At 37.7% G+C, this 288,358-nt stretch overlaps 15 protein-coding genes and 1 non-coding gene across 20 annotated transcripts in view; 6 read left to right on the plus strand and 10 right to left on the minus strand.

Moving 5' to 3' along the window:
* The first annotated feature begins 3,909 nt into the window (after positions 1–3,909).
* LOC139134955 (inactive histone-lysine N-methyltransferase 2E-like) lies at positions 3,910–34,984 on the plus strand. 2 transcript variants are annotated; one of them, XM_070702068.1, is made up of 23 exons: positions 3,910–4,204; positions 12,234–12,418; positions 12,889–13,060; positions 13,492–13,649; positions 14,815–15,002; positions 16,678–16,853; positions 17,590–17,684; positions 18,011–18,280; positions 19,758–19,872; positions 20,265–20,374; positions 21,034–21,271; positions 21,738–22,049; positions 22,249–22,349; positions 22,689–22,863; positions 24,170–24,376; positions 25,102–25,249; positions 25,617–25,906; positions 26,111–26,188; positions 26,344–27,654; positions 28,347–28,693; positions 28,922–29,178; positions 29,648–29,721; positions 32,502–34,984. In XM_070702068.1, exons 2-23 carry the CDS (start codon positions 12,342–12,344, stop codon positions 33,021–33,023), a joined length of 5,421 nt encoding a protein of 1,806 aa, XP_070558169.1. In that variant the 5' UTR covers positions 3,910–4,204; positions 12,234–12,341; the 3' UTR covers positions 33,024–34,984. The 2 variants fall into 2 exon arrangements, with proteins under 2 accessions (XP_070558169.1, XP_070558170.1); XM_070702069.1 differs by lacking the exon at positions 26,111–26,188.
* A 3,393-nt stretch (positions 34,985–38,377) lies between these two features.
* LOC139134959 (death domain-containing protein CRADD-like) lies at positions 38,378–42,860 on the plus strand. The gene is made up of 2 exons (XM_070702076.1): positions 38,378–39,219; positions 40,954–42,860. Exons 1-2 carry the CDS (start codon positions 38,916–38,918, stop codon positions 41,406–41,408), a joined length of 759 nt encoding a protein of 252 aa, XP_070558177.1. The 5' UTR covers positions 38,378–38,915; the 3' UTR covers positions 41,409–42,860.
* A 1,278-nt stretch (positions 42,861–44,138) lies between these two features.
* On the minus strand, positions 44,139–61,279 carry LOC139134960 (MTRF1L release factor glutamine methyltransferase-like). The gene is made up of 9 exons (XM_070702077.1): positions 61,170–61,279; positions 49,997–50,366; positions 49,404–49,495; positions 48,705–48,798; positions 48,006–48,119; positions 47,561–47,625; positions 46,620–46,775; positions 45,291–45,500; positions 44,139–44,309 (listed from the first exon to the last, which is right to left on the minus strand). The coding sequence occupies exons 2-9, from the start codon at positions 50,309–50,311 to the stop codon at positions 44,267–44,269; spliced, it is 1,089 nt and encodes a 362-aa protein (XP_070558178.1). The 5' UTR covers positions 50,312–50,366; positions 61,170–61,279; the 3' UTR covers positions 44,139–44,266.
* A 655-nt stretch (positions 61,280–61,934) lies between these two features.
* LOC139134962 (uncharacterized) lies at positions 61,935–70,512 on the plus strand. Of its 2 annotated transcripts, none has more exons than XM_070702080.1 (4): positions 61,935–62,145; positions 63,653–64,549; positions 66,668–66,788; positions 68,148–70,512. In XM_070702080.1, exons 2-4 carry the CDS (start codon positions 64,011–64,013, stop codon positions 68,205–68,207), a joined length of 720 nt encoding a protein of 239 aa, XP_070558181.1. In that variant the 5' UTR covers positions 61,935–62,145; positions 63,653–64,010; the 3' UTR covers positions 68,208–70,512. The 2 variants fall into 2 exon arrangements, with proteins under 2 accessions (XP_070558181.1, XP_070558182.1); XM_070702081.1 differs by having other exon boundaries at positions 61,973–62,153; positions 68,148–69,063.
* Positions 70,513–79,438: 8,926 nt separating this feature from the next.
* Positions 79,439–149,062, minus strand: LOC139134961 (peptide methionine sulfoxide reductase MsrB-like). Of its 2 annotated transcripts, XM_070702078.1 has the most exons (9): positions 148,843–149,048; positions 144,725–144,836; positions 139,090–139,167; positions 138,170–138,198; positions 131,496–131,593; positions 109,388–109,459; positions 107,990–108,040; positions 80,727–80,747; positions 79,439–80,585 (listed from the first exon to the last, which is right to left on the minus strand). In XM_070702078.1, exons 1-9 carry the CDS (start codon positions 148,985–148,987, stop codon positions 80,532–80,534), a joined length of 660 nt encoding a protein of 219 aa, XP_070558179.1. In that variant the 5' UTR covers positions 148,988–149,048; the 3' UTR covers positions 79,439–80,531. The 2 variants fall into 2 exon arrangements, with proteins under 2 accessions (XP_070558179.1, XP_070558180.1); XM_070702079.1 differs by lacking the exons at positions 79,439–80,585; positions 80,727–80,747; positions 107,990–108,040; positions 109,388–109,459 and adding an exon at positions 124,150–129,758 and having other exon boundaries at positions 148,843–149,062.
* An 8,415-nt stretch (positions 149,063–157,477) lies between these two features.
* Positions 157,478–157,549, minus strand: Trnar-ucu (transfer RNA arginine (anticodon UCU)). The gene has a single exon. It is a non-coding gene; the product is annotated as a tRNA-Arg (tRNA).
* Positions 157,550–157,679: 130 nt separating this feature from the next.
* On the plus strand, positions 157,680–169,597 carry LOC139134965 (ubiquitin-conjugating enzyme E2 N). The gene is made up of 5 exons (XM_070702084.1): positions 157,680–157,815; positions 163,774–163,875; positions 166,790–166,934; positions 167,156–167,296; positions 168,115–169,597. Exons 1-5 carry the CDS (start codon positions 157,786–157,788, stop codon positions 168,147–168,149), a joined length of 453 nt encoding a protein of 150 aa, XP_070558185.1. The 5' UTR covers positions 157,680–157,785; the 3' UTR covers positions 168,150–169,597.
* A 311-nt stretch (positions 169,598–169,908) lies between these two features.
* On the minus strand, positions 169,909–198,361 carry LOC139134963 (DDB1- and CUL4-associated factor 1-like). 2 transcript variants are annotated; one of them, XM_070702083.1, is made up of 32 exons: positions 198,095–198,361; positions 197,609–197,741; positions 196,894–197,016; positions 195,399–195,533; positions 193,897–194,115; positions 193,508–193,612; positions 192,417–192,616; positions 191,419–191,557; positions 190,018–190,236; positions 188,744–188,916; positions 188,442–188,579; positions 187,743–187,839; positions 186,826–186,903; positions 185,955–186,108; positions 184,962–185,039; positions 184,296–184,433; positions 183,660–183,745; positions 183,168–183,293; positions 182,359–182,555; positions 181,754–181,829; positions 181,496–181,557; positions 180,798–180,873; positions 180,208–180,279; positions 179,635–179,700; positions 178,653–178,744; positions 177,387–177,471; positions 176,599–176,838; positions 175,949–176,048; positions 175,407–175,499; positions 174,102–174,175; positions 173,764–173,853; positions 169,909–172,251 (listed from the first exon to the last, which is right to left on the minus strand). In XM_070702083.1, the coding sequence occupies exons 1-32, from the start codon at positions 198,199–198,201 to the stop codon at positions 172,045–172,047; spliced, it is 3,978 nt and encodes a 1,325-aa protein (XP_070558184.1). In that variant the 5' UTR covers positions 198,202–198,361; the 3' UTR covers positions 169,909–172,044. The 2 variants fall into 2 exon arrangements, with proteins under 2 accessions (XP_070558184.1, XP_070558183.1); XM_070702082.1 differs by having other exon boundaries at positions 183,168–183,290; positions 198,095–198,339.
* A 224-nt stretch (positions 198,362–198,585) lies between these two features.
* On the plus strand, positions 198,586–226,426 carry LOC139134966 (DDB1- and CUL4-associated factor 1-like). The gene is made up of 31 exons (XM_070702085.1): positions 198,586–199,024; positions 200,884–201,043; positions 202,248–202,376; positions 202,725–202,850; positions 203,597–203,842; positions 204,468–204,569; positions 205,164–205,366; positions 205,836–205,947; positions 206,721–206,909; positions 207,889–208,034; positions 208,667–208,792; positions 209,914–210,010; positions 210,736–210,837; positions 211,224–211,377; positions 212,019–212,096; positions 212,471–212,581; positions 213,204–213,478; positions 213,923–214,107; positions 214,721–214,790; positions 215,261–215,322; positions 216,072–216,141; positions 216,887–216,964; positions 217,621–217,683; positions 218,449–218,537; positions 218,890–218,980; positions 219,328–219,576; positions 221,075–221,174; positions 221,772–221,849; positions 222,097–222,167; positions 222,774–222,851; positions 224,414–226,426. Exons 1-31 carry the CDS (start codon positions 198,771–198,773, stop codon positions 224,498–224,500), a joined length of 3,981 nt encoding a protein of 1,326 aa, XP_070558186.1. The 5' UTR covers positions 198,586–198,770; the 3' UTR covers positions 224,501–226,426.
* Positions 226,427–227,289: 863 nt separating this feature from the next.
* LOC139134967 (organic cation transporter protein-like) lies at positions 227,290–234,538 on the minus strand. Its single transcript, XM_070702087.1, has 8 exons — positions 234,408–234,538; positions 230,801–230,972; positions 230,208–230,382; positions 229,805–229,881; positions 229,448–229,656; positions 228,951–229,059; positions 228,459–228,671; positions 227,290–227,584 (listed from the first exon to the last, which is right to left on the minus strand). The coding sequence occupies exons 2-8, from the start codon at positions 230,938–230,940 to the stop codon at positions 227,425–227,427; spliced, it is 1,083 nt and encodes a 360-aa protein (XP_070558188.1). The 5' UTR covers positions 230,941–230,972; positions 234,408–234,538; the 3' UTR covers positions 227,290–227,424.
* Positions 233,966–234,788, minus strand: LOC139134215 (solute carrier family 22 member 6-B-like). Its single transcript, XM_070701128.1, has 2 exons — positions 234,408–234,788; positions 233,966–234,004 (listed from the first exon to the last, which is right to left on the minus strand). The coding sequence occupies exons 1-2, from the start codon at positions 234,786–234,788 to the stop codon at positions 233,966–233,968; spliced, it is 420 nt and encodes a 139-aa protein (XP_070557229.1).
* Positions 234,789–242,732: 7,944 nt separating this feature from the next.
* Positions 242,733–252,767, minus strand: LOC139134216 (organic cation transporter protein-like). Its single transcript, XM_070701129.1, has 10 exons — positions 252,325–252,767; positions 251,808–251,911; positions 250,933–251,087; positions 248,537–248,708; positions 247,959–248,130; positions 245,971–246,047; positions 245,621–245,829; positions 245,120–245,228; positions 244,463–244,672; positions 242,733–243,276 (listed from the first exon to the last, which is right to left on the minus strand). Exons 1-10 carry the CDS (start codon positions 252,703–252,705, stop codon positions 243,117–243,119), a joined length of 1,749 nt encoding a protein of 582 aa, XP_070557230.1. The 5' UTR covers positions 252,706–252,767; the 3' UTR covers positions 242,733–243,116.
* Positions 252,768–255,316: 2,549 nt separating this feature from the next.
* On the minus strand, positions 255,317–260,072 carry LOC139134277 (organic cation transporter protein-like). Its single transcript, XM_070701178.1, has 4 exons — positions 258,028–260,072; positions 257,525–257,633; positions 257,039–257,245; positions 255,317–256,307 (listed from the first exon to the last, which is right to left on the minus strand). Exons 2-4 carry the CDS (start codon positions 257,602–257,604, stop codon positions 256,142–256,144), a joined length of 453 nt encoding a protein of 150 aa, XP_070557279.1. The 5' UTR covers positions 257,605–257,633; positions 258,028–260,072; the 3' UTR covers positions 255,317–256,141.
* Positions 258,008–266,183, minus strand: LOC139134217 (organic cation transporter protein-like). The gene is made up of 7 exons (XM_070701130.1): positions 265,911–266,183; positions 265,226–265,329; positions 264,333–264,487; positions 261,056–261,227; positions 258,835–259,006; positions 258,514–258,521; positions 258,008–258,236 (listed from the first exon to the last, which is right to left on the minus strand). Exons 1-7 carry the CDS (start codon positions 266,181–266,183, stop codon positions 258,008–258,010), a joined length of 1,113 nt encoding a protein of 370 aa, XP_070557231.1.
* Positions 266,184–268,089: 1,906 nt separating this feature from the next.
* Positions 268,090–277,989, minus strand: LOC139134968 (organic cation transporter protein-like). The gene is made up of 10 exons (XM_070702088.1): positions 277,345–277,989; positions 276,831–276,934; positions 275,953–276,107; positions 274,272–274,443; positions 273,680–273,851; positions 273,227–273,303; positions 272,611–272,819; positions 271,120–271,228; positions 270,643–270,852; positions 268,090–269,788 (listed from the first exon to the last, which is right to left on the minus strand). The coding sequence occupies exons 1-10, from the start codon at positions 277,723–277,725 to the stop codon at positions 269,629–269,631; spliced, it is 1,749 nt and encodes a 582-aa protein (XP_070558189.1). The 5' UTR covers positions 277,726–277,989; the 3' UTR covers positions 268,090–269,628.
* A 2,676-nt stretch (positions 277,990–280,665) lies between these two features.
* Positions 280,666–288,358, plus strand: part of LOC139134969 (organic cation transporter protein-like) — a 10,282-nt gene continuing 2,589 nt past the window's right edge. The window contains exons 1-8 of the mRNA XM_070702089.1: positions 280,666–281,496; positions 282,353–282,456; positions 283,345–283,499; positions 284,386–284,557; positions 285,173–285,335; positions 286,818–286,894; positions 287,548–287,756; positions 288,113–288,221. Coding sequence (XP_070558190.1) covers positions 282,380–282,456; positions 283,345–283,499; positions 284,386–284,557; positions 285,173–285,335; positions 286,818–286,894; positions 287,548–287,756; positions 288,113–288,221 — 962 coding nt within the window. The 5' untranslated portion in view covers positions 280,666–281,496; positions 282,353–282,379. The remainder of the gene's footprint in view (positions 281,497–282,352; positions 282,457–283,344; positions 283,500–284,385; positions 284,558–285,172; positions 285,336–286,817; positions 286,895–287,547; positions 287,757–288,112; positions 288,222–288,358) is intronic.

Raw genomic sequence — 288,358 nt, forward strand, 5'->3', positions numbered from 1 at the left:
AATTTTTCCTTTTTTTTTTTCAGCACAAAGGGTGGTCATCAAAATACACATTGAGTGCATGAATGCTGCTACTCAAATGTTACTGACCTTACACTGTAAGTGTGAGGACAAAAAAGTGATAATACCGTAATGTCTCTGACTATAAATAATGCACTGATGTGTAGCTGACAACGTATTTCTTGTCCATATTGACAGATACTATTCTCTTGATAGTGTTTTATTAAAAGTTTACAGGATACTGCACAGTGAACCAATTCAGTAAGTCCTTCTGTCTCTCGGACTTTGAACATTAGAGATTATTGCAATTCACATGTTTTCCAGTTTTTGTGATTGGCCAAGACTGATCCCTCAGCTGATTTACAACAGTGATATAACATGGGTCAGTTGATATGGCCATGTTGTTTGCACTGACATTGCCCCCTCACATGCATTGATAGTCAAATGCACACTGCAAATACTGTATCGTTGCATGCATTGCCTGGGTGTTTTCTATATAGTAATGGCTTCAAAAAGGTATGCAGAGTGAACTCCAGCTGAAATTAGCTGAAATTAGCGGGGACAGATATTCAGACTCTCAAAACTTTTTCAATTCTTTTCTGATCTACCACTTATGGGGGTTCATTTTAAAGCTCTTGGCAAATGAAAACTTTTCTCCGGCTTAGTTTTTCGAAAATCGAAAATTTTATTTTTTCTCCATAGAGTTAACACAGGGATGGTGGCCATTTTGAATTTCAAATATCGGTAAATCTCGAGTAATTTGTTTCTCTAGTTCCAAAATTTGCATGGTGACCCCCAATTTTTATTCTTGATTTTGAAATAGAATGGTTGAAATGTTTGAGGAATGTTTGAGCAAAAGTTTAAGTCTTTCACTTTCAAGGTGCATACTACCTTAAGTTGATCAATAACATCGGGGAGTATGATGATCAAGAGATGGCGAGGTTCATAGTGGCCACTTTAATAATTGTGCTTGACCCTAGGATACACACAATGCAAAGGCCTGGGGAGTTGCTGTAATAAAATTAATAACATGATAGCTGAAGCAAGATCAAAATTTGTTGACAAGGAATGGTGACCCTGATGATGCCGCAGCAAAACTTGCTATCATGCCCTATTATTGAAAAATTTTATGTCAATGTAGTGATGTGAAAACCTGTTATCAAATTAAATCCAATAACATGCTGATGTGTTCCTAAAATGTACAACAAGTGCGGTAAACATGAGAATATCAAGACAGCTATATGTTGCACATCAGTATTTTTTTATCTTCTGTGTACGTGTCACCAGGTACTTATGAAAACCAGGTACTTATGAAAACCATGAAGCGTACTTGACGCCAACAGCATGTTCGATCATGTAGTTTCACGTAACTGTACATACAGTATCATTCATAATCCTATACAGTTTGCTTAATGATTAAGTTGTCTGTTTACTGACACAAATTCTTCGTTAAGGTCATATTGGAAACAACACTTTACTACTATATGTATTTATACGCTGTAGGAATAGAATTTCATTTTGAATATTTTGACAAAAAAAGTTTGATGCTATTACAGTTTTGATTTGAAGCTTATGACATTGGTAATACCATGAGCATCCTATCTCTGTCAGTGTCACACATAATGATTTTCAGAGACTGACATAACATTATCAAACTTGTCATGCCATGGTATCCTCTCAAAAATATCATCAGGGCTAAACTCAGTATGCTACAGGCGAACTGGCCAAACAAGCAGTGGCATTCATTCAACACTTCCAGTGTTGTTACAATACTGCCATTCCAGTGATACTAGAAAGTCTACATTAACTTTGAAATCAATATATTTTACAAGTCCTAAAATCACTACAGTAGTTTTTCATTATGGACCACTGAACAAAAATAACGATGACCCTTTGGACCACCACTGGTTGCTGTGAAAGATTTGGAAACTATCATAAAAATTATATCGATGACCTATCAAATCCCAGAAACTTTAACCTTGGAGATATTTTGTTTTTGCATCAGTTGGTTTCTTACTCTATTTCCCACAGCATGTTGAAATACCAAGTACTAAGTTGCAAACATTGACTGCAGTATATACATTACTGTGGGGGGGGGGGGGGGGGGGGGGGGGGGGGGGGGGGAGGGGGGGGGGGGGGGGGGGGGGGGGGGGGGGGGGAAGAAACTATGCCCATGAATGCAGGTTGTCTGCCTTGCACTCCATCCCACATAATTAAATTATCAATGATAACAATGCATAACACATACTGACACAAAACATTCATCATTCATTCATAGACCAAATAACATGTTACATATTTCATAATGATATGGGGTACTGTAGTAGGCCAAGAAGCTGAAGTTGATACATACATAATGATATGGGGTACTGTAGTAGGCCAAGAAGCTGAAGTCCATACATGAACCAAAACTGCTGAAAAACAACTGTCAAAGTATCACAGTTACATATCTCTAAAAAAATATTTGCTGTAGATCCCTCTATCAATGTGACTGAAGTATTTATTTAATCTCTTTAAATGACATTTCAGACAGCAGTTTAGTCAACAGTCTCTTCATGTCATGATGGGGTTAATCTTAGAATAGACTTCAAAGCAAGCTGAATGTTGTCTCGAACAAAGCATTCTGAAAATTCTTTCATTGACAATACATCCAATGTGTGCAAATAAATCAGAGTTCAAAGTTCACAATTTTAAAGAGGTTTATTTGCACAGTTTAATAACTTTGAAATAAATTTTGTTAAAACCAAACCCTTTTCATTTGCAGTCTGGACCAACAAAATTTAGTCTTGTAGTCTACGTAGACAGACCATCATACACGAGTAATCCCAGTTTGACAAGTGTTCATGACAAATGGCGGCTGTGCAGTGGCCACATGCATGGATCTTATGCGGCCTGAGGCTGGCCAGCTTACCATAATTGTAACTCCAAAGGCAAAGTATACACTTTCTTGGCGCTCTTCGTTCGTGTCAGATGTGTTTTTCATAAACGCCCAAAGACTTTTGCAGCTGGTGGAAGTGAAAGGCTACGCTTTTGCAGTTGTTACACACACTGCACTTGGGCGTGGTCCCAATATCTTCCAATCATGAGGTTTTCATAATAGGGTCAGGTCCAAGCCAACCCAGCCATGCCACTGCATTTGTACAGAGGCTACCCTGCACTCTAGCTAAAAACATTCAACAAGCAAGTAAATATCGCTCGTATGTATCAGTAGAGCTGATTTGGACGAACGATAAGAGATAACGTCATTACAGTAGATAGCCTTCTGCTGTGACAGAGAGAAAGTGGCCCACAGATGAAAGCGTAGTCGGCTTTCTCACTGTGGACGAGCCATCCATGGGACGAGCATAGTGACAGGTCTACGCTGTAACCTACCGATCACGCGCGTTATTGAGACCGCGCCCTTTTTCATTGACCAGATCCGCCGGATCGTTGCGCTCCGTCTTACTCATTACGCACACCAAGATGAAATGAAAGAACTGAAATTTTGACAATGATTAAATAATAACACCCCATTTCCTTGAAAATGAAGGAATATCCTTGGCAATAAATCATGCGAAAGTGCAAGAAGTTGATCACTTCTACCTAACAACACCAGTACAATCTGGAGTCAACATGGAATTTTTCACCGTCGCCATTTTGAGTCCAACAGCAAAGGAGTAAAATAGTCGATTTACACATCGCTGTACGATCCAGGTGCATTCAGAAACGAATTGGTCGGCTACACTTAAGCAGTGATATAAATATATGAGCATGAATGACAAAAATGAGACAACTTTTTCAAGCTTTCGTCAGGTTTTGGTAATTTTCCACGACGCAGGAACTCAAGCGACTAGATGGCATTACGGATTACGTCATTCACTGCGCACGCGCACTGCCCCATCGTGTCCGTTTTTGTCAGTTTCAGAAACCCCGTTTGTTTAGAATGTTCCATGGCCGCCATTACTTATGTTGGTGTTGTAAAGTTGATACACGCTCAACTGTAGGTATAGTCTATCCGATGCAGAGATGCCCATCACATTTATGCTGTACCAATGCGATTTTGGATGAAATCGAATCCACGCTAACCGTTTTATACAAGGATTATCATATTTCGGTCCCGAGACTTGCTTACCCATACGAACGAAGCCGCATTTACTGCATACTAGATTCCGAGTGTCTTGATCTCGTCTCTAGGTTTTACGTGCACCAAGAAGGAAATTTCGAACAGGTAAGGGATGGTTCTTTGACTAACATGGATTTTATGATAAATTTCAAGTTATGACGTGATATGCTGCATATTTTTCTCGTACACGATTTATATAGAACACGTGAATATTCAGTCATATTCAATGTTTATGTATATACTCGTAGTAATATCACAAACATGTTCCCACCGTGTTTCAGATCATACATGTACGGTAATGCACCGTTGTCCCAATATCTGTCGCTGGTGTTTGTAATTATTGAGTTTTAGTGACCCATATGCATATTGTATTTTCGCGGCAAGTCTTAGTAAACTTCTTTAAAAATACAGGTGCTGTGAATTTCGTGCTTTCATACATCGTTCATATGTGTGCGCGGTTGAAAACACTGAACGCTCGGACGGTGGCACTCCCTCCCTCGCTAGCATGTCTAGTGTTCTGTTTTGATATGTCACATTAGCAACGTTTTCGTATCGACATTGTGAATATTTTAGACCGTCTGCTTTTCAAGTTGAACAAGCGAATAAGCGCGTTTCCAACTCATGGTACTTGTTTTATCCTGAATGTGATGTTGAGCATGTTTTTGGTGGTAGGAGTCTATCTGGTGGGCCCATCCCACTTCAAATCTTACGCGGGTTGCAGAACGACATCCTGGTAATATTGACAGTTGGCAGTTTCAAAATGGCAGTTCACTACCGCACTCGTTTCAGTGTTGCCTTGCAGTCAAGGGAAGAGCACCCTTCGAACGTTAATGAACAAAATATTGAAATTATGAGGTTTCGGAGCCTTTTTCCGCTACTTTGCACTGTCTGTGAAATCTCATCCAAAATCCTAAGGTCAGAGTTAAAATTTGACAGCTGCATGATGTTTCCATTCTAAAAGGAGACCCGTAGTATATTATCTCTATCTTTTGTGTCAATGTACAAAGTCCAACCATACAACCATGAATATATCGACGCCTGATTTTTGCCTAGGTCCCTTATAGTTCCCAAAGTGACACAGCCAACCCGTGGAAATATATTCAAATTTCTGAACGCTTAATAGCTTCAGCTACGCTCTCAAGAACATCTCACGAACACTCAGAGTGAAAATAGGGGATCACTTTGTCGTGGTCTACGTTACAATTTAGCAGAAACTATCCTATCCTTATTCCAACTTCTCTTAGATATTGTTAGCCTTAACAGGGTTTAGAAATCACTATGTCGGCTTTTGCTTGGACAAAGTGTTGTGTTGTTGTTTTACACGTACTGAAGTATTTTCTTGATTTAAGTTGATAGATAATTTTATGGAATATGTTTTCATCAGTTTCTGTGTCAGTGTCTCTGTACACGCTGTGGCATTTTTTGTTTTTTTTCCACTAAGTCGATGTTACATTGATCCAAATGCCCTATGACATTAGAATGGTAAAAGTACTCTGAGAATATTTTTAACACCTTTCCTTTTAACAGGTTTTCTCCTATTTGCAGAACAGCATATGACAATGAGAGGATAGCAGTTGATATATTTGTTTGATATATTTCATTGTGACTTACGAATTTGGAGTGGGGGTTGTAGTCTAAAAATTCATTATACCCAGTTCTAATGTGTAAGATTCACAAATCAGTGCTCATTGGACATACATTCAGTGAAACACAGCAATCTAATACGCAAATCCAACGTCAAAGCTTTCAAGTTCATCTATTACAAATTTCAGAATGCATCGCTGTTAGTAGGAATACATCAACAGATGCAGCAAATATCCAAGTATTGTAGTGAATCTAAAGAGAATTGTTCAGTCCACTTGCACAGTTTATAATTATTATCTTTGAAGGACTATAAAAGTACAGAACTGTATTTAAGGTATCAGCAATATTGAAGATATTAAAAGCTACATGTAGTGATGGTGTCTTTCCTGCAAAGCATCAATAATTACAAATGCCATTGTTTCCTCTGCATATTATCAATGCTGTTGCCACCAAAGTCATGTTCACCATGGTAACTCTTACATATTATTTATGCAGTTTATTCATTTGTAGTACCAGCATTAGTTCAGTGTCCATTAATATGGAAAGGCATCAGCAAGGTGTGCAGCATAACTGTGTGAGTCAAATTCCGAAGGCAATTTTGTGTACTTCTTTGACATTTTATTCTGTGTAAGTTCAGAGGGGATTCGTAATTTTAGAAAGTATGACATTGTGGCAGGATACCCTTTTTCCCCAATATGATTAACTACAATGTAATCTATTAATTCTTTGCCATTTTGCATTCAAATATCCAAAAACAGCAAAGCTGATTGTAATAGTGAACAAAACAAAACTGTGTAAATGAAGCTATATTATTAGAAACGATACTGTAGTTCAAGTTTATCACAAGTAATGCTCTTGTACAATGCTATTTTCATACCGTGTATTGAATTCTACTTATTATCTGTAAAATTAAAATTTATGTGTTGCTCGCCTGATACTTGTACAGTCAGAAAGCATCTAAAGCTGTTGCAAGCATTTGTATTTCCTAGTCACTTGGCATTTAAGTTGTGTAGCATTGATCCAAGCAGTATTCAAAGACATGTGTATTGTATAGATTGCTCATTATCAGAAGGTTTGCTGGATGCATTATTGATAAACCTACGTTACCTTTGTTTCCATCTATTTCAGTTGGACATCATTTTGAATGTGAATCACTCGTGCTTCTGTAAACATTTGCATATGAAAGTGGTTAGCTGATGAAATATGCCACATACCTTTCACCTTGTTGCTATCAGCAAGCTACATCCATCAATAAAAGGAAAGATCGTGAGAAAGGACACAGTGAGTAGGTCCTTGCCGGCTATGCTATGAAGGGAATCTTGAGCCATAACAACGTCAGTTAAGCACAAATGATTCAGTAACCCTGACAACGCCAACTGGATGAATTTCCATCCAGGCTGTCCTGGTTATTCATCTGAAGTTGATTTTGTCAGATTGTTTCCTGAGCTGACCATATTTCATATCCCTTCATCTGTCCTGGAAGCATGTCGTTAGCTAGTGAGGTATGATGGTATAAGCAAACAGTAAAGTAACGATTTGTGGCTGGTTTTATTCCAAACATTCGTCAGAATTTTTTAAAGATATGTGATAAAAATGTTTGACAATGAAGAGTGTTGCACAAAAACAGGCTTGTGGCTAACTAGTAAGTTGTGCATCGCAAGAGTAAACTTCATGAAAAGAAACAAAATATTTAGTTTGTTGACCCATTTTTTAGCATCCAGCTGTAGTATGATGTGAAGGTTTATTTTGTTGCCATTTTAGGGTCAGTGTAGTGTGCAGAACAGTGTAATAGTGAGTACTGTGATCACCCAACATATTTCTATGCTGTAGGATGTAAAAAAAATGTTGTACATGTGTGTGAAAATCCTGTCACAAATATATTTTAATGAGAGCATTGTGCAGGGTATTTTTAGGTGATCATGTGACTGGGGCTGAAGAGTTCACAGTGTTTGCTTGAACGTTTTCTTTGACATGGGTACAATGGCGGACTTTAGTCATGTGACTGCCTCTGTGTTTGGGTTTTTGTTTGACTTGGGAGATTAAATTTATGCTGTGTGTCTCCATTCAGCAGTTGTCATAATGCATTTGTATGTATTGCTTTGTATCATAGCCACAATTATTTTTACTGTAACAGCGTTTGTGAGTGAAATATTGCAATATTACTTGGTGTAATTAAATATAAATGCACCCAAATTTTGTTCCTGTAATCTCTTAATAAAATCTGATATCTAGTGAGTGTTATGCCTAGCAGAATATCTGTTTGTTGTTGCTTTCATGTATACAGGCTGCTGCTTTTCAGTCCATTGTATTAGAAATTTGAAAAAAAAGGTACATCAAATGAAAGGACTTGTGTTCTGAAAAATCTGTAGCTATCAATTTTCAGAGTATGGAGGCTCAGATAGGTAATTTTGTCATGCAAAATGTAAGTGGGCTTGTAAATTAGGCAGGGTGGCATGTGTAGCGTTATTGTAATGGACACAAATGGCCAAGAATATTGTGCTATTCCGTTCAAATTAGCATTTCCCATGCCCGATCTATGTTTTTGCGCAATAAATCAGAGTGCTAGTGATAGTAGTTGTGTCAGTTGAACAGTGTCAAAAGTTGGTAATTTGTTACAGTAACCAACCTTCTGATACAGAAAAGTAGGCTAATAGTACTGCTCACGCTGCAGTTAAAAAATATAGATTCTACAAATATGTAGTGCTATTTTTATACAAACACATTTTTAGCACAAAAAGGAATATCAGGCCTCCTGTTTCATGAAACAGCGTTGAATGTAGTGCAAGTGAATTTGTTTTGTATGCTCTCTGTTTCTACAATACGTTTTGTTCTTTGAATGTACATGTGTTTTCTTGGCGATATATTCTAGAACAAGCCAAACGGTGTTATGCGCTAGCAGATCGCGAAGCCTGCCTTTACACCATCTCAGTTGTTTAACCAATATTCCCACGGAGTGAACCATTTTCCAAATTAGTCTGAAAAAGAAAATACATAAAAGGTGACAACAAAATTTTTTAATGACTTCATTAGACTGCTTGGCCAACTAATAACGGTTGATTGCAGAATTGAAAATGAAGGAAAATCAGTTTCTATCTGCTTATTGTCAACCTGTACTGTAGTAACATTGCTTGTTTCTCATAGCTCATGATTACGTTATTCTGTAAGATCGGTTTGTGAAATCAGGTTACAAACTTTCGCTTCAGCAGATTCCCAGGAACCATTGGAATAAAAGCTAGTTGGTTCTAGGATTCTTCACTATTTCACAGTGATTACATTTCATATAAACATGAGTAACACATCTTGATCAAGCTGTGTTTACTGATAGAAAGAAACTGAAGCTACCTGTCCCCAGCTCACTAATTGAGAGTTTATTTTGGTCATGAAATTTGCACTTGCTGTTGAATATAGTTGACTTGGACCATTGCCAAATGAGTAGTGCACTTCACTGTGAACATGTGTGCCATTTTGTGTCACAGGAAGGTGGGGAGAAGAGGCTGCTCATCGGATCCCAAATAGTGCTGTGTCATTCTTAGAATAGCTACCTGAACTGGTAGGTTACACTACTCCTTTTAAAATTTTAAAAACTTGAAAAACGTAAATGAAAGTATTAAATTTTTATTAGTTTGGATTCTGCTGCACCTCAAAATGCAATTTAACAGTTCAAAGTTTGATTGTTTGTTGGTTTCAGTACAAATAATTTTGAGAGAGAAAAAAACTTAGCCTCAGCTGTATGCTTGTATGACATATCCGTGGCGTCCATACGGACATGCATTCAACTCTGTAAATGACTAATAATGTCGCACACACAAATGGGAAGGGCCGTATTAAAGTTTTGCGTCACTTAAATGTCATACAAGTAATATGAAAAAAGTTGCAATCACAACATACATTGCAAAATTATTTGCAGAAGAAAACGTGTTTCGAAATGTTCTCCTGGTTTATATTATAGGGTTATTCACAAAATACGGCCCTGTATGGACGAGGGCTCAGTGAGTGACGTATTGGACGAGCGAAGGCGAGTCCAATACGTCACTCACTGAGCCCGAGTCCATACAGGGCTGTATTTTGTGTATAACACTATTATTATACATCTCCCTCCATTAATCGTTCGTATAAACTAATTCTATGGTAAATTTGAGGGATGCGGCACACGTGATATGAGTGGAACGCACGCGATTGTTGAAATAAAATTGCTACAAACCCCTGAAAATTCGCATCGCGCGTCTCCTGTATTCGGGACTCCGCGTACTATACAAGATACGGAAAGTTATTGGAAGGTCAAACTTCCATAGGTTACGGCAGTAGGTGTATAATATACCGTGTTATTCAGCATGTGGCATTATACTGGTGCAAAATTACAAGTTAAAGTAAGCCTGATTTTCTGTTGAATTAGAATTGTATCTCTACAGGAGTGTTTTAATTGTAGGTGGTGAGTGTGTTTTCATCATTCTGTCAGCTCTAAAATTTGGAGTTATTGTTAGGACTATCCTTGTTCGCCTCCAAGAGAGAAAACCCAAAAAATAAACAGGACAATATGTGGCCTTAAATTGAAACCCTTGAGTCCTTGAATATTTGATGAAGCTGACTGTGTATTTCTTAATGGGTTTGAGCTTTACCATAGCTGTTCTCTTGTGGAAATACAATAATAGCTGGTCGCAAAATTTTGAAAGGAGATATAATTTTTTAAAACATCAACAAAGCCAATGTACCAATTGTACATTTAAGGCTGACATTAAGAAAAGTTGAAGTGAAATTTTATATACTGTTTTTATCACGTATTTTAATGTCCTTTAAGTTCAGCTTCTCTGTAACGTCATCAACGATAACTCATCTCAACAACAAAGAGGGGAAAAGAAAACTATATATTTCATATATTGCCAGTGTATAGTATGAAATACTTCCTCCAAAACAAGGTTGACAACAGATAGCTAATTCAAAAGTGTGAAAATTACGTGTTACAGTTATGTTTGCCGGTCAAAAAGACTTTGTATATACTCTCATTTTGAATGTAAATCATCAAAAACTTTCTATGGAATTGGCAAAATTTGTCTTATTTTCCTAAAAGGGAAAACCCACAATAAACAGATCACATAATTCCATGTATATGTGGAATTTTCAGATGTGTTTTCACTGGATGTGAGTTGAAATTAAAGATGGCGGCTGTTACTATTACCATGAAATGTCTAATGTGGCACTTGTTATTGTTATAGATCAACTCCCTGCCAAAGGGCAGTGACGTCAGCCTTTGTTCCACTTCCCCATCAAAGGAACTGCAATAAAGCTTTTCAGAAAAGCCTTAATGCATCTAGTCGAACGATAGAAGATCAGTAAATAGGAGCATGTGAGGCCCTTTTGAAATGCTCATTAGCATATCAGTGAGACGTATACTAGAGGATTGTGGGTAGTCTATGATTGGTCAAATTCTCCGTGGAATAGAAATTGCTAACTACAAAAGCATCGCCCAAAGGCTGGCAAATATGGCGACAGCTGCAAGAGGCGTAGCAGGGGGAAAGGAAAAAAAAATGAGCAGATTGAGTTTCATTTGTAGTGCACATCCCTGTGTGTTATTAAGTTTCAGTGTTATAGTTAATGACCAAATTTGATGTGTTGGATCTGATAGGTACAACGTGATGTGTGAGATTGATGTGATTGGGATTGTGTCACAGCGTGTTGCAGTTCATAGTGTAAGGACGTGGATTTGCCATGGGCTACACTTTGTGCAATGGGCATAATAAATATATGGCATTGTGTTTATGACTCTACCATGCACTGGTGTAGTTGAGACATAAATTATGCTTTATTGGATATCATTCACTGTGTTATTATTAGAACGTAGTGTACATGTAAGACATCTAAGAATAGGAAGATCATAACAGTGTACAATTGAGTAAACGCTTGTTATTTGACAAATTTGAATTATAAAAAACCTGTCTCAGACACTGGCATCTTGATTCTTCTTCATTCAAATCATGTAATTCTCTCCTGCATTTCAAATGTTCCCACTCTCAAGAACTATGATATGCGCGTTGTTATAATATCCGGAAAATGTATTCTGCGTATTCCCACAGTGTCTCTCACTAATCTTGCCTTACCACCAAGGAAAAATAATAATTCTTGATAATAAAATGTTGCACTGTAGTATAATGATGTATAGTTGTTGTTTCAGACCTGCTTTGACTTTTCAGAATAGATATAGAGTGTGTCACTATCAGTGATGATAGTAAGTGATACATACACAAATGTCAAGCATTTGTTGCACTTTTCTTGCTTTATCTGAGCCTTCAATATGAACATAATACAAAATGATGTATCAATACTATCATTGGATGACAGAGAATGAAACCAGACCAGCTATAGTAACAATTATCAGTTGATTGTTATTATCCGAATTATGAGGCTCCACAAAAGTCGTATACAAATTTACAAATATATCAACTTCCTAATGAAATGCTTAGTTAGAGCTGAGTCCATATTTCATGATTCCCTTCATTTGTATATCTCCGGAGGTGTTTCAAAATAAAACTCCATCGATTTGCATTTGATTTTTCAGTGAGAACAGAGTTGTTGCAATGTGTGCCAGCCCTGGGGCCAGGCGGTTACCCTGTTGCCCACATGTGTCACCTATGTCGATGTGGATCTGCTTTCCGATGCAAGCGAGATGAGTATCATATTCAATGTTGCTCCAGCAACCAGAAAAGAAGATACGTACAACATTGTCATGGCTGCTGGGTCTGAGTAAGTCTAACTTCTTTGCCATCTCTGGCTTCAAGAACTTGCTGTGAAAGAAGAGAGAGAGAGAGAGTAAGAGAGAGAGAGAGAGAGAGAGTAATAGTAATATGTCTGTATTATAGCAGTGTTTATTTTAACAAATCTGCAATGTTATTATATTGTAAGATGATATGGAAATTTATGCGTTGCTATTACAATGATGTCAGCAGTCATTCATGATTTAACAGCACATAACTTATGGATGTAGATAGGGGCCAGCAAACAATATCTGTTCTGATTTTTTGCGCTCACTGTCGCAGCATTTCAGTTGTTTACTCTGGACAGTTGTTCATCATATAACCATGCAGCATTTTCCGTTCTACCATTATGGAGCCCTCTGTGAATCAAGTGAATCAGTGGAAACTGCACGTTAGCTTCAGACTCTGTTCCGCTGCACAGTGATTTTGATCAGGTTTTCCTGCACTCTCTTCTTGCAGCCCAGAATCCAACGAAGAACCTGTCGCTACTGGAGATGCCAACAGTTACCAACAACCAGTTACTGCGTTAACGACGACTACAAACTCTCACCAACATCACAACCACTATCACCACAACCATCATCATCATTCCCATCACCATCACAACCACTATCTAGGACTGCCGTATCAGGTGTGTGAAGTTAGTGGAGCACTTCTCTTTAATCCAGTGTTCAGGGGGACTTTGTCTTACACACTGTAAGACAGGCACAGGGTGTTGGTCACTTTGTGACACACGCAAGCTATATGTATGTGTTAATGATAATTGAAGTGATAATTATGACAATGAAGCAAGGAAAATTGCTCATACAATTTTGTTATTCCTTGCAAATTAAATTTGCGCTGCAAGCTGCATATCACTTAAAAGAAATGAGGCAATTTTGAAAGTATGACAGCAAATGCCATGCTCAAGTCAAGTAAAGTTTTGCCGTCAGATCTTAGAGTTTTTCTGATTCTGTCAACCTTTATATTGTTAAACATAAGGTGCCAATGCATTATTCTATCATGGGATCATGTATTTATGTATTTCATGTATTGTAATTTTGTGATGCCACCTCCTCTTAGGATCATAACTACGGGGCACCACCGCCTCCCACTCCTCCACAGTCGCCTCCTCTGCCAAAAATAAACGGTTTTATCGAGGAAAGCTCCAACATTAGCAATCAGAGTGCAACAGAAACAGCAGATGAAAATGAAGAGAACAGCATTACCAGATGTATATGGTGAGTACTGACAATGAACAGATTTTAAGTTTCTTTTAATATTCCTTTGCAGTGTCAGTGTGATTGTCCTGTGAAAAAACTCTGATCTAAGTTTGTTCACAATTTGGCATGATGACTTCATCCCCAAGATTGAAATAAACAGTGACCGATTGAATATTTTACTAAAATGAAATTGTTTTGAGTTTATCGTTTAAAAGAAATACAAATAAACAAACAGGTAACGACTAGTATGGAAAAAAATGAGAAGGATCACATTTATCAGAGTATCAGTTTTTTGGCCGCTTCCACTCTAGGATGCTGACAAGCTCAGAAAAGCTGTTTGTAGCTCGTAGACAATGAGGACTACGGGATGTTGAAATTGACAAATTGGTTTGCCCCGTCACAGGAGAAACTAATCAAGACGAGGCCCGCAGTCTGTGCCTTTTGTGTATGACTGGTTCACTGGGAATTGTAAATTGAAACTATGGCAGGCACACAGAGGCTGATGAAAAAATTGACCTCTATGCACAATTGAATTAATTTTGCAAGCACATTAGGCCGTGTTAATGCTGTTACTGGAGGGTCTCCGCATAGATATGGCAGCAGATTGTAGCATGTTTTCCATTTTATGCAAATGCTGCTCAAATGGTTGCCTTAGCTACATCGTGCATCGTTTGCATATTTAAATATTCATGCAGGCTGTATGTCATATTCCAGAAAAGACAAGATAAGCCGTATGACTATGAGTCATCACGAATCTGACAGCGTGTCAAAGAGGATAAAAAAGGGAGAAACCTGACAACCTGAATGCATGCATTATGTATAGATATTATAAGCAGTCTGGGGTTCTCTGACACCATCAATATGGATGGCTGCTTTGACAGCATTCATCCAATTGTTTTACAACAAGACTCTCTCATTTGCCTGTGTATGCTTTTTGATCACAAAGCTGGTTCAGAAAGATGAGCCCTTGAAAAGCGGTATTCTAGTTGGAAACGTTAAATGATGGCCAGGCTTAGGGAAACATTGGAAGTCTCTAGTATAAGGCCTCTTCTCATTCATGGCAGACAGGCTCTGTACAGTATCTGGTATGATGCCAAATAATTTATTGATGTTTTGGGTTGACGTGACAGTGCCATGATGGACTTGTACTCACTCAGTTGTTCCGTATTTTTCACCTTCTCAGTGGCTTTGATCATGATGACGGTTACATGATTTGTTGCGATAAGTGCTCCGTTTGGCAACACGTCGAGTGCATGGGTATTGACAAGACAAACATCCCTGAGAGATATTTTTGTGACGAGTGCCAGCCGAGAACAGTGGATAAAGACAAGGCAGTCACTTTGCAATCCAAGAAGAAAGAAGAAATGACAGGTAAATATGTAATATTGTACTTCAAGAGGGCGACTGTATCAAGTTTTGTCTATGTGCATCAAGAGAGATCTGCTGAGTATTACATAAATTGCAGACAGTGTCCTTGACAGACTCATGAAGGTGAACACACTCTGTGTTATTGGAAGGGATCTGGGAAAATAAGTAAACAGCATGTGCTATTTGCTGTCAATTCTGTGCTGGTATGAAGGTTTGTCAGTCTAATGCATCGGTGATTGCCCACAAATCCCAGGTACATCCCTTTGAAAAGTAGAGTTAGTGTATGGATACATATATACATATTTTATGGCATTTCTGCTCCCGTAATGACAGAGTGCCTGTGTTGTTGTGTTTTCCTAACAAGAGAGCGAATTTGGACAGCTTTTAATAAGCTTAAGCTTCACCAACTCTTTCAAGTACGTCATCAGGAATACAGTTGAATAGTGTATACACATAATATCAATGCTTCCTGCCAGTATATGTATAACATTAGTAGGATGCATACAAGTATATTGACTATCTTGATTAAGTTAGAATGTGGCTTGTATCAACATTACGGTACATTTACAATTTGTGTAATCCCCATATAAAAGTCAAAATGCAGTATTCAAAATTTATTAGTGAGAAGTGTTACAGATACCAGCATACCCACCAAGCAAACATGTAGGCTTTTCCCATTTTGAATTTACTGGGAAGAACAGTTTTGATAATGTTAGCTTACTCAGAGGAGAGCTTGCTTGAGACAAGACTTCGAAATTTCCTGCACATGCATTGGTTTCTTGAAAAATATTTTTTCATCTTATAAAGACACCATGCATTTTGAAAATTGTGTTCAAAACTGTCAGAAACCCATCGCAATAAACTGAGGTGAGAAATAAGATCACCGTTTTATTTCAATGATTCAATCTTGAAGAGAAATCTCCCCCTACTGTGAGCTAAAGCAACTTATGAATTCACTCTGGTGCCACTCAGTCTCCATGGACAGAGACCAGGTTAACCAACAGATTGCGGGTCTGTCTGGTGTGTGTGTGTGTATATGAATGTGCGCATCCAGGGTTATCTGTCAGATATGTCTGAAGTGTTTGTATGGAAAGTTGTATTAAAAGATGTGTATTTCTGGATAGATAGGGTTGTTGTCAATATTGGATAAAATTAGCAATACTATAATTAGACTTGGCACAGTGTGAAGTTAGTTGAATCTGCCATTGATATCTGTATGCAGGTATCATGCATCACTTCCTCTCTCCATTCCTCCTATGATGTCATACAATGTAAAGACAGCTTCCAATGCATAATCATGATCTAATGCCTGGTCATGCTCACCAGAGATATCTGGAAACTTGAAATCTCACAAGTAAATGCAATAGTAGGCAGTGGCATCATTCTAGATCGACTACAAGAAACATGTACCATTTTATCAGTGAACTTACATCATTTATAGGGTCTTTGTGAATGTTATTTTGTTTGCATTTGGCAATTTAATTTGCTAATGCATCTAATGTAATTCCTCGTCTACATTCTGTATTTAACAAATTATGTGGCAAAACTAAAGTGGTCACTTTGCCTCCAAATGTCAGTCTTGTGAAACCTTGTTTCCATTGTCAATCACAACAAAGCCAAACCTCCAGTGTTGATTTCAGTCTCCGGTTTTTACCCTCTTCTCCCAATCCCCCTTCAGATACCAGTGCAACAGACAGCGGTGACGAGGTGACAACAACAACATACACAGCAGTGTCCAACTCTCCAACCAGCCTGACCTTGACCACTTTGAAAAGCAAAAAATTGAAGAAGAAGAGGAGAAGGAAGGAAAAGGGAGATGAGAGAGAAGATAGATTTGAAAAGAAGAAATTGAAGGTGGGTACAATTTCCATCTCATATATTATTCCCCACTTTTCCATGGAAAGGAAAGGTGATGTACACTTCATTTGACCGGCTATGAATCATCTTAGATGGGCATTAGACATGCAGACATGAATTTTTATTTAATATTGGTAAGATTAAATACAATTTATAATAAACCTATTATGTTGACTTTTACAATTACAAACTAAGCCCAGCTGAGCATTTTTGTGCCAGTACAGTCTCAATTCCTCATTTGAATAATTTTTTTTCTAATGTCATTATGACAACTCCTCCTCATGATTATATGTTTTCATAGTGGTAGTATCTGTGAATACACTTTGTTGAAATAAATCGTAAGTTTTTCATGCTGCTGCTTCTCTTCCCCATTTTCTGTGTGTTTTCAGGGTAATACTATCTGTAAATAAACTTCATTGAAATAAATGTAATGTATTTGAACAGACACAAAACGGAATAGCGGAGATTGTTTAAAATCATTTCCCCTGCTGTTAGGTATCCACCTAGATAAAAAAAAATGAGTTTGGATAATTTTGCTGTGGCGGACAATGAAGCAGATGTTATCACTGTTAGTGCTAATAGTAAAGTGACGCCTTATCTTATTCAAAATATTTTAGTTGTGCCAGTCATCTGATCGCAGGTGTTGCTGATTCTAGGTGAAAAGCTCTCATGACTTATGTATCTATTATAAAGCATGTTACAGTCGCAGAAACTTTCTATTACTCTCCCTCAGAGCAAACTTGAGAATGGTGGGATGGCCAACATAAATGAGTATACCTTTGTTGATGTCAATGAAGACACCATGGATCCCTGGGACAACAGTGCAAAGTGAGTTTTAGACACTCATTGCAAAATCTTCTGCCATGAAGCAAGGAATATTAAATGTGTATTTGAAAGAGTCAATATGGCTGTTGCATTGGTCAATATGCATCATACGAGAAATTCTTTGACAAGTGTCTTTTATTTATATTTGATTGAATTGATAGAAAGCAAAGGCTTGATTTAATGTGAACATCAGTGGCTTCCTTTGATGAAATGTGGAATAATTATTACAGAGTTTTGCAATTAATAAGATAAATATAAACCTTTCCGTAGCATTTTTTTGTAATATTGCAAGCAACTTACTTGTATCTTGTAATTTTTTGCTGTGGCAGCTCACTTGAGAATTACCAAGAAGCAGAAAGAAATCAGTACAGTGCAGATATTCAGCACCTGCTTGCTGTGCACAATGAGAACTCCTCCGAGGCATTGACTCTTTCCAGTAGTCAGCTGCCGGTACAGCTGGCTATTGCCCAGCCAGTGAACGCCACCAGCAAAGGTGTGTACATGATCGAACCTGTCAAAGCCAAACAGCCTGTCATTGAATACAGGGGTAAGGTTGTACTCAAGGAACAGTTTGATGTCCAGGAGCCTTTCTTCAAGAGGTGAGAGTGATTCCCAAATTTTGTCTGTGTGTCTTGAAATAATTTCCCAAGCCAATGTGCTGAACAAATTAGCCAGCAATTTCCGTATTTACCATTGCAAGAAAAGGTGATCTCTTCCATCACCACCCTTATGGTGTTCTCATATTTCCACCATTTGTGCCTTTACGAATGTAGGTATGTACTGGGCAGATATTTTGTATCCTGCTTCACTTCCAGCAAAGCCCTCATGCGTGAAACAGCATATGCTAGACTTGGCATCTTCATTTGCATACTTATAATGAATTCTTTCGGTCTGGCTGTGTTTCAAAAAAAACCAACTGTAATGAATTTTCTCTCAGTGGAAATATTTTAATCTCCCAGTACAGAAGGCTGCAGTGACTTCATCCCAAGGGTTGCAATGCAATTACACAAAAGTTTGATAAAATTACATTTGTAATGTTTTCAAGGGCATAAGGTACCAAGGTACAGATATTGTAGCAGTTCATCAACCTTCCAATTCTATATCGATATAAGAATGTAAAATATTTTGTTTTGGTTTTAAGCTGTAGCCAGAGCTACTGCTTTTATCACTAGTATAAAGTAATACGCAGAATTAAAATGCAAAATTCTAAATTAAGATTGGAATGTTGATAATCACAATTTCAGGGTTTGTAGTTATCAAAATGTTTTTGGTTTGTCAGTTACTGTAAGATTAACTTTCTGTCGTATTTATCTAATGTTGGGAATGTACAATAGACTCAGTAAATTGAATTTCTCACGCATGATTCTCACACACAACAACTTTCAAGCCCCGATTCGCATTTAAGAATGTTTTTTGCAATCTCTTTATTGAGAATTATGAGTTGTCCCATATGTAGTAAAAAGTTTACATGTGCTGTGCATGATAATGACATATGATGCTCGTACATACAGCAGCAGTGTGGGACGGGGTTTAACAAATCCAGGATGTACTTGGTGAGATTGCCAATTCAAATGTATCCATTCATGATGACATTTGCGAAACACACACACATACATCACAGAGGCTCATTTCACACTGCATTTCTTTTCTGTAGAAAGACAATTATATGATAGGCACATTTTTATAAACCTCTCCCAAGGGAAAGTCTTCAACTACTGAGTGTCACTGTATTCTATAACACTTACATGGGCTTTTATATGTTAGCGTTCATTTCTTTTTAAGTGCATATGAATAATTAAATAAAGTATGATGCGCAAACACTACCTGATGAGTTATTTATGCACTCTGTTGTGTTTTCAGAACATATCTGTAATTGTAATTGATAACAGCAATAACAGAGAAGCTTGGAATGATGAGTAATTTTATACAGAGCTCAAAGTTTTCAGCTACTAGTAACAACACACACACTTGCTTTATCTAAAAGAAGCCTGAATATGAAAAGAGTGTAAAGTTACTTTCATTTAGACAGTAGTTGGTATGCATCATTTACAATGGTTTGGTCTGTTCACATTGTAGGCCATATCCCTGTGTGTTGTTTTACAACATTGGCAACGTCAGGATATGTGTTGATGCCAGGACATATGGCACTTATTCCAGATTTGTAAGGAGATCATGTAAGCCAACTGCTGAGGTAAGTGTCAAAGTCTGCCATTTGTGTCATCTACAAGAGTAATCATCTCATCACAGTGATCATCCTCATGTGAAGAAATGAAACAGAGAGTTCTCAGCATGGCAGAAGAATTTTATTTTTACCCGTGGACATCTTGTTAGATGCTTTACATTCAGTACAAGTGTTCATTGATTTTGTGTTTCAACTAACAACATAACTGCTGGTCCAATATTCTTTTGTGAACTTGTTTTGTTTTAGTTTATCTATTTTTAATGCTATTTTAACCTCTTCACCCCTGATTCCCTGTGAACAAGGTCCATGCTCACCGAGTGTTAGCAGTGTGTATGGGACATGGTGCAGAAAAGGTTAAAAACCACAGATGAAGTGACATGAAATATTTGCCCTGTTTGCAGGTAAAGCATGCAGTCATTGACGGCAGTGTACATCTATACTTGTGTGCCATCCATGATATCACAAAAGGAACGGAGCTGACAATTGCATTTGATTACAACTACAAAGAATGGTGAGAAGTGACTGCTTTTCCTTGACATATCATGTTTTCGTGGATGTCATTCTTTGCAGTGTGAACAGGATGAGAAAGTGGGAGTGGATTTCTTTGTACTCAGGAAGTTGTGTAAATGGGGATTTCCATTGGCAGGCTGCCAAAGCCATACAGGTCATAACTTCTCTAAACAATCAGCAGGGAAAAGGCATTGCCACAGTGGGACTTGTAATCAAACTCTGTATGAAATGGCCCATGGGGGCGGTATAGAATCTGGAGTCCAAGGTATTGAGTGTGGTCACTTAATCACCTGAATTTGAATTGAATCTTGTTACTCATCTAGCATAGGAATTAGGTGCTGTAAAAACTAAAGATATGATTCTGACTGAGAAGTTTACGTAGAATTGTTTTCAAATTATAATTTGATACGGGCATGTTGTTTATATGATCAGTTTTGTGAAATTTTGGCAAGTGGAGACTTCCTTAAACTATTCAGATTTGCTGTTGAAATGTGGTTGGTGTCTTTTGATTGAATCTGTCATGAAAAAGAAGCATAATATGTAAAGTTAGGTATTTACTTGTTGCTACATAAGATTCCACAGTGTAGAACAAAGTTTTGATTTTTTTCCCTCAGTATCACAGTTGATGATAATTGTGTGGGATATGTGTTTTTTTTACAGTGGCTACCTGGTTGACTGTGCCTGCCTGCAGAAGAGCTGCCCCGTTGTGGAGCACAACAACAAATGTTTCCAGGAGAACTCACAAGAGAGTGAGAAGTCAACGAATCCTCACAAGAACAACCACATACTCCGAGGTGAGGAAGACCTTTCCAGTTCTACTAATGCTGCTGGCTCGGCGACCTGTAAAAACAGAAAGGTCTCCCCTCTCAGGGTGTCAATTTCAAATCACAGTAACCAGGTAAGAATCGAACGTGAGCCCTTGTAGATCACTGTCTCTGTGGCTGCATCCCAAGTCATTTCTGTGTGTGGACACCATGTCCACTGACAGCGATTTAGCTGAGTGATTGCGAATAGATACTCTCAGTTGATGTCACACTAAAAGTAAAACATTCCAAATAGTGAAGTGCACGTTTTACAGGATGTGGGCCATGAAAGAAAAAGGTGTGTCAGACTACCATATTTCAGTGTCACATGCATCAAGTGCTATGAATTTAAACATATTACAGTTTTGATGAGGTAATGGCACTTGGTCAACAGATTATCCAAAAACGACATGTACAATCTACAAAAAATTTACTCAGGTGAAAAAAAACCAGTTTTTGATTTGACATTACTGTACTAGAAAGGTGTAATGAGGTTGAAAAGTGGGGAAGTTAGCTCTGTACAAAGTTGAGTAAGTTCTTTTTTCTGACAATGTCTTACAGACTTCCCAGAGCAACCCTGAACCAGTGGAAAGCAGCCAAGCAGTCGACAATCAACAGCCGGAGAATGAAGCCACCAAGGAGCAGAAAATGCCGGAACCAGAGAAAGAACAGGAGGAGCAGGATCAAGAGAAGCTGAAGAAGATGACCAGGGAAGAGAGGAAGATGCACGCCATCATGGAGGCCTTCAAGAAGATGGAGAGGACTCAGAAAAGGCGACAGCAAGCTCTAGAGAGGATAGCTAATGCCAAAGCTGCCAAGGCAGAACAGGGTACACCCGAAGGCTCCAAGGAAGATGGACAGGAACTTGAACAGGTCTGATTTATGGCATTACAATCATCAAAATATTCAATTTTCCTGCACCTTGGTCACCTACAGTAGTAAAATTTTTCATGACATTCTTTGAACAGAGTGTGTAATGCTCAGCGAGAGGGGTTAGGTGGCAGGGGATGAATTATGAAACTCTTGTTTTCGAGTGGCTGTAAGCCTAATCTGTATCGTCATTAAATTTCAGAACGGTACCACAGAGGGAGAAAGTCAACCAGTGTTACCTGTAACCCATCCGCCGAAACCGAGAGCCAAATGCAGGAATTCCAGAAAGAGGTCGGCCAAAAGGTGAGAGAAACCTCACTGTAATTTGAATAAAGCTCAGACAGTGCAAAATATATTATGCAGATGGTTGTAATTGGGAGAGGTTGTCAGGCTCAGTTGTGTCATACAAGTTTTGTTGTGAGAGGAGCAATACATTGAGGACAAATGCTGTGAAGGATCTAACACAGCGTCTGCCAAGTCTGTGTTTTCTGTGGCTACTTTAGAAAAATTAACATGCATTGATATATTCAATTATTGATATTCCAGTTTGTACATTTTTCGTGTCTCCAGCTGACACATCAAATGTTACAACGATTTGCCTTCTGTGTACTCAAGTTGTGTTATCTGTCTTGATTTTCAAAGGCGTCGTGTGAACAGCACAGCGTCTTCAAACGCAGAGCCGTCGTCTCCAGAAGTTACAGTCTGTACAACACCCGTTACCTCAGCTGCCATTACAAGCTTCAGCGACAACTCTAATTCAGGTCTTACATCACCAGTACCCTCGACCAAAAGTTTCAGGTTTCCCAAAACGAAAAAGGTGAGGGCAGTAATACCATATAGCAAGTGTCAGGGCACGCAGAGCGCCCTCGCATGATTTTCTCGAAGCATTGCCACCAATTTAGGAATGGGCAATATGAATAATGTAAAAAGTGGAAAAAATTTTCGTGTCTGAGCTGTAGTCTTTGCAAGTGTACTGAACACGATAAATTTGCAAGCCAGCATCTCGGCATAAATATTTTATTGCATGTTTTGCCCTGCGTTTGTTACCAAGAATAGAAATTTACATTTTTGCTGATCTCAGTTATAGATAAGTGAGAAGGAATGAGTGCCTTGAGAGTACACAAGAAGTTTTATGGCCTGATATCCATCACTCACTTAATGAAAACCATCATCTGTCCTCATACTGTCAGTGATCAACAGCCCAGCCTTCATTGGCTATTCATGTATTGATGTGTTTGCTATGTGCATGCGGAGGTTGATACTCAGCATGGTTGCAACAAAATAGTGAAACAAACAATCACCTAGATATTGCTCCCACCTATCAACATTCCTTTCATTCATTCATTAATTAATCAGTGAAGTAGCTAAAAGAATCAACTTTTGAAAACCGATCCAGTGGTCATTTCACAGGCAGGTGACTAACTTTTTGTGAACATGCCTGAATTGAATATCTCATGCCTATCTCAGTGTTTTCTTTTTTAAAATGTCGGCTAAATAATATAGCGTCATACTTAGTGACTGTCAAGTGTACGTATAGATGGAGAGATACTTTCTGTCGCTCACACCATTTAAAGCACCCAGGAATGATTGTCAACTGTTAATTCAATTCCATAGGTCAGTTTCAGTGAGAGTAGGAAGGAAAAGTCACCAGCTAATGGAGTGTATAGGGTTGCCCTTACAGATAGCGGGACAAACCAGCAAAGTAAAGATGTGTACACAGACCTTAGTATCATTAGGAGACAGATTCTAACTCATTATTTGGTTTATTCAGGCTATCATAGGAAAAAGGTAGATCAGGGTTGTCTTTTTACATATTCTTGTTGTAATAAAACCCTTACAATTTAGGTTAAGAAATTGTAATCTAGTGAGAAGTTAAAATTGTTATGTATTATGTTGATGGTACATTAGTTCAGAATGACCGATGTGCTTGTTGCAGTTTTTCCTTTTCTCTTAAATGTAATTTATTTTTAATGCCCAAATATCATCAGGTGTTCAAAAATATGTCTCAGTTTATAGTTTGTAGAAGTGTTTTTATGCCAGTCCCTAAGCTTGGATTTCACAGTAAGTTGCGGTGTCAATAAAACTAGAGAATTGATCACTGTAAAATTGTGGTTTGCTTACAGTTTTTGATCAACGAATGGTTGAATGATAAGGCACAGGAGGCTTCTGCTAACAAACCGTTAACTATCAAAACGGAAGCTGTAGATCTGCAAGTCACGACGGCCACCTCCTGCCCAGCTACCCCTGTACTACGAACTGCAGTGACCAATGCGCTGGAGAAAAGTTTTGATGCTGGAGCAGGGGCAAAGATCATGGGATCAGCAAAGAAGGTAAGCTGTCAAATCGATCACACTACACAAAGGAAGGGGCTCAGCCAGTATGTGTGGTCTGAACAATATCAGAATGAGTGCGTACTTTCACTGTCAAGGTCATGCTTTTTTTATAGAACATGGCAACCAATGAAAGGGTTGCAAGCATCATAAAGTAGAAGCTATCCTGACATTGTTGTCTGTGTTTAGTTTTGTAACAGAGCTGATACAGTTGTCAAGGTCTTTATGTTGGTTTCACATCAGAGTTTTGTGGCCAATTTTCAAGGACTGTGGTACTGTATGACAGTGCTTAGCCAAGAGACAGGGTCCTTGCGGTTTTCTGAATAAAGGTTGTACAATTGTCAAGGTCTGTTCAGATTAGGGAGAATCATATACTGTAGAGTGGAACAAAGATATGCACGTTTCCACTGTACATACTGGTGTTTTGTACTTTCGAGAAAAACATTCTGCATGCCTATATTTCTTTACTGCAGCGCTCAACATGTAGATATGTCATTACACCTGCATTACATTAGATACTGCCAGGGTGATGTAGTCACATGCACTGTGTGTCATTGCACCCAAAGTTGCCTTGAATAACATCCTGTAAAGTCTGCTATCTTTGATGTGAAAATATGACGACAGCCTGCGTAATCGTGTAAACAGTGCATGTTGGCTCCAACCGGCCAATACTCTTTATGGAAGTCGTATGCATATCTCATGCTATCACTGTTTTATGTTTACAGCGTTGGTTGAGGCAGGCCATGAGTGAAACCAGCACAACAACAACAAGCAAAGCTGGAAGTGGTGAACATCTATCCCCTGTGTGTAATGGCGCAATTAGTCCCACTGCCAATAGTCCTGCCATATCTCCCAGTGGCTCATCTGTCAATGGTGAGCCTTTATTCACATTCAAACCTTTCATTCCTGTATTGAAGTTTTAAACTGTCCACCCCCATTCCCTATAAACAGATCCACAGTCACCACTGATACAAAAAGTTAAGGCCAAACCATGATGGTGTAAGGGTTAACTTTACTCAAAAAAATTGACGATCGGATGATGATGAGAGAAGAAAACTGGCTCTTCCTAAAAACCAAAGTAGAATTAGAACTCCATGCTGTGAAGACATCATCAAGATTTTCATATGGGGTGAATGTTTTCATATTTATCACTTGTTTTACTCTTGAAGGAACGCACATGTGCAGTTTTGATTACATGAACTAGTTCATTGACGTGACAGTATAAATTTTCTTGTGACAGATTTCATGACCCCACTGAAAAAACGCAGACTTCGAGCGTCAATATCTGAGGAGAGTGTCACCACAGTGACTGTTACCACAACAGCAGCTCCACAAGCCCAACTGCAGCCGCCGCCGCCGGCCAGCACCCCACCACCGCCACTGGTATCCTCAAGCCAGGTGGATAGCATGTTGAGGACCCCGTCACCCAGGTCCAAAGTGTCATTGGAGGAGTCGTCGAAGAACGGTTACAAACCGATGTTGTCACCGATAACGCCAGTGACGCCGGTCACAGACATCTGCAGATATGAGGTAGGCACTGAGGTGTTGGTGGGTATCATTGATGAGCCAAATTGATGTTTACGACCCTGCTAGTTGAAAAAAAAAACAGTAGAGAAAGTCCCTGCCTTCCTTCATCTGCTTGTTAGTTTCTATGTTCATTACTTTACTTGTATGTCTATACCCTTAGTCAATATGCTTACATACTGCCGTTTTTGTTTCTTGTTTTGTGTGTAGCCTATATCCTCACCAGACACTACGCCAGAAGTCGGCAAGAACCAGACTCCATTTCCATTTCCTCCATCTTTTAAAAAGGTTAGCAGTGCAGAATCTTTTTTTTATGTGTCTCCATGTCGTCAAGTTTGGTGCTATTGCCTATTCTCTGAGTGATTTCTGTTCTTCTCTGTATTTTGACATCTCTAAACTGGACACAGTTGTGACTGATGTTCACCTTTGTTCCAAATTCACAGGAGCTGGCCAAGCAGATCTCGGCAGACAGTGGATTTTCAGGCACACCGACTGATTGCAAGCTGTCACCTGTGACGCCAAGTGTTTGCACTGGACAATCTTTTGATTCAGTGGACAGTTCCAAATCTGAAATATTAACGGAGACTTCCGCTGGAGACAGAAACTGTACAAATGTGAACTCCCATATGGAAGTCAGTGTGGCTTATGAAACTGTTGTGTCTCAACCAAGTCTGATCGTGGAGAGCCATGTCTCCACATCGACGGACCACATACACAAACACTTTCAATCGGAGCCAATTGTTTTGGACTCGAGCAAACGAGATGTTGCCGCTCCAGTGGAGAGTGGCTCGAACTTCAGTGAAGCAAACCGAACATCGGAAGCAGGGAGGGAAAGTAAAGTCTCCCTGCAGACAGACATCAGGACGTCTGTGTCTGTGTCTCATGTGCAAAATTTAATAACGGGGGCTCGCTTGAGCAGCTCCAGTGAAAATGACTTGCAGCAGTGTCTGCAGAACAGTGCGGATGGATCTGCAAAGTGTGGCCTGGACGCTAACCAAGTCAAAACTGAAGTGAAGTTACCTCAGAGTAATTCACCAAGGTCTGATTGGCAAACGTTTGACCAAAACAAGGGCAGTTTTAATGTTTCGTCAAGGACAAGAGAACCAAGATATATGGATGTGTTTTCTAGTGCGTACAGGAGCCGTAGGAACTCAGGCCCAGCTGATAACAGGACACATTACGGTATGCGCCCATATCATAACCCATTTGCCGACGATAATGTGAAATATGAATCTGGTTTGTATACTTCATTTACATCACCCAGGAAGCTTTTCCTGCCGTCAGGCCCGAGGAATACCTTCACAGCTGGGCCAAGCAAAGGCCAGGTAACGGCAGCCACTACAACGACAGCAATGAAAAGCGGCCCATCAGATACACCAGCCATAAGTTCAACAACAGAACCTGCGCCAACCCAGGCAGAGAACAAGGCAGACATACAAGACAGTGATATGCTGGTGACAAACAGTTGCATTGACAGTAAGCCTGTGTGTGTTTCAAATGCATCGGCGTCTGTAAGTACAAGTAGCCCAGTGTTGAATTCACAGAGTGTGGCCAGCAGTACAAACAGTGAAAGTGTGACATCAATATTGTCATCGTCTTCATCATCAGCATCCACGTCACCGCCGCCAATGGTTTCTTCAACGACAGTAACGACAGTGGCCTCTTCTGTGTCTACATCGTTACCTTCCACAAGTTTACCATCAGCGGGGTCTGCTACTGTGAGTAGCGCTCCAACAACACCAGTGAAGCGAAAGGTACGTCACTTGTTAAGCCTTCTATGAAGCCTTCTGAACGCAGTTACCAAAGTAGTCAAATTCCTGGCTGCCTAAATGTATTGGCATTCCTGGGCCAAATCTTTGGGAAAGTAAAGGGTTACTCCCCCGATCCAGCATGTATCAGGTATCTACCTGCTGTTGATGGAAGTAACCAACAAGACATGCATTCACCCTTTACAGTGCATGTTAACAAGCTGAAAGATGTGATATGAAAATATTTCTTTAACAATGACTTCACCATCAGTGTATGTAATGTTTTGTGGCTTGTTATTGACCCTCACTTCAAACTCTGTATTGATATCATCAGCTCACAGATTGCAGCAAATGTGTTCCTTGGATAAAGGGAATTCAAAAATATTTTATTTGCAACAATGTTTATCGGTCAGTAAATACTTTACTTCTCTACAACTAAGAGCAGGGGTTCTATGGATGATCTGCAGCTGTTACAAGGTACGAGGGGCGCCACTTTCCCTGGGGTTCACTGTGGTATGTCAATATAATCATGTCAGGGAGAGGAGAAGATGTTGCATTTCCAAAATCAAATACGTGCTTAGGTGCCCATGACTTATCCAAATCACAGTAAAGAGTATCTGTGTAACATTCCTCCTGAAAGGTCAGCAGCTTTCAAAAAGATAAGAAGTAAAGGACTTGAACTCTAATTCCTCTTCCAGGTGACATTGTTAGAGTACAGAAAGCGTCGGAAGGAGAAATCGCAGGTACAACCATCCAGTTCAACAAGCAGCTCCCCGACAAGCAGACCGACCACCCCGACCTCTGTCACCACCACGTCTGGTAAATCTTTCTCTGAGAATCCACCAAACAAATCCCTGCCAAGCCCACTACCGACGCTGGCTCCTCTGCCGCTATTCAATCCAACCAACCCGTTGGAGGAGACTGTCAACGGCAAAGCATCCACGGTATTGCCCATCAAGAAAATGAAGTCACCCTTGAAGTCGCCACTGATCAGTTCTCTGCTCTTGAAACCAAAAGAAAAGAGAGACGAGCTTGAAGCTCAGTGGTAAGTTGTCATTTTACAACAATGCATGTGTGTTGTGTGTAATTTTATTTATACATGTGCACTTGTTGTCAAGTTCTCAGCTCTTCATTTAAATTGAGATCTTCACAAATTTGCCCATTGTTGTGAAGAAAACAAAGAGAGAAAAATTGTGTTCATGTGGTACATGCCCACATAGGTGAGAGGAAGAAATCCAGGTACAGGTACTTGACTACCATTTCTTCCTTTCAGGAAAGCATCAGAGAAGAGCAAAGAGGACCCATTAGACAAGGTCAGGAGAGATCTAGACAGCAACATCAGGGAAAGGGAAAGACGGGATTCCGGCGGGATCAGATCAAAGGAGGAACATGTGCAGTCACCAATGAAAAGACCTGGGTCTCCTCTACCACCTCCCCCGCCCCCAAGTAAAGTAAAACGGCCCCACATGGGATTGAAGCTGCATATGCCCCCTCCTCCGCCGCCCAGGAATGGACCAGATAGAATGCAAGGTTAGTAACCAGCTTGTCATTTCATGGGTTTCAAATTGTTTTATGGTGTAACCAGGGTTTGGTTTTTCAAAGGAGCAGTTTGTGAGTAGATAACATTGTACTGGGAAGTTCTGATTGAAATAATAAAAGCCAGGTGATAACTTTTTACTTAGCAGAGCTCAGGCAAGAACTTCATCTGTGCAAAGTATAGCATATTGGTGTGATCATACAGCGCATTTATTTATGTTTGTTACAGACATTTCCTGTTACTGCTATTATTCTGAAAACTGCCCATCTTGTCAGTAACATAGTATGTTGTCAAGAGAAAAGGTAAAACCTGTTGTTAGGATATTTCAAATTTGAAAACGCCATTTGTTCAAACAGATATCAAACTCGTTTTCAAAAGCCTATAACCAGTTGACAGTGAGTTAGTTTCATGTAGGTTAATACAAATTTCAAAAATCCTGTCTTCTTCTGTCCTTACTTATAGGTGATATTGTAGTTGATTCAATGGTGACATCTAACAGTAAACAGCAGCCAATGCGATCAGCACATTTCCAGCAGGTATGTTTCATATCCGTAGAAACAGGAATTGTGGGAAACCACAGGGTGAACCCTTCCTGAGTCAATTTTCATGGGTAATCACTGTTTATTAGGTTAACGACCTGTGTAACTTCCTGGTTTCAGGGGTGACCAATCACACTGTCACAATCAGTTGCGATTTTATGAGATGCCGTTAACCGTAATCCTGCCAGGCAGTATCACTTCCCCATCTGTCGAGTCAGTAAAAAGCAGTATCGTGCCAAATCTATACATATTTTCACCTGCTTTGGTGTGATAGGTTATACAGGTTTTGTCAGTAAAAATCAGATTTGCAATATCTATATATTCAGGGGACCTTCACATGCTCAAGTTTATGTCATAATGCAACATAAAGGACTTGTTATACCTCACTGGTTATAAGCTACATGACCTGATAGTGGTATATGAACTTGGCAGCATAAGGGTTAACCCTTAAAGTGCCACGTCGGTTTATAAACCGACACGGCATTCTCGCTCTCAGCGCCACGTCGGTATATAAACCGACAGTGGTTGCGTCTATAATTATGCCTAACTTAGCTATGCATTGCCGAACTCAGCCAGAAGGAGGGTATTCCTGACCCTTTGAACCCAGTTTAGTACCATATAAGGACTAAAATAATGACATCATGCAGCCTAACAATCGAAAATTCCAGTAATTTATGCAAACTTTCTTCAAAAGAGGTCAGCGGTTTCATGAATATATTTAATCAGGTCTGCAGTTTCACCCATACGCGGATACGGCCACAGTGCATTGAACGAAACACATACGTACGTTTTGAAAGCTTTACCATGCCGTAGACACGGAAGACAACGATATTATGCCAAGCTACTGCCCTCTGGGTGATAGAAATGATAGATTTTACAGTTTTTTTGAGAATATTTTACGAAAAAATAACGCGATTTGCTGACCAAATCGATCGAGATAGTGAACTTCGAACGTATCGGCGGCCAAGATGGCGGCACTGTGTGATGCCTAACTCTCGACATGGAACCCGAGGTTAGGGTTTTTGAAGTCCAAAACATGCAAGATTGAGAAATTTGTAAGGATTTGGTTAAATTGAAGTGTATTTTGTCGATTTTCAAGCGTTGGACTGCCAAAAAGCCCCTTTAAACTGTTGATATTTGACCTCCGGCCGTCCTGGAGCGAGACGGCCATGACAGTCGACCCGGTTTGTAAATGAAATGTAGTTGTTCCGAACTGTTGACATTGCGAGACATTTCCTACGTGTTACGCATTTTTTTTAACTGAAATAAACCGGACATGAAACGTTTTTTCGATACTTAGTGGTTTCTTTCCATTTCGTGGCGGATTTTGTGGCGTGCTTGTCAAAATACGTGATCAAACTTGGCGAACGGATTGACTTATATGTATGGTAGTACGAGTCCGTGATTCGATAAGCCACAGGTAGTTACACACGTGTACGTGAATTAAACTAATGTAAGTTGGGTCAAACACCAAAATTAATTGATAAAAAGGTCAGTGAAATGTGTTTTTGTCTTCAACTCTTCATTATAATTATACTGGCGGTTCAAACTATACAGAGTCAGTTGAATATGCCCTATAGTTGTGTGCATGTGTTGCACAATAGATACCCCTCCATGTACAATATGGAACCTTGTTGTCTCTGTGTATGCAAATTAATTGTTTGTGTTTACAGGCAAACAAGACTGTAATTGATTTCTTCTAACTTTGAAGACAGATTTTAAATAACACTAACAAGAAATCGTATGATAGATAGTAAACTGATGACAAAGTGGATATGTACACTGAATTTTTCTCTGGAAAATCATTTCCACTAGAAGAAATAAAATATATAAACAAGCAAACAAATACAAACAAACAAACAAACAAATACAATAGACAAGTAAACGACAATGCTTGGCAATGCAATCTCCGATGCTCCATAGACAGTAGTTGTCAATCTACATTTAATGTACGCATGTAAATATTATTTGTATTTTTGTAGAGATGCATTTGCACAGGAAGCATTTGTATTATTTTGAAAGACACTAATTGTTTGTTTGTTTTTATTTATTATTTACGTATGATGTTACATGATGCTGAAATCGTGTATCTGAATTCATGTCTCTCGATAACATGAAAATTTTATTCAAGTTTGAAGGCCGTTGATGAATTTTATACATTTTTAGAAACTTTTTATCATTTTCAGTGAATTTTGAACAAAAAACGAGCATTTTAGCCCAATTTTACACCTTCAATGTGTAAATTGAAACTTTTCATTGTCATAGAGAGCTTCTTCATATCCTGAGCTTTGGAAATAATAATGGGTTTTTAGGGCTTCTCTTCACAAAAAATGAACTGCACCGGTCTGAAAAAAGCATAACATGTTGAGAAGTTTGGTTCAAAAAGTCCTTGGCCTGGCAGTTGCATTGCATAGAAAGTCTATGGCACTTTAAGGGTTAAAGAGCACGTTGGTCATGAGATTGACCAAAATACATTTTCTGTCAACAAACGTAGAATGCTATGGAAATCAAAGACGTGCAAACTGTGCGATAGAGAAGTACAGTTTCACTCAGAACTAGTTGTACTGCATCACAAAATACCCTGTAAGTCATCTTGTAGTTTACCATATGGTGCATGTCATACAGCAATAGTGATATTGTCTGACACAAGAAGTTGCTTTTCACGAAGGGCTTTCAAAACATGTTAGTTGTAAACTTTACTCAGCCATTATCAAATTGCAGGCATGAATACTACCAACAGAATTTTCAAAGCAACTGTGTCCTTGTTCCTTCAACAGCCACCCCCACCACCACCTCAACAACCTGTTCAAAAAGAGGTATCTGGGCAACCGCAACAGTTTCAACAGCAGCCGTACCAACAGCAAACCTACCAGTACCCTCAGCAGTATCCACAGCTTCAACAGCAACCGCCGCCGCCACCTCAGCAGCAGCCAGCACAACAACAGTATCCACAGCAGCAGCAGCAGCAGCAACAGCAGTATAATTACAATGGCTTTGGACAAGGCTACGGGGACCAAAAACTTCAGCCGCAGACACAGCAGCACTTTGCAGCGCCGCCCCAGCAATACCAGCAGCAGGCTGCCTACCAGCAGCCGTTTCCTCCTCCGCAGCAGCCGCCACAGTACCAACACCAGCAGCAACCACAGCGGCCACCAACACAGCAACCGCAGCCAGCTGCAGCTCCCGCACAACATCCGTACCAGCAGCCGCAGCAGCAACCACAACAGCAGCAGTATGCAGGGTATGGGCAGCAACACTACAATACCTACTCCAGGAGTAACGGATTTTACCAACAGTGATAAACTGACAGAGAACATCCGAAGAAGTTCTCCGTCGTTGCAGGACATTAAAAGTTGATGACTAGGGGTATTATTGAATTTAATAGTCGGTCAAACTCAGCTGGACATTGCTGTAAATATGCTGCCTGTGTTAACAACTTGTTCCAATCGATATTGTTCCTGTAGGCAAAGAAAAACAGAGATTCAAATATTACAGAGTGGAGATAAGTGAAGGAGGAGTTTATGTAACATAATAGTGCACTGGTGAAATAATGTAGGCATAATTTAGGTTGTTGTTAGTATGTCATCTAAGTTTAGTAGTGTGTAGTGATAGTGTGTTCACTTGTATATAATATGCACCATGTTGTAAGATACTTTCCTCTCATTTTGTATCGGGCAACTTGTTTGTAATTGTCCCTTTATTTAGTAACATACACACAAAAAAAGACTATATAGCGGTTTATTATATAGTACTTGTACATGTTTAACTTCATAAAATCATTTTTATTTTAAAAGAAAAAAAGTTCAAAAAAACGGAAAAAATCTGGTCCTATCCAGTTTAAGATTACTCGTTATATTTTCATTCTTACTTCTTTTGTTTATTGAGGATATGTAAACCAGTTCTGTATTTGCTTGTACTTTTCTCTAACGTTCAACTGTAATCTACAGGTTATAATTGTCTAACTTCTCATTACTACAATATATTTTTATTTGGTTGTGTTTTGTTTTGTTTTTTTGCCTGATGTTGCTTTTTCCTAAAAACCAGGGAATCCATGCGAGTCGGGTACACATCAGGTTAGATATCCAGAGATTGAAAGCGCCAGAGATGATTGTCTTTTTTTTTATGATCTGGTCTGCTTCTGTAGGGCTAGAGATGTTCACTGTCATTTCAGGTATCTGTGACAAGAATGTTTCCTCTTGTGGATTCTCCTGAAAGAGATGCCGCTTAAAGTCTGTCGGTGGCCCATCTTTGTCAAACAAACCCACAGTAGAAATAGTCAAGTTGTCGTGAGAGTTAAGTAGTGCGAGAGTTTCTGAGAGCAAGAACGAGAGAGAGTGATGAGAGACAAGAAACATAGGCTTACTCAAGAGTTTTTTTATCAATTATATATCTATTGCCCGCATCAGAGGTAGAGGACAAATTTCAGATTTTTATCAGTAAATGCCTGTGTACAGAAAGATTTATTCTGCATAGTTTTTCCTTAACAATTTAAAAAAAAAGTATATATATGATTGACTTGTTCTCTGGCTTGCTTCCTTGAATTGAGAAAAAAGGGTAATTCTTCTTCCTTTTAAATTCAGACCCTTTCAGTCTTTGTCTCTTACAAAACGACCTCTGGAGAGTGTATTCAGTTGTCAAAAGATATTTCCAAAGGTGTTTTATTCCTTTATTTCCTCTGCTGATGGACCTGTACAAAGCTTTCCAACCTGTATCCAATTATATTGTGAACAGAAGTCTTAGAGGTCTAAATTTTGATATGATAACCACTTTGCCAGGCATGCTCGGCCAGATGTACTCACTAAGACACATGAAAAGCTTTCTGGGAGTTTCTCTGTTTTGCTGTAATTTTCGAGATCATATGTTCTATTCTCAGCCTTGCCTTTAGTGTGTGTATGCACTACCCTTTGATGTGGCTCGTCATTTTTTTTCTGCTGTTTTTGTTTTCCTTTTATGAGAATTTTGTTTTCGTGTCAATACCACTAGGAATGGGTCCCCCCTTTTTCTGTAGACTTTTTCCAATTTAGGATCTTGTTCGTCGCTATGTTAACTGCAAGTGGATTTGTTATGCATTGTTTATGAATGTCCTAGCACACAAAGTTATTGCGTACTTGTCGCTATTGGTTGTACCCAGTGTTCATCTGTGCTTTCATTCATCATTGGTAAAAATTGAAGACGCCTGTAAACTACACCCAGCAGACCATAATGTGGAGATGATATTTTGTGTAAAATAAAGAGATGGTCGACAGACTGGCAAAATCTACTTCAATGTGTTTATGGTGTCTCTGTATCTCTGACAAACCCCCACCCCCTGCCAATCATTACTGTTTGTGGACAATTGGCCAAACCCGGAATTCGAATTGACCACGGTACAAACAAAGCCATGTGCGCAAACGCGCACAGACGTACGTGTATTTCCATACGCGTTCAGTACACATGTGGGTGGTTTTGTACCGGCATCACGTGATTATTTGGGCGTACTGAGTATGTAGAACGGCGTATGCATCGCATCCTTTTTATTCCGGAGTAGAACAATTGGCAGAGAATTATTTTTTTTACTGTCAGATATTGATCAGTCATGTCTGTGATGTATATGACTTGAAGAGCTGTATTCCATAAGTACCTATAGTCTGTATATGAAAATGTTACTAAATACTTGGATACATGTGAAAATATGACAACAAATCATTACACTTGTTTAGTGATACACCCAATGATGTGTACTTTATGCAATTGAAAATGAAATATAGGTGAATTCAACCAGCCTCTCCAAATAACCTTAGCTGGTAATACCAAACATTGATTCACCGAAGGACCTAGCATTTACTTGTATGACCGTCTCAGGAGAAATAATGCTATTATGCCTAAAACTGTAAACAGCAGAAGCGCTGCATTGTAAAGATTTTAGCAAAACATGGTATAGCTCTATGGTTGTGGCACATGTATGGAAATGTTTCTTACTGCCAGAGCTCTTCAGTTGTGAACCAAGATGCATAACCACCAGTGCTCATACCTCGCCCTGGTGATGTTAGGTTCGGAATTTTTGCGACAGCCGCCGCTAGATGGCGCCTTTTCTTGGGCGTATTAAAAAAGGATGTGTACTTTCCATTCTTCTTGCGATTGCAGTCTATATAAACGAATCCTTTACACCGTACTGCCCGTAAACGTCATTCTGGCCGATTTCATTTGTTTCGTTCAATTTGTGAAACAATTATCATTTCATAATCGCAAGCATCGTATTAAATCATCACAATCATTCGTCTCCGACAATGAAAATGCAAGATTTCAACATACGTTTGAAGGACTGTAGCCAGACGTGAGTGAGACCCTACCTTCCAGCGAAATGCAATATTGGACTTTTCTGCTAATCGGTACAAAACTGTCGACATATCGTAAGGGATTACATGTGTCGAAGGAAACACTGTTTGTCGTTCTCATACGTTGGAAATTTCTGAACACAATCTCCCATCACAAGAACATAATATACAAAACCAATAAAAATGAGTAAAAATAAAGTTGTCTTGTATCAGATGTGGTCTCCTTTTACGGTCTGTGGTTTGATGGAGGTGCATGTCTGATTCTGTCACTGTCGCCATAGCGTTGACGGACAACCTAGATTAGGATTCACAATATCGTTTCCTGCAATCTGATTGGATGCAAGTTTTCCTGAAATGGCGATGGCGTGCCATCACAGGACAGTCAGTGTGGCCACGGGACATGGAAGAAAATTATCGGTTGGGTGAGTAATTTATTGCAACGACTGCGATATGCTAATCGTCCGAACTGCAGAAGGAAAGTACGAACTGGGTCATTAGATTTTACAGGTGCGACGTCGATCAACAAGACAATCGATATGCCCTTCAGTTTTCATATTTTCCCAGAGTTCGCATGGCTTGCGTATTTGAGCCATTTTTTATTTATAAGATAAGCTCTCAAATTGTTAGTGTTGTGATTGGCAAAATTGAAGACATTTGTCTGTATTTATATTACTTTTGTCGTCCCCATATCGATGTCCCTTGTAATGTATGTACGGAAACGCGCGGGAAAGCCGCGATAGTTTGGCGGAGGCCTTTTTGAGGAGGCAGCTGAAAAATCAGTATTCTCATACCTGTACTCGAATGTCAACGCTGTGGGGATAAAAATGTAGACAACAACATATAAATGCAAATATATTTTGTCAACAAAGACAACACCAGTCACTAGACTCCCTGTGGTTAGAAGTATAAGCTTAAGGAATATTATTTTTTGCGACAGCAGCGACACCGTAATTTTTGAAACAAATTTACTTTCTACATTTTCTGTATTTTAACATTCAATGCATCCCCCGTCTCGGAAAATCTAATCGTCGATCCCTGATGGAATGCCCGAGTGGAAGGGCAAGATAGGAACACACACACACACACACACACACACACACACACTCTCTCTCTCTCTCTCTCTCTCTCTCTCTCTCTCTCTCTCTCTCTCTCTCTCTCTCTCTCTCTCTCTCTCTCTCTCTCTCTCTCTCTCTCTCTCAGAATCTTTGGTAGGTTACCAATCTGCAGGAAAGGCTGTGGGGAAAAGGAAGTCGCGTTAAGATTAGAGTATCATGCTTGGTCAAGTTAACGGTTGAAGTATTACACGTCAGGGCTCGAAATTAGCGGTAGTCCCGCTTCCACAGACTACCAACTGTTTTCCCTTGGGCTACCAAAACCCATGAAATGGTAGTCCACACGGACTAGCAAAGCCTTGGACATGAAATTACTTGGTGAACGACATGATGTTGATCGCTGTGACATGACCGACACTCAGACAGTAAACCCAGCTGGACACAGAAAGGCAAGACTACATGACTTTGCTATGCAAATTAAAAGGCGACAGTGCTGTCGAATTTGTTGGGACAAACTTTCAATAAAATATCATTATTTGAACTGATGTACTTGGACGACAGGCTCGGGAAATGGTGGCCAATAAAAAAATTATTTTCATAGTTATTTAATCACAATGTATCAATCACAATTAAACACAAAATTATTCAAACTGCTACATCCACAAATTGCGCTTTCCGAAGTGTACGAGATCATTCCATGATAGTTTACTATGGTGGAAAAATATAGCCAAAACTGGCACGAAAGTATTAGGAACATGACTGTACCAAGTTGTCATCCTGAAATTCATAGTCAATCTATTTTTAGCCATGTTATCTTTACACGTGCTGAGTGAAAAGTCGTTGTGACAGTCATGGAAAATATCAAAATTGACATATAAGCTCTGCATATGTGTTAATAGGTCGTCAAACTTTGAGGCGTCACCGTTGTCCACTATATATGCTATACCGTTCTTCTAAGGCTATGATCTGCAGGTATTGATGTCAAATGACTAGAAAATTCACTTCCTTGATAGAATCATGCAAAATAAATCTTTCATTGCCTAGATATAAATAAAAATATCCTTTACAAAAAAAACTCTTCATTCATGCATGGGCTACCAGACTTTGTCACTGGGCTACCAACTTCAGAACGATGGGACTACCAGGGAAAAAAGTTAATTTCGAGCCCTGCATGTAAACACTGATATTACATCCTACCCTATGTATCAGAATGGTTCGTTCTCACTCGGGTGCTGTGAAGGGGAAACCCCTTCTCTGGTCCACCAATTGTTTTTCTGTTGGTCCTCTAAAGTTCAGTTTTCAACTTGTCATTTAAATTTCTGCAGCAAATAGCGTGAAGTGGTCCGTAGGCTCGTGTAGGAAACTTCGCCGGAAATTACATCCCAATTAACAGACAACCATAAATTGTTTCTCCAAACAAAACACGACAAGTAGTTATGGCCGGTAAATGGCACTTTATCGCGTTCTGAAACGTACCATAGGTTTGTCTACGTGTGGTCAACGCGCGGTTCGTGTTGGGTAAATACTAATTACTATGATAATATGCGAGACCCAAGTTATATTGGACACTTTCACTCTCATCCTTGGAACACGTCGCATTGATTCCGGGAACTTATTGCCCAATTTAGATATGAATTGAAGAACTCCGTACTTGCGACAAAGTCTCAAAGTCCACGGTGATTGTTTTTAAGTTGTCCCACGCAATGACACAGACCAGTACAGACAGATGACCCATGTTGCTACAATTGTTGGGTCTAAAAAGCCTACCGTGACAAAAGAGTTTGCTTGATCAGTTTCTGAAAGACTTGCGCTGACATTATTTTCAATGGAGGACAGGGATAGGCAAACATTGAACAGCCACCGAGTTGAGCTCACCGACACCATAGAACCAAGGTACTTGGTACCTTATCTACAACAAAATGACATTCTGCATCAGGAAATGGCCGAACAAATTCTCGCTGGGAGAACCAGGTACGATCAAGCCCGCAGTCTCATCGACACACTGCCAACGCGAGGACCTAATGCGTTCAGCGTATTTCTCGAAGCTCTGGGGACGCATTATCAATGGTTAAAAGAAAAGCTAATATTGGCATCTGACGGAGAGACCACGATGCCTATTTCGAGTACAGGTGGGTGAAATCAAATTTTAGCTTCTGGGTCGAATTGAGAACTTTCAAGAAATCGTTGGAGATGTGCATAAACAGAAAATCATGTACATGCAATGGTATCTATTGCTGTAAAATCTTCTTTCAATAAGATGATCGATCATGTATTATTTCAAAAATGTGGTCATATCCTTGTCTGGTGATATTTACAGCTGTAACGGCAAAACTTACAAAAGTTATTACTGATACCAGATATGTTAAAGTCAAAGGTACGTCGCATGCACCAGTAAGCTTGATCTCAACGTTCCTGTCTTCGACAAAGAATGGTAACAATTACCATATAGTTCCAGACAGTTTACCGACGGAAGTGGAGGGGTGGGATTTGGGTCAATAATCTTGGGTAGATGACGTATTACCTGGTCATGAGGACGATAATGGACATTTATTGGCCCTAGCTAGGAGCTGTGCGTTACCAGGACTACATAGCTATTCCCCAAGGTCGTATGATGTGTTTCTGTAACACACGGCAATAGGGCTGTATAACAGGCGCCATAAGCTTAGCCCTGATAAAGACCAGGTTGTGTTTTGTAGCACACCACATACTTTAATGCTGATTTTATTGTTTTATGTGCTTAAATGTATTCTTGCATTACAAGTAACATCACGAAATTTACAATTTTATTTTTGCAAGAGACTATTTCCTTTGGGGTGGGGGTTACTCTTTGACGTCATATTTGTTGAGTATTGTTGAGTTGGCACTGGACGTCAGGGTCTCTATCGAAGACTGATATACAAACGCTGGACGCTTGACGTATACAAGTTTGGTGAAGGAACGTATTGGTCGTGAACTTGCATTTGGAAAATTAAAGGTGATGCCGGGCCTAACCTTAGAAATTACTATGTAATTTTGTTTTACAAGTAAAAGAATGGACCCTAATGGCCATATATACATTCTTTGTAATCCTTGTACTGACAGAGTGATCCAAATAGTCGCGGGTGGGCGTTGGGATTTTTTCAGTTTTATATGCTCATTGGCCAGAGCAAGGTTGACTCCAGGCAGAAGAGAATGAAAACAACTTGATGAAAAATGGATTGCCGTTAGATGGTTTTGATGATATTTGAAATCAAAACAAAATATCGAATGATCCTTTGAAAACTTGGAATACACGCTTCGTAAAATAATCGGTGTCACCCAATTACACAGGATTTTATTACTTTAATACTTTATCGTTCAACAATGTTGCAACACACTGGGGAATACTATATTATTTAACAGCACAAAGGGGATTGGGATGGGGTGGGGTTATGCAAAATTTACAAGTGAAATTCAAAATCACATTGGTAAAGTCATACGTGCTACTTGTTGGGAGAGGGAGTAAGGTATTAAAATATATTTTACAAAAGTGGATAGTTTATCTTTCTGAGAAAAGATGAGAATGAACGTCTTTTCATTCAAATCGCCCAAATTCGAGAAAAACTATTTAAAGCTATTGAAACGGCTCTATTGCAATGCATGACCAATATCAACGTGTGAAACTTTCAACTCTCAGACCAACCACAAAAGGGGCCAGAGTTCAACTTTTATAAATACACAGGAAGGTTTTGTATAATTTTCAAAGCAATACAAAATAAGCTTTTGGGTGCAATATTGAAATATCGTAAGTTAGTGGGAACAATTTTGTAATACAACGTGAAAAAACAAAACAGAATCGTCGATGGAGTGAGATATCATGAAAGTGTTTCATATTTGTCATACAGATACAGGTCGAATTTCACAGGGTGCTGAATCAGCTGGCAGTGAAACGGTACCCTGTGAAGGGGACAGCATGCCTGCAAAAGGTATCCAGGAGACCGCTCAGGGTGACAGTAGCCAGCCTACTGCAGTCGGAGCTGAAGCCAATCCCCTGGATGAACAAACACGCCGATTTGAAGACATGCATCTCACGTCAAACATAATCACTGAAAAGGAGTTGCTGACAGTGGCAGAAAAGATGAGCAGTGAGTGGGAAGATGTTGCCATAAAACTGGGATTTGAGAAGAAAGACATTTTCCGATTCAAGAAAGAAAATGACACTGTTAATCAGCAAATACTCCACATGTTGGTTAAATGGAAAAGACAGCTGGGAAGACAGGCTACTGTTGAAAAACTTTGTCATGACCTTGAAAATGCGGGTGTAGATATTGCAATATATGATCATTTGATCACTGAATGAAATGTTGCAGCAGACAGATTTCCGCTGTGATAATGAAGATGGCATTTATAGAATGCTGTTTAAAGCTAAAATGATCATTTGCTTGGATGTAGAAATCCTGCTTAGTCGGAACTTTGATTCGAGACATCTGTATGCTTTAAACTGTGGTGACTCTATTGGGGCATGAGAATTTCACAGACAAGCCTGTGATAGCAGTGTATCAATAAGGAACATGGGCAGGGGGAGGGCTCAGGAATAGAGATAATGGACAGAGGGTGCCATGAACACATTGCTGGTAGTGCGGGTACCTTCAGCATAAATGAAGACCAGGGGTGGGTGGACAACCAACAACTGCCACCGGCATCTGTAGGAGTGCATCATGTGGAGTAGATTCTGAGAAACAAGAGCACTGTAGCATACCCTGGTGTAGGTTTATCAGCATGGTTTAAACAAGTCATTCGAAAATATTCAGGTCTGGTAATGATGCTTTGAATACTGCACCTACCATGAGCTCATGTCTAGGTTGTGTCTATATGAATTCATTTAACTTTTTGCCAAGAAGTTCCCTATTCCTTGAAGAAGTCTCACATGATTACAGTTAGAGATATGTTGAATACCAGTGAAATTATGTGATCTAGGTATTCTAAAGTTAAAAAAAAAACACTTTTCTAAAAGTTTAAGGTACAAAATGAGGATCACTGACAGATTTAAACTCATCAGTTTGACCTCTGTGAGGCAAGGTTGTCATATATTTCACTTATTCAGTAACTGAAATGAATTAAGATGAAAAGGGGCAGCTGTAATGTTAAGATAAGTTCTTTTCATGTTGTATGATACGTAACGAAGGCATAGCTATCACTAGCTGTCATGGCTAATATAAGCATGTGACGATACTTGTATCATGCGATGTACAGTGCTGACTTTAATTGGAAAGACCAACAGTTCCATTTCTTGAAAGCTTATCTGTGAATTTGAAAAGAAAAATCAGGTATTTTCATAAAAGTGTCCTTTTTTTTGTTTTCCTTCCAAAAATTTCATCTTCTACAGAATTAAGGGCAACTGAAAAACTGGCTTGATGCCAAAATAGTTGAGCAATTTCAGATGGAATCATGTGAATATTTGTCATTTGATGAAAATCAGGGACTTTCCATGTCAATTACTCAGAACCTTGCACAGTCTGTACTTTCTGTGAATTCTCATGAATAACAATGGTGCAACATAATACACACTATACAAGTATGAATCACTAAAGATAACTACAATGCATATCAAAAACAGCTAGCATTATTCCACCAAGATCAAGTTGTCCTAGAATAATGAAATCATGCAATAAACATATTTTATAAATTAACATCAACATTTTTTATTTGTCAAATCCTGACAAAAACTGTTATCTGTTTACTCATAAAGTATAAAAATATTTAAACAGTATTTTTGCATCAAATTCATTTGCATTAAAGTGCATTGTACATACATCTGCTGCAAATGTAGTATTACCAGATGAAGATTTTTTCTGTGCTCTATAGTGTGAGCAACTTTCATAGAAGAAACTTTTCAAGTTGAGTAAAAGGAAAGAATAGTGGATAGATTTTGATTTTACATTGCTACATGTCCATCTAAGCCCTATAGATTGATCTGATGTTATGGTCATGATCCAATTATGGCTTCACAATTAACAACTTTTAATATATATATATATATATATATATATATATATATATATATATTAATATATATATATATATATATATATATATATATATATATATATATAAAGTTGGAGGATGAGGTATGTCAAAGTGTCAATATTTGTGTCTCTATATATATGTAGAATAGATTGTCACTTCTTGTGGATTGTGTCACCTCTTGTGGACTGTCACCTGTTGTTGACTGTATCGACTCACTTATTTGATGTTGTCATCTCTTGTGGATCTCACTTATTGTTGACTGTCACCTGTTGTTGACTGTGTCACCTGTTGTGGACTGTCAATTATTGTTGATTGTAACACACCTCATCCGCAGTCTGTATTCTAATTCGCCAGTTGATAGTCACGTGGGATGCATTCTTTTTGTGCTGATTCACGTAAACGACGTCATCAGGCATCATTTGTTGGAACTGTTGCCTGCCAGGCATCAGTTCCGAAAAATGATGCCCGCTGACGTCAAAAACGACATTGACGCGTGCGCGGACCGTCACCCGGAATGTAAACAAAGATGTCGTCTGCGGCCGATCGAAACGATAGTCGAGATTTTTTTGGTTTATCCTACTTTCTGAAGAAGAATTGAATGCTTTGGTTTCCAACAAGGACTCGAAACGGACGAAAACTGAAAGGTGCATTGAACGTTTTGCAGAAGTATTGCGATCCTGTTGGGAAAAACGTTTTCTTACTGAACCACTCCAACATATTACATCGTAGGCCTACATGAGACAAGTTTTGTGTATAGTACGTTCTTATGCATGGCTACGGATGAGATGTGTTACAAAACACATATCTTGGCCATGAGGGCAACAGCATACGTCTTTAACCCCTCGGGCCTGTGAGTCACCCCAAAAACAGACTGTTTCCCTCGGCCTACGGCCTCGGGAAACAGTCTGTTTTTGGGGTGACTCAGTCCCTCGGGGTACAGACGTATGCTGTTGCCCTCATGGCCAGTCAATATGTGATATACTGTGTCCCCTGTTGTTGACTGTGTCCCCTGTTGTTGACTGTGTCACCTGTTGTTGACGGCTGTGTTACCTCTTATTGATGTCACCTCTTGTGGATCAAGTCACCTCTTGAGAACTGTTACCTGTTGCTGACTGTGCCACCTCTTGTTGATTGTGTCACTTCCTGAGGAGTATCACCTCATGTCGCCCATATCATCATTCATTTACTGCCTCACCTTTTGTATGGCAGATATTTCAAATGACAGAATCTTGTCCTAGAAAAGATTAGAAAAAAGAATAGGCTCTTAAAGTAGCAAGATACATGAACCAAGCAACAATGTTCACACTCTTTGCAATATGTGTAGTACGTTATTTAGCAAGACTGAATAACGCTGGATCTTGCAAAAGCCACATTGCAATTCGATATTATCTCATAGCATGTTTTTTTTTTATTCATTTGTGAGAAAAGTACCCTTGGACAATTAAACAGACAACTTGACCAATCATTCGCTAGGTGTACGGACTATACTTGTAAACAACTCAATAGCCTGAACACTCAGCAACATCTACACAAGTTAGGAAATATGGTTCCATAAACCCAGCGTTGATGTTATTCTGAGCACTGTTTCTGTACACGAAATGTGGTTGCATAAACCCAGCGTTGATGTTATTCTGAGCACTGTTCCCGTACACAACACAACTTTCTAACAATACAAATATACACAAGCACTTTGAGTTCCCCCTTTGCTCAAAACTCATATGTCATGATCTAAACTATTTCAATCAGTACCAGAAAAACAATTCTGACAAAAATTATCAAATAATTTGATAAAGTCTAAGCATTAGAAACAATGGTAAGTTGATAATTATCAAATCATATGATACCTAATTTGATATCATTCAAAAATGCAAATTCTGCTCTTTTCTTGTGAGCAAATATCAAAACAAATGGGTAGTCTTGAGTTTGAAATACCAAGATTTGATATAAGCAACAACTTTACTAGGGCTGACAATAATGGATCAAATGAAGTATTGGAATGCAACAGAGTATGTCAATTTTGAAGGTAAATTTTTATAATGGCTGAACTTTGTATAACCAGCAGCCAATGGCATAATGAATCTAATGTGCATTTTGTAGATGACTATCAAACTGTGTAACCAGCATGGCTGAAATTATTTACTGTTCGATTTACTTTCGATGATTCTCAACTCCATATCACAGTAACGAGCTAAGCTGAAATGCCAACTTTTCCCACCTTTGACAGAAATCCTTCAGAACATTGACTAATTGCACTTGGGTGTGGGGATTTGTCCTGAGCCACTTCTGGATCATTGCTGGGTGTCTCGGATCACCTTCCAACCAAATGGACCCGCCTGGTAGCAATAGATGTCTGGCCATGTTCAGGATTCTCAGAGTTACATCCATACCTTCAACACCACCTTTCAGAGCTTTGGGATCTTCATACCTGTTACAATTTTGAGATGACAACACACACAATTCTCCTTGTGAATATCCAACTGTAAAATGAACAATTGGCAGAGATGAAGAAATGCCTCACAAGATAGTACAGATACGCTATCCTACTAGTCAGGAAGCTGCAACTTTCTGTAGCATATACTACAGAAATTATCACAATTCGCCATTTAGATGGTTGGAATGCTTTAAAAGCTACTTGAAGTTGCTGAAAGTCTACTTGAAACTGAAACAATTAGCTGTGCTTTATGCCAGGCAGAGACTGGTAATATGGCTCGCGTGTTCTGTATACCAATTGTGGTCAATTGTGATTTAAGTGACATGGGTGCTATTTAATATGCTCTTGATCTGATATTTCTATTCCCATTTTTTTAACGTGAATGTACAATTAATATACAATGTACCCACTTTAAAGAAGTGATTTTATGACAGATGCTAGTCTCAGACAAGCAGAAAATCACTGACAGATGTCATGATTTCAAGTGAGCCAACTGAACTGTGAATGGAGATAATTTCTGTAGGACATCCTACATCCATAATTTCTGTAGGACATCCTAAATCCATAATTTCTGTAGGACATCCTACATCCATAATTTCTGTAGGACACATTAGAAACCACTGACATTCTCATGAATTCCAAACTCTGTAATTTCAGCAAAAATTATTTTCATTGAACAATCGCTAACTCTTGGTAAAAGTTTGCAATAAAATGTTGAAAACAAAAAAGTGAAGTGACTGTGTTTAAAAACGGATTACCTGAGTTGATTTTATAATAATGGAAGTGAAAACCTTTTACTGGGTATATTAGTTACAGAGTTTCAGGTTAGAAAATTGATGTTGAGCTTCACTGTTTCAAAAATTCCAAACCTTAGATTTCATTGTTAGTCTATTCTTTATCATTTGTAATACACCATGTAAATTTATAGTTTACTGATCTTTTGACAGTCCTTGACCTTCGAACTTTTACTTCTGCTGTCAAATCAAGGACGAATATTCTTATTTACTTCATCTTTGTGGAAGTAACGTACCTCAGCAACTGTCAAACCTTGGACAGTAGAGCAACAGACAAATGATTCAGTGGTATTATTAGAATACATAATGATTGTCCAACCTAGTGATTTCTGGTGCCAGGTCAGGCATGTCCTCCTGGAAGATGTATGGTGGATTGCTGACGATGATGTCATATTTACCCATGATGCAATCTGGCAGTCTTGGTGAATCACTGAGTTCGCACCGATGGGTTTGAATTCTGTCTGAGAGACAAAGTCTGACAAAAATAGACACAGATTACACAATGATTGTGAATTTGAATTTCAATTATTGTCAATGTCAAAGTGAAGCTTTTACAATGTTTGAAAAATTTGTTCCTCAACATGCACACAGGAAAATGGAGGTGGTATCAGTTTTTAAAAAGCTGAATGAAGATTTCCTTATCAAAAACAACAAAAAATTCTCAAATTAAAATATTGTTCATTTCACAATTATTTCAACATGTATCCCCAGTACGTGGTAAGACCTATTGAGAGCTGAATACTGTCATAAATTCCAAAGCAATCTGGCAAAGAAATTCTGAGAATTTTTTTTTTCACCGAAATGGTAAAAATGAGAGAAATTGAAGAATGCGCTAGGAAATTAAGAACTTAGTGACTTTCACCTAAGGCAACCATAAAATTACATATCATGGCAATCTGACAATCTTGTTCCTGAGTTTTGATGCATTTTTACATTTATTTAGTTCATGGGCACATTTTTTGAAACGAACATCTATTTGAGCAAAATCCATTGACCATAATCTCATTTAAATTCTACATGACACATCTTCATACAATATGCTGGGTTGATACACATTACAGTCAATTCTTTAGCTCATAAAGTTGACATACATACATATATATATACATACATACATACATACATACAAACACACAGACAACAGAGATTGACTGACTCCCATAAGCTCAGACTGGTGTATGTATGTTTCCCAAATGAGAGCTAAACAGCAAACTGTATAATTATTCATTCTGGTCTCATTACAAGGAAGTGGTGTCTTACCTTTTGGCATTGTGTCTGGTGAGATTGATAGCATCAACACTTTGGTCTATTGCAACACCAGTGCTCTGATTGGGGAAGGTGACAGTATGATTTCATCAGAATAAAATGTGAATATCACATACATAATAAATCTTTAAATTGAGCATACCAGACCTAACCTAACCTAACCACTTCCTTGTGTTTGAAGAGTTAAATTGGTGCACTGCAAAGACAAAGCAACAAACCAACTCATTTTGTCATGATTGCCAGTTCATATAGAAATATTGGAGTGACAATTCTAACAAGAAAAATCAGATTTCCAGTACACTATGAAATTTTGCTTTCTACATGTAATTGAATTTTGATAATGTGCAAATACCTGACAAAAGTATCAAGAGCTTGTCATGTAAAGAGTGTTTCATAGGAATCACAGAGGTTTGTTTTAATCTTTTATGAATTCACCAACCTGTTGAAGTTCATGAAGAATTGAGAGTGATATGGCACCACTACCACATCCAATTTCCAAGAAGTGTAAATTTGGTTTCTTCCTGTGAAAATGGAGAACTAGTCCAACTAGTTCCTGAACAGGAAGCGAGTAAAAGAGAATCATTAAGGTACGGAATGTGAACTTAGTCACGAAAAATCTTTTGGGTAAATTGCTGAACTTCATGAACGTATTTATTTCGGTAACTAAAATTTAAAAGATAACTTGTCCATGACTTTCTTGCTACATGAGTGATGATATAAAATCATTATAAAAACACTGAATGTTCACTTGTTCTTTGTTTAGTATTATTTTCACAGCTAACAGAAAACAAGTTCTGCCATCACTGTGGCTTGTGTACTCTTGGAAAGCGATGAGATTTGAATTTTCACAGCATACTCATTTAAACTGTAGAAATAACCTTATCATTATGAAAACAAATCAGTGCACAGAGTTCTGCATTTGTGGATGATTTACTAGTCATGTTGCCATGGAAATGATTTGCATTTCCTGGTTTATACATTAAGAATAAAACAAATAAAATATGACAATGTCATATGTCCATTAATGAACATTCTGTATCAACACAAAAATCTCATTCCTATTATTATAAGTGGCATGTCATGTCCACCTGACCCTTGACCTTTTCCCATCTCATTGATGGTCTTCTGTTTATCTCACCTCAGTTTCTTGTCTTGGTATAAAAACAGGTTGTTTCATACTAAGAGTCAGGAATCGGAAGTCCCATTCACCAAGGACGTACTGGATCGGCATCCTACATTGAACAGATCAGAATCATTGGTACTGTTAACTATTAGAGAAAGCAACTGAGTTCGGTGAATTGACGGTGTATCTTTTATGTTTGTTGACACATTTTTAGAGAGCTTACCAAAATATTTTATTGTCATAATTGCATAGTAATATACTTCCCATACTTTGTGGCCTGACCTAAGCTTACTACATGCCAATCTTTGATAAAGCAGCCTTTTCCTTCTACTGAAATGCAACATCTTGCAAATTACATCTGGTAATATCTGTAATTTTAAAAGCATCAGATCACTGATACTAAAACACTGGGACTGATCCAACTGTATCATCTTACTGCTTCTTATGCACCAATAAGTTGTGTTTGTCTTTTCTCAGTTTCATGAGGTAAGTTTTTATCGTTGACTTATAAAATATCAAAACATGTAAAGTGTAGATTTTAGCAACACAGTCAGGAATAACCTACTGACGAATACCATAGCAACCCGGTAACCAATGAACAAATCAATTGCTGTTAGAACCCTTGCCCAGACTGTCAAGTACACTCCATCACAACAATGGTACAAAAGCGGAACATTGCGCTGCAAAGCATTTGACAGCAAACACAGATCTCACCTCTGTAACCTCTTCTGACAAAGTCCATTTATTCTGTCAGTTTGCTTTTCGTCTAATCTTGTCATTAAGTCTGTAGCATACATGGCTCTCATCTGAATACATGATAAGACAATCTCTTAGTTGGGAAACATGAACTAAACAATGTACAAAGATAAAGAGATAAATTATCAAACCACATCCTGGTATAGTTAGTATTATTTTTAGATTAGATATTAGTAATGTTCAAGGTAAAAATATGCCTATAGGAGATATTTTTGGAATTTCACACTTTTACAATACTTTCTGGTCTACAACCTGTGTGGACTCATTTTAAAAGTCTAAGGAGTACATGAAGGTGTCACCATCTTGGTTTTTTTGAAAAAACTAAAATTGTGTTTTTCTCCATGTAGCTAACACAGGGCACACCAACTATTTGGATTTCAAATATCAGTTAATTTCAGTGAACTTGTTTCTCTACTGCCTAATCTTTGAGATAAAGGTTGATAGCTATCAGTCTTTTTTCAAAAAATTCAACCAGTGATTGTGTACATTGTGCTTTGACCTCGGCTGACCTCTTATATTGGTAGTCATGGTGACAACTAAACACTACTGACCTCAGGTGTGTCAAGAAATGCCCTCTTAAAGCCCAGTACATGGCCAATAATGTATCCAGCTGACAAGTCTGGCTCTGGTATTTTCTCCTCTTTGAACTTTCTGGTCCACTGATGTAATGCATCTCTTACAGTATGGGTCTGTCCAACAGATCCACACTCTTCCGCTTTCCTTTCTGTGGGACAATGGCTTGAGTAAAAACAACTCCGCAAACCCTGCCATGTCACTTGCTGATACTGGCAGTTTGCAGCTCTATACAACGCCTTGGAATAATGATTCAGATATTTTAGCCATCTGATCCGAGATGGATATGTCATGATTCCAATTCAATGATACTTTAATCTCTGCTACTGTCCATGTCACTGCCCTTCCCTGATTGACAAGAAAGAGGAAACAAAATGAAAAACTGTAAATCGAATTTTGACTCTTCATGAGGAAGTACTCATGGATCTATGATGATGTCTTTACCCAGACATATAAAAATTGTTAATCTAAACCTGCGTGAAAACAGAGAGTTCTGATGCTGGTAGGTGGCGGTACTTCAGCTATATGCTTAAAGGGCAGTGGTCGTCGCGCTGCGCATGCGTGATTTTTTTGTTGATAAACATAATTTTTTGTAACATAAGTCTTCTCAACTTTCAATAGGAGTGAGATGGGAGCAGTCCCCCACTTTGTTAAGGCCTTTGTAAGACTCAACATCATGCAATAGTAAAATATTGAGATCTGAAACGAACTTCAGTGGTGTATTTCTATCTATAAACTCATGTAGAGCTACGAACATTGGGACACTACACAAAGCACATTATGTCGCTGAGTTTACTGCATGCAGACACAGTGAACAAAAAGGTTTGATCGCGCGCGATCACGCTGGCTATACACAATGCTATGGTACAGTACAGTGAAAATACATAACTAAAATGATCAACATTGCCTATATATGTAGCCCAGCAACAAGCACAATGCCTAACACAAAAGTTACACTCAAGACCATGATCGGCAAGCCAGAGCAGGAAACGGGAGATGTTGTTGGGAGACGGTCACCGTGTTGACGTACACGCATATAGAGAATCCGGTCCCACAACGTACCGGCCCGCGACGACTTGGCCCACAACCAACTGTTGATCACCATGTCTTACTTCTCCTAGTATTACGTGGTAAGAAATAGTAAAATGGCAGGAAACAATAGACAAAACGAGCGGGTTTTCGCGGCATTTGGCAGGAAAATTGCACGGCTACACCGTGCATAGACGTATCGAGAGATCCTGTGCCCCGGTCCTGTGCACGGTCATGGCAGTGATCCAACCGCTTGCTTGTGCAGCCTACCGGTGCTGGGCAAACTTCGTTGTTGTACCTCCTGATTGCTGGGTAGGTCTGAATCTTCTTTAAGTGAGATAACCCCCACATAACAAGAAGACCTATGAAAGTTCCTTCGCTTGACTTGATACCTGTACTCGGAATTCTCGTTTGCACCCCAAAACGGGGTAAACTTTGTAGTTGAGTTGGATTCTCCACAGCCGAGTGTAGCGCGCCATATACCCGGTTTGACACGGACGTTCATACAGACCACGGAACGGAACAGATGCAGAGATGCTTCTTGCTGCAGCGGGCTTTGCTCTGTAGATTTCTGTAGTTTGGGTTGTTGTCTTTGTACACCTGTCGGGCCTCTTGAAATGAAAGCTCTCGTCCTTGCTAGCGATGTCGAAAACTAGAGCCCGGTCGTTGATAGTCTGTTTGCGTATACATGCGTACGTCTAGCTCTATGGCTCGAGCGATAACAGTAGCCGAGCCCCATTCAACTGATTCAAGAAAATCATGAGCAAATGTTATCTCAATCCAGCGAGCAATTATTGTTCAATATTCAGCAGATATTTAACTTAGATTAATTGACCTTTTATTGCGTGTTACATTTGGTTAGTTGGTATGCTTGTGACAGATCAGCCGCCATTTTAACAAGCGGCAATATCGCAAACATTACAATCAACCCGTAACATGTGCGGCGTTCTTGGATTTGTTTACAACAGAGGGGGACCCCCTCAGGAGGATGCGCAGCGCAACGACCACTGCGCTTTAACCCATTTCCTGCCAAGTTCATATTTCACCATCAGGTCAAGTTTGTTACAGTACAACTAGTAAAGCACAATATGTACCACTTGGTGCATTTTAACCAAAAAATTGAACATTTGTAGGCCCTGAAATCATAGATACTGTAATCATGATTTTGTATGGAATAAAGCTGGTGGAACAGACCAAACTAAACGGGTGGAAATACGTATGGTTTCGACTCAATACTGCTTTTCACAGAGTTGGCTGATGGGGAAGTGATACTGTCTGGCAGGTACAGAGTTAAAATTCACTTACTTCTGAATTAACTCTGTTTTGTTTAACCCTTTTCCTGCCAAGTCGGTGAAAATCCGCTTGAAATTCGTGTAGCTAGAATCTGAGCAGCCACGGCCGTTATCCTGCCAAGGCGGTGGAAATCGGGCTACTTTTTGGTACCCCCTTTCCTGCCTAGTCGACGGAACTACGTGTAGCAAACCCTTGCTCGTGCTAGGGGTCGTTCGAGGACAGGTTTTGGGCGAGGAACGGCGTTTGCTCTCGAAATGGGTTCACAGAGAGTCCAACGACAGGGAAAGGTGCGGAAGCTACCCAGCCAGTCCCCCACCCGGTGGGGGACTGGTTTTTTTGGGGGGACGTAGCGTACTTGGCAGGTTAGCACGTTGACGTATTCTAGCGGAGTTTGGGGTAACTTGGCTCTGAGGCACTACATAGATTGCGGCCGAAATTGACCGTCTCGGCAACGCTAATCTGTAAGGCAACCGCCTAAGACCGCCTCAGCTGGCGGTGCATTTTTTGCCAATGGTGCGAGACGAAAATCACGGACTTGGTCCTGATTGACGGGAAGTGCGGACGGATTTGACGGACTCGGCTTTCTGTAAGGCAACCGCCTAAGCCCGCCTCAGCTGGCGGTGCAATTTTTTGCCAATGGTGCGAGACGAAAATCACGGACTTGGTCCTGATTGACGGGAAGTGCGGACGGATTTGACGGACTCGGCTTGATTAGTCCCTGACATGGAACTGATCCGAACGGACTTGAGCGACATTTGTGAAGGGTAACCACCGCTTTTAACCGACTTGTTACCTTCTCGAAAAGACTACCCACTCAGATGTCGGACGTTGTCGGCTGCACTTGGCTCTAGACGTTCAAGCCATGCAACGAAACACACCGCCTCAGCCTTGCCATTCAGGAACATGGCCTCAAAATTTGATACCATTGTTCACCGACTTGGCGGCTGCGGTTAGGTGCGTGAACCGTTGTTCACCGACTTGTTACGCCTATGTTGTCCCTGTGAAGTTCGGCTAACGGCCGAGTCTAACGGGAGTTGGCAGACCTGTGTTTGGTTATACCGTAGTATGACCGACTCAGGTAGAGGTACCTGTCAGTATATCCGAGTTTTACGCACTCGGGCGTCAATGACGGGTCGTCATCACCGCTGATGACGTAGACGTGCTGGCCACGTTATTTGAAGGAGCCATGTTTGCCCAACGGACGAGGCCGAGACAGCCGTTGACAATTTTGGCATCCTTCATCTTTGACCGCCTTAGTTGGGTAAGCCGCTCGGCAGGCGACGGTTATGACCTAAACAAGCCGCTGAAGCACTGTTCGTTGCCGTACAAGAACGAGACGGCCAGTCCATTACTGCTTAATGGGCGATCTGTCGGGTTGGCTTGTCACCGACTTGGATGACAATACGCCCTGCGCAGGCGTACTTAGAAGGGACATGAGGTTAAAGATACGGGTTTCCCACCCGTACTAAACATGGGCTTGGGCCAACGTCCTTGGGTGGCAGGTGCGCATGCCACGTACCCAGCTGGACGGAATGTCAAGTTGAGATGCTAATGACATTGACTATGTTATGCTAAGTGCTCGAGGGATTTGCATCGCAAATGAGTATTATTAGCATATCAAATGGTGCGGACAGGCAATTTACATGACGGGTAGGAATGTCAGCGCCGGTTGGTGGACTGATTGCCGTAGGTCCATTATAATAACAGGCGGATGCATATATTAACACCCCTGCGTCCAATCATGTCCAGGGCTTTGTTTCCCTGTGGCTTTAAAAGGAGGGACCTGCTAGTCTGTCGACACTGTTCCAGATATGAGCTTGACGGACCGCAAAAGTTTTCTGAAGGCGAGCAGACGACTGAAGCTCAAAGATGCAGAGTCTCCGGGCGGTAGTGGTAGCGATCGTTGTGATGTCCCTAGTAAACGTTCTAAGAAGTCGGGCAAGAAACGCTCCCGTAAGGCGAAGCCATCTCCGGCTGAAAAACCCAGTGGTAAGCGTAAATGTAAGAGCGATCGTTCTGCCGATGAGGATGATGACGGGTCACCGGTCGCCAGTGGTTCTCACCCGGCTGCTCCGGGAGAGACTACTTCACCTGCAGAGACTACATCTGCTCTTGTGGAGATACTTCACCTGCACAAACTACGTCTGCTGCTGCTAGTGAGACAGTGAGTAACGAGACGGCTGATGCCATTGGTTCTCCCCCGGCTGCTCCGGGAGAGACACCACCTGTTGCTACTATGAGCCCTCATCCTGCGTCAGGAGAGGTTCCTGTGCCCAGTGCGAAAGAGCTTGAGTCCTCGTCATCAGCAGAGGCTGCCGAGCCCGCTCCTGCCATAGTTTCGTGTGCTGCGATGTCCCCGCCGAAAAAGATAGTGCGGAGGGTTCGTTATCAGGATAGCCCACCTGATTTTGAGCCAGATATGATCCTTGATGCCGCTACGGGCGAGTTCAGGCCCAGACGCCCAGACGACGGTGATATCACCGCTGAGTCCGACTCGGAGGTTGACGAGGATGCGGCAGAGGACGATGACTTTTATGACAGGCAGTATGTAGGTGAGGCAAGCTCTGACAACGATGATGACGTTGCTGCTGTGTTGGCGGAGGACGACACCCCTCCTGTCTGGCGTATGTCGGAGACTACCGATGCTAATATATTTGAGGAGACCGATTTTGACCATGAGAGAGGACCGACTTTCACCTTGCCCAGCCACTCCCGTGAGCTCGATTACTTTTTAAGTTTATTCCAGCTACACTGATCAGATTGGCCAAGGAGGAGACTAATAAATACGCCAAATTCCACCAGCGATATATCGCTAGGAAAATAGATAAATACTGGCGTAACGCTGACTACCGAGAGGTGCAGGCGTTCATTGGCGTCTTAGTCTGTATGGGTGTCGACCGTAAATCATCAGTGGAGGATTATTGGTCTAGCGATCCCTTTCTGAGAAACCAGGGTATTTCTACTGTGATTACCCGCAGTCGCTTTCAGCAGCTTATGCGATACTTTCATCTGGCAGACCCAGAGAACGATCCACGTCGTGATCCTGATGAGGCACGCCGCCGACGTCGGTGTCAGGAGGATCCCCTGTATAAAATCAATCCATGGATGGAGCCCATAGTTGACCGGTGCGTAAATAATTATAAGATGGGTAGAGAGATCTCCATCGACGAGGGCATGGTGCGATTTAAGGGCCGTTCTAAATTTAAGCAGAGATTACCGCATAAGCCTGATCGAGACGGTTTCAAGATATGGCAGCTGTGCGACTCCACCACTGCATACATCGCTAACTTTGCACCGTACCTAGGTGTGAAATTTCGGGATCGGACTGATGGGAGACGGCAGGAGCGAGGTGTGGTGAAAAGAATTACGATGGAGCTGGTCCAGCCATTCTGTGGATATAATCACAGCCTATTCTGTGATAGCCTGTTTAGCACGGTCGTTACTGCTAGAGAGCTGATGGAGACCGGGATCTACATGGTCGGGAGTTTTAACCGCCGTAATCGTCGCACCATGCCCCCTCAATTAATTCCGCCGGGTAAGAGGAAGCGCCTTCCTCTGTCTGTTGGGGATATGAAAGCCACGACCAGAACGGACTCTCGTCTTAACATCACTGCTTATCAGGATAGTAACGCTCAGGTGCTGATCTTGAATACGGTCTATCCACCCTTGGAGTGCGTGCCAGTGGGGGAGGGAGACAAGCGGCGACAAGTGCCTCTGTCGCTGTATAATTATCGCCGGTACATGGGAGGCGTCGACCGAGCCAACCAGAAGCGCAAGTACTTTCACACTGGGCGCAAGAACCACAGATGGTGGACATATCTGGCATGTTACCTGATTGATGTTGCCCTGGTAAATGCATATATATGCTTCAAGCATGTACACCCTGATAGTAAGCTGACCCATAAGATGTTTCATCTGCGTGTCGGGAAACAACTCATTGGCGGTTATTGTGGGCGATCGCAGCCCAGTGTGAGAGAGGTCGAGGCCACTGTTTCTCTTGCCTCGTACATCAATCCACAAAATCAGCCGATGCACGTTGTCAGCCGTTTGGAGGGGCGGCAGAAATGCTGTAAAGTATGCAGCAGAGAGGGTAAGACCACTGCGAGCGGACGACTGTCTGAGACGTCCAAAGGATGTAGTCTGTGCGGGGTTCATCTTCACGAGGGCGAGTGGTTTTGCGGCTTTTCATCATCGCATGATGCTACGAGGTAAGAGGAGCATTGGCGTGCAGACCTCTACTCACACAGCCCCGACGACACCCATCAGCAAGAGAACCCGACGTAAATAACGGACAGGGGACAGCTTCGCCTAACAGTGGCTTGACTGTATTCTGAACACGGACCATGATCACATTTTGAGCACGGTTGTGCCGTTTGTTTGTGCTTTACGATCCCGCTGATTGTAAATTGAAACACGGATTAATTTTGTACAATCCCCGATTGTAATCTTTGTAACACGGACCATGCACTCGGACGTCGAGACAGACTCTGAGATTTATTATTCGGCATAATGTAAATTATTCCCGAATAAAATACTATCTATGGATCGCATATTTTCGTTTGTTTTGTTTAGACGGATTATTTTGTACAATTCCCCCTATTATAATTTTTGAAACACGGATCTGCCACCCCGATTGTAATTTTTGAAACACGGACCATGCACTCGGACGTCGAGACAGACTCCGAGATTTATTGTTCGGCATAATGTAAATTATTCCCGAATAAAATACTATCTATGGATCGCATATTTTCGTTTGTTTTGTTTTTACCCCCACTTTCGTTTTTGGCAGATCCGTAAGGACGCTATAGTAATGGATGAACGTGCGTTGTATCACGTGGGAGGGGCACAGCCCAACGGAGGCTGTGCTCGTGCGACGTAGACGTTGTACCAACCATCTGTCGTTGGGGTTAGTGCATAGAGCAGTTGCACTGTCCAGAGCTAAGGTGGTACAAAACTGCACCTTAGTAACAACTGCACAACTAACTGTTAGGAAACGGTAACACTAACGAGCTAAGTGTTCACTGACTGGCCAAACTACGTACACGCCTTCCTTCAATGGCGGAACTATGTCGTTGACACTACGTCAAAGCAGACTGCACTGTGCGACTCTTCCAAGTCGTTCAAAGTACGTGGCAAGTGACACAACCCAGGGGAAACAGGACAGGTTTGAGGGTGCTCCCGCACCCATAGCACTAACCCCTGGGTCTTCTACTAACCCACGAGAGAGGTGACGTTTCCCCGGTGTGGCCGTGCGTGCCGGCGAACGAGCTTTACTTCCGCGAAAGTAAGCTAGAAAAGGGCATAAAAGTGCACGTCCCCCGGGGCAAACAACGCCCGTGACCTCGTCATTTTCTGGACACAACCTCATCAGCGGTTGCCCCTCTATACGGGCATGCAAAAATTTTTGAAGTCTAACACGTATATGGTCGGTAATCGTACCCCGAAAATGCGGTATTTTCCCGCCAAATGCCTGGCAGGAAAGCGTGCAGGAGAGCCTATCTTCTGTAGACACGGAAAAGGGGGCCGGTTTTGACCGACTTGGCAGGATAACGGACAGGGGCGCTCGGCAGGAAAAGGGTTAAAGAATTTTGGTGACTTTTATCAGCATTGCACATATTATAATATGCAGAAGTGCTTGTAATGTGAAACTATTAAACATGTACCGGTATTTTGTAGAAATAGTGCTTCCATATAATTAACAGTTAAAGGAAATGAAACTAGAGCTGTACAGAACTCATTCTCTGCAGTTTTAAGAATCTGACAGCTATAATGTACAGATTTGTAGACTGATTATGAAATACTCTCCTTTTATCAAGTATTTATGTGATGCAGCCATTTTTATTTTCAAATGTATTTCTGTGACTGGCAGCAATTGAGCTATAAAGGCTGGCCAAAACACATCCATTACATCCATTATGTTGTAAATGCAAGTCTGGAATCTACAACCCAAAACACACTTGCAGAGCCCTACATTAACACGATTGAGTCTGGACTTATTAAACATACTCCAAGTCAGTATTATAGCTCAGAGTTACTATACATCACAAATGTATGTGCCAGTGGCTGAACCTGTGATAGGTTTTCAAATGGCTGATTACTAGCTTGGCTACTGAGCCGGGCCATACAGAAATAAATGTGTAACATTTATAGTGTAATGTTAAGAATAACTAAAATTCTAATTAACCTCTCAGATTTGAATATTTATTCTCTCTCAGTTTGTAATACATCCTGCAATGCTTTTTCATTGTTTATTTATTGTTTTAATTTTCTGATTATCAACACACTTGATATACAAGGAACCATGGATAATTAAAAACATTTCCTTTACCTCAATCCATCCCCTTCCCCAAATGAAAGTTTGAAAGCGCACAAATGCAGTGTCAAAATTTTGATTAGTACTTCCCCTTAACACAAATTTCTGACAGAGATAAAGATTGTTCGAAATTTAAACTGCACACTGACAGGTTGTTGAAAACAATGGTGTATAGTTATTGAAAATTTGCATACAATGATTGAAATGGAGCTAAATCCCTCCCCTAACTGCAATGAGTTTTCTTTTTGGTTATCATGAACATTGTAACTATTGCTTAGCTGCCTACCCACCATAATTTGCATACTCTTCTGGTATTTCTGGTATAATGGCCAACAACAGGTGAAGTGGTTTGCAATTAGACAAGAGCTCAGTGCCTGTGCAACACTAGGCCGGGCACTTAGGCATGTAGTTAGGGTCAAGGAGAGACCAGCTTTGATCTTTCTTTCTACCTCAATGCTTAGATCATAGACCCTCGTTTTTCTCGAGGGTTTAGGCTTAGATGTTATACTTGCTGAAAGTCTGTGGACATATGAATATCAAAACAGAGTAAATTGAAGAAATGAACTTCAGCAGACTGTCACGTTAGAGGTGAAGAGATAGCGAAATTGAAGCAATTACTCAAGCAGGCTGTTGCATGGACGGTCGGGTGAATGCGATGGCCCACAGCTAGGCCAGACAGTAGCCCTGCGTACAATGCTGTGTGTTCCAAGCGTTATACGACCTCCAATCACCGTATAATGCCGGGACCACACAGCATCATACGCAGGGCTAGGCCAGACAGTAACTGCTTCCATGGAGCTTGCTTCATGGAGTGTGCTTCCTCCGTGGTGAGCCAGAAGCTTTTAAGGCTGCGTTCACAAAAAAGAGATGGGGGGCTGGAGGAATTCAGGCGGGGATTCAAAAATTTTGGGATAGTGGGGTGGGGGGGGGGGACTTGAGTTTTGCTCTGCCTTTAGGGGGTACCTGAAATTTTTTTGGTTTCTGTACTTACAATTCCAAGGTTTCATGGGTAATTCAATGAAATTTAATACATTTTCAATATCATCCAATTGTTTTAATGTTAGTAATAATTAAACAAGATCTAGAACCATTTTGTTGCATTTCATGACTGTTGTCTCAAAAAAATCTACAAATGTATTAATTTTGTAAACAAGTATGCCTAGTATCAGGGCAGAAGCTGCAACTGTTGATAATTTTTCAGTATTTCTGTGCTGTACACTAAATACAGTTTTTTGCTGTGTCCCTACAGCATGCTGAAACACACAGTATTCAGTTTGTTGACAAAAGCCTACATATAGGAATATTGGGTGATAATTGAATTAGAGTCCAGACTGAAAGTCATTTGCCAATGATAATGCTGGGTACGTATTCACAGGCTGTGTCAGGAAGCTGAATACTGGACAGTTCAACACCCGTAGGAAGTAGAATAAGAATGCAGTTGTATAAACTGAACAAGTTTACTGTCAAAATTGTCAAAGTTAATACAGCTACTGCCCCTGCTACTGCCTATGGGCAGTGTCACTGTCACTGCATACCAGCAGTGACAAGGATAGCTCTGACTATGAAGTACTGAGCTGAAGGAGAGTTCAGGTCATGTGACACTCATGACAGTGAAACATACTTGTACACATGATCAGGCCAAAAAGCAACACATGGAACACCAAGAGACATGAAACTTATCAGGGATTTTTGAATTCTGGCATATGAGAATAACCAAATATTAAAGAAAAAAGATGGGGACACCATGCTTGATTTTCTAAATTTTCATATTCTCATCATAAAATAATTAACACAAAAGTAAAACTTTGTACAGTAAAGACTCCAAATGAAAAAATATGTGACTAAATGGAATTATTTTAACAAATTTACCATTATTACACCAAAAATTTCAGAGATTAAACATTTATTTGATGGAATATTTAAACCTTCAATTATTGTCAAGTTTGTTAAACTTATAATTATAAGTAGCATCTAATTGTAGCCAGGAATTCACAATTTGCACACTCTCTCGTGATCATCATTTTGCGTGCTCTTCAGCAGGTGCCATTTTCACCTGGCCAGATCGAGTTGGATTATTACAGTCGGCTTTGACTGATAAATCCAAAACGTCCACTGATGCGTTTAAAAATGAATCAATTTAAGAATTTGCCTCGTACAAACTGTTAATAACAGGTAGTGTTGAACATCTGCGAGCAGAAATGCCAAATACATGTTTATTTTTTCTTTGCGTGCATCCCTAATAAATATGCAGCTATATGATATTGAGGGGGGATTTGAAATTCTTGATCATATAGACGGGGGGACTTGAAATTTTTTTTAGGATATTGAGGGGGGGAGTGGGTGGGGGTCTGAAAAAAAAAAGATTTCAATCGCGATTCCTTCAGCCTCCCCCCCCCCCCCCCCCCGTTATTTGTGAACGCAGCCTAAGCCTCAATATTAAGGCCAAATATACAAGTTCCTCTACTTGTATAACTAAGATATCTACCCTCACAAGTACGTTGATAGATGAGTTTTACCTGGTTTTACATTTCTTTGGTGTTCATCGAAACTGTGACATGATATTTGTGAGGACTAAAGACCACAAGACCGTACGCACGTTGAGGCCAGCGAACTCGAACTTTGACCTCATCTACAAAACTTCTGGCGTTGGTGGCGTAAGTGGGGCCTCGACCGCGACGTGTGCATGGACAACCGTGCAACGTGGACTTTGGAGAAATGAGAATTAGAGAAATTTGCACATAATCATGCATTATCGGTTTTTGGCAACTGTAGTTGTCACCACATCAGTTTATTCCGAGTTTCTGAATTTTCCTCAATGTAAATGACTTCAATATTTTCACAAGAATTTAATTTTCCTAATGAAAGTAAACTTCTCACACATTTGGATGAGGAAAATACAAACGCTAGATTCAACCATATCGTTAAAGCCTGGCATAACTGTTACGGCATACAAAAATAAAACGATATTCATTATAGGCTTAGACTGCGATATGTATATGTAGAGTCGTTGCATTTTTATTTTCAAGTTCTAACACAACTCACATAAATTTACAAGTATAAATCATAAAGAAAAGCATGTTGTACACAAAAAGTAGAAAATTAGGCACACATGTTGGTTTTATAAAACATGCAACTAAAAAGGTGAAAACGAAACAGGGAGATTTAAGTCGGGAGGTGGTTGGGGGACTGTGCATGAGGGAAAACATTCCTCTACTACACGTACTGTGTAGTTGCATATCATTATAAAGCGATAAAGTTCTCCCCTCGAACGAGCCTCGCTGAGGGTCATGATGGGGTCATGGGTTCTCTTATGTTTTTGTGTATGTTAGCCGTTACAAACATGCACATAAAATCCCTTGGGTTTCATCTTATTACATTTGACTCCGGTTCTTTGGAAAATGCGACCTGAGACAAGTTGGTTGAAGGAGTAACCGTATCGCAAGGCGAACAGTTTGCTACTTATCGCAATCGGGCGTCGATTTCCAGATGCTGGTATTAAAGTAAGTGCCCGATTTTTTTATTCCATCTATCCCATTCATTTGTATTGAATGTAAAGCTGTAGATCATTGCATGGCGCACTGATGTAAAAAAACTTAAAGTTTCCCTGTCCAACAATGAACAGTACTGTGTGTCACGCAATATTCAGTTGGTGCGTTACGTCACGTCCTCTGACAGTTTTCATCGGTATACGTGACAGCATAGCTTCAGGATGAGGAATGTCGCAGACATAGCCCACACTCGATATCTTGAGGCCCTCTGCCACTCCAGTATCCATGGTGATTGTCATAGTCTATTATGATTTTTTTTGCCAAAGAACAGACGATGCATATGATAACAATACGCTCTTGTAGGTTTGTTGTCACTTGAAGGACTTGTCGTCATTTGAAGGGGAAGTTAATCGATCACTGGTCTACTTGAAATAATTGTATGAACATGGAACACATTTCTCGAAGAATCAAACAGATTGAAAACCCAGTTCCCTCATATCAAAATATTTTAAACTATTTCTCAGGCACGTGGCCTATAGCACTGAATAAAAATGATGATGATGAAGGGATTTTTACAATTGAGGACTCTTGTCTTTGTTCATATTCCACAATTTTCTGGGCTAAGAGATTTAACGGATAACTATTATCTGATCAGGTGTGTAAGGTACGTTGTTTTTCTTTTTCATTTATTGTAGTAAGATCCATGAGGTAATATATAGTGACTTCATAACCCATCAGACCATGGGATTTGTTTGTTTTTATTTTTTTACCACAGGATTTATACCCAGAACTGCATTTAAAACCTACCTCTACTGTTGTTATTTTCGTGAAACTTTCCACTTCTTGTTCACTTCTAAAAGCTAGATGAAGGCTCAAAATCGAAAGTCTTAAATTTTTGCCCAAACTTTCCTCAGGGAAACTTTAAACCATTCCCTTTTGCAATCAAGAATAAAAAATTGGGGTCGTCATGCAAAATTTGGTACAAGAGAAACAAATTATCCAAAATCTACTGACACTTGAAATTCAAAATGGCAGCTAAACTCTATCATCTATGGGGATAAATAAAATGTTCGATTTTTTCAAAAATAAGGGGGTGAAAATGTTATTTTCTCCGTGAGCTTCAAAGTGAGCACTTACAGTATTGTAAAACTTGCAATTGTTCGAGAGTTTGAATATCTGTCCCCGAGGCACATACTGCCTTAAAAAAATTCAATCTTACCACAACTCCTCCACTGTGCACTTTGTACTCACAAAGGAGAATCTAAAAATCCATGATCTGAAAGAATTAAAATGCATTCTAGTTGATAGAACATGTTTATTAGCTGAAGAAGAGTGAAAAGTGTATTATGGTATTAATGGGGAAATGGCAATATTGCAAATGTGAGAGGGGATTGACAGAAATTATGGTACGTAGATATCAAGTCAGTCCATGTTCACATAGTGCTCCAATATCCATATTTCAATTCAAGTCAAGTCAAGTGTGGTTCTCATCAAGTCTTTATTTCTTCCAGGTCTGCCAGCATCTACCTTTCCATTCCATGTTATCCTTCATATTCTTCTGGAAGAGAAGTCTACCCCCACTCAACGGCTGCAGGAATGCCAGAAAATTAGTTACTTTTGAATTCACAAGGAGGATGAAGATCCTCGAGAACAAGTTTAGAAATATCAGTAACATCCATCAGATGTACTATCATATTGTTGTCGATACAGATTTAAAATGAAATTGATGTGATCAAGTGCAATATGGAGTTCCTAGCTTAAGACTTGTGATTAAACAATTACGAAAATCAGAATATTTATACAAATTTTGTCCAAGGAAGTGTTCAACTTCTAGTATTTGAGTGAATTAGAGCCATAAGAAGGAAGGCGATGATTTGTGCACTGATGTCATTGAATATAAACATTGCTGTTGTGATTTGGATAGTGTTTGTATCATTTGTTGTGTGTGTTAACATGGAAATGACCAAGTCTGTGAGTCCGTCAGCCATGGCGGTGACAGCCGAGTCAACGAGGAAAACCAGTACAGAGGAGTCGGAGGACAACTCTCAACAAAACACTGTAACAGCCAGTCTAACAGATCATACCGCAGTTCAGATTCTGGCATCTCCAATTTCTTCCTCAGTAACACTAAAAGCCACCACAATGCAGAGAAGCCCTTCAAGGCTTCAAGTTGCAACGGCACCCCCAAATCACTTGATGAGAGGGAGTACCCTGCCTTCTGCAACTAGCAATGCAACTGCAAATGGAACAGCATTTACCAAAGAGCCGTCGCATGACACGCCGGCTGATGGTTACAACAGGTACAAAAATCTGGACAAAGCAATGGTGATTGTGTTCAGTCCCTTGGGTGCTGTTGCTGTAATCGGAATGTTCATTGCATTGGGCGTTTACCTGAGAAAAAAAATCAGGTCAGTTTTATATTGTCATCAATCAGCTAATAGGTTCCATAATCAATATTTATCCATTTCATAATTCATTTATTGTCAAGCAGTAGTCTAACTCCAATAGCTTTTTACGAGCCCATTTCATAAGAAGTTGGTAAAAACAGATGTTGCCTTTCAACTCTCATTACCGGCATCGTCTGTATGTCAACCCACTGGAGGTAGGATTCAAATTGTACATTCACAGCATATTCTTGATTAAGCTTGGTGGAAGCACGTTGAAATGTGATTACCTAGATAATAGTATTGATTATTCTCTGGAATTGAATTTGCTGTTTTCACTGATACATGAACAGGTTAAATTAAATCTCTGTGAAAATGTCATAAATTTAATTGTCTTACTGGGAGATTGGTAAATTTTAGTCCAGTTTAATGTGCTGCAACCTTCCAAACTTCAACATGCTGAGTCCTTGTAAGAAATACTTTCACAATGTGTAAACAAGCAAATGATACAGTGGTGACAAAATGAGGGTTGACAATCATACGTGTAATTAGATTTTGATTCATTACACCTGCAATTGATTTCAAACTGCTGAGGAGTATGCAAATATAATTAGATTGTAGTACTTACTGTAAATTCTTATGTACAATTGGCTTTCTAAAGTGGAAATTGTAATAGTGATTGAATTTCATTGCTTAGCATTTTACAAACACAGACTCAAAACTGGCGAAGGAAACACCTTTTATCTGATGCATTAAGTTTTACGTACAACTAGCCAAAAAAAGGACAAGCTTGAGAAAGAAGCGACACATACCATTTTTCAGGTTTTTGTAATATGAAAATCAATCAAAAACACTTATAAAAGTGCCAATATCCACCAACAGCATTCACTGGCACTGTACAACAAAGTGTCTTGTGTAGTCAAGACTAAACTGTCAATGATGTCAACTTTAAAAAGATTCCAGACACTGTAGCTTAATCTGTGAGTTTTCTTGAAATTTCTGACATGAAATCTCATCACACACTGCTGTATTGAGTCCTGTAGAGTTTGTCATTCGCTAGAGTACTTCATGACCTTTCAGTGTACTGTGTGGCATGTGGGAATAACTATCCTAAGAGAATGTGATGTTACTTTACAGTGCAAGTCCTACAATAACCACAGTTAGAACTGCAGGAGAAGGCCCTGTGCAGATAATAACAAGAATTCTGATATTCATGAAGGAGACAGTGTGCGAGGTCATTCAGTTCTATTACATTATGTCACGGTCCCTCCTTGTGGAGGGACCGTGATTATGTAGACTTTGAACGTAAGGCCTTAGATATTCGTGTAGGAAATTGTATGCCTTAAAGTGTTATCGTCATTTGATGATGATGATGATGATGATGATGATGATGATGATGATGATGATGAGTCAATCTTGATAAGATCAGTGTGTTACCCAGACACACACTCTATTTCAGTACAAATTGAAGGCAAACAAGGTGAAGTCATTTGGTAATTGGAATTCTATCAAAAGCAGATAAAAAAATAAAATAAGTGTAATTGCTGAGAGCCTAGGGAAATGAACATTACGAATAAGTTGAATATTGAAGACCTCACAATAATATACAGGGATCAGTTAGCAGTTAGAATCGAAAGTTACGGTGAAAAACAATAATCACAATAATGATTATTTTGTTCTTGAAGAAAATCGGAACCTCATCACAGATTCCTATGTATTTGCATATTTGCATACAAAGTTACTGTCTCATCTGGCATCAGTTTGAAATTGACAAATTTGAAGATTTGATAAGAAAAGTAATGTCACTTTGATTTATATGTTTAGCATAACCTTTTTATTTACAGTTACTTGGTGAAAACGATAATTATTCAGAGAGAAATACTTTAACTAGGGACTATTCTCCTTGAACCCATTACAAACTAACTGCCTTCAAATATGAATCTTTAATGCACATCAATGTTTAAAACCATCTAAAGCAGTTCAAATATATTCATGGTGTTATTGCAATAGCTAGTGGAGATCTTGTGATTACATCTGTGTTTATCCCACAAGCATACATCCTGTATCGACAACACACAGCTCAGTAAGCTGGATCTTTTCCATCATACTTAATAATTGATGTCTAATCTATCTTACTTACAGACTTGATAAATTGAGACATCAGTTGATGCCGTTGTATAATTTTGATCCAGCCGCTGAAGACTGGGAGACAGAATTACTTACAGAGCAAAGAGATATCAACCAGGTGCCAGCAGATATCAAGGTGAAATAATCATGTCTTACTGTTCAGATCTACACTATACCGCGTAATTTGATATTTCAAACATATGATGTACGCCCATGCAATTGTTGTGCAATGGATGTATGTACAGGGGGTACATAAAGTGCAAGGTGAAAACCGAGTACATTGTGGTGCAAATACTTTTATCATTGTTTTACAGCTTTTTCATTGCTAGTGAATTTATAGACACTGAACATCAAAGCTAGTTGAAAACTGCATTTCAATGATGAAAGGAATCAGAGTTTACTGATAATTGGCTCTGCGCATGTAAAGTGTCACTCAGCTATGCAAGATGATCATCGTTTTGAATGACAACATTGTAAATTTTAAACTGCAAAGCAAACTATAATTTCATGTAGGAAAGGTAGCCTTCAAGAATTCCTACTTACATGTAAATGAATTGACAATTTTAATGTAAAACACTCAAACTACCTCTAAGAATGTATGTAGGAGTCAGCGGCCAGACAGGACAGAAGCTGTGCGGTGTAGCAGCTACCTAGTGATATATTAGCAACTTTCATCGATATTCCACTTGAATAAGAAAATTGCGTTTGAACTTCTTCGTAAAAGTTAATTAGCGTATTATAGTACCGGGTAGTGCAGACATCCATCCCATTTCATTGGAAAAAATTGAATTCTTTTAGCAAAGTTGACATTTGACAAAGCCTTTGGTTTATGTGATGTGGAAGAGCTTGGTGTAACTGACGTGTGAAGTGTGCAATCAAATGTCATGCATAAGATTAGATGGATATTTGAAACCGAAACAACTCTACTAACTTTAAAGTTTCATCACTAATGTGCAAAAGTGAATATCTGTCTGCATTCTTATTATACTTTTATGATATTTTTATGATACTGTCATCAAGGAATTTCAAAATCAGTTCTTCTTTACAGGTTTGAATAAAAAAAAAGAAAAGCTTCAACACATTTTGATGGACTTTGAAAGGGTCCATTACACATACTTTGAGCATTACACATGAAAGTTTCTATTGACAGTAGAGGGAAAAAAGTCAATTAAGAATGAGAATAATGTGGTTTGCTTAAAAAAGTACAGTTCTGCTGGAGGAAATGTGTTTGTACCTTTTACAATGATGACATAATCAATTATTCTCCATTCTGTTCTAGCGTTTAATAATGAACAAGGTAATTGAATTATTGAAATTGAACTGCAGTTTTCATCAGAGAAGCCTACATTTGGTTTTAACAATAGTTCTAGCATAACACTTGTTCATATGTCAATATATCACATTTCAGATATTGTAAAACACCTCTTCAAGAGTTAAGCAGTCAGTCGGGGAAAAAAACCCAACCAAAATATCTTGCCTTTCTGATTTCTTTCAGAGTACTGCACCAGCTGATTCACCAAAACTTTCATTTTCGACTGAAACTGTTGAAATATAATGAGTTACCCACCCACGCGTTTCCTGAAGACAAACCAAAGAATATGCAAACACGCATACCGTCATATTTTCAATGTAACCATGGCGACTGTGATGTCACCAATGCAAAGCAGTGATTGACGTGCAGATTTTCTTAGGAAGACAATGTCAGGTAGTGTTTGCAACTTACTGTCTTTCATTTTCCATGTGGCATAGTTCACGAAAGGGAGGATTAAGTGTCATAGACATTGGATTTCATTTTTGTTGTTGGTAAGATATTCAGTGCTGAATATCACATTGTGAAGGCCTATTTGCACTGATGATTTTAGATCAATTTTGGACCAAAGTAGACCCTTTGAAGTTCAAATGTAGGTACGTATTGGTAATACAAACAAATTAAAAGAAATAGAATTTTGTCTGGTGTGAAGGTCAAAAGCTTCTGTGACTTTTAACAAAAACTGTGGATTTATATGTATAGATGTTATGAAGTTCCAGTTGTCATGGCCAAGCTGTAGTAGACAAGAAAAGTATTTATGCAAAATAGACTGACAAATCTGAATATTTGGAAAACAATTGAGTTGCCAATGCTTTGACTGTTTCCTGCAATATTGTACCGACTGAAAGTGAAAATACTACTTCATGTAGTGGTACCTGAGAACAGAGTCATTCTATTTGTAATATGTAACTGATACATTGATATTACGTGTACATGTAGATATGTGTAAAAAATGTCATTGTTTGGCTGAGGAATTAAAATATCTGTGCACAAATCTCTGTGCACCTCTGGACAGTTCACATTCATTGTGTTAATATCAATATTAGAATGGAACAATCAAACATTTTACCACCGATACAATCTCATTCCAAGTTGATCCCTTATCAAAGGAAAGGAGGAAAATTGGAAAAAATGCATGGAAAATTTCTTGTCGTATGTTGTTTGAAAATAACTGAATCTTTGTTTAGTCATGAGTGTTAGATCTTTCTTTTTACATTTTATAGATTTTTACAAATGTTTTAGAAAGTCATTTTAGAATACCTTTTTGGGACATTTACACTGCATTAGTTAAGAATATGTGACATTTAGAAAATCTGACATGTAGGAATATCTATATTCAAATGGTCTACAATTTAACAATATTTGTACATGTATCTTTGGGGTTAGAAAGCAATCGTTGTCTTTGTATTGCTGAGGAGGGCTCTTTCTCTCATCAGGTCTGGCTATATAATTGTAAGTAAAGGGCTTGTGTCACACAGCCAAAACATTGTTATAGGCATGTATCCAAATATCTTAAGTGGTTCTTGCAACAAGCAAATGTTCACCAATATATTTGTCATGTGCAGGGTAAAATTCATCGATTCCGTCATTCCTTGGTTTCAACAACTTCCTTTCACTGAAAGGGATTTTCCACAATGTTACATATCAGATAGGATTAACTTAAGTCTTGAAGATGTAAATATGATGTTTCCTCCAAGATGTAAAATACTTCTTCTTGTTGATGGGGCTACAAATGAACTTGTCATTGTACTATGTAGGCGATCAATGAATTTTCTGCAGTGTCAGCAAAATATCATGTGGCTCTTTCCATTCCAAGTGACTGGTCCTACGTCATACTGGGTTTGTCATTCCAGATTTAGTTATGCAGTTTACTGATAGAAAACTATACAATGATCATAGCTTTCATATCTTGATATCAAATGAAAAATAAAGTGACTAAGTCTTCCTCAAACTCTTACTTACCTACGTAAAGGCTGCCGTCTACTAACCAAGTGATACAAAAATGTGAAAGAACAATAAATATGGGTCATATATTTGTCGTTTAGCTCTCATGTACCAGTAGCTTACAATACATCAGAGATCAGATGGGTGGATATATATTTGACTTCCCAGTCATCAAAAGTACAAAATACTATAAGGCGTTCAATCAATATGGCAGTAACTTTATTTATTAATAATAAACCACTGTGAAAGTCTATCCATGAGAAGCAGTCTAAATTCAGGACTGGATTTTTGTCACTCCTTTGCATATCCATAACTTACTTAGATTGGCTGGAGGAGTTAGTTTGCTTTGTTGATATTTGCATTCTTTGTTTTGCCAAGGTTTTCAGTTTTGTTTAGCAGCTGTATTCAAGTACGGTCAATGACATGCAAAGTTGTACAGTGAAAGTTTGTTATTGTCAATAGCACGCTCATCAAGGAAAAGGGAAACTTGAAAGTTAATTGCCTACCAGCACAATAACACAGCCCATAGACACATGTATTACTTTGTCAATATAAGAACTTAGTTTTATATTTGCAGTTTATGATAGGGCAAATATATTACAGCAAGGTTGTTGTCACTTTAACAAAATATCACCTCCATAGAAGTAAAAAGTAAAGATATTGTTGTTTTGAATTCTGATGGGGCTGAATGAAAGAACATTCCTTTACTTCCAAGAGAAATTATCTTTTAACATTTTGGTGCATTTGTCAATATGGTGTTTGTTCAAACTGTAATTTTTTTTGTTGTTTACGGTGCTCTTTATTGTATTCCATATACAGTAACAATAGCTTAAATGAATCATTTGTTTAAGACAAAAGAGAAAAATTCTTTGGTAAAGATTTACAAATCTTCCATTTTCCATGCTGTTTGTGGATAAAGACTTTCGCCTGTGATATTTCTCAAATGGGAAAAACCTATAAGTGTTTCACTAATAAATAAGACTTTACCTTTCCTTATCCAAGGGTTGATCTGTTTACAAAGGATGGTAGAAAAGTTTAGTGTTGTCGAATTTTGACAAAGTCAGATAGTGAGAAGCTAGTGTCATCGTTATTAGGAGAAATTTATTAGTAATTCATCCCTTCACAGCTACACAATGGTTTAACCCTACAGATTACTGCCTGATGTGGTTGGATTTACTTACACAGATTTTTTTTTAGGGGAGGGGGTTGAAACGAGTTAGACTGTAACAAAACTAAGCACAGAGTACATGTTTATTTCTGTTTATTTCTTGGAACATGTTTTTGTTTGTTGTTGAATTATGTATTTATTTATTTATTTTTGGGCATGTAACGCCATTGTTATACGGTATCTATGTAAATTCAGTTGAAAGAATACGCTTGAGAGTTTGTATATTTAGATTTCTATCCTTTGTGTCACTTGGTTGTACAATTTGTGAATGTAAGATAGACTCTGAATTCTGAAATGTGCTATAAACTGATGCATTGTACTGCCAGTATAATGCTCCAAATATGTTTTGACAAGTGCTTCAGAATTTCAAAACAGGGTAGTTTGTTATTTCTAGTATCTCATAGCCAATTTCCAAATATCACAAAATCTATTCATCTTGGAATCATAGATTCCATTATCATAAAGGAATTGTACAGGTTTTAGAGACCCTCTCACAACCCCTCCCTGTCTACACACTATGGCTGGTTGTAGCCAGGCTTATCACAAGCTGGCATGGCCTGCTCAGCGAGCTGGCTGTGTCGGGTACACCAGTCACAGTACATAGCCAGTGACAGGCTGTGAGAGAGTCTTAAAGGTACCATGTACATCAACCCTCTTTTGGACATTCCAGTTATACTCAGGAATGTTGAAGGAAATGACACTGTATCCTTATGGCATTTGTTCATGTATGTGGTACAATACTGAAACTATTGTGAAAGTGGCTATTATACTAGCAATTTCAAAACTCAGTGTTCTAATCTAACAAGCTTGTGTTTCATGTCACAGATGGTATAGTTTAATTACCTTGCTTGTACAATTCACTGCAGTGCATGAACCAAAGTTTTCATAAAGAGACATTTTTTATCATGTTGTATTGTCATATTGTTTTGAACATCCATAGTACTGATTTGTGAACAATATTTAATGTCATTGACTGTTGTGTGAGTTTATTTTTTTACGCAGTCCTAAAAAATGTTTATAATGCTAGTATACATTCCATTAATTTTATTCTTTAACAGTTTTATAGATTTCTGGCAAAATAAGAAAGAACATTTTATAGAGTTTTAGTTCTTTTGACTTTAAAGATTTTAGTTTTCTACTCCTTTTAAGCAACTTGAAGTAGTTGTTTACCAAGAAATGTATTGATGTGTCATTATTTTTATAGCAGCCATTTTACTTTTCATCAAAGTGAAAACCATGCCTTATCTATTGCAAACCATTTGCCAGGGTAGGTACTTGTAGCAGTCCAGATGAAGTGTCCTGTAAAGTGCCCTATGTAATGCTAAACTCAAAAACTGCTGTAAAAATGGACACAACACAGTACTTAGAGATTGTACAGGGACAGAAGCTGCCATTATTTTATGTAAGCTAGGGTGGGAAAGTTAAGGAAGGGGAGGGTTTGGGAGATAGAATCAGGATGCTCCTGGAAAGTCATTTAAAGTCCTTGAATTTTTGAGACTCTAAGAAAGTCCTGGAAAAGTCCGTGAAAATGAAGTTGAGTAATGGAAAGTCCTGGCAAATTAATAAACCACCCATGATTTTTGAAAAATCACAAAATGGTTGTTGGTGATATCATGAAAATGATATGCTAACTGATATGAAATGATTTACCATAAGAAAGAATACCTGGAAAATGGTATTTTGGACTTCAAAATGTCACTGAAAATTGATGAAAGCTTGAAGGTCCTTGAATTTCATTTGAGTGTATGGACCGTTGAATGAGCATGACTTCATGCATTTCTAAAAGACCTGATCATATAGGTAACATGAAAGTAGTTTTAATAGTACATCAGAAATTACAGCAAGTTTATTTGCACAACATCTACTGACAGGCTTGGGACAAAGCATCGATCCTGCCTGAATACAATGAAATAAAAAGATATTCCCAAATATTAGCAAAATATAGTTGACTTCATGTGCCCCCTACCCTCCATCCCCAACCAACCTCTGAACGATGTTATTTGTTGTTAGCTACAAGGAGGCACATTGCACATCAGATTCTAATACAATTATCTCAATTAAATTGGAACAGGATTATACTACAGAGCTAAGAAACAAGACTTGCTTAACCAAAGCAATCAGTGGCTGTTTTTATTGAGTTGTTTTGAAGCATATGCTGAAATTTAATGTCATTTGTTGTAGTTCAATACCTTATCGATGTTTGATTGTGCTACTTAACGTCAACATTTGAGAAGTCAAGTCAAAATTGTCCAATTTGTACATATTTATGTACTGGAATGGATATTTATATGTATGCATATGCAATCTGTATGTATGTCGTATTTCTGTGTATATTAAGATAGCATTATTATCATGTGTATTGAGTAACAGGATGGTCGATATACTGATATTGTGGTCAATATTCTTCCATATTGCCCACAAAAGTGCATTATTTTAATGATTGACCAGGGACAAGTGTTCATTATGATAATCATATGACAGTTGAGGGCAGTATTAGATAAGGTTGTTTGTTGTCTATGATCAAGGTCAGTTTGAGTATGCCTCATACTGTGATACTAACTTTCATGATCTTGTAACTTCACTACAATGAACAGATCTAAAAAATAAACGCGACAAGTTGTTTTGTAAGTGATGTTTTGAAGTAACTGAGATGTGAAAAGACTTTGTTTTTCACTTTGAATGCAATAACACATTCAATTATATGCATGTGGGCTTTGTTCTGTTCATGACTGATTGTAGAGAAATCCCTGTGAACTTTCATCATTTCCTGTCAGCTGTCATATGTGCTATGTTACTTGCATCTATTTTTGGACATATGTCATCAAGTTTGTCATAATGTCAAGTCAATCAGCAGAGCTTGCATTTGTGTGTTTGTTGTCAAAATTTGTAATTGTACATAAATTGTGACGAATGATTTCACATGTACAGAAACTGATGCACAATGGTCTTATTGACCTAGGTCATATCATTCATTTCCATATCACATGATTGGTCTCAACCAATTACAAAACCCAGGCTTTCTTTGGCTAGGATTGTTTAGGCATTGATTTTTATCAGGTAAATTTCAAGCAATGTCAGTGTAAACTGCACCTGATAAAGCTTTATTGAGATACAGTTTACAGGTACCTAGTGTGTAATAACCTTTCAAGTTAAAGACACAATACATCGAACAAAAATGATGATTACTGGTAAAATTATTCATTTTGTTTGAATGGGCAGTTCAAAGCGTACTTTAACATGAAAAATATCTTTCACAATTTATTCCTTGACAAATTCAGATGATAGGATAATATTTTCTTTCACAAGATTAGACCATCCCACAATGCATTGCAATCATGCAAATACTGGTTATTGGCTATTTGTTTGTGTATTTTTTTTCTTTCAACAACATTCAACAGGCAGGACTCGGCCCATGCAGTGTCTGCAGGGTGTTGATACACATTGTGAGTTAAAGCATTGTCATTCAGAATAGACAAAATCTTTGAAGGTTGTACATTCATGTAAACAATATAGCTCTGTGACAACCAGATTTGATATATTCATAGAGATATGGTCATTTATCAATGTATGCTTTTGGTATGTCATTCCCTACGCCAGTGAATGTATTCAAAGTATATCAAACCAAAGAGTTCATGAGCTGAATATCAGATTGTGACAATACTACAGAGATATCTGGTGTTTTTCCACAAAGATTTCTGTACATCCAGATTGTGTCCGTGCAATTCTAACATTGTCAGATATTGTTGTTTTGTAAAGGGATTGTCATGACAATGGTGCTATGTTTTTTATTGGACCACTTGGTACATGTCAATGTTAACGTCCTCCAATTTTATTGAAATAAATAGTGTAAAAATGTGGAGATCGGTGTGTTTCTATGTGCAAATAGAGTAACTGCATTGTGTGCTAATTCTGGTGCTATTTTGAATGTGATTAAAGTAGTTTTCAAGGAAATATTGACTGTTAGACCCATGCACCCCATTTACTGTTTATACATTCAACCATTCAACTGGAAACAAAGGGCTTGTTGGAATATCAGAAGGTGAAACTTTGATCTGTGATATTTTATTGTCTAGCACAAACTCTACAAAGCTCACAAGTTGTATGATAGTGACAAAATTCTGCAACTGCCTCAAATGACAATATCTTGCTATAACTTTTTAGAATCACTTTGTAAAAGGCATGTTAGCAGTATTTTGCAAAAAGCAGTCAAGTTTTGAGGAAGGCAATTCATTGACAACTGAACTCAACACATGTTTGTACATAATGCCATTGATGTGCGAAAGGTGCTGTATTAATGAACAATGACATGTGAAAGCACAAACTCTTATAGAAGTTGAGGTCATGTTCTGTCACTGTCTTTTACATCAGAAATATGCCATGTGACATACTCATTCAATGTACAATTCAGCTGCATATTTTATGTGTAATCTATACAAGTAGATTAGGCACCCCAACAGAATGTGGATTTGGCTTGGAAAATGAACATCTATATTGATGCTAACTTTTCTTTCAGCTTTAACGAAAAAACAAAATATGATGAAGAGTCAAACAGAATGTAGCAAAATCACACCTGGATAAATCATGAAATACACTGGTAGACAGTGAAAGTATAGCGTTGTTTATTCACAACTCAAGCATCTTTCTTGGACACCTTCACAGTATTGCCATTAATAATTGTAACAGTACACAATCTCCAATTTAAGTACACATAATCCTACAGATTCAACACATGGCTGACAAGCATGTCACCCGTTCAACTTCGTTGTGATTGTCTCAATATGTTTGATGACTTACTTCAGACTTACTTCTGCAAAAATAGACTTGAATAGCGCCCTCTGGAGTACAGACTGTTAGTCTTTTTCGCCTATTGTTTGTCTCGGGTTAAATTGAAGTCGTCTCACAAATAAGACTATATACATGTTGAGGTGTCATGTAGAAATTCCAAATACTATCCCTGTTATATGTAACGATGTGATTTAGCAAAGTCAAGGTTCTACATTCTATCTAATAATTGTTCACTTGAATTGGCAAGGCACTATGGAAAGATGACAATGAAATGGCTTAAGATCAGGTTTTCGTCATTTGAACAGTTGGAACATCTTGAACTTTTTTATACTCCATCGCATCAGACAAAAGAGGAGCGCTATGCCCAAGTCTAGTTTCCACTTTTGTTGCAGACTACAACAAGCCATTGACACAGAAATTTTACAGCTCCACAGAAAATCATCAATTGTTTTTGTACATCTGTGTTTTTCCTCTCTTTTGATCCAAATTTACAGGGAAACAACAATGGTTGCCAATTTGCTATGGTTAAATAAGACAAAACTTGTCAAAGCTGAATCACTCCTTGTCAAATAACAAAATAGCAACATGAAAAAGTTGTGCTCTTGCAAATCAGAACATTATACACAAGATTTTATACAGACTGAAAGTTCAGCATCTTGTGAGTTCTACACTATCATCAGGTATAAACTGTCTAAGATCATCAGAATGTGTACATATATATGACAATACTCTTTAAATAAACTATTCTTTATAACTGATTAGTAGAATATTAATATCAGAAAGAGAGAAAAAAAATGTCTTAATCTTGAGGTAGGCTTGTAGACGTAAGTATAGCCATGGCCATAACTGTATTCCAACTGCCAACAAACAGCAACTAGGAAATTCACTTGCTCATAATGTTTCACATGACCTTCTAACTCTTAACATAATCACTACTACTGCTGTGAACAACGCAATCATCCATCCCAAGCACAACAGTGGAACACTTTGTTGCGTTGTTGGACAGTTTCGCCAATGAATTTGTTCAAAGTTTGAACGCCCTGTGTCTGCTTCAAGTGGATTTGTTAGTGGCATAAATACAAGCAATTTAAAATACAATCACTTTCATGAGTTCAATGTTCCTATTACATGCTACATTTAAATTTTACATCTGTAAACTTTTCTATCTTAAAAACAAATGTCATGAAGCCTTTCCATATTTCTTTTTCAAATGATATGATTATGTATTTTAAAAATATCTCAGCTTCCCTTTATAACTCAATGACTTCGACCTATTTTTTTCTTAAAGACTTACAAGAGCTGGTTATAAAAATCATCAATATCACAAAATATTGATTAACAGTATTAAAATGTATAAAACACAAGTAAAACATACATCACAGAACTATCAAAATGGTTGTAGACTTCCTTCCACACACATTCCATGAGTTACATACTGAGGTATCCATACTGACCCTTGGTGTAAGATCAACCTATGCTCTCATCAATGATTCTAGCATTTGTGTAAACCCATCACCCCCTCCTCCCTGTGTGCCAGCATAGCAAATCACTGAAAACATCAGAGTTCGTACCTAAGTAGACCACAGAATGGCTGATAACTATGGTATTTATACCTTCAATGGTTGATACTTTTCTTACAACTAAATTATGACAAAATTTGGAATTACTGATCAAGGGGAATTGAGAAATAGAGTAATTTAGTTATCACTTGGTTTGACAAAAACATCCAGGCTACAAAGTTAAGTATTCATGCCTTGGGTTTGGCTTGTAACTTGTTCATCATTAGCTACTCACGTTCAGTGGCATAATTGGCCATGTCAGCAGGGACTATGATGGATCAAGGTTCAAAATATTTGGCGTCAATAGCAGAGTATGACAGATCACAGCTGTCTGAAATGGTTGAAACAATGATGGCTGTCATAGATTAGAGCCATTTGTGTGACTTAAAATTGCTATATTAACAACTGCTATCATTGACAAGGGTAACCTACAAAAGTTGTGTCAGTGAGGGTCTGTGTTTGGCCAGGACTGTCAAGAATTGCCACTTGTTCTCATACATGCAATATTTCTACACAAAGTAACAAGTTCATCCATTATCACAGGATACATGACATTTATATGCAAATCACAACAATGCAAAGTCTCATAACCAAACCAAAACAGACCAAAATCACTTAAATATAATCAACCTATTCTGTTCCTACATTGACTACATTTGGTTTCATAGTTCTCAAGATGCGAGCTCCACAATCTCTCTTGCAGACATTCTGGCATACAAACTCGCACCCAGAAACATACACACACAGCGACCGAAATTGGCTGTGATGAGTAACAGGTTGTGCTCACACTGGGAACTAGTGCTAAGTCATTATGGACACAGTACCCTGATCAATGAATGCAACAATCATGGCAGTGATAGGTCAGTGTAGCTTACCGGTACAAAGGGCTGACACAAATCAGGGTTGTACATACCTGTTGTTACAGTTGCTGTAATTTTATGGAATAAGCGAATCTGGGTTGTGTCAAAATTGTCTAAAATGGATTGCAAATGTGTCTATGTTGGTGACAATAGTTATTTATCATGTGGTGTTCATATATATTGTTGCCTGAATACATGGGTTTATGCACCCGAGAGCAGGTGACAATTTGCCCGACGCCAGGAGGGCAAATTGTCTCCTGCTGTTAGGGCACATGAATCAATGTATTCAGGCAATAATATTTCTATTACATGCCTCTTCAAAGTTAACGCTATATGACATATAGTTACATGCAGGGCATTTTTAAACATGGGACAGCATCAAACAGATTTTAACGAAAGTTAAAATAGCAGTGCACGCATGGATATTTTACATCTAGTGTTAAGCGTTTACTTTGACGTTGAAAACGTTGAAGTGCTTCACTGGACCGGGTAACCATGAAAACCGGTCAGTACAATGTTCACCGGCCCACTCACTCCCCAAATGTTCCTATTCAAATCAATGCACAATTTTGCACTCACATTGAGGCATGTACTAAAACTGGCACCATAGAAGTACAAGGAAAGGGCCGTCAAAGTCATGGCCATATGTGTACACAATAGATCAATGTCCAAGTGCAAGAGGGACGTAGCTCCTATGCTTTAAGCACCGTCCCTCCGTGGGTGGAGGGACGATGCTTTAACACAGAAGATACATCCCTCTTGCACTGGGCCATCCAGATGTGACAAAATCATGGTTACCACTATAGTGGCAGAGCTAATGAAGGCTGACTGGCTAAAATGTGTCAATGATGTCTGAGAGGTGTGAGATATGTAAATAATATTTTTGTGGAAATAATGGCTGACAGGCTGGGGAATATAGCTCAATGATGTGTGACGTCAGTGAATTCTTGATAGGATTTGAACTCACAACTTACAGCACCCAGTCACCTTGCAAAGACACCACAATCAAAACCGCTCGGGTCAATCCCCACCTTTACAAAAGAATGGTGTGAAAATAATAGCTGACAGGTATGGGATGTGTCAACATTCCGTACATCTGTGTCTGTATACGAACAATGGCTGTGCCATCAATTATAGCTGGAGCATGTTTGAACCATAGTAAATGGTGAACATTGCAACTTTTATTAGCCAAAGTCACAGAAGAGGAGGGGGGTCCTGCAGTCCTCACCTAAGATGTTTGCTCTTTTACGTTACATGAAAATACAGCTCTAAATATGAATATCTTGTCTTCAACAATCTACAGATATCTTATATGTACATGCTGATCAGCCGATGAATTTAACCATTGTAATAAGCTGAAGGAAGTCTATCTGAAGGTTTAATCTGTCACAAAATACAGACCGCTGGGTCATCAACAATGGAATATTACTTCTTCCTTTATTGTAATACCTGATTATAAACAGTTATGCACTGCCATATCAATGTAAAAAATCCCTGCAACTCATCATAAATTTTCAAATACACACAGCAAACTTGGGCTTTAAGGCAGTGATATATCCTTTTGTGAATATTAACTCTCTTCACATCGTCCTGATAGTAAACTACTCAAAAACTCTGAAAACACTTAATTGAAACATGTAAAAAGTTTTCTTTTCAGCTAAAAAGAACTTCAAGCAGTGGCTAATCTGATTCTTGGAAATTAAAGAAATCTCCATCAAATTAACCTTAGAACTACTAGTAATATGGGGTTGACGAGAGACCTTGAAAATATATGCTAAAATAGAACTTATACTCACAAATCCTGGTATTGTGCATGAACTTTGACCCTATACTGAACCTGTAGATTACCTAACATGTAAATAGTTAAGGTCATATCTCTGTTTACTCAAGTGATTACGATATTGGCAAATCTTTTGAAGTATTTCTTTGTTTATTTGCTTGACAACATGGTTACTCTTATATATAGTTTTGCTATCTCTACAAAAGTCTCCTTGCAGAAGGTTGTGGTTTCTCCTCAGCTGTAGTGGTTATCAACAGACTGTGACTGCTGCATCTCGATCGCTTCTTTTCAAAATGTTCCTCAGCGCGAAACCAGGGCTGAAAAACATGTCCTCAAGGCTCTGTATCAAAAATGGCAGTGGGTTTCCTGTCAATTTTTTTCACAAAAGACTTGTTGAGCTGACTCCGTGGAAAGTCAACATACTTTGACAGGTAGTGTATCTTCTCTATATTTCTTTCTCATCACACTCTCGCTTTATTCAGAAGCATTTCCATCCTTTTCTTTCTTTCCTGAGGTAGATTTCGTTTCCTGTAAATTATGGGAGTAAAATCACTGTTAGCTCAAAAGTGGTGAAATAATGTTAATTAAAATGCAAAGTTGGCTATTAGCAAGAGGAAACCTGGAGGCTTCAAAACTGATTTCAATAACATGTGAGACTAAAAGTCTTACCTTTTCTTCAGAAGTGACAGTCTGAAATGTAAAAGAGGGAAAAAAGGACGATATTAATAAAACAAACATGACTGGTCATGACTGAGCTCTATTCACACTCTTTGGTGATACAACATTGAAAGTTTTGTGAAATATTGAAGTGACATGAGTCATGAATTCAAGACAAATTTGGCAAGTCCCTTCAATTATCATACAAATATAGCAATCTGCTGAGTAAGGATATTTTCAGGGATAATAAGTATTGGTTTTGTCCATGAATTTGTACTTTCTCACGGGTCAAAAGGTTTCCAGCACATTTTTCTGGAAACTGACCAGTACTATCAAGAAGGAGAAAACATCATGCAGACGGCTACACAATATCAACGATTATCTCATGTCAGTATATTGATAGCACAAATGTAAAGATTTGATTGGTCGAGACATGAAAATAACAGTGCTATATTCCTGATATAGCACACTTGGAACATGTATGAGCTCACAGTTGGAAGAAAATCCCTTTAATATTTCAGACCAGAATTTCAGTTACAATAAAATAAGAATAAACCACCTCAGTGGCATGTACACCACTCAGTTTTGACCAGTTCACTTCATACTGTATATGCACTGATATTACATATGCATATAGGTTGCAAACTGTCAATATCTTGTGGTATACCTGTTGCTTGGGCAGTTTATTGCTTAATTAGTGCTTGCAGAAATGGCATGAGCATTATTGAGCAAGATAAATGGTATACCTTTGCTGGAAAACTGAACAAATTTCATGTATACCCTGAGCACACAGTGATAATTGCATTTATTACATCGTAAATATGCATTTATTGAAATAGACTTTTAACTCTGGAAAATGTTTAGAACTATGTAAAAGTACTACAGATAACCTTGTGAATGTCAGTAATTTCATACAAGAGATACATGTATGTCCCATTGCTGAAAATATACCCTCACTCTAATTACCTCACATACAAAACTGATAAACTTCATGGGTTTTCCAGTGCAAACTTACAGCAGTGAAATGTTTTAGTGTCAATGCTTTACTTTATGTATCTACATTATGACACAGAATGAAGCCACTGCACCTGTTATACTAACACAGCATTATCATATCTAGTCACACACATACACACAAATTCCGTTCCCACGACATCTCAAATTCCAATATGCAACAGTTACTTAGCAACTTGTATAATTCTGTATTGCTTTCTAAATATAATTTGTTATAATTTTATTCATGTACTCCCCTCCTAATCTGGTAATATTTAACATGGGATCAAAATGTATTACAGATTTAAAGCGATCACTTAAATTCAGATACGCCATAGATGGCGCTATACTACCTCTGACCTTTACAGAAAGCACAGCAGAAACAAATACTAAGAGCGTGAGAAATCTCCAAAATCTTCACGTAACATACAAGTTGACACAAAATTCATCTCACATTGCAAAATTCGTTCCACTGTAAAGTGAAAACTATGTAGGGAAAAAGGAAGAGTATAAACTTTTACTGTAGGAATGTGATGTAGCTCAGAACACTTCAGAAAATGCCAAGTAAACCATGTGGTGCAAATTTACATGTATATTGATTATGGTATGTTGAGTTGCATGGGTAATGTTTGTACTTATTGTGTAATTGGTTTTCACAGTGTTGAGAAAACTATTCAATGCATGAGAACAAGAGAGTTGTAACATCATACCCACTGGTATACAGTCACTAACACATAACTTCTCTAAACTCTCTAAAAGTACCGGTAGACACCTCTTCACTCTTTACACCTCTTTACTTTAAGAAAACCAGTAGCAAGGGTTGAGTTTCTTGAAGGATCGATCATGTTGTGCTTGGTAAAGATAAAATTTGCACATTCCTTTTTTTCTTTCTTAGTGGGTTACAGTAAAGTTACTGACGTTGCCCATGCTGGCATGCACAGTCCCTGAGAACGACCTTCAAAATGCAGTTGAAGGGCAGTGGGGATGTTTTTGTTAGCATTTGACTGGAAGAGATTGAAAGCTGATACCGCATCATTAAATTCTTAAAAAAACTGCCGGGTACAGTGCCAGAGTGCCAGAGTGCGGCCACCACAGGGGCATCATGGGAAGGTGTGCTAATCTCCGACTTCTCTGCTCTGACAGGGAGCCGTTAATGAGTCCCTGGGTTTTACCCTATGAGAAGTTGTTTTAACTGTTCTGTGACAACAACAATGTGGACCGTTAGCATGGTGGAGGAGTGGGTGGACTCTCTGTCTGACAGAAACTGGCATGCATTCATTGACAAATGACTGCTGTCTGTCAAAATAATCAAGAGACTTACTGTAGGAATAATGCCATTTTATCAATTCCCATTGATAAATGCTGACAAGTAGAGTCTCACATCTCTCATATCAAAATCAATAATGGATATGGTAACAATACCATATTATTCATATTATTTCATGATAGGATTAAATTTCACTGAAAATACAACTTTCAAATTGTTTTGCCAAGTCCATGTTGAGTTTGATCTTTCTTTCTTTGACAACTAATTTTCCTGTCATGTTGAGATCAGGAGGGAAGCATGTTTCATTTTTTTTTGATTAAGTTACAAGTTTACCTTATAATTCTCACCAACTGAAATGTGCCCTGTTCCTTTGCTCTATTTGGGTGGCATGGATGGTTTTCCTTGCTTTCTCTCAGACACTATTGACAATGGGTAAATAAAAAATAGCTGAGCGCACAAAGGGGGCCAGCAACTCAAGCATGAGACTACATTCATGGTGCTAGGTAGTGCTTCCGCTTCTATTCAAGCAACTTGCACATTCATACACACAATCCACTAAGCCTGTGTCTGAGTTCAGGTCAAGCAAGACTGCCTGCCAGAGCAGAGATTGGATACCCGGCAGCTACAGCACCTCTGCCTTGGAGTCAAGAGGGCGCTGTTCAGGCTGCACTCTGCACTACAGTGTCAAGGACACATCACTGGGGAATGTATGGGAATTTCGGATACCAAGTAAAGCATGTAAATGTGTAAAATTTGATACTTGAAGTGACATTTTTCTCATCAGCCTTGGGCAAGAGTTCATAGCGTTGCCTCCTATCTGTCTAATCTCTTTCTGCGAGGCAGCAAATTTATAGCTCAATTGAACTGAAGGGGGGAGGAAAATGAGAGAGTGGACTGAAAAGTAACCTGAGGACTTCAGCTAGGTTTTATAAAAGAAGTGAATTAAGAAGCAATGTACACAACTTTTAAGTATTGTCTACAACATAAGCAAATGAGCTGGGTGGTATGCTTCAAGCTTCAGTGTATAAGAACTGACCTATTTCTAGTCCAGACTGTGTTTGCCATTGTATTTAATCTGGTGCCCCAATGAGGTAGAGGAGGAGGGCACCTTGACAACTCCTGAAGGGAAGTCTTCCACTAGGATGACTGGGAATTGACCAGTCTGCTGACAGACTGTCCGGTGAAGATCAAATAATTTGCCATACCAGGGCATTCAAGTGTGCGTGTCATTCTTTGAGACAGGAGTCTAGTTTTACTGACCCCGAGTGATCCCATCACTTATATCTTTGCCTATGTCTGCAGGAAACTCACAGGCAGGAGCCCGACTATGGTTAAAAAAACATTCAACCACAGAACCATTTCAAAGAACCTGTATGCTTAAATAGCCATACCGAACATTCCCTAGTATATGCGACCATTTCTAATGGATACAAACTTGGTATTTTTTCATTTTTACTCAATACTAATTTTCAAAGCAAGTTAACCACAGCAACATCTTCCATATGTAGGTCACCATGACTGCACATGCGCAGCAAATGCCTCCAGTTCCAAGAGGTGAAGATACTGACGATGCTTTCAACATGGCTCCTATAAGTACACTGCGCAGCTACGAAGTTTGACGACAGCGCCACCATTCCAATAGGTTAATTATACATACCGTACACATCGGAGTATGGTGGCAGTGATAAAGAATAAAAATCAAAAACAAAAAACAGAGCTGTAAATTTTCACAGTTCTCAATAATACAAACAATTTTATTCCCGCATTGCAAAAAGTCAAATTCTGAGAATATTGCTAAAAATAACATATTTAACAGAGCTTAGGGAAAATAGAATTTGCTCAGAGGTTCGTGTAAGGTTGGTTGCCATTGCAGCAAGGTGAACTTGGAAAATATTGGCTCCAGTTATTCTTACAGCCATATCACTCGCCATATCATAAACCTCGCAATTTTCGTAACTTAGGTATGTCTACTACACTTCAAAGTTTTTAATGAGTCTACAAACATCTACCATGTACTTGTACAGGATGTCATGGCTTAACAAAACTCTTGTTATTGGCCTTACAATACATATAATTCACCAATATGTATCAAAGTATGCATGGACCTTTTTGGTGTATGCCTATCATCCCTTTGTGGAAATGGTATCACCTGTCTGAAGTGAGGAGACTGTGTATGCCTGCATACCAACTGATTTGTTTGAGTTTCTTTTTTATCCATGAATGACAAATCCACTGTAAACCTTTCATGATGAATTTAATGTTACCAAACATGGTAATCAACAGGGAAATTTTTCTTTCACAAATGGCTTGTTGCAGAGCTCGTCAATCTGTAAAGGTGAACTGTGTCAGCTTAGGAACCATAAATCGTACAGGGCCAATTGGGGTCAAACCAGCCAAAACAATGTTGGCATTCCAAAACCCTGTATCTAGACCAGCCCATAACTAGCCACAAAACCCACAACACACTGATAACATTGCTAAACATCCGTTTTTTCTTCCTTCCACAATCTTGTGCCCTGCTACAGAAGCAAAATAAGGCAGTATCTTTGATGATTTAGGAGCTATAACTGACTGCCCTGCACGTGGCAGTGTGCTCACAGCTGCAGCAAAAAATAGCAGACGACATTTTAAATGTCTTCACAGTTAGCCCTAGCTATTTGGCATGGGTCTCAACTAGTCACAAATCAATCCACACGGCCTGACCTGCAATTGACAAGCTGACAAGCTCCAAGTTAGCTTCTGTAAAGAAGTTATGAAAATGTCAATTTCAACAGTAAAATATTAACTTTTCACCTAGATGGCCTGTCAGTGTGATGTGAATTTCTTTTTTGACAAACAACTTTCCACATTGTTTGTGAACCGTTTTGAGAAAACCACAACAGCTGTTTTGATGAGAGTTTTTGCATTTGTCTTGTGACACTTCATTCAGGAATTCCCCAATACATTGGAGTGTAGTGACCCATTACATTCTATATACAAAGGTTGAAGAAAGAACTCCACCCATAATATCAGATAGGAATTACATCCGGTTGACTGCTCTAGTACAATGTAGATGCATGCAGAGATATGCCCTTACCAGTCAACACATCCCCATGTTAAACTACATGAACTATAATGTTGATTATGTTTATGTTAATTATTTTTAATTGTGCACATTATATTTTGTAGATTATATTTAAGGTGTAAACGGATAAAAGATTAATATTTAGGCTCTCCTTTTATTTTTCAAAAAAACAGGCCAGGGAAGCAATTACACTGGTGACTCAGAGATATTATTTAATAATATCTACAAAGCTGTCTTTGTAGACTGGTGCAATATGCCACCATACTGTTCAGTTATAGGGATACTTATTGGACCATATCATAGCTAGAAATTAATATACCATATGATGAAGTGATTTAATTTCCAAATGTTGAATCACCAACAAACTAACTAGTTCACAACACACTTACTTAACTTATGACATCTTATAGATATTTGGGTCTAGCATACAGTATGGATGCTGATGGTAACTAACGAGCTAGAGTTTTTCATTTTTGAGATTCAGTGGGCTGATACCTTTCAGCCCTGATACTAAGGATACTATGGTAAAATCATGGTAATAAAATGCTAAAACACTACTGTATTCACCAAATTTTGCTTTATGCTATTAATACAAAAAAGGATCGCGAGAGTCAAGAAAGGATTGCAAGAGTCAAGTAACTCAGACACTGATGGATATCGGTATGGCTACTGTAGCTTTTGGAAATAAACTTGTATGGTTTCATTGGAAGAAGTTACTGTGATTTTGTCTTCTCACTAAATATAAGGCATTATTAAACCTCACTCATTTAGCGTGCACTGCCATTGGTTAAACACGACTCACGTGACATGTAAAAGACGAGATGATGCCCTCTGCGAACGTGAAGATGCCCTCTGCGAACTTGATGATGCCCTCTGCATTTGATATTACGTGGATGACGTCATTTTACTTACTGCGCTTCCTTTCTGCGCATAACAAATTGTCGTTCGCTTGTACTTGCAGTCGGCAACTATGGCTGCGAAACGTCATGAGGAGCTGTCACCGGCACAGTTAGACGATATTTTAATGCAAGTAAACAGCAAACGAACGAAAATGGCAACAAGGAATGCAATTTCTGTGTTCAGCGACTATGCAAGCAACAAATTTGGTACGCCACCGCGGAGATCGGCAAACTTTCAGCGGCAACCCTAGACTCGGCACTGACAACATTTTACGCAGAGGTCCGGATTCAGAAAGTGGAACTGTACTCGAAGAAGTCTTTGTGTCTTTGCATGTTTGCTTGTTCGGTGTAATAAAAATAATAACACGTGAGAGCTAGGGCAATATCACGATTATTTGCCTGCCCTCGGGCTGGTGGTCATGATCGAAATACTGATGATGCCCTCGCCTACGGCTCGAGCATCATCAGTATTTCGATCATGACCACAATCCCTTGGGCAGGCAATAAATCGTGATATTGCCCTTGCTCTAATGTGTTATTATTTAAATGAAACCTTCAATTTCACATTGTTCAAGTTACGTCAGACTCATTTTTTCTTTCAGGTTTCAATGATCTGCACTATATGATCTGTGTGTGAACTGCAAAATGGCTGATTATCACAAAGCAAAATTGTGGAAGTGTCATGGGTGACAGTTGGCTTGTTCATGTGCACACTCATTCAGTGATATGATCTCTCACTGAAAAAAGTTCACAAAAATTCTTATAATAGTTAGGTTTTCAGAAGTATTGAGCTATAAACTGATCATAACGGTTATACCAACCGCCAATATCAACCAGAACTGACTTCACAGTGATGCATTCTGGGTGTTTTATTGGTGATATAAGCAGCTGTTCAATGTGGTTTAACTTCACCACAATAGATCCTGATTTCACAGCATACAAATAAAACACTTACTGGTAAGTTAGGGTAGCAATTGAAAATAAATGTTGACATCTTTAATGCTACAAACAAATCCAGATATCAATTAGCCTTTCTAAGTAAAGCGAACATCTCTAGAAATTTGTAAAATACTCCATCCTGTCTTTTAACATGCTCCATTAACTGGATTTCATTACTTAAGAACAAAACAACCAGAGGCTGAAGTTATCTTTTTATGGGCAAAACTAAATGATCCAAGGCAAAATTTGCTGGGTATACATACAATACATCATACTGGCCTTTTGGTCAAAGTGACTATTATAATGATAACTTGACACAGAAAGTCCAAATGATCCATCATACAAGAAACATTTTTTTACAGAACCTGGTAGTCCCCTGAAGTGTATGACCAGCACAGTGATGTTTTAACATGGCATGACCTCACAGTCAATAAGTACCATAAAAAGTACACACATAGGTAATTTCAATGTACCTAGCAATTGCTAGTGGTAACCATAAGACTAAATGCAAAATTCTACAGTGACCAAGTACAAGCTCATCTGTCGCAAACCTGTCTTACACTTACACTGACCAACAAACTACAGTTAGAAGTGGAAAGGTGTGAGATGGGACGTCCAATCGTCATTTGGATCAAACTTGCTTTTCTACTCTAACAAAATGTTTACTTGATTATAGACCAACTCAAGGTACAAGCAATTCATTTGCGCAGCCTGGCAATGTGTTGACATAGGTATGATCTGATCACAGGTATACATGCTCTGTGCAACTATTTGGGCTCGGCTTCTTAAACATATGAGCTCAGCAACAACCATCATATTCATCCATTGATCAAGAAAATATGAGAGAATTTATTTGTCCGCATTTGGCCAAGACAATAATAGACAGAGGCACTAAACCAAAGTGTTTCAAGAAATCACTGAGACAGTGCAATGATGAACTGACTATTGGCCGAAGTGTTGTGAAGAACTTGGCAAAAAACTGAGATGGAGTAACCGAATTCTCTGAGTCCTTAAGTGCTTACTGTTGGCCAAACACTGATGCCCTGACTGTTGGTCAAAGTGACCAATGCAAATATGACAAAACCAACCACTGATCAGTATGCTTATAAACAGTCCAACAGACCAGATACAGCAACGGCATAACCTGTAGCTGACCCTTTGCTCATAACAATTACATTGATGACTGGAAGTAAATCTGTCCAAACCTTAAGCAAAACTGTAATGTGATGGTTTGAACCATAAGCTGGACAACTTCAAGGTATTTTTGAAAGATTCTTAACCAAGACAAATATTCTTTTATCTGGCAGAAAAGGTCGATATGATCTGCTGCTGCTATGACACACCCTGGTATGTTATACTCACTCCATGACCACCACTTGAATGGTCAAAGATTATAAATAATGATGAAACACCTTTCATAAAAATGCCCTATCATTGTGATATGAGTATTTTTTTGTAAACACCTGCTGGTAGATAATTGGGCACCTCTCTTTCAAATATATTGCTGGTAAAGCAATTACTCTAACCTGATAATAACGTGATTAACTAGCATTACAGCATTATTTAGGTTTCGACTTAATGGGAAATTATTTGTAACTTTTGATATTTTCATCACTTTTCTTCTGTAGAACAAATACTTCTTGCGGCCAACACATCGCATTGTAAATAATATGTCATGTTAATGCTGACAAATGAATTTCTAAGTCTGACCTATTTCATTCATTGGTCAAATATTGGACAATACACACATAGTGTGTTTTAATTGACAAGTTGAAAACGGGGCATTTCAGTAGGGTTTTAGAAGAAGAACAAGAAACCATTTTAAAAGCAAGCAAAAGTACTGGAAAATTTATCAAACAGCAGGACTACTGTGGTAACTTGAAGTGCTTTCTGGTTTTTACGGAAAAACATGCCAAGCAACTTCATATTCTGCTTGAACTTGCATCTCTATTATGCAGATGGCCTGTCTGTCATTCACTTCGAACTAACTTGGATATATCACCCTTTGATATCTATACTGGTAGTATGTGGTAATTTCCACATCTTAAAAGCAACATTCAACATTTTTACATGAAAAAATAATCAGGTCAGTCCCTGCATATACACCAATTACTTATCAATCTCCATCTATAATTACAGTTTCCTACTTACTGACACCATTGATTGTGCCAATTTGCCAAGTTTTTCATGCAAGCAGCATTCTAGCTGACTGTTGAACCAAAGAATTGTATACATGAGTTGCCTCTTCCTGTGCAAACTTGTTGATTTACACACCCTGAGGTCAGTGCATGTGTGTGTGTGTCTATGCTCTGCAGTGGAGATTCCCACACATCACAAGGCCACTTTTGATTGAGTTCTCATTGAGTATTCAAAGGTTAGGCCATTGAACAGGTCAAGACCACATTTTTTGAGGTTGTAAATTTTTTCCCAGAATAAATCACAGTTGTTGTAATGATTTTTTTTGAAATTTTAAGAAACTGAAATAGGTTGGAAAGTTGTGAAATGCTTGTAATTGTCATTTCTCAGACTGAGTATCAGAATATGATTTTTAAGTTGCCACTATTGCTATGACGTCTAGCATCCTATCATCCAGGAACTTCCTACAAGAAGGGAAATGAGAAGATTCTTCTTTTGTTTCCATGACATATATGTTAGATCCTGGCATACAGTGCACATCAGAAAGGGCAAATTAGGGATGTAATTATAATAATATGGGGATGTGATATGGCAGCCAACTCCCTAATGCAATAATGCTTGCATGCCATCAAATTTTCACCAATTCCTCATCCATGATTTTGTTCATCTCAATTTTCCAATCCATTTCAATCATCAATATAACCACCACCATCATAAATCTATCACAATACACTTAAAACCACTTAAAATTCAAGGACTTTTTATTTCAAGGACTTTTTAAGGTGCAAAATACCATTTTCAACGTACCATTTTTCACAAGATAACATTTTCATATCATGACCAATCATTTCATGATTTTCAAAAATTGTGGGTAGCTCATCAATTTTCCAAGACTTTCCGGGAGTCATTTTCACTTTCAAGGACTTCAAAAGGACTTTCCAGGATACATTAAAATTCAAGGACTTTCCAAGGACTTTCCAAGAGCCTATGAACCCTACATTAACATATCTTGCCTTCTGCTGGCTGAAGCTGGAATCAGCTAAAAACTGCATACTGACGCAAAATTTGCTATGAGTAAGCCGTGTTGCCAATGGACATCTAAGAATTTCAATTCAAGCATTAGGGTTACTTTAATAATTATGCTGATATCATAGTGTTGCATAAATGAGATTCTGTAAATTTAAACATTGACTAGCCATGTTGGTTTAGTTTTCATGTTCACATATTTTCCCTGACCACTCATTTCTATTAAATGAAACATTTTCTACCTCATGATATTAAAATTTATATAAATTAAATTTAAATATTTGCCAATGGCAAACTAATAAGTTGATCTATGATAGCAAAGTTTTTACTTATGTAAGCAATAACTACACTCTTGCAAAACCTTGGCTTGGTTTTCCATCGATACATGAAGAAATTTGGTACAAAGTCACCATGCACATAACAAGTGGAAATTTAACTGATAATTTTCCTTCAATCAAATACATGGTATCAGGACATTAAATATTGTTCTACTATGCACATGTCGATAAATTCAATCAAAACTACTTTTTGTCTCATGCCTATTGTGTGAACCATGTTGCTCACTTTCAATATTGGACAGACTTTACCAGGCAAGTCTCTGAAAAATCATTCCAGTTGTCTGTATGGCATCATTTTACAAGTGGTATAGCCACAAACTGATGATGTCAAATCGGCGTACACAAAACACAGACACCTTGTAATTATGGCATTGTGTATCGTGTACAGTGATTTGATGTCATCATTTCGTGGCTATCCCACTCGTAAAATACTGCCATCCGTCCTCTTTTACACAAAAGAAGTGTCTGGGATAACTGATTATCAGTACTGTTTTAGACAAACAATAGTCTGCCCTAGGTAAACCCCTTCAAAAGAAGTGTTCGCAGCTTGCTAACCAATACAATGGAGAATATTTGAATTTTCGTAAGTTTACACCTGGAGTTCTCTAGAATGGTAATTGACTGACATGTGGAAAGTGCCGATAAATATACAAAGTTGTCACAATATGGAGTATGAGTATGCCTTGCCAATGTATCTATCAGATCCAAGCCAAACGAAAATTGAGGTAAGCAAGAATATTGGGGTATAATGAAAGCACACAGAGACAAACATATTTAAACTGGTCTGAGACCTACATTACTTTGCTCAAAATGTACTGAAATAATACAGTAAATATTAGATTTACAACCCGAGAAAAATTATCATCTCACTCAAAATGAATTGGTGATGATATCGGGTTACTCACAACAAGTTGCACATAACCACCTCTTCAACAATACGTACACTGACTTGACCGAGAACCGAAGACCGATCAACTGATTTCAGCAGGCAAATATGACTCCAGCTATACCTTGGCAAACTGGTGACATTGACTCAACATGAGCACACTTCAAAAGCAATGCATCAACAGTGCACTGTACAAGCACTGGACAGAGACAGTCATGCCAGATTGGCAGCAGTGATGAGGACCATTTCACCATTATCTTCACCCACCATTACCAGTGACTAAAAATGTCTTAAAAACTATCTACTGTTGATTGACCAATCAGAGTGCTCAATTCAGGGTGTTTTATCTACTCGTAAAGCCATGGTCACCAACTTCAAGAAACGAATGACAGCGCTGTAGTAAAATACTGTCCAATCAAAAGTGAACATGTCATATTCTGTAGACATCTGGTACGTTTCAATATTCAAATTTGGTAACACAGCGGAAACCAGCTGCAACACAAAATCTGCTGTGGTACAAACATAAACTAATGTGCCCTAGGGCATTATAGGATGTTCCATTACATTGGAAGGCTATTTCACAAATAAAAGTTTTAATTCATATCCTAAACATGTTACATTGACAAAGGGGACGGTTGACGTAAACACATTGAAAACGAAAATATATCAGGTAGGGGCGACAGTTTTTAAGTCGGATAAAACCCTCGTACTTGGGCTCTTCTGGTATATAAAGTCCAACCCTACAATAAAATGTCTCGGCCTGCGGCCTCGACATTTTATCGTTGGGTTGGACTTTATATACCAGAAGAGCCCTCGTACTCGGGCTTTATCCTATACTTAAATCCTGGTCAATATCTGTCCAGTAAGTTTCAGAAGAATGGTCTGTCATGACAATGGTGACAAAGTCTTGGACCAAAATGAATGAGCAACGTCTGGTTTTGCCTGTACTGAAATATTTGGACCACAACTGCGCGGGGTTTAGTTGCAAATTTTATTAATTCCAGTACCAAATCACATACTATGTAGCATATCTATGACCCAATCAGTGATTATCTGTCAGTTTATTTGTGAATAAATGAATTACATATCCACTTGTATTTCCACTTTGCTTGTGAATCTGCATCGTTTGTACTAAAAGAGTTACGTATAAGCTTTTTCAACACATCGAGCCAAGTGAAGAAAGTCAGTTTAGGGGAAGTGTTATCAAAACTCAGGAAAGTTGCAGTATAAATTAATTACAGTACCAGTGCTTGGAGGTTCACTGGAAATAGCAGCCACTTTGGGGTCTCAGTGCAGTGAAGTCCTCGATGCTGCCATCAGTTCGTTCATTTAAAAAGGGTAAAATCACATAGTGCAAATTAACTGATAATGAAATTTTTGTAAAAGTGGACTTTGCTTCAAGATGTGACAGCCAGTGTCTTCTTTGTGTACAGAAAATCACAGGGCATTTCATGAATTTGGAGAACGCAGTTTTAGGTTCCTGCTTGTATTATTATTACACATTTTGTATGATCTGGAAAATTATAATTGTGAAAGGAGATCACCACATGTTGTGAAAGTTAATAGTGGTTTTGTAAACTGCATAACAAAATCTACAAGTAGTTTGAACAAAAATAGGAAAACAACTTCATCGTTTTGCCCACTGTCATTACAACAATTCTGTAGAGCTGACATGATTAAAGAAATTTGCATATTAGGGTTTAGCTCCTCCCAGAAAGCCACTTCCCAAGTTGGTCATTCCAGCTTGCACAAAGTGAAACATTTAAAGTTATATACATTTATAAAGTCTACCCTGATTATCCGTGAAATTATATTTAAATTTTCAACATTGTTACATTTTATAGAACATACTTCAATTTAAACATTACATGGCGATAATTTGAAGGCTAATCAAATATGTGCTAATTCTGTACATTAGAAGACATTATTAGAATTCAAATATCTGCAGGTAAATACCGAGGAGTCTTGTTGATGATTTGTACTGTGGATCAATCTATCTCTCAATGTTTATTTTTAATCAGCTGAATGTTTCCATGAAATGTGTTGTTTTAGTTATCAACTCACTTTCTTGTTGTCAGTGGGATATGGCAACGTACCCAATCACTGTTAATACTCTGCTACTCTCAGAAAATTCAGTCGATTTTCAGTCGGATTCAAACTCACAATGTACGGCACCCAGTCACCTAGCAAAGACATCACAGTCCAAACTGCTCGGCACCCTTAAAAAACAGTTCAAAATTAGCCTATGAATATTTAGTAATCCATATACTGGATGCATATTATATATGACAGTCAAAGTGTACTAGCAAGTAATTTGTCAGCACATGATTTTTCATATAGTTATCTGAAGACACTGAATAAAATTTTGAAACAACAGAACTAAAAACAAGACTTCTGTGTTAGCAAAGTTTACAGGAAAATTCAAAATGGATGGCCAAAGAAATGTCAGTTCCTATTTCAACATTCACACTGACACTATGAAACTTTCACATCACTATTTTTTGGTGAACTCTTTCAGATAGCTAATCTTTTCCACCTCCTTTTAATACTCCAGCTTAAAAAAAGTTAAAAAAAGGAACAGATGTATGTGAACAGAAAGCTGAGATAAAATACTGACAATGTTAACACAAAGAGTGTTTTAAAGAGTAAAATGTTGGCAGAACAGTTGTTGCACATCAAAAGCGGTGAGACTTGGGGGGGAAATAGCTTTTATTGAGTTGTGGTCAGCTGTGACCTTGGTGAGGGGAAAAAGTCTGGGCACTTTACAAATAGCCAATAAAGACACCGCATGGCCTTGGCAATTTAGGGATTATCACAGGGAAAAGGCTGCTAATTAGGAATAAGAACAGGTGAGAGGCAGGAATAACAAAGGGCATCCAGACTCTCAAGGCTAAAGCCATTGTGTCATTCTGGTAATAAACTGCTGAAAGAAAACCCACTGCATTTCTAATTAGCACCATCTGCATGCTACTTAAAAGTGAATTTGTTCATTAGGCTGGTTTGTTATTCAGTCCAGGAATGAACTCTTTTGGAATACTTTGATTACACATGATGGGATGTAACTGCTGTGTTCTACAGCTCCATTCCCTCTAAAGATAGACAGGGTCCAATGCACTGGAGGCAGTATATTGACGAATGACCCTAACATTTTCTTGGTGTTGGTTCAGGTTTAAGAAGTTTAAAGGCCTGCAGAGGTTAGGTACACCGACACTGAAGGCAAAGTACATAAGTACAAGATGTAAGGGTGATCGACATTCGCTATATAACATGGAGATAGAATTGTCCACCCTATTTTCAAAGTCCTGGACTGGGTATTATAAACCATCATTGCACCAAAATGTAGACACATTAGGTTTTAGCATGGTTAACTACATCACTAAAGCTGAGGGCACAATAAGTTTACAGAATAACATTGAGTTTTGCCATGAAACTCAACGCAATAACTTGAGTATGCTTAATTTTTTTGGAAAAATTTGTGGCTTTCAATTTAGATGATCCACCAGAATAAGTTCTAAACAAGCAGAAAAGTTTTACTAAATCTTTCAAGTTATGAAACTAAAAACATGTTTCCATTCCAACTTACAGTTAGTTGGGCCTAAAATGCCTAGTGGATCTACGGTACTGTGAGAGGATAGATTCATGATGCATTTCAGGATTTGTAACATTGCTCTGCGTAACACCAAAACAATAAAATAATTTTGGGTTTACTGTTGAAAAGGGAAGTTGCTATATTCTTGCAAAAAATGTTAACAACTGGAAGGTGAGGCATAATGTCTACGTAAGTGAACTCCCACTACAGCACTTTTGAGGATAAATGAGTGAGTACCTATCACTGAGTGAATTTATAGCTAGAAACCTTGGATCGATCACATTCCATTGGAGTTGTCATTTTCATTTGGTACCTATTCAAGTAGGCAGGACTTCCACATACTCAACTCTGTAAGTTGCAGACAAAGGTCACAAGACATGTTGGGTGTCCTACTAGTCCACTGGCATCATCACAACCTTTAGAAATGCAGTTCTCCCCCAAGAGAAATCACTACAAACTTTGAGGTGAAGTTCCAAGTAAAGTTGGCGGTAGCAGAAAATTGTTTCCAATTTTAATTGGTTTACAAACGGTAGTAATCACCCACCTACTGCAGATGAAGGTTGTACCACATGTGTGGCAACCAAGATGATGGCAGTTAAGCCATTTACCACACACATTAGAAGAATGCAAAAACTATCTAGTATCATTGGTTACTCTGCCACAGACAGTGATTGAAAGTGACGACCACACAGTTGGTACATAACTTTAGTAGCTGGAATTGGTGGAAGTTTACCTTCAAACACGGTGACTGCTACTTTCTAAACCTAGGATATAGGTTTGGCATGATAGACTGGTCATAGATCACAGATTGGCACAAAAGTGTGATCTAATTAAAGAACACTTACAATACTATGTATAATGCAATAAAAATCAAAAAAGGGTTAGATGGTTACTACTGTCCACATACACACTTGGTAAAGTCAGAGACTGGCACAGGTTTATCAAAAATACTGGTCAGACCACATCCTAACATTAACAAATCAAGTGGGTACGTAATATCTTTTGGATGCAGAAGTATAACTGTCAAATATCAGACACTTGGTCACGGTTTAGCCAGTGCAATATATAAAGTGACCAGTACAGAATCTAATAAAGTCACAAATACACCTTAATTAGAAACACCCTTTGAACTCATGTCATATACAGTAGAACACCATATACAAATTTGAACACAGAGCACTACAGGTTGTTGGCAGTGGATATGCACTCACTCTAAAAAAATTGCCACACACTTGGCTACAGTGGTACATAGACAGTGCAGTTACCACACTTGGTGGTATCAGATTTGTCAGTGATTACCAAAGTCCAAGGATATGGACAGCATCATCAGTAAGTTTCTTCAGGATATATACCTATAGTCAAACCAAGGTCTGTACTGATATATATTGCAACCGTGTCTAATGGCTGTAATTGCGACTACATGGATATCTGTGCTCTCTGACAACGCAGGAGCTACAATGTAATACTGTTACTACAATTTCTACTGTAGACAAGCTTTTCACTACTCTTGAAAAAATTAACCATTACTATGAAAGCATCATAAAACCTTATTTTTTTCAAAAGGATTGTATTTTAAAATTAAAGAAGAATATCACATTCTTCATCTTCATTCTGAATTCAAAGTTTGACAACAAGTAACACATTTTATCCATTTCACATCATCTCACACTTCCTTATATCATGGAAATATGCTTGTGCTTTTCTGGACGATATACATGAAATGCTATGCTGGAAAAGGACACTGTGCATGATATGTTATAGAGAAATGCTAACATCCTTGGAAGTCTGCAGAAAAAAAAAATGTAAGTGATCATTTAAATTCCTGAAAGGCCACATGGGCAGAAGAGCAAAATGGATAGGAGTGGGAAACAATGCATTCTGGCTTATAAATCATCATACAATGAAATTCTTCGGACTGGAGAGAGATCATGGCCGGAATCACAAAGCCATGGCTTTACAAGTTGTATGTGCCTTTTCCACCTTTCCACTTTTTGCAAACTTGTTAACACAGGGATGATTGACAGTAAAGATGTTCTAGACTTCAAATCAATAATGATGAGCAAGGAGGAAAAGGTGCTGTGACATTATGGGAGAGCAAGGGGGGAGACTAAGGTATGGCTGGGATACAGGAGGTAATTCAGAGATATCCCACGGAATGTGCACCACTGTCATTTCCATGTTACTGAACAAATGCAATTTTGTTGCTAAGACCCTATTAGTCTCACTGTGGTCAGTGAAGTCTCAGCATGGACACTGGAGAGTCAACCCACATGGTGTGATTGGGTATAGCAAAAGTCAGACATTGGTAGGGATCCAGACACTGATAATATTCCATGATGAGGAAGAGATAGTCACTGCACTATTGTTAGCCAGTGACAAAGCTATAGACGCAAGGAATCACATCTTGCTTTTGTTTAGCTGCAGGATTAGCCTAATTAGGACGCTAATGATATGCACATAAGTACATGACAGGAATTCAGCTATTTGTGTTGACTCTTTTCAAATGTGCTATACTTCTTAGAGAAAGTGTGGTCTCTTTCAACAATGGGGCAGTCACTGATGTATAATTCATTTGCAAGGGAAGCTGTACCAGGACTTGCCATCCAGACTACCTATGAAAGGCTGGATTTTCAGAAATGGACAGACAGAAAGAATGCCATGTAAATTTGCCACAGGCAGACCTCGGAAGTGATACATATTTTTAATACTGCATATTATGGTATTTTGTTTCTCCAATGGATACTATATCCCCAGTGAGGCATCAACCATTTGATACGGCAGGAGTGATTGGTTGCAATTACTACAATTTCCCAGTTCAAACTACTTTGTAACAACATTCTCAAGGATAGGCACAGTAATGTGCTAATTAAAATCACAGGGATAAAGCACACTCCTTGTGTTATCTCTCTCACTTTTTCCCACGTACAAAAGTGTATCACAAGTCCACCCCGTGAAATAACTCTGAGTGAAAAGAGTCACTAGGTTCACACTCTTGTTATGCTTCTTAAATTCTTTTCTTTTGAAAAAGTTTCGTTTGTTAAAATTAAATTTGTGCTATGTGTGCACTGGAGATTTGCAAATTCTGAATTCCTGCAGTAACACAAAGCTCTATGGTGACATCAGCACAGTGTTTGTCTTTACATACATCGATCCTCCAAGTAACAGAGTCACCCGGCAAATTTCTGAGATCTGTCTATTGAACTTTGTACTTTCGATCCTTATACTGCGCGCCGGAAATGCCTTGTGAATCAAGCTCTATTGTAAAGTTCTTGGAAAAATCATGTTTAGGGGTGAAAAATGATGGCAGTAAATACTGAATAGAACTTCAAGCAGAAAGCAACTTACATCAACAGTAACTAAATCATTACGTACTCCAATACTGTACAACTTTACCATTTGTAGTACGCGAAAACTGGCAATACAGTTCACTGACAAAGTAGTGATTGACCACAAATATTGGACAAATAATGTGCTTTAATGTCAGCCAGAGGCTACAAACATGGGGAAATTAAATTTTGTATGATATGAAAACAGCTATCCACATCAATTCTGTGTTAATAATGTTGGAGTAAACATCGTGACATTTTGAAAATATTATGGCTGTATGATAAACGTGTTGAAACTTCCTCGGCAATATTCCAAGAAGCCTATCGAACTCCACTGAACTTTTATCACCATTGCACCACATGTGCAAAATGTAAGTCTAGGGTAGAGAAGGCATGTTAAGAAGATATTGATATAAATAAGATGTTAAAAGGTTAATGCCATTCATAAGTATTTTAATGCATGTACATTATAATAATATAATTACGTATAAACATTACAGTGGTTTAAAAAAGGTCGGGCCACACGGGTGAAAGGTTTGGGATCTTTGGTAAAATTTCTGCTGTCCGATAATCTGACAGTGTTAATGTCACTGAACTCTTACGGGGCAGGGTGGCTAACTTCCAACTTAAAACTATTTTTATCTTCAAATAAAAGACACCCAGAATTTGGATTAAACAAGACCTGATATAATGAGAATGGAAGTTCTTCCATACATACTGCCTGTTCCAGGTTTTTACCTTCATTTTGCTGACAGAGTTTGCTGAAAGATCACTTCTAGTTTTTAACCTGCTGTGTTAATCATATTACAGTGCCGTTAAACCCTCTTAGTTTTTCTGCCTATGCATGACTGAGTAAATCCGTTTCCAATGTGGTGGTCCAGGGCCAATACAATGGTACGGTGTGATGGTGGTCGCAAGCTACACTGACGATCCAACCCCTTCATTCCTCAAATTAGCTTTATATTAGTTGTACTTGTATTTACATATCTGCTACTGAGGCAAATTCCACAGTCAATGACAAATAAGTTGGCTCTCCAAAGCAAGGGAAATTTGCTCATTCCTTACTTATGGCAATGTTAAATATTTGACGTTTCTGCGCCTCAGTACAATTTTCCAAGTTGGTTGACTGCTTCATTCACAGCTTCAACTGATATGAGTAGCAGGATTATGTATCTCTTTAACAATGTCTAAATTATTACAGGAACAAAAGCTGTAACCTCCATGATTTTCACAGTATGTTTGTTCATAAATAAGAATTTCTTTTTCCTCTGCCGAAAGTATGTCACAATGCAACTGCCTCTGCAAAACACAATGCATTGTTTACAATTTTCAATGTCATTATATGACAAATAAATTGAACAGAAATGAAAAATGAATTCAGCAGACAAAAATTACAAAACATTTGACAAGATACAACTGTGTGAACGAGTTGAAAATAAAACATGTTGACATGATTTTGGGAGAAGAACAAGGAACTGCAGATGGAAAATAATGGAAAATACGTCAAAAGTTACAGCTGATGAAGATTTCATAAAGATCAGCTAAATATGGTAAGGTCACACTCATAGCTACAATATCTCCTTCTTAAATACCTGTTCTATGATAAAAGAGACTTACCACTTACAAACAGAGAAAAGACATGATATCCAATGGTACATGGAAATGTATACGAGTGACAGATTCTAAAACTTTTGTTATCTGTGTAAAAAAGTTTATCATGGTCAACTATGTACATCAAAGCGACAATACTTGTAGCTGTAAATTTTTTGACAATTTTTTCAGTATCTTTTTCTGCAGAACAAGTTAAAGTTTTTATTTATCTCCCTGAAGTATATTTAAAGATAAAGTGTGTAAACATTACACATTGTGCCACATATGCAAACTTATTCCTGAAAAGTAAATTCTAGTCTGGACTAGAACTCAGTTACCAATAATAAAATCGGACATGGCATACATACAGGCTGTTTTGGTAAAGTTGACCTCAAGGCATTTCAATATGATATCAGAGAAGAATAAGAAATTGTAGTTTACAAACAAAATTAAATACTCAAAATACATCGAGTTGCAGCTGATAGAGCTTTAAAACCCCTCTCCATAACAAAAGAAACCAATAAAACACACGTAAACACACAGAAATGAAGTAAGCAAGTTATCATCAGCTGCAAAAATATGGACTATTAAATGGAGCAAATAACATGTTATCAACTTGTACAAGGGACCGTCTCAGATTGTCGCATAAGTTCAAGAAACAAAATTCCTTCTTTTAGATCAAACCCCCCCCCCCTTCCCTATACGAAAGGTCAAAAGTGCGAAATGTTGATGTCTACCTGAGACTACAATGTAGCATTTTGATATAACTTCTGAAGAATATGTATCCCCTGACCACATTACATGGTCAAGTAATTGATCAAATTTGAATAGTAACCATGACATGAACCAGGTAGAAACAGTTACACCAAAATTTACTGGTACAAGTGTGCAGTTTTTGTTTATTTTCACACAAAATGTAGAGAACTAGTGATCACAAAACAAAAGTGCGAAAGTGAAGTTCACTAATTCAATGGAGGTCAAACCAATAAAAAAATTTTAAAAATGGAGGTCTAACCCCTTCCCCCAGTAAACGAACGAATTTCGCTTTTTGAACTTATGCGACAATTTGAGACGGTCCCTTAGTTAGCAACTTCAGTTTAATGTCAACTATGTGATTATTCAATCTCAACGGTGATGTAGCCCAAAATAATATTTCGCTGATACAAAATTGACAGTTGATGATACATTTAACACCAACGAATACGAAAATTCTCAAAAACCCTTTACTCCAACCAAAGCAGCATGCTGCCCTACTACAGAGATACCAACAGAGGAGTATCAAACATACCTATTCATATACCAATGATGCACAAAAAGTGCAATATGGAGTAACAATACTGCAATGCACTGTACTGGACCACAACTCTCAGGAAATTACTCTTTAAGTTGGATGCAGCCAACTCAGGGAGCTAGCAAAGACACACAACTATTCAAACCTGCTTGTGGTATGGATCTCTTGCTGTCCAATCCAGGTACTGGCATCAATTTTTCTTCATTCATTGTTCAAATTGTCCATGGCATCCATTGATTTGTGATTGAATCCATGTCATTTCAGTAAATCCCACTACACACAAACAAGGCCAAGATCAACTGACAACCTCATCTAATGTACACAGTGCATTAGTTGAACAAGCACAGAAGTCATGAAGCAAATGGACATTGAAGTTCAAAATGAACTTTGGTAACCCTTCACATGTCCATGTGTCATTGAATTTCCTAGTTGATCCACTTCATGTCAGTGCTGATTACACGCCTTATCTATTTAGGCAACACAACCAGTAAATTTGGTCGTGTGGATGAAAATGTCTTTTAGATGCATCACTGCTATATAATCATGAAAGCACAAGTAAATAATTGTGACTCAAGCTTGAAGAGGAAAGGGCCAATGCTATGTGCATTTGTATTCACTTTTGAGGAAGACGTAATTCTATAGCTGGCTTATCAGATTCTTCCTTTACTCATTCACCTGTAGACAGTTTTTTGGAAATTTTTATCAAATATTTAAGTAAAATGTACCTGCCTAGGTACAGCGAGTTTCAGCAGTGTTCATGATGTATCCACTGGTATATATGAGGCAATGATTGGTGCATTACTTGAACTGTGCATGTACGGTAAAAGTTAATTTTCACCTTTACAGTGTCTTATTGATCACAGATTTAGCAGTAGGCCTCATCTATAAATGAAACATTGATTTCTGCAATTATGGTCAGTATAACACATGAACCTCTAGCTTTGTCAGGTTAGGTAATAGGACGAGCTAGGCAAAAGCTTGAACCCCCTTTTACGCATTTACTTCTCTGTACATGAGAATAGTTTTGTTATAACAAATATTGGGGCAAATCACAGTAACTTGTACAAATACACATGCAACTGCATTCAGTGGTTCGTTTCTTTGGTAAAGTTGCCTTGCCTTTGGCAGGTGACCTTGTTTCAAAGATCCCAACCAACGTCAATAAAGAACGATGGCTCAAACCATGGCCTACGTTCACATCAGTTTGCGACACATTATGCAAACACCTCCAAGCCGTAATTTTTGTTTCAAAGCACCATTCTAACGCAAGAAATAGTAGCAAAAGAAGTGAAAATGCAAGAAATAGTAGCAAAAGAAGTGAAAATAAAATAAAACTAAGGTGTCAATCTAGGTCAAGATGTCAGCAGCAAATTATGGACTGATAACATAAATATTGCTTATTGTAATCTTGGCTGCAAGTGTATTTCAATTGAATGAAAGATGGCATGTTACATGAATGACGACAAGTTTTCATCAAACTGCATTTAACTATACCTCTTAAAGGGACAAAGTCAGCCATTTTTTCATGAATTTTGTTTGATACGAGATACTACTTATCTTGTTTGACATATTGAAAGATACTGAATAAATGGGTGACCATGCACATATTCGACCCCCGTTTGAGATACAATCATATAACCATCGCGAAAATGAATTAATGATCACGACCATTAATTCATTTTCGCGATGGTTTCATTTGTCTAAAACCGGGGTCGAATATATGCATGGTCACCCATTTATTCAGTATCTTTCAACATGTCAAACAATATAAGTAGTATCTCGTATCAAACAAAGTTCATGAAAAGTGGCTGACTTTGTCCCTTTAATTTTGAAGTCTGGAATTACATACAAACACAGCTGATTTCTCCATATGAGGAGTTATTTGAACAAAAGGATGTAACTTTCTGTGACTTGTTGCAAAGATGTTACTGGCAATCCTTGAGTCCTTCAAACATACCAAGTGAAACTATAAAACTATCAAACCCGCTAACTGCCTGATAGAAGTAAAGTCTGGTGGTAGTTCATATGAGTAATAAAGGTGATACATGTACTTCCTTCTATCCAGTACCTGACACACTTTTGATGTGAAAGAAACAAAGTAACAAGTCACTATTGATAACATAGTCCCCACTGGATCAAATGTTTTCGGAGCTGTTTACACATATGTTTTGATGTAAAAGTTCTTGGTTGTATTTGGTGCAACCATCAGAGAATGACACAAACTGATGCCTATATTAAAATCAAAGTACTACGGCCTGGTACTAAGTTTGAATGGAATCTGTTCTGACACATCTAAGAAATGGCTATGATAGGAAAAAATCATAACAAAATAGCCACCTGGCATCAGCATTGGATAGTATTACAATGGAAATTGACAGGCAGTGCATTTCATTGTACATTGTCCTTATATCTTCTAAGAAATGGATGTGTTCAAGCTTATCTCAGTGGTAAAGACTGATCATTAGTAGATCACACCAAAATGACTGCCTGGCAGCATGAGATTGTGTTATTACATCCTTGCCCTTTGTACACACTGCCTGTTGCTACATATTAAATGGTATCAGGTTACAAATCGACATGCACGTCTATGTCATACATAGTGTATTGTCTTTGTACAATGCTTGAATTAATTTCGTTCATGTATGTCTGAGTAATGGCTCAAGACATGAAAAAATCATAACACTGGTTTGAAGCACAAAATGGTCACCAATCACCCATACTGGACTGTGTAGGAAAGCAACTTAAAATCCATATATAAATCATAGTGTACTGTCTTTGTGACAACTTTCAATGACATCAGCCAGAACATATGTAAATTTAGAGCTCTTCCAACAAAATGGTTGCCTGGCGGCCATATTGAATCAGATGTCAAAACAAATCACCATGCATAATTATGTCACAATGTGTTGTCCTTATGAAAAGTTCGAAAAAAGTAGCCCAGTCATGTCCAAGAAATGGCATCAGATGGACAGACACAACCCATATGGCTAAAGATAGACGGATGCAACCTAATGGATAAGTCCTCATTCCAGGCTTCATCTGGTGGGGACTTACAAAATGCACTGGACAAACCACTACCTGATAGGCCACGCTGATGACACTATGACTGCAATTTGCTGGAATAAATTTGCAAAATTTGAAAGTCATGACAAATTCACAACTTTTTAAATGCTTTCTTGCTTTCCATTTCTCATTTGTTCTGAAAGTTTCATGATAAAGATGTTGTTAGTACATGGCTTTTTTGTTTTTCCTCAAGCATCAACAGTGAGATAATAATCAAGGTGCTCCTTCGGTCCATACGAGAGATGTGAATTGCAGAAAATATTTACCTTACAATTACACATTTTCTATGATAAAGTGATTTCACTCACATTTCAAATCATGGGATTTTTAACTTCCAAAATACAGCCATCCATTTCATTTTGGTTCTGAAACTGGTATTTGCATGTGTTAACATGCTTCATTGTATAACTACACAGAATTAATAAAGAATACAAAAACTTTATTAAAGTGTCATTTTTCATTGAAAGTTTGGTTTTGCTGTGCATCAAGCACGTGCCACATGGGACAAATTTGTGAAAATATCAGAGTCAAGAGTCAATACCTTGAAATTTGGAAAGAGAAATTCTGGCAATATTTCGTGAAAAGAACAAAACTTTTTGTAAGAAAAGAAAAAAAAACATGCTAACACAAATACTGCCCTGGAAATGATTACACACTGCAACTGGTTTTGAACAAAAATACCTTATGAATATGCAAATTAGCCATATGCAAATTCAGTTTTTGCAATTTGGTGAAAAATCGTAGGTACAAGGCTCAGAAATTAAACCGATCAAGTCTTATTCACGGACTCCACCTGAAAAACAAAACAGGTCTGCAAACCAAAACAAACATTCTTCAAGACTCCACTTGGAAATACTTTTTTCATATCCAAATTTCAATTTACAGAACCTTAAAGGATTTAATGATAACGAATGAGTCCAAGTCAGCCAAATTTGATCGTATTCCAAAACAGTATCAATTTGAATCATCAGTGAAAGTCTGTTGTACAGAGATGTCTATCTGTGCACTCAAAGAGGTTTGGTTCTCTTAAAATATTGTTGCTTTACTTTCATTTTCATTATTCACTCTCGCATGGCAAAAGATTTCCTTGTATATCTTGATCAAAACGAAAGCTACAAGACACATGATATGGCACACCCTACCCTAAATTAGTAGAATGACTAACAAACCACATATGGCTGGAATGAACTTGTGGGCTTTCTTTTGTTATAACATTTATTTGTACTCCAAACTTGGTACACTATCATCCTAGCTGTGATAGTTAGTGTGCTATATAATTGAAAACAAGTGTGCACCTCATTTGAGAACATGAATGAACTGTCCATGCCTTAAGGCATACTTGGGCAACCTTACATCCCAACCAGGTAATGAGCAGCTAGAAGCAAGAACTTACACAAGCATGTTTGTTGCACAAACTTTGTCTTGATCTAGGCATGATAAATCAAAAGGTATATGCATGGGGACTGTCCTTAGAGTTCTTTAGGTACTCAGAGATTGAAACGGTATATTGATTAGGCAGTTATCTGCTGTTGCTAAAGTGAATTCATCAGCTGATCAATTTGTTACATGAAGTGATGTCACTGACCATTACAAAAAGAATGGTTCACTGGTTGAAGTGAGTATTCAAACATTATTACATGGCAAAAGACATGAATGACACTGAACACCCCAGAAACGCTGCCAATTTCAGTTTCCCGGGCCAGGTTTCCTTAATTTTGCAATACATCAGCAACTGTCCCTGGAAAACTTCTCTTTCCACATACAATACTGTTGGAACAGTGGCAATATTCTGCCCTCTGATGCTTTCACACATCTTACATCAATTATTACATTGGACACGTGAATTACCATTATTGAGTAGTTCAAATACAGTAAGATGTTGAAAGTTTTTTATGAGCTTTTACGAAAGTCCACTTGAACAACAACTCTAGCTTTAGAAAAACCTTTGCAAAGCCATAACAAATGGACAAATACACGGCTAATATTCTGAACACCATCCTTTGATTTTTGTATTTCAAAGCTGCTGCAAGGCAAAATGGTAAAGGTGTGGATGCATTTAATTTCACAGGGAAATGGCATTGTTTGTAATCACAGCACTTGTTTACGCTGTCCAAATTGGCTGCATTGATTTCTCTTTGTTAAGCCATCTCATTTAATCTTCATCAATTTTGTTAATTATCGCTTGCACCTGAGCCCCAAGGCAAGCTGTATCAGCAGATCGTGTGGTACTTTGAAACTCTTGCCGCATCGCAGTTCCCCTTTTAAATTTTGCTGCAAGACACCAGTGCCCACTGATACTGGTAACTAATTATGCCAGCTGTATTGGTGTACATCTCTGCTTGTGAAAAACATCCCAATCATTTTATACAAATGTAAACCACCGTCAACCTCAAACACTCAATAATTAACACACATTACTTGATGTGATAGCATGTAGATTTGGTTTTAACTCACTCTTGATTTAATGAATGCCTGCTTGCTCTCTCGTAATATTCTATATTCCTTATTCATTTATGTAAATTGGGCAAATTGGGATGTTTTCCAACCACTCTGGAAAACTGTGTTAACAGAAGGACAGTGGCTTCAGAATCATTCATACACATTGTTTTTACAAAAGGAATAGTTATTGAAGCCTTGCTATGACACAGAAACAAACAACGAATATTTCAACATAGAACCGTTCTGTGTTACAAAATCATTTCTTTTTCATTCATCACAACAACATTTCATGAAAATAGAATCGTGAGAATATTAACACCACAGTTATATCTTCCATGACCGAAAAAAATCACAGGCATATATGTACCCAGAGCCGCAAAGCACTTTAATAAGGAAATACATTTCAGAAATGTCTTTAATATCACTTACCCATTTTCGTGGTCGACCCCTGGGACGTTTAGGACCAGTCGGCTTTTCTTTCTGAAAATTGTCCAATGGAATGGTCACTTTTAACTTTATTTAACCGAAACATGGTAAATCTAAAGCATTTTCTCCTGCAAAAGCCCGTGGAGTTTGTGAATCCCTATGGGTTAAAAACCTTGTTTGAAGCATTTACTTCACCCGTCCCTCTCCAGGCCTAATTCTTCAACTACGGTACTTTTTCCGGGCAATCCTTCGGCATTTCTGGGGCAGCATATCTGTTGTATCGCACTACAATGTGTTATTTCCAAACGGTCGATAAACACTACAGAAAAATCGCGTGCATCTTACTTCGAAATAATTCCATACTCGATCTCATTTTCCTAAATCGTGACCGCACTGGATTCCTCATCATCGGAGCCGAGTTCCCTTGGCCCGGCCCCCTCCCTACTACGGCTACTCTCTCCCCTCAGTAATTTACACATGTAAAATCCGGGTCGGCAGCGAGCGGGGAACTGGGTATACAAAGGCAGTTACAATAGCTGACTCATCAAATTACTCTTACGAGAGGAAAACAAGAATCATATTAAAATTCGGTTGTAAAATAAAGTCAATTCGGTATTATAATAGCGGGAACCCCATCTCCCGATTTGCACAGATTTCAACGTAGATCTGAAGTGTAGGGTTTGGCATCGCTATTTGGAGAAAACGTGACTCTCTTAATCTAAATTACAGTACCGGAGGATAAAAACTACACGCATTTCAGAGGCATTTTTTAATAAAATGGACAAAGCGTGAGTTTTACATTCCCTAAATCAGAAGAACGTTGGCAGTTGTAGATAATTTGAACACTACGAAGTTGGAATTACGATTTCCGAAAAGATTTGCGACTTTGTCGCACGCAGCCTGGGACAATCGCAATGGGAGGAAAGAAAGTACCGGGCCTAGAAAACCACGCAAAGAATTGACAGTGAATAAAAATATAAAATTAAGCATTACATCACATGCTTGGTTATGAATTTCGCAATCTGAGAAGACTACAGCGAGCAAGACTTCGTGTGCAAACCCTCTCCTTCTTCCGACAGAAATGTCAAAATGGAACGTCTTCTCCGAATTCCCAACCGCTTGTCCACTAACAAACTATTATTATTTTAAAATCATTACGCACTTTGGCAATCGCAATTCTCCACTTACATCATTCCAAAGTGTCAATTTTCTTCATATGTGAACAGCGCAACGACAGTGTTGTATTTAAAAGGCAAAAGAAACTGAATGATGGCTGTCACTGCTGGAGCAGTTGAGTGTGAGCCAGTAGTAAAGCCCGCCTAAAGTATGGCGTCTGCAACAAACGGAATGACGATTCATTCCTCTACCAGATCTATGAAGCGACCATATCATCGGAATTACCTGTTTCTTATTCTTATTCTTGCTTCCTAGCGGTCTGCCTCTGGGTCGTTTGACAACTGGTTCATCTGATGGCTGTTAAAAAACGGTACAGAAGTCAGGAGTTAGCGAGGGGTGTTATGCAATAGCCGATCAGCTGGCCAGAGTAGGTTAGAATCTCTCGACTAAACTCGCAAACACGAGCGGTCTGGTAATTATGCTAGAACTCGATAAGTAACTTCAGTAAGTTATGCAGGGACGGTACACACTTTGGTCGGAGGGTTCTTCCTCGGCCGTCCACGACCCTTTTTCGGTGGAGGAGCATCTTGCTGTTCAGTAACTGTCTCTTTCTGATCACTCATCGTGACTGTCACAGGAACAGGCTGGATGCACGTCCGGGCTTTTGGAGACCTACTGCAGCGTACCGGCACAGTCACTTCGATTAGCAGTTACCACCAAGGAAAACTGCGCAGCGCTCCCGGACAGCTTTTGCACGAAATCAATGACTTGAAGTCGATGACGCCCGTCGCGAGTGTCGAAGCAGTCTGCAATAATTTTTTTCTTAGTCGTCTTTGAATTTTGTGCGTAAATGGAGCGAAAATTCCAACAAATACACCGTGGGTGGACAGAACCGTATACTTTCGTAGGGTGTACCAGTACAACACATTCAGTCAGTCTGTCAAAATAAAAACAATGCAAGATACGTACAAAGACTATATTGACATCACGTGATTGATCTGACGGCCCACTTTCTCAATTTCTTGTCTCTGATTGGCTAATTTTGCGCAGAAGTGACATCGACGCCCGCGCATCGATAATACTCCTTACCTCCTGCCTATAAAACCTTTGATTTTAACCGCTGGATAGCAAAAGCCAACATTGATTGTCTTCGCGAGCTTGAACTTCGGCCCTCTGATAGCTTTTACGAAAAAAACTGGGCCTCTTTTTTCATTTTTTCAGCACTAGGCGAACATAGATGTTGCTTCGTGTCTGTCTTCGACTTACCGGATTAATCCCGAAGTCGGAAGTTATCCCGATACATATAAATTACGTCCGACACCATTTATTTTCACGCAAATTAGATCGTTCGTAATGATAGCTCATCAATTTGTCACTGTGACAACTTTCTTCATTGATAAAGCTTTGGACCGCCCATCGGTAACCACGCCTTCGTAACGCCTACAGTAGACATTCTGGCGTCAGAAAAATATGCCGTACGCCACTTTGTTACGTGATCAGAGATTGGATTACACTCAGCACCGGCAACCAAGCGACCAATAAAAATAGTTTTAACAAATTTTTGTATAAATTCTGTCCATAACGCATGTGTGACGCTGTCGAGGGCCCACAAACACAGTGTGCGGTTCCGGTTAGGCATTTTGGTCAAGTACCGTATAATAATACAGAAACGAAGTAGCTGTGCTTGTGAAATTTTTAATTCTGAATACAATCGAATTTCGCGAAAAACATGTTTGTGTCATGATCATGTGAGAGTCACAGGACTCGACAAACGTACTCCTACGCAAACCAGGGAAGCATGGGCCTACTGCATTGAGGACAGATTGCAATACTTTTGAACAAATTAACACCCACTCAATGCGTTCATTTGAGCTACCACACATGCGTTCGACGACAGTCGCCCGTCTCGGTAACGTGTTGGGTAAGGAGATGCAATGTGTATATGTGATGCCGTCGCATTCTTTACATTCCGATCTTTTGTTTACATATGGCGAATCTAATCCATCAGACCACACCGTACACTTGACGGGGATTTGATTTTGGAAGCTGTAACGGTTGCAACTACTGCGACATATATACGCATAAACCGCCGTTCTAAGCGATAAAATGCACTGTGATTAATTTGACGTTTCGTGCATGTGTGTGTGTGCGCGCTGATAGCCAAGCCAAAATAGGTATGATTGCCGAGGATGTACATTTTTCCGATAATAGAGAAACGCGAAATCGATTGACTTGTAAAGTTATATTTGGAAAGTATCCGTCAGTTGCGTAATGGCAGGGAAATTAGATAAAGCGATACCGATTTCCCGGGCACTAGAGTCTCATTTTCCCATACCCAGGCACGATTGAGGCTCTACCTCCCATGCATACGCATACTACAGTCCTTGGTGTAGGGTCGATGGACTTTGCCAATACTATTTCAGGCGCATCGCCAGCTGGCGGGGGCGTTAATTGGCTGTCCCATTGTTTCTGAGCTGGTTCTCGATCTTAGTTGCAAAGATACAAAAATTCGCAGTCACCTTTCGCGGCTTTTCCGTTTTTTACGATTAAAATTGTGACCAATATTTCCAGGAAAACGACAACGAACCATGGATGCTACCTTCTACTGTTACCATCTCACTGTTACTGCCCGTATGTCACAGGCCATGGGTCAGTGCGCTGACTTTGAAGGTGACATAAGTCAGGGACAGGACATCCGGCGCCATGATGACCGTAATCTGGAGAACTTGAACCCGGAAATCTGACCCTTGTTGACCTACTTTCTTCTAACACGGACCCAAGGAGCCCATCTTGCAGTATCAAGATGTAGAACACGATGCTGCGCACATGTATGTGTGTAATGCATGTAGTTCATCACCGCTCATGTTTACGCGCCGACGCGACTTGGACAAAGAAAGAGAAGCCATACAATACTTCAATGCTGTACCTTGTTGCATAATATTTGCAAATATCGGAAAAGCTTTATTTCTAGACGTGAACCCACCACATGTTCTAGGTAAACACAAAGATATTGTTGAGGGATTCCTGTAAAGTCTCTGAAGTCTGACTTTCGAAACATCGAAGTAGTCGAAAAAAAAACAGTCGAGTTTCAGGTCGGCCTTCCTCACACGGAAGACGCTGAGATTACCTCAGTGCTTTCCTATGAAATGGTCACAGTGGAGAAAAAGCCAGACATCAGAGAGGGTGACTCAGTCACTATACCTCCACGTCACGCTTGACACTATTGAAGATGCAACTGATAAAAATAGTCACCCCTTATTATCCCTATCTCCCACTGGTATGATTTAGTCCCCATTATCTCAACTTCCGTTGGTTAAACCGCAAGAATGCAGCAGCTGAAGGCGTATCGTGAAAAGACGAGCGATTGCACCACGTAGTACACAGTGGCACATGCACCTTCTTGATAGTTGCCACTCACAGCACCTGCCCGCCTCAGATTTCCCCCAGTTCTCCCTATCTTTTTTATTTGTGATGGACATATGCAGTGATGGGGAGCGATAGCCCCGTGGTTTCTGTGCCCTCGTAGTCTGCAGGCGCTACACTAGGCTTGTACACGGCCGCTCCACGAATGTACTACTGTAGTATGACCGGTATGATAAGGTATTGCTTTTCCAAAAGCAATAGATCTATCGAGGAAGGTATAAGGGATTGATAACACGATTCTAGCAGCAAAGTCAGCATGCAACAGTACAACATTTTCGGGCGTTTTTTAAAGATTTGACATATTAAAATATGTTTTTTCCCCTAAGTGAACATGTTTGGAACATTTTCCCAGAGAATTCCTTACATTTTTTGTGTCCGATCACATGAATGCAAAAGGGTAGGCCGAAAAAAATAATATAATGCAGGCTCTGCAATGTTTGTCTATAGTCGGCCACCCATCCTAAAGCCCTTATGATTGATACCTAGAAATGTAAAAGCGAATTCTCTAAGATATCGCAATACAACTATCCACTGGAAATCACATACAGGCCATTCTTCAAATCGGAGGCTGGACCATTTAGATCTTGGGGCAAAAGCAATGTGTGTGTTCCGGGTAACCTGATCTGTCCTTTTTAAAACCCTCGATCATAATCCTTTTTTTTTTTTTTTTGCATTTTTATAGATAAACGATAATCTTGCCATATTTTGCCACTTGTTCACTGCTCGCACCCCATTGAAAATGAAAAACAGGTTCTCTACCGACCTACTCTTCGTTCTGAAGGCATGTTAAATACAGGTAATGACTTTTGGTCAGACATGCATTTTTCGCGCGCGCGTTTAATAATTTACGGGTGATCGAGCCACTAAATTTTTTACCAACAATTTACGTTATTTTTCTCTGACAGTAAGACTTATATGTGAGGATGAGATTAAGACAAAAATCAACATGTCACCAGATTAATTTGCCAGCTAGAAGGATTTGAAATACACCCACTTTATCCCATTCGAATGACAGAAATTATGAATCTCCCGTAAGCATTGCCCAACCCGATACATTTACTTTCAGTTCCTTTCTTGAAATACTGCACTTGTTTTATTTGCATGTGAACCACATTGAATAATAAATGAAACAAAGTTTTAGCTATTGTTCCGATGAAAATGTGCATAAGAATTTACATTATCACTTCTCACGCCTTCCAAAACACCAGTTAAAGCTGTTGCAAACTTAAAAGTAATGACCACGCCTTATCCATACTGTGTAGAATTATTAGATTTCCAATCCAGCGACTTTGTTTATTTTCACATAAATTATTGTTCAGATATTGCACATTATAAGCATCAAATAAAAAATGGGGTCACCAGCCTATTTACAATGCTACTTCGCTTACCATCACCTCCTCCTTATATGTGAAATGGGAAAAAATCACAATTTGATGAGAAATATATCCTTTTCATATTATTTTGTTGGGATTTTTAAATACTTTGTAAATATATCGACATTCAAACATTTAAAACTTATAACTCGAAGATAATAAAATGATCATTCAATCATCACTAACAATGTCCGCTTTCATGCTAAAAGCTCTGACAATAAGCTATATGAAGATAGGTTTCCATCAAAACCACGGTGTATTTTTTTACAGTGAGCACGGTCCCTTACAGTGGACGCGCGCGTTTTAGAGTGCGCGTTTTATTGTTTACAGCTATGACATAGCAAGTGACTCGATCACCCTCAACTTATTTTTTTCCGAATCGGATTTACATTTACATAGCAGGAACATGATCCCTCCCCTTAAAAATTACTGTTTTAAGGTCAACTTTCAAATGAATTTTTTGAAAATCAATCAGCAAAAATAAGCAATCCTTCCTCAGTTTTTCCACTTTTGAACATTTTAGAATACGCCTCGGGGACAGATATGCGGACTCAAACTTTTACAATATTCTTTAGCTTATCACTTTTAATTTGGGGCTTATTTTTTTGCTTGTGGCGTACATAAAGTTTTCATCGGCTTAGTTTTGTGAAAACGGAGAATTTTGTTTTTGAGATGACACAGGGATGGGCAGCCATTTTGATTTTCTAACATTGGGTAATTTGTTGCTCTAGTACCAAAATTTACACGGCTACCCCTGATTTTCATACTTGTTATTGAAAGAGAGTGGGAGAAAGTTACTTGAGGAAACGTTTGAGCTTATTCCAAGTATTTTATTTTCGAGGCGCGAACTGCCTTAAGATGATAGACCGAGCGATTTCAAACAGTTCCACCTCTGGTAGAATTATCGGCCCACAGTGTTCATTTTATAGACCGCCTGGACTTCTTGCCTGTGTTTTTATCAGAAAAAGTGTGAGCCAACTTCGTCCCTGTGTAAATAGTAGATCAAGTATAGTCTTCACAGCCCTATACCGTCGCGGTGTCATTGTTTGTCGCCGGGAAAAGCGTATGTATACATGTACATGACAGGTCAATGCCACGTGCACGTGGCATATACTTTTTCCACGTATGCATTTAAGGGATAGACAACGGAATCTTATGGAGGGCGGTCAAAATATTGGAAAATTTGCAGAACAATTATTGTTGGGAAAAGTGCAACCGTGCGCTTTTGCAAAATTATTCACTTGATTGGAACTCGGAAAAGGAGTGGAATCTTCGTGGAGGTATGCAGACACTACCAGTTCTGGAAAAAAGTCAAATCGTGAAACGCGAAGTGAAATTGAGTACCTTGTACTGACGATCCGTCCCAAGATCCATAGATCTATACCCTAGAGAATGTTACGATACAGCAGATTCCAGAAATTCGCACCTGCAACTTTCATTAGACATGACAGCGATTGTCATGGCAGCAGTGTTTGCGTCAATTTATCTTTTGAGTCTCCCCTCCCAATCTGAGGATGTTCTTACCTCCGTGATGATCGCACGAGGATATAAGACCTATGTGTGAATAGATGTAGCTGCATCGAAACTGTGCTGTCGCCAGAAGGGCATGATTTAAATTTGTAAAATCCGTAGCCTAATTTAAACTAAACGGTGACGTCATATTTTATCATATGCATTCAAAAAGGATTGTGCCATTTTGTTTTCATTTTATGTCGACCGCATTAGTAACAGCAACAAATTCAAAATCTTCATCATCATCGACATTATCATAATCATCATCATCACCACCACCACCATCAACAACAACAATAACAACAAACATAGCTCGTGGTATTTTTTTATCTTTCTGGTATTGCGCTGTTTTGTAAAACATACTTGGAGCCCACACATTGGAAAGTTCAATGCGGAACAGCAATTCGGGTTAATCGTAAGTTTGGAAGTCAACTACATAACGGCTTGAAGACAAAAATATGGTAGTCAAAATATGGTGTGATGGATCGGATATAATATTTTTGGTTTCATTGATTCGATGAAGTCCAAATTATGATGGTAAATCCATGGAAAGTGAAAGTATTCGAATCTCGCCCCTTTAATTGACTGGTTAGTTGCTCTGTAGGGGCTGTGAACGATATCGAAACTGCGATGGTGTTGCGTATGTGAGCAGGTCGGTTTGAGTGGAAAGGGACAAAGGAGACCTCGCAGGCATGCGTGCCATTGTGTGGATGGGTTGATGGAGGAATGCATGGATGGATTGGAGGATGGATGGTGGGATGTGTAAATACCGATAGTTACTTGATCTTGAGTTCGATACGGCAGACGAATCTGTTTCCAAACTTCGTTTGTACTGATACTGCATTTGCAAAGTGGGCTTAGTTTAACAGGGTAACTGTTACAGTTGCATCATCTGTACGTCCGGAGACAGGGTCGTTGGGCGTAAGTGCACGCATATGATCGGTCGATCTCGTACAATTTTGACATCTATGCCCTTGATGACCAACCTCAATAACATTTGCCCTATGGCACGGTGATGGAAATTTTGTATTTAGTACGCCCTAGTACATGAGTGGGAGTGAGGCGGAAATGAAATTTTTAAAAAATCACAGCAGTTTGGAGCGAATATTTGAATGCAAAGTATTGGCAACGATACGATAAACCAAAGTTCGTTACCGTACCAATAGACCCTAAGGTTTATAACGTACCTCATCATTGTCCGTTGGTCTGACCAATCATGCCACGGCCGGATCTGAAAGCCAGTCTGTACACATGTATTTTTGGCTATCGGGTACTGCAACTGTTATAGGTCAGACAATTACCGAAATCTGGCAGTTGTCTGAGTTCCTGTGAGCGTGGTTTGCATAAGGATGGATGGAACATGTCCCCGTTCGCAGTTCGGTTGCTCGCATGCCACGACGACGCCGTCGACGGTGAAATACGAATAGCGAACAAAAGAGGATTAGATCATTAAATTTGCCATCCTGATATTTCTGAGGTATAAATGCAGACTTCTGGCCTTACTGTTGGCATGGGCGGGGTTCGAGTCGGATGAAGTTGGTCCTGGGACAATATCTTTACGGAACTTGCCACAACTCACGTTTTCATACTTACGAAGTGACGAATTTGGCGCACCTACACAACTTTGTGGGAATGAATCAACTGAATATATAGAATTTGTGAAATAAATATTCCCATTTCGCAATAGCAAATAAAAGTTCACCTATCACCATAGCGTCGACCAGACACAGTATACTTTCGGTGCAGAGAAGTTGACGATAATTTACTTTCCATATACGACTTTACAAGTTTAAAACAGACAAATCTGTGTTTCCAAACTTCGTTGTAATACTGCATTTGCAAGGTGAACTTAGTTTAACAGGGTAACTGTTGCATCATCAGTAAGTTCCAAAGCAGGGTCGTTGGCCGTAAGTGCACGCATATGATTGATCGATCTGAAATCTTGATTACTCTGTGCTCTTGATGACCAACCTCAATAAAATTTGCCCTCTGACACGGTGATGGAGATTTTGTACTTAGTACGCCCTAGTACATGAGTAGTTCGGCGGAAATTTAATTTTTAAAAAATCACAGCAGTTTGACCGAATATTTGCATGTAAAGTATTGGCAACGATAAGATAAACCAAAATTCGTTACCATACCAATAGACCCTAAGGTTTATAATGTACCTCACTCATCATTGTCCGTTGATCTGACCAATCATGCCATGACCGAATCTGAAAGCCAGTCTGTACACATGTATTTTTCGCGATCGGGTACTGTGAAACTGTTATACGTCAGACAATTATCAAAACTTGGCAGCTGTCCGAGTTCCTGTGAGCGTGGTTTGCATGAGGATGGGTGGAACTTGTCCCCGTTCGCAGTTCGGTCGCTCGCATGCTTCGACGGTGAAATATGAATAGCCAACACAAGGGGTTTCGGTCATTATATTTGCCACTCTGATATTCCTGAGTCAAATGCAAACTTCTGGCCTTACTGTGACGGGGCATTGGCGGGGTCCGAGCCCGATGAAGTTGATCCTGGGACAATATTTCTCCGGAGCTTGCCACAACTTACGTTTTCATACGTACGAAGTGACGAATTTGGCGCACCTATACAACTCTGTGGAAATACAAATCGACTGTATATAGAACTTGTGAAACGAACATCCAAACTGTAAAAACGCTTGACACATTCTATGTAAACGGAACTTTGGAAGTGTGCGCAATCTTTGAATACAGTTGCCATCCGAAGTCTCTATATTTATCTTGTTAGGAGTATCATGAAGTGTTGTACGGCAGTGTGGTCTCCACAACACAAATCTTATATTGACAAAATCGAACGGGTTCAAGAGAAACTTACGAGATTTATTTAAGGACTAGAGTATAATAGTGACAATTACTGTAATCTATGTCAACTTGTTATTTTAATATTTTGCCACTCTACTTACGATGTCAAATTTTAGAACTTTGCTTTGTTCACAAGTGAGACAATTTTTTGGTTGATTGTCCAGATAATACCAGCGAGCTTCATTTTTACGTCCCTCAGAGGCGTCTAATGACTTATTCAGAATACTCAATCAGCGAGTAAATCTCAGAAAGTATTCATTTTATCTCGGGCAATGAATACTATATCGTTTTGATGTTGATCTGTTTTCTAGTTTTTATGCTTTTAAAACCAAAGTGTCTACCGTTCTTTTACATGTATCACTTGCTGACATGCCTTTAGTGAATGTATTTAATGTTTGTCGGTCTTTTTTTTAATTGCTGTTATTTTTTTGTTCTGTCCTGTCCTCAATCTTGCTTTGTTATGTACATGTACATTACTATATTGACTGAATCCAGTTATTGGGCTTCGCCTATTGGGTGTCAGTATAAATAAATGGATAGATAAATAAATAAATAAATAAATAAATCATCTTTTTTACAGTAAGTGCTAATGCTTGTTAGGGTGCTGCCACATGTATGATGTGGTTAGCGACAAATGCGGGAAACTGGACACTTTAAAAGACGCCGTGGTTCAACTCTGGGAGCCGCGCCGTAGCATGTGCCGGTCCGTTGGTGGTGTGTCTGGGACCGTACATGGAGTGGTGGGGCCGAAGATCGCACTTGTCACTGTTCTTCTCCCGATGGAAAAATATATTATCACAAAGGTACAATTGGAAAAGCATACTTCGTAAGGATACTTTCCCCTTGGCGTTCAGAATTGAAACATAGATTGCCAAATAAACACCACGATAAATCTAGCATCTCATCGATGGAGTGGTATTCGCAGAGAAGTCCAAACGCCGGACTTGATTCATATATTTGTGAATCATATCCTCTAAACGAGAAAAATCACGTGAAATTACGAGTTTTTATATGGATGCCATATTTGAGTATTTGTTTCTCGATCTTGTACGCAGAATTTTGTGTCTGATTACACCTCAGACAACTGCTACTGTCTGAGGGTACACAACTCACCATGAGCATCCACAAATACAGTAACGAATCGCATTATACAAGTATATCCTTCTCGTGTTGCGACTCTGCTACCGTGGCGTAAACAGGTGCAAAATTCGGAACTTTTCCAGTGTGGACGTTTTCGTCGCATGCCTTCCCATCTGCGGAAGTCTCCGTTAGAATGTTACTATTCTTAAATTAATGCAAAATCTTGAAACTGAGAAGCCTCTCGATCGTCGAGGAAGATTGCCTCTCGAATACACTACCATTCAACATTCGTGTTGGGTTGGAGGATATGAACGTAGACGGTTACAGCCCATTTCTCACGACAAAGCATAAAATTGTTCAAAATCAACATGTTATTCATGCCAATGGACTCTATTAATGCCAAATGACGGGTTAAAATATAATGATACCCAATCTGAACCTTCATCACTATGAATTTACGACTTGCAGCTTTTCATATGATGTCGAGGACCTGGGCCCAGTAAGTTACCAACTGCGTTCAGAAAGTTGTCTATGTCAGAATTATTTGTTTTTGAAAAACACATATATAGCTTCTTACAAAATGCCTCCTTGAAAAGTTTCTCATATTCATCTATGTTCACTCATTATTTAGTCATTTTTTACGTACCCACCATCAGTACAAAATGGTGTAATACTGACAAATTAAAAGAAGTAATAAAAAAACGAATAGATTTCCTCAACAGAAGAGAAATCTATAACAAAGGACAACTGCAGTTCAGTATTACTTACATGTAATATATGTCAAAAAATCGCTTACAGTGGTCAAGTACTTAGCCGTCTTTTCTAAGAAAAATTCACATTTTTTGTTTCATCAACTGCATGTTTTCATCTTACTAAAGTATCCAGCACTCCCTGAAGCATGCTGAAACAGTCAGTCTTTAGTCTATGTCACCACCTATGTACAGAGTGAATCATTTCAAGTTGAAAGAAAACTGAGATTGCGACTGCAAATTTGTTTTTGACACAATACTATGTATATTGTATACCTCCAATCCTCCGGTTGAAATAGATCCTTCATCCCAATGCAAGGGTGTAACAGGAATAGACTATCATTACAATAATCCGTGAAATCAATTCTTATGTTTGATATGCAAGCTACCAGGTTCAATTTTTGTATAGGTTGATGATTTCAAATTTAGTGACATAATTTGAATTTCAAAGATCCAAAAATTGCATCTCTCAGGGCTAACTTTGAGAGTCACATTATTACAGAATAACCCTGCCCAGGCTAAGTTTTTCAAAATCAAGCTTGTTTCTTATATTTTTCTGAAATATAAACCCAATCCCATCCACACTTAAGCTTACTGCAAGTATTAGCAATACATGTATTAGCTATTTTATCTGCCTGCCATTCCTTGCTATCCTATACCACATTTTGTTCAAGAACACACATCCTTTGTCAGAACAGTTGTCCTCTTTCAAAAATATATTCCATGATTTCACAATATGTGAATCTAATTGTTACCGATGGCATTGAAAAAAAGGAAAACATTAAGAGATGTAAATGCTAAGAATAAATACACACTGCTTGCATACAAAGAGGTTGTAAGCACTATACCTTGACATACAATATCAGTATCATACGTCCAGAGTGAATTGAAAAATCTTCATGTGTTGCTGCTGGATGATGTGATATGCAATATATTCTGGCTTTTTCATTGAGAACCTAGCCCTTTTTTGCATGAATACTAAGCGAGATAACAGAATTGTTTACCAAAATCTTTCCTTTTAAAAGGTCAACTGTTAGTCATCTTGCAGTGGGCAGCAACAACTCACGCTTCAAAGCATTGTATAAGGCTTCCGGTGTTGCGAGATAGTAGAAAAATTAATAATACACTGAAAACATATGGATATGGTATGACTGAAGCAGACTGTGGAGCCTACGGTGTTGTGGAACAGAACTATCTAGCGGTTAATTTTTCCTGCTAATACTCTCTCAACTTCCATTTATGATTCAGGCTGTTCCAATTTTGTTGACACTTTTTCCACACCATGCCATACAAGTAATAGACTGTCAGAAGCCATATCAGTTGCCAATACCCATACTTTGCAAGGGTTGAAAGACAGGTGAACATAGTCTTGACTTGCTATTGACAGGGTTCATACACAGGTAAAGCAAATGTAGGTTAACCAAGTTATGATTGAAACAAGTCCCTGCAGCAGTAAGGTATTCAATGTGTAATCTTTACAAATATGAGAAAAATGACAGACAACCTCACAAAATTTTACAAGTTGATATATTAGTGCATGGTGTCTCCAAACCGTGATTAGTGTTTGCCTGTTATACGACGTACAGGACATAATGTTTACATACAACTGAATTTATAGTCTCATAGTTTCTTGGAATTACTCAATCAACATATACTTCATCATTTGTGTTGAATAGTAATTATGCATGTGCGATGAGCAATTTCCGCTGACACGCTACCTGGGTTGGGTGCAGTTCACTGAAACATAAAACTGGTAGATAAACCACAGCAATTTTGGATGACTAATGCTTTGGTGAAAATCATGTGCCTTGATTTTGTCCAAGTCAAACGACGATATTGAGGAGGTAACCATGGTATCGAACTCCAACCCAACCCTTTTATAAACTGAACACAAGTCAGTGACCAGTTAAGTTCCTTCCTGTCGGTTTTGTCAACGAAAAGGTGAAAGAGTCCTTAATTCAGAATAGGTCTTGCATGACTGTGGCCCTTTGCAATTAACCACGGTGTCAGCGTACATTATATGACAGTGCAAAGTCTTTAGCATATGATACTCTGTGTAACCCTCTCCACTCCCTCCTCTGTAACTGTTACCTGGCCATAGGGCTGATAGGGGTGACCGGAACCAGAGTTCAGAAAACTGACAAGCTACCTGACTCTTCATGAAACGACCTTTAACCTTCACAGCAATTCAGGGTGACTGAACTTTTGCATTGATAGACAGCTGATGGCTATAGAAAAGTATCTGGACACATGGGAAAAACTCTTCTCACTTGATTTTGATTTTTGCTCTACACATTTCAAATATCCAGCAGTTTCACATACTGATCAATGCAAACACTTCAGTTTGATTTTAATTCACTTTTGAAGTCGGTGAAAAAGGCTCTGCCTTGAAATGGAGGGTAAATATTTTCAGATATTTGAAATAAGATAGTGTCAGTAATTTTAAAGACGTGCATGAGGCATAGGAAAAACAGAAACTGTTTACAATCAACGAGCAGACCCACATATTGCTACTATTGAGATGCCACTCCATTTACATTCAGTAGTACTAAGTGTATGTGCTGGAATATAAGGTAGACTGATCTTGCAACTCAGTGGCTAAGTTTCTTCTGGCTGGTTTGACAGCATCTCCCAGTATCTTTTGCTGTACAACACCCTTCCTTTCATAGAAATTGGATACATCACAACAATAGATCCATCAGCAATGATTCAATACATCATAACAATAGATCCATCAACAATAATAGAGAATGTAACATCTTTATATTCTTTATGTATAAAGACATGTAAGAACCATTATGTTTGCTGACTTAAACATTTCTCTTTACGTCACTTTAAAGCACCAGTAATGCTAACTTTTGATGATAATTTCACCATAATTATTTTGAATGTGAACCATAATTCCTTGTTCTTCTCCCCAAAGAATGTTGATATACACAGTATCCAGCTTGTCAACTCAGCCCCCATGGTTGTAAACTGCATTGTTATTGTTGAAAACTGACTTCTGGTCCAGACTAGAATTCAAATGTAAACAATAACCATTCATTTTACACATATAGACGCTAAGTTGACAAGCTAAATAGTGGGTGTTTCAACATTCTTTGGGGAGTAGAATAAGAAGTTGCAATTGATTTATAAAATAAAAATAATGAAAAATCACTGAAAGTTAGCATAACTGGGGTTTAATGTTTTCTTTACTTTGTACCCATATGTATCATACATAATTTTTCTTGTGTCAAATACAGCTTATTTAAGTCAGTGCCATGTTTATTTACCTTTAATGGGTACGGCACACTCAAACACACCTAGTTTTAGCTTGTATTACCATCAAACTACTCGGATTTATGCTTTGAGGAAACTATACACCTAAGATTGTCAAAGATGTCTGCATGGGCAACAATTAAATGCAATTTGTGTACAGTTATGTTTAAAATCAAATGATCTTTTGTACAATTTTTGTTTTATCAGGAACTTTTCACGTTCACATTTATATTACAAGAACTAAAAGCTCAGTATCAAGATGTCAGGAACACATGAGCTCTTCTAAATTTTGTTCGGCATTGGTTCATTGATTGATTGAAATTTGAATTTACATGTGATAAATTCCCTAGGACCAAATAGAAACTCAATATCATAGCCATCTGGCCTAATATTTTCAATGAGTAAGATTTTTTGACAAATAACAGCAAAATATATTTTGACCATTTACAAGATCTATCATACTACTAGCTGATTTAATACCTACCGGGATACACAAGCTTGGAGTTTGCAAAGGTAGTAGGAATCAAATAATTTGGTTTCAGGTCTTCTCAACTTTTCTAAACTTTATCTAATTTTCTTGGATTTACCCTGCATGTACAACTTCCTGTTCCTGGCTCATTTCAAACTTGTCTACTTTGTGCCTAGATGGCTCCAAGTGATCGAGGATTCAAATCTGGCAAAGACAAAATATCCACATGCTGAATTTATACAGTGTTCATGAAAATACAATACAATAATGAAAAAATAAATTACCAGTTGAGGAAAAATTTGTGTGTAATGCTTATGTGTGAGCAGACACAAATCACACTTGAGTCAGTATGTTATATTAAAACCTCTTTTAATGAAAGATACATAATAAGTGACAATGGCATTACAAGGTCATACAGAGACAGAGTCAAGCTCAAACCAAGTCTCTCTTTGACAACTTTTCCTGTATACTGTGGTCACTGGAGTAAACTGAATCAAATTTGAAATGTGACTTGAGATATCGTGTGTATGGAAATCAGTACTATCATAACTAGGAATCTCTGTGTGACTTTGGAGTTTTTGCAGTCACAATGGAGAGAGTTACATCCTTTTAAGATTACTTTCTTTTCCCATGAACTGAACAAGCCTGCCACATGTACTTTGTCTGGCAGGAACTAACAACAATCACGGTTGAACAAATTATCATATTGAAGAGGTTAAATTCTCCAGTTATGTAAATGAGTTGCAATTTCTGTCTAACAGAGATCTTGCTGAAGTCCTTGGCTGTGCTTGTCATTGTTTCAGACAATGGCCTGTTGTAGTAAATGACATATGTTTATGATTCACCCTTCTTTACACAATACCATAAGAAATGCATTCTTTACACTAAGTGCTAGATAAAACAAATTCACTTACATTGAGTGGTGTTCGCTATAAATACTTTGTGTCAACGGAGAAGGTTACAAAAAATGTAAAAGTATCCACAGATAAATTGGTTAATAAAAGTAAAATATACATATAGTTGCAATATATTAATATTTCTAGACTATTAAGTAGATAAATAAGAGAATACCACAATAATAGCACTTGGGTGGGAAAATACATTATAGGCCTACCACTAGTATCAAAATAGAAAATTTTCATGAAGCTCAAAGCTTCCATTTCCTGACACTTGACTAAAATTGCATGTAATGCAAGAAAGATACTCCAGTGTTACAACATTTGGAACATCCAACATTGTGATCAGTGCATAAGAACAGTGTGAATCGGTATACAAATTCAGTCGTTATTTTCCCTATAATTCTTCTGGGAAGCCCATACTCTGTGATACCATATGTTATTCTCAGGAATAAATATCAATTATTAATAAGCCTCTGAGTATGATGATCAACCAGAGTCCATTTTAACTGTATATAGTCTATCTGTTACCTATAAAATGTATCAGTTGATGTATATCCCATCAATCTCACATAATCAGGTATGACATAAATGTGAAAATTATCTTCTCATCACCAGTGAATAATGAATTATTTGCTTTGGCCAGTGACAGCTGAGATGAGCAACTCAGTGCATATTCAATGATCTACAGTGCATGTCCCAGGGCTATGGAAAGATCACTGGTCAATGCAATATACTTGGTAGTCCCAAATCTTGGATTAATGGATTTGCTAAACCTTTTTGATGGGCAAGCAAGTTTCATGTCATCCAGGGTAAATTTACTAATTTTATCTAACATCATGACACTGTAACTCACCACTAAACTTTTCAACTTAATATTGGATATCTTTTCACAACTCTTTTTCTTGGCATAAACTACAGTTTTTGACACCATGTTGAATGCCAAGTATTCAATTTATCCTATAACATTTTGTAATGTTTGCTGGTGGCTTGTACATTTTGGACCAGACTTCACTTCAAAAATGCATAGATTACAATAGTATTCCTGGGACCCCCAAATATCATTCACACACTTGGCAATTGACTACACTTCAGCAAATGCAACTTTGGCTCAGAAATGTTAAGATAATATTGCCAAAGGTTCTAACAGAACAACTTCATAAAGTATATGTTTTAAAGTGACTAGGGACATTGACAGTGATTTGAGTGGTTTATACTACATGTATTGCCTGAGGAAATTGCATGGCATTCATGTCAAGCAGGTTATTATGCCTGGATGCATGTGAAGAAATAAAACGTGTTAAAATGCCCTACTGCCTGAAAAAGGGAGAAAAAGACTATGGAGTGATAGCATAGTTTGGCAATTACTGTCCGAGTAATCTGCATTCGTATATTGGTACATCTACCTACAAATCTTTAGGTCTTAGGTTCAATGAGGCACTGGCATCAAAGTAGGCCGAACATGAAATATACGCCCATCATCGGACATATGTGGTAGAAAACACATACCCCCTAGTAAATAGTCAACAAATGTCTAATATTTTGACTGAAACACCACTCGTTGGAATTGATAAATGATGCCAACTCTGTGGAAAGACAGTGAGTGACTGGCATCCTTGTGAAAAATGACATGACATTTGAAATGTTTCAATCAACCAGTCCTGCTGGAGGTGAAACAAAGTTCATCGATAAATCTTTGCGATAAATAATGACCGGCAAAATGAAGGATATTAAAGATAAAACATAAGTCGGAGTGTGTGTTGGTATTTGAAATATCCAGAACAGACCTTGAGGAGCGACATTGCTGACCTCTACTTCACCTGAGGTGTACCCCTGTGATCCTGGATCTGTCATGATGTAGATGATGCTTGCGAGGCCTCTAAAACTGCCTTTAACAGGTGTCTTTCTCTGTCATACACCCATACTACAGTGATCTCTTACAGGTCTTTTGGGATGGTTGAGGGGTGACCACTGCAGCGAAAGTGTCTCTCTCAATTTCCATGGACTTGTATTCTACAAAGGTCAAATTTCTTAACTTGTGTAGTTCTTATTTGCAAATACATGTGCCTCGAACATGTTAAGGTAGTATGTGCCTCGAAAATGAAGACTTAAACTTTGCTCAATACCCAATCAAAAATAAAATCAGGGGTCACAATGCAAAATTTGGTACAAGAGATATAAATTATCTAAGATTTTCCGATATTTGAAATTCACTGGCCACCATCCCTGGAGGAAAATAAAATTTCCACTTTCAGAAAAGTAAGATAGTGAACTTTTCTTACACCAAGAGCTTTAAAATGAGCCCCCAAAAGTCGCAGATCAGAAAAGAATTGATAAAATCTGAAGCCTGAATATCTGTCCTCAAGACACGTTCTACCTTAAACTGCAGCCAGCAAATCCCACAATACAATCCTGTGGTTGTTTGTTTGCACAAAGTCTAATACAGTTTCTCCACAAAAATTGGAAATTCTGAACGTTTCCCTTTCCTTCCCTTTTTGACAGAAGTTCCCTGTTCATGTTATCTTGGTAATTTCAAAGGATACTGACTAGGTCACTTTCTCTCATAAAGCACATCAAGTTATTTCAAATTTCTTGTAAATCTCACTTTGACCACTCCCTTATTGTATCTGTGGGTGGTAGGTACGGCTAACCTTTTCATGAAGTCCTTGAAAAAAGTGACAAGCCTCTCAGCTGCTTAGTACAATTATTGAACCCCACTTTTTACAATCAAATCAGTGAATACAACCTCTTGACACAAGCACTTTTCTGAAACCTAAATAAATCCTGAAAAAATAACAGGAAAATTGGCTAAACAAGTCATCGTTGATGACACAGTCCCCACTTGTTAATGGGTACTTTGATCACATGTCCTCAGAGAGGATAGAGACGTCTGTGATAAAAATACTTTGATACAGATAGCGCTCAATGGCCAAGAATGACCTACATACAAGAAAGACCTACATATGTATGACATAGGTAAATGTCCTTGTACCAACTTTGAATAAAATCGGTTGAGATATGCCTGAGTATTATGGCTCTGTACATGAAAAAACTGTAACAAAATGGCCGCACGGCAGCCATATTGGATCGTATCACATAACAAATTGACATGCATATGTATGACAGTAGTCAATCTCCTTGTACCAACTTTGAATAAATTCGCTTGATACATGTCTGAGTATTATGGCTCTGTACATGAAAACATCGTAATAAAATGGCTGCCTAGCGGCCATATTTGATCGTATCACAAAACAAATAGACGTACATATGTATGACATAGGTCGATGTCCTTGTACCAGCTTGGAATAAAATCGGTTGAGATATGCCTGAGTTTTGGCTCTATACATGAAAAAATTGTAATAAAATGGCCGCCTGGCAGCCATATTGGATCGTATCACAAAACAAATCGACATGCATATCTATGACATTGGTCAATGTCCTTGTACCAACTTTGAATAAAATTGGTTGAAACATGTCTGAGTTATGGCTCTGTACATGAAAAAATTGTAATAAAATGGCCGCCTGGCGGCCATACTGGATCGTATCACAAAACAAATAGACTTGCATATCTATGACATTGGTCAATGTCCTTGTACCAACTTTGAATAAAATTGGTTGAAACATGTCTGAGTTATGGCTCTGTACATGAAAAAATTGTAATAAAATGGCCGCCTGGCGGCCATATTGGATCGTATCACAAAACAAATCGACATGCATATCTATGACACTGATCAATGTCCTTGTACCAACTTTGAATAAAATCTGTTGAAACATGTCTGAGTTATGGCTCTGTACATGAAAATATCATAATAAAATGGCCGCCTGGCGGCCATATTGGATCGTATCACAAAACAAATCGACGTGCATCTGTATGACATATGAAGTAATCCTTGTACCAAGTTTGAATGAAATCGCTCCTTGCATCTCTGAGATATCTGCGTGAACGGACGGACGCACGGACGGACGCACACACGCACGCACGCACGCACGCACGGACGCACGCACGGACATGACCAAACCTATAAGTCCCCCCGGACGGTGTCCGTGGGGACTAAAAAAGGCACTTTGTCCTTGATGAACTAGAATTGCTCAGAGAACCAGTGTATACTGTACTTGTTTCCATGGAATGCATGGTATTTGTATGTTACATACCTGTGGCTAAGGTTAAAGACATGGTAGGCAGTGTACAAATTTACATAGCAATAGAAAATCACCGCTTTTGACAAAAAATGGCAATAAACTCAAACTGTCATCTTTACAGTAGCTATAGCTTCCAGGCTCTTCAAACTGTGCATCAGACAGCAACAGAATGGCTCAGGTTACAAAATTTGAAGAGGCAGGAAAGAGGAAAACATACTGAAGATTAAATGTTCTGTCACTTAATTGTTACACAAGTAATATCTAAGTTGAGTTGGTCAATGTAGCTTTTGTGGTTTATAACACAGAAATTGCATTCTGATATGTACGTGAAGGACAAAAGGTACATACATTTCAATAAATGTTGTATGATATACAGTTTCAGGAATTCACACATCACAATGGAAGGTGGAGGATGATGGAGGAGGCATTAAACAGCTGCACAATTCGTGGGACAAGAACAGAATTTGTAAAATGACATTCCAGTAAAAATACTTCTCCTAAAAATATCAGTGTATCATAGGTTTCTATTGTGTTACGATAACATGCATAATCTTCATCAAAATACTAAATATGAAATCCACTCTGCAGCACAGGCATTGCACATGGACCACTATTTTCATTTGATATATTAAAGGGCAGTTTCAATTACAAAAAAATATTCATAGTTTCCTGTTAATAACATATCTCAATCTGAGTTTGACAAATACATATAAAAACATTACTGTGATATGCTTCATACACTGAGTTACACGCTTGGGACAGACAATTTGTATCACAAACATTTCACTGTAGATGGATTTCATAGCTCTGACTTGGGATCAGATTTCTTGTCACGATGGAAGTTCATCGCCACTGAGTTGATGCAGTAACGTTTGCCTGTTGGTTTTGGCCCATCATCAAATAGATGACCAAGATGAGCACCACACTGAAAAAATGACCATGTGATTATGTCAATTTTGAGTCCACAATCAATAACATAAGCAAGGCTGTCAGTCAGTTATCTATAATCCTTTGAACTTTTCATAATCTCTCATCTCTAGTTTTATGTGTGAGTACTCATAAACATTCAAAAATGTGGAATTTTTGTTAAAAGATTTGGTATACCAATCAGTATGAAACTACACTTCATGGAAAGTTACTTTTGTAACTTCGTACTGTAAGAAAAATGTTTACAGAACAGTTAATCTCCTTGCATCCGAGAATTGCCATGTATCTGGCAATACATATGGAAAATTACCAAAGTGTTAATATAAATCATTCCTGTTTCCCCTCCTATTCCATTCTTGGAAGTCATTTTTGAAACCTACAATACGAGAAAATTGGTCATGACTTCCTTACGGCAGCAAAAGTTTGCTCCAAAAGTCTATTTAACTAACAATAATTAATAAATAAATACAAATGAAAGTCTTTGTTTCTGAAATGTTTCCATATGAATACAACATTTCTTTGACATGCAACCACATTTAATTAAATACAGGATGTGGCCAAACTTATATACATCAAGCTCTTGTTACCATGAAAAGGTAGCTGTTACTGGTAACTTTTTTAATTTCAAATCCTAAACTACAACTAACTATTACATGTAGATGACGTGGTATTAATGACATGATGTTTATACAAGATACAGGGACTTTCACTTGGTTGAAAGTATGTTGGTTTCAGGAAAGTGCATTGGCCCTCAAATCACAACTGAAAGACGTGAGACTTTCACACTAACAAACAACCTGTTATGACACTGACAGCTAAGGCTGGCTGTGAACAGATGGTAATTTCAACAGCACTTATGTTGCATTTCAGACATTGTGTACCTCATGCGACACTAGCCCTGACAATGAAAACTAACCAGCCTAAGGATATGGAGCGTGCTTAGCGATGTGAATTTCCCACACAACTGTAGGCAAGTGAGTGAAGCCATCAGTCACCTGGATGTATAGATCAAGGTGTGGAGGGAATACACAATACACACTATCAGTATTTAGAAACTCTCTACCTCAATTGTGCACTATCTTATCTTTAGTCTCAAGAATTTTAAACTGAGTCATTCTTCAGGATACCACTTAATGAATCTATGTGATCTTTGATCAGGCGCAAATCAATTTTCTATCTCAATCAGTTGTAACATCTTCCCACACATAGATTTCAAGTTGCTGACTAATGCTGGATATTTACCTACAATCCATGACTCAATAATATCCCCTCCCCCTAATATTTTTTGTTCTACCACACTTGTCTTGACATTCTCTGCCTTAATGTGCTTTTAGTATTACATATTATCTTTATCAATTGCGTATTGAAGGGGTTGTATATAAGATTTTCTTGAATGATACAATTATATAGTGGGATACAATGTTCATGTTAAAGCCATAATCATAGAATCCCCTGTTACCTAATCGAGCAGACAAGACTTGTGCCATGTTATGTTGAATGAGACTTGTCACAAACTCTGAGAACCACCCACTTTGCATGTCCATTTAGTTAGTGCCTGGCTAAGCATACCTGGGCTGAGGGTATTGTTCCAACTGTATCAACATTGACTATCAGAATTGTCTCACCTTAGGTCATTAAGCCAGCCATTCAGGAAGTAGCGTATTTACTGATCGGTTTAGTTGGATAGCAACACAAAATGATCCGCTGTTTGTTCACATGATTTTAAGGCACTCACCTTTGAACAGATCACTTCTGTGCGCACCATTTGGAAGGTCGTGTCCAGCCTCAATGTGACAGAACCCTCCCTGATAGCATCATAGAAAGATGGCCAACCTGTCAGAGAGATTATTTGAGGAAACAATTGATTAATCCTCTTTTGGGGAGTTAAGTCAAACAAAAGTAAAATCTAAATCTGATAGGGTGGCAGATGTTTAAGAAAGAGCTCTGAACTTCTTTCCGGTGTTTAATTTGTGCGATTGTAGGCTATGAAATTAAAAGGGTCATCAGTGGGTGTACTTGTCAATGTATTTGCTCATGTTGAACTTTTGTAAGTTTGCTGATACCCAGAGTATGTATTGTATCAATATTGAACTGGCACTACACACAATTGTCCAATAGCAAACAGTTAGACGTTTTAGTTAAAAGCCTGTCAGTTCATCACAATGAACTGTGGGGGCGCTATTTACAGTATGTTGAAATACACCATCTTCAAATGGGTATGGTGAGATGTTGAAAAACTTAATAAAGTCACTGGGACTCCCGACAGAGAATTTGCCAACATCAACACACAATCTCCTTAATGAAGTTCTGTGGTAAATGTCAAACAAAATGAATGAGAGAAGTATCCTCTCAAGTCAAAAAATGGTCAAAAAGTAACATTATAAGGTAGAACGCACCTCGGGGACAGACATTCGGACTCTCAAACTTTTACAATTCTCTTCTGGTATACAACATGAGGGGGTTCATTTTAAAGCTCTTGGTGAAAGAAACTTTCACCGGCTTAGTTTTTCGAAATTCGAAAATTTTCATTTTTCTCCATAGAGTTAACACGGAGATGGCGGCCATTTTGAATTTTCTAATATCGGTAAATCTTGAGTATTAAATTTGTTTCTCTAGTACCAAAATTTGCACGGTTACCCCCTATTTTTATTCTTGATTTTGAAGAGAATGATTGAAAGATTCCTTGAGGAAAGTTAGAGCAAAGTTTAAGTCTTTCACTTTTGAGGTGCATACTACCATAAGACTGAAAGATGTCTGGGATGATAAAGAGAATGACTGGCTTGAACAATGGGAAATATAATAATAGGGAAAATTAGGGAAGGCTTAGGTACAAAACAGACATAATACGTGAGGGAATATAATTTAACACTGAAAATGCAAAATTTCTGAATTCAACTCAAGCCTCCTGGAAATAATTGTCAGTTCAAATGTACAAATGAAGAAGCTGTCTTTGACTTTGACAACTATGATCTGATGAAGAGTGATGTCAAAACAAAAATCATTTTATTAGAAATTGGTTGATAAAAATTGTATGCATTCAAGGGTCAAATTAGCCAAAAGTGGATTGAGAATCTTACTCTCCAAAGATTACAAAACTTCTTTATTTAGGTGTTCATTTAATTCACAAGAATTGTAAGCAGCTTAGTGAATGCAAAAATGCATTTCTTATTTTGTCACTGAGAAAATAATACATTAACAACACCACAAATATCAAAAGATTGGCAACCGTAGGAATTGAAAATGACAACAATGCAATATTAGACATTTTTAATGTGAGAAGTTAAGTTACCCTGCAATGCAACTAAAATGTTATCTGGATGACATTGTACATTTCTTTATAAAACAGTGAAGAAAGTTAATGATTTTATGACCAAGATTTTAAGCCTTGTTAGACTTAACAGTGAATGATGTACATTGTATGCATTCCTATAATAATATTTCTTTATTGATATTTTTTCCTCTTGTCAAGTTAAATACAGCAGCTACTTTTTTTGTGTGAAAAAATCAGTCACTTTTGATGGGGGTTAAGGTTACCCTGCAATGCAACTCCAATGTTATCTTCATGGATGATATTGTACTTTTCTTTATAAGATAATGAAGAAAGTTTACAAGCCTTGTTAGACTTACCGGTGAATGATGTACCTTGTATGCATTCCTATAACATTTTTTTATCGATATAATCTTTCAAGTTCAATACTGTAGCTACTTTTTTCCGGCTTATCCAGTGCTTTCATTTGTTCACTTAACATATTTACATTTAGGTAGATTTGACTTTCATTGCTATTAATGTTGAAATAAATTTATCTTCCCAAAAATGTCTTCTTTTGTATAATGACTTGAATCATCAAATCTAGGAAGTAGTTGAAATCATTACAGATGGTATAAGGTTCACAACTTAACAGGATATTAACCCTTTCAGGCCTGACTTTCCTGACACTTACCAGAGCTACTTGTAGATATAGGGGTTTAGGCCTGAAAGGATATTAAGAAATCCCGCTGAGTTATTATTGGCAGTCACAAACTCATACCACTCTGCAAGATGATGACATCAAAATCTGTTCAATTTTTTTATTTACACATGACCCTGACAGTCATTTTCCTAAGGAGGGGCCATGAATGTGTGCAGTAAGGACAAACCTTTAGAGTAAAATAAATGTTGTCGATAAGAAAGTATAAGATTTTCATCAAGTCTTACAATAGGGCATTCATAGCCCTATAAAATTTGAAAAATTTGCTAATTTAACCAATAATGATAGATTTTCCTGGTGGGTTTTGGCAGATGTTCAATTTTATGTCCCTTCATTGAATGTATACTTCAGGTCTGAATTGACAACAGCCTGTTGCAGATTTAGCATCTTGAGAAGAAAATTGTACAATTTTTAAAAATTTACCAGCTTAAAATTTTGCTTGCATTACGGTGGTGCTGTGTCTCTTAGAAGATGATTCAAACTGTGAGAAATTGACTCTGGGAGACTAAAAAACAACTACTTCTGTCCTATCTTTGGCCACTAGATCCAATGATGATAAACGCTTGGAATCACAACATATCTGCAACTTGCAACATTATAGACCTTAGTGATTATACTATCTCAGACTGAGTTGATTAATTAGATCACAACTATCCCATGCAAGGATTCAATTAGTTGGCTAACTTGATACTTGATGATACTCGATTCATGGTCATGTCATCTATATTTACAACATTTATTTCTTGAACAGAAGTGAAATTTGAAGGTTTAATCTTTACAGCTGCAGTGAGCAAAATTGACTTTACGAGTGCTACATGCACAGCTCTTTTGACTTTGTATGGCAATATGATTAGTGAAGCTGACATGTTTCACATATGCTTAATATTATGTTATCCCACTATATTGGACAATATTTACGTTTTCCTGACAAGTTCGTATTTTGCCATCAGGTCACATTCGTTAAAACTTGTGCAGCACAATGTCTCATTTGGTTGAACATTTGAAGGCCCCTGAAATCACAGATATTGAAAATATAATTTTTATGGACTAAAGCTGTTGGTACAGAGCCCAATGGGTAGAAATACTTATGGTTTTGGCTTAATACCACTTTTCACTGAGTTGGCTGATGGGAAAGTGATACTGTCTGGCAGAAAAAGGTCAAACATTTGCATTTCCTTCACAGAATCTATGTAGAAATCAATGAAATCTCCAAAAGTTTATCTTCCATCTCTCTATAAATAAATATACATATATCCTCATTCATATTCTTCAAAAAATCTTAAATTACAGAATGTGTAATTTCTAACAGATCAGACAGTGTGTGATTTATGTACTGAAAATCCATATATGTTGAAATAAAGAGTTTCAAGGCCAGTGATTGACCGAGTACATCCTTGCAGTAGTATGCAAAAGGTGTTATCAACCAGAGATTGATTCAACCTCGGATAGGTCCCATAACTTGTTACAAGACAAAATGATTCTTCTGTTTAAAAGAATATCTATTCATGACTTTTTATTCTCTCAACCCTAGTTTTTTACTTCCTCTCATTAATAATGTTCGCTATGTATGTGGCATCCAAAACACATAAAGTACATTTGAAACATTTACAATAACATAATTTCTGATATTTTTGGATTGAAACTAAATAACTCAAAATCACTGAACAGAAAATTGTAGTACTTGTTTGAATGGTGTATTAATGTTGTTTGATAGAAATATATCTATGTACTAATATAGGGCCATAATACTGAACTTGAAACATATTATTTCTCAGTGTTCAAAACAACATATCTTTCTACAGCCCTTCATGTGCCAATTATTGTTTTTCACATGATAAAAGGATTACCAAGGGAAATTTGCCACCTTTCATGTCAAATTGAAACTGTAGACAAGTACATGGATGTACATTTGCTGCCAGATAATAATCATACAACATGTGTAGTTCAGGGGTTTCGTTAAAAGCCGGCCACCGGCCATATGGCCGGCTGTAAGGCGATCACGGCCGCCTGTAATTACCTGAAAATCATGTAAATTGTTCTGCCGCTTACAGGAATGAATAGCTGGTAACAAACGGCATATCGGCAAAAGTTTACAATGATCTGTATCCTTAATGCTGAATTACTTGTTTTCAACACTTTTGCGGGGTTTTCAGTGAAAATGTTGTGTTCATTCATTCGTTCGCATTTGTCGATCACGCTATGCCTCGCTAAGCTATTACAGATGTAGGTACGGTACCGCACGGAATACGTCCAACGTACACAGGGTGGTTTGAGGTTAGGGGTCATTGAGCGTGTGCAGTAACGCAACATTGCGACGGTCATGAGATGTGGGTGAACTGTGAAGTGATTTAGTTGAGTCGAAATGGAGAAATACAGACGGGTTGATGAGGAAAGGTACAGCCGATGGCAATTTCTCAGATCATATTGATACTTTTGCGGCGTTTTTATGAATATTTATTGGGAAATGTTTCTTCTGAATGCATCAGCAATCGCCCCTACCGCGATCCATGGCCGTGGATTGTAAAATGTAAACAACACCTTGGCATGGTAGTCGACGTTTGTTCTCGGATTTTAATGATTTTCTTTACGTTTGACTTAATTGCCTTAACTCTGTGGGCGTATAAATATCAAGACTGAATAAATTGAAGGTGTAAACTTTAGCAGACTGTGACGTTTAGCGGTAGGCTGTAGCACAGTCGTCACACACAGCAATGCAGGAAGTCGAGAAATGGAATAAGCGGCCATGGCTGCTATAGCCTGCACCTATCGCTTTCCTGCAACAAAAGCCGCAATAATTCATTCAATAAACCAGCATTGATGGCTTCCAATACATCTCTGAATTCATACCTTGTATGCTTTTTGTGTTGAAGACGATGCATTTTTGAGTGTGGTTTCCAAAAAACGAACACTTTCATAAAACGAACACTTTTTTACAACAGCTGCCGTTGATGATTTGAAAGTAGATCCAGGCTATCTAATGTTGGTCCCTGATCGTTTGAAACATGTAAATAAAGTAGAAATGCCGAGCGACTGGGGGCTAGTGTACTAAGGTTAAAGTCAAAATTCATAAAAATTTCATTCTGTTCTACCAACAATCATTGGAAATGACTATTTTCAGTGGTGAACTATAGAGGCAAACTGCATCCTAAATTGTACAAGTGAGATTACAATAGCTGCTAAAGTTCTTTGGCTGGATGCAGATTCCTTTGTAGATCATCAGATCATAATAAACATATTTCTGTAAGCAATTCTTGAAATAAAAAATGTAACTAACCATTTATGGTTCATGAACTGTTTTGTCCAGTTTTTTAAAAGGCAATTTGGAACCGTGTATTGGTGGGCGGGGAGGGGGGGGGGGGTGTTCGTGTCGTATGACCAAACATCCACATGTTTTGCGGTTGATATGGCTTGGCCCCCTGTAATTTTCATATGGTCCCCTGTTTCAAAACTTAGTGAAACCCCTGGAAGTTGGACTCATCCAGCAAGACCATTCAAAACACTGAGATTGCTATGAATGTTTGAAGTAAAAAAAATCTGGTACACAGTAGATCAAGTTTGATGCGTCTCTAGACAGATGATCACTGATGGCATCTGTGACATCAGTCTGTAGTTTGTGACCACTTCCTATTTTGGCTTACAGATTATTATATATAGGGCAGGATGCGCATACCCATATGAAATACCTGACAATATCACTCCTTAATCGTTTTACTTGGAGGTTCATGTGTGATTCTTTCACAACTCTGACTGTGTGACTGTACCAGTACTAACATTCATTGCCTGTGCTGTGCTGTGCTGTGCTGTGCTGTATACTTTACTATGCTGCATTTGTTATATACAATGACCATGTAATGCAACTTTTTTGACCTATGATTTTTAGATTGCGGCTGGGTATGATTGCTGTTGATTTATTTTATTTGATGATCAAGGTATAAGTACAACACGTAGGTATCTAGTCATACAAAACATATTGTGACAAGACTTGGAGTGTATCAGATGTGTTCATTTTAGCTCCCATAAGCTTCTGCAATGATAACACCTTAGTTCTATGTAAATTTGACATTTTTTGGATGACCATTTTAACATTATAGTTGCTCTCTGGCATTTACTATTGATAAAATGTTGATACTATTGATGCATCATTCACTCTTAATATGTGAATCCAAGAATTAAAATGGATTACAGTACAAAACACTGTCAATAAATTTCCACAAAACTGTGTGCATTCCTTTGCATGCATTCATCCACATTTGTGTATTGATACTATTATGACATGACTTCTTCAGCGATTATTCACAGTTTGCCTATTATCACAATATTGTTCATCAATAACTCAAGGAAAAATATTCCCACTTTAAAAACAAATGATTCATGGCTGTGAAAGCTAATCTGCATTGGAGACAAGATTTCATTTTGCACCTGCATACCGTAATATTCTTACCTGAATTCGACTGAAATTTTTCCTTGGTTCTGAAAACAAGTAAATTAACATTCCAATATAAGATAGATTTCACTTAATCACTATTTGGAATGCATTTATTATTATTTCCGAACAGAAGCTTATTTTTGAATACTTGAACATTTTGAAATTTCATTATACAACATGACCTAAAAAGAAAACATAAATGGAAGAAACAACTGGTCACTTTAATACGGATATTCAGGTTTTCCTCTGTCAGTACTCAAGGTTATACACAGATTTTACATTATATACATGTTTTTGTGAAACCTACATGCTTTGAGCTACAGCTGTGTACCTTTGGGAGTTTTTTGTGACCTGTTGATGATGTATACATCGATGCATAACATTTGCATTGTGTCCTAGAAAACATTAATATCAACACATGTTGTCTCTTACACTGCCAGAGTTCAATATCATCACAATATTTATTACTCTATCAAAACACATCCCAGTGGCCTTAACAATCCAAGGCAAGAGGAGGAATGATCATCATTTTAGTGTTCCCAACAAGTGTTAACTTTTTGTTGCTGTATCTGTGCAAAGATCTAAGGTAACCTGAGTGATACACTTTTTTACTGTTTTCTATGAAATTATGAATCAAATCCTACATAGCCATGATAACAGATGGCCCTGTAACATGGATCATCAAAACTTCTTCAGAGGCTTTGAGCTCATTCATCCATAACATATCATCCATTATCAGAATCATCACCAGATTTCCTGGTTGTTATCATTTCAAATCTGGGTAGTTTTTCTTGAACACCATTAAAAATATTATCATTAGGGCCGTAAATATTATCAAATGTGAGACAGAACCACCTGTTTCATTCATGTCTATAGCATGAAATATCTTCATTAATTCTACATTGTGACTATTATATCAACACTTTGAAACTTACGTGAAGAGTTCATTACCACACACAACACAGGTAAATATCCCGTCTGCATTCACTTTCACGTACTCACCACTGAAGGGTCTGCAAAACCATGAACAGAAAATAACAAAGATAGCGTCAATGACACTGTAGCTCCCATCCTGGACTATTTAGTGTTTGTTCTCTGGTCAGATATTTGAACATGTGTGAAAGGGATAAAGTGCATGAAGTGAAAATACTTAAAATGTAATGTACTGGAGACAGTGAAATATGTTTAATGTATTTATTCAGAATATAAAATGGAAAAAATACAGAATTAGATATATCGAATACTGTGATACAACAATTAACTCAACAAGTCATTTACAATGACATAGTCCCCACTTGCAATAGGAGTATTAGTCTTGATGGGGCAGGAAAATGTGGTCATTAAGAAGTATCACTGGAGTATATATGTTGAGATCTATGGGCACATAGGTCTATGTCGTTGTTCCCAATTTGAAACACATGAGGCATGTCTAAGTTATGGTTCTAAATCGGGAAAAAAGATCAGACCTCTAGCAGTATTGGCCAGCCAAGAAATACATATGCGCATTATAATGACGTACAAGATGTGACATCTTAAGGTCTAATATCCTATCAAAATTGGAGGGTATAGAATTTGTGGTTACTGAGATATGCATATATATGTATAATCAAGGTCAAAGGTCATCGAGGTCACATGACATTTTGAAAAAAAAAATTATATTGCTAATTATCCCTATATGCCAAAAATCAGATCTCTAGCTCTATTCGCTTGCCCAGAATTAGATGTGTACATAATTAATGAGGTAAAGCGTGTGTTGTCATAAGGTCTCCTATCCTACTAAATACAAAGGACATAGCACTTATGGTTACTTATTTATTGACATAAACATATATTTTAGGTAAAAGGTCATCGAGGTCACATGACATTTGGTCAAAAGATTTCTCTCCTATAGTTATCCCTGTATACCAAAAATCAGACATCCAGCTCTATTGGCTTGCTCAGAATGAGATATGTGCATAATTGTTGAGGTACAGTATGTGGTGTCATACGGTGTCCAATCATACCAAATATGAAGGGTGTAGCACTTGTGGTTACTGAGTTATGGACAAATATGTATATTTGAGGTCAAAGGTCACCAAGGTCACGTGACATTTTGTCAAAAAAATTGTATTGCTAAGTTATCCCTATATACCAAAAATCCGACCTCTAGCTCTATTGGCTCGCTCAAAATTAGATATGCACATAATTAATGAGGTACAATATGTGGCGTCATAAGGTGTCCCATCATACCATACATGAAGGGTGTAGCACTTGTGGTTACTGAGTTATGGACAAATATGTATATTTGAGGTCAAAGATCACCGAGGTCACGTGACATTTTGTCAAAAAAATTGTATTGCTAAGTTATCCCTATATACCAAAAATCAGACCTCTAGCTCTCTTGGCTTGCTCAAAATTAGATATGCGCATAATAAATGAAGTACAATATGTGGCGTCATAAGGTGTCCCATCATACCATACATGAAGGCTGTAGCACTTGTGGTTACTGAGTTATGGACAAATATGTATATTTGAGGTCAAAGGTCACCAAGGTCCCGTGACATTTTGTCAAAAAATTGTATTGCTAAGTTATCCCTATATACCAAAAATCAGACCTCTAGCTCTATTGGCTCGCTCAAAATTAGATATGTGCATAATTAATGAGGTACAATATGTGGCGTCATAAAGGTGTCCCATCATACCATATATGAAGGGTGGTAGCACTCGTGGTTACTGAGTTATGGACAAATATGTATATTTGAGATCAAAGGTCATCAAGGTCACATGACATTTTGTCAAATATCCGAGATGTCTACGTGAACGGATGGACTCACGGATGGACGAACAGACGGACATGACCCAATCTATAAGCCCACTGGACTTCTGGACTTCATCCATGGGGACTAAAAATTGTGTCACTGCATCCTTTTTGCAATATGAATACGATGAGAAACTAAATTTTTATTTTTCGTGGCCTTATACATGGGAGTCTATGGAGATCTGCCTAATACATGGGAGTCTATGGACGTGTAAACTAAAAATATGCAAATTTCACCACGATTTGCCCAAATTTGGGAAAGGTCATTCCTATGCACTTCCATACCAAGTTTCAAATCAATCGGACTTGTGGTTTCAGAGAAGAAGATTTTTTGACCAAAAATGGGAGAAAATTACAAAAAAATTCATGAAAAATAGCAAGTCCAAGATACTGACCCAAGATGTGCACAATCATTTCATGTCAGCCCAAAGTACTTACATGCCAATTTTTCATGTAATCTGCTCAGTGGTTATTGAGTTTTTTCAATTTTGACTGTTTTTACATTTTTTCACTTAATTTGCATATTTTTGGCAATGACAACTTCATTTGAACAAAATCTCATCTACAGCCCATCATCCATGTACACACCAAATATCAAGATGAAATGTACGGCGGTTTTGGAGTTTTTGATGTTGACGGACAGACATACAGACATACAGACATACAGACACACAGACATACAGACATACAGACATACATACATACAGACATTTCCCTAGCCTATAAGAATAGCTTCCATTGCCATATATACATATGGCTATGGGAGCTAAAAAGGTATCATCATGTCACAGCTAGCATCTTAACAATAATAATAATATTCCAGTAATTAGCAACACTACACATGTAATACTGATGCCAATATCTACAAACTATAATATCACTGTGATTTTTCGATTATATATATTAAATAATTTCCAGATAGTAACAATTGATGTGGATCACTCGATGTTGAGTGATTATCAATTGGAGATCAACTGGTAAAATGTCAAATAGTCACAAAATTTATGTCTAGATATGCATAGTTGATACTGAGAGACCCACATAGTTACATGTGTGTGCATATTATATTCTTTGCAACAATGGTGGATCTATATCTCACATAAGACTTTCTGATTTCTATTTGTTTCTTCACTGAGACTTCAAAGCAACAAAGTGACAGTCTTGATTGTATCTGTACACAGCAGTGTTCTTGATTTTTATGGTAACCCACTTTATTTCAAACTCTCAATAACAGCTTTTCATAATTTGAATGAGTTTTTTTCAACAGGGTAATTAATGAGTGATATCATGAATCACTTAAAAATACAGGTCATCCTTGCTAGACAAAGCTTCAATAAATTCCACTCTTTACCATACTAATATACAACAATTACATACATACACTGAAGAGGTGGTTTCATGCAACTGTTGTCACTGAGACAACACAATAAAATATCAGAATCCTCTGTTCATATGAAATGTCGACTTGTACATATATACATAAATAGGATGTACAACTGACAAAAATAAAACTTCTCCATATGCCCTCTATAATATTCTCATATAGTTTTCCTCTGCTTTTGCCCATTCTTTTGTCTGACACTGTTAGCAATTCCATTCTTCTTTCATGCATTGCTGCTGAAATGTTCATACCTGTCATGATACAATGAGGACAACATGACAGTGATACCCTTTGAACTGTAATATGACATTTACTTTCAGCACTGCAAGGTATACATTTCAGTGATCAATATCAATTTTAAAATAGCAGCTGAGTTGGTATACTCCGAAGTATCAGATTACTTCAGTTTGCACTGAGCGAGAAAAAACATTTAAGCTAATCAAAGCAATAGTGATGAGTAACATATTCTGTAGAACTTGTTTTGAGTGCAGAGGACTGTTTTCACCCGAATAATCTATAATTCACACACATATGACATAAACATACGTAAAGTATGTAGTATGTACATTAGCTGGTAGTTAACTCAGGTCAGCATGCAGATAATCATATATGTGATTACGGGTATATGTCCTGTGTAACTCCATCATAATGCTACTCTTTTCTTTTTAACATTGAAGAATTTTTCAGAAGATAAGTAAGAAATAATTAAATCATTACATCTAACTGCAGTATTTAAAATACTTACTTGTGTCCAATACTACTAATACCCAGTATTAGTATTTTACAATTAATAAATATTTGAGATGGCGAAAACATGAGTTCTGGCAATATTACAACGGGGGAAGTTGCAAATCAATCTCACTGTTATGTTTTATATATTACATTATTTTTATTTTGGTTGAAGGTTTCACAATTTATGAGAAATAAGAAGATACCTAAAATTATAAAAGCAAGCATTTATGATATCATAAAAAAACACCCTGGACAGATATTGTAATTGGAACCTGGAAAATGTGTATTGGGAATTATCAGCTAAAATGTATGCAATTGTTGGTGGTTATAAAATAGTTGACCATGATGGTGATTATTATAACAACCTGTTTTAATACTTTTATTTATTAAATTAATTAATCCTCTTTCTACCAATACCAGCTTCATAGACAAACCACAGAAATAAATACAACTTGGGAGAAAGAGGATTAAGCTGCAACAGGATTAAATATATTAATGCAAGGAAAAATCTTTTTTTCGATGCAGTGGTTGATCTTACGAAAACTATTACATGGTACATTTGAAATTGATTCAAATCATGCAGAAGTGGTCAGCAGCCTGTAGCAAACAGTGGCTTATTGCTAAACCACAGGAAGTTGTTAAGGGTTATACGGGGAATGACTTTATTGCCTTTTTATATGACTTCATAAGCTGAATATAATTACTGGTAAATCTACTCTAGGACAAAAGGTTACAAGACCATCATAATGATTCTTAGCTAGAATTACCATTATTATAAAAAGTGGAAAATAACTTGATGACTGCCTTCCCATGGCAGGTAAATTTTCAGTAGGACAGATAAATTTTTATGTTTGCCTGCACACTCAATGGGAAGGACAGGTGGGAAAATTCCCAATTTTCCATTTTCTGAGATAAAAGGGTGACATATACTGGGAATGCAGTATGCAAGACATAATTATCACTGTGGGTACTATTTTTATCAGACAGGCAAGTTACATTCCTACAACTTCTGCAAGTCTGGTTGTTAATTTCAACAAATTTCCAACATGCGTCCACCTCAGATTATTTAATTACATCATAACACATCACTGCTTGCCTTGGCAACAGTATACAATATCTGCATTGATGTCCCATCAATTACATACAGCTGTGCAAAGCAACAGGTGTTGAACAGAAACCACCTATATCCTCATTACAATGATGAAAAAAGTCGTCCAAACATACTGGTAGTACCAGTATCTCAATGAAGAATGTCAAATGCGAAAGACAGTGTGTTTTGCAAACATATTGGCTGTTAAATATTAACTGCCTGCCCAAATTTTCTTCGATTGATAAACATGAATGGATAGCACCTGTAAACAGACACATTTAAAGAAACATATGACATCAATGGATAGAAAGTAACAATTGCATGTCCTTGTGAAAAATACCATACCGATGCAAGGATTACATGTGTGCGGGTACCAGTAGGTAATGGCCGGAAGTGTTTAAGAGAGTGCAATTTTACAAAACCCATGACTGATTTTACGAAACATGGATTTGTTTTGTTGATGACTATCCCATCTATGGTAGTTGTTGAAATCAGCCTTTTTTTCACTTCACTGTTCAGCCAAGCGAAGTAATCATGATGATGATTTATGTGGCAAAGGCGATTTCTTACCTTTCTGTCCCATGTTCCTGGGTTACATAGTATTGCATCGGAGTGAGTTTGTGTTTTAACTCAGCCTTCTTGTGGTAGGACATACCACTCTGTTCTTGGTTGGCCTCCTTGTCTGAAATGAAGGAAACAAGAAAGACTTTGTAAGTCTTCATTTACTTCCTGGATAAATTAGTTTTTTCAATTACTGCAGTTTTCTGTTGAGTTGCCAAACTTTACCCAGGCAGATAGTGTTCATACAGTTAAAGTAAACAGACCATTACACTACACTGCATACTGAGAACAATCACCTGATACATTAGAATGTATGGTTACTACAATGACCTAAAGGTATACATTCATTTTAAAGGATAGGTTAGGTTACTGCAATTCCTATAATCACAATCATTGACAGGATACAAGTGTGCTAAACATACAAGAACTCATTCTTCAAGAAGCCACAAAACAATCTCTGACTTCAACGACGAAACAACTGACCTGGCTACATTTACCTAGATACAACAACTGTGTCAATAAACTTGACATAACCATAAATTGTTTTGTTGGGACAGGTATATTGTTTAACAGTTTCAGTGACTTGAGAAATGTATTTGCTGAATTAAATTAATGGGTGATACCACTACGGGCATTTTGTTGTACAGAACTGAGTTATCAACATACATTTATTATTTTGTAATGTTCTAGGTAAATACTAAAGGCATTTCATGAGATCATGTTGATGATTTATCAATACAGTGTTTTTTTTATTTTATACAGATTATTTTGACATGATTCCATGATCTAACATACCAAATATTTAACCAAATGAGTCACAAACAGGCAATAATTATGTGAAGTAAAACTTCTGGTGTCATCATGACAACAGATTTACGTTGTTAAACTTTAGTACGCAAGGAGAATATTGCTATCTTTTTTATATTTGTCTTCAGTTATTTACCTGTTTCATACAGAGTATTCTTTTAATACTTTGGTCTATTGATTACCCTTGTATGATAGCATAATAGTACCATTTTTTGGCCTTCGGAGTATGGTTGAAGGCCAAAAGACAGAGATGAGATGAGATATTAGACTATGTGTGATTTTGCCAAGGATTTTCATACACATTCAAATTTTTTTTAAACAAACATTAAAATTAGCCTTTGTTATATTTTTTATTTTCCAGATTAAATTAGCAGCTACTCTGTATTGTATGTCCTTAGAATGGCAATGTATTGACAAACCTATAATTTCACGTGTCAGCTTATAAATATTTTGCTTTGAGTGATTACAGGTTTAAATTATTTTGACATCATAATGAACATATGTAAAATTGACTGTTTCTGCTAATGATAATTGCCCACAATGTTTTAAAGGTCATGTTCATTTCTCAGCTTGATCCTTATCACTTTTTTAGAAGTATTAAAGTCTGAAATTCAACAAAACTTTGGGAACATTTACATACAAATTTTGATGATCTACTTCCATAAAAAATTATCTAAATCACAGAAAACCTAAAAATCTTTCAAATGCTGGGCCATTCACCATGCTGTACAGTCAGCAAAAGAAAACTTCCATATTGGACTGTAACATGTTGAGAGATAAATGACAAGAATACCACAAGTAACAGCACTTACAGTAACTCAGTAACAGTAACAGTAACTCAAAGGCTTATTTTGCCTTTTACCGATTAAATAGTGGAGATGAGAGTTGAATACCATGGTAGATACTTACTGATAATCAAGCTAACAAAAGATTATTCCTTTCTCTCTATGGTTGAACAGACAATTCTTGAAATCTATGAAGTGAAACAAAGCCTGAGCTTACAAGAGCAGTAAGTCATTTCCAACAAGTAAGGAAGATTTAAAATCAAACTGTTCCAAATAAGTACCCTTTCCACATCAGACATTTTTGACAGTGTTTACATATTATATTGTTCTTTATTCTGTCTTTCTGTTAAATGTTTCTATGGTTTCAAACTCATTTCAGATTTTACAGGCATTCTGTTTGTTATACAAAAGCAATCAAACTACATATTATCAGAAATGTCATGGTGGTTCCAAAAATATTTACTAGGTATTTGTTATAACCTTTGCATAAATCACCATTGTTGTAATAATCATCATCATTATTCTTATCATTTTTAGTGCAGACATTATTACAAAATTTTCCCCATGGTTACTCTAAGCATGCCACTACTAAATTATGATTGTTTAGAATATAAATATGATATTCACTGATTCAAAAATGGTGGTAAGGAGGAATGTATTTACTTGCCATGCCTCACTGACTGTTGTCTTATATGTATTGACTTTTTAAGGTATTAAAAGTAACAATGGGTATAAAAACAGCTCATATTTTCTTCCTAAGACTATCAGTGGTACAGTGGTACCTATTTCTCAAGTTTCTGGGTCACTGACTTATTGACTCAATTGGATTAATCCCTTGCTTGAGTCAACTCATTAGTAACTTAGTTATGTTTGCATACAGATTATAATACTGAATGCCCAGTTGATAACAGGTAGCCAAGCAGCAAATACAGTAAAGTGCAGGGATAGGAGTACAGTTAGTGACAACTTCCCTATTGTCCAAAGTGACAGAACACATTAACTTGGCACAAATTAGTCCATGAAGATTAAAGTGAACTTCTGTCATTTCCTATGGCTCACTATTAGACCATCAACTATGGCAATGAAAGTGTGCGAAGTTTAACACTTCTACTCTGCAAAGACCATGGTAGGTTATGGAGCTAAAAAGGCACAATCACTTTCTCATCTGCCATACTTCGTCTCTTAGAAGTTGTCAATTGTGCTTATCAATTATGTCTGTCCTTTATAAGGGAAGCCAAACATTTGCCTAACATTTTTTAAATGTGACTGTTTACTTTTTTAACAAATATTTCTTTGTAATTGAAGTAATGAAATGCAGATCTAGTGGAAATGTCCTTATGCCATAGGTTTACGGCAATTTTAAGTTATGACCAATGTGCAGTATCGCACAACTCTAATGCAGCGAGCTATTTCAGTTAAATTATGATGTATTAAAGTTTTTTTGAGGATATTGATATACATTTACACATTTCATAAATATTCTCTGCCATACCCACATATGATCTCTTAATGTATGGTCAATACCTGTACAGTTTTTGTACTGATGTCATAGTACTCAACTGAACAGTAGCACCATTATCTTATCTGCCATCATGCTATTGTAGTACCACAGGTCAATAGAACAAATAGCCTCAAGAAGAACGTTTTATCATTTTAAATTTGCTATGTTTATTTGCACCATAATATTATTACGCTTTGATTATGGTAAATACCACTAAGAATTTGTATATATTTCCTGTAAATATAAGCTACCAGTAAAACCAGTCAGAACGGACTTGTCATCTAAAGCCAAGTCTACTACTCAGGTTTTACTCTCATAAAATGGTATTATTGTGATGAGATGTTTACTGGCCATTTCAAATGACGTGCACTAGTAATATAACACGACCATGTCATAATTTCGTTGTTGTATCAGCCTCACTGCATATTTGGCAAATATTTGACTTCCTGCTACAGCCCACGACTTTCCCCTGTGGGGAAAGTTGTGAGCTGCAGAAAATAATTGACTATCTGCCATCCTTTCCTATCTCCATGTGGCCCTGGAGCCGTGAGATTTATTTTTTTTTCGTGTTGGTTGTTGTTGCGCTGGAGGTAACAAGTCTCCATCAGTCAATGTGTAAACACAACTCGCGCTCGTGAGCTCACATCGTCGTACACATGATACGGGTAACAGTACTGTACTTCACTGTAAACTATCGTGTCCTACATGTGTAATATTCCTGTAGTATTCTGTCTATACAGAAGAAATAGTATGGTCTCTATAATCTACCAGGTATCAACACATTTGCCTTACCAAAGCTTATAGGGGATATTGGCTAAATCTGTAGGAGGAAACCTTGTGGTGACCGAAATATTCTGACACCCGATGAAATGACAGGATGCTTCCTTCCGTCCCTCTAAATTATTATTTTCGGTCGACAGCCAAATCACTGATTTTCACTGTAGAACAATCGCAACATTGACGTCGATACTGGCGTTGGTGTCCCGTTTCCCTTTTACATTACTATAACCGACAAACCGATAAAGATCACATACCTTTGTTGCTGTCCGTGTTGGAAAGTGAAAGTGAAGCTAAAATGAAAATGCCACAAATTTCAATGCAGACGACTATTCGAGTCATCTGAGCTGACATGACATCCGGGTATTCATGTCCTACGAACTCTCGCATTTTGCGAGACATTTTGCAAAACGAGAAAAGCGATTTCACTCTTCAACTTGAGAGCCCGGGTACGGCGGCCGCGGGTGCGCCTAAATACACGGTGAACGCCACGCCACGGGCGCTCCGATCATCGCTTCGCGAAGCCCCTATGATACAATAATACGTGTTGTACATGTATCATAGGGGCTTCGCGAATCGCCTGTGACTGGCTACAGATCGCGAGCAAACTGCGTAAGGGACTGGTCAGTTTCTTCAGCCGGGGGGGGCGGTGGATTTTTTTTTTGCCGACGTCAAAAAGTGGCTGACCCCCCCATTCCAAATGTTGAAAACAGGGTGACCCCCCTATTCAAAATTTCGAAAACAGGGTGACCCCCCCGCGCGCGACATAGGTAAAACAAAAGGTGGACATATATATATTTATATATATATATATATATATATATATATATATATATATATATTATATTTTACGTTTTACATATATTTTAAATAGTCATTCTATGTTTTAATGAAATTGTTGACATGTCAGTTGTAAGATAGGAATTTCAAAGTGTCAATCTTAAAGTTTGAATACAGTACATTTTGAATGAGCTGTATTTTGAATGAGCTGTGAATGTATTTCACACTTTCTATGCTCTTTAACCAGATGTCCTAAACTGTTGTACAGAAATGGATGTCAATCATTAATATCAAAGAGGAAAAAGCAGTGAATCAAAAACTTTGATGGGTGTTAAGACTTGCCAACTATCCAATTAAATCTCCTGAGGAGCCATAGAGAGCTTTTGTAGCCAAATCTGATGTGTACAGTGTCTGAGAGGACCTTTGAAACCATTAAAGCACAGCTAATAATGACAAAAACTGCCCTTTTTACCTGTTATTTTGTTCATAAAAAAGCATCTTTCTACAGAAAACCTGAGACACAAAGGAAAATAATTTCATCAATGAGAAGGAAAGATATCCTGTCATGTTTCTATCTCTAAAATAAGTCACTGTATCAAATAAATATTGTGAAATAATAGTGCATGTTGCTTTCTCATACTGAATTCTCATAGAGAGAACAGAAAAGTATCAGGAATTTGTCATGCTTTTCATATGAACTTCAGATTTCATAATGGTACACTTTCACTTAGCAAACATCAAGATATCTCTGGCATATATCTCTGATTTATTAAAGTATGGCGCCCAAAGGGCACGCCGAAAAATATGAAACATCCTGATATCTCTTATGTATATGCCTTGTATATTAAAGTTATGCACCTGAAGGCCATGCTGAAAATGTCTGATATATTAAAGTAATGAGCTTGAAGAGCACGCTGAAAAATATTGAACATACAGATATCTCTGATGTATGTATGCTTGATATGTTAAAGTTGGGCGTGCTGAAAAATGTGACTGATTATTAAAGTTACGCGCCCAAAGGGCGCGCCGAAAAATACAACTGAATGATGAAATTTGTGGCTGACACTAGCATTTTAGGCAATGATGAGCCTGTGTCAAAATTCAAAAACACACTGACCCCCCTATTGGGCATTTCAAAAACATGGTGACCCCCCCTATCACCAAAGTCAAAAACAGGGTGACCCCCTCCCCCATGAATCCACCGCCCCCCAGGCTGAAGAAACTGACCAGTCCCTAAGGGAGCATCCAGCTATTATAGCCAGGGTGGGAGGACAAATTCTTCTTGCGACTCTGTCAGAATAAGCTTATAAACAGGACATCCTCCTCTTTAGAAGATGAATAAATTTTGATGTGTCAATATTTTTGTTCTTTGTGTAAAGCTACAGCAACTCTATCTTGTGAAGTTTTTTTCACTGAGTGTTTTTGTTCCAGGTATCAACTACAACCTCGTTGGCTAGGTCTACTTCCTATAGCATTTTGTAATACTTGTCAGTGTGTAATCTGCATTAATCGTTATTGTTGAAAATAAATTGAAGTCAGGACCTTCCATTTGACTATCAACACTAACAACGCAGGACACAGGTATACGGCCAATGTCAACAAGCTGAGTACTGGATATTTCAATATGCAGTGGGAAGTACACTTATAAATCAATGTTCAAAAGTTACAGTTACTAGGCCTTTAAGCTATATGTATATGTTGCAATGAGCATTATTTGTTGTGGAATAACAGTCTGCGGATATATATATATATATATATATTAAACGCTTATTTTAATCTAGAATAAATGAAATTGCCAAACATAAAATGGCTGCTACCTGTGTACACATATATTTGTTTTATATTGAATAGAGCATCATAAGTTTATGTTTAGCCTAGTATGGACGCATTCATCAGCACGCCTGCATGACATAGTTCTCAAAATACATCATGAGATTCAAATAATATGGACTGACTTTAGAGAATGAAAACACACTGGGAATCACCTATATTTCGTGGAATCTTTTTGTACACTGAAACAAGGCTTTTGACAGGGTGCGAATTTTCGAAAATCAAGACCCCCCCCCAATGCTGCTTGAAAAAAAGCATGAAATCCCGCCCCTTGCAGTTTTTCAATTTCAGGTGACCCCCTCTGGATTTTGCCACCCAAGCTATAATAACTGAACGCTCCCTAAGAACTTTAAACAGTAGATTGCGGGGTCTAGCACTCTTTCCCATTCTCCCTAGCCCTATACATTTGTGCCAAGAGAATAGAATAAAAGACTCTTCATTGAACTGTATACCAATCTAGCATATTAGCGAATACAACAAAGGCATTTCAGAAATCAAAATTCTTGAATGTACATTAGAACACTAGGAATGTAACGTTTTCTTTTAAAGCAGCAGTGAATAAACTTTGACACAAATACCTAACCGAATCATTGTGTTCTATTAGTTAAATAAATGTTTCTGTTAAATTGTGTTGTTTAGGTAATCCAAATATGTATTTTTCTAACGAATATAATGGACATTGGAATAGAAAATTTATTTCGTCTACTATTTATTGTTTAGGCAACGTTGACAAATACATTTTTCATTCCCAATTTACTATGTCTTCCTGTTTCGATGTTACTCTGATGTGCGCTGAGACGAAAGGGTGTTAGAGAAGCCCTTGTGTACGGATTGAATGTTGTTCCGATGTGTTCTTAGTTTGTTTTCCATGTTACCCGGTTTGTTATTATTAAATGTTTCATGAATTTCACGCCCGAAGTTATTTTCCATTTTGAGATATGTCAAGTAGGCCTATAGCCTATTTGTTGATTTTCCTAGATCATGACCAAAATTGGAAAAGTAGTACCCCTTCCCCGAAATAACACTCAAACTTTATATACTCCCTCTGAACTTGGTCGTATACTCACATTAAGAGAGTTTTCAGCTAACACACCGGAGAATTCTTCCTCGAAATATTACTTTAAAGCAATTTTGTGTCTAACGGGGGCAAAGCAGATTCGCTCAGGCAAAAACGAACAAACACAGTCACAGTACAGATGAGGTATGAAAGCAACTGCTTTTATACAAGCATGTAACTGCAGCTTATAAGTTACGACCTTCAGTGAATTAATACGCAGTCCATATCACATAGGCATACTCTGACACCTAACAAAGACGACTTGCAAAAAAATCCATGAAGCGCTAGTGTACTGCTGCAGTAAGCCGCTCCCGGGGGAGGGGCTACCGCTGAGTACTTTGTGCTTGAACTGTCCAGATACACTTGTACCTGATTCGGGGATGAGTGCCGGGAAGCCACTGCATTGTCTGGTACTGCAGTTTAATCCATCATAAATCGTCTAGCTACTACATGCATACATTGATTTTTTAAAGGTATACACTTACTTTGCATATCGTTGAAACAGCTACGATCAGTTTGATTAATAATGTTGCATTTGTAAAATTTGAAATGCAAATATTATACAAACTGGAAAAGTTTTTGGCCCGTTGCGTTTCCATTAATCCTTTACATTTACGCCTCGCTCCCACTGGATTGGATTAAAAATTATGCAATTGCATGGAGGCATAGACACTTTAATAGATTCTCTACAAGCAATTTAATAAGAAATATTTCAATGAAAGCAAAGGTCAATTTTGTACTACTGAGAATCGAAAATTGCGGCTAGAAACATAGACAATCTAGAAAATGTTTTCTTGGGCTCTATACTTAAACACTGGTCCTTTCACACAAAGATTCCGTTGGTAAGCGGCAACCCCTAGGGCCACTGAAGCTTCGTCCAGAGTCTATCTACGGTTTCGATACCCAAACTATACCGATTTTCGGCAAAAAATATATACCAGACACACGGAACCTATATCTTTCAGCCAAATTTCGTCGAATGCGTCGTGACAATTGTTTCAGTGGTCTTCCCTGGAAGCGAACGGTTTTTGTTTGTTCGGATATAGGCTTACTCTAAATGATTTTTTTCACATATTGTCGCAGTTTTTTTTTACAAAACAAAACAAAACTATGATAAAGAGTCTGACTTTAAAAAAAAACAAACGCAAGTTTTGATTCGATGATAAAGAATTGGAAATTGTTAGAGGATATAAATATTGAGGTCTGATACTAACTCATACCGCAATGACCTCAGCAATCATTGCTGACTTCAGCCGTACAGCTCTCAAGACACAATTTATTATTCTGCATCAAGCGCTCAGTTTAGTGTCACAAGTTACGAGAATTTTGATGTCGAAGTCCACGCTTGTCATTTCGAAGCAAGCTCGCTTTTACAGGCTTGTTTTTTCGCCGCCATCATGCTTTCTGTGTGTTTGCTTTTCCCCCATAATTTTCTTAGAGGTAGTAAGTCGAATATCTTGTCTTTGCCATATAACAATTTTACGCTCAATAATGCAATTATATCATTATCCACTCACATAGGAAAACGGTCATCGTGTGAGAAAGATATCCGACAATGAAAAATTACAAAATATTACCATTAATGTGAGTAGAGGGTAGATGTACCCTTCTAATATTTATACAAAGCAGTGTACAGACCACCCAATTTTCTATCACCCCGAGAATTAGCACAATAAAAAAAATTCTATAGTAACAGCAAAAGCATAGCAGCAACAACAACGATAATAATGATAATGGTGATGACAATAATATTGACGACAGTAACAACAACTTGAAAGGGTGATATGCCAAAACAAACTGCTGTTGGGAAACGAAGTTACTTTTGAAGGCACGGCAAGTTATGAAAGCTACTGTAAAGTAACACACCTGAGGTTAAAATAGTTAAGTCTACTTTGAAATTCATGTAGGATCAAAACAGGCGATTTTCCAATAGGCCTTCTTAGATTGTTGACACTTCTCCTCTTCTTGTGTAAAAGCTGGTTTCTAAGTCTGCAGTACGTATTATACCGATTGTAAAATATAAGGAGCGGGCGACAGCGTTAGTAACTACCGGCACTTGCCCCAAGTCTGTGGGTTTACAGATATCAAAATATAGTAAAGTGAAGGGATTAATTTATCCAGACTGTGGCGTAGATGGTAGGGTGAAAGCCCTAGGACTGCTAGGAAAGCCGAGCGACTAAGTGGGTCATGACCGAACACATAATAACAAACGTAAACACAAATGAAACTACAGAGGGCGATCACCAGTATGGCAGTGTACAATATTAGATCATTGGGAAAGAATCACTAAGTTGGAGTAACCTTCGGGATCTGTCAACTGCCTTGGTCAACTGAGAGGTGGACTATAAGGTTACGATCTTTAGATGATCAGAAAGATGACATAAATTTCTCTTCCGCGTTCCAGGATTTTCATTTTCTTTAGATTGGCAGGATCTAATAATGTAATGTGCAGAGTTGTGATGTTATGTGGATATATTCTCCATTAAGGGTTTTTACGGTTTGTACAGCTTTCGTGTGTGCAGTCAGTCCCAGCGGACAAACAAAGCTCATATTAAAGGGTAACATTTTTGTCACACACACACACACACACACACACACACACACACACACACACACACACACACACACACACACACACACACATATATATATATATACATATATATATATATATATTATATATATATTATATATATATATATAGGCCTATATATACACCGTCAGTGACACACACATATATATATGTGTATATATATATAGTTATATATGACAAACAGCTCATAAGGGTAACGTTTTTGTCATAGAGAGAGAGAGAGAGAGAGAGAGAGAGAGAGAGAGAGAGAGAGAGAGAGAGAGAGAGAGAGAGAGAGAGAGAGAGAGAGAGAGAGAGAGAGAGAGATGTATTTGTGTATTTTTGTGTTTTTATTTACTAGTATTTGTTAAGATTTGTGCAAAGTAAACAACACAATAGTCCATAGAGGATTGGGTGAATAAAACAGGTGCAAATTACCCATGCAAAGCAATCCTCGCACCAGGATATGAAAATACATACGAAGAGCAAAAAGAAAAAGTGACATAAAATGTATAACAATTTAATGTAAAATCACAGGAATCAAAGAATACAATGAAAACAAATTCATGAAGATCTGCATTTACAACAAAGGAAACTACACGTGCTTACACGTGCTTTATGGATCAAATGATTTATACCCTTTGTCCCAGTATCATTTCTATGGCGTGGTTACAGTAATACAAAATGCAAGCTGTGACTTGATAGTTGGTAATGCCACGGGTATTTATTCAATGAAGTGGCTATCGATTCATACTTCGTTTCACATTTGATCGATATATATATGGATTAAAGGCCAGAGATTCATTTACTATCAGGTCAAGCACCTCCCAGCGTACTGATAGGGATAAAAGGTTGACAGAGACCAATCTCTACTTAAAATCAATACCTGAAGGTTAATGGAAGAGTGTATCCAGTAGCTGCTCTCTAATTTTACTAGATTCCGTTTAGAATAGGTAGCCAAACAAACACTCTCATACTGTCTGCGCATCTTAACATGCACCGTCAAAATTGCCCCATTCGTCAGTTGAACACTTCATGATGATAAGTATGAATCCATCCACGTCAAATAAAAAGCTTCATTGTGATATTAATATTCTGTAAACTTGGGTTTGAAAGGATTGTTCGCATGGGGTTCGTTTATGATAGGAGTCTTGCAGGTCTTGGTAGGTAGGTAGGTAGGCAGGTAGGTAGGTACAGTAGGTAGGAATATGTAAGACACACCAAATCATACACCCTTGCCGCCTATTGTGTTTGACCTTTTTCAAGTTGCCTACTTTGCAGTAAAATTACTTTCCACAACCCGCAAAGAGATGTTCCTCACCCGCCCTTTTCCCCTCTCGCTGATACGGAAAAACTAATGCAAAATCTGCCCCCAAAGAAATAAGCTTTCGAGTACCTGCTCCTGTGCACTACCAGATGCAGACATGCCCTTCCGCTCAGCCTATTGCCATTTTGTCGATCAGCAAGAGCGCATCATAAGGAGTGTTAGAGCTAAAAATCACAACTTCTTTAAATATCATGTATCTTTTCTGCGATTGGCCCTGGATGCATTTTTGCAATGTTGGGAGGGTTGTTTTTACATTCGGACACTCAACGCCCCGGAGCTCCTCGGGACAGCTGACACACCAGAGAATTTTAAATGTACTAATAGTGAACTTCAAATTATATACATAAACTGATGAATGAATGAATGAATGAATGAATGAATGAATGAATGAATGTATGAATGAATAAAGCAATAGATCTCAGTAATTATTGCTGCCCGAACTCTCGACGGCAAGAGCGCCAAAAAGCGCAATCACTCGCTCGCTTGTACCGACAGCCCCAAGTTAATATATCTTATATCTTTCCTATCTGTCCTGAACCTTTACATGTAAGTTTTTTAATGAGAGAATTTGCTGAGCCTTCTGATTTTTGTACAGCTTTGCCGGTCTGCGGCTTCTTGAGCGCGGGGGGGGGGGGGGGGGGGGGGGTGTTCTGATTTTGAAGTCTATGGAGTGAATGAAGCTTTTATTGTCTTATTTTATTGAAAATCCAAAATGTAATGTATACTCATTAACATATGCAGGTATGATGGCCATTAGAATTTCAAATATCAGGAAGTTTTAGGTAATCTGTATCTCCAGTCAACCGAAAAACGTGCACTATGATCCTTTATTTTTGTTTTCGGCCTTAAAAGAGAATGTTTACCAGGAGGGAAGTTTGATCAAAAGTCTAAATATTTTTGCATTACTATTCCTCTTCTTCTTCTCTGATGATGAGGAGGAGGAGGAGGAAGAGGATTATTGTTGTTGTTATTATTAGGCGCGTGTTACCCGAAGACATATGCGATAGGTTAAGGCTTCCATCCGCAGGCGGTAACTTTCGGGGTATTGCTCGTGTCTTCATTTGCGAAATACACTTCAGCCATTTCCCAATTATCCGTTAAATTGTTGACAATCACTATTGAAAGTTCGTCAAATCAAAACTCATTTGTTAATGATAACTTTTTATATTGTATATAATGTGTTGAGTTGTGCGAATTATACTTTGTTTTTCACTATTTCAGATGTATAGGAGCCTCAGTTCCTGGCTGTAGGACTGTGGTTTGGGTTCACATTGTTGCAAAGATTGAGGTCAGTCAGTGGTAAACTTTGATTTGATTTTAAAAAGGTACACGAGCTGGGAATCGAACCCAGATCTTCAGCTTAGAAGGCTGTAGTGCTATCCATTACACCACTCGTGCTGTTTTTGAGGAGAGTTTTATCATCCAATTCAATTTCTTCTCTCTGTCTATCAATGTGGATCACGCAATTCATGGCAAGTTCGTGCAATATTATTTTTGGGGTACCCACAATGCAGTTCGTTCACATTGTAGTGAGCCTGCGCTGTCGTGTTCATCGGCGGCCATTTTCCGGGGAATCTTGTGTTTCTCAACACTGTCAAGAAAAGAATACAGTTTGATTAGAAAAGGACTGTATTATGGCGGGTTTGCCTCGTAGGATAATAAAAGTAAGTAATGTCAGCGCTAGAAGATTTTCTAAAATTAATACGAGAAACAACTGTTGGACGGATTGCCAATCCGTATCATAGATGATATCTTGTGTCGCTCAAACGGCCGAGGGGACCGTCATACTGGAAACTTCGTTCGGTTAAAAAACCGGGGTATTGGTTAAACGCCCATCCTCTGTCGATTATATATTTTGCACCTTGAAGAGAAAAACACCTGCTAATATAGTAGTTGAATTCATACAGTATACGCCGCGAAACTGTAATTTGATTAACTTCTCCCGAAGCTCAAAGAGAACGTATGTTGTATGGCATCGCGAAAACATGGCTGCCAACGATGTACACGCGTCTCCTGTAGGTGAACTACAGTACTGGATAAGACCCATGAGCAAAGTTTCAAGTATAATATTACGCCATGTAAAGAAGCGTTACATGTAGCTGTCAATCGTGTATCTAGAACGGCAAAGTGTGAACGTCAAAACTAGGTAGTGTAACGGTTATTGTTATTATAGTGGCGATGCTTGATGTACCGTAAGGTTGTCATGACTTGGGAACAGCGCCCTTTATTTGTTCAGACGGATAACTCACATTTGAATCATAACAATTCTGATGCAAACGAAAGTCTTTACAGGTGAAAGATGTCCCCAACTGATTGCTGGTGACATTTTATCTGTGAAGGTGCACAGTTATCAATTCTATGACAGTGGAATGGGAATGCATTTTATTTAATAGAATCAGTGTTTGTGTACAGGCAACTATTGTTGTGCGTTGAGCCTGTACAGCTGACATTCCAGAACAGAATACCAAGTTGTGTAAAGGAATACAGGTGGTACTTGAAATGTTTGCAGTGTGTCGTTTGATACTGATACAGCTGCTTGTTAGCCTGCGCAAAATATCAGTTATTCACACTACCTGCACTGCCAGCAATCTATATTGTTGTTGTTGTTGTTATTGTGGACATATGAACGTATGGATGGATTCACTTGTCAACAATAACAATGCTTGCTTGACATAAATTAGCTACACTGAAACCTGCAGCAGTAAATGAGAATGCTGCTGGAACTGATGTTTGGTGCATTTCTTCATCTGCCAATGCACCTCATCAGAGTGTGGTGAGCATCGTTGCTTTCACATATCACAGTCAACGCCACCTTTAAAAGGACACTGATACAGCATAGATTGTAAAGAAACACCTTATAATGGCAGATGACCCAAAAATAATAACAGTCTCCATTCCATACCCTTCAAGAGTGAACTTATAAGTGTGTACATGATTGGAGTATTATTCCATATAATAAGTGTTGTACCAATCCAATTAGCACTTAACACGTCTTTGATTCCAATTAAGTTTTAAATCCATTGAAATAATTTGCTTTTCTGTTTAATCACTAATATTGCTTTGCCTGGGTTTTGGAGGTCTGTCAAGATAGTACCAGATGCACAGATCAAAATTAATGCTCAGGTACCATTTATGCCTCTGTGTGTGTATATACGCTGGTCAGTCCCTCTTCATTGTTGTGTGCCAAAAAGGAATGCAATTGAACCATTTTATGTATAGAGAAAGAGGATTAAATATCAAACTATTCTGTTTACCGATATTACATGCAGGGTTCCCTCCAGGGGATTTTGAAAGGTTGTCAACCCCTCTGTGTTGTTCAAGCAATCTATTTACATGTGAATAACCATACAAGAGAATACATTTTCACAACAAAAGAATATGCAACCATGCACTGTTATGTAAATTGGCCATCCCTCCGCTGTTTCCAAGCTGGAGAATACTGACATGTTTCTCCTCAGGTCTGCTTTCTGTTTAATGTGCATATGAAAACACGTTTGAATCACTGGACCAACTGCTGTATACTTACAAACACTTGTTCACTCACAGTGGTTGTGATGTATAATTTGTACATTTGTCATACGGGACAAATCTTGAAGCATAATCTGTACAATCATAAGAGCAGATCATCTTCCCTTATAAACCAACCCCAGGCTTCCTCTTTGAACAAGGATATTACATATCAGGTCACCCTCAGTTACATTATTCAGAGGAAATGAAATCCCTCTGCAGTCAGGGATTTCAACATTATATATCGCTTGTCATTTTAGTGTGGAGTTTCAGGGTTTGGCACACACGGATTTTTTTGTTTGGCACAGCCAAGGTTTACAGTTCGACACAAAGAAATACCAGACGGAAATGCAACATTTATCCAAGACAGACGACACGTTTTCATTTCTGTCTTCGTCTGAGAATGCCGCACAGTGCAGTGTTGTTGCATGCAAATTTAAGCGAGTTGTTTTAACGGTCACAACTGTCGGTCTGAACAGAAAAGACCCACGTTTGATCGTCGTATCTTCGTATAGCTATCGCCTTGGAGTAATCTATCGAAATAATGCAAATACACGGGGAAGAACCTACACCCGTGGAAAGGCAACCAGCAGTGATCTCCGGCAAAGTAGTTCACGAAATAGAGGAGATAGGTGGTGATAAGGCGACTGGTTTTGTACCTCGTGGATCATATGTACAAACAGCGAAGAAATTGCGATTGGCAGCAACGACCGTATTAAAAGAAGATTGGGTACATTTTGCAAGACCGGTTCAGTAAATCCCCTAGAAACTATCGCCGTGGTCGACAAAGAGTGTTACTGGACGTTGAAGTTGAGTTCATAGAAGCCATCAAATCTGAGAAGCCCTCCGTTAGGGACCGTTCAGTTTTTACGGCCTTGGGGGCCGGCAAAATCTTGTCGCCGGTGTTCAAAAAAATATAGACCCCCTGCATTTTTCGTGAAAAAAGATGACCTCCCCCCTTTGTCAGACAAAAAATTTGATGACCCCCCCCCCCCCCCCCCCCCCCCCCCCCCCCCCCTGGATGAAAAATAACCAAAACACATATGTCAAATTTACCCGCACGGTTTGGATTTGAACTCCGGTACGCGGCGCACTTTATTCGTGTAGCAGAGATGCCAGTGCACAAACTTCTTAGCCACATCCATGCAAACGTCTGTTAATTAGGACACGTGGTACGAGTCCAAAGGGTGTGTAAAATTGTCTGCGTTTTCCCCTGTATTGGACTTGGACTTGGTACTAGACTCATGCTTGTTTATTGCAATGAGTTCAATCTGTGCCTGCCTATCTGCGCCGCTGCTCTCAGAGAGCAAAGTTGGCGGAAACAGTTTTCATGTGCAAGTTTTGATGAACACTGAATACACAGGTGGTTTCCGTTATGGAAGTCAAACCTGGCTACACTGAGTGAGTGTTACCCTTCAGGGTACAATACAAATAAATGTTTAGTCAATTTCATAACAAATAGCTTCAATTTTTGCATTTATTTTAATATTCCCGGTAAAATCACACCCTTTAGTGCAAATCACATCCCTTGATGTTAAATGGAATAGTCTTCCGGTGTGTTTGACCGAGACTCCGAAGGTTTGAACCAATCATACGCCTGTATCGGGAAAGATTACTGTCACTCTTAGGTAAGTTCTGCTACAGTGTTATAGCTCCGTAACATTCTGCATGATAAGAGAACGTGCGGCAATCGACGCATCCTTTGATGTTTGTGTGTCGGAGTACAACAATTTGTACATTACAGTCAAGAAACCCGTGTGTGCCAACCCTGAAACTCCACACTAAAAAGACAAGCGCTGTATATGTCCTGTAATACAGTAAATCAAAGATTGGCACGGCTGTCCAGGTCTTCAAATCCAAGTCCCTGGACTCAAATGTTCATGTAGTGGTATTTTCATTGAACTTGAAATCTATCTGATCTGATCATCAGAGTAGTTTCCTGTTGTCTCTCTGACAGTGTACAAACCAACAATACATTGACAATGTACATGATTTGTTAAGCCAAGAGTGTGTACATTTGAAGTTCTCTGGCTCTACCTACTAGTTGTGGCTCAGTAATGCTCCTGTGACTGAAGCTCTTGGTGTTTAACTCCAGGGAGATTAACCCTTTAAGTGCCAAAGTCAATTTTTGTCTCCTTTATATAATATACTTGTGTATTTTTTCTGACTTTTGCTGAAATTTTAATAAAATAATTGTAGCCAATGAAATGTGATGCCCAGTAAAAATTATCAAAAAAAAAATTACAGAAAAATTCATAAAAATTAGTAAAATTTTGCACTAAAATATTGGCGGGAAAAATTGCAGCACTCAAAGGGTGAACAACAATTACCTGAAATGTGAAAAGACATCAACCCAAACATGGCTCCTCCATGATAGATATTTGCATTTTCAAAGTCTGTAGTAAGTGCACGTCCTTGAAAGCTGTACTAATTAGAGTGTTGTGTCTGTGCAAGTCGAGTGTTTGTTTAGATAGGTCAAAGACGATTCCTATCCTGTGTTATCACCATGATTAAAAACAAATCAATGGATTGCATATGCCATTACAAATGATTGCAGTAGTCTTAGAAAGGCATCCCAACCAAAACACAAATGAAATACTTTCATACCTCTATAAATGTAAGGAGATTACATTACAACTGACCTAATTTTTTCAAATTAACTGGATGCTCAGTAAATTTGATTCCTATAAACTGTGTGAGCCATATTAGACATCAAATATACATGAAAATATTGCAAATTACATCGATGTGGTCGATGTATCCCAGATAAGTACCCGGAATGTGCAGAATCTGTTAAACAAAATTTTAATCCTCTAGTATTAAGGAGCATCTTCTAATAATGGATTTCTGTGATCCAAGATCTTTCATGGAGTATAGTAACAAAATGCGAATACCACAGACAATTGGTTGTATCACATATCAGTATTGATCATCTATTCACTTTTTGCTAAATTCATTCTGATTGGCACCACTTTCCCATTTCCAACACTAGAGGTCCAACTTTGCCTCAGAAAGAATGGATTATACCAAATTCAGAACCTTCAAGCGTGTAACCTTCCTACCCTGTATTTTGAGCCTAATGGTATCATTAACAACTGTATTCGTAGACCTTTACATAGAGAAAAGCATTGAAAAATTTATTAAATAAATGAAGTAATTCAGTGCACTGCAACAAAAACTACAAACCAAGTGTTCTTGTGTTGTAGATATTCCACATAGATGTCATCAGAATTAGACTAAAAATGTAAAGATATCTTTTTGCCATTTCTGATATGGTAGAGGGCCCCGTCCTTATATATAAGACGGGTCTGCAGAGAATGAAAGTTTGGATGACTGTAAGGAGAATGGAAATGTGCACATGACTATCAGTGTAGTGTTTAGTTTTTGTGTTATTGTTTACCTGTTTGTCTTTTGAGATTTTCATTCTCTCATTAGTTCTCATTGCGGTTTTTTTGTTCCAGTCCTTAAAATAATTGCAACATAGCATAATTTAGCTATTGCAGTGAACATTGATTCTTTTAAATAATGTAAGGTAATGATGTATGATATTTGTTGCTTGGCATGTAATTCTAAGTAGAGCCATAATTCATTTTATTACATGCTTCATATATCTAGTGCCTTGGATGGATCTCTGTGTTTTTGTTTAGACTTGAACAGGATGCAGAGCCATATTTTGACCAGAATAAATGAATCATTGTTTCTATTGCCATGTGTATTTACATAGACAATAAAAATTCATACGTGTTGGAGCCAGTACTCGGGACTCGCCTACTACCGGTAGTCTTCCTGTCACCAAAAAGAAATTTTGAACATAATAATCCAGTGTCAGCTTATCCGGGGTAAAATAGTATCCATTTTCAGTAATATTTATTCCTAAGATTTCAAGAACAGTGCTTTACAAAATGAAGTTAAAATAGGAAATGTCAGCATATATATTTCATGAAATTTCTGACCTGATAATGCATCTTGGGGGAGTGAATTGTACCCAAATGAAGTGTATACCTGATTATGACGAGGATCATTGTCTATAATTTATAAATACTTCTTTCCCCTCCCCACCCCCAGTGTTATCACCTGCATATTTATGTGACATTATATATGTATGTTCTTAACAGGAGACACAGCGTCTGGTGCAGGAACCGGTCCCTGGCATTAGTGCTATTCCAGATGAACACAATGCAAGATATTTCCATGTTATAGTTGCAGGCCCTGAAGAGGTAGGCAGACCAGATATCTATACATCATGCACTGATAATGACATTTCTAACATTTTGGAGATTTTTCATGACATATTGAGGACATCTGTTCTTGGTTGCTTGAAACTAAAACGTTCTGAAAAAGAAGTGTTCAGGAAAGTCTGTGGTGTGATTAGCACCGTGGGTTTTGTTAAACCCTAATAGGCTACTTAAGGTAGCTATATACCTTTTAGACACTTTCAGATTTTTATTTTTTTCTCAATTGAACACGAACCAAACCCCAATAAAGTTATACATTTTCTGAAAGCCCTGATATAGAGCTATCCGACCAAGCACAGTACACGGTCATTATTTGCATAAGAGTCCCCACGGACACCGTCCGGGGGGACTTATAGGTTTGGTCATGTCCGTGCGTGCGTCCGTGCGTGCGTGCGTGCGTGCGTGCGTGTGTGCGTGCGTCCATCCGTTCACACAGATATCTCAGAGATGCAAGAAGCGATTTCATTCAAACTTGGTACAAGGACTACTTCATATGTCATACAGATGCACGTCGATTTGTTTTGGGATACGATCCAATATGGCCGCCAGGCGGCCATTTTATTACGATTTTTTCATGTACAGAGCCATAACTCAGACATGTTTCAACCAATTTTATTCAAAGTTGGTACAAGGACATTGACCAATGTCATAGATATGCACGTCAATTTTCTTTGTGATACGATCCAATATGGCCGCCAGGCGGCCATTTTATTACGATTTTTTCATGTACAGAGCCATAACTCAGACATGTTTCAACTGATTTTATTCAAAGTTGGTACAAAGACATTGACCAATGTCATAGATATGCACGTCAATTTGTTTTGTGATACGATCCAATATGGCCGCCAGGCGGCCATTTTATTATGATTTTTTCATGTACAGAGCCACAACTCAGACATGTTTCAACCGATTTTATTCAACATTGCTACAAGGACATTGACCAATTTCATAGATATGCACGTCGATTTGTTTTGTGATACAATCCAATATGGCCGCTAGGCGGCCATTTTATTACAATTTTTTCATATACAGAGGCGTAACTCAGGCATATCTCAACCGATTTTATTCAAAGTTGGTACAAGGACATTGACCAATGTCATAGATATGCACGTCGATTTGTTTTGTGATACGATCCAATATGGCTGCTGTGTGGTCATTATGTTACGATTTTTTTCATATACAGAGGCATAACTCAGGCATATCTCAACTGATTTTATTCAAAGTTGGTACAAGGACATTGACCTATGTCATACATATGTACATGTACGTTGATTTTTTATGTGATACGATCCAATATGGTTGCTAGGCAGCCATTTCATTACGATGTTTTCATGTACAGAGCCATAACTCAGACATATTTCCACCAGTATCATTCAAAGTTGACATTGACCTATTTCATACATATGCTCGTCAATTTCTTTCACGTCATGTAGCAGTAACATGTCAATTATTGAAGTTTCGTAAGTAGGCTGATATGTCAAGAAATATGTACTGCATCAAATTCATGAAACTTTATACAGATGTTAACCGATGTTAAGCTCACATTGCTTTAACATTGAAAAAGACATTTATCAGTGTCATTTTAATTAATTTGTAATTGCATAAGTAATGAACTTTCCTAATTAGGGTGATATAGCCACAAATTAATACAACGTCAAATGTGATGAAACTTGATACAGATGTTGATCTCATAGTGTTGTAAATACTGCATCAAACTTTATGAAATATGGTACCAGTGATAATCTGTTAAGTGTTAGAATTGTATGCAAAAATGTTTTGCAACATCCTGTTGATTAATTCCTAGTTGACTCATTTTATGAACTTTAGGATGGTGGCCTACATTGGTTTTATGTTTTCATCACCATGGAACTCATTCTTGGCCATTGAGCGCCATCTGTATCAAAGTATTTTTATCACAGACCTAATTAATGAAGAGGACTCTATCCTCTCTGAGGACATGTAATCAAAGTACCCATTAACAAGTGGGGACTGTGTCATCAACGATGACTTGTTTGCATAAGAGTCACGTGACAAGCGTTTTGCTGAACCTTCCAAAACCCGGTTTTTCCCGCCTTATGCGAACACGCTGCAAGATTTCCGGTTGGAATTTCTTCATTGACAAGCCTTGACAATATCCTTCAAAATTGTGTCTGGGATTTTCTTTATATGCCTTTGTTTTTTTTTAATGCGCTCTTAAAGGTTTTAGATGAAGGTGCTTTTCAAGGAATTTTAATTATCACGCCATATAATTTGAATGGAGCCTCCGGGAAAAAATCGCAGACACAGTTTTGAAGGATATTGTCAAGGCTTGTCAATGAAGAAATTCTAACCGGAAATCTTGCAGCGTGTTCGCATAAGGCGGGAAAAACCGGTTTTTGGAAGGTTCAGCAAAACGCTTGTCACGTGACTCTTATGCAAATAATGACCGTGTACTGTGCTTGGTCTGATAGCTCTATATCAGGGCTTTCAGAAAATGTATACTTTATTGGGGTTTGGGACGTGTTCAATTGAGAAAAAAATAAAAATCTGAAAGTGGCTAAAAGGTATATAGCTACCTTAAGATGTCAGAGAGACAGTTAAAAATTCAAAGTCATCTCTGAAACATTCATAATTTATCCAGAAATATTTGTAATATTCTTGGCACAGTACTTTCAGTGTCTGTCCCTGTGAATGTACTGTATATTACCAGCATTGAAAGAAATGCTCTTGCAATAATAGTGTGAGTTTACTAAGGTGATATCATATTGTAGAGAACCTACCATAGATAGTTTCACACTTGAAGCATGCCACCCAGTCTGCTGCCTTGTTTCACTCATGTGAATATGTATTTGAAATGCACATCTAAACACAGATGCCAACTTACCCTCCTTGAAAATGTCTTATTTGTATCTTTCAGTCTCCGTTTGAAGGTGGCACATTTAAATTAGAACTCTTCCTACCTGAAGAATATCCCATGTCAGCACCCAAAGTGCGGTTTATGACCAAAATATATCATCCAAACATTGACAAACTGGGTAGGATTTGCCTGGATATTTTAAAAGGTAAGTTTGGTCTTCATGAAGGATGCATTTATGAGGCACTTGTCAGTGCTCATCGTTTGCTGTACATGCGTGTTTGTGTATGTATTTCCTAGTAGCAAACATAAGTTTATAAACCCCTTTGACAAACATTGTAACCTTTTATTACTTATGGTAAAACCCCCCTAAATACACGCCCATTTTTGTAATCTGAACTTTCTTTTCTGTTGATTTTCCACCACCAGATAAATGGAGTCCTGCTTTACAAATTCGCACAGTGTTACTTTCAATACAGGCATTGCTAAGCGCCCCGAATCCCGATGATCCACTTGCCAATGATGTGGCAGAGCAGTGGAAAGTAAACGAAGCCAAAGCAATTGAAACAGGTGAGTAAAAGTATGGCATACTGTGAGAGGTCATCATGTCAAACTCAAAAGGCGTGCTGTCTGAAGTTGGTCTTGATAAAGAACCTGGTTCTCCCAGATAAACACAAGGGGATCTTTTGAGTGCATATAGAAACAGGGCAAAACACTTCTTATCATTTTGTCACAATCACAAAGGTTGAAGCCTACCTATTTCATATTCAGGGTTATTGACAATAATATGTAATACTTTTTTGAGTTTTGAGAAAAAAATCTTTGACTGTTAGATATGAATCAATAGAGGTACTTGGCTTCACATTAGTGGATGTCCACCAAATACAAGATTTTTGCATGCTACATATTTGTAGATCATTGCGTGAGAGTAAGATTGTATCATATACAAGTGAAATGCTGGACACCAATGGATGCAGACACACATGATAACAGCAGTCATGTTCTCATATTATCACCATATGTATGACAAATTAAAATGGTGTTGTATCTCTTGGTAGCATAATTTGTGACAGTCCATGTGTGAAAACTATCTCTTTTCATTACTATTCTGCGAGATAGAATTCTATTCATTGCTGTCGTCCCTGCTTTGGAAGATAATAGTGATTGGACATTCCATATATATTGAAATCCTTGGTACAGTTTTTATACATCATTGTCCTGGTAACAAAGGAAATGCTTGGAATGCTTGAACTTTTGATAGATAAATCATTCCATCAAATAATTCCCTTACGGAAAAGAAATGGTGTAAGTGTAGAGATTGCACATCACCAGAGGTCAGGTTTGAGCGTCAATAATTATTGGATGTATTTTTTCTGCTTGCCTTACAGCAAGAGCATGGACAAGACTATATGCAACACAGTAGAGAGAGAGAGATGGCCATCCTGTGTATACCTTTCAAATAGCTGACCTTTGAACTATGCGTTGACTGGCAGACTCGCCCCAGGAGGGTATGACGGAGCAAGAATGATGAACATTCATACAGAATGAACAGCAGACCTATACTTTTGGAGTCCAGTGCATTTGTCTTTTGCAAGCTAACCTGCCTGTCAACTCATACCCTACTGTCTCTTTAAAGTGACATACGGCACACAACACCGGGACATCACCCTCTATCTACACTCACATATTTCAGTCAGGAACACTTATCTTTTACCTTCGGAAGAAACTATCCAGAAAGTTAAAAATGAAAACAGAAAAAAAAGACAAAAAACGGAAAGAAAAAAAAAATGCATTAAAATGATAGCGGCAAACCAGGGAACAAAAGATGTGAGTAATCAATCTGATTAACCTTATTTTTAGAAAATAAAATTTGAGTTTCATAGTCTTGCTTTTTACCTCAAAGTAGCGTTTACATTTTGGGGGGTTTCGTACAGTAAGAAAAAACAAATATTTGGGAGAGGGGGGGGACTGAATGTCATCAGGAAAAAAGAATTTGAGCTGATTTTGAAATTGTATGTGCTACATTAAAATTATGACACAAATGTATCATTTAGGTTGACAGCTAAAAAGGCCACATGTGCTTTTCTGCTATGAGCCAAAAATTAGGTAGTTTTCAGAAGAGATAACTTTAAACTTTGCAAGCTGGCAGGCTTTTGGTTCAAGAAAATGGTCAGAAAGAGAACATAAGATTTGACTTGAAAATGTGATGTAGGGTATATAGTTTTAGGCATGTATATACAGCTCCGCTTTCATTTTACTTATTTGTATTTCATTTTGTTTTTCCCAATTTCTGATCAATACATAAATGACATTTCTTTTAATAATAATAATAACAAACCTTGCACACACAGCAGCATAAAAACTCAAAAAATCTGCAAGTTGGCTCTTCACCAAGACATACGAGCCTGCCTTTTGGTTTTGCTTGCTTGCTCTTGATATTCATAGCCACCAATAGGGAGATATTCTGTTCACTTTTGTGTTTCTTTTTGTTTCATAGAGTCGAACTTAAAGAGCTAAGTTAGGACAAGTATAACTAGTGTAATATTCTTTTGCCCTGCCGTGTCTGCTAATCTGGTAGCACACACAAAACAATGTTTGTGAAGTCTTTTTGGCGGTATTTAACTCTCTCACCCCCAGTGTACAGTTGACTGCTCAAAATTTACGCCATCAGAAATAATCAAATCAAATTACAGCGGTGAGAGAGTTAAAACCAGTCAGAGCATCCATAAATATCTGTCACTCCCCAGCAGATAAATTCTGGCATCACTGAAATCTACTCGGACCTGTACATGATTGTTCACGAGACATTACATGTGTCCCCCTTTTTTTGTAGCTACGTTTAAAGGACAATAAATACAAACATTGCTTGAATTCACTTCGTTGGTGCTTCATCATTTGTTGACAGAGATGGTGTGCATCTGCTGTTGTCATGGTGTGGCCCCTGTTTGTACTATACTTTGTAGTGTGCGTGTTGTGAAACAAAGCCGCCTCTGGAACTTGGTGTATTCTGGCGATGGCTTAGTCATGTGTATGAATAGTGGGAAAAAATTTTCATCAGTTACTAGTGAATTGCTGGTCTAACAACAGAAATCAAGACTCAAAATTTTTTCCCTCAAATTTCCGTTGTCAGATGTCTTGCAGTGGCAACAGAGCCTAGTAATAACCACAATACCAATATCCAATTACTTTTACAGTATATTCTTTAATTCCTTGTGTATTTTATAAAATTATCTATGTTTGTTGATTTTGCAAAACATTTTACAATGTTTGTAATAAAAAGAATTTATACATTTTTGCATTAAATGCACAAAAAGAAAGAGCGATTTCAACTTTGTTGAAATGTTCTGTATAAGTAAATATTTCTACGATAAAACCTGCACACCAAATCTGAGTAGTTGGCAAAGATTTATCAACATTCCAGAGGGGGTTTTTGTATAAGAAAATGACATCAACATCGGTTTTGGAGACCCTATGAATCGTGGATTCAGTGCGGTAAAGTTTGTTTCACTTCATAAGATCTCTTTGTTTCTATCACAGTTAAGGTAGAACACGCCTCAGGGACATATTCGGACTCTCAAACTCTAACAATTCTTTTCTAATATACCATTTAAGGGGTTCATTTTAAAGCTCATGGTATGAAAATTTTTTGCCAGCTTTATTTTTTGAAATTAGAAAATTTTATTTTCCTATATAGAGTTAACACAGGGATGGCAGCCATTTTGAATTTTAAATTTCGGTAAATCTTGGGTAAATTGTTTCTCTGGTACCAAACTTTGCAGGGTACCCCCGATTTTTATTCTTCATTTTGAAAGAGAATGGTTTAAAGATCTTTAAGGAAAGTTTTAGCAAAAGTTAAAATCTTTCAATTTCAAGGCACATTCTACCTTAAACACTAGCATGCCACACAACAATATTATGTTTCTCATGATACAGCCAATATTTTCAATTCACCTGAAAATGTTTTGACCCGACTCATATGGTGAGTTCTAGCCTCTCATTGGCCTACACTGTTCACCAAGCAAATATGTCGCCTTTGCATGCCCTCTTAAATATACCAATGGACTTCATAATTGGTGCAAAATACAAAAAAAACTGAGGAGTCCAACAGTGGAAAAATACCTCCTTTGTTTAAATTAAAGAATTTAAAGCCCCAGTAAAAGAATCTTTCAGACTTCTTTTCGGAAATGACATTTTGTGATGCTCTTTAGATTTCCTAATTTTGTATTTGGATTGATATTCCACACACATGATATATAATCATAACTTGTAAAGAAATATGACGGTGTTACTCTGTCACCCTTTGTACACTTCAGTGATTCTTATGACTCTGCTCTTGAAACAGATAAACAGGAGTCATAATGTTACGTCGTACATCAAGATTTTACTACCATGGTGTGATTGCATGACTTGCTACCTGTATCGATGACAGGCGGTCAGAACATTTAATTGTTTCACATTTTCAGTTTTCATGCATGCTGCTGGTTTGATGGCCTCAATACGCATACACTTTTAAGTTTTCATGGTATAATCCTTCACCCCATGGTACAGCCCAAAACCATCATTATCAATGATGAATGTGGACCTGTTTACAGTGCACTAGGGTGAACAGGATCCAGAGTGGGACAGCAACTGGAAATAGCATTGGTCTCTGTGTGATTTTCTTGTGTTTATCTATATAGATGTGCAGGTACTGCACTGTAATGCCAAATGAATATGTGTCTGTCCACCAAATACAATAATTCTACACAATTTTTCTCGCTGATCCAAATAATTTTGTGACAATGCCTAATTTTCTATTCTTGATTATGAAAAGGACTCCTTATAGACAAACTATATGCAATAATTCAAAATTTTCAATTTTGAGGTGTGTATTATGTTCATGATTGGGAAATAGTTTTCTGTAACAAAGGCTGTACATTTTGTTCAACGCTACGTCCATATTTTCCATGGTAACTGTGGAAAAATTGGAACAGGTGACAGTATACCTGGTGTTCAACATACTGACATCATTTGATGATGTAAAACACTTGTGAACAACCAAAGCCATTGCTCTGCCTTCTCTAAGCTTGCAATTTTTCTCCTGTCAACACTGATATCTTCAAACCCATTTTTTTATGGGTCTATGCTATTTTCTAAAAATAAGGCTTCTTTGCAATGATTCTTGAATAAGCTGGACATAGAATAGATTTTCTGGATTTCTTGTTTCTAAAAAAATGGAGCATAATACACATCTGATTTTAAAAGATCTGAAATTATCTTGATTAAAGTTGCTACTTTGTAGTCGTCTTTCCCAAAGCTACTCGCAATCAGACATATTTCTATTCCTCATCTGACTCATTATCAACCTTGTCGCTATCTTCATCATCACTATCATCATCTTCTTCTTCATCATAATCATCTTCATCCTCATCATCATCATCATCATCAGCATTTTTATCTTCCTCTTCTTCTTCGCTGACATAATAATAGTCTTCTTCTCTTTCTGGACGGAAACTGTCTGGAATATCATCAATGTCTTCATCAACCTAATTAAACCAAGAAGAGAGTTCAAGTGAACGAGTTTGTATAGGTCTCCCTGTATTGTCCTGACTTGTTTCTGAGTGTTAGTATGTGATACTGACAGTGCATCTACATCAATATGCATTATGTGATGTATTCATATCTGTGCAGCACAATATTGCCAGTAAAAACTCTAATTCAACCACTCTATTAATTTGATCCCCATATTTTTCTCTCCAAAATATAATTTTATTTTACCCTTATCAATTCGACCACAGATGGAAATCTAGACGTTCTCAATCTCTTATAATTAGACCAACCATCATGACAAGCTGTTTTGAACATTTTATTTTTTGATAAAATGCACAGAACAATACAATGCACAGCATAGAATGTCAAAGTCAGGACTTCAGGAAAGTCACCTTTATGTTTCAATCATCCAAGACAGTAAGTATATCACGTATGAACTGTCAAAAGTTGAAATCCCTAATATTGACCACTAAAATTACCTTGGCTTTGTTAATTTTCTAACAATTCAACTATTTAAAGTCGTAATTTTTTTTCTGGTTGAATTAATGGGGTTTTTGTGGTATGTTGTTCTTGAACAGTATTGTGCTGTGCTAACTGTTCTGCACTGCCCCGCAAAGTAAAAAATTCAAACTATACTAAACTACTGCCAGTATCAATTTCCTAAATTATATAAACTGAGCTACAGTGTATGCTCTGTAGTTTGCTGGTTATCTGTAGTACGATGATGTCTTTTGTATAATACAGGGCTGCGTATGCAGTGTTTTGGAAAAGTAGTAGGCAACACAGGAAACACTATTTGTGAAAAACTCTAATGTTATACACCTTACGCATTCATACACAAAATGCTGACAGATTTTTGAAAACATTTTGATATCTTCCAACACTGTGACATGTAACTACAAGGACATGAATGCATTTGACTACACACAGAAATACCAGTCAGTTGACAAAATTCCAAATTGACATTTGGTTTGCACTGTAATGAGACCACTATAAATATCACTTCCATCGACAATGTTACTGTAAAATGCACTTTTTTGCAGCAATTGCTTTGATTCCTCATTGATTCAGCAAATCGTTAAACTCTACGTGAAAGTCGTGTAAACTTCTGTAGTTGATGTCAAAATTGATTATTTACAAATTTTAGGATTTCAGGTTGTAGTTCAAACAATACTTGAACACCTAAATTTGTACTTTGCATATGGGAAGTTGTATTACTGAATATACTGAAGCATGGTGTATGATTTGTACTCCATAGGTTATGGCAACAGATGTGTAATAATGCCTGATGTCTGCACTATATTACTCATCTGTATACGACACTGCTCCATCATGTGTTGTTGGTGCATCACATGTCCATATATACAGCCGTAAACTTTTAAATCAAATTATGCTTTTAATAACTTCATGATCTTCAGACTTTTCACATGTTCTTATAGCTGCAAGGAACTTTTAACTGGCCTGTCTTATGAAACTTTGCATTATAGAGATGAAAGCTAGAACTATACCTCATCTTCAGGGTCTGTGGTCAGTGGTCTTCCAATTTCATAAATCTGACATATACTCCTGTAATCCATCATCTGTATTCTCTGTTGAGGCTGTTGTCAACATATAATTGGTAGAAATTGGATGTTAGTGAAGTCAGCATGTAACTGATATATGTATGATAAATGACCAAACAAACTTTTAATTACATATAACCATTGTTGCATAGAAATACACACTCTACAGAAATCTATTGAAGATGTCAAATAGTTTACAGAGGAATAAATGTAAGCAAACATCAATGATGAGATTGGCCGTTAGATTTGGTTTTGCAAATCAATTAGCATATAACTGTGCTCACCTGGTTGACTGCAAGAAGCTGATTGGCTGGATCTACGTCCAAGCTGAGTACATCGTATTTCAAATTCATGGAAGCTGTATGTGGAAAAGACATTTAAAAACTTCGTAATTACTGCTTCATTACAATAATGATCTTCATATACCACTAAGCAACAACAATTGTAAGTTGTATGCTGCTGTGAACGTTAAGCTCTCCTTTGTCCAAGAAGACTGGATCAAAAAGAGTACAAACTTTGGAATATCTTCTCGCCTATTTAAAGCCTAGATAATGAGGTCTACAGAATTTACCATCTCAGAATAACATCTTAGACAATTCTGCAAAACCTTTCACACTTTTATACTACACCAAGGAGGAAACATTTGTGTGTATCTAAATTTACAGCAGGAATAGCAAGAAAAACCCTTGTGCAAAAAAACTTCGCAGTATTTCTTTGCTGATCTTTAATTTTGTCCATGAGATAATTTCTACTGGGCAAGTGTATACACCGTGTAATACTTATGCCATAAGTATCTGACAAAAATGATATGAGTATCCCAAATAACAACAATTTAAGGGACATGGGACACATATATAATGGGAGCCAGAACAGCTCTTTTATGGAAGAAATCCTCTATTGGGTTGAATATCAAAGTTACTACATGTGGCATGTGTGGACAAAACTTGATAACTTCTGTGATGCCATGGAAGTACTAGTGATTTCATCATGAAGCAGTCTCATAGTAGTGGAATGTGAGAATTCCCTGACACCAAGATATTGGGTGAACACAACTTTTTTCTAAAGGACAGCTGTATCTTTACACCAGCAAGATCAGGTTCAATGATTAAATTGGCCATTATCTATTGGAACTGTATAAATATGACTGAATGAAAAGTCAATCAAGCCTATGTGCTCTTGCATTAAAAATGCCACAACAAAATGATTATAAATGCCCTTATCATGAACATCGATACAGCATGCAGGGAATACTTATGTATCATGACTTTGAGATGAAAAAAATTATTTGGAAGTTTACAAGATGTAAATTGTTTGAAAAGGATTCTTGAAAACAAATAAATGACATTGCAAACGCTTTTTCATCATTCTTTACTACTGTGTGGTCGATCACTAATTGCTTTTGATGAAGGTGCAGATGGGCCTGTGAGTGAGGAACATCAAAGAATTAAATGATAACACAGCATAGATCACTATGGAAACCAGATGAATTCTGACAAGTAACTACATAGTGAGAAATAGAGGTGTGGATTGGGACTAATGCCACTAGACCTGTATTGTGCGTGTAAAAATGTCATGACAGGGAAACTTACTGATGGTTCTGTAGTAGTCATCTGGATCAAATATTTGCATGTAGGTGTCCTTCTTCAGGCCGTAGATACTTTCAATTTTATACGGAGATGTTGCTGTGAAAAAAAATTGTTTGACATGGTAGGCAACTGACTATTTGTTAAATATTCCAATCAAACACAGAAATTAACTGGTCTCTTGGTTGTTTTCTGTACAATACTTTGAACCCTGACCTCTAGGTCAGGGTTTATGAGGGATCACATCCAAGTAGGATGCAAAGGGTTAGAGAAAGCCTTTCAAGTAATATTGCATTGGACACGCTGGGTTTCCCACAAGCACCTTGTAACCCATAATGCATCATCTGAACATGACACCATGAACATGACCCCTTGAGTCACTTATGTGATAGGTTCTGAGCTCTGCAGACTTGGCCAGTCACTGAACTCCAATATGTCTGTTTAAACATCACAGAATGGTCGACCACCTTACTAATCTTTTTGGATGTGTTGGCACCGGTAACATCTATAAAGAGTTGTGTGGAAAGTGGATGAGTTTTCGCTATTACCTCCAATGAGCACATCTCCATTCATGCTGTATTCCATCATTTCACAGATATTGGTTATTTCTGGTACCGTTGTCATCAACTTGTATGTTCTCATGTCCCACTTTAAAGGTTTGTTAAGGAGTGGTCATTATCACCGGTATTAAAAAAAGCAACTGGCTGAATTGCTTAATATCAGTGAATATTGCCCAGCAATATCAGTGAATATTGCCTGGTAATATCAGTAAATATTGCCTAGCAATATCAGTGAATATTGCCCAAGCAATATCAGTGAATATTGCCCAAGCAATATCAGTGAATATTGCAAAAGCAATATAAATGAATATTGCCAGGCAATATCAGTGAATATTGACTACCTTGATACAACACTTTGAATAGAGATGCTGGATGTTGAGCAACTAGATCAAACCATCTCATGAGAGACTCAATTTTAAACAAAGGCAAAAGATGATGATGGACTTACGGAAGTGTTCACATTACCAATAACATAAAGCTGTAGACCATACAACCAGTCATTGAATACTTGCAGGACAACATAGTAAAGTCCATAAGTATTTTTAAGAATGCAAATCTAGTGATAATGGCTCATTATCAATAATGAATGTTCATAAAATCTGCATACTCCATACATTGTCAACTTGATGAAAGGATACCATGGCAGAATTGATCAGGACATGCAATCCACTGGGATGGATTTTGCCATTGTAGAAGCAGGTCTTGGATAGCTTGTCAAACTTGTGTAGCATGCCCCCTGACCTCACATCCCAAAGTATGCCATTGGATAAAACCAATGTGTCAGTTTGGTCAAAGGACACATAGTTGTTGCTGTAACAGTTTGACAGCATTGTGTTTTTCAACAACACAATTTCTTCACCAGTGTTTGTGTCGTACACCTGGTGGTGAAAAAAATGTAAATCTAACTTACTTGAGAAAAAAGTGAACTGCACATCAAAGACCTTCACCTATGTACATGTAATCATATGGTGATAGATGTAAGATGCAAATTTGCATTCACAGAGTTGGAATTTTTGTGCATTTTCTGAAAATTGATCATCATCAGTTTCTGACGATTGAAAACATTCTTCTGTGTATCTGTATGAACACACAAATGGTACAAACATTGACAAAATTCTCTACATGGAAAATACATGTAGGTGGTGAAAATCTGACACCATAGGAATCGGCTTCCTTGAACAAGTATACAAACACTGATCAAAACTGTTCAAAATGTTTCCACATTGACAACCATATGCTTGGATTATAATTCATATAAACTGACACACACAAATCAGTTCATACTTATTACAACCACTAATAACCATCTTTGTTACACGTCACAGTACACAATAGCTGGCCACTCTTCTCTCTCTCTCTTGCTCTCTCTCTCTCTCACTTTTCAGTCAAAGCAAACCGGACTTTTTCACTGTTGATAGTTACTTACACAAGCTGCTAGGCCCTGACTAGCCAGCATCTTGTCATCTGAAACATTTCCAAAGCACATTTTATCATCTCGTTGGAAAGTGTGCCTGAAAATAAGAAGGAGTAAAAGAAGGACTTATAGAAATATTTTGACTTTCAATCTTCAGCTGACACTGCAGCTTTGAGACCAATGTTTTGTCATCCACTCATAAAACTACTTGAGGTACGTATTATGCGCCTCAAAACTGAAAGACTTACAACTTTTTCTCAAGTTTTCCTTGAGCAAACTTTCAACCACAGTCTTACCAAAATTAAGAATAAAAATCAAGGATCCATGTGCAAAGTTTGGTACAAGAGAAACAAAGTGCCCAACAGTTCCTGATATTTCAAATTCAAAATGGCCATCATCCCTGTGTTTAACATTATCAAAAGGAAAAATTGAATTTTCAATTTTCAGAAACTATGATCTATGATGGTGAAAACTTTCCATACTCCAAGAGCTTCATGAGCCAAGCAAGCAGTAGACTAGAAAATACTTTGAAAATTATTTGAGTCTGAAAATCTGTCCCTGAGGTGCATTCTAACTGAAGACAAATCCTGGATTCTAGATTCTAATTCTAGGGCTATTCAAGGATGGAGGTGTGCAAAATGTGGTACAGGTGAGCTAATGATTAGTGTATCGCTTTCAACTTTGAAAGAATGATCATAACTTTTTTCTATAAAACTTTTTTTGAAAGTGCGCCAACGTGCTTTCCTTAGTTGCTGGATATATGCCAAGAATGTGAATTAACTAGATAAATAATTTCAACAAAGCTCTAAAATTTTTGGTGTACAACAGAAAACCTTGTCACATTTTTACAACCAACAAATACTAGGAAAAGTTGATTCATTTTCATTATTAGTAATCATGTTTTATTCTCAAAACTTAATTTGCTTCTTTCTCTTCACTATTTTTAGTCTCTGGCTTGCAGGTCAAACAAACACTGTCTTTTGCTCCAAAAGCAGTGTGGCCTTCATATGACGTTCATGTTTGTAGTTAATGTGTTGTTTAGTGCTTCATGAATTTTTGATGTGTGCATGTTGTGTGGTATTTATGAATGGCCATTTTTATTATTCAGTTTTGGTACAAACAAAGTGAAATTGCATATAATTGAATTGGGCTGCATGTGACAAACACTAACAAAACTCCTCTTCTCATGGACAGGAGCCGCCTTACAGTATATTGGAAGTGTTGAATCGATGGAATTGATGAAACAAAAATACAAAGGGCTGTCAGAAGATAACTTACTTCAGGGACAAACTAGAATGATTATTCTCAAACTTCCATAATGCTGAACGAGGATCCCCAAAAGCACCACTTGCTAGTAGCAAGCTGTTGTCCTGAAAACCAAGAAAATAATAGGGATAGTCACATGTTGTGATGGAAGAACACTTGAATTCTCTTGAGGCAGTGTCATTTACAAGGTTCCACGTGAGTGATGTTACCACTGATTCTCTAAGGTGGGTGACATGGGATCAATCAGCAGTGGAATGGATTAGTCACTTAGTTGCCACACAAAGCCAAAAAAGACATTTGTTTCTCATCCGAGGTCTCTTACAAAAATTTCATTTGAGTTCAGAAGACCCAACTACTGACATGAAAAAAGCAATACAAGTTTTCCAAGGAAACATGGAAAAAAAAGGCTGAATCGGCGTGTCTAGATCAGGGTGCGTGAGGATGAGTAACAAAAGTGTTCCTGTTTTGGCCAATGTGAAGTTTTGCATTCCTACCTTGAGAAACAACCAAACACATTAACCCTTTTCCTGCCAAAGTCATATTTCACCAGTTAAAACTAGTAAAGAAAAACATGTCCCATATAGTGCAGTTTAACAAAGACTTGAAGATTTGAAGGTCCCTGAAGACAGAGATACTGTAAACATGATTTTTACAGACTAAAGCTACTGTAACATACCAAGCCAAGTGGGCGACAATACATATGGTTTTGGCTCAATACCACTTTTTACTGACTTGGCAGATGGGGAAGTGATACTGTCTGGCAGGGAAAGGGTTAATGTCTGGTACATGGATATGTCTTTAAGGGAGTATTCTTGTTATGATATCCCACAATTCCTTTTTGGAAGAAGCAGACATACACCGGTACAGTCTTCTCATGTCTACATAGTATAGCTGTTCTCGTTTCTTAATATTCATCTGAGGATAATCCGCAATAGAATTATACTGGAATTCAAATCTCACTTCAATGTAACAAATGTACAATACATGTACATACCTTGGAGAGGTCAAATGTGGATACAGGACTGTCAAGACACCTAAAGGTTTGCATCTTTACTTTTTTCTGTCAAGGGAAACAAAGAACAACAGACACAGTCAAAAATATAACGTCTCCACTTTTCAGAGTTATGAAACTGCTATTGCCTGCTTCAAATCTAGAATGTGTCACTGAAAAGGGTTTAAGAGCAGATGCTTATACTTTCTGAACCTTGCAATTCATTATTGATTACTTGAAAAACAATATTAAATATGTCTCCAATTCTGAACTACAAGTTTATGTTTGGCAGTTTGATACAACACATGTACAAAGCTGGGGGGTAGGGGAGGGGTGGTGTTACTCAGTCTGGAGGAATGAGGAATTTGGTAGCAAATGTTCTGTTTCATCAAATAAACCCCAAATACACCCCTAATTCCTGTAATAGCTCTGAACACAGCACTCAGAAAAAAAGGGTGGACTCAAAAGTTGGTTGCTGGAGTGTTGGGGGTTTATCACCTGAGTACATGACCTTCGAGGGTTCATTTTTTTTGTATATCTTGATTTCATTCACAGAAAGCTACATCTATGCCTAACCTTTCTGACTTCAACGCCTATTTGCACTCGCCCTGCCACTGTGCCTATCATGATGGTAGGTTGGTCCATCGACTGTAACGTGGAGAAAACAAGCATAAAGTGTAATCACCATGTTTTGTTTTACCATTGAGCATTCAGCATGTTGCAACAATCAGTCAATCTAAAAGTAAATTTTCAGTTGGTCAATTAATGGTCAACCAATGAGTCACTTGAATGGAGGGCCAGTTTGTCCATGGTCAATCAGTCAACGCTATGTGAAGTCTGTCAGTTATGCGAAGGTGGCTGGCTGTCCGAGCATATGACTTCTTGGAAACATAGATGAAATGCATTCATTTTATCCTGTCTGTGTTAAGAATCAATCAGCAGATACATGTATGTCTTTTCCTCCTTGACAGTTAACTCATAGTTTGCAGTCACGTGTACACTTATAACAAGAGATATGGAAGTCCTAGCTCCCTGGGAATCAACATAAGAACATTATAACAGTAATTGATAATTAAGCTGTTGAAAAGTGAAAACAATTCAGCTGCTTTAGTCTAAAGCTTAAAAAAGTGCATGAATGCTGCAAAAATCCTAGTTTGTACACTTACAGATTGATGCCTGTCAAATTTGATTTTGGTGAACCCTTCACTGTACTTGCTGGATAGGATTTTCAGCGGACGTAGTCTGTAAAATTAAGCAGTGTGGAGAAAACAATAAAATCTGTCATGATTAATGCCTGTAGACAGCAGTACTACAATGCCTGTCAACAATTCTCATTGTATAAACACCTGCAAACTCAGAATTTTGAGTTCATACAAAATCAGATTCATGAAAATTCACCATCTTCCTTTTCTCTTTGTATTCTCGGGAATAGGTTAGAATACACAATTAAAGCTAGACAAAGTCTGATTTCTCATTCCCTTGACAACCTGCACACATAGTATTGTGGTATCAAATCTGCCTTGGTACATGTACCAGACTCCAATATGGACTTGACAAGAAAACTCATTTCTTTCTGATGTAATGTTTTTACAGTGCATAAGAAAATTTGTGCACAATATTGAACAAAGCAACAGAGGCTGAGTTACTGCTTAAACCAGTACCCTCATCAGTTTACAGATCTGACAAAAGTGAACGATTCATTTCACTGCAAGACTTCTTCACATGTATGTATGAACAACCATACAGAGACCATGACTAGTCTATGGTTCAACTAAAACACTAACACAAAAATATTTCAAATACATATGTTGGAAATACAGTTGGAAGTTTGGCAGTTTAAAAACTTCCACAAAACAGAACTGACCTGCTGTAGATTCTCTGTTTATCAAATCGCCTTCCTTCTACACCGCCATTTGGAGGGCAAATCTGAAATACAAACATGAATGTTACACTTTCTGCCGAGAGTTTTTCACATTAGCAGATCTAATCAATAGGTTAATTGGCCTAATTAAAAAGTGTATTTTTATAAACTATGAAGATGACACTCAGTTGCTAGGAAATAGTACGCAAAAGACATTTACAATTGTATTAAACTGTTAATTCTCAATCTTCTTACATGTACCTGTTTTTGTTGTTGACGTGGCAACACGTTGCTCGGCGCACGCATTCTGTGCTTGGCACTGGCACATGTATGTGATCTGTTGAATCAGGGCACAAAAAGAATTAACTATATTTATTATCTTGTCTGTGATATCTTGCTCACAAGCTACAAATTTTGAACAATGTAAGCCAATTAGAATATAATCAATGGTGGATTATGAATTTATTTCAATTGTGCTAGGTGTAAGTTATATATATAGAAAAAATTAAAACATTACATATGATTACATTTACAGTGCAGTGGCATAAATAATATTAAAAGAGCGTCCATAATTCTAATACATGTACTCATAGTCTCTACAAAGAAGGTATCATTAGTTTTGTTATAACAATCTCTTAAATATCAAATGTCTCAATTCGCTTTTAATGAAAAGAACTGTATCACTGCGAACTATCGCCATAAAATATGGCTCATGGAAGATATTTCTCTCTTTGGGACATTAAAAGATTTTATGTGAAATGAAATTAAGTAGTAACACAAGAAATGAATGAATGCATGAAAAATATGAAAAATGTCAATATATGTATAAGATGATGGCTTTTCATGATGTAATTCTGAACACTTACTCCAAAACAGAAAACACTGGACAAATGCAGTTTTCCTTCTCACAGATGTCCCTCTCATCTTTTAAATAGTCATCCATAATTGACTGGAATGTTACAACTCTTCCGGGTCCTTTTGATAGCATGTTCCGGACTGTTGCAATGTCCGATTGATACCGACTGGTATGAACATGGGGACGTTTGACTTTGTTCCACTTCATCTACATGCAATAAAAATTAAAAATTACATCATTTATACAAATGATGGGTTACGGCACTATCATTTACATATTCTTTTCTTGGTATCAGTACTTTGTGCAGTATGCCAGCAAGAATACATCTTTGGAACTTTGCACGTCGGAATTGCATGACTCACATGTGGCTGCTAAGGATTACAGCCTGGTAGTAGAGGTACCAGTACATGGGAGTTTACTGAGTTTAGCATAATTTTGGTAATACAGACATGAAGGATACTGGCGTCAATGTTGCTTGAAGATGTATTAAAACACAGCACTTGCTTGAGTGGGGATTAAAATGTATCTTTGAATCATGAAACACTTGACAAAGTGCCGCCTGCTTTATGTCATGCATGTAATGCATGTTCTTTACATTAAGCATATACATTCAGTTGAGATTCAGAAACCATAGTTTGCTGGAAAGGAAATCAGCAAATCACAGACCTGGAAATATATCAAAATATATCAAGTATATTCGTCACCTCAGTAATAGAGAATAAATGCATAGAATGGCAGTTACAATTTACAAAATACAAAACTATGATGTCGGAATGCATCAAGGCTGTGGCATATACACTGTCTGTTGAGTTCTCTGACCTTGATCTTGCCCACTGGAGGAAGTGCCGCTTGTCTTCCTAAAGATACTTGTGAGCTGAATGGGAACTTTGTAAATGCCTCTGCGTTTGTGAACACCATGTCTCTGATGTTTGCACTCAGTGACTTCTGCAAAAAAAAAAAAGTTTTACAGAAATTTTACAAGTCTATTGAAGACATTTAATTTTGTGAATTTTTTGGTCATGCATGTTATCTTCATTGCTGTTCATTCATTTCAATACTTTCAGATGAGGTTACATAACCAGACATCAGTAATCAACTGATCATGAAATAACAGCACTTGCACTGCTGAAATACAAGACAGATTTTTAATACATCTGTTGATAAATACATGATTTCAGTATTAAGCCAGCAAGCTATGAATAATATCTAAGATACTTAATACATCTTTGAAATAGCATTATTGAAAGTCACAGGAATTCACTCTCATTTCTGTTACATTTTCCCTGCTACCAAGCATATTGCCATACTTACACTGTCTTTAGACAGTTGATTGACATCTGCAGACAGGCCACTCAGCTTGGCTTCTTTCAGAAGAGATTCTGCAGTTTCTGTCAAACCTGGAAGATAAAACAGAAATTAAACACTTGCCTCTTTGCACAGACAATGATGACTGTCGCACAGTTCATGCACAAACATCTGCATAGACAACTAATTATGATCAACGAAGCTAACAGTAACAACAAGATTTGTGACTGGCAAAATACACTGGTTGAAAGTATTAAGATTGTAGACATTTTTATAAGACTCATTTACTTAAATTTTTGATTTGAGAAGATTTCAGTAAACACATGACATTTGCAGCCCAGTTTTGAAGTGACAGCAAATTTGAACACTAGATAAAGTGAAATTATGTGGAACAGAGGACTAGAAAGCAATAATTTGCTTGACCACCACTGCAACATACTGGTTACGATAACTGTAGAAAAGGCTTCCATTACAAATTGGGCTGAAGATTTCGATAGGCGACTAAAGACAACGGAATAAGTTCATCTATGCCATGCATCAGCTATGCCAAGCAAAGAATGACCACTGAAGCAAACTGTCAGTGAATAATGACCAAACTAGACAGGCCAGATTCATTTGTTAACTCTGACAACAGGTACATACCTTGCGCCATCAAGTGTTCATGCATGAGCTCAAACAGTTCAACCTCAGAGTACTGAACTTTTGTTTCCTTCTCTGGTTTTTCAATATCCTCTTTGCTTTGCGGTTCCTCGCTGCTTACTGATGGCCCAGTGACAACATCTGTCAAAAATATCATGTGTTTGATGCAATTCATCATGTTTGATGGGTTTCTATTTCTAAATCAGTATCTTTCTTAAACAAGGTTTCAACATGCCAATGAGAAGTAATGTAATTCCATTTCTTTGTCCTTTTCTAAACTTTCTTGCTTATGAAATTTTCCCTTCATAACATGCAGTGCACATCTCTCAGGGTTCACTTTGAATAAATCTTCCAATAATTCACAAGGCACACTTGCAAATCAATCAAAGACTGCAGGAAAAAAGTTTCTAGAACATAAAAGTTTAAGGTAATCTTTTCAACAAGCCAGTCAACCCTTTACAAGCAGATAGTTTCAGTCGAAGGGGCATACAGGTGAAAATGGTTTCAAAAAATATGTATTAAAAATAATTGCCAATTTCCATGACAAAGAAATTGAAAATGAGACATATCATAATAATGGTATACAATGAAAGGTGATAAACGAACTGGATTTTAAAAAGTTAGTTAACTGAAAGAACAGAAGTCTTTAATGCATGGACTATTTCTTACCAAGAAGTTGCTGGCCATACTTATAAAACTCTGCACGTTGTCCAGCCAAATCTACATTTCCAAGTCTCTTCATTAGTCCTATCACAATAAAATAAAAATACATGAGGTTGAATGTCCTTTTTTTCATTGCAATATCTTCAGTGGCCAAAAAATTTACAATATCACAGGTTATCTTTCTAACAAATTTCTACATAATCTGTACTGAACTACAAGTGACTAACAGTCAACTCTGACCCTTTATTGGCAAGACCTAGGACTTCACCAGCCAGGTCAGTAATGAGCTATATCGGCCTACATGTATTTTCACCTATTTGGCATGATACGGTATAGGGGTAAGTCAAAAATAATGTTTACAGTATGTTTCAAAGGACTTTATATGTTCAAGTCTTTGTTAAAATGCAACATGCGGGATATGTTATGCCTAAATTATGGTTGTAAGCAACTCAACCTGACGGTGACTTATGAACTTGGTAGGATAACGGTCGAAGGAGGATCTCCTTTATTGTGACTGAACCATGCTAGGTGTAACTCTGTGTTGTAATATCCAAGACTTCTTGTTAAACATCTCTTTGCGATACGACATTAAATTTTTTAAGTTGTATTGTTATTTTCTTTATCATGGCATTTTCCCCCATCTCATTAATGTAACAGTATCTTGTATATACTTGTCCGTGACAGTGTCACAAGTTTACCTAGAGGTACAGTATGTTTCAGCAAAATATCAATAAAGCTTGAAGCCAAGTTTAAAGTCAGAAAAGCTGGAGAAACATACAGACACAAACAGTATATTTCAACTGTTCTGAGATCTACATTGAATAGTCCACAAAAAAACTAAACAACACAGTAAACATGATGAGCAAAAACCTATCACATAAAATAATAGAATTCAGAATGAGATACAAGACAATGCCAGGACACTCACAACAATTTTTGCATGGTCCATTTAACTACTGTACATCCACTTCACCCAAAATTCATGACTAATGGCAGTACCTTGCAATTTTCCACGGAAGAAGGGTATCTTGCTCAGTGTCTCCCGGATTTCTTCATCTCTGTAAACCATTCCAAGAAGCCCCTCTGCAGCAAACCTCCGGTAGGAGTCCACCAAGTTCTGCTCTCTACTGTAGTCAAATGCTGCCATCAGGATCTATAACATAAACCAATGAAGTATGGAAATCCCAAAAAGGTCCATTTAATGTTCAGTTTCCAATAATAAATATATTCACTCACACCAAGGTTATTAATGAGCATTGCCTGAGTATGCAAATCAAATAATGAGTCATTATCAATGGAGAATGTTCATTGGCCCAAAACTTTGCAGAGCCATTATTGACAAATGGTGATCATATCTGGTTCATATCTGGTTCAACAGCAATGTCCAGCAAACGTACTTTTCTACTTAATCTCCTAAATTTAAAATGCATTCTAAACTAAAATGACTCGGTCATTTCCACGTATACATACCATTATACAAATTTCAAAATCAAGTATTCTGTAGGAATTTACAGAAGTCAGAAAGCACTTGGCAGGTTCAGTTATTGTTCTCTGTCCTAAACAATGAAATTCAATGTTTGGCAAGTATACATTCCAGTGACCAAGTTCCATTGATTTGCAAGGGTTACTACATCCACCGATTACAAGTGTGCACGCATTCTTCATATCAAGCTGTTATTGGTTACGGATCTTATTACTGGATTTAGGATCAACAAAAGACACCTCATATAATGCTGCGTTTCAAGTCATTACATATGAATTGTTGGAATTTATCCACATTGAAAAACATACAGCCACTTTTCGTGGAATGAAACAAAAGAACACATACTGGAAGTAGGATTTAAATCTTTTAAACACAGCATTGACCTACCCTGAATCCTTTATATTCTCTCACATGCTGTCTCATCAGACGTTTAGCTGCAGCCATTGCTTCATTGCTGTCTTCCACCTTACAAAAAGCAAATACTCTGCAGTGTAAGAACTTTACATTGGCAGAAATTATCTGGTGAATATTGCACTACTAATAACAAATAAGAAGTAAGACTATAGTTTTTGGAATATTGCTATTCCAGAACAACTACTTTGAATCTAAGTATCTGAGTTTCTTTCGTTTAAAAATGGTGAAAAATGCGTCCCAAAATTTGGCACTTTATGGATAGCATATAAGTACATGTACAAGCTGTGGAGTACACGTTTCTGACTTTGTTGATCTGGCTGGATTGCAGCTGAAAAATTTTATCTCTGTGCTTGCAATATGGGGTAAAAGATCCAAGTTTTTCATTGTGAAAATCGTACGTTTCATTTTTTCTTAGAAATACATGTAACACATGGATGGTGGCCATTTTGAATTTCAAGTGTCAGGAAATATCGGGTAATTTGTTCCTCTAGTACAAAATTTTGTATGGTGACCCCTGATTTATATTTTTATTTCGAAAGGGAACAGCTGAAAGTTCTCTTTCATGGAAAGTTTGAGCAAAAATCTTTCAATTTTGAGACATCTGCTACCTTAATCATGATATCTTCAAATAGTTGTGATGGATGAAAAGCTTGATGGCAAAGCAGAGGTTATATCCTCCTCATAGTAGAAATTAGCATTTGTCTGAGGCAGCCATTTATGGCCAATAAATACAAACATACCCCTTATGTTAATGTTGAATTGTACTATGGCTCAGCATGGGCCCCAGTGTTTTTCAGCATTGCCATACTGACATGCGATTTGATTTGGCTGAGCCTTACAATGTAAATCATCAGAGTTTTCACACCAATCTACTCTCACAATACACCCACCTTGCTTGGGGAAATGCATTTGACCATTAGTTCAAAAGCTGCACATTTGATTTTTTCATCATTCAAAAATCTTCCTTGAACCTGAGCCAAGATTATTCTGAAAAAAAATTGTTAAAAAATATAATTTCATACTTTGTTACATGAAATCTTTTCAGTCTAATTTCCTCATCTCATACACGAAGCCATTTATTTACGGAGTTAACAAACAAATTAAATAATTGTACTGTAACGCTTTATCTATGACACATATCCTTATTTCTTGTTCTTCATACACTGCATATCAACTTCATACAAAAGTATTGCTGGTATCATGATATACATTTTGGGATAAATCCACCTTGATTGTCTACTTTATAATCTCGCAAGATTATATTAGTTCTGTGATTCGGAGCTCATATTTATCCTTCAAACACAAAATCTACTTAATATAACATACACAGCAAAATGTTTTAGTTTATTTCCATAACCTTGGAGTTAATTTGATACATGAATTTTTTTAATAAACAAATTCACAAGCCATGACGTAGAGTAAAAATGTATTTGACAAAAATCAGATGCCAGGAATTTAAAACGAAGTAAAAGCTTGAAACTGGGTTTCAATACAGTAAATGGATACAAAGACACACTATTTCAAGTGAGGTCAAAGGTTATACACGTATTCAAATTTCAAAATGGCAGCCTCGGATATGGGGAATTCACCTTATTCCAACGGGCTCTTCTTCAATGAGAGCACATTTATGATTTTCACATGGGATTGCTTGGCAGAGTTGTGGTATGATATCAGATGCATGAACCAACACTTTTAAAATCTTAAAGACATCCATCACCATGTCACACCTACAGAGCAAGACAAAAAATTGAGGCAAATGTCATTATAACAGAACGGTGCGCATGTAAAGAGAAAGGTGACACTGATGCTAGTTAGTACTATATGTGTGTATGCCTGGGAGAAAACAGTAACTATCTCTGCTGAAAACATTATTTGTCAATAAGACACATACTTATCTGGTTTCAACAACGACAGCGATGGTGACACTGAGACCAGCTGTAGAAGTTGCTTGACTGCGTCCAAATCTTTGAACTTCTGCATGACATCAAAATCACCGCTGCAGGTGATTTCATCTTGCAGAATGGCTTCCATGTCTAAATATGTCTGCCTTGACATCTCCAATTCCTGAAAATTGCCATAGGTCAACAATTGGGGATATTATCATCTGGTAGACATTCCTACATTGTAGCACTACAGATACATATGTATTACACAATGTTCATGTTTATGAATGGATATTTCTGTTGGGGAAGTTACGCAAACTTGCATGTAATGTTACAGCCAATGCCAGTCTGACAATTGAAAATACATTCAATGACATAATGTTCCCATTGACTCAGAACTGATGTAAGATTCATAAAACCAACGGGTTAGACCCAGATTTGAATGGACCATGGTACAAACGAAAGCACAAACACAAACACACATAGAAAAACCAGTACATGTACAACCATTTTCAGTAATAGAGCGCGAAGCCACTGCAGTGAACTGCAATAAAACTGCTCACACTAATTAGTTTCAGCTGTAGCCAGCTGGCAAAGTTGACAACATTGTATGTCCCATGCAGACAGTTTGTCTGGGAAAGTTGAAATAAAAAAGATTTGTACATGGACCAGTGCATGGTAATGTTACATTGTATCTTAATCTTGAACACAGGGTGCCAATCGTAAACTCTCATTTACAACTCGAGCCTCAGACAGAGCTAGTTTTGCCTTTGTACAAGCAGACTTTTTGGTCTTTATCAAGTTGCCTTGTTCAACACCAAAGTGGCCACGGCTACAGCTGAAACTAATTAGTGTAAGCAGTTTCATTGCAGTTCACTGCAGTGGCTTTGCGCTCTATTACTGAAAATGGTTGTATTTCTATTCACATTTGTACATGTGGGTTTGTTTGTATCGCAATCATTTTGATCAGAGATAATTTGACCAAAAATGAGGGAAAGGGGTGACACAATATTTGAACATACAAATATTATTATCATTCAAAGCATCTGAGTGAGGTCATCCCTTTGAACTATTGCTCTAAATTTGAAAACTATAGGATGAGCACTGGTTTTTGAAATAAAGTTTAGACAAAACACCACGAAAAGTTGTCCCAAGTTGTCCTTTTGACCAGGAATGAGAAAACAGGTCTAAAATACATGTATGTACACATTCAAATTGCAACATCCCCTGACTTGAAACACTCTGTATCACTATGCTGATTACCCTGGTACATCCTACATACCTTGTGAAGTGGTAAAGTTGGCAGAGCTTTTTTCCCATTAGCGACTGCTCTGTCAGACATGATGTTGTACATTTTCATGTAGAGATTACCGAATAGGTACTTCTTCAGTATAAGCTGGCTTTTGTGCAGTGGCATGCCCTTCTCAGGGCCTCCTTCTTTCAAAAACTGTTTGCCCCTCTTACCAATGTATGCCCCAGGGTTGTCCAGTTCACACTTGATCTATATAGCAAAGTTATTGATCTTATGGTGAGTTTGACCATGAAATAATTTCCTCTATTTTCAGTGGATGATATTTTATTGGAAAATGTCTTGTTTGTCCATGTAAGCAATGATAGCTGCAATATTTTCCACATTTCTTTAATAGAAAATGGACACATTTTTTCATCTTTTCATTGTGCACAGTATGTTTAAACAAAAAGTATTGGCTTTGTGAACACAACGCACTGTGTGTTTAATACACGCAATTTTACTTTTGCCAAACGTACACCAGCCTAGGCTACAAATCAGAGCTCAACAATATAATGACATTGGGCATTGTACACATCAGTCTGTACTGACAAGTTGAAAGCCAGGTGTTTTGACGTGATTTGGGACTACAATGAAAAACAGTGTTTTACAAACAGAAACAAAAATACTGGAAAATCCCTAGAAAAATCAAGGGCTGTGAACATTGATGGTTCAGTGAATGCTCTATAAGGTAACAACATGCACTATTGATGCAAATGTTCCATTTTACGGTCAATCTTTCCGGTAGAATGTGCCTCATGGACAGATATTCGGACTCTCATACTTTTACAATATTCTTTTGACCTTACACTTGTGGGGGCTCATTTTGAAGCTTATGAAGTAAATAAAGTTTTCACTGTCTTAGTTTTGTGAAAATTGGGAATTCTCTTTTCCCCATATATATAAAACAGAAATTCTGGCCATTTTGAATTTAAAATATCGATAAACGTTGAGGCATTTTCTTCCCTTGTACCAAAATTTGCATGGTGACTCCAAATTTTTATTCTTCATTTTGAAAGAGAATGGTTCAAAATTTGCTTGGGGAAAATTTGGGCAAAAATTTAAGTCTTTTAGTTTTGAGGTACGAACTACCTTAAACCTACTATGAGGTACTTCTATGCTACATTTTGTCACCTTGCATACTGCCCTAACACAGCATCCTATTCATAAGGATGTTAAGAAATTCAGAAAGGACAGAGCAAAAAGTTAGTATTTTCAAACTGATTATAAAGTTAAAATATGAATAACAATGAGTTAAATAGTATCCTTATTCTAAAGACGCTGTTGAGCTCTTCATCAGCTGCCATGGCAACGATTGAATACAAATTTGGTAAAATAAATACATTTTACAAAAATGTAGGAAGATATAAAAGAGGATCTGATAAAGCCACTCACCAGGTCTAATGTTATCTGGAGTCCATCCAGTTCATGGAAAATGATGAGAAGGACAGGAAAATTTAGAGCTGGCATCAGTATTTTAGTACCCTGTCCTGCTATCACTCTGTCAGGGAATTGAATCATTGCCAGAACATGCCTGCAATATAGCAATGTCAACATTCAGTAGTTGTTAACATGATCAGGGCACTGGGGTGTCTGCAGTATCGCTTACTATAGACACTCATTTGTTCCATTGAGAATAATTTAGCATTTTGTGTGCTTTAAAAATATTACATGTCGAATACCTGTTCAGTAATTTGACTGTTTCAAGATGTTCAGACATAGTATCTTTTGCAGGTACTCCTACATTTTGACGTTGGAAACTTCAAGTTATCATTATATGACTGTCAATATTTGCCTGGCATTCTGTATGTGTTTACATAGGCTTCTTCCAATGTTCTCAATATCGGTATTTGAAATGGATAGAAACACTGTTGTGATCGTCTATGAAAACAACAATGACATAGCCCAGTTCACATGTCAGTGACAAATGTAAAATGTATAATGACAGGATCATTACCAATTACTGCCAAATTGAATTTAAGTTTTGCAGTCCTGTAGTCTTGTCTACAGCTACTCCCATATAAATTTTGTACTGTACAAGTGAAGTTAATTCTGCCAGGACAGTTGAATAACTACCACCTTTCTTCATCAAAACTTTGGTTGTCCATGATCTCACATCACATGACTTGTCAATCACTGTCCTAATATATCCGTGTCAGACAGTAACACGCCAATGAACATCAAGACAATTTTGTAAACTTGTCTGGATTTGTTGCACAACCTTGCCTACATTTTTGGTCAGTAAATGACAAGCAATTGCTACATCAACAGGCAGTCGATGAAAGTCAGCAATTACTAAATACATGTAAAATTCAAACTATATGGCAGCTTTCAAAAGAGTCCAATAACACAGAAAGTAGAACAGTATTTGAAATATAAAACATGAATCCTACCTTAATAGTTTGGAAAGTGTATGACTTGGATGATAGAAGACACCTTCAAGGACACTGCCCAATAGATGGTGAGCTGACAGGATCCAGGCTATATGTTTGGTGGTGTATCTACCCACTGGGAATGTCAACATTTTGTCTAGACCACCTATTGTCAGAAAGTCCAGCAGTGTTTTCCTGGTTGGCAGAATAAAAGTCAGCAACTGAAACAAAAAAAGAAGAAAATTTATTATGACAGCACAATGTGTAATAACAAGATAACAAAAATATTCACTATTGTACCATACCAGTATATTGATGGCGCAAATACTGCAATCTTATTGGTGGATACATGAAAATAACCCTGCTATATTTGCAATGTAGCACAGTTGGCACAGGCACCAGCTCTCAGGTAGAGAAAAATTCCCTTTTTGACATTTTACGCCAGAATTCCAATTCAATAATATGCTAAATTAGCAAGAAACCACCTCAGCAACGGGTATACTACTTGATTTTTGACCAGTTCACTTTATAGATGCACTCGCTATCACTTGTGTACATGTATATGTCATGAACTGGTCATAATCTTGTGGTATACCATCATTGGTGGCATTTCCTTCATGCCAAAGTACTCCAATATTAGTGGAAATATCCATTTACTTTTTATAAATGGTGAAATAATTGATGAGATCAATATACATGATATATTTCCAGTACGCCGTTAACCTTTAACCCTTTCATAACCACTAGTTGGTGGATGATGAATACTTGTGACAGGCTATATAAATAGACTTTGTGGCATTGTCAAAGTTCATGTCAGATTTTCAAATATTTCACTGTACATGCATGCTGCCAACAAACTAACACATAAGTTGAACTTGAGTGTCTTTATAAGAGCTACTTGAAACCATTCTAGCAACTGACAGATTGTAGGTTAGATAGCAACGTGTCACATGATGAAATAACTTCAGCAATGTAACTGTAACTAAAGTGTTGAAAAACAAAAATTAATGACTTTCTACGGGGATTATTATAGAATCCATTGATGTTGACGGCCTTGTGCATGGAGAGTTGATGCATTTAGGGTTACTGTATATTATTCAAAAGTCACCTACCAGATGACACATGGTTGTCACTTTGATGTCTTGGTTGGATCTAAAATCACAGAAGTAGGAAATTGGATCCATAATACCCTCCTTCAGCATCAACGATTGCAGGTTCTGAGAAAGAAAGTCAAAAGCCATTACATGTCAAGTTGCAGTAAGTATGGCATATACAGGTAACATACAATTCCTCCGACAGCTTTCAACATTCTAGCTATATCATATCGCGAAAAGTTCTTTTCACCCCTTTACAACAGTGTATGAATTCAACCACGTTACTGAAAGCAATGGGGTTGTACCACAGTGCAGTGGTGAAAGAGGTGAACTCTGGTGTTGATGAGTTTCTGATACAGGGAGTGAGCCCCAGTCTGTGATGAGTTTCTAATACAGCAAAAGCTTACCTCTCGATGGAAACACAAGAATGCTAGGCATCTTAGCCTGAACATCTCTTGTACTGTAACTGTCAATGGTTCAAGACAGTAGACTCTCTTCATTCTGTCCATGGGATTAATCTTGTCTAGTCTGGAAGCTTTCTTTCCTGGCTCACCAAAGTCAACTCCAACCAACCCCGTCTCTGATGCTCTTTTCAGGTCATGGAGTTCCTTCATAATGTGGGGAATCTGGAATGGTTTATAGATTAACTTACATGGTAGTTCGTGCCTCGATATTGAAAGATGTAAACTTTTGCTCAAACTTTTCTCAAGCAAACTTTTCAATCATTCTCTTTCACAATCAAGCACAAAAATCGGCAGTCACTGTAAACATTTTGGTGACAGAGAAACAGCTTGCACGATATTTTAATACACGGCCACCATTCCTGTGTTATCACTATGCGGAAAATAAAATTCCTGATTTTCACAAAACTATAAGCTGGTGAAAACTTCATTTACTCTACAGGCTTTGTAAAATGAACCCAACAAGTTCAACTGTTGTACGCCAAAAGAATATTGTAAAAGTTTGAGGGTCTGACTGTCTGTCCTTGAGGTGCATTTTATCTTGAGAGATGGGCAAAGTCAACACTCATACAGTTGTGACATCAAGCAGTTGTTTAAGATTCCCAATAAACGGTATTTCTTGTATGAACTGAATACTAGATAAGCACTGTATTTCTGGTTTCAGATATTTACAAAAGCAAGGAAGACTGCAATGTCCAGAGGACATCCATCTTTCATAATAGCATGTTTGAAGCAACATCAATTATTCGATATGTGTCTGTGCCGTTTGCAGCATAGAAGGGTTCACACTGGCAAAACTGCTTTTCCCAATGTCCAAATGAAAATCATCTGTATTTCTCTACATTTGGAGTTTAAAAGCAATAGAAATTTATTTCAAATGGAGCTATTGATAGATTTTCAATTTTTCCGTATCTATTTTGACTAACCAAGCAAATCTTGCTGAGCAAATCTTTTGTCATAAGAAAAAAAGTAGTGCATCAGTGACATCCATATGTGGTGAGTAATAATTTATATGTTGTTGTAGACGGATAATGGTGGATGTGGTGATGATTATTTTTTATTCTGACACTGAGGGCGCTGCTCTGATAGCCTTTCTGAACTCTGAACACCCTGAACATCCATGCTATTGTGAAACCAGCATAGCTCATCGGTAACTCCATAGAAGTCAAATCTGTCAATTTGGCAGCATTTATCAAAGAACTGCACCAAACTCTGAGGGAAATCATGCGCAAAGCATCCATGGAATTATGTAAATCAAAATACAAGGCAAAACATAGTTATTTGCATATTTACAGACACATACAAACACACACACACACAAATTTACTCATAGAAATCAACCTATAACAATGACATCGGCACTATAGAGTGCTTGCTAAAGTACCAATGAACCAAACGGCAGTAATAACAATATTAACAATAACAATATTACTGTTACTATTACTTACAAATTTTAGGACTTCTTTCTTAAAGTGATCCACTAATTCTTCAACTTCTAGGGCACTGGAGAGCAAACCAATGGTGTAGCTTTGGAACGGTTCTTCTGCTTTCATTGCCCACTCAAACAACTTGCTTGTTATTGCCTGAAAGCAAGAGAAGAAATCTTCCTTGATGTTATGCAATTAATGATTTACACTCTCATATGGTCATAACTAAATGTTGAGGATGTGTCACTTGTTCACTATCTTATCTGTACAACTGTGTGGAACTAACTGCTGCGACTATGAAATGTTAGCTTTGGAAACGCTATTGTACAACTCTACAATCATGTTAGGCCAATAAAAGATTTAAAAAACAAAAATAAGAAAAAAGAGAAATAAAAAAAACAACACCACGTTGCCGCACCACTTTTGCTGAATGTCAAGGACCAGAAACAATTTTTTTGGCCTTAAATGTATTGAAATTATTGATTATACTTGAGGGTATGTTTCTGTACTTTCATAAGAGAGCAAACCTTAGAAATTTGGACGATCACTATCATAAGACTGGACAGTGTATTCTTTAGAACAAAGGAAATTTTGGTTGAACTGTAAGTAACCTAGGGAGTCCACTTATACCATCACTGTTATTTATAGACCCACAGAATATCCTCTTTAATTTGAAACCAGGGCGTGTAAACTAATCTTCAATCGCTCCATAACTTACTACCTACTGTATGTATGTATGTATGTATATATATTATATATATATATATATATATATATACACACACACACACACACACACACACACACACGCACGCACACACACACACACACACACACACAGATTGCTCTATAACAATTGAGTAGTGTGCGCTGTAATCCTCTGATTGGTAAGCATGTCTCATTAGCACATTTACCCTACTTCTGTTTTTTTTTATCTTACTGTAAAATGAACAATTCAAAAGGAATTTATTTTTCTGTATTTATGCACATCTATGCATATCTTTGCGACAGAAAATTGTGTGTATCTGTGTGTGCATTTATGTAAATTCTTATTTGTGACACTGTTTTACTTTGCAAGACCACCAACCTAACATACGCGATATCCAAGATGCCACCAAATGGTTAAAGATAAAGGAAAGACTCCTTTGAAGAAAACTGTGTAAAGAGACTGTATCTTATGAAATTGTAAGAGTAATATTCTTGGAAATCAAATCAGATGTGAGCTTTGCTCTGATAATTGAAATATACTAATCACTAGACAAAAATGTTTGATAACAGAAATGTTTGACAAGCAGATGATGCCGAAATTGCTGAAAAAATATCTGGTGCATAATTTACAAGTGAAAAGGTCTGTTGCAGTCAATGATTTAAATATCTCTGTCAGTAGAACAGCATAGAATGGCCTTTAGCCTTATTTGAGATGTAAATTGACAAGATACCCCCTGGGGATGACCTTAACATTGTTTGATATCCCATTTTGGTAAATGTTTGATATCCCATTTTTGCAAATTCTTACCTTTCCATTGTCTTTGGATATCTTCAAGAAACCAAGTTCTTCAGGGACAATGCTGGCCAGCAATCTCATTGCAGCCTCACGAACTTCTTCACTTTCATCACCAAGTACATACGAACTAACTACCTGTAGATAAGTAGCATTGCATAATCTACTTGTTAGGATGCTCATATCTACTTATGAAGATGACTGAATTTGAAAGTGTGGCATGTGCTGTGGTTATATCATCATGCCACTGTATCAAGATGGTCTTTATTGATGCAGTAGACACTGATTCAACAACAGATGAGAGGGTTTGGGGCTGAACCATGGAGGTGAAAGGGTTTTGGGCTAATTAAACCATGGTGGTGAAAGGCTTGAGGAACTACATGATGAGCGCTCCATCATGTACCAAGCGAAGGTTGAGTACCACAACAGTTTGGAATGATTGAAAGGAAATCACCAGTTTTGTTCCATGCACCAGTTGGTATTCATGGTGTACTTGTGATAGTACAAGGTCTAACTTGAAGATATCCACTGTCTACGCATACGAATGAACTGACATTTGTCAGGATGTGTACTTGATCTTTTGTCAGGTATTGGACTATAATTTGAAATATAAAGGTAGTCATATTCGTTATGGAGTGAATTTTCCCTCTGGCAAGATCTGGCAACACATTTGTGGCGTCCAACAGACTGTACGGGTATGTACACATACACTTTAATAATTCAGCTATACCTTCTGTATGAAGTCTTGATTTGCATCGGAGGTGATGGCAGTCCTTAGGGATTCCACTCCTTTGAAGGTGTCTGCAGATTCTATTGGACCGTCCAGGAACTTGTCAATTTCACTTTCAAACAGCTCAGAAAGGCTGGGGTAGACAAAATGTTAAGCATGCAAAACTGGGATGTTAAGTAAGCGCAACCCTAACAGAATCACAGAAACAATCTATGGTACAAATTAGACACTACAGTGACCCAATTTCGCCAACTTTGTTGACAAGGAAACTGCTTAATACGACACAGCTCAACAAAAATGTATGTTATTAAATTCCATCGTCAGAAGAAAAGTTTAGTTAATGAAAGACTGAACTATTTTTGACAATAAAAGACTCAACGTAATGTTTTTGTAGCAGACGATCTAAAGTTACTTGTCAGAACAAAATGATGTTCTCATCAGTTAAATTGTGTGACCTGAATTGTGATGGCGTCGTTCTATGCGTACCTGTTCAATATCGGTGTCGGTGATCGGCCCTCGCTCTCTGTTGGTGAGCTTGTCTTTCTCCAATCACCAATCAGCTTCTCGACCTTAATGAGGGTATCTTTCCACATATTGCCTTCTCTACCTATTCCCAGCTCTATGAATACACGATTTTTGGCAAGATTTGTTGGCGTACGTTGAGCGCATGCTGCACATACGTGGAATGATTTATAGGGCCTAGGACTCGACCTAACCGAGGAGATCGAAACTATCAAACATAACCTTTCAACCGAAGCGCCACCGACTGGAGCTCTCTAACTACCTGGATATTATTACATGGACATCAAAATCGTATATTTCACTTTTCGCTGTCAATTTCTCAAAATTTAAGAGAAAGTGGGTTTACAAAAATTAATTCGAATTACTTTCCGAACTTACTTTCATTCGTAGGTCCAGAAAGGTAAAAATATTGTTTAGTCGATTATGCAAATTACTTGCCGAACTTTATTCTTATGAATCTAAAGGGTCACTTCTCGGAATGGTGGGGCATTACCTAGACATCGTAGGGTAGCAGATACCTCGCACTGCAGGCGGCGGGCATTTTATGTATAGTTGTTAGGACGGGTTAGTCCATGTAGTCAAGACTTGCATTGGAGCCACACCTGTGTGTTGATAGCCAATTTCGGCGTGAAGAGTCACTATGGCCCACTCCGATCGCAACCCGGAACTACGTCTTGTTCAAAATCTAATTGCCGAACTAACCAGTAGTGTCGATATATCTGTGCTGTCTTCTGCCCCAGTGTATACGGCAGTAAGCTTAGATGCAGCACATGGACAAAGTTTACGAGGTGATGGAGGAAGAGGAACTGGTATTGGAGCGGAGGATGAGAAGGGGCTACAAATGAGTGATAAGGACAAGCAAACTTTGCGCAAAGTGTTATCTCAGTTGACGGTGTAAGTTACCTGTTCACAGCATGCATGAAGGTCTGGGCCAGCTATTTGGAGGGGGGAGGGGGGGGGACTCACTTTCAATTTACAATAGCACCAAGGTCACCTCTTCCATAAATTTACAAACATCTTTTTAATTTTGTTTTATTTATGTGAAATCGTCCGGATTATCATCATTGCTTCATTAACTTAGATTGTACTTAAAAATCAAATTTAATTTACAAGGTAACTTTACAAAAAATTAAAATTGTTTTTTTTTGTTTTCGAACTTCAAAGATGTGATTTTATTAAGCAAGGGTGTATGTTTATACAGGAATACATTTGATAATACTATGAACAGAATCTGTTACCAACATCAAAATGTGCGGAGGTCGGAGGAAAAAACTTGTCAGCTATACAAACTCAGCACAGTATTGTATACATGATGTCCTCCTCTGATGAAACATCAGTGTTTATTTACAAGGACATTAATCTATGAATCTCTATATTTATATATATATCTCTCTCTCTACACACACACACACACACACGAACACACACACACACACACACATATATGAAATGAGGTTATTACAAATACCTCAAAGTATGCACGAGGACATTGGTGTACATGTAGTGTATCACGTCATGCGAAGCAGAAGACTATGCATGCTGTCAAAGTCCGAGTGCCTCCTTTTTGGTATTCTCATGATAACCATATTATACATCTAACATTCGTCTGACATTTTCGTCCATTGTCAAAAATTTTTCTTCTGATTTAAAGCACAAGCGTGGAACACTATCTTATACATGCTTCTGGAGAGCCTGTATATATATCTATCTATCTATCTATCTATCTATCTATCTATCTATCTATCTATCTATCTATCTATCTATCTATCTATATATATATATATATATATATATATATATATATATATATGCACGTACTTAACAATACGGATAGTTTTCAATCGGATTCGAACCCACAACATACGGCATCAGTCGCCTAGCTGAGAGGCCAGAGACAGAACCAGTCGGTAAATCTCCACTCCCAAAAAAGAGTGGTTCAATAGCCGGCTAAGTTGTTACATTTTTCTGACTGAGACCGCTCAACACGTTGTAGAGTTCGTTGGTTAGGGTTGATATGATATCATTGAAATCTCACCCTGATGGTTTCATATCACATCTTGTACAGTTTTTGGGACAGTTTTTTTTTCATGGTTAACAAGTTTGAAGTTGGTTAGACATACCTTTCTTCTGAATGTGAACAAGGCCTAACCAATTCAAATGATAGTCCAAAATATTGGATCATATTACAAGACAAATTGACACTCATATGTGTATATGTCATATTTGCACCAAGCTAGCTGAGACTGTACCAAGTGTGAACAAAATATGCTGGTCTAGAAATTTAGGTAAAGGCTTTTGCAGACATGAACATTCTTGGGGCAAAATAGCCATCAGCCGTATTTGAATGTATCTCACAACCAATCACCAAACACATCCAGGGATGTAGAAAATAACCGGCAGCCGGCGAAAACAACCTGCTGTCAGCTAAAATTTGCGGCTGTGAAAATTTCGTTTCAGTAAAAATCAGGAAATTTTGCACAAACTTTATGTACACATACACTACTTGTAACTGCCTGTACTTTTTTGTTTTTGCCACCTGTAACCAAAATTTTCTTACATCCTACATATCTATACAAGCCTTTCCCAAAATTTATCAGGCAGACGGATATCTCTTTTGACAATGTACATGTACTACCATGTTTGAATACAGGACCAGCTAAAGATGAAAATCAGAGATTGCTCACCGTTCAAAATAGTCCTTTTGTATAAATCATGAACAAAATTCTAACCATGTACATCATTGTTTTACGCAGCCTGGCTGAGATTTTGGAAAGAGATATTGAAAATCATCTGTGTGACTCGGCTAATCCTTTTGAAGGGAAGCAGCAAACTTTGGACTCGATAGATCAACCCAGCTATTCCAAAGACAAGCAAGCCATTGTTAGTGCGCTAAGATCCTTTGAAATGACAGAGGTGAGCTTTAGTGTAATCACACTTTCTTCATCCTACTACCTGACCTGAAATTCAAAGCATTATAAAATTCTAACATATTGCATCATATACAGCATGTGATGTCATTGTTGACTAATGAATTCTAGTCTAGACTAAAATTCAGTTGTTAACAATAACATTGGATATACTGCAAAGATGGATTGTGTGGAAACTTTTTTAGAAAATAGAAGAATAAAAATAGAAGATGTATAATGGCCTAGAGCTGCTACCGATTGAAATACAGTATATAAAAATTATATGATATGTTTTGTTTTATGTTAAAAAGTTAATTTTTACAAAAATAATTAATGTTAAATTAAGAAGTATCTGAAACAAAAACAAAACAAATAATTGCAAACAAGACAAAATAAATTTGAAAAAAAAGTTTGAAAAGAAAACCTAAAACAAAATGTTGGAAACAAAACGTTTTCATTATAAGAAAAAACACTTTATTTAAAACATTCCTTTTCAATGTAACAAAGGAAAAGAATTAAAATTAAAATGAAAATACATGTAAAGTAAAATTACAGTAAAATTAAATTCCAGGTGAAATGAAAAATAATTGAAAGTAAAATGAAAATAAAAGTAAATTAAATGTAAAATGAAAATTAAATTCCAGGTGAAATGAAAAATAATTGAAAGTAAAATGAAAATAAAAGTAAATTAAATGTAAAATGAGGATGAAATGCATTTTAACCGACAGTTGCCACAATATATCAGTGTGCTTTTTTACTTCCTACATTTGATTGGCATCCCTCTGCCACTGTGTCATAGCAAAAAAAATTTAAAAAAATCATAATGTGGCAAGGCGATGGCTGAGAACTGCCAAAAATTTCTGAGTACACTATCATTACACCACGGCTACTCTACCCAAACCGGAAAAACCAAAGCAGTGATACCCAGCAGTGTTAGCAAAGGCAAATTGTAATCTTCGATCCTATGCAAGGCGTCATGATATATGTTGTTATTTCTACAACAGGTGATTTAGTGCCGTCTTTGTCCAGTTTCACCTTACAGTGGCAGCACTTGTTGAAAATACTATAGACAAAGGCAACTGTTGTTGAAAATACCCAGTACTCTGTCGTAAACAAAAAGTTGTGCTGAAACTGAGCAGCAATAAATAAGGCTTCATTGCTGTTTTTTTCTCATATTTCATTTTCAATGTCCAATCCTCTTTCTCCTACAGTTCTTATCATCATGTGTGATGTGTAAAAACAAAGAGTTGTTGGTAGCAGTGAGCAGGCTCCTGGTTGGCATGGCACCCAGGACTGCCAAAGACACCATTGAATTACTAGCTCTGTATGGAGATGATAAAGTAAGTTGAAACACTTGTTCTGCTTTTTGTTGCAATAATGAATTTTCTTTGACATCATTTCTTGGCTGGATATGATTGTTATGGGCCTCTCTGCTTTCTTCAAGAAGGAAATGAACAAACTAGTAGATGTGTGTTTTCATTTGATTGCTGGACATAACCATGAAACTTCTTACACTGTACCATGGTATATACAGATCCATGGACATTTTAGTGCATTTAAAAGAAAGGTGCTTTCATACAGCAACAAGGAAATCAGATACATACACTGGCAATGTTCATACCTACTATGCTAGAGTTTACTTTACTGTGTCAGACAAGTTGCCAACCCAGTCTTTATGCTGTCCGCAGGAAATACTGAACAGGTACATAGAGTGGGTGAAATCAGGGGAGGAGCCTCTCAGAACATATGCAGTGGCGATATTATCAAATATTACAGTCATCAAAGCAAAGGACCTGCAACTGATATTCAATATGGTAAGTTTCCAAAAACATCTGCCTTTATGGATTAAGCAAATTGTTCTCCACTGAAACAGCACATATTGTAGAATGGATGTTTCAAAATGAAATCAGACTTACAAAACTATATTACATGTAATAAGTTTACTTTGAGAATTTTTTTCATGAATATATTTGATTTGTACCTGTTTGAGGTTTCATAAAAAGTTTGGGCTACCTTTATAAGGCTTTATGTTATCAAACTTGTACACATTCCATCTGATATCTGTGGAACATGATCATTCGTACTGAAATTACCGAGCTAATACCCAAACAACCATGACACAATGTTTTCTTTTCGTGGTTTTGCCTTGTGAAATTAAATGTCATAGCATAGTAGAGTCAGTGTGTCCTCTCCTGACATCATATTTCCCAGTAGTGTAGTTTTTCACTGATCTCATCTTGTCTGGATGACTTGGCGGACAGATTTACTTCTACCAATACCAATTTCTGGTATTAGACTTTCTAAGTACAGGTACTGTGTCTGAGTTCCAGTGGTAAAAGAACAGAACCAATTGTCAACAACATGGATGGTTTAGTCTGTTTTTATTAGTAAAAAGATCAATGAAATGGTCAGTTGTAGTAGGAACTCAAGGAACTTGAATGTCAGGTGAAGACGCTGTTTAGCAAAAAAAATACCGACAAGTTTTGGTACGTTTGTGCCTGACACTGCCTGTATATATCCAATTGTTATGTTATTGCCATACATTTTGTTTATTTCTCAGGTTCCTGACATCATCAACTGGTTCAAAAATTACACTGGACAGTTAAATGTCAAGACCCGTACACCCAAGTCTGTTGAAGGTGGAAGCACCTCTGCAAAGACTGGCTCAAAGGCATCCCGTAGTAATAGGTCTTCGGCAAAAGTTCCTGAGAAGTATACAAAGGGGTCCCTGCGAATTTATCCACCCTCAGATGTCTTCAAGCAGTTGTCCACTGTTCACTTTTTCACAAGGATGCTGAAATCTGTGGTAGGTCACCAAGTTAACAATACACTGAAGAAACTTATCATAAAACTATAGTCCTTCACTGAGGAAGCATAATACCAATATTTGTTATACACATTTCATTCAGTGTTGTAGAGGACTAGTAATCTGTATATGACAGTTCACAGGGAATATTTTAATACATGTACAACCATGGAAATAAGGGATTATAATGTGACAATAACTTTCTATTGATGGGAAAGGGTTAAGTTATCAGATAACTTTTTGACAGCGTTGTCTTTCCATTGTTCGTTTCATTAGATTTGACATTTGACATGGCTAAAATGGGGTTATGGCATATAATGGAAATAACCATTTCCCCAAACATTGACATTCATCGATTCACTGTATTTAATTGAGGCAGAACATACTGAGAGATGTTGGATTGACTTCCGTTTGCACCACAAAAATAACAAAATCTTTATAACAGAATAGATTTCAGTACTTTTCACTATCAACTGCTTTAGCCTGGCAGTTGTTGATAAGATCAATTTTGAGTGGATTTCTGGGTGTGTGGACTCCACAAGATTGGTCAAAATAGTAGTGATTTTGTGACATTCACATCTTAGAACAAATACATTGAAAGTTACCTCTGTTGTACTTTTCACAGTCGGATGCAGGAAAGAAAAAGTGGGATTTGATAGATATTATGCTGTATTATTCAGACATTGATAAAACAAGAAATATTCTGCTAACCAGACAGGCTCTAGTGGTAAGTCCTTTCATGTTTATTCGTTGCATAATTACTACTGGCTAGACTGTCATATCACTGTTTTCAGTGATTACTTGTTGATCTTGTGGTAATAGATAACATATTTCAAATTTGAAATTATTTATTTGAAATTTTACACTAAATTATGGGGCCAGTTTTCTAAAAAAAATATTGAGCAAAGTTTTAGATATAATTTCAGGGATAGACAATTTAGTCACAGGTTTTAATGACATTATACTCTTATCAAAATTTCAAACAGGTGCAAAATATTTGGACAGTCTTTCACACTGAAGGACCATATGATGCATTTTGATTAGAGGAGTGTACTGATTTTTTTCCAGAAAAACAAAAATGCAAAACAGCTCTGTTAAGACAAGAGTATGGCAGCAACCATTTTGAATTTCATGTGTATTGACTTTTAGATTTGACTTACCAGTGTTCAGTGCGTGAATATTTGAAACATGTCAAAGTCATATAATTTGCACAAGTATGAATCATCTGCATTGTTAAAGTGCGGAAGATCGTATTCAATCTGTGCAAAACATCACAATTGCTATAGATCTGAATTGTGGAATTATTTGATTGTTTGAACAGCTAACTCTACGGAAAGTAGCCAAAGATCAAGCTTGCTTGCAACATTTCATCGCTGACGGAGGACTACAGAGTGCTTTGAAGGTTCCTAGGAACTCTATGGCAGCCGTTTGTGTGACAAAATTAGTGACTTCAATCGGCTATTTAAATAAAGCTCTCCAAGCAATGTCTCATCTTCCAAAAGAAGTCTGCCAAGACTTTTGCAGGTTTGTCAATCCCACCACTTCCAACTTTTGAACAAACACTGCGGGTTTGTCAATCCCACAGCTTCCATATTTGGAAGTGTTTGTGCCCAAGACATGCTACTTGTATTTGACAATATATTTTTCTCACAGTCCTTTCTGACCAAACACCTAGTCTGATGAGGGATCTTTAGCCATTTAAGTTTTCAAATGTGTTCCTCGCAAAACCTCTGCCAAATTGTATTTACTCTGTGTCCGTGTTTTCACTGACATCACCTGGCATGTATTTTCATAAGCCTTAATCGCTTGAAATATCCAATATCAAAATATAACAAAAAACAGAAGCATTCTCAAATGAATTGCAAATCTGTTAAGCCTACACATTTTCTCTCTTTCTAGCTTTTGAGTTGGTATTGTCTTTTTTTTTACCATGATTACAAATTCTTTGTTGTACTTTGAACTGTATACTTCATACATTTTCTTTCATTTCCAGTTGGTACATGTGGAAGTTCAAAGATTTGAAGGATTTCAACAAACTATTAGACTATCCTGCATTGGTCGAAGGTCTGACCAAGCACGACTTTATCAACTTAATTGTGAAAAAGGTGAGGATTGCAAATGTAGGTCTTCAATACCAGGCAGGCAATTTAAACAAGACCCCGCTAGTAGAGATTGTTTCATCCCTCTCAAACAGTACTGTGGACATTCTATGATTGAAAATAATAGGCTTAGGTATGGCATCAAAAGATTGATGCCAGATAAAAAGACTTAGTCCCGCAAGTTTGGTTTTGGGGAGTTTTGACCCAAAGAATTTTATCTCGCCGAAAGAATTAATTTTGAAAAATAAAGCAGTAGAAATGTACACTTTTGTTTTCAAGTCAGCGGACAGAAGTTTTGCTGCAACATCCTGCCACTGCCCCTGATATTTGCAATTTAAAATATTTTGCTCACCCTGTCTTAACAATATAGGGAAAAAAATGCATTTGTAATGTTCACTGAAACAAGATGGTAAAAGCTTCATTTTCTCCACAATCTTTGTATTGAGTCTGCACAAGCAACAGATCAGGAAAATATTGTAGAAATTTAAGTGCCCAAAAACAGCTTTCACCAAGGCACATTCAACTCTATTATTAGCAGAGAATCATCCAAAACTGAAGAAAAAAATAAACAAGATCTAATTCAATGCAAAGAACATTATTTTCATCTAGTACTATCTATGTATCTAAGGTGTGATGACTTATATATACCATAGAAATATTCATTATTAATGACAAAATTCAAAATTCAACCAAGAACATGAAAATCTCAATTTTTCTGTCTGCCTTTAACAAATGAAATGCTTTGTTTGTTTGTTTGTTTTTATTGTGTTTTTTATCAGTTTGATGAGGAACGAGGAGATGGGCCGCAGCCCATGGTGCCAAGGTTACCAAAATTCTTACAGCTGATTTCTGGACGGCCAGAGAATGTATCAAAGTATACTCACCTGTTTGCACTGGAAAATTACTTGAACTCTTACATTCTCAGCAAGGCCATGGAAGCAAGAAGCAGGAGTGTTGATAAACTGAAGGTACATGTTTGGTGTGTGTGTGTGTGTGTGTGCCTGTGTGACACAGTGTTTTGCATTCTGGTGACCCAGCCTTGAGTATGAAATCAGCGTTTGTCACAATCGTAACCATTTGGCAATCAGTGTTTCAGGTTACAAAAAAGCCATTGTTCTGGCGTGGATATTTTGTTAACTTTGTATTGGTTAGATACCAATAACAGCAATAAGTGATGTGTGTTTATTCTTATTCTTTGTTCACAATTTGTAATTTTCCAAGGCAAACAATACCCTTTATGGTTTGATACGGTATGGGCAAGTGATGATCATGGTAATTCTATTATCACATTCACTCTGTGCTTGGTTAATTGTGACACACAGAGATTCAAGATAAAACAATTTTGTTTAGAATGTGATATTTGTAAAACAGATAAATTTTCTCGCAAAATAGCTGCTCTTTACGAATTTGTTAATTTTCTGTCGTTTGGTTTTCTTCCAATCAAATGCCTATCTATCTATCGAGAAACGTATGGAAAAAATAGGTTGCCCTTAACTTTAGATGGAAAAGCTAGATAACTGGTGTATGTGATAAAAATCTCTAATGACTTGACAAAACATTGCTATTGAGAAACAGATTAGCTTTGACATGCTAACATGCTTTGTTTTTCTGTGCATTTATTGAGTAGCAACTTCTCTTAATTTTATTTTAATGAAAACGATGAAAGGATTCCAGAAGATTTCATGCCTCTACTGGCTTATTCATGTGAGCAATCCACTCTTTCACACTGAAAATGTAGTGGACTGGAATGGGAAAAACATGTTTTTATTGTAGGAATATTACGTAAGTCTGTCATCAAGTATTTATAGAATTCACATAATCTAGTCACTGCATCACTTCATGTCACCATCGCTACACTTTTCTCTCTGACTTTTGTATCGTTGTTCAAGACTTTTGAAGGAACACAAAAATTTCATGTATTGACCCTTTTCAACGTATATTACTCAGCTGATTCCTGTAAAATCCTTGTGGGAAAACATTAGATACTTATCTGCCATGGGAGAATCAGCCAAGAACTTCAGACCAATCCAAATCCTCATGGAAAAAAAAATTCTTAATGACTTGATGGAAATGATATGTGAATGTGCTAACAGGTAATGTGGTCAGCTTTCAACATTTTCTGGTGCACAAGTCACATTTGGTGCATTCCAAGAACACTGGAGTGACTGTTTCTTCTGCATTCATCGAATGATTTATCGAATGAAAGATATGTGAATGTGCTAACAGGTAATGTGGTCAGCTTTCAACATTTTTGGTGCACAGGTCACATTTGGTGCATTCCAAGAACACTGGAGTGACTGTTTCTTCTGCATTCATCGAATGATTTATCGAATGTAAGATAAAGTATATATAAATTTGAGATATTGTCAAATATGATTACACTAAGAAAAGTATCAGGATCAGCTTCAGATAATGTGAAGCGGCTAACGGTGTATTGCTTACAGTACCCATGCATCTTGCAGGCTGTCAACGTTAAAGATTGAGGTTGGATATTGCTTGCCCATTGCTCCTTGTGAAGTGGCCATGCTGAGGGCATGAGCTTCCAAATCCTTACAGGCACATATGACTCCCTGCTTGGATTTCCGAATCATCTCTGCTCAGATTCCTCTGTCATTTGAAATGTGAAATTTAAAACTTGACAGTCGTTTATTATGATTTTTGATGAAACATATATTTATATATATATTTGGTAATTTTGTATCATATTATTTTTTATATCCCACAGCCACTCACCAGCAGTGAGTGCTCTCAGTATAATACTTGTTGTAAGTGTGACACAGGAAGGCAAGAAGTTCCTGGCACAGCCCTATAACAGAGCAGGGTTTTTCAGCCCGCGTTGCCTTGGTTTTGGGTGAGTAAAATTGTGAACTGTGGTCAAGTAATGCAGTGTCATAAGTATACGTGTATAATGAATTGAATTGTTTATTTAATTACTCTATATTATTAGCTCCCATTTGCCATACATATATTGCAATTTGGAGGTTATATGGTTGAAAAAAGTCTGTATGTGAGCTGTCTGTCTGTCTGTCTGTCTGTATGTATGTATGTATGTATGTATGTATGTATGTATGCATGCATGTATGTAGTATGTATGTATGTACCAGTATGTATGTATGTTAGTATGTGTGGATGTATGTCCGTCCACATTTAAAACTCCTAAACCGCAGCACCTATGGACAGGTGCACCCAGGGATGGAGATGTAAATTTGTTCAAATGAACATGTCAAAGTCAAAAATATGCAAATGAGGGAAAAAAAGGAAAAATCCTGCAAATTGCTAAAACTCTGTAACCACTGGCCAGATTTGGTTGAAACATGGTATGCAGGCTCTTTATAGTGACTTTAGTTACATTTCTTCAAATTGTGGAGAAATGTTGAAAGTTGTATTTTTTGGACAATTTTCCCGTTTTTGGTCAAAAAATCTTCTTTTCTGAAAGCGCTCATTCAATTGCCTTGAAAACTTGTATGTATGATCCCAGGGTTGGCCTTTGTCAGATTCGTTCAAATTTCTGGTGAAATTTTCATATTTTTATTTTTGGTGCAGTTTTTCCCATTTTTGTCAAAAAATCATTTTCCCCCAAAGTATTTGTTGGATTGCTTTAAAACATGGTAGTCTTGATCCTAGGGTGTTTTCCGTCAGATGTGTAAAAGTCATTATGAGATGGAGCATTTCATATTGCTGGTATATAAGATTAGTTTGGACTTGCAATGGAATTTTCTTAGTAATTAATGTGTAAGAATGCAATGTCATGTGTGTACTAGTACTTAGTATTTCTGTAAAATGGGAGCACAGTGTCATTGACGCTATTTTTCAGTATGATGTGTTCTGTATGATGATGTCTCTACAGTCTCTCAATGTGCAAACCGTGTAACCATGTGACAGTACTTGATGTGTGATCCCCAAACAGCGCAATAAAATTTATATGTAATTATCCCAACCCATCAGTCTAACACGGGCCATTCATCCTTCCAGGGTTGTGCTCCATGGTATCATGAATTCTAAGAATTCGGATCTGAAGATAGTGGCTCTGCAAACCTTGCATAGCTGTGTGGCAGGCAGCACTGTCCTGGTGAGTGTACCTGTAGCTGCATATCAGACTGAACTAATCACTGTTATGATGTCTACTACCACCAACTTCTATGCCTGGATCAGAATTGAAGTTGCTATTCTGCTGATCCAACAGAGCAGTAACAACTAATGGAATTATACTTTGATAGAAAATGAGTGTAGATCACCAAAGAAAATGAAAGGACCAGTTGATTTTATCTGAATATTGGCCCTACATAGAGATCAACAAATACTGTATACCCAACTCATTTATGTGTATCCGTATAATTGTGGTACAGTATACGTGTATCAAGTGCCCAATTTCTATGTGCACCAGGAATTCACTGTACTATGAAAATGCAAACATAGGGTAAAAAGTACATTTTGTTTCACAGATCCAGTGTGTATCTGAGAATGGCTATTCACACTACGTTGATTAACTGGAATAAAGATGACATTACTACATTTCTCAAAAGCCATCGTGTACAAAGGCTTTGCCTGTTACTTGTGACAGAAGGAAATATGGCAGGATACATACATGTATGGCTTATGCTTGCCATAGTTGGATGTATACATGTACTGATACTGTAGCAATTCAACTTCCTATTCACAGTGTATTGTACTGGTTGGGACATATAGATCTGTGAACCAAACCCCTTGATACAATATGCAGTGGGGTTTCCATTTAATTTGTTTTGACCCAGGCTGTCAGTGTTTGTATGAGTATCTGTGTATCTTTCTCTGCAGGAGGATTGTGGGCAGAGTGAAGCTATAGAGGAAAAACTGAAAGTTATGAGGAATGATCAAGTGGAAATACACAAACAACTGCAAGCAGCAGGTGGTCTGTGGGTAAGTTCTAAATATACATGCTGAGACCAGATGACAGATTTGGACAAGAGACCGACAGCATTTCAAATAAACCTTTAGTACCATTGGAATCATTAGGGTTAGGAAAAGAGTACGTAGCTAGAGACACCCAACCCAAGCTAACCTCCCTCTCTTCCTCAATTGCAAGTTAAAGTCAATGATTAGAAGTCTTAAAAGAACATTTGAAATGAAAATAAGTTGACAACATTGGCAACTTGGGACTGATATCTCAAAAATGCGTACTAATCAATTGACATGTGAGAGCTCCTGTACACATATATGACTATGTGGAATATTTTTCTGCAATTTTTCTTCATATAAAAGTAACCAATAATGACTTGAAAACATTGTTTTTTACATCATTTCAGGTGCTGTTACTTATGGTTGACCTCAAGATTCCCAATCACTCAGTAGACATAATAAGATCCCTAGCAGTGAGATGTCTGTACAGTCTCTGTGAGAACAGAGAAATTGCTCAGATTATCAGCAGAGTGGCTGCAGTGAAAGATGGACATCTAATTGGTAAGTCATGTTTGACTGGTACCAAGAAACTGTTTATGGATGCACCGATAGATTGTAGGGCAGGAGATGGCCAGAACAAGGATACTTAATTTTTGCTTCATGCATAACAAGGTGTGACATTTCTTCCTGGAGTTGCCAGAGTGTGGGATCCTTGTTTTTCAACTCCATCGATCGATGTTAAAAAAATTCACGGAACAGCCAAACTGCATATTTTTTGAAGTTATTTTCATGCAGAGTTTTTCCATGTTTGGTCACTCCCTTCATGAGATTTCAGTGTTAATCCTGTTTACACATATGTTGTTGGCATAATAACAAGTTTACGGTCTTTACATGTAGGTAGTTAAAATCTGCAGTTTTTGGAGACAAGAGGGTAGGCAGGCCACCAGACTAACAGTACACTTAGTCCATATGGCAGAGATTCAGTGTTATTCTTTGTAGCTGTCAAGGCAGCAAATCTTGTTTAAGGCTATTGCCGCCTGGCTGCTTCACATCATAAACCTACCAACTTTACATTGCTATTCTCAAGGTTTAACGTTGTTCAGTGAGGCACCATGGTTGACTAACCTTATCATTTTATTTGAAAATTGAAAAGAAATGCCACATCACCTGTCACACTTGGTTAATCGTTTATTCTTCTGTAGAATACATGAAGACTCCTGCCTATGAAGATAATATGGAGTACCATCGAGATTTCTGTCGTTATGCCACAAAACTTCTTGGTAAGCTCAATACTTTACTGAGTATAGGTGGAACTCAGAATAACAATTCTATGACATGTGGACCATAAAAGTTAAAAGAGGGAACTATCTATACTTACATGTATGAAAAAAGGAACAAGGTTTTCCTCTCTTAAAATCAAAAAATATTTGAAATGTAAAATGGCTCCTAAATTCTACTTTTGAAAGTCTTTGGGAAAAGATGGGTCTTACAGTCTTCTTATAAATAAGTATTTATTAAGCTCATAATTAACAGATGGAATAGAGCAACACAAACCTTGGTTTATTATATTTGGGGAAAAAAAACAAAGAAATTGTTCAATGGAAAATTATTACAGCTGCTGTATTTGATATTTTGGTGTTTTTGTATCTTTCAGAGAGAGTTACAGGTACAAAGGAAAATGAAAAATTTGAAACAAAGATGCGACAAATGACATGTTCAGAGACAGAATTGCTGAAGCTGATGAAAGATCACCTAGTGGCCAAAGGTGTGTATGGTGTTCAAAGGTTAATCTTTCAGTAATCTTTACGTACTTGGTTGTCGTGAAAATATGACTTCTGAAATTTAATACCTCCTGGAAAGTCCATGAGAGGTCCTTGAAAATGAAACTGAGTCCTTTAAAGGTCTGGAAAATGCAAAACCATTCATGGTTTTCAAAATTCACAAATAATCGGTGTGACAATTGATCAATGATATGTAAAATGAAATACTGTAACAGTGATACCTGGAAAATGGTAATTTTGACCTCAAATGTCCCCAAAAATTGCTGAAAAAAATCCTTGAAAGTCCTTGAGTTTAATAGACTGGACTGTTCATGGTTTTTGTCAGAATCAAAATATTAATGTGATTCTTCTGTTTTGATTCCAGCATTGTGCTTTCGCTAATAAAGTTTTAGCTCGAATTATAGAAGGTGTAATCAGTGATACCCATACTTCATGTCCATAGGTCCTACCCTGAGACAGAAAACACCAGGGCTGAACCATTGCTTTGTGTTCATGGGGGTAGAACTGAAACTTTAATGTAAGAGACATTATCAGTTCTGTCCCTTTGTGAAGTAAATCAAAGAAAAAAGTTTTGTTAGTATGTATACACATTTTTTCTTCAATCAGGACTGACAGAGACTGCTAATGTTCTGAGTAAGGAAGCTAGCCTGACAGGAGCAGAGTCAACACCAATGGCGACTTTCCTTTCATCATTGGAATCACCGAGATATGAGAGTAACTCAGCCAAGCCTCCGTCACCCTCACCCATGGAATGGACATCAAGCAGCAACAGTGAGGGAGAAACCCAGGCTCTGGATGAGGGAGTGCCAGAATCTGAGTCAACCACGGAACAAATATCCAGCGGGAAAAGTCCTAGCATGGTGTCACCTCTAAAGAGAAAGGTAAAGATTGCAAGTTGTCAGCAACCAAGAAATGTACAATATAATAAATCAACTTTTTCTTCAGCTATGTTCTTCCAGGTGCTGTCATGCCAAACAAGTATTTTTCCATATTACCGTACAGCGATTTTCTATTTCAAGGAAAAATCATTTACATCTGCAGTCTTTTTGTATTTTTAACTCATTCTTTTTTGCCAGAAATTTGGACAAAGTCTTTTAGTAAAGAGTGCTCTTCAAAAGTGGATTTGCTGTATTGTGCAAACTGAATTTCATCATGTTAAAGTGAAGTGAAATTTTATTTGTGCAGTGAAATTCTTTAAAATATCAGTACATTTGTCAGTCAGAATCTTCAGGTGCATTTTTTCCTCAGAAGTTTAACATGGAAACAGCAGTGATCTTTTCCAAACTACAGAGCTACTCATTTTCCGTAATCTTCTCATCTTGTAGTCAAATCTGAAGAGAAAACTCTCAAAAAGGCCATCGACAATGAAGCCATATCAAGTTGATGTGGCAACACTTCGTCAACAGACATATACACCCAAATTAGACAACATTATCAAACAATATTTGCAAAACGTTGACGCAAAATGTAGTGGTCAGTTATCACAAGGTACAAAGTTAAAACTTCGCAGGTAAGTGAAAAACTTCTAGTCCATTTGAACTCATTGAAGTGCAGTAAAATAGATCAGACAAGTAACAGTCCAGTGAGCAGTTCTTATTACTGTCCGGATTTAGAGTGCTTGTAATTTATCATGGATTTATTTACTTTCCTGTGGTTGCTGTATTGCTCTTTACAGAATGTAGAGTGGTCAAAGAATTTTTTTTCTTGATTATATAATCATTTTGTAAAAGTGCTTGGCAAGCATCTAATCAAAGGAATAAACTTGTGAATGATTGAAAATGAGATTTCGTAAAGCTTCTGCAAAACTGCAAATTGTTAAGCCAATAATTTTGATGCATGTAAATGAGTTACAAGTTGAAGCTACAGTGCCATGAGCACTTCATTTTCTTCTCTTTCTAAACACTGAAGTACTCATCTATTATGACTTGTCTGGTATGCTTCAAATGTTTGAATGTTATTATATTTCCCATCAAAAACTACCACAGCAAGTTTTCATGTTGGATACTTGTGTCTTGAATTTCTTTCAGAATTAATTACAGTTTCCTGCAGTACTTTTTGCAGGTGTGAAGACTACATCGGTATATATGTGTCAACTTTCTCTGTTTCATGTTTTTCACCCGCAGTATTCACAAATGCCAAGACAAAACATCTGATGCAACCAATAACCTAGCAGTGAGAATAGCAGCAAAACAGGTAATAGATATAAATAAGACCAATCTGTCTCAAAGTTTGGATCCGTCTCCAGCTAGATATACCAGCACACTTCAAATCCCCTAAATCATTGTTTGTTGTCACTTCCAGACTGACTTACACCAATGGTGTACTAACTCAGCATATTTTGATTATACGTGTCTTTTCTCAGAAGAAAAGGATAACCTCTGTGTTTGAGTCAAAATTTTTAGCCAAGTGGAAAATTACAAAACGTCATGAAAGATGCAGCTGTGAGTTTGGCATGGCTGAACAAAAAGCAGTTATACGCATTTGTAGAATGTGTTGAACCACTCTGTAGTATTACATTTAATTGTAGAATCAACAGGACTGAATGTGATCACCAATCAGTACATGTAGTCATCAGCATTTGTCAAGGGCACCTATATTTGCTGAAAAAAAATGGCTATTTCATAGACTGTATTACCTCTCTCATGATATGATTTCATGTACAGATCACACCAAAAAGCAAGACATACGGCACAAGAATAAAGGATACTCGTTTCAAATTCAGCAGGTAAAGTATTCATGAACGGGTTTTCTTAGGAAGGGCAAGACAATGGATATAAATGCCTACTATGCAGTGATCTTGGAACTTGTTCACTTCATCAAGATATGCACAAATTATTCCTGAATAGATGAACACTTCCATGTTGCATTCACATATACTTCTGTCATATTAATTCCCAAAATAGCTTCTTTGGTGTTGGCGAAAGAATGTTTTACAGCGGTTTGCATATATGGGCTACTGTCGCTGTTTTGGTATACATGTACATGTATAATCCAACATGGTTGCCAAAGGAAAATTTTATTTTTTTCATAGAAGGAGCAATAACTGACAACACGCTAATATCACAAGTGTGAGAATGTGTTAGAATCATTTTGTTGAAACAGAGCATGTCATGTCCATAAGTTACGTTCGACTACATCTCATATACATTGTATCATGGAACCGAGTTGCTGCTGCAAGTGAATTACAAATCAACATGGCGTGCAAAAATATACTTTTCAAATTTATTTGATAGAGTCATTTGACAATACCGTAACAGATGTAAACGTCATAGGCAAGTTTCTTCATAGGAGAGTATGAACTAAATGAGTTACATTTTCATGGGAGAGTATAATCTTAAAAAACTAGTCATAAGATTCATAAAAGCTTCTGATATGGGACTAGAAATTCAAATCAAGCCAATGGTTTTGCAGAACATCAATACCTGATGTGGTACTTTATTAACAACCTTGAGTTTGTTTTGTTCTGTATTGCAGATTGAATATCACAAAGACTATCTCCAAGGAAGAGGACATCTTCGGTGCAGGCAGTTTCCATCCACAACCGGTATGTCAGTCCCAAAATGTTTATAGGTTTTTATTATGGTGGGGATACTTGATAACATATGTATTCAGACAATCTTTTATCTGTTTTTTACATTGCGGCAACACACAATAGTCCTTCACCTGAAGAGTTTGGAAGACTAGAATCTTTGAACATGCAGCAGCTATGAAACACAAATACACTGTGGTATCTCATAGGAGTGAGTTTCAAATACTCACTGCGTATAGTATGAAGCCATGTATACCTCATAGCATTCATTTGAGAAAATGCTGATATATATCAACGTACTTATTATTTATTCATTTATTCATTTACACCTTGATCATGCAGCTACTAGTGGATGAAAGGAAGGCAAATCAAAATGAAGACAATAACAAATATGTCAGGGCCTGTAATCTCTTAACTATTTGAAAACCTCTGCCGGCAATTAAAAGTACCACATCAGCACTAGCAATAGCTATAGCTTGACATATTCTCAATCCATCCAGAAATGCTTTCCACAGTTGAGTACAGGAGAGTTTACGGTGTGAGTTATTTTGTTTGCACTGCTGTGTGCGATGACCCTGTAATTACCACAGTTGGAAATGATCTTCTGACTAGACACACTTTTCCAAGAGCAGCTTTTTAGAATCCCTGATATAGTTGTCCCTAAATTGGCAGATATTTTAACTAGTTGTATTGACCACATTATTGAGTTGTCATTTCTGCTAGTTACACAATTGTTAATTCATGTTCATTTCTTTGACAGGAGAAAGGCTGTATCATGATCGTTGGTAGAGACAATGGAAAAGTTGATTTCCATCAAGTGGATTTACCGAAAGCCAAGGTACAATGCAGATTAATTTTTGAGAAATCCTGATTCAGCCTTTATAACAGCTGTGTCAAGAGAAGTGGGAGAGGAATTAGTGTGATGTTGCATTCATAAAATAATTACAAAATATAACGCCATTGATAAGACCTACTGCAAAATGAACTACACTTACATGACCACCAGGACACTGGCGCTCTCATGCAAGAAAATTTATGATTATGTGCTGGTATAGGGCTATGCAAAAGTATTTCAAGAAATTTGTAGATTGAGTCAAAGTGTTCAGAAATGTTCTGAGTCACACTGTGCACTCCTTAGAACTAGTACGTCAGGATTCAATATACCAGGTCAATGGTCATTTATGTTTCTCCAAAATTCTTGTTTCAAGTATGTCCAGTCTATTCTAGAATGTTTGTTCATGCCCATAAGTGTAAGGATTACTTTATGCAGTTATGTTTATTTTTTTCAGAAAAAAATCAAGCATTAATAATTTTGAAAACCAATCTTGATAATATAGTTTTATTCAGTTAGTTTGTTGTAACCAAAATTAATCATTATGTTATTATCCTCCACCATTGAGATTAAATCAACTTCATTGTCTTCTTCATCTTGACTGAATTTAGAGGATGGCAATTTTTACAACAAACCCATGATTATTATCATTATCTTTTCAGCGCCTAGCAACCACAAACACTAAGGATAATGAAAGTGGACTCATCAGCATAGCCCCATCAAAGGTAAAAATATTTCAGAAAAAGATTTTGCAAACTCCATATCTTTACAGGATATTTCCAGAGGAGGGAAGCTGGGGAGGATGGAAATTGAGGGGAGGAAATGGGTGATGAAAAAAATAGCAAATAATGAAGGCCATCTACACAGGGTTACCGTATTCATGAAGAGATTGGAAAGACTGTGATCGCCCTCTTGTGACTGATAATGCCCAAGCAACTCTTCATGTACAGTCTTGTCTTCCAAGCAAACTGCCATGCAGATTATCTTCCAGTGCTTTATATATATAGATATGAACCAACTTTGTCATAAAAGAGATAGGGACCGACAGATAATGATGTTACAATGACAGAGCAATTAATTTCATCAGCATGTATCAAATGACTAACTGAACGTTTACTTTCCATATATGTAAGCAAACTTGAAACCATCCCTTTGTGAAGTCAAGAATGAAAAACCGGGGTCGCCTTGTGAGATTTGGTACTAGAGAAACAAATAACCCAATAATTTAAAGATACTTGACGTTCAAAATGGCTGCCACAAAATAATCCCATTGCAAACTTTATTTACCCCAAGAGCTTCAAAATGATCCCCAAGAAGTGGTATACCAAAAAGTTACGAAATTTTCAAGAGCACAAATATCTGTTCATGAGATGCATTCTACCCCAACTTGCATCTCTGAAACTTCACTGAGAGCAATGTTATTACAGTCTGTGTTCATTGTAAGTGTGTGTTACCTTCTTGACTCCTCTTTGCCTTGATGTGTTCCACAGAGTGGTAAAATGCTGATCACAACATTTCGAAGATCCAGGCTGCTAGACTGTAACAAGGTCTGGAAGGTCCAGGATAATTACAAGCTGCAGTATGTATGCCTATTATCCTTCCACAACTATGATATGACTCAAACTCATTGTTACCAGTGCTGTATGCCTATTATCCTTCCACAACTATGATATGACTCAAACTCATTGTTACCAGTGCTTATCAAGGACCATGTGTGTCTCTCCTTTGCAAAGTTTAGTTTCAGTCACAGAAATATAGTTTTCATTCAGAATCAACAAATGGTCCCAGGAAAGGTCAAAATTACATGCATACCAGGCTGGTCACTTATTTTTAAGAAACCATTTTTGTCTCATGTCTCCCTTTGCCTGGAGCAGTATTGCTACGAAACAAATGTGAATTCTCCAAAGCCATCTTTTTGGCATTCTTTACAGGTTGTTGCACAGTTTTGATAAAGATACCATGATGTCATTCAGCAACACCAACGATGACAGACTGGTTGGTATGAACCAGAGAGCAGCTTATGTAAGTCTCAATGAGAGTTTCCATGGCTATTTCAAACTTGAACTTTCAAACACCGGCGCAAGATGGCATTTATTTTCAAAGATTTATGCACTTTCAAAGGGTTGTCTACCAGTGTGTGTGTACTTATGTAGATGTATCTGTTGGCTTAGAGTGAATCTACCCAGCGCTCATATTTTCTGTTTTTGAATTCCAAATTACTTGCTGTAGCTGTGTTTTCAATCACTTCAAAGATTGAAAATGGAACTAATGAGTAAGGGAAACATGTATATGGTAGAGAGAGGGTTCTCTTTCTCTCACTGTTCAAAAAACTGGATACAAGATCACATTCTTTTTGTGACTGTTTTCAGGTATATGACACAACCACCTTTCAAGAAGTTGTCAAACTGTACGACCACCATATTTCCACCTTTTGCTACACCAACTATGCCTTCTTTGATCCGACTGACTCGATGATCCTCGCTGATGGAATATTATGGGATGTCAGATCGGCCAAACTAATCCACAGATTTGAGCAGCTGAGTTCCTTACAGGAGTTCTGTCCCTTGCCGGGTTTCTTCCACCCAACTGGCCGGGAAATTATCTCCCAAGGTGAAATTGTATCCTTTCAAGTGGCAAATCTAAAGTCAGTATGGGTGGATATGAGAGTAAAGGAGTTATGTAATATCTTTGACTCAAGATTATAATTGTTTAACGTTTTGAAAAACATTTTGTGTTTTTGGTGTTATTTTCACAAATGATGGAAATATAACAGTCAATTTTTATCTATTCATGAAATTTATAGTGGAATGCTATTCACAGATACATTGTAAGTACTGGTTTTCATCTTTCATGTAATTTTTGATGCCTGAATGCTTGATGTGGTGACCTCAGGCATCTTAGATTGTCATGAGCTGTATGTCTGTGTGTATTACTTACCCTTTCACCCCCATTTCCCTGTCTAGAGGTCCAACTTTACCATAGAAAACAATGGGATTGGTTCAAACCATGGTGGTGAAAGGGTTAATGTGTGTATCTGTGAGTGTATGGTGTTGTTTTGAGACTAAAAATTTTTGTCATTTTTAATTCAAAAGGTACTTTGGTGATTATTTCACAGGTTCAGGGACAGATTTACATGTATGCATATTAGTACTTTGACAGATCCTGTCGTCTTAGTTACGATTGTCATTTGACAGTACTGAAGATATTATCTGTAGTCATAGGCTGTGGAGCAGAAGACTGTGTGTGCCATAACTTTTTGATGTATTTTCAAGTATCTTTGTTCTGTTTGTAAAATGCTGTTTCTTATTCCCCCAATCACGTCTAAGTGATTCTGTATTCAACTTTATTCAACACAGCCTTCATGTTTGCAATGTCTATTGTTGTTTTTGACAGCCGAATTCTAGTCCACACTAGAATTCATTTTTCGACAATAACCCTGCATATTGTGCTGTATTTGTTTTCCTAAATGGAAATAATGAAAAATGAAATATTATTATGGAAGAAGGGTCCAAGCATGCATGGGGCCGTACACTATGTGACCAAGGTCTGCAAAACCCATATAGAAATACATGTATCAAGCAAAGTCGCCAGCTTCACTGTCCCCCTATGATCTGAATGAGATGTTTTCAAATCTCATGCTGTGTTTTAATGAATGGAACATTTGCAGATAGCAACGCACATAGTAGAGCGAATGTAGGCAGTTCAGAAATGCATTCATTAAGGCAAAGTGTGCTGGGATGTGATATGGCAAATTATTGCACAAATTTTAGGTCACTTTTCCTCAGAACTTTACTCAAGAATGTGGCATAAGGTATATGACAACAAGAAACATTCATGCTATAAAACAATCTGTCAAAAGCAAACCATAAAAAATACCCTGCGTGTTCTGACCTGATTTCTAAACTGTTCATTTGATTTCTGTATGACATTTTAAGCCTTTCACCACCATGGTTTGTCCCAAATCCATTGTTTTCTATGGTAAAGTTTGAACTGTACACAGGGAACTGGGGGTGAAAGGGTTAAAGCCAGACCATGCAGTTATTCACAGGACACTCATGCAGCTATAAAAGTCACTGTGTAAGTCTGAAACAGATCCTTGACTCAGTGTAATCACAGTGGGATATGAGAACATTCCGTCTGCTGAAATCTGTTCCTGACATTGAACCCTGCAGCGTGCACCTGACCTTCTCATCAAATGGAGATGGGTTGGTTGGCGGTAAGGACAAGAAAGCCATTATTGTCATTAAAATCTTGCTGTTTTTCACCCTAGACAACACTATTAACTTTATTGAACAAAAATTTCATTGTTCCAGTCAAAATTATTAAATCTCAAAATACAGCAATCCACCTATGGTAGTACTTGTTCTCGTCAACGATCTGTCCTCCCTTTTTTCACACTTCTACCATATTGCCTGGAATAATGGGGCCAAAAAAACCCCAACAAATTTCAGTGCAAACAATAACCTTTACAAATATAGCCCTAACACAAAATGGAAAAAGACATCAAATACTTTTTATTCGAAATTAATCATTGAGCAATTTATAGCCAAGTTTAGACCTTTTACTGTTGGTCTCATCAATACAACATACTGTGCTTGCTGTAAAGTCAAACCCGTCACCCATTAGTGTGTTAGAACAAGCCTACTTGCGCTTGTATTGTGTATGTATTTGTGTGTGTGGAAATTTGGAGTAAAGACATATTACTGTATGTTTAGCGTGCAGTATTGTTTGTAAATTTATTTTCTTTATGACGTTCTGATAGGTAGCTTTCTGACTTAGAACTCTAAAGACTGCCTCGTTCCTTGATTTTCAGGTACTACTAGGTATTCAACCAGAGATCCAACGGAATCATTTCTAAGGACATTTGACGGAACTACTTATGAAACCCTGTGTGAGTATTCCAAACTGTCACAGTTGTACAGTTACTGAATAGCGTGGGAGTGAAAAACGCAGACTGTTGAGTGAAAGTTTAGCATGTAGAAGTCACACTGTCATCAGTTTGAAGATTTTGACATTGAAAAGAAAAGGATTTGACTTTATCTGTGCAATCTTCTGAAAATGCACTGAAATTTACACTTTTGTGATTCAAAACATGTTTTATGGGTCTTTAATAATATCTCTATCTGTTTGTATTTCAGTGACTTTTGATTTCACATGGGGAATTAGTGCTCTGTCCATCGATCCAACAGATCGTTATCTAGCTGCAATTGTGAGTTGAATTTTCAGTTTTCTTTGAATCAGTGTCCATTTGCGAGTGTGCGGTTTAATGAAATATGACAAAAGTGAACTTTTCCTTTAAGGTTTGCAAAAATATTCAAGTTGACTCACTCAAAATCCCTCTAAAAGAGCTATTTGTAGTAGCACATTTGTGACTAGATATACATATAGCTGTATGTGCAGGGACTGCTGCCAAGATTTTGGACAAATTTTGTCAATATTGCATGTTTAGCTGTTGTTGCAGCTTGTAGTCTGAGCCTTTAATATGACTTTTCTTGTGTTCATTGCAACATGGGCAGTTGTCTGGGAAGTTATTTTCATTGTTACTGCATGCATTATTTCCAAGAATGTAATCCAAATTTGTAAGCAAATATTATTTTTGCATATTAATGAGAAAAAAATGACATATTTGCCAACAGCCCTACTGAATAACAATGCGGCTACAAATGCTTCCCAGCGTAACCTTAACCTACTTTTACAAACGGCCCCAAATAGTGTTGAGTTCGAAATGTGCAATTTTATTGAATTGTATTTCTATAAACTTAACTGAAAGTTTCTTGATGATATTTAACAAGGTCATGATCTGTTGATCTTATAGGCAGAAAGACGACCCGGTACATGTCGTATCTACGATATTGGCAGAAAGAGAAGTGACGAAGAAGCAGGAGATCCTGGGGTAAATATCCATCGATAATTTGTCATAATGCATAAATTTGGTTAATGAAATCTGTTTTATCTCTTTTGACCATTTTATGTCAGAGTTCACTTTCATCTTGGCCTCTGTGAAAGCATATAAGATAAATAATGCTAGAACCTATGTTACGTAGTTTTTGAAACATGTTAGCTGTGTTCAATGAGCAAATTGTAAATTTCTGTTAAATGCTGTAGTTCAATAAAGGTTGTATGTGCCTGGAAACTAAGACTGATTAAATTTTCCTTGAGGAAACTTTCAACAATTTTCTATCAAAGTCAAGAAGAAAAAACAGGGGTCACAATCAAAATTTGATTATAAAGAGACAAATTACTTAAAGTTTACCTACCCTTGAGATTCAAAATGGCCACCATCCCCTTATTAACTCAGTCGGAACAAATGATATTTCAAGTCTTCACAAAAGTGAGACAGTGAAGACTTCATACACTCTGCAAGTTTATAATGAGCCTACACAATCAGAAGCCCAGAAGTTTTGTTAATTATTGTTAAAATTTGACAGCTCAAAGATCTATCCCCAAGGCACATTTTGTCAGAATGTAACATGTGTTTCAATTCCATTGTGTCAATTTTTAGTTTATTTGGTTCTGTCTTTCCTGAGATGGTACATGCACAAATGTGAAATTTGAAGAGGCCATCTTGCTTACTTGACTAGTTGTGATTACACAGCGGTGCTGAGGCATATTGATCGTGCTCAGGTCAAGGGTCAGTGCAACAGAACCGCTATGAGCCATTCCATACTTTTTTTTTAGTTTACTGTGACACTGATCGGTGTCACTGATTTAGCTCACAAAATAATGAAATGTATTAGTCTTTGAATAAATCAACTCGTACCCATTTTATCATTGACTATTTATGACTCATTTCCAACTCCTACCAACTTCCTCCACGAAAAGAACATGTATTTTCAGGCATTTTCCCATGAGCTGGCAACGGACTCTGTGACATGTGACCTCTCGCGTAAAACGTTTAGTCAATACGTTGGAGTACAAAAGTTCAAATTCAAGCAAAAACCGTTGACGGCTCACCGATAAACAGTTGTAAATACATGTTGTCACAGTCAAGATAGTTAGCAGGAGTAGGAGGTTAGTCATAGACTGTCAGTGATAAAGTAGGTACAGGTAGACTTATTCAAAGATTAAGATATTTTATTTTGTGCGCTAAATCAGCGACACCTATCTATAGGTGTTGTAGTAAACTACCAAAAAAGAAAAATCTATGGAATGGCTCCCAGCACTTCTGTGGTGCTGACCTTTGACCCTGGCGTGATCTATACGCCACAGCACTGCTGCGTAATCACAGCTACTACTTGACTAAAGTAGCACAGGATATGCAATCGTTTCAAAAGCTCTTTTTTGAGAAGCCAAACTACTAAGAAATTGTCTTGTTCCAAACTTGCTTACCGGTATATGTTTTAATCTTTGTCAGCATTGGTGGTCCCTCAGGTTGAGGTACACTGTGACACGCCGTTATTAACTGCTGTTCACGTGATGATGTCACTTAAATCTTGCATTGATTTCTGTTCACAGGAAAAAGATGACAGAAATTCTGAAGAACAAAGAGCATTCTTGAAACACGTGGAAAATCCAATCAACTCGAGTAACTTTGTCAATTGAGCGGACGCTGAAATAGTCAAGCTAATCAGAGGATGAACTTTGCTATCATTAGTTTGGTTTCATTCTAAATGAACCGTATGTCAGGAACTCTTTGCTCTATATTCCTGCACTCTAGTTACAACGTAGCTGTATTTTTTTGAATTAAAACTTTGATAATTTTGACCCTGTGTTGTAGGTTTGAAGATCAAATTATCAAACACACAACACTGAATCATTAGATGATGATTCTGTCAATGTTATACCTTGTGTTTGGTAATATGGCGTGCAATGCATGTTTCAGCAAAGCTGAACTTTATTAAATTTATGTACAGTAATCTTTGGGAAATGCAAGTATTGTAATCATTGAAAATTAAGAAAAAAATGTTTGTTTAAGGGATTTTTTACTTATTACAAAATGTATATTCGAAATAATTGTGTCATACATAAACAGAATAGTAATATACAAATTATATGACTTAGCAGCTGAAAAATTCCTCCTTTCTGTATCTGAGTTCTTTGATTACTTGACAAATGTGTTCTACACTCGGTGTAGTTACTATCCAGCGCGTTGAAACACAGCAGACTTGAATTTGTAAATGATTGAAATACTGAAAGTCGCTTTAGAGACTTTAATTCTAAATTTTATAAAATTTTGAAAATTTTTTTTCACGCATAATAACAAGCCCAAGTAGCTTTGTCTCATTTTAGTACAGGTCTTATCTTTGATTTCACTGATTGGTTCAAAGTGAATTTCCTTCATAAGGGGACACTGCTAGATAACATGGCATTATTGAAAATGTTTCATTTTGCATGTTACATAAGTGAGCAATAATTTTAATCTTGGTAAATCTTGGTTTTCTTCAAACAGAACTCTCATCCAATTAGACCACAGACTAATGTGAAGTACTTTAGTTTTATTAACTGATCAGCAAATCAGATTTCAAGGAGTGACGTTTCAATATTAGTGACAGTATCTTATGTTGAACAAACAATTATAAAACTATTTCTAGTTTGCCCTGAAAGTGGAGACTAGACATTTTTATCATCAAGTATTTGATGTTTGAATGTACCATGTTTAGATGTCTTGCTCTCAATAGATTTGTAGTTGTCCAATGCTAAAAGTGAAAACTACTATGGACTATTCAGGTTTTAAATTTCCATATAACACAACGTGTACCAGTATTATATTTGTTTTGTCCTTCAGACAGGTTTTTGTGTTTAATCACATAAAAGCATCAAAAGTTACGCTTATCACACATTGACATTTTCTGTTGAATACTTTATTCATGTTGAAAGTATTTGTTAATGCTGGTATTTTCACTGAGAATGCGTAGACGACATGTCAATATTCCCACATTGCATGAATTTGTCAGTTTATTTCTGTCTGAATTTTCATTATACTGTAGTGTACGTGAGACTTCTTTCAAAACTTCCATTGCATGTTGCCGTCATCATCAGTAAGTGTTTCTGATGGCAACTTATGAGTAGTGAATGACCCTATCATGAAAGAAACTTTTTATCTTTTTCTTTATATTGACGTCAAAAGTTTCATGCAGGCAAATCCGCATGAAGTTTGAGCATTTGATGTTTGGTGAAGAGAGTAAAAGTTTTAGCTGAAAACTAGAACTTTTTCTCCACTGGTCAGGGTTTTCTTTTACTTTTTAATCGAGAGGTGGCATAAATGTATCATTTTTCCTTCTGATGAATTCAGAGTTAGAATTTTAAGTACATTACTTTTGTACTTACGTGGTACATATATGATACCCATGAACCTCAACTTAGTTGAGTATTTCTCTTCTGCATTTCTTCATTTTTACGTTGACATCCAATAATTTCAAGGTGCTGAAACACCTGCCATTTAATCTGTCATCAAATCCAATGTTGATTGTGACTCAGATGCTTTCTCAGTTGTAATACATTTCTCATTAAAATGCCTTCACACTTAAAGTGTCTGTTTTTTTTGTCATTTTTACCACAAAACAAATCTATTTATTTGATATAACTTTAAAAAGAGAGCAAAGGATTGTAACACCATGTGATTAATCATATGATATGCCAACAAGAAGTAATGTGATTACAAGGGAAGGTACATGGAGAGATTCAGTCATATGAGGGCGCTCTGCAACCTTCGGAGCACCTGCACACTGCGGCATCTTTCTGTCCACAAGGGTAGAGGACTGCAGCTTTAAGATAGTATGCTCCTCAAAAAGTTAAAAACAAACTTTTGCATAAACTTTCCTCAGTGAAACCTTCAGTCTTTCTCGTACCAAATCAAGAATAAAAATCGGGGGTCACCATGCAAAGTTTGGAACTAACGAAACAAATTACCGAACATTTTGCGATATTTGAAAACTTTCAAATGAGCCCCCACAACGGGTAGATCAGAAATGAATTGTAGAAATTTTAGAGTCAGACTATCTGCACGGGAGGCGCGTTCTACCTTAATGCTTACTGTTACAAATGTCATTCAACAAGACCAGAGCACCAACATTTCTGCCTTTTTCCCCCATGATGCAAAAACGAACGCGCCAGTTATAAATGGCAATAATGCCCTTTCCTGTATAACTAGACCTAAAGCTAAGCCCACATAAAAAACTCACTATAGGTAAACTTCCCCTTTAACAAAACTACACTACAGAAGAATATCACTCAAATGAGGAACAGGGCAAGTGTTCCATGAATCGCTATTTTGAGTGATAGCCAGTCATCCTGGTCATTTTTCATAACAAAACATTTTCACTTGTCGAAGAGCAAAAAATTACGTTTTCATCTTCTGGCAATCATTCTATACATTTTAAAAAGTGCTTAAACATTAGATAATGAAGAACAAAAGCATATCCGCATCATAAAAAAGTGTGCTGGAAATGAAGTCTGCCAATAATGACCCTGTCGGACCAACTTGCAACTGACTCAGTCAAGAGTCCAGTGTAAAGATGCAAAAGATTTCATTGGTATGCTTCATTCACTGTTCCAAGTTCCTCACTCTTCTCTGCCTTATCTGAGGTTTCCTCAGCTTCACTCGACTTCGATGGCTTCAGTTCGTGGGCGTCATTTGTGATCTTGTCTTTTAATTTACTTTCTCCTTTCAAGCCGACTGCTTTGCTTCTACAGAAATACAGAAATTGGTGTGTATCTAATAGTATAACAATTTATTCTCATGTATATCATTTTAAAAAATTGTGATAACGAAAACACTACCATTTAAAACAAATCGTTGTATTGTAACGAGAAAGAGACTGAAAAATAATTGCCATTGGCACTTATTGAGTTCAGCATCAGACTATTACAGGACATCGATGAAAAAGGCAAGAAAAGACAAATATAGCTATATTTGCAGAGAAACCACAAATAAGTAGCGAACCCTTGAGTATACCAATAAAATTGTGAAATAAAATGAAAACTACCAGAAGAAGTTACGGTCAAATTCAATATAAGTACAAATTGAACAAATAACTTTTCAATTATAGTGTAAATCTATATCTAGAGGGAATATTTTATTGATATATTTTATTTATATATATTTGTTCTAAACTGGTTCTGAGTCAAGGATGGAAAACTTTTCATCTTTGGACCAAATTATGTATGTGCAATTAGTGTTATGTCTGTTAATGTTGTTCAATCATTAAGATTGAGGTTTATGGTTGATTTAGCTGTCTTACAGTGCATCCATATCAAAGAAATCGTGGAACAATACTAGGTTTGCACGAATGAGATGGAGTAATATAGAAACTGTGAAAAGCCTTGTTGAAAACACCACAAATTAGTAGTACTAACAGCGCATTTCATGATATTGCACCATCTAGGTCATCTACTTCTTCGTGGACTTGGAACTGGAGCGTATCGGGAAATTCAACTTAAGTACTGGTTCTTAGGAGCCAACTCTGAAGGTTTTACTCTCAATGTCACCCTACCCCCGCGTCACAGTGTAATTCTGATCTCTATCATGTTAGACCGTCTTAGAGTTCGAAGCGATACTTACGTTCCAAAGAATTCCCCCTCTCGTAATGTTTCGGGTAATTTCTTATTCTTTGTCTCCGGTAGCATTAGGAGTGCCAATAGTCCAGATATCATTGACGTCACACCCATGACAACAAACGGCATTGGAGCCCAAATTACGTCGAGAAGCATAACGTAGGGAGATATGATGCTACCAGCGCGGGCTGACATAGACGACATACCCATACCTGTATTTCTGAAAGAAACAGTGTACGCAGTTAATTGTGATAATGTTTCAATAATAGTTTACTGAGTGGAAAATTATCGAAATCCGGGGCTTTTCCTGAAAAAGTGTCGAACAACAACTTTCTGATGGTGTTCGACGACCAAATTTGATGCTCTCACTGTACGTTTACTATTCTTCAACTATTGATGCATGGTATTAAAAGGCCAGAAAGCCGACATGAGAGCCGACATGTTTGCCACGATTTTAGTCGTTTTACATGTTGTGGATGAAATTAGCCCATGTACATACCTCACAACCGTGGGATAAATTTCTGCTGCGTACAGATACACTATCGTAAATGTCGCCGCAATGCAGAGTTTGGCTACCATAGCAATAGCAACTGAGACTTCCTCGATTTCTAAAGGATAAAAGTAAATACAAAATAATTCATCGGTAAAATGTTCACAATATAAAACATGTATTCCATCGATTTGTGTCATACAAATGCGAATATCAAAGTAAATATGTCAAGGAGGGTAGTATGTCATGCATACACATTCATTCCAGAGTTCGAGACTGTTTTTGGTTGCAGGTTATTTGCACCCTTTTTGTAATAACGTAACGCTGCAAGTGTTTTTTGGTGACCATACCCTCAAGACCTTAATAAACGACTTATCCCTCATCGCTACATACGATCACGATAAGATAAAAAGGGAGCGTTAAAATCAACGGGGCGGACAGTGTCTTTACAGCATATAGGCCTACATGCAACGCGAGTATCGTATCGGTCGTTCAGAAGTACTTACCCGGTGGAACACTGAGTATCAGAGCCAGTCCGCCAACGAATGCAAACCCACATAACGACCAGCGTCGCCCGAAGACTTTCAGTAATCCCCAAGCCAACAAACGACCGGGGATCTCAACAAGGCCCGCAAGTATGAACGTTGTGTATGGGTTGTTTCCAATCTGGTCGGTGTTCAGAGATATCCCATAATACACAAAACTACAGGCAAACCTGAAAGAATCGATATGAAAACACTTAACAGTCGCAGTTAGGACACTTACTTTACTCGGATGAATTTCATCTGTTTCATTCAGGCCATGCCCTGCATAATTGGATGAACGTTAACGAGCGAGAAAACAAAAACAAATGATAAACTTACCAGTTAAAACACATGATAAGCGCTCGAAAACGAAGTCTCGGTGTTTTGAAAATATCCACCAATGTGTACTGTCGTTCCTGGAAAGAAACGCCGGGAAATGAACACGATCGACGAAAAAAATAAACAACTTTTTGTACCAATTAACGGTTAATAATATGAAATATGTATGGATAATAATGTTACATGTTTTCTTCCGACTAGATTTAATGGAATTTTCCAACTCAATCATGTATATCGGATTGCAATCGATAAAAAAGTGCGTGTTTCACAGTGGTTTTGATTACCCAAATGTCGTGACTGTGATTCCAGCGACAGAAGTTTGGACAAAGGAAATAATTATACCATAGTTCTGTGTATCTCTATGAAGAAAACAAGTGAGAAAATGTCAAAACCGAGTTTATACCTTCTTTACTTTTGATTCCACCGCCGGCGATTTATTCTGTGTTTCTTTGTCAACTTCCAATATATTTCCTGTTAATAAAGTTTTCTTGTTGAACTTCGCAAATGTTTGTAGGACCTTCTCAGCTTTGCCGTATTTATGTTTCTGTATCAACCACATCGGACTCTCCGTGATAAAACTGCAGGGTGTGAAATTAACATGATAGGAAATGAACCAAACAACGAACAACAGCAAGGATGATTAGGGGTGACCTACTTGGTCGTCGAAATGTGTCTACTACATTACATCAGTGGTATAAATTTGATCAAGTTACTCTAGCTGAATGAATATGCACAAACTTTGGGTATCTTCGAAGACTTTGACTTAAATCATGACGATCCACACATTCAAACCAAACGGATTTTATCTCAATATCTGCTCTATCTTTGATACTTCAAATGTTTGTTCTTTACAGTCGTTTGGTTCCTGCTATCGACTCAATCTAGCTTTAAATGGTTTGCAAACATGGGCATGTGGGTACTTCGTGTCGCCCAAGTCTTGCAGCGGGGATGGCCTGTGCAAAAGCAACTGTGCCATACACTGCATATATGACTTACAATAGAGATGGCAAAAACAGGATCCACGACAAGCCTGCTATTAATTGTATCAGTCTCCAGTTACCATGACACAACAGAGCGATGACGCCGAACAGCATGTAACACACACTGAAACCAGCGTGGAGGACTGCGATGCACATCGTCCTGTATTCCAAACTAACAATTTCCAAGACTATAAGGGAAAAAGAGCAGGAAAGTTTACCAGAATAGTTTGGTTTAAATGACTCCATTCTTACATGTATTATTGAGTCCGATACGTCTGAGAAAGACAAGCAATCACGGTGTAAATCTCTCAGAGAATCCGTGACAGGCAGCATATTATTCAGAGTAAATTTTTTGAGTTAATTTTCAAGGATTTGCTGCCATCTCAGTGACTTTCCACGTCTGTGAATATGATATTGAGTGTCGTTCATTGACGAGGGTAAGTAAGCAAGCCGCGTGGTCTCATTGTGCTGAATGTGTGCACATGTCACCGAAGGGTCGTAAGGTATATTTGGTCAATTCCAAAGTTGAAATAATTCACGTTGCTAAGTAATAAATTAAAACATGGTAATAAGCAAATATAATATGCTCTTTCATCGTAGCCTACTTCTACAAATATATATGAATGTACAATCCTAAACGATGTCAGAATATGTGCCGAATTCGCACAGTTATATTATTATATACCTTGGTCGTACGCTCGGGCCATTCCACCGTACGACCTCGGTCCACAAAAGCCGTATCAGGGCCGTAAAGATTGATATTGCACACAAAGCGTACAGCGGTGCGCGTTCTTGCCTCGCCGTCCTTGAACCACATCCAGTGACCGTATACCACAAAATTTCGATCAGTTCACGACACGTGTGCACGGGCGATATCGAGTGCATATATGGAGTGAACTGGTCAAAATCGAATGGTATACGCTCGAGGTGGTTTATTGCTAACATATCATAATATTACATTGAAATTTTAGCAAAATGGACATTTTCCTCTAGGCGAGAGCTCGTGCCTGTTCCAACCGTGCTATATTGCGAATGTAGGACGGTTATTTTTACGTCTCGACCAAGAATCAGATTGCGGTATTTGCGCCATCAATATACTGGAATGATGTAAATACACTACATATACATATATATATATATTATATATATATATATATATATATATATATATATATATATATATACTTGTTTAGTTCAAGATCAGCTGGAGTAGAGTGCTCAATACTAGAGTAGAGCTAAATACACAACTGAGTTGATCAGGATAATCTAAAATATTACATTTCCACTACAAATTTGTTTCGTATAGGCTGCAGAGCCGCCTACACTCATCGGGTGGCTGTGATAGACGAATATATATATATATATATATATATATATATATATATATATATATATATATATATATATATATATATATATATATATTATATATATACATATAATCAACATCCTACAACAGCGCAACATTGGCATAAATTCTGAATATCTTGAGGATTAAAGTGCAGCTAGGAATTATGTGAGTATACCATGAAGACCGAAATGCAACATATTTAGCATGATTTCCTACATGTAAATTAATCAATAATATAAAGAAATTAATCTTTGATCATGATTGATTATGTGTTATGATCCCGTGAGCTGACAATTATGTTTGTGCAACAAATGTTGAAATCAAATAGTACTTGGGCCTGTACAACAATATCTGAATCACAGAAATCGCTGTTTTACTGACCCTCGAAAATGACGAGAGATTGTCACTGGATAATGTTGGATTGTAACGTAGAGCACAGCTACTCTTGCCCCAACGATCATTTGAAAAGTTAAAGTGAAAGCTCTAAAGTTAAACCTACGTTGCGAGACATTGCAGACAAATTCCTATATTCGCTAACTTTGCTGCAGGTTAAGAAATTTGGTGTATATGTGGGAGTCATCGGCCCATAAGTTGCTGTGAAGGGTTTCTACAGTAAACTTGATTTGAAATAGTTTTATTTTCCCTACTGCGATGTAAATAAATGGTTTACTCGAAAGCAAGAAGCAAATAAGGAACATAAAATCCCAAGAACTTACTCAAGACATTTCCAGTGACCAAGAGGGAGTGTGAAATAGCACCCAAGAGAAACTGGCCGATCACAAACGTGACATATATCTGTGTAAATGACGTCAGCACTCCCGTAACTATCGTCAGCACCAAGGTTGTGAAGAAAATTGGCCTCCTTCCAAAGCTGGTGAATTAAAGTGAGAACCGACACTTGAAATCGACTGACTCGTGTGACTTAAGAATAAATCGCAGCACACTCTCACCCAACATATATCAATAAGGTATCAACTCTCTCGAGTACATACATGTGAGGAAATAGCTGTCTAGTAGTAAAATTCTCACAAACATAGAACAGCTTGTCCTTATAATGTTATTGAGCAGTTAACGGTGCACCTTTCCGTTTAACTATACTGCATTTGGCCCCTCATAAGAATGATCTTTTTCTTGGTGTCTATGCAGCAAGGCAGATCACTGAGACGGAAAAGCGGTTAATGTCAGTTTGTCGCCTTTTTATCTGTTTCCCTTTGTCTGTGTCTTTATCAGTCAGTCATGCTATCTCCATTTCCACACACAGTCTGTGTGAGTCTACCTGTCTGACTCGTATCTCTCTATAATCTCTTTATAAAGAAGAAATTTTGAATGTAGGTCATTGTCTTCTTGAATGATATGATTCACGTGACATAATGATCTAAAAAGTACGTCGCCAACTTTCCACCAGTAGTGCGTGGTATCTGTCAGACAGTTCGACAAAGACGCATTTGAAAATATACCGATTTCGTGGACATAACAACGTTTTGAAGTAATTTCCATTTTCCTCCAAGTTCTATTTTGGGTCTGTATGGACAGCAATACCTTATATGAAAGTGATGGCTTTCTATGACACTGTAGAGACACTTATGGTAAAGCCTGAAGACACTTACATATCAGACAGCTGCCCAAATATGATGACACCAACCAGATTTCCGACGGGAACAATAGACTTGGAGAGCTGACGCATCCAATCATTGTCACAGACTAGATTATACTTTGAGAAAACGATAGCAACACATGAAGAAAAGTTATATATATTGTTCTTTAACGTTAGAAAGTAGATTTCAATGGTATCCCTTTACTTTACTTAAACGCTTTAATTGCAACCTCTGGTCACTTGACCACACACTGTTGTAATTCCACAAACACTGCCTAGAATAGGATAGGATAGGATAGTATAAATAATGTATATAGCGCCTCGTATCCATCAGCAATGTTTACTGGCGCTTTACATTAGTTCACAGGTAAGCTCTCTTGAAGAAATTAGTCTTAAGCCTAATCCCCATATCGAGTTGAACGTACCAGGGGGTATTTCAGTAAATCAGGCCAGTCCGCATCTCGTGATATACTGATGTCTGCGCTTAAATCGACGATCATGTAAGAACTAATTACAAAGCAAGTTTTGAAGTAGATTCACAAGGTATCGTAACTTTCACTTCCCTATGAATATAAAAGGCATCAACTACCATCTTTCATGATACGATCGTCAGAAGTACGCCGTCGTTATTTCATGTTTATGATATTTACATTAAAAAACTTGAATCTCGATTCTCACCTCAAATACAACAGTGCTGTCATACCAGGTTTTGTCATACAACCATCCTTGATCGCAGTTGATCGTCTCTTCGCTTCGAGACGAGCAGACCTCGTCAGCAATTCCTTGAGAAACGTTGACATCATACCGCTGACATTTGTTCCAAGAAAGGTCTCCCCCTCCCGAGGAATAGGGAATGGTGCAGTTCTTCAACGGTGACTGGTCGACGTAAGTCTGGTTGTCGTATACTTTACAGTAGTGGTCAGCTGAAGCGCTGTAGAAGGTGTTGCCCATCTGGAAGAAAGCTGTACTGCCGGTGATCACCGAAATGATTACCAGATGCAGTCTTTGATAGATACCAAACCCTCCCACACTTTTGATCGTGTCTTGAAACTGCTTCATTGCTCAGCGTGTACAAGACTGACAAGAAAACGCCACTCTCAAAGATCAGTACGATGCATCGAATGAGTCAACGGAAATGTTGTCGATGTACCCCTAACAAAAGTGGGCAATGAAGAAAATATCTGTTGTTTCTGGTAAAATTTCGGCCTCGAGGGCACAGGGCTTTTGATGCGACTGTTCCAACTGAGGCTTATCAATTTTGAAGTCCAAGGTCTTTAAGAAAGGACTCACTGGAGTGAGAGCTCAAAGGATGCCCATAGACCAATTCGTTCGTTGATAGAGTGCATTGTTGCAAATCTACAGCTGATTATTAGTAAAACTTTCAAGGACGGCACACCGTTCGTACTTGTTGAATTGTAGCAAGAAACGAAGACCCGATTTAGAATGGCCATCATACTCATAACTCACTGTTCACTGAAAGTCTGCAATGTTGCGAACAAGATAAGGAGATCGAAGTCCTGGTTGATACTATACTCTCTCGCTGTCCTCACTGGCTTACTTAGGAGCCTTTCAACTTGCGACGCCAGCTCGACACCTGACCTAGTTTCGCTCGGCTGAGTCGTTTAGGGAGCGTTCAGTTATTATGGCCGGGGGTGGGCCGGCAAATATTCCTGCGCATCAGTCAAAATAAGTGAACCCCCCTACCCATTGTACAAAAAAATTGATGACCCCCCCTTTCAAGATGACAAAAATTTCATGACCCCCCCCCCCCCTCCACATTGCTTGAGTAAAGTTGCACACACAAACACCTCGGGGGGTATGGAGCGATAGAATCCCCTCAAAAAGAGCGCAGATTTTTTCAAATGACCTTCCTTACAAACTCAAAAGGTGTTGATGCTCAGATTTCCCCTTCTGACTTGCTTATAATTTTGAAATTACCCCTCAAAGGGGTTGGACAGAAATTGCTGGTGGAACGCAATATTTTTGCGCAAGCGTGTGTGTACAAAATTTTGATATTTGGATTTAATTAAAAATCAGCTGTTGATAATGTTGATTCACTATACATGGTATACATATATTTTCTCATACATGTATGAGAAATCTATGTAGTACTTTTTCAATGCAAAACTATATCTATGCATTTATAGATATTTGATAATTTACATAAATGTACTTAAATGAAATAGGGTTGTTACAACTGGCATGTGGACAAAAGGTTTGACCTTTGAATTTCACCAAAAATGTTCATCCACTAAGGCTTATACATGGGAGTCAATGATAAAATTGTGAATAATTTTTTTCCCCCTGAAAAACTTGGTGTACTTGTGCATATTATGTGTACAAGAAATCTGATTATGGAATTTCACTGAAAATGTTCATCCACTATACATGGGAGTCTATGAGGAAAGTATGAATAATTTTTTTCCAATACAAAAATAGGTAAACCAATGTATTTATGTACTCTCGATTATTGATATCAATTTACTAGATTAGATTAGGGTGGTAACAAATGGATGTGTTTGCCAGAAATTGGATTTTGGAATTATACCAAAATGTAGATTTACTGTACATGGGAGTCTATGAGGAAAATATGAATAATTTTTTTCCAATACAAAACTATCAAAATCTGTGTATTTAGAGACATTTGATAATTCATTTTAAAGTACTTAGTTAGCCTAGGAGGGTTAAATTGGATTTTGGAATTTCACCGAAATGTTGATTCACTATACATTGGAGTCTATGAAAAAACTAAGAATAATTTTTTTTACAATGCTAAACTAAATTAATTTGTGCTTTTATAGGTGTTTGATAATTGATACAAATGTACTTGATTCAAATAGGGTATTTAAAAGTTCAGATGTGGACAAAAATTATGATATTGGAATTTCACCTAAAAGTATTATTTAACTTTTCATGGTACTAGTAGTCTCAGTACAGGTAACTGTTAAATAATTTCCCTGACAAAACTTGCTATATCTCTAATATGTAAGTAATAGGAATTGTTCATTGCCCTCAGTTCAGTGAGCTTGATTTACAATAAGACAAGCCTCAGAGTTGTCATGTGACAGATACTTATACTTTTGTTCAGATTTACAGGTGAATATCTGCAGAGAATGAAATCATGCAGCGAATCATTTTTATCTCCCAGAATATTTATGAACACTGAAACTGCTTTTTGACGGGACGGATACTTATGAAAATTAAGTGACCCCCCCCCCTCTGAGCTGTTTGAAAAACACATGACCCCCCCCCCTTTGCAGTTTTCAAATTTGAGGTGACCCCCCCCCCCCTGGATTTTGCCGGCCCACCCCCGGCCATAATAACTGAACGCTCCCTTAGGACGCAGCTGAAAAGACTCCTACCACGTAAGCTGGTAAGGACTGTGAGAGAGTCTAGTTACATACCAAAGGTGTACTGCGATGCCTTAGTGATGAAACTTCACACAGTTCATGTTCAGATACCCATTAAAGATAACTTGTTGAATACTCTGAGAGCACCTTTATGACTCGCACTACAAATTTATAGCTTCATTGATTCATAAAACAAACCATCTGAATTTCCTAGATCCATATTAACCTACATTTGACTTGAAATTCAAAATGGCTGCCATCCCTGTATTAATTCTGTCGAAGCAAATGGAATTTCAATCTTTACAAAAGTGAGACAGTGAAGCTCCACAATTTTATAATGAGCCCACACAATGAGTGGACCAGAAGTTTTGTTATTTATTGTTAAAATTTGAGAGTTTGAATATCTATCCCCGAGGCACATTGTATCTGAATGTAGCATGTATTTCAATTCCACTGTGTCAAGGTTTAGATTATTTGACTCTGTCTTTCCTGAGAAGGTAGAAATATAAAACATGAAGGGGCCATCCTGCCTACTTGACTAAATAAGCACATAATATGCAAGGATTTCAATGTTTTTTCTCTGAGAAGCAAACTACAAAGAAATTGTCCTATTCTAAATTTGCTTATATGTTTTTGTCTTTGTCAGCGTTGACAGTCCCTCAGATTGAGGTGGAATGTGACACCATTGACTGCCGTTCAAGTGATGTCACTGATGTCTTGAATATGCAATGACTTGTTGAAACATGTCAGCTGTGTTCAGTGAGCAAGTCGTATATTTCTGTTGCTGTAGTTCAATTAAGGAAGTATGTGCCTGGAAACTATAAGACTGAAAGTTTCGCTGACTTTCCTCAAGAAAGAATATGCAATCATTCCAAAAGCTTTTGTTTGAGAAGCCAAACTACTGAGAAAATATCTTATTCCAAACTTGCTTATATGTTTTAATCGTTGCCAGCATTGGTGGTCTCTCCGGTTGAGGTACAATGTGACACCATTAACTGCCGTTAAGTGATGTCACGAAAGTCTTGCATTGATTTCTGTTCACAGGAAAGAGATGACAGAAATTCTGAAGAACAAATAGCATTTTGAAACACGTGGACAATCCAATCAACTCGAGTAACTTTGCTGATTGAGCGGACGCTAAGTAGTCAAGTTAATGGTAGGGTGAATTTTTCCATCGTTATTTCAGAAACTCTTTTCTCTATATTCCTGCACTCTATTTGCCACCTAGCCGATTTTTAATTACAAACTTTAATTCCAATTATTTTGCAATTTTAAAGTTTTTTTCACTCAAAGTGATAGGTGAAAGTAGCTTTGTCTGATTTTAGTACATGTCTAATCTTTGATTTCACTTATTGGTACAAAGTGAATTTCGTTTATTAAAGGACACTGCTAGATAACATTACATGATGAAAATGTTACATTTTGCATGATACATAAGTCAGCAATTATTTATATCTTCGTAAATTTTACCGAAGTTTCTGCAAACAGAACTCTCATCCAATTGGACCACAGATTAATGTGAAGTACTTTAGTTATATCAACTGATCGGCCAATCAGATTTCATGGAGTGACATTTCAGTTACAGTATATTACGTTGAACAAACAGTTGTAAAACTATTTCTTGTTCATTATGAAAGTGGAGACAAGGCATTTTTATCATCAGGTATTTGATGCGTAAATACACAATGAGGTAATGTCTTGCCCTCACCAGATTTGTAGTTGTCCGACACCGAAAGTGAAAACTACTATTGATGATACGGGTTGTTTATTTGTCATATAATGCGACTTTTACCAGCATATTAGTTTTGTCCTTCAGACAGTCAAGTTTTTGTTTTTAATCACATAAAAGCATCAAAGTAAGCCTTTTCCACGCATTGATACTATCTGTGAATACTTGATTCATGTCCAAAGTATTTGTTGATGGTGGTACAGAGATTGCGGAAACTTAATGTCAATATTCTCACATTGTACAACTTCGTCAGTATGTTTCGTCGGGATTTTCATTATGCTGTCGCGTACGTGAGACGTCTTTCAAAACTTCCATTGTATGTTATGTCATCATTAAGTGTTTCTGATGGCTGCTTATCGATAGTGAGTGCCTCTCTCTTCAAGGAACGTTTTTATCTTTTGTTTTATTGATGTTAAAAGTTTCATGCAGGAAAATTAAATGAAATTTGTTCATGCTCGGTAAAGAGAGTAAAAGTTTTAGCTAAAAGCTCTAGAATTTTTGCCCCACTGGCCGGTTTTTTTCACTTTTTATTCGAGAAATGACATCAGTAATGTTTTACCTTTTTTATGGCTTGTAAAAATAAGATTGAAAATAAATGTATCGTTTTTCAATCCGATTAATTCAGTGTAAGAATTTTAATTTCATTACTTTTGTACTTAAGTGGTTCATATTTCATTACTATGACCTTAACTTTTTTGTATTTTTCTGGTGCATTTCTTCATTTTTATGTAAACATCGAATGACTTAAAAGTGTTGAAACACCCTCCATCTACCATTAAATCCGATGTTGATTGTGACTGAGATGCTTTCTCAGTCGTTATACATTTCGTACTAAAATGCGTCAAAGTGTCTCGGGAATTTTTGTTATGTTTATCTCAAAACAAATCGATTAAAATTTTATAAAACTTTCAAAAGACAGCAAAGGATTTTAACACCATGTGAGTAATGATATGTCAACAAGAAGTAATGTGATAACAAGGGAAGGTATATGGAAAGATTAAGTCGTGTGAGAGCGCTCCGTGATCTTCGAAGCAGCTACACACTCATGAAAATTTCAGTCTACAAGGGTAGTAGAGGAATGTAGCTTTCATGTTGACTGTTACAAATGTCATTCAATATGACCGAAGCGCCATCATTTGCACTTTTTCCCATGATGCAACTTTGTTATAGTTTTGTTTTGCCTGTTCTTCTTTTAAACGAACTTGTCAGTTATAAGTGGCAATAATAGCATTTCATGTGTAACTAGACACAAAGCTAAGCACACATGAAAAAGAAAACCAGATATGAACTGAAAATGCTCACGTGTTTCATTATATATTGCATTTATGTGCAAACTTGAACCTTTGCCAAATGTTTGCAACTTTATTGAAAGTGTTATGATCAACATAATGAACACTATTCACCATAGATCAATTCTAAAGGTCATGAAGTATTCAAATATGTAATTAGCTAAAATAAAAATAATTAATTTCTTTGAGTACTGTCATTGTATCACCACTTAATATAGCATGTGTAATTGCCTTTGGTCAAGTCCTTCAAGCTACATATTCCAAAATATAAGATATGCAAATTACAAATTAGCTGACATGAAAAAGCGAAATGACTATATATGTATATAGCATGTTTTGCCAACTGTGATCAAGTAAATGCCAGTATATATCCCTAATTAGGAAAGTTCATCAAATGACTGAAATGTTCTCATTAAATATGCAAATTAGGAATTGGCTGAAATAAAAATGTTAAATGACTTTCAATAATGCTGTGTCATAGTATCTTTAACGTACATAACAAGTTTCGTCAACTTTGGTCTAGTCAATACGGATAAATAAAGTGGAATTTGATTGAGTGTCCGGTTTGCCTCGCAGAGTTCGACGAGTCTACATGTTGCTTATCATTAGAAAACTAAACATTTGCAACAAATTGAGTCTTTGGTGTTAGAGCACAGCGCGCGGTGAACGTTTCCCATACACTGTCTGGTCAACAATCACAACAGTCGTTGCAGCATGCCACTCACAACAAGCTTGGCACTGCACTACACATCACCAATGTTTTGTTTCAGGTATTTACTTTGATTTAGGAAATACAACTCCGCCGAAGCTCACTGGCATAGTTTTTGTGTCAGATCTATATCTCGACGAAAGTCCTCACCATCAACCTGACCATGACTCTGGGCGTTCAGTTGAACATCGCTTCGGCAAGATGAAGAACATTTTGAAGGCAGAGAGATATCGCCGTCTCCTACATGCTAACCCGTTGCCGTGCACGTGTGTGATGCCATCAGGGAAATTACGTGCCAAAATACAGTGAATTATTTCAAAAACGCTTGGTATGTTATTTAATGACACAAAATGCACTGTGTTGATAGAGAATTGCACTTGCATGTGTAAAATCAACACTTTTTCCAGTCTTGTTGCTGTGTCATGTATTTGAGAAGTGTCAATGAAGAAAGTTTCATTTAACTGAGACAAAAGAGAAAGCAGGAAAAAAAATTTCATGCAGGAGCATGAGCAGTGTTAAGAATTTTCTAATTGATAATATTGTTGTATTGTGTCAAACTTGTTGATAGATACACGTAACCTGCACTGGACATACTACAGAAATGTATGCCGAAGAGCTAGTAGAGCTATAGGGACTGCTGTCATGATTGCTGACATCGAGAGGAGAAGAAAAGTTTATTTTGAAAAGAACTTACTTGTTTCTTCATAAAGTTCCAATTAAATTCAAATTTAAACACCTAGAAGAAAACTTTGGTGATGTGTATGTACATGTAGTGCAGTGTTAAGCTTGTTGTGAGTGACATGCTGAAACGACTGTCTGATTGTAGACCAGACAGTGTATGGGAAACGTTCACCACGCGCTGTAATCTAACACCAAAGACTCAATTTGTTGGAAATGTTTACTTTTCTAGTGATAAGAACATGTAGACTTGTTGAGCTGTGCAAGGCAAACCGGACACTCGATCAAATTCCACTGTATCCTTGATAAGAAAGTTCATCAAATATGCAAATTAGAAACTGGCTGAAGTAAAAATGCTTAACGACTTTCAATAATGTTGTATTATAGTATCTTAAATATATGTAGCAAGATTCATCAACTTTGGTCGAGTCAATTCAGATATATATCCCTAATTAGAAATGTTCATTACATATGCATATAAGGAATTGGCTGAAGTAAAACTAATTAATGACTTTCAATAATGTTATATCATAGTATCTTCAATGTACATAGCAAGTTTCATCAACTTTGGTCGAGTCAATTCAGATATATATAACTAATTAGGAAAGTTCATTAAATATGCAAATAAGGAATTGGCTGCAGTATAATGCTTAATGACTTTCAATAATGTTATATCATAGTATCTTTAATGTACATAGCAAGTTTCATTTATTTTGGTCGAGTCAATTCAAATATAAATCCCTAATTTCAAAAGTTTATTTAATATGCAAATTGGGAGTTGGATGAAGTAAAAATGCTTAATGACTTTCAAGAATATTGTATCATAGTATCTTCAATATATGTAGCAAGTTTCATCAACTTGGTCTAGTCAATTCAGATATATATCCCTAAATTAGGAAAGTTCATTAAATATGCAAATTAGCAATTATCTTTCATGTCAACCCTTAATATCTTTTACGGCTGATACATCTTGGTGTGATCAACATTTATGGCAAAGCTCATCAGATTGTGTTCAGTCATTCTCAATGTATATGTTTTTTTCTAAAATCATTGATTATGCAAATGAGCAAAAAGTAGGCAAGCCACGCCCGCAAAAAACTAATCAGTTCTTGGCATTTGCAAACTGAATCTATGTACCAGATTTGATTCTGATCTGATGAGCCTTTTTAAGCACACAGACAGACGTACAGACAGACAGACAGACACAGAGACAGACAGACATCGCTGCGACATAGGCTCACGTGTGTGCACACGTGAGCAAAAATTCACCGTAGGTGAACGTCCCCTTGAACTATATGGCAACCGCTTTCACACTACAGAATAATATCACTCAAATGAGGAACAACACTAACAAGTGTTCCATGGCTCGCTATTTTGAGTGATAGCCAGTTATCCCGGCCATTTTTCAGAACAAAATATTTTCACTTGTCGAAGAGCAAAAAATTACGTTTTCTTCTTCTGTCAATCGTTCTATACATTTTAAAAAGTGCTAAAACGTTAGATGATGCAGAACAAAAGCATATCCGCATCATAAAGACAAGTATACTGGAACTGAAGTCTGCTAATAATGACCCTGTCGGACCAACTTGCAACTGACTCAGTCAAGAGTCCAGTGTAAAGATGCAAAAGATTTCATTGGTATGCTTCATTCACTGTTCCAAGTTCCTCACTCTTCTCTGCCTTATCTGAGGTTTTCTCAGCTTCACTCGACTTCGATGGCTTCAGTTCGTGTGCGTCACTTTTGATCCTGTCTTCTAATTCACTTTCTCCTTCCAAGCCGACTGCTTTGCTTCTACAGAAATACAGAAATTGGTGTGTATCTAATAGTATAACAATTTATTCTCATATATATCATTCAAAAACAATTTATGATAACGAAAACACTACCTTTTAGAACAATTCGTCGCGTTGTAACGAGAAATAGACTGAAAAATAATTGTCATTGACCCTAATTGAGTTCAGCTTCATATTCAGAATGGAATTAATCTACAGTTTGTATTTAAAATGGAAACTATTACAGGACATCGATGAAAAAGCCAAGAAGGGTTAAATATAGCTATATTCGCAAAGAAACCACAAATAATAAGTAATAAGTAATAAGCAACGAAAACATGAGTATAACCAGAAAATTGTGAAATAAAATGAAAACTACCAGCATAAGTTATGGTCAATATCAATATAAGTACAAATTGAACAAATAACTTTTCAATTCTTGTGTAACTCTATATCTGGAGGGCACATTTTAATATCTTCTGGAAAGATGTTCCACACCACAGTGACAACGAATTTGATTGATGTTTGTTCTAAACTGGTTCTGAATTCATGATGGAAAACATTTTCATCTTGGACCGAATTTTATATGTATAATTAGTGTTATTTCCATGTTGCATGTTTTTTGATGTTGTTCAACCATTAACATTGAGGTTTATGGTTGTTTTAGCTGTCTTGTCGTTCATCCATATCAAAGAAATCGTTGAACAATACCAGGTTTGCACGAATGAGATGGAGTAATATAGAAACTGTCAAAAGCCTTGTTGAAAACACCACAAATTAGTAGTAATTTCATTTTCAATTCATCTCCGATATGTATTTTTTGTCCTTACTTAAGCCCTTTATGGCATCATCGTTTATAGTTATGAGTTGATAGTGGGCCATGGACTCGACTAGTCCCTGTGGACTATTTCTATGGTCCAAAACAAGATAAAGTCATACTTTCACTAATAATACATCCCTTGTTATTTTTTCTTTCTTGTAATTGTACCTTTGTCTGGTCAAATAAACAATTTATTTCTTATTAAAAGCGCATTTCATGATATTGCACCATCTATGTCATCAACTTCTACATGTGTTTGGAACTGGAAAGTATTGGGAAATTCAAGTACTGGCTCTTAGGAGCCAACACTGCATGTTTTAATCTCTGAATATAATTCTGATCTCTGTCATGTGAGTCCTTCTCTAGAGTTCGAAGCGATACTTACGTTCCAAAGAATTCCCCCTCTCGTAATGTTTCGGGTAATTTCTTATTCTTTGTCTCCGGCAGAAGGAGTGCCAGTAGTCCAGATATCATTGACGTCACACCCATGACAACAAACGGCATTGGAGCCCAGATTACGTCTAGAAGCATGACGTAGGGAGATATGATGCTACCAACGGAGGCTGACATAGACGACATACCCATACCTGTATTTCTGAAAGAAACAGTGTGCGCATTTAATTGTGACGTTGTTGCAATAATCGTTTACAGAGTGAAAAATTATCGAACATCAATTTTTTCTGAAAAAATATCGAACAACCTCTTTCTGATGGTGTTCCAAATTTGATGACCTCTCTGAAGGTTTGCTATTCTTCAACTATTGATGCATGATATTGGAAGGTTGTTTTACCAACAGGTGTGCGCAGTGTTTGAATCGAAGTTTGAGGCTGATGGCCAAACCTCGGTACTTGTATTGCTGACGAATAATTACAAATGGCATAGCTTAATTTTGGCAGGCGTTCAACACCATATAGCGCTAGTACTGATCTTCGGCCTTCGGCCCCACAGTTCTATCCTGGTGACCTTCGATCTACTATCCAAGCAACGCTGCACGCACCTTTGGTTTTACCCGTTGCGGATAACATTGAACCCATGTACATACCTCACAACCGTGGGATAAATTTCTGCTGTGTACAGATACACTATCGTAAATGTCGCTGCAGTGCAGAGTTTGGCTACCATAGCAATAGCAACTGAGATTTCCTCGATTTCTAGTGGATAAAATTAAATGTAAGGTAATTCATCGGTAAAATTATCATAATATAAAACGTTTAATCCATCGATTTGTCACCGGTTTCTGTCATATAAGTGCGAATATCAAAGTAAATATATCAAAAGAGGATAGTATGTCATGCATGCACATTCATTCCAGAATTCCGGACTTTTAGACTGGTTTTTGTTGCAGGTCATTTGAACTCTTTTTGTAAAAACGTAACGCTGCAAGTGTTTTTGTGACCATACGCTCAAGATCTTAATAAATGGCTTATCCCTTATCGCGTCACGATAAGATAAAAAAGGGGCATTCAAATCAACGGGGCGGACAGTGTCTTTACAGCATATACATGCAAAACGAATATCGTATTAGTCTTTCAGAAGTACTTACCCGGTGGAACACTGAGTATCAGAGCCAGTCCGCCAACGAATGCAAACCCACATAACGACCAGCGTCGCCCGAAGACTTTCAGTAATCCCCAGGCCAAAAAACGACCGGGGATCTCAACAAAGCCCGCAAGTATGAACGTTGTGTATGGGTTGTTTCCAATCTGGTCGGTGTTGAGAGATATCCCATAATACACAAAACAACAGGCAAACCTGAACGAATCGATATGAAAACAGTCACAATTAGGACACTTACTTTACTCGGATGAATTTCACCTGTTTTATTCAGGCCATGCCCTGCATAATTGGGTGAACTTTAACGAGCGAAAAAACAACAACAAAGGATAAACTTACCAGTTAAAACACATGATAAGCGCTCGAAAACGAAGTCTCGGTGTTTTTAGAATATCCACCAATGTGTACTGTCGTTCCTGGAAAGAAACGCCGGGAAATAAACACGATTGAATAAAAAAAAAAACCATCTTTTGGTCCCAACTTACGGTAAATAATACGAAATAGGAATTGATGATGATGTTATACGTTTCCCTCAAACTAGATTTAATATAAATTTTCAAACTGATGGAGGTCATCTTTAGGAACATGCATATCATCTTCCATAGCAATGAGACAATTGAGCAGATCCTAAATACATAACCAAATGTCAAAAAAAATCAGCCAGACAAGGTTTGACAAAAAGAAAAGGTGGGAGAGTGGGGAAAAATAAAGAATGGGGAAAAATGTACAAAGGGTCTGGTAAAAAAGTACTTCTACCTCATCAATCTTCTAGACCCTACCCCCTCCTGAATATCAAATGTCCCACCCCTTGGTATTGACCATGTTTACATAGAGAGCTACAATGGCCAGAAGGCAGGAAATGTATTTACAACCTTGGGGATTTTTAACTAATGTGATGAGTGCTATCATTCGAATGTAAACAGCTCTTAAGTTAGTTACAGATAGTGAAATGCCTCGCTTTTTTTTTTTTTGGGGGGGGGGGTGATTATTACACCTGGAATTATTCTGGAGCCAAATTTCTCATCAGTTCTTGTGTGTCTTACATGGACAAGTTGCAAAAATTGGTCCGCAATGAAAATTAACCTCAGCTTTGTTTTTGGATCAAATTTTACAACAAATTGATACCAAATATCACAAAATTATGTTCACAGCCTTCGAAACTCTCTCAAAACATCCCCCGGACTTTTATACCAAATTATCAAGCTATCAGACAACTAAAAATGACAAAATTGTCTTAAAAATACAAATTTGTATATTTAAGGACGATTTCCACATATCTAACTATTGTCATCCCTGGACATCTGTATACCAAATATAAAAGCTGTCTGTCCAGCGGCTTTGAAAGAAAATAATTTTTAAGATTTTTTGACCAAAAATGACAAAAATTGCCCTAAAATAGTAATTTTTCTAATTTTGTCGTAATTTCAACTATTAGAAGGGTAACACCCTTTCAAACATCCAACCGAAATTTGAGAGCAATTGGGCCGGCTCTTTCAGAGAAGAATAATTTTTACTTAAAATGAGAAAAATAACCAAAAAAATCAGCAAAAATACTCAAGATATTTTCACGATATTCATAAAATTGTATCATGTTCATCTAAGGTACACGTATTTTCAAAGCAATCAAAACAGCGGTTCTTGAGTTATTAGTTCTTGACCATTTTCACATTTTTTAAGCTCATTTATATAATTTTGGCAAATGCAAACTTCATTTGAACAAAATCCCATCTGTAGTTCAGGATGCATCCACACACCAAATACCAAACTCAGCAGTACAGCAGTTCGTTAGTTTTGATGTTGACGGACATACATACATACATACATACATACATACATACATACATACATACATACATACATACATACATACATACATACATACATACATACATACATACATACATACATACATACATACATCCATCCATACATACATACATACATACATACATACATACACACACACACACACACACACACACACACACACACACACACATACATACATACATACATACATACATACATACATACACACACACACACACACACACACACACACATACATACATACATACATACATACATACATACATACATACATACATACATACATACATACAGACGCCACCGACTTCAGCTTAAACGATAACCTCACATTGGTACACCAAATGTGAGCTAAAAAGCAGTGGTTTGATTACCCTCCAGATTGTGATTCAAGCGAGGGAAGTTTGGATAAAGGAAACACTTTACCATAGTTCTGTGTATCCATACTTCGAAGAAAACAAGTGAAACAAAGTGCAAGATTGTCAAAACCGAGTTTATACCTTCACTTCTGATTCCACAGCCGGCGATTTATCCTGTCTTTCTTTGTCTTCTTCCAATATATAACCCGGTAATAATGTTTTCTTGTTGAATTTCGCAAATGTTTGTAGGACCTTCTCAGCTTTGCCGTATTTATGTTTCTGTATCAACCACATCGGACTCTCCGTGATAAAACTGCAGAGTGTGAAATTACCATCATCGGAAATGAAACAAAACAACGACAACAACAAGAGTGATTCGGGGTCACCTACTTGGTGGTCGAAATTTGTCTTCTACATTACATCAGCGGTATAATTTGATCAAGTTACTCGGACCTAGCTGAATGAATATGCACAAATTTTTGATGTCTTCGAAGACTTTCGTTTAAATCACAGCAATCCGCACATTCAAACGGGCTTGAACTCAATATCTGCTCTCTCTTTGATACTTCAAATGTTTGTACTTTCCGTTCCATTCCGACTCAATCAAGCTTTAAATGATTTGCAAACATGAGCACGTTAGTAATTCGTGTCGCCCAAGTCTTGCATCAGGGATGACCTCTGCAAAAGCAACTGTGCCATACACTGCATATACGACTTACAATAAAGATGGCAAAAACAGGATCCACGACAAGCCTGCTATTAATTGTATCAGTCTCCAGTTACCATGACACAACAGAGCGATGACGCCGAACAGCATGTAACACACACTGAAACCAGCGTGGAGGACTGCGTTGCACATCGTTCTGTATTCCAAACTAACAATTTCTAAGACTATTAGGGAAGAAGAGCAAGAAATTTAAAGTTTACCAGAATGATTTGGTGTAAATGACACTACTTGATACGTGTATTAATACGTCTGAAAAAGACAACCAATAGCGGTGTTAATTTTTCAGAGAGTTCGAGACAGGCAACATATTATTCAGAATAAATTTTGGTTCAAGGTGGAACGCACCTCGGGGACAGATATTCGGACTGTCAATTTTTCAGTTCTTTTCTGATCTACCACCTGTGGGGCAAAAATTAAAGCTGTTGGTATAAAAAAAATGTTCATCCACTTAGTTTTTCGAAAATTGAAAAAAATTATTTTTCTCCATACACTTAACATAAGGATGGCCGCCATTTTTAACTTGAAATATTGGTAAAGCTTGGGTTATTTATTTCTCTAGTACCAAAGTTTGCATTGTCACCCTGATTTTAATTCTTGATTTTGAAAGAGAAATGATAAAAAAAGTCCTTAAAGGAAAGTTTTAGCAAAAGTTTGTCTTTCACTTTCGAGGCGCATACTACCTTTACTACCATCGCAGTGACTTTCCACGTCTATGGATATGATGCTGAGTACCGTTCATTGACCAGGGTAAGTACACAAGCTGCGTGGTCTCATTGTGCTGAATGTGTGCACACGTAACCAAAGGGTTATAAGGTTTACTCAATCAATTCAAAAGTTGAAATAATTCATGTTGTTAAGTCATAAATTGAACATTGGTGATAAGCAAATGTAATATGCTTTGTCATCATAGCATACTTCTATAAATGCACAATCCTAAACTTTGTGAGAATATGTACTAAATTCCCTCAGTTATATTATTAAATACCTCGGTCGTACGCTTGGGCCGTTGCGCCATGCGATCTCGGTCTACAATACCAGTATCAGGGCCGTAAAGATTAATATTGCACACAAAGTGTACAGTGGTGCGTGTTCATTGTTGCCTCAATGGACCATACCCAGTGACGGTATACCACGAGATTTTGATCAGTTCACGACACATATGCACGAGCGATAGCGAGTACATATATTAAGTGAACTGATCAAAACCGAGTGGTATACGTTTCTTGGGTGATTTACTGCTTATTGTTTGTTCCAGCCGTGCTATATTGCGAATGTAGCACGGTTATTTTACGTCTCAACCGATAAGATCGCAGTACTTATGCCATCAATATTAACACGATTGGAACTAATTTGTGATAATTGGATCTTCATATTTTCAAATTTCTCAAAAGTGTTAGGTGCCATATAGCTGAATGTTGCAATATTACAAATTACTCATGAAAACAAGTTTGTAACTTAAAAAGAAAAGCAGATGAGCTTTAATACATTTGCAGGTTAAAATGACCTTACTTCACCATCCAATTATCCCAAATTAGTTCCAATCGTGTTAAATACACTATATGTTGACGAATGCAACACCATGAACGCACATTGCATGCCATACTACAACAGCGCGAATTCTGCATAAATTCTGAACATCTTTAGAATTAAAGTGAAGTTAGGAATTATATGAGGATACCACGATGACCGAAATATAATATTCTTAGCATTATTTCCTACATGTAAATTAATCTATTGATCATGACCCTGTCACCTTACAATTATATTTGTGCAATCAATAGTACTTGGGCCTGTACAACAATATCTGGATCACAGAAATCGCTGTTTTACTGATCCTCGAAAATTACCATCGTCGTAAACCACGCGCTTCTTTACGGCAACAGCTTAGCGCTACCCGTTAAGCGGAAATTATGCTCTGGCTCACGAGAATGAAAATTACTAGAGATTTCGCTGGATAATGTTGGATTGTAACGCTTTGCACGGTTACTCTTGCCCCAACGATCGTGCATGTGAAAAGCTACTAACTAAAGTGAAAGCCGCAAAAGTTCAAGCTCCGTTGCGAGACATCGCAGACAAATTCTAATATTCCCTAACTTTACTACTCTTGCCCCAGCTATCATATGAAAAGTAATAACTAAAGTGAAAGCTCTAAAGTTAAACCGACGTTGCGAGACATCGCAGACAAATTCCGATATTCGCTCACTTTACTTCACGTTAAGAAATTTGGTGTATATGTGGGAGTCATCTGCCCATAAGTTGCTGTGAAGGCAAGGCTTTATACTGTAAACGTTAATCAGATTTGAAATATTTTTATTTTCCCGAATGCAATGTAAATGCTTTACTCGAAAGCCAGACGCAAATAAGGAACTTGAAATCCCCAGAACTTACTCAAGACATTTCCAGTGACGAAGAGGGAGTGTATAAAAGCACCCAAGAGAAACTGGCCGATCACAAAAATAGCGTATATATGTGCAAATGATGTCAGCAATCCGGTAACTATCGTCAGCACCAAGGTTGTGAAGAAAATTGGCCTCCTTCCAAACCTGGTGAATTAAAGTAAGAACCGATATACTTGAAATCGACTGACTCGTGTGACTTAACAATAAATCGCACCACTCTCACCAAACATTTATTGATAAGGTACAAACTCTGTGAGGACACGAATGAGGGGAAAGACCTGTATAGTGGTAAAATTCTCAGAAACATAATAAAACACCTTGTCCTTATACTGTTATTGAACAGTTAACTGTGCACCTTTCCATTTGAGTATAATTTATCTTGGTGTCTATGCAGTAAGACAGATCCTTGAGAGAGAAAAGTGCTTATTGTCGGTTTCCATCCGTCTCTATGTGTCTCTGTCAGTCTACCATGCTATCTCCAATTTCTCCCTATAATTTCACCCCGTTTCTGTATGAATCTGCCTGTCTGACTCCTTGTATCTCTCTAATCCCTTAATCAAGAAGAAAGTCTGAATTTAGGTTACTGACTTCTTGAATGATTGTATTCACGTGACATAATGATCCAAAAAGTCCTTCTTCAACTTTCTACTAGTTGGGGGTATATCAACCTGTCAGAGTTCAACAAAGACGCAATCAAAAATGTATATCTATTTCGTCGGCATAACAGACAACGTTTTGAAGTAATTTCCATTTTCCTCTGATTTCTTTTGTGGGTCTGTATGGACGTGTAATACCTTAACGGAAAGTGATGGCTTTCTATGACACTATATAAAGACACATATAGCAAAGCGAGAATAAACTTACAAGTCGGACAGCTGCCCAAATATGATGACACCAACCAGATTACCGACTTGAACAATAGATTTGGAGAGCTGACGCATCCAACCATTGTTACATACTAGATTAAACTTTGAGAAAACGATAGCAACACATGAAAAAAAGTTATATCGTTCTTTATAGTTATTAGATTTCAATCATATTCCTTCCCTTTCATTGCAACCTTTGAACACTTGAACATTATTCTACAAACACTGCCTATAACAACCTTTCGTCTTAACCTGATCAGGGGGCCACTCCAATAAATCAAGCCAGTCCGCATTTCGTGGTATACTAATGTCTGCGATTTAATCGACAATTGTGTGATAACTAACTACAAAGCAAGTTTTGAGCAGATTCACAAGGTATCGTACAATTGTGTTCTCTGTGAATATATAAGGCATCACTAATATCTTTCTTGATACAATCGTTAGAAGTACATTATTTCATCGTTAGAAGTACATTATTTCATGTTTGTGATTCATGTTTGAATCTCAAATCTCACCTCAAATACAACAGTATTTTCATACCACGTTTTATCATACACCCATCCCTGATCACAGCTGACGGTCTCTTCCCTTCGAGATGAACAGAGCTCGTCCGAAATCCACTGAGTAACGTTCATGTCATACCGCTTACATTTGTCCCAAGAAATGTCATCTCCTACCAGCGAATAGGGAATGGTGCAGTTCTTCAGTACTGACTGTTCAACATAAGTCTGATTATCGTATACTTTACAGTAGTGGTCAGCTGAAGCGCTGTAGAAGGTGTTGCCCAACTGGAAGAAAGCTGTACTACCCATGATCACCGAAAGGATAACCAGATGCAGTCTTTGATAGATACCAAACCCTCCCACACTTTTGATTGTGTCTTCAAACTGCTTCATTGCTCAGCGTGTACAACAAAACGCCACTGTAAAAGATCTGGACGATGCATTGAATGAGTGAACGGAAATGGGGCGTTGTCGATGTACCCCTAACAAAACTGGGCAATGAAGAAAATACTTGTCGTTTCTGGTAAAAATTTTGCCTCGAGTGTGGCTTTTGGTGCGACTGTTCCAACTAAGGCTTATTAATTTTATAGTCCACGGTCTTTACGAAAGGACTCACTGGAATGAGAGATCAAAGGATGCCGATGGACCGATTCGTTCGTTGAAAGATTGCATTGTTGCAAATCTACTGCTGATAAAGTAAAACCTTCAAGGACATTGACGCCGCACCGTTCGTACTTGTTGAATTTTAGTCAGAAACAAAGACCCGATTGACAATGGCTATCATAATCATAATTCACTGTTTAACCAAAGTCTGCAATCTTGCAAACAAGATAAGGAGATCGAAGTCCTGGTTGATACTATACTCCCTCAATGTCCTCACTGGCTTACTTAGGAGCCATTTCACTTCTGATGAATTCAGAGTAAGACTTTTGATTTCATAACTTTTGTACTTTATATATGATACCCTTGAATCTCAACTTAAGAGTATTTTTACTCTTAATTTCTTTATTTGTATGCAGATATCCAATAAGGCGCTCGAACACCTGCAATTTTATGTCCTCAAATCCGATATTGATTTTCACTGTGATGCCTTGTCAGTCATAATACATTTCTTATGAACATACCTTCACACTTGAAATGTCTTTTTTGTTTCATCTAAAAGCAAATTTGATTTGTTATAACTTTCAAGTGAGAGCAATGGGTTTAAACACCATGTGAGTAGTCATATGTCGACAAGAACTAATGTGGCAATCGGGAACGGTAGACGGAAAGATTTTGCAGCCCTGTGAGGAATTAAGGAATTTGCTCGGAGGAAAACAATTTGCTCTAATAACAGCAATCATTGGGCAAAGTATCGCAAATTAAGTAACAGACTAAAAAGTTTTGTGTCTCAGAAATATAATAATTTTCTTCCCAATTTATCCAACCAAATACATGCAAAACCTAAGTGTTTTTAGGGCTTTTATGGAGCCAAAACAAAAATACATAACCTGCCCAGTATTTTAAAAGGAAAGGGAAGAGACGTATCACTGCTTTTGATAAAGCGCAACTTTTTAATGAAAACTTCTTCTCATCCTTTAATCGTAACAGTACAAACAGTGATTCATGTTTAATTGACGAAGCCGAACCAAATCCTGATTTAGGGTATATTACTTTCACGATGTGTTCAAACTTCTTGTTAATTTAGATCCTAACAAGGCTATTGGAAATGACAACATGTCTCCTCGCCTTTTAATTTAGTATGCAAGGGAATTGGCGCCTTCTTTGTGTGACCTTTTTAATAGGTCCTTAAAACTTTGGAAAGTGCCCTCACAATGGAAATTAGTCTAATTCTATAGAAATTAGTCTAATTATATCTATAATTAGTCTAATTATAGAGCGGTTTTCCTTGTTAAGTTCAGTTAGCAAAGTGATTGAAAGACGTATTTTCAATAAGGCTTATCCTGTATTGTCAGATCCTATTTACAACTTACAACATGGATTCTGTAAAGGAAAGTCATGTAGTATACAGCTTGCGCGGATTGTTCATGAAATTGGTTAAGTGTTAGACAGGGGGCGTCAGGTAGACTTGCTCTATCTTGACTTCTCCAAGGCTTTCGACAAAGTATCTCACGATAAATTGTTGCATAAAATACAGTTGTTTGGTTTCAATGGCATGCTTTTAAATTGGATATCAGATTACTAATCACAAAGAAAAGAGAGTAATGTTGAGGGAGAATACTCAGACTGGTTGCCTGTTCCTTCAGGAGTTCCTCAGGAATCTATTTTGGGTCCACTTTTATTTTTGTCATGTGTTAATGACATGCCCATCTGTGTATCTCGTCAGACTACTCTAGCTCTCCTTGCTGATGATTCAAAATTCTTTCGTGCTATCAAAGTTCAGCAAGATTGTGTTGAACTCCAAGGTGACATGCCTTTCAATCCAACAAAGTGTAATGTTCTCAGGTTTACAAGATCCAGAAACCCCTTGAACTTTGAGTATGTTATGAATGGCAAATGTTAAGAGTCTGTTAAGAAATATTGTGATTTAGGTGTTGATTTTACATCCAACCTAGACTAGAACACCCATATCGATCGTATTGATGTGAAGCCCCACAGATCACTTCGTATGGTAAAGCGTACTTGTGGTTATAAATGTGACACAAAAACTATTAGAGCTCTGTATTATTCACTAATTCGTAGCCACCTGGAGTATGGGAGTGTTGTTTGAATGGCGCATTCTAAACGATGTCTAGTTAAACTAGAAAAAATCTAGAAAGCGGCGACTAGATACATGCTCAGTTATCCTACTGGTGTTGATTGTAAACAGAGATTAGTTTCTGTCAACCTTTTACCCTTGTCATTTCGCAGAGAGGTTCTTGATCTTATCTTCTTTCATAAATCTATTCCTGGATTATATACTATGAACATACACAAGTTTGTTAAGCTTTCATCTTCTTACATTCATACCCGTGTAAGTGCTGATTCAACTACATTACGATTAAATCGTTCAAATATCTTTCTTACCGTCACCTCATTTTAATCGCATAGCCAATTTATGGAATACTTTACCAAGGGTATTTAGGACCATTACTTCAACGCTTACATTAAACGAACAATAAAAAATGGTATTGGAACAAATTTCATAGTTCATTTGATCCTCAGAACACTTGTACATGGACAATCCACTGCATTTGTAGTAAATGTAGACCTATATAAATTTGGTTGTTTTAAAAAATTTCATTGTTTTTAATTTCAATTTAAATTGTTGTATACTCTACGTCAGCTTTTTCTTTTGCTCGTTGTGTAGTGTGCTCTGGGGGACTGACTTTGTATAGATGTTTTGCACCTGTGTTGGTTACCCAATGCTATGTAGACCTGTTTTAGTGTACGGTGGATAAATCTTAATAACTAATAAAATAGAATCGGGAATGGTAGACTGAAAGATTCTGCCCTGTGAAGGCGCTCACACACACGGTTGAATCTTTCAGTCCACAAGGATGGAAGACTGGAGAGTTAATGCTAACTATTACAAATGTCATACAACACTAAGACGCTATAGCTTTCTCATTACAGAAGATAATCACTCAAATGAGGAAGAGGGCAAACAAGTGCTCTAAGGATCTGTATATCGGTGATAGCCAATTATCCTGGCCATTTTTCAGAACAAAATCTTTTCACTTCTCGAAGAGAAAAAAATGTGCTAAGGTTTCATTCTTTTGACTGTCGTTTTATGTATTTTACATGTTAATGTAATTTCACGAAAGTATATGAGCATCGCAGAGAAGCGTACACTTGAACTGATCTCTTCAGGTCATGCTCCTGTCAGACCAGCTTCCAACTGACTCAGTCAAGAGTCCAATGTCAAGATGCGAAAGATTCCATGTTCTAGACTCTTCTCTATCTTATCTGATATTTCCTCGGCTTCACTCAACTTCGATGGCTTCAGTTGGCGGTTGTCACATGTGATTTCTTCTTCTAATTTCCTTTCTCCTTCCAAGCTGACTGCTTTGTTTCTACAGATATACAGAAATTGGTGTTTATCTATAATAGTATAAATAAACAAGATTTGAACTAATTGGGGAGCATCGGATCCTTACGTTTTTGAAATTTCTCAAAGGCGTTGGTTGCCTTGTAGCTGAATGTTGCAATATTACAAATTACTCATAAAAGAAGTGCATGGTTAAAGAGGAAAGCAGATGAGCTTACATTTGCAGATTAAACCGACATTAGTTCAATATCCAATAACCCCAAATTACTCCCAATCTTGTTAATAATAATTTATTCTCATATATATCATTTAAAAAACTATTTGCGACAATTAAACACTACCGTCTGAAAAATAGTTGCCATGGACACTAATTGAGTTCAACCGCATACCTAGAATGACATGGATCTACAGTTAGTATTTAAAATGGCGATTATTACAGGAAAATCGATGAAATAGAGAGGAAGAGACAGATATTGCTATATTTGCAGAGAAACCACAAATATTAGGCAACGAAAACACATTATACCTAGATAATTGTGAAATATAATAAAACGAAGACTACCAGAATAAGTTACAGTCAAATTGAATATAATTGCAAATTTAAGAAATAACTTTTCAATTGTTGTTTTTCAAGTACTGCTTCTCAGGATCCAATACAGAAGGTTTTACTCTCAATGTCTACCCCACCCCCGTGTTACGGTGTAACTCTGACCTCTGCCATGTGAGTCCTTCTCCAGAGTTCGAAGCGATACTTACGTTCCAAAGAATTCCCCCTCTCGTAATTTTTCGGGTAATTTCTTATTCTTTGTCTCCGGTAGGAGTGCCAGTAGTCCAGATATCATTGACGTCACACCCATGACAACAAACGGCATTGGAGCCAAGATTACGTCTAGAAGTATGACATAGGGAGATATGATGCTACCAACGCGGGCTGACATAGACGACATACCCATACCAGCATTTCTAAAAGAAACAGCGTGTGCAATTTATTGTGACGTTTCAGTAATCGTTTACTGAGTCAAAAAGTTATCGAGTATCCATTATTTTTCTTAAAAAGTATCAAACAACTGCTCTCTGATGGTGTTTGATGTCAAAATTTGCGGATGCTCTCACTGTAGGTTTGCTATACTTCAACTGATGCATGGTATTAAAAGACCTGAAAATAAGTCAGCCAACATGAGTGCCAAGATTTTATATATGTCGTTTTACCCGCTGCTGATAACATTCAACCCATGTACATACCTCACAACCGTGGGATAAATTTCTGCTGCGTACAGATACACTATCGTAAATGTCGCTGCAATGCAGAGTTTGGCTACCATAGCAACAGCAACTGAGACTTCCTCGATTTCTAGAGGATAAAATTAAAATGTAAAGTCATCAGTAAAATGCTTATAATATAAAACGTTTATTCCATCATATTGTCACCGGTTTCTGTCATATAAGTGCGAATATCAAAGTAAATATATCAAAAGAGGGAAGTGTGATGACATGCATACACATTCGTTCCAGAATTCCAGACTGTTTTTGGTTGCAGATTATTTGCACCCTTTTTGTAATAACGTAACGCTGCAAGCTTTTTTGTGACCATCTCCTGATAAATTTTTAAATGGCTTATCCCTCATCGCGTCATGCGATCACTATAAAGTGAAGGGGGTGTAAAATCAACGGGGCAGACAGTGTCATAACATCATATACATGCAACGCGAGTATCGTATTGGTCGTTCATAAGTACCGGTACTTACCCGGTGGAACACTGAGTATCAGTGCCAGTCCGCCAACGAATGCAAACCCACATAACGACCAGCGTCGGCCGATGACTTGCAGTGATCCCCAAGCCAACAAACGACCGGGGATCTCAACAAGGCCCGCAAGTATGAACGTTGTATATGGGTTGTTTCCGATCTGGTCGGTGTTTAGAGATATCCCATAATACACAAAACTACAGGCAAACCTGAAAGAATACGTATGAAAACAGTCTCAATTAAAATACAATACCCGTGTTGTAAATGCTTAAAACGCAGCCTCTATTATAGTCCATTCGTTAAGTTGCAATTAGAACACATACTTTACTCGGATGATTTTCACCTGTTTCATTCAGTCCATCTTCTGCATAATTGAATGAACTTTGGCGATCGAAAAGAAACAAAAAGTGAACTTGCCAGTTAAAACACATGATAAGCGCTCGAAAACGAAGTTTCGGTGTTCTGAAAATATCCATCAAAGTGTACTGTCGTTCCTGGGAAGAAATGAAAACGCATGAAGAAAACAAGAAACAGCTTTTGGTACTAACTTATGGTAAACAATGCAAATATGAATGGATGATAATGTTATGTTTTCTTCCGAATAGATTTAATGTAATTTTTCAACTGAATCATGTATATCGGATTGCAATCGATTAAAAAGTGCGTATTTCACAGTGGTTTTGATTACCCAAATGTTGAGACTGTGATTCTAACGAGAGAATTTCGGACAAAGGAAATATCTTTACCATAGTTTTGTGTATCTCTACGAAGAAAACAAGTACAAGATTGTCGAAACTGAGTTTATACCTGTACTTTTGATTCCACAGCCGGCGATTTATCCTGTGTTTCTTTGTCTTCTTCCAATATATTTCCCGGTAATAATGTTTTCTTGTTGAACTTCGCAAATGTTTGTAAGACCTTCTCAGCTTTGCCGTATTTATGTTTCTGTATCAGCCACATCGGACTCTCCGTGATAAAACTGCAGGGTGGAAATTAACATCATAGGAAACGAAACCAAACAACGACGACAACCACAAAGGTGATTCAGGGTGACCTACTTGGTCGTCAAAATGTATCTAAAATTGCGGTATAAATTTGATCATGTCATTCGGACCTAGCTGAATGGATATGTACAAACTTTGGGTGTTTTCGAAGACCTTCGTTTAAATCACAACAATCCGCACTTTCAAACAGACTTGAACTCAGTATCTGCTGTATCTTTGATTAGGGAGAATTCGTTTTTTTACGCGGAGGAGGTGGGAGTTCAATGGAAATCGGGGGGCTGACTTTTACGAAACCGTTTTTAGGGGGGTCAAATTTTACAATCACTGATTGGCAGGGGGAGTATTTCAAATTTTACGAAGGTTTGTATAGAGTTATGGCAAAAATAATTTATTATTGAATTGCACTGTAGTCTATGAGGAAAGTATGACTATATTTTTAACGCAAAACCAGCTAAGTCTGTGTATATGTAGACACTTGATTGTTGATATTAATGTACTGGAATACGATGGTTGGATCAAAAGTTTTGAGCCTAACTATCAAGTCCTACTGGAGTAAATGTCTGTGCTATTTTATTTTCAACATAGTCCCCCTTGCGGTCCACACATTTCTGTCAACGGTGCTGCAGCGTTTGGATCCCCGCTTTGTAAAAGGATTCATCTTGGTCGTCAAAATAGTCCTGAATGACGAATATCACGTCATCATCATCGTCAAAGTGATTCCCAGCTAATTGTTTCTTCATGTTGGGAAGAGATGAAAGTCTGAGGGTGCTAGGTCAGGAGAGTATGGTAGGTGTAGAACGAGTTTGAAGCCGCAGTCACGCACTGTTGCTATGGCAATGACTGACTTGTGGGATGGAGCATTGTCCTGATGGAACAAGACACCTTTTTTCTCAACTTTCCCCGTCGTTTTTTTGATAGCCTCCCGTAAGTCTTGTATCAGCAGTCAAATACACAGGGAACTGAAAATAAACCATACCAGTCAGTTAGTCATCTGAAGAGTTGAAATAAATGCAAACCAAGCTTCATTGATCTGACATCGCTCCTTCATAGTTATGCTCAAACCTTTTCATCCAACGCTCGTAGACTATGGTGGTTGCAGGTGCATGTGTAAGCGATAAATTGATTTTGGAATTTCACCAAAATGTTGATTCCCTATACATTTTGGTCTGTGAGGAAATTATGAATAATTTTACAATAAAAAACTAGCTAATATGTGCCTTTATAAATGTTTGACAATTCATATAAATGAACGTGATGAGAATATTATGTTTGAAAGAGCAGATGTGAAAACAAATATGATGTTGGAATCTCACCCAAAGGATTATTTGTAAAGTTCAAAAATGATTCTTTGAAAGTTTAAAGGTCAAATGGGAAATTATATGTCAATTGAGTTATTATTGATATGGACTGTGACATCTTGGGGAGGGTTGCTGTGTTTTTGTGCATGGAAATCGGGATGGGTAACTCTTTTTTCTTGCAAACACTTTTGTAGCTGTGGGTCCATAGCTGTGGTGTTTTCAGACGGGATTTCTGCCTTTTACGGGCTGATTTTGACTTTTACGACTTTCAACCCCGACGCGGGGTTAAAAGTCGTAAAAGTCAAAACTAGCCCGTAAAAGGCAGAAATCCCGTCTGAAAACACCACAGCTATGGACCCACAGCTAACACTTTTGAAGAGCCCAATTTTTCACCCCAGCGCCAGAGGGTGCAAAGGGTTAATGAATCAAATCTGATGAAATTTGAGGGGGTTCACATTTCACAATTGATGAATTTGGGGGGTCAAATTTTAGAAATTCATTTGAAGGGGATCGCTTTTTGCATTTCATTTGTCGTTTAAGTTCCACCGACCCCCTCTCCCCGTAAAAACGAATGCTCCCTTACTTCAAATGTTTCGTTTGGTTCCTCCTATCGACTCGCCCTAGTTTTAAATGGTTTGCAAACATGAGCACATGAATAATTCGTTGTCGCCGAAGTCTTGCATCGGGGATGGCCTCTGCAAAAGCAACTGTGCATATATGACTTACAATAAAGATGGTAAAAACAGGATCCACGACAAGCCTGCTATTAATTGTATCAGTCTCCAGTTACCATGACACAACAGAGCGATGACGCCGAACAGCATGTAACACACACTGAAACCAACGTGGAGGACTGCGTTGCACATCGTCCTGTATTCCGAACTAACAATTTCCAAGACTATTAAGGAAGAAGAACAAGAAATTTAAAGTTTACCAGAATAATTTGGTGTGAACGACTCTATGTGGTACATGTATTATTGCGTCCGATATGTCTGAAAAAGACAACCAATCACGGTGTAAATGTTCCAGGGAGTCCTTGACAGGCAACATATTACTCAAAAGGAATTTTTGAATTCATTTTCAAGGATTTGCCGCCGTCTCAGTGACTTTCCGCGTCTGTGAATATGATGTTGAATGTCGTCCATTGACCACCGTAAGAAAATAAAGCTGCGTGGTCTCATTGTGCTGAATGTGTGCACTCGTGACCAAAGGGTCATAAGGTGTACTTACTCAATTCAAAAGTTGAAATATGTCATGTCATAAATGGAACGTTGGTGATGGGCAAATATAATATGGTCTGTCATCATAGCATACCTCTGTCATCATAGCATACATCATAGCATACATCATAGCATACATCATAGCATACATCATAGCATATAGCTCTGTCATCATGGCATACAAATACCTATAAATGCACAATGCTAAACTATGTCAGAATATGTACCAAATTCGCGCATATATATTATACCTCTGTCGTACACCCGGGCCCTTCAGCTGTACGACCTCGGTCTACAAAACCCGTATCAGGGCCGTAAAGATTGATATTGCACAAAAAGTATACAGCAATGTGCGTTCACATTATTGCCTCAACATCTTTAAACAATATCCAGTGACACCCCTTATATGCAGTCGCTATCGCTGGTTCAGATGTTTCGTGAACTGATCAAAATCTCGTAGTATACCCGTTGCTGAGCTGGTTTTTTTTGCTTTTCTGTCATAGCATTACATTTAAATTTTAGTGTGAAGGGTCAAAAAGGAAATTTAGTCTAGCTAAGAGCTCACGTCTGTTCCAACCGTGCTATATTGCGAATATAGCACGGTTATTTTTATGTCTCGACCAATCAGATCGCAGTATTTGCGCCATATACTGATATGATGTAATACACTATAAATAGACGAATGCAACACTCTGAACGCAAATTGTATGCTATACTACAACTGCGCGAATTTGGCATAAATTTTGAACATCTTTAGGATAAAAGCGCAGTTAGGAATTATGTGAGTACACCATGATGACCGAATTATAATATTTCAGTATAATTCCCTGGACCTTGTCAAGTATGCTACCACGGAAGTACCCGGTAGACTATACCATTAATTTTTAGGGGTGCCTAGTAGGTGTGAGGGGCTGAATATAGCCGTCAGACTACACGTTTACCAAGTACAACTACATGCTAGTTCAATAAGTCATATATTCTCTCTTCTAAACACTCTTAACTAAGTTCAACAACATACTAGTTCAAGAAATCCTACATGGGAACAGGTTATTTAAAGTCGTTAGAACTTTCTTGTGTTCATGCAAATTGTACAGATACATTTGCCTAAGGGAGCGTTCAGTTATTACGGCCGGGGTGGACCGGCAAAATCCAGGGGGGGTCACCTCAAATTTGAAAACTGCAAAGGGGGGGGGGGGGTCATGTATTTTTCAAACAACTGAGAGGGAGGGGGTCACTTAATTTTCATAAGCATCCGTCCCGTCAAAAAGCAGTTACAGTGTTCAGAAATATTCTGGGAGATAAAAATACCGCAATGATACGGTGTCGCTCAGATTTAATCAGAATTGAAAAACTATTACATAATTTTCTCATACACTATCATGTATAGTGAATCAACATTATCAACAGCTGATTATCAATTAAATCTAAATATCAAAATTTTCTACACACACGCTTCCGCAAAAATATTGCGACCCACCTGTAATTTCTGTCCAATCCCTTTGAGGGGTAATTTAAAATTATAGCAAGTCAGAAGGGGAAAATGTGAACATTAAAACTTTGTGAGTTTGTAAGGAGGGTCATTTGAAAATATCTGAGAATCTTTTTTTTTATCCTATTCCCCCCGCCCGAGGTGTTTGTGTGTGCAGCTTTACTCAAGCAATAGGGGGGGGGGGGGTCATAAAATTTTTGTCATCTTAAAAGGGGGGTGGGGTCATCAATTTTTTGGTGCAATGGGTAGGGGGTTCACTTATTTTGACTGATGTGCAGGAAGAATTTGCCGGCCCACCCCCGGCCATAATAACTGAACGCTCCCTAAGTTGAACTACGTACTGTGGTTCAACTACACTAACAAGTGCTGCTGTAATATGATGTGTGAAGAAAGGTGCCAAAAGGAATAGGTATACTTCACGGCAAAAAGGGGTGCTACTCAACTACAAACGTTGTTGTAGAATTGTGAAATGGGGTGCCAAACGGCAAAAGACATTACAGGACAATAAAATTTACATGGAGTGAATATTTCTTTCACATATTCAGAAATAGCAAATTTTCAAAAGATGATCACTGGTCTCTTTGCCTTCAGTGCTAGTGCCATTCTTGCAGTAATTGGAAAGAAACTGTCCTATGACTTTTTTCCATTCCTCAATGATTGAAACAACTACTGCCACAAGCGCACTTCCATTAGTACGTATATTGAGCCCCTCCCAACCGTCGGTCACCAATAAAAAAATGGTACAGTCCGCCGGGTTCTTCTGTGGCAGCATACTTGACAAGGTCAAAATTCCTAATTAATTAATAATATGAAGAAATTAATCTTTTATCATGATTAATTATGTTTTATAACCTCGTGACCGGACAATTATGTTTGTGCAACAAATGTTGAAATTAAGCTGTACTTGGGCACGTACAACTATATCTGAATCGCAGAAATTGCTGTTTTACTGATCCTCGAAAATTAATAGAGATTGTCACTGGATAATGTTGAATTGTAATTTAGAGCACGGCTACTCTTGCACCAGCGAGCATGTGAAAAGTTACTAACTAAAGTGAACGCTCTAAAGTTACACGTACGTTGAGAGACATCGCAGACAAAATTCCAATATTCGATAACTTTACTGCATGTTAAGACATCTGGTGTATATGTGGGAGTCATCGGCCCATAAGTTGCTGTGGTTTTATACTGTAAACTTGATTTGAAATGGTATTCTACTCCCTACTGCAATGTAAATAAACGGTTTAGTCGAAAGCAAGAAGCAAATAAAGAACTTGAAATCCTGAGAACTTACTCAAGATATTTCCAGTGACCAAAAGGGGGTGTGGAAGAGCACCCAAGAGAAACTGGCCGATCACAAACGTGGCATATGTCTGTGTAAATGAGGTCAGCACTCCCGTAACTATCGTCAGCACCAAGGTCGTGAAGAAAATTGGCCTCCTTCCAAAGCTGGTGAATTAAAGTAAGAACCGACACGTCAAATCGACTGACTCGTGTGACTTAACAATAAATCACACCACACTGTCACCAAACGTATATTAATAAGGTACAAACTTTGTCGAGTGCATACATAAAAGGAAAGATCTGTCTTGAAGTAGGGTTCTCACAAACATAGATCAGCTTGTCCTTATACTGTTATTGAGCAGTTAACGGTGCACCTTTCCGTTTAACTACACTGCATTTTGCCCCTCAAGAATTTTTTTTCTAGGTGTCTCTGCAGGAAGACTGATTCACCGAGACGGAAAAGTGCTTATTGTCGGTGTGTCGCCTTTTTATCTGTTTCCGTTTCTCTGTGTCTCTGTCAGTCTGTCATGCTACGTCCATTTCCCCTTTATAATTTCATGTGTGAGTCTGCCTGTCTGACTCGTTGGATCTCTCTCTAATCTCTTACTTAATAAGAAAGTCTGAATCTAGCTCACTGCCTTCTTGAATGATATGATTCACGTGACATAATGATCTAAAATGTACGTCGCCAACTTTCCACCAGTAGTGCGCGGTATCTGTCAGACAGGTCGACAAAGACGCATTTGAAAATATACCGATTTCGTGGGCATAATAACTTTCTGAAGTAATTTCCATTTATCTCCGACTTCATTTTGGGTCTGTATGGACAGAATACCTTATATGAAAGTGATAGCTTTCTATAACACTGTAGGGGCACTTGTGGCAAAGCGTGAAGACACTTACATATCAGACAGCTGCCCAAATATGATGACACCAACCAGATTACCGACGGGAACAATAGACTTGGAGAGCTGACGCATCCAACCATTGTCAAAGACTAGATTATACTTGAGAAAACAATCGCAACACATAAAGAAAAGTTATATCATTCTTTAAAGTTATAAAGTGGATTTCAATGGTATCCCCTCCCTTTACTTAAACGGTTTAATTGCAACCTCTGGTCACTTGACCACACACTGCTCTAATTCCACAAACACTGCCTAGGATAGGATAGTATAGGATAGGATAGAATAGGATAGGATAGGATAGGATAAATAATGTATATAGCGCCTCGTATCTATCAGCAATGTTTACTGGCGCTTTACACTAGTTCACAGGTAAGCTCTCTTGAAGAAATGAGTCTCTAGCCTTATTCCCATATCGTGTTGAACGTATCATGGGGTACTGCAGTAAATCAAGACAGTCCGCATCTCGTGATATACTGATGTCTGCGCTTAAATCGACGATCATGTAAGAACTAATTATAAAGCACGTTTTGAAGTAGATTCACAAGGTATCGTACCTTTCACTTCCCTATGAATATATAAGGTATCAACTACCATCTTCCATCATACCACTGTCAGAAGTACGCCGTCGTTATTTCATGTTACGATAGTTACATTAAACAAACTTGAATCTCGATTCTCACCTCAAATACAACAGTGCTGCCATACCAGGTTTTATCATACACCCATCCCTGGTCGCAGCTGACTGTCTCGTCGCTCTGAGGCGAGCAGACCCCGGCCGAAACTCCCTGAGAAACATTGACGTCATACCGCTTACATTTGTCCCAAGAAATGTCATCTCCTTCCAGTGAATAGGGAATGGTGCAGTTCTTCAGGGGTGACTGGTCGACGTAAGTCTGATTATGGTATACTTTACAGTAGTGGTCAGCTGAAGCGCTGTAGAAGGTGTTGCCCATTTTGAAGAAAGCTGTACTGCCGGTTATCACCGAAAGGATAATCAGATGCAGTCTTTGATAGATACCAAACCCTCCCACACTTTTGATTGTGTCTTCAAACTGCTTCATTGCTCAGCGTGTACAAGAAAACGTCACTATCAAATATCTGGACGATCCATCGAACGAGTGAACTGAAATGAGGTGTTGTCGATATACCCCTAAAAAAACTTGGCAATGAAGAAAATATTTGTCGTTTCTGGTAATATTTTTGCCTCGATTGTGCCTTTTGGTGCGATTGTTCCAACTAAGGCATATTGATTTTGAAGCCCACGGTCTTTAAGAAAGGACTCACTGGAATGAGAGATCAAAAGATGTTAAAACACCGATTTGTTCGTTGACAGAGTGCATTGTTGCAAATCTACAGCTGATAAAGTAAAACCTTCAAGGACATTGACGCCGCACTGTTCGTACTTGTTGAATTGTTGTCAGAAACAAAGACCCGATTTAGAATGGCTATCATAGTCATAACTCAATGTTCACCCAAAGTCTGCAATCTTGCAAACAAGATAAGGAGAATGAAGTTCAGGTGATACTATACTCTCTCACTGTCCTAACTTGTTTACTTAGGAGCCTTTTCACTTGCGACGCCAGCTCGTAACCTAGCTTCGCTTGGCTCAGTCGTTGAGGACGCAAGTAAAAGACTCCCGCCACGTAAGCTGGTAAGGACTGTGAGAGAGTCTAGTTATATACCAAAAGTGTACTGCGATGCCTTAGTGATGAAACTTCACCAATACATTCCATGTTCAGATACCCAGTAAATGTAACTTGTTGAATACTCTAGGACTACCATTATGACTTTCAATCTTTACAAAAGTGAGACAGTGAAGACTTCATTGTACTCCACAGGATTATAATGAGGCAGGTAATCAGTGTTAATTATTGTTAAAATTTGAGAGTTTGAATATCTGTCCCCGAGGCACATTGTATCTGAATGTAGAATGTATTTCAATTCAACTGTGTTAAGGTTCAGCTTATTTGACTCTGTCTTTCCTGAGATGGTACAAATATAAAACTTGCAGGGGCCATCTTGCCTTGATGGTCCCTCAGGTTGAGGTACGTGTACATTGTGACACTATTCAAAGCCGAATCACTGAGTGATATCACTACGCATATAATGAATATTCATGAGATAGATATAAATTAGTCCAAGACAATAGGTCTCGCATCCAAATCCTTATACAATAGGCTATGTTATTGAACGAAGTTATGAGGCTTTAAATATTATAACATAAACTGCCGTTCAAGTGACGTCACTGAAGTCTTGAATATGCAATGAATTGAAACATGTCGGCTGTGTTCAATGAGCAAGTCGTATATTGCTGTTGCTGTAGTTCAATTAAGGTAGTATGTGCCTGGAAACTATAAGACTGAAAGTTTTGCTCTGACTTTTTAATTTCATTTCAAAAATTCTTGTTTGAGAAGCCAAACTACTAAGAAAATGTTTTTCCCCAACTTGCTTATATGTTTTAATCTTTGTCAGCATTGGTGGTCCGTCGGCTTGAGGTACGATACACCATTAACTGCCGTTAAGGTGACGCCACTTAAGTCTTGCATTGATTTCTGTTCACAGGAAAGAGTGACAGAAATCATGAAGAACAAAGGTCACTCTTGAAACAGGTGAAACAAGTAACTTTGTTGATTGAGCTATATACAGTAGAGCGGGCACTGAAATAGTCAAGTTAATGGTAGAGTGTACTTGTCTATCGTTATTTCAGTTTCATTCTAAATGAACCGTATGTCAGGAACTCTTTGCTCCTTATTCCGTACTCAAGTTACAGCTTAGCTGTATTTTTTAATTACAAACTTTGACAATATCTATCCCGTGTTGAAGGTTTGAAGATCAAAAGATCAAACACACACGGTAAACTGAATCAATAGAAAATACATGTAATTCTGCCAATGTTTATCCCTTGTATCAGCTGTACTCTATTTTATAATTATAACTTGCAATGCATGTTTCAGCAAAGCTGAACTTGATTGAATTTGTGTACAGTAATCTTTGAGAACCACAAGAATTGTCATCATTGAAAATTAAGAAAGAATTTATGTTTAAGTGATGTATTTTGCTTATTTTATTTGTACATTTGAAACAGTTGCGTCATATATAAAACAGAATAGTATACAAATTGTATGACTCAACAGCTGAATAATTCATCGTTTCCATTCATTTACTAATAATGTGTACTACACTCAGTGTAGTCAATATCCGCTGGGTTGAAACAGAATTTGTAAATGATTGAATTACTGCAAAGTCAGTTTAGAGGCTTTAATTCTAAATTTGGTTGTTACTTTTATAGTTTTTTTCACACAGAGTGATAAGTCAAAGTAGCTTTGTCTTAATTTAGTGCAGATATTATCTTTGGTTCCACTGGTTCCACCAATTTTCTTCATGAGAGGGCACTGCTAGATAGCATTGTATTATTGAAAATGTTACATTTTGTATGATACGTATACGTAAGTGAGTAATAATTTAAATCTTGGTAAATTTTAGTTTTCCGCAAACAAAACTTGCATCCAATTGGACAACAAATTCATGTGAAGTACTCTGATCGGCCAATCAGCTTTCATGGAGTGACATTTCATCATTAGTTACTGTGTCTTATGTTGAACAAGCAATTGTAAAACTATTTCTAGTTCATAATGTACTTTGATAAATTACTTTGATAAGACTTTCAAAAGACAGCAAAGGATTTTAACACAATGTGAGTAATCATATGCCAACAGAAGTAATGTGATAACCAGGGAAGGTACATGAAAAGATTCAGTCATGTGAGGGCGCTCCGCGACCTTCGGAGCACCTGTACACTGCTGAATCTTTCAGTCTACAAGGGTAGTAGAGGACTGTAGCTTTCATGCTGGATGTTACAAATGTCATTCAACATGACCAAAGCGCCATCGTTTGCGTTTTTTCAATGATGCTACTTTGTTCTAGTTTTGTTTTGCCTGTTCTTTTTCAAAAGAACGCGTCAGTTATAAATGGCAATAATAGCATTTCCTGTATAACTAGACCTAAAGCTATAAGCACACATAAAAAAATCACCGTAGGTGAACTTCCCCTTTAACAATATGGCAACAGCTTTCGCACCATGAAAATATCACTCAAATGAGGAACAACACTAACAAGTGTCCCAAGAATTTCTGTATTGAGTGATAGCCAGTTATTCCGGCCATTTTTCAGAAACAAAATATTTTCTCTTGTCGGAAAGCAAAAAAAGAAATCCGTTTTCTTCTTCTAGCAATCGTTCTATATTTTTTAAAAAGTGCAAAAAACGTTAGGTGATGCAGAAAAAAGCATATCCGCATCATAAAGAAAAGTATGCTGGAACCGAAGTCTGCCAATTATGATCCTGTGGGACTAACTTTTAACTGACTCAGTCAAGAGTCCAGTGTAAAGATGCAAAAGATTTCATTGGTATGCTTCATTCACTGTTCCAAGTTCCGTACTCTTCTCTGTCTTATCTGAGGTTTCCTCAGCTTCACTCAACTTCGATGGCTTCAATTCGTGGGCGTCATTTGTGATCTTGTCTTCTAATTCACTTTCTCCTTCCAAGCTGACTGCTTTGCTTCTACAGAAATATAGAAATTGGTATGTATCCAATAGAATAAATAAAAAGAAATCTCATATATATCATTCGAAAACAATGTGTGATAATGGAAACACTACCATTTAGAACAGTTCGTCGCGTTGTAACGAGAATAAGACTGAAAAATAGTTGCCAATGGCACAAATTGAGTTCAGCCTCATATTTAGAATGACATTAATCTACAGTTTGTATTTAAAATGCGACCAGTACAGGGAATCTATGAAAAAGGCAAGAAGAAACAAATAAAGCTATATTTGCAGAGGACCCATAATTAATAAGTAACGAAAACAGGAGTATACCTAGAAGATTGTAAAATATAATAAAATGAAAACTACCAGTGTAAGTTATGGTCAAATTCGGTATAATTACAAATTTAACAAATAACTTATCAATTCTTGTTTAACTCTATATCTAGGAGAGAATATTTTAATACCTTCTGGAATGGTGTTCCACACCACAGTGCCAACGAATTTGATTGATGTTTGTTCTAAAATGATTCTTACAATTGTTTTAGCTGTCTTACAGTCATCCATATCAAAGAAATCGTGGAACAGTACCAGGTTTGCACGAATGAGATGAAGTAGTACAGAACACTCAAAAGCTTTCTTGATAACACCACAAATTCGAAGTAAAAGCGCATTTCCTGATATTGCACCATCTACGTCATCTACTTTTATTTTGAACTGGAACGTATAGGGAAATTCAAGTACTGGTTCTCAGGAGCCAACACGGAAGGTTTTACTCCAAATATCGCCCCAACCCCGCAGTACGGTGTAATTCTGATCTCTGCCATGGGAAACCGAAATTTTGTCTCTAGAGTTCGAAGCGATACTTACGTTCCAAAGAATTCCCCCTCTCGTAATGTTTCGGGTAATTTCTTATTCTTTGTCTCCGGCAGAAGGAGTGCCAGTAGTCCAGATATCATTGACGTCACACCCATGACAACAAACGGCATTGGAGCCCAGATTACGTCGAGAAGCATGACGTAGGGAGATATGATGCTACCAACGCGGGCTGACATAGACGACATACCCATACCAGCATTTCTTAAAAAGAAACAGTGTGCGCAATTAATTATGACGGTGTATCAATAATCTTTTACTGAGTGAACAAAATTATCGAATATGCGGGTTTTTGTCCTGAAAAAGTATCGAACTATACTACTTTCCAAATTTGATGCTTTCTCTGTAGGTTTGCTATTCTTCAACTATTGATGCATGGTATTGAAAGACCTGAAAGTAAGTGAGCCGGCATGATTACCACGATTTTAGTGGTTTTATTTGACGTGGTTAACATTAAGCCCATGTACATACCTCACAACCGTTGGATAGATTTCTGCTGCGTACAGATACACTATCGTAAATGTCGCCGCAATGCAGAGTTTGGCTACCATGGCAATAGCAACTGAGACTTCCTCGATTTCTAGAGGATAAAATGTAACATCGGTAAAATGATCATAGTATCAACGTTTATTCCATCGATTTGTCACCGGTGTCTATCATATAAGTGCGAATATCAAAGAAAATATATCAAAAGTGGGTAGCATGTCATGCATACACATTCATTCCAGAATTCCTGGTCATTTGAACCCTTTTTGTAAAAACGTAACGCTGCAAGTTTGTTGTGACTCACCCCTCAAGATCTTAATAAATGGTTTATCCCTCATCGCGTCATACGATCACGATAAGATAAAAAAGGGAGCGTTAAAATCAACGGGGCGGACAGTGTCTTTACAGCATATACATACAACACAAGTATCGTATTGGTCGTTCAGAAGTACTTAGGGACCGTTCAGTTTTTACGGCCGGGGGGGGGGGCGGCAAATTCCAGGGGGGGGGGGTCATCGTAATTTTGGAATCCGCAAAGGGGGGTCATCACTGTTTCACTGGTAGGAAAGGGGGGGTCACCACATTTTCAAAAACATAATACCAACAATAAAGTTCACTTTATGCCATGGCCATGATCGACCCTCTTTACCGGCGGGCCGCCTTCGGCGGCCCACTACAATAAATATACATTATGTATTACCCATGACCCTCTTAACGGGCAGACGCCTTTGGCGGCCCACTCCAATTAGGTTTACTTCATGCAATGGCCATGATCCGACCCTCTTTACCGGCGGGCCGCCTGCGGTGGCCCACTACAATAAATTGACTTTATGTAATACCCCAAGGCAATCTTACTGTAAAATTCCCAATTGAAGCCGCGGCTTGTATTAGAAACATTTTTGAGGGACCCCTGGGATCACGCACTGAATAATGGTAATGGCCGCGCGCCTTCAGCGGCCCTGTCCAGTAAAGTATCCTTTATGCAATAGCCATGATCGACCCTCTTTACCGGCCGGCCACCTTTGGTGGCCCACTAGAATAAAGTTGACTTTACGTAATGGCCCATGACCCTCTTAACTGGAGGGCTGCCTTTGGCGAACCACTCCAATAAAGTTTACTTTATACAATGTCCATGGACATGAGTTGTCTATGGAAATGAAGTTAAAAATGCCTTACAGTCGTCCTAATTAACAGACGTTTCAATGGATGTGGCTGAGAAGTTTGTGCATTGGCATCTCTGCTACATGAATAAAGTGCGCCGCGTACCAGAGTTCAAATCCAAACCATGCGGATAAATTTGACATATGGGTTTTGGTTATTTTTCAGGGGGGGGGGTTCATCAATTTTTTTCGTCTGACATAGGGGGGGGGGTCATCTTTTTTTCACAAAAAATGCAGGGGGGTTCTATATTTTTTTGGACACCGACGACAAGATTTTGCCGGCCCCCCAGGCCGTAAAAACTGAACGCTCCCTTACCCGGTGGAACACTGAGTATCAGAGCCAGTCCGCCAACGAATGCAAACCCACATAACGACCAGCGTCGCCCGATGACTTGCAGTAATCCCCAGGCCAACAAACGACCAGGGATCTCAACAAGGCCCGCTAGTATAAACGTTGTGTATGGGTTGTTTCCAATCTGGTCGGTGTTGAGAGATATCCCATAATACACAAAACTACAGGCAAACCTGTACAAATCGATATGAAAACAGTCCAAATTAAAATACAATATTCATGTTGTAAATGGCTCTATTATTGCCCATTCGTGCAGGCGGGAATACCATATCAAATATGTTGATATATTTTCTTCGAATGAAAAGCATCGGATAAATAAATAATAAAAGAGTGTAGACCAAAGTAGACTTCTACCTATTTTAACTGTCATCGTAAACAGTTCATTTTAAAAAAGATGACTGCTTTTTAAAACTTCAATTATCTTTTTAAAATTAGTGTTTTTATCCATTTGTCACAATTTGGACACATACTTCACTCGGTCGATTTTCACCTGTTTCATTCAGGCCACCCTGAGCATAATCTGTACTTTTGGGTGAATTTTAGAGCGCGAACAATCTCCCTCCCAAGATAATAAACCTACCAGTTAAAACACATGATAAGCGCCCGAAAACGAAGTCTCGGTGTTCTGAAAATATCCACCAATGTGTGCTGTCTTTCCTGGAAAGAAATATTGGGGAATGGACACGATTGAAGAAAAAAATAAGAACTTTGGTACAAACTTAGAGTTAAATCGTACGAAATATCAATAGATCATAATGTAACATGATATGCCTTTCAAAAACCCAGATTTCATGTAACTTTCAAATCGAATCCTGTGTATGAGATAGTAATCCATAGAAAAGGCACGAGCTTTACAATGGTTTTGGTTACCCTAACATCCACTTTGTACAAGAAAGTTTCATTGCCAGGAACAAAGTCGAGAATGTGATTCGAGTGAGAGTAGTTTGGACAAGAAAATAAATTTACCATGGTTCTATCCCTATGAAGAAAACTGGTGAGAGAAAGGTACAAAATTGTCGAAACCGTGTTATACCTTTATTTCTGATTCCACAGCCGGCGATTTATCATGTGCTTCTTTGTCTTCTTGAAATATATTTCCCGGTAATAATGTTTTCTTGTTGAATTTCGCAAATGTTTGTAGGACCTTCTCAGCTTTGCCGTATTTATGTTTCTGTATCAACCACATCGGACTCTCCGTGATAAAACTGCAGAGTGTGAAATTAACATCATAGGAAAGAAACCAACAAGCGACAACAACAATAACAAGGGTGATTCGGGGTGACCTACTTGGTCGTCAAATTGTGTTTACTACATTACATCAGTGGTATAAATGCGATCAAGTCACTAGGACCTAGCTGAGTGAGTTCGCACAAACTTTTGTTGTCTTCGAAGACTTTCGTTTAAATCACAACTATCCGCACATTTACACTTGAACTCAATATCTGCTGTATCTTTGATATTTCAAATGATTGTGCTTTGCCCGTTCGTTTAGTCCTCCCATCGACTCAAGCTAGCTTTAAATGGTTTGCAAACATGAGCACACGAGTAATTCGTGTCGCCGAAGTCTTGCATCGGGGATGACCTCTTCAAAAACAAATGTGCCACACACTGCATATACGACTTACAAGAAAGATGGCAAAAACAGGATCCACGACAAGCCTGCTATTAATTGTATCAGTCTCCAGTTACCATGACACAACAGAGCGATGACGCCGAACAGCATGTAACACACACTGAAACCAACGTGGAGGACTGCGTTGCACATCGTTCTGTATTCCAAACTGACAATTTCCAAGACTATTGGGGAAGAAGAGCGAGAAAGTTTACCAGAATAATTTGCTGTAAATGACTCTGTGTCTTACATGTGTTATTGCGTCCGATACGTCTGAAAAAGACAGCCAATGGCGGTGTAAATCGTCTCAGAGAGTCCTTGACAGGCAACATAGCATTCTGAAAAAATTCTGAGTTAAGATCAAGGATTTGCTGCCGTCTCAGTGACTTTTCACGTCTATGAATATGATGTTGAGTGTCGTTCATTGACCTGGGTAAGTAAAGAAGCTGCGTGGTCTCAGTGCTGAATGTGTGCACACGTGACTAAAAGCTCATAAGGTCAATTCAAAAGTTGAAATACTTCATGTTGTTCAGTCATAAATTAAAACATTGGTAATAAGCAAACGTAATATGCTTTGTCATCATAGCATACTTCCATAAAAAATTATAAGTGCACAATCCTAAACTATGTCAGTATATGTACCTAATTCGCGCAGTTGTAAAATTTGCGCAGTTCTATTATTATATACCTCGGTCGTACGCTCAGGGCAGTACGACCTAGGTCCACAAAACCCGTATCAGGGCCGTAAAGATTGATATCGCACACAAAGTGTACAGTGGTGCGCGTTCACATTGTTGCCTCTACGCCTTTAAACAACATCAATTGATAGTAAACCACGAGATTTTGACCAGTTCAAGAAACATATGCACGAGCGATAGCGAGTGCATATAAGAAGTAGAGTGAACTGCTCAAAATTTCGTGTTGTACCCGTTGCTGACGTGGTTTATTGCTATTATATCTAAACATTGCAATTTTGGCGTTAAACGTCAAAAAATATTTTCCTCTGGCTGAGAGCTCGTGCCTGTTCCAGTCGTGTTATATTGCGAATATAGCACGGTTATGTTTACGTCTCGCCCAATCAGATCGCAGTATTTGTGCCACCAATATACTGGTATAGACGAATGCAACACTGTGAACGCACATTGTATGCTATACTACAACACCGCGAATTCGATATAAATTCTTAATATCTTGAGGATTAAAGTACAGTTAGGAATTATGTGAGTATACCATGAAGACCGAAATGCAACATATTTAGCATGATATCCTACATGTAAATTGATCAATAATAAAAAGAAATTGATCTTTGCTCATGATTGATTATGCAATGTGTTATGACCCCGTAAGCTGAAAATTATGTTTGTCCAAGATATGTTGAAATCAAATGTTGGATTATGTTGGATTGTAACACAGAGCATGACCACCCCGGCGACTGCGTGAAAAGTTACTGACTAAAATGAACGCTCTACAGTTACACGTACGTTGTGAGACATCGCAGACAACTTCCAATATTCGATAACTTAACTGCATGTTAAGACATCTGGTGTATAGGTAGGAGTCATCGTCCAGGAAGTTGCTGTTAAGGGTTATCTGTTGTAAACCTAACTCGAAATATTTTTATTTTCCCTACTGTAAATAAATGGTTTACTCGGAAACAAGAAGTAAATAAAGAGCTTGAAATGCTGAGAACTTACTCAAGACATTTCCAGTGACGAAGAGGGAGTGTGGAAGAGCACCCAAGAGAAACTGGCCGATCACAAACATGGCATATGTCTGTGCAAATGACGTCAGCACTCCCGTAACTATCGCCAGCACCAAGGTTATGAAGAAAATTGGCCTCCTTCCAAAGCTGGTGAATTAAAGTAAGAACCGACACTTGAAATCGAATGACTCGTAAATCGCACCGCACTCTTTGCCCAACATATATTAATACAAACTCTGTCGAGTCTAGTAGTAGAGTTCTCACAAACATAAAACACCTTACTGTTATTGAACAATTAACGGTGCACCTTTCCGTTTTACTTATTATCACTTTCTTTGATCCCTCGAAGAATCTTTTTTCTGGGTGTCTGTGCAGTAAGACAGATCACTGTGACAGAAAAGTGCTGATTGTCGGTTTGTCGCTTTTTTCTCTATTTCTGTTTCTCTGTCAGTCCGTCGTGCTATCTCCATTTCCTTTTTATAACTTCACCCCGAGTCAGTGTGAGTCTGCCTGTCTGACTCGTATCTCTCCGTAATCGCTTAATCACGAAGAAGTTTAAATCTAGGTCACTGCCTTCTTGAATGATTGGATTCACGTGACATAATAATCAAACAAGTACGTCGCCAACTCTCCACCAGAAGTGCGTGGTATCTTTCAGACAGTTCGACAAAGCCGCATTTAAAAATATGTGGGCATAACAACTTTCTGAAGTAATTTCTACTTTCCTCCGATTTCTATTTTGGTCCTATATGGACGCGTAATAACTGAACGAAAAATGATGGCTTTCTATGACTCTGTGTAAAGACACCTATAGCACTGTCCCTCCACACACGAGGGACTGTGCTTAAAGTAAAGCGAGAAGACACTTACATATCGGACAGCTGCCCAAATATGATGACACCAACCAGGTTACCAAGGGGAACAATAGACTTTGAAAGCTGACGCATCCAACCATTGTCACAGACTAGATTATACTTTGAGAAAACGATAGCAACACATGAAGAAAAGTTATATCGTTGTTAAAAGTTATAAAGTATATTACAATGGTATACCCTCCCTCTACTTAAACGCTTTAATTGCAACCTCAGATCACGTGACCACACACTGCTGTTATTCCACAAACACTGCCTATCTCCTATCGCCATGAACTATAAATCAAGCTGGTCCGCACCTCGTGATATACTGATGTCTGCGCTTTAATCGACGATTATGTAAGAACTAATTACGAAAAAAGTTTTGATTCACAAGGTATCGTACCTTACACTTCCCTATGAATATATAAGGCATCAACTGCCATCTTCCATCATACCACTGTCAGATGTACGCTGTCGTTATTTCATGTTTATGATAGTTACATTAAACAAACTTGAATCTCGATTCTTACCTCAAATACAACAGTGCTGTCATACCAGGTTTTATCATAGACCCATCCTTGATCGCAGTTGATCGTCTCTTCGCTTCGAGGCGAGCAGACCTCGTCCGAAATTCCTTGAGAAACGTTCACGTCATACCGCTGACATTTGTCCCAAGAAATGTCTCCCCCTCCCAGTGAATAGGGAATGGTGCAGTTCTTCAGTGATGACTGGTCGACGTAAGTCTGGTTGTCGTATACTTTACAGTAGTGGTCAGCTGAAGCGCTGTAGAAGGTGTTGCCCATCTGGAAGAAAGCTGTACTGCCGGTGATCACCCAAAGAATAATCAGATGCAGTCTTTGATAGATACCAAACCCTCCCACACTTTTGATTGTGTCTTCAAACTGCTTCATTGCTCAGCGTGTATAAGAAAACGCCACTGTCAAAGACCTGAACGTTGCATCGAATGAGTGAACGGAAATGAGGTGTTGTCGATGTACCTCTAACAAAACTGGGCAATGAAGAAATTTCTGTTGTTTCTGCTAAAATTTTGGCCTCAAGTGTGGCTTTTGGTGCGACTGTTCCAACTGAAGCTTATTAATTTTGAAGTCCGCGATTCTTAAGGAAGGACTCACTTGAATAAGAGATCAACGGATGCCCATAGACCGATTCGTTCGTTGACAGAGTGCATTGTCGCAAATCTACAGCTGATAAAATAAAACTTTCAACGACATTGGCGCTGCACCGTTCGTTCTGGTTGAATTTTAGCCAGAAACAGAGACCCGATTTACAATGGCCATTATAATCATAACTCATTGTTCACCCGAAGTACGTAATCTTGCAAACAAGATAAGGAGATCGAAGTCCTGGTTGATACTACACTCTCTCGCTGTCCTCACTGGCTTAATTAGGAGCCTTTTCACTTGCGACGCCAGCTCGCAACCTAGCTTCGCTCGGCTCAGTAAAAGACTCCCGCCACGTAAGCTGGTAAGGACTGTGAGAGAGTCTAGTTATATACTAAAAGTGTACTGCGATGCCTTAATGATGAAACTTCACCGATACATTTCATGTTCAGATACCCAGTAAAGATAACTTGTTGAATGCATGAGAGTATATCTTTATGACTCGCAGTACAAATTTGCAGCTTCATCGATTGATATATATATATATATATATATATATATATATATATATATATATATATATATATATATATATATATATATACATATACATATATATACAATGGTTAGCCATAATCCGGCAATCTTATTGGCTGGAGCCGGGGTTTATATTCTCAACAAGAAGACCTGCGCGGTGAGTAACATTTTTGAGCTCGAGTAAATTTCGAGCTCCAGCTAAATGTCGAACAAGTGCACGCCTGCCCCTTCTGAAACGTTCTTGTAAGAGTTTGTGTTGAGACTGGGCGCCTCAACCCTCGTTCCAACTGCGGTCCTAAATAACGGAGCGTTCAGTTATTATGGCCGGGGCTGGGCCGGCAAATTCTTCCTGCGCATCAGTCAAAATAAGTGAACCCCTACCCATTGCACCAAAAAAATTGATGACCCCCCTTTTAAGATGACAAAAATTTCATGACCCCCCCGACATTGCTTGAGTAAAGCTGCACACACATACACCTCTGGAGGGGGGGGGGGCGATAGAATCTCCCAAAAAAGATTCTCAGATTTTTTCAAATGACCCTCCTTACAAACTCAAAAGGTGTTAATGTTCAAATTTCCCCTTCTGACTTGCTATAATTTTAATAGTTAGACTAGGATGGTTAAAGGTTGATATTTATGCAAGAAATTGGATTTTGGAATTTCACCAAAATGTTGATTCACTATACATGAGAAAACTATGAATACTTTTTACAATGCTAGACTAAATTAATTTGTGCTTTTATAGGCGTTTGATAATTGATACAAATATACTTGATTCAAATAGGGTATTTGAAAGTTCAGATGTTGATAACAATTATGATATTGAAATTTCACCTAAAAGTATAATTTCATTTTTCATGGTACTAGCTACTAGTCTACAGGTAACTAAATATTTCCCTGACAAAACTTGCTATTTCTTTAAATGTAAGTTATAGGAATTGTTCATTGCCCTCAGTGAGCTCGATTTACAATAAGACAAGCCTCAGGGTTGCCTTGTCAAGATGTTCATGTGACAGATAATTATACTTCTGCTTAAATTTACAGTTAAATGACTTCAGAGAATGAAATTATGCTCCGAATCATTTTTATCTCCCAGAATATTTCTGAACACTGAAACTGCTTTTTGACGCAACACGACAAGGTTAATGTAGTATAGTGTTGAGTCTTCAGTAGTGATAAATCGGTACGACCAAATGCAGTAAACATGTAGCATTTCACATCAACACGCCTAGCTCAGTGGGGTGCGCTTATTTTCACCTCTACAGGGCCATCGGCATTGTAGCGCTACTGGTGAGCGAAGTCGCAAAAACCAAAAATCACCGACCGCCTCACCGTAGCGCTACAATTTTGCAGCTACCCTCGCTGGTAGCCATGACGTTAACTGAAAGTCCAAACTGCTTCTGCTTCCAAGCTTGACCCGAATATGACTCTCCATCGCTTGAACACAAGAGCCGAAAGCACCCGGTGCGGGACGCGTGCCCTGAGAAAAATCAATTTTCGTGTTCAACGGGTCGCTTATGCAAATATGAATCTGCGCATGCGCAGTGCTCCAAAATACATCTCTAACACGAGAACACGAACTGATATTGGCCACTTGTATTTAACATTAGCATATTATAATAAGGTTATAAACGGTGCGTTCGGGTATTTGGTTGCGGAAATAAGACTTATGTGGTGAAAATTATCATATTTGACAGGGAATAATCACCTCGCTTCGCTCGGTGATTCGCTCGGTGATTATTTCACCCAAATACGCTTATTTTCACCCAGAGGGCTTATTTCCGCAACCAAATACCAAATACCCTCGCTTGCCGTTTAGACCTATAATCTCTAATTATTGGATGACATCAAGTTAGTGAGACGGTGATATGCTTAGATTGTGCGACAATTCTCGCGGCGTGTCATGACACACTCTACCTGTTAAGGACGTGATGCTGTCTGACATGATCTATTGAAGATCTTACATTAATTGCCCATGGGACTGTTAGAAATTGGAAGAGAATTTTGGGTTCACAGAAATCCCTGAAATCATTCTGACAGAAAGGTATAATTTACTTTCTGATATCAATAAAGCCGTTTTATTTACCGATCATCTTAACACACTTGTCTGATTTCATGAAGTGGGCTGGTTCTTGTATGATACTATCAATGTCCGAAGTTCGTAATTGCGTGACAAGGAAGATGTCATCGATTTCTTGATCATTCGGCCCGCTTCTTGTGTAACAGGCCGAAATGTGAAACAGTTTATGATTCGACCTTGACAAACTTGAACATTTTCGGGTATCATTTCCCTATGTCACACGACACGTTTTCAAGCAGTTTCACACAGGTTACCCCACCACTGTTATTTTAACATTGATTTTAAGTCATTATATAACAACGGGTCTTTGTTTTAACTACATATCGCAGGGGTCAGCGTCAAAATGAAACACAGATTGTGTTAATCGAGATTCTATGATAAAGAAAACCGGCCTCTCAACCACAACACCCCCATTTCCCTCGACACCAATCAACGTGGCGCATGTTATAAGACGGTAACATTGACTACTCTATGGGGATTGGGCATATAGTGTCATCAATGAGTTAAAGCTGTATCATCCTCTCGTTAAATACATTGACCTGTCACGACGTGCGAAAAAAAAACATGAAGCAGTTTGAAGAAGTCATCAACACGGTCGGTGCGTTCGGTCGCTATCAAAGGATACAGTATATCATTATATGGGTTCTCAGTGGCAGCACTGCGTTTTACCAGATGGGCAACACCTTCTACAGCGCTTCAGCTGACCACTACTGTAAAGTATACGACAATCAGACTTACGTCGACCAGTCACCGTTGAAGGACTGCACCATTCCCTATTCACGGAAGGAGAAGATATTTCTTGGGACAAATGTCAGCGGTATGATGTCAACGTTTCTCAGGGGATTTCGGACGAAGTCTGCTCGCCTCGGAGCGAAGAGACGGTCAGTTGTGATCAGGGATGGGTGTATGATAAAACGTGGTATGAAAACACCGTAGTGTTTGAGGTTAGTAATTTGTGCTCGTCATTTTACATTGGAAAAGCATCACCCCAATGGTTAAGATGGAGGACTTGTGATGTCATGATTATTACAATAGAATTATTAGAAAATTTGTCATTTTTCAAGTGGCTTTGTTTTGTTTTGTTTTACTATGTTTTAATTAGGAGTGGATTGTTTGGGCGAACTCAAGTTTTGTTGAAGTTGGTGCAATCGTTTAATAATTCTTTGTTAACATTCTTCAATTTATTTGTTCTGATATGTGTTTCCATTACTCTGGGTCAGAGCTTAAATTCAAATTCTTCCCTGATTTCCTGGTGTACTATGACGTACACTTCTGAATGACAAGAGACAATACCGTTTGTGAAGCATGCTCTGTCTTCAAATATAGGATCATTAAAAGAAACCCAAAATCAACAAAAAATATGAAACCTGGTAAGAGAGGAAACTTGTTAGCAAATTTTCTACCAAAACCAAAAGATCGAATCGTTTAAGAATTGTTAAACTCTGTTGAAACTGAAGTAAATATCTAGATTTGAAACATGAGAGTGATGTCGCGTTTGAGAATAGCCGTCAAGTGTTGGGGCATGTCTCCCATGATGAGAGATTCTCCCATGGGTAATTGTGGACAGTTTGTAGGACATCTTACAAGCTGCGTTTTATCGTAAATCGAGATTAAGTTTGATGCTAGCAGCGTCTGATCCGCCGATTCAAGTCATTTCATTGTGATAACATTCATCCAAACTGTGCCATACCATGTTAGTTGGACCGCCCATTTGACTTCGTTACTTCCAAAATATGTATCGGAACGCCACCCAGGAACTGATCCCGATTTTTGAATGATTCTCTTTTTGTCGTTGTACAGTACAACCTGGTGTGTACCAATGACTGGATGAAACAGCTGTCAAAGTCAATTGTTCCACTCGGAAATCTGGTCGGCGTCATCGTCTTTGGACAACTGTCGGACATGTGAGTAAAACCCTATATTAACACTAGCACAGTGCACGGCACTTGGTTATACACGAATATGGTTTTTACTAGATGTTATGCGAAGAGGTTTTTGTTGTGGACTTCGATATTTTACATCACAAACCAAACCAATCCAAAACCAGAGCAAACAAACAAAAGTCCAAAGGTACTAGATACATGTTAGCCTGGTTTATTAGGGTCACGGTTACAGAATTAAAGTGCATATTGTCGCAAATATAACAGTCCCGTAGCACAGATTATGATATCTGCCATATCGGTGGCTGGTCGAGAATCTCGCCCTTGTTTCGAAACTCGAAACTACCGCCATGCACACTGTTCTTTGTTTTGAAATAGAAGAAGACACTGCAAAAATTAGTAAATAACGAGAACACTAATGTAGTCGCCAGTTGCGAATCATTATGCACTGCCTTCTGCAGGAAATCAATCACAGATTTTAACCTTTTAGTGGTTTGTTATAAATTTACCAGGCTAGTGGGATTTCGGTTGTTTTCGCATCAGTCTATTGCTGCACAATCTAATTGTCAACCAATCACCAAATGCCCTGAAAGCAGACATGAATATAACTGACCATGTTTATAACTGATGCATTTCCAACGTGGCGTGACGATTACTGAGTCGTGTTGTATTGTATCGCTAAATTAACAGAATGTCTTGTCTACCTGTATTTACGTCATCTATGAATCTGCTTGGAGACAAGGTGGCCGAGAATTTCATAAGCACCGTTGTTCGACCCTGTAAAATACTGCCCACTTTTTGGATGTCCTCGCTGAATACACTGCGTACAAAGCGTTTCGAAACCATTGAAAAATCAAACAAACAGAGATGCAGCTAACAAATTATTTGTAATAAATAACCATTCTATTTCAGATTCGGCAGAAAACCGATCTTCGTCATTAACCTTGTTCTTGCTATTGTAACTGCAATACTGACATCGTTTGCACCAAATTATGCCCTTTTCATAATAGGGCAGTTCTGTCTGGGTGCCTTTCCACATTCGATGTTTGTTACCGGCACAGTCATTGGTGAGTTATCAACATTACGTAACATTACGTTACAACATTACGTAACAGGAACAACTTTTCAGCCAATCGAAGATGGCGTCTTACATAGTAACAATACAGTGATGAACATGTTTCTGCAAAGTCAAAGTCTATAATAATAAACTTACATGTATGTATCAGATCTTGAACTGTTTAGAGAGGCGAAACTGAAAATATGGAATTTTCCTAGTTCAGTTCAGTTCAATTCAATGAAAAGTAACAGATATATGTCTCAGCACCCCTAAGCTACCTAACATAATTAGTCGTATTTTTTTCGTTACATAGTTTGTACTACACTGTATATTTCTTCGCACCTGAATGCCTAAAATGGACATCTTGTTTGCATGTTACATTTTATCTTGAAACAACCCTTCGCACTAAATACTGCAAATGTAGGAAAATATACAAGATATGGGAGGGGCTCAATTATTGTTCTTATATGAAAAGGTCGTCAGTTGAATTCAATTTCCATATATGCGCAGTGCAAATGAGTTATTCACTGATGGATGCAACCAATTACCATGAACAATGTCACATCGTATGAAAACGGCTGAGCGAATCACAGCGGGGGAACAATGCACATGGACATGCACCTATAGTCTATATGTTATCGGAAACAAATTCCATTTCTTTTGCAATGGCTGGATTTAACGACAAATTTCATCAACAGTGGCAAGGATAACTTCAATTTAGGTTTAACTTAAACTTTCGCGCTGCTCTGACTCGAAGTATAAAGAGCTGTATCTGTGGATAAAATTATTGGTTGTTAACAAAATAATAGGGACATGCACAAATGACGACCTTTGGCATCGCAAATATTGTGTTTATGGTATTGCACTGACACGGTTCTATTTATTTTCCTCCGTAGTCATGGAGATGATCGGACTTGAATACAGAACTATGTGTGGTTCTTTAATTCATGTGGCTTTCAGCGTCTTTTACATGTTATTCGGCGTAATTGCCTTGCTTAGTGGTGGAAATTGGAGATTAATTCAGTTGATAGCGGGCCTTATTTGGATTCTATATCTGCCATCGATATTGTAAGTAACATAATTTTTTTCAGTACAAAAACAGCTTCTTTAGGGTTGATATTTCCAGGTCGGATTAATGTAACAATTTTTTTGGACAGCAGACTCCTACAGTGTCATATGATGAGATGATACTGAAAATAACTGCCAAACTCTGATAATTTAATCGCAACAGATTCAAATTGCTATGCTACGAAGCACTGATCTCTCTACGGCTAAAGCTAGAAAAGTGACACCCTGAGGTTTACTGTCTCCAAGCGTTGCGTTGTAAGTGGAGACTTTAGTAAGACTGGCTTAAGAAAAAACGCAGTTTGTTGCAACGGTCAATGCTTAATACATATATAGGAGAGGGATGAAGAGATTTGAAGAAATGTTTCACAAGTTTTTTTACTCTCTTCAAGAATATTTCGAGATTCTTAATGAGTAGTTTGCTTTTCAAACGAGGCAAATTTCCAAAAACAGACATATCCCAAAACAGACACTTTATCGTACAAATGTTCACATGTACTACAATTTCACAACAGCATGTAATTTTCAGGTAATCAATTCATTTTACATACATAGCCAACATAGGGCTAGAAATATTCGGAGCCGAAAGCACTCAACTCTTTCCGTTCCATTCAACAGTGTGATTCTCGAATCTCCTATGTGGCTGATGCGAAAACGCAAGTACGATAAAGCCGAGAAGGTTCTGAGGCGGTTCGCAAAGGCAGAAAACACGGAACTGCCGAAAAATTTATTTGAGAAAGACGACGAAACAAAGTCTGAGGTTGAAGACCAAGATTCCGAGGTAATGTTGAACAGAACGGAGAATGTTTTGTGTGTCTGGTACTGAGTGTGGTTAATAGTTTGAAAATGATCTTATCCGTCCCTTATTATTCATCTGGGTAGCATGCATTACCAAATCCATATCGAGTTCTTTTTGACAAGTACATATATTACGATGTAAATTTCAAACGAACTACTAATTATATGCGTTACGAGCCTTCTGATTTTTGCGCTGAGATAATCTCACAATATTTGAGATAGATGTCGAAAAATTTCAGTCGGCCACCGATACTATGGCACTTGTTAATCGGTTAATGGAAATTACCTGCGTCTGTGAAAACTACTTCGTTTTGGCATGATATGTTGCCAAAACGACGCCTATCTGCTCAAGTGGCCGGTACTGCACTGCGTACAGCTTGAAAGAGTCAACGCTCCACGGCCGAATCAAGTAGTGGTTTATGGTGAAATAGTATCATAAGGCCTTCTGTGATTATATCACTCTTCTAATTCTGGTACTAGTGTCTCATAAATTTCGTAAATATCAATCATAAAATAGATTAAATTTTCTAGCAAGAATAAGTTGTAAACCCCTTGCAGAGTCACTGTCAACGTCATTGTTTTATTGGCATTTAATTTAGACAATAACATCGATCATGATCAGATGATAATGGTTATTGTGATTATGATCGTGGTGGCGGTGGTAGTGGTGGTGGTAATAAATAAATGATGATATGTGCCTGTGTGTGGATGATGTCATAGTTTCCCGGCATAGTTTTCGCCATTTCTGGAGTCTCTCCTTAAAGCCCCTGTAGCTGTAACTCGTGAAATTTGTCAACCTTAAAAAAGGCTTTCTTTTTTCTCTGGTTTTCTTTAAATTCTACAGATTTAAAGGATATAGTCTTTTACCACTAAAAAATTGGACAAGTAAATTTAAATTTTAACCGTTATTTTGATTTCCCGCCATTTTTAAAGATTGGTAATATTACAAAGAAAACATAGCATATGGTGTCCCAGCGGAAAACATTCAGCACTATGCATTATATCGGACTACTCTGTTATTTCTGTGAAAATTCCAATGCATATATGCACTTCGTACTGTGTTTTTGCTTTATTTGCATGAGGGCGCCATTTTATGTTTGGGCAAACATTTATTATTTATCTTGCTCAAAATTGCAAATGTAGTCCCAGTGGACAGTTTATCCTACCTATATAAACACTCCCCAGTGAATACATTCCCATGAACTTGTTTTAGTTTGGAAGTAAAATCACAAAAATAATGCGAAAAAGATACAGCTATCGGGCCTTTAATTTGAATTCCACACCCTGCGATTTTTGCGCTATCGAAACTGTAAGAAGAGATTCTGGATAATTTTTTCGCTTCAGTACTGTGTGACGGGTACATAACATACACATTATTGTAAGTTTGACTCCGAGCTGGCAAACCTTATTTTATTAAACAACATCGGTCATCACTAAAGGTTATCTGGTTTATATTGCGTTGCAGCTACGCCAATACACCGTAGTCGATTTGTTCAGGACTCCAAATCTACGCACAAGAACGATCCTAATGTGTTTTAACTGGTATGTCATATTTCAATATCGCCTTTTTCACACGACCAGCGGCTTAGATAACATCCACGGGTTGCCTTTCCTTTCGTTTTTGATCGAAGCTTAATCATTCAATTGAAAGATCTTACTAGTAATAATTTTTACCGTGAGCAGATATATAGGAAAGCAAACATGTGAACGAGGTTCTGCTTTGAAATAAAATCAATCGATTAACAACGCTGTTGTGAGCCAATGGCCCTAATGACTGTTCGTCCATAATTTGACGAAGTTTTTGATCAAAATCCTTGCTGGTCAACTACCTGCATCTTTTTCATAATATGTGACTGTTTCTACCAATACACAGGACACGAGTTATCAACACAGCAACTTGTTTCACCAGCTCATGTACGCTTGCAAAGAGTTACTGCAAACAATTCGCATCAAATGTTCATATCTTGCAGTCATGTCGGCAACGACAATATAGTCATGCTGTGTTTAAAAACTAACTGCTGCCCGTTTCATGACCACATAAGGAAGGCAATTCTAAAAGTACTTAAAGTTGGTGATTCTGTAGCAAATGTTTATTTTTCTCCAATTTCAATGGAAGAACTTAGTTACATGAAATTCTACGATCCGCGAAGATGAATCAGACTCGTGTACTCAAATCTTTCATTGAAATCCCGCAGGTTCTCGTGCAGCTTCGTGTACTACGGGATCTCTCTCAACACCGATCAGCTTGGCAGTAACCCCTATACCACATTCATCCTCGCTGGCTTTGTGGAGGTGCCGGGGCGTTTGTTGGCATGGTGGCTCATGTATGCCATTGGGAGGCGTTGGTCTCTCGCTGGATTCTGTATCGTCGGTGGGCTCTCCCTGATGCTGAGCGTGCCACCTGGTGAGGATGGTAGTTGGTGTCGTGTAACCAACAAAGTTTGTTGTGATAATTACATTTAAAAAGTTGCAGACTGTATTAGTGAAAGGTGGGGCGAATGTGATATTATAAAGAAAAGTCCAACAAACAGATTCTAGAAGCAAAAAGAAACAAAAGCAAACATACACACCGCCAACTACATTATAAAAGAGTTTGCCATTGAGAAGGAGAGCTTGTCAAACGTTACAAAAGTGTTCAAATATTTTTTCGATCCGTTTTTTTTTGTGGGGGGGGGGTCGTATTATTCATCACCAAAAAAAATCACGCACTGCTTAGTACGATGAATGATTCAATTTTTGTGTATTTTTTCGCCTTTGTAGAAATTCCCGAACTCTCTGTTGCCATCGCGATGGTTGCCAAGCTCTGCCTTGCCGCAGTATTTGCTATCGTCTATGTGTATGGAGCAGAAATCTATCCGACAGTCGTAAGGTAAGATTATAAATAATTCTGTATGCTAAGCCTTTTCCCACCAAAATGTTATTAAACTTGCTCAGGGGTACATGTGTCACCTTCCTTGTTGTGATCAACAAACCGGAAAAAGGTACTAAGGCAAAAAAATGTTTCTG

This window comes from Ptychodera flava, chromosome 6 (assembly GCF_041260155.1).
Source record: "Ptychodera flava strain L36383 chromosome 6, AS_Pfla_20210202, whole genome shotgun sequence".
NCBI classification, from domain to species: Eukaryota; Metazoa; Hemichordata; class Enteropneusta; family Ptychoderidae; genus Ptychodera; species Ptychodera flava.

Coding starts and splice junctions, on each gene's coding strand:
- LOC139134955 (XM_070702068.1), top strand. CDS start 12,342: ATGAGTATCATATTCAATGTTGCTCCAGCAACCAGAAAAGAAGATACG. Junction 13,061..13,491: donor ATCTAGGACTGCCGTATCAG/GTGTGTGAAGTT, acceptor ACCTCCTCTTAG/GATCATAACTACGGGGCACC. Junction 18,281..19,757: donor CAGGAGCCTTTCTTCAAGAG/GTGAGAGTGATT, acceptor TTCACATTGTAG/GCCATATCCCTGTGTGTTGT.
- LOC139134959 (XM_070702076.1), top strand. CDS start 38,916: ATGGAGGACAGGGATAGGCAAACATTGAACAGCCACCGAGTTGAGCTC. Junction 39,220..40,953: donor GATGCCTATTTCGAGTACAG/GTGGGTGAAATC, acceptor TTTGTCATACAG/ATACAGGTCGAATTTCACAG.
- LOC139134960 (XM_070702077.1), bottom strand. CDS start 50,311: ATGACATATCCATCTCGGATCAGATGGCTAAAATATCTGAATCATTAT. Junction 46,776..47,560: donor ACCAGACACAATGCCAAAAG/GTAAGACACCAC, acceptor TATTTTTGTCAG/ACTTTGTCTCTCAGACAGAA. Junction 44,310..45,290: donor CTGAAGGATTTCTGTCAAAG/GTGGGAAAAGTT, acceptor AATCTTTTCTAG/GACAAGATTCTGTCATTTGA.
- LOC139134962 (XM_070702080.1), top strand. CDS start 64,011: ATGATTTGTGCACTGATGTCATTGAATATAAACATTGCTGTTGTGATT. Junction 64,550..66,667: donor TACCTGAGAAAAAAAATCAG/GTCAGTTTTATA, acceptor TCTTACTTACAG/ACTTGATAAATTGAGACATC. Junction 66,789..68,147: donor AGGTGCCAGCAGATATCAAG/GTGAAATAATCA, acceptor GATTTCTTTCAG/AGTACTGCACCAGCTGATTC.
- LOC139134961 (XM_070702078.1), bottom strand. CDS start 148,987: ATGTCTCGCAAAATGCGAGAGTTCGTAGGACATGAATACCCGGATGTC. Junction 139,168..144,724: donor CAGGAACATGGGACAGAAAG/GTAAGAAATCGC, acceptor ATGGTTTTGCAG/ACCCTTCAGTGGTGAGTACG. Junction 131,594..138,169: donor AAAATTTCAGTCGAATTCAG/GTAAGAATATTA, acceptor TCTCTCTGACAG/GTTGGCCATCTTTCTATGAT.
- LOC139134965 (XM_070702084.1), top strand. CDS start 157,786: ATGGCGGGTTTGCCTCGTAGGATAATAAAA. Junction 163,876..166,789: donor TAGTTGCAGGCCCTGAAGAG/GTAGGCAGACCA, acceptor TGTATCTTTCAG/TCTCCGTTTGAAGGTGGCAC. Junction 166,935..167,155: donor TTGCCTGGATATTTTAAAAG/GTAAGTTTGGTC, acceptor TTCCACCACCAG/ATAAATGGAGTCCTGCTTTA.
- LOC139134963 (XM_070702083.1), bottom strand. CDS start 198,201: ATGTGGAAAGATACCCTCATTAAGGTCGAGAAGCTGATTGGTGATTGG. Junction 192,617..193,507: donor TGACAACCATGTGTCATCTG/GTAGGTGACTTT, acceptor TTTTTGTTTCAG/TTGCTGACTTTTATTCTGCC. Junction 180,874..181,495: donor AAACAGAGAATCTACAGCAG/GTCAGTTCTGTT, acceptor TTAATTTTACAG/ACTACGTCCGCTGAAAATCC.
- LOC139134966 (XM_070702085.1), top strand. CDS start 198,771: ATGGCCCACTCCGATCGCAACCCGGAACTACGTCTTGTTCAAAATCTA. Junction 205,367..205,835: donor GTCTGCCAAGACTTTTGCAG/GTTTGTCAATCC, acceptor TTTCATTTCCAG/TTGGTACATGTGGAAGTTCA. Junction 221,850..222,096: donor AACTACTTATGAAACCCTGT/GTGAGTATTCCA, acceptor TTTGTATTTCAG/TGACTTTTGATTTCACATGG.
- LOC139134967 (XM_070702087.1), bottom strand. CDS start 230,940: ATGTGCATCGCAGTCCTCCACGCTGGTTTCAGTGTGTGTTACATGCTG. Junction 230,383..230,800: donor CTGTTTTTGCCATCTCTATT/GTAAGTCATATA, acceptor CACACCCTGCAG/TTTTATCACGGAGAGTCCGA. Junction 228,672..228,950: donor ATTTATCCCACGGTTGTGAG/GTATGTACATGG, acceptor TGTTTCTTTCAG/AAATACAGGTATGGGTATGT.
- LOC139134215 (XM_070701128.1), bottom strand. CDS start 234,788: ATGAAGCAGTTTCAAGACACGATCAAAAGTGTGGGAGGGTTTGGTATC. Junction 234,005..234,407: donor ACAGCACTGTTGTATTTGAG/GTGAGAATCGAG, acceptor ATCCTATTCTAG/GCAGTGTTTGTGGAATTACA.
- LOC139134216 (XM_070701129.1), bottom strand. CDS start 252,705: ATGAAGCAGTTTGAAGACACAATCAAAAGTGTGGGAGGGTTTGGTATC. Junction 251,088..251,807: donor TTTGGGCAGCTGTCCGACTT/GTAAGTTTATTC, acceptor TTAATTCACCAG/GTTTGGAAGGAGGCCAATTT. Junction 245,830..245,970: donor CTTATCATGTGTTTTAACTG/GTAAGTTTATCC, acceptor CGATTCGTTCAG/GTTTGCCTGTTGTTTTGTGT.
- LOC139134277 (XM_070701178.1), bottom strand. CDS start 257,604: ATGGTAGCCAAACTCTGCATTGCAGCGACATTTACGATAGTGTATCTG. Junction 257,246..257,524: donor ATTTATCCCACGGTTGTGAG/GTATGTACATGG, acceptor TGTTTCTTTTAG/AAATGCTGGTATGGGTATGT. Junction 256,308..257,038: donor GAGGGGGAATTCTTTGGAAC/GTAAGTATCGCT, acceptor GTATATCTGTAG/AAACAAAGCAGTCAGCTTGG.
- LOC139134217 (XM_070701130.1), bottom strand. CDS start 266,183: ATGGGCAACACCTTCTACAGCGCTTCAGCTGACCACTACTGTAAAGTA. Junction 264,488..265,225: donor TTTGGGCAGCTGTCTGATAT/GTAAGTGTCTTC, acceptor TTAATTCACCAG/CTTTGGAAGGAGGCCAATTT. Junction 259,007..261,055: donor CTGTTTTTACCATCTTTATT/GTAAGTCATATA, acceptor TCCACCCTGCAG/TTTTATCACGGAGAGTCCGA.
- LOC139134968 (XM_070702088.1), bottom strand. CDS start 277,725: ATGAAGCAGTTTGAAGACACAATCAAAAGTGTGGGAGGGTTTGGTATC. Junction 274,444..275,952: donor CGTCACTGGAAATGTCTTGA/GTAAGTTCTCAG, acceptor CTTCCCCAATAG/TCTTGGAAATTGTCAGTTTG. Junction 273,304..273,679: donor CTGTGGAATCAGAAATAAAG/GTATAACACGGT, acceptor ATTTCTTTCCAG/GAAAGACAGCACACATTGGT.